This window comes from Liolophura sinensis, chromosome 1 (assembly GCF_032854445.1).
Source record: "Liolophura sinensis isolate JHLJ2023 chromosome 1, CUHK_Ljap_v2, whole genome shotgun sequence".
Classification (NCBI taxonomy): Eukaryota; Metazoa; Mollusca; class Polyplacophora; order Chitonida; family Chitonidae; genus Liolophura; species Liolophura sinensis.
This window is the reverse complement of record NC_088295.1, coordinates 35,198,495-35,418,531: the sequence shown is the minus strand read 5'-3', so window position 1 is coordinate 35,418,531 and position 220,037 is coordinate 35,198,495. Positions and strand designations below refer to the sequence as shown.

Sequence of the window (220,037 nt, the reverse complement as noted above, 5' to 3'; positions counted from 1 at the left end):
AATCGAAATGCGAAATTCCAAGGATCTACATCAGCCAGCTTCTTTACCGTCAGGTAACTCGGCGAATTTCGGTTCACATTTATAACACAAAAATCCATGAAATAAACATGAAGCTGACAAATAACCAATTGGCCACCTTCTGGAGACATAGGGGACTGATCCGGCCACAAAAGCAAATTCTAACCAACGACGGAGTGCACCTAAATACTCTAGGCCAGGAACTGTGTTACCGGTCTATGAAACGTGCTGTCTGCGCCGCTATGGGAGGCCACGAATAAAAACTGGAAATAGAAAAGGAAATCAACTAAAGAAGAAGACAGGAAAAAACAATAAGAAGACCCATAGGACCAAAGGAAATTAACACCAAGGAAACCAAGACCAGAAACTTAAAAGACTTCATAATAATAGGACTATCTCTTGCTTCAACTAAGTGGATGTGGGCTAACATCCTTGCTCCTCAGTTATACTTGTCGCACGTGTTACTTGCACAGGTTTCCAGTACGCTGGTTTTTCCTGGACGGCGTCCGGTATAAGTTGCGGGAGCACCAGAACTCCACGTCACAGAGGAGGAAGCAAGAGAACAAAACTGTTATCCAATAAATAAAAGCGCTACTGTTGTTTTCTGCCTGTGTAAATTTCTGTATAGGCAACTCAGTGTAATTCTGTAATGTAGATCTATGTATTTCTAATGTAAAGATACCGTAAATCTCTGTAAATAGCTTACTATTTATCCCCTTTCTGTTAAATAACCATGGCAGCATTTGAACCTGTACAATAAGCTATATGCAAACTACCACAAAATGGATTAATTCCAGTAATTGACTCATGTAAATAGTATACCAACGCACTGCCATTATCTATCAGAAATATTCATGTGTTAAAAAAATAAAACAATGATTTGATGGGCCAGGAAAAACATTGCATCAGTATGGTGAAAAATATTGCACCATTGTGATGAAAAACATTGCATCAGTATGGCGAAAAATATTGCACCAATATGATGAAAAACATTGTACCAGTATGGTAAAAAAACATTGCACCAAATATATTATAAAAAAATATTACATCGGTGTGTTGGAAAACATTGCACCAGTTTGTTGAAAAACATTGCATCAGTATGGTGAGTGAGTGCTTGGGGTTTAACACATCAGTATGGTGAAAAACACTGCATCAGTATGGTAAAAAATATTGCACCTGTATGGTCAAAAACATTGCACTGGTATGGTGAAAAATATTGCAGGGGTGTGGTAAAAAAACACTGCACCAGTATGACAGAAAACAGTTCAAGTCTAGCTCATGTTGGCCTCCTCTACGGTTGTACGTGGGAAGGTCTGTCAGCAACCCGCTGATGTTCGTGGGTTCCCCCGGGCACTGCCCGCTTTCCTCTCACCATAATGCTGGCCGCCGTCGTATTAGTGAAATATTCTTCAGTACAGCGTAAAATACCAATCAAGTAAATGAATTATAAAAAAAACATTGCATCTGTATGGTGAAAAACATCGCTTGTGTGCGGTGAAAAACATTATGCCAGTATGGTGAAAAAGTTTTCAGTTGGGTGAAAGTGTAATCCCTATTAACGATAATACTGTTACTTAATCCACTTTCCAAATGACATCTATACCTATCGGGTGGAAAAGTTCTCCTATATATATACCTGGGTGAAAACGTATTAACTGAGTAAGAAACGTTTTCATCCAACAACTGTCCTACATAGTCCACAGTGGATATATGTGTGTATACCTATGAATCTGGGAGCTAGAAGGGGATTAGTATTTTATGTTTATCTTATAAATTCTCATCGTTTCATGCGGTGTTTCATTTCCTAACATGCGAAGAATGTATATCATTTCATTGTTGTCTTGCAATGTTCATAGGCTGTATATGTCTCATCATCCCATATAAGTCGATAGGCCTATGCTATTTAAGCACGTATAACGTCGACAGAATTTCCAGGTGTGTAAAACCAATGACTTCATAATCGGACATGCACGCACTTCATAAGTCAAAGTAATGGTTACTCTCAGATGGCAGCCATGCACTGTGGTGATTCTGCTATCACAGTCTTCCCACAACATTAGATACAATTTAACGAGCTAATATGGAGGCAGACATTGTATAGTAGGTAGAGATAATGTTTCACACAGAGTCAGTGTACATAAATGCTGGAAATCTTTTGTGCTATGCAATAAAACTGGCAGCTGGATATACTAATGAGATTTGAGGATTATGGCTGTGGAAGATAAATGAACTGCAACAACAACTTAATGACGGGTACCAAACGGGTATGATACAATTCAGCAGGGAGGCAACTGTACAAGACAAGAGTATGTAGTGTTGTTGAAAGGGAGAAAGCCGAACAGAATACATCTTACTGCGCTTGATCGACGTGTAGATCTCAGTGAATTATCTCAGCCCAGCCCATGCAGTCAAAATTTTCTTGAATAAAGCATTCCAGAAAAGACATTTTTGATACATGGTTTCAAGGCTAATGTTATTAAACAGGATATACACATGTATGCAGGCTGTTTTAGTTATCCATTTTTTCAAAGATGTCTTTTCTACTTATTAAAATTACACCACTATACATTTATCTTTAACCCTATATAATCTCCCTTTTGAAAAGTGTATTTTTCCCTTTGCTAATTGTCATTGCGTTGTTTGTACAGTACATTTATCGTTTATTGCTGTAATCCTCCAATCCCATCCAAATACCCTGCTGTCTACTTTATTGCCTCATTATACACAAAGCTTATTACAGCATATCTATAAATTGTCTTTGTGTGAAACATTATCTTTACCAACTATACTGTCTGCCATCCCAACCCACTTCCATACTAATTGCTCTCTTCATTGGCCACATACACTACATCAGTCCTTAATCGCTCTATTGTTTCCTGTATAAATTGAATTGTGTATATATTCTCGAAATATTGAAACGCAAAATGTGCGACTTTTTATCTTGTTTTCGCACCATGTGCGTATGCTGTGCACTTTGTTGTCTGGAGCGTTGAAACTGTTTCTTCAGGGCAGAGTATTTATTTATTTATTTCATTGGTGTTTTGTCCGTACTCAGGATCACTCAAAAAAATAACCTAAATTTTCACAGGGAGTCTGTTGTCTGAGTGGTGCTAGAATATATTGTGTTATTATAACACAATATTCTGTCACATTCAACATCCTGTTAGTCTAATAGTATCTTCATGTTGAATTAATAAAATATGTATGTTGCATTTAACAGACAACAGACTTTCTGTTAAAATTAACTGAATGATTTTTGGAGCAAATATTTGATGTACACAACGGTGACCAGCAGTATTGTCGGAGGAAACCTAACAGTGTCCGGGGAAACCACGACCACTGGTCGGACCACGCATCCGAATCTTTAAACCAAGAATTAGCTATATAGTCGACTCATTTTTCGAAATGCATATTTCTCTCATTCTCTTTGAGGCTTTTGAGTTATGTCACAGAATTTGTACATGTTTTATTTGTATATACATGAAAATTCTCTTGTGGTGCATATTATGCGAGAACTCATCACATGTAACAAAGGCGGTAGTCTATAGAAAAGTGCACATTTTCTTTCTTTATTAATACGACCTTCGTAATACGTTAGCGCGTACATCATTTACACTGCAAAATTAATCTGTTAATTTTAACAAAAAGTCTGTTGTCTGAGTGATGCTAGAATTTATTTTGCTGTTGCAACAGATTATTCTGTTAAATATAACATACATATTGTATTAATACAACATAAAAATACATAGACACTAGCAGGATGTTGTGTTGAATATGACAGAATACTATTTTATAATAACAGAATACATTATTGCATCACTCACACAAAAGACTTTCCGTCAAAATTAACAGATTAAGTTTTTAGTCTACATCCCAAAATAATTATGGCTTCACAGATGTAAAACTATACGATACAGCGCCTACAACAAATAAAAAACAAGCAAATGTCCAATAGCCTAAACGCCCATATATACATGTTGCATAAGGATTTTGTTCAACATCCTATAAAGCTGCGACAAAATAGAACACAACTGGTCGCCCCATTGCATGTCCCATTGACGACATGCATATTGCATATTGTAATGGGTTATTTTGTTATAGGAAGATGTTTTTTTTTTATCAGGGCGACTACCACTAATATCAATGTCTGTATGCCTGTTCAAAGCCACGTAAGTGCGTAAGACTGGTGCTACAGTTTTCTCGTGTCAGCTGATACGAATGTATAAGTGCAAAATCGTACTTGTTACAATCCATTCCAACCCCGGAGAAGTGAGGAGTGAAAATTTCGCGCTGCAACGATGATCTAGTGTTAAATTTTGACAAGGAGTTTACAAAAATATATTGGTGTACGTTTGATAAACCCGTACCTGGACTGTGGAATTAAGCATACAGAAAAAGTCCTTTATTATTGTGTCTGTTTAACGTCATATATTTTTGCTTTATAATTGTCAGTATCCAGGCGTTTTTCTTTATTTATATTTAGATCAACAGTAATGTTGCGAAACTATATTATAATTTTTTTTTATATTTTTGTTTAGATTTGTGTTTCAACATTTTGGTTTTCCATAGAAGTTCTGCTGGACCATTATTTTTTCTTTTCTTTGTTTTACTTATTTGTTAATTTTTGCACTTAATGATGTCCAATAAGTGAAATATTCTTAAGTGCAGCGTAAAACACCAATCAAATAAATAAATAAATAATGATATCCGAATCGCACGAAACACATTTGAAACACCCGCCTCATGAGTGTGTGCGGTATGTCATTACATCATAACTATGCTACGCCCACTCCACGGCGCGGGGCCACATGGGATATTCCTCTGGAACTCTGCGCGTGCGTGGCAAGACCATGTGAAACCGAAAGCAAGACGCCAAGCGCAGCAAAATTTTCTCCCAGATACTGACTTATAGGATGCCTGGTTTTACCGAGGGGTACACGTGTATGTATTTTGTTGTTTCGTTCCTAATACACTCACGATGCTGTTAATTGGAGGAAAATAGTCAGAGGTTTTAGCGTCAGCAACGTATACAGGCCTAAGTAACATCATATTCGCAGTCCATAATCGAATCTCGAGGCTCAGGGATTTGATGATTTATGATTAACATCTACAGTATCATTTCCGATATATATTCAAACATCGTTGTCAAATAAAGAGCCATGCTGTTGTGTAGCCTAGGTAAAAGCAATCATAGATCTCGTAATCAGCAAACTGCAGACAAAAGTATAAGTAAAAAACAAAAAAAACAAAAAAAACTCAGCAACAACAGTAAAATGGAGGTACCGGTAACTTAATTGCGTATACATGCACACTAGCCCATGGTGGCTACCTCAACTCCTCTCGTTACATTAGGCTGGATCATTGTCAAAACTGGTGTCAACTTTGGCTCTTTCCTCTCAACTCGCCTGCTCACACAACATCTCACATATATTCCACTTGGTAAGGACACACGAGACCCAAATTCATCTATAGTCATCGCAGCCATTTTGCCTTCGCCACAGTTATGGGTCTTGAAAAAGTTATTGTTCCAATCACTGACATCGATTCGCTATAAAATGGTGTTTTTGTTCAAAGACTGAACATGGAGATGTCTGATGTGTGCCAGACAGGACTTCAGGCCATTGAGATCCAGCCATATTCATAGTGGAAAAGTGACAATTCATTGCTACATCAAGTAGCACTGTATTTTATCTCTCTAAATATGTGGCTTCTCTATTTAAAGATCATTCTAGTTAACATTTCAAATGACTACTTGTGGGCCTTAATTTTCTCATTATTGCTGAGTGATTTTCATGGTAAATTTCATGTGATTTAAGTACCGATAGGCCTACCCTGTCAATAAGTCAAAATTTTCGTCATTTTGAACTGCTTTTGTTGATTGAAATCTTTGTATATTTTAACATGTTAGGATAATGTTACAAGTGAACTTGGTTAATGCACAGAGCATTCATCTGGATGCACTATTCAGATTAGGTTCTGGTATATATGTAATGTGTTGCATGAGTTTTTATTTTCTCAAAGGTTTTTTTTGGTATCTTTTGCACATTTCTGACATGTCCTTTTACAGACTAAACCATCGGTGCATAACCATTCAGTCTTGATTCATGACTATTGAATAGTTTTTAAAAGTATTGTCAAGACCAATTTCTCATGTTGTGTGTTTCTGTCAATCTAGACTGATGCTCTGGGTTGTAAGCTTTCTGAGCAGATCTTCACACTTCACTGGACTGGTACCCTGAAATACATGTAACAAAAACTGCAGTGTATGCCCGTTATCAGTTAGCCGTATCAGGTAGGAGGCCAGCTTGAGTTCATATATAGGCAGTGATGATTACTTTAATCAATGAAGTATAGTAAGGTACAAAAATAGTAAATTTTACTATCTCAAAGGGTCTGTCGAAAAAAAAAACAACAACTCAATTTTGCCGAGAAAGTGGTGGGCAGTGCTTGGAAAAATGACTTCTGTGAACTCCTATAAAGCACCACGAGAATTATTATAGTGAAGGCCTGCAACATTTGATGCAGAAACACTTCTGAAATGTACTTGGCATAATTGTAAAGGAAGAAAATTCTGATGTTGGTAGACCCACTAGTGTACATTTGAAAGAATCACGATGTTAAGATCTTGAGACAGGTGTACCTGTCACTAGGCGACAGGTAGAAAAAAATTAATATTGCAACACCTGCAGAGGTGTTTTGATGAGAGGTGATATTCAGTGACAAGTCATACTGATTGTTACAGGGGGTATGTTAAGTCATGCTGAGTATGGGTGTTCTTTATATCTGTCAAATCCTATACAGTGTCATTGGTGTTCTATCAAGTCATATACGATGTCATTGGTGCTCTGCCAAGAGCTATACGGTGTCATTGGTATTCTGTCAAGTCATATACGATGTCATTGGTGTTCTATCAAGTCATATACGATGTCATTGGTGCTCTGCCAAGAGCTATATGGTGTCATTGGTATTCTGTCAAGTCATATATGATGTCATTGGTGTTCTATCAAGTCATATACAATGTCATTGGTCTTCTGTCAAGTCATATACGATGTCATTGCTGCTTTTTCAAGTCATATGCAGTGTCATTGGTGATCTGTCAAGTCTTATACAGTATCATTGGTGTTCTTGTAAAGTCATATGCAGTGGCATTGGTGTTCTTGTCAAGTCATATACAGTGTCATTAGTGTTCTATCAAGTCCTATATGGTGTCATTGGTGTTCTGTGAAGTCCTGTACAATGTTATTGGTGTTCTGTCAAGTGTTGTACAATGTCATTGGTGTTCTGTCAAGTCATGTACAATGTCATATGGTGTTCTGTCAAGTCATATACAATGTGATTGGTGTTCTGTCAAGTCAAGCACAATGTCATTGGTCTTCTGTTATGTCATATACAATGTCATTGATGATCTGTCAAGTGATTTGCAGTGCCACGAGTGTTTTGATGTCATTGTATATTCAGCCTCACATAATGTATCAGATGTTATGCTACAAGAGTCCCTGTCAAGCCTTGTAAATAAACAAAATAAATAAATTGGTAAAGACTAAACATTACTGAAAATCAGGTGTTCTCATGCTGCTGCTATTTTTCTTTTTCGGGTGAATCTAGCCCAGAACAATATGTGATGTTGTCACCCACATGTGGAGATAGGAATGTTTTCACATGCTATAACATTTGTGCTGATACACAGTACCCTGTTATATTGTGTATCATACACAGTGCCCTGTTATAAATGTGTATCATACACAGTACCCTGTTATATTGTGTATCATACGCAGTACCCTGTATATTGTGTATCATATGCAGTACCCTGTTATATTGTGTATCATACGCAGTACCCTGTTATATTGTGTATCATACACAGTACCCTGTTATATTGTGTATCATACACAGTACCCTGTTATATTGTGTATCATACACAGTGCCCTGTTATGTTGTGTATCATACACCGTGCCCTGTTATATTGTGTATCATACACCGTGCCCTGTTATATTGTGTATCATACACCCGTGCCCTGTTATATTGTGTATCATACACAGTACCCTGTTATATTGTGTATCATACACAGTACCCTGTTATATTGTGTATCATACACAGTACCCCCTGTTATATTGGTGTAGCATACACAGTACCCTGTTATATTGTGTATCATACACAGTACCCTGTTATACTGTGTAGCATACACAGTACCCTGTTTTATTGTGTATCATACACAGTACCCTGTTATATTGTGTATCATACTCAGTACCCTGTTATATTGTGTATCATACACAGTGCCCTGTTATGTTGTGTATCATACACCGTGCCCTGTTATATTGTGTATCATACACAGTACCCTGTTATATTGTGTATCATACACAGTACCCTGTTTATATTGTGTATCATACTCAGTACCCTGTTATATTGTTGTATCATACCACAGTTGCCCTGTTAACTATATGCAGTCTTTTCATGACATGGCTGAATTCTCAAACACCTCCAAAAAAAAAAAACAACAAAAAGCACATCTGCTGTAGTGTATGTGCAACCACTGAATGACTTGTGCATATACGGTCTCCACCTTTTCAGGAATCATTATTCACCTGTAACACTTAACACATGCTGCTGTGGATCTGATCTTCTGAATGTACCTTAGCACACCACCTCACCTGTGATGATGACAATATGCAGATGAACAGCTGCAAGAGCTGCAAGGCTGCCTTGTTTAGGGTGAGTCATGCAGATTGGTGTTCACATAAACATAACTTTACTGTACCTAGGATTAATGGCATACATATTAGTGTTCAGATATACATACGGTAATTCTTCTAATTTGTGGGGCATCTGATCTGCTCTTTTTGGCCAATATACGTGTAATTGTAAGAGGAATACACACTTTCTCTTTTCTCATCTCCATCAAATGAACCAATAACTCACGAACAATATCAGTACCTTCCCATAGAACCTTAGAGTGGAATGTAATTTTTTGGTTTGTACTACTAATATCTGGCCTAAAAATAAGACAAACCTGCTGTAGCAAGGGTTTCTGTCATGTAGATTGATTGGTTGATTTATTTAATGGGTGTTTCGTGCCGTACCCCACAATATTTCACTTACACTACAACGGCCAGTATTATGGTAGGAGGAAACGAGGCAGAGCCCAGGGGAAATCCACTTTTGCATGTAAATCGATGTTGACATACATAAATGTACTCTAACTAAGGTTATGTCTTGTAGATTAGTGTCCACCTATATATACATGTATGACACTACATTAGTCATACATGTAGTGTCGGTTGGTGTAGGTTGGTGTCCACAAGTATATGACACTACAATACCTAAGCTTATGTTATATAGATTGGTTGTTGACATGTATATGACTCTACAGTACCTAAGGTTATGTTATATAGACTGGAGTCCACATGTGTATTTATGATTTTGTAATACCTAAGGTTATCTCATGTTGACTGGTGTTCACATGTATATGACTCTGCAGTAGCTTATGTTATGTTATATAGACTGGTGTTGACATGTCCATGTATATAAATCTACAATACCTAAGGTTATGTTATGTAGATTGGTGTCTACATGTTTATAACTCTACAATACGTCATGTTGTGTTATATAGACTGGTGTTGACATGTACATGACACTACAATACCTAAGGTTATGTTAAATAGACTGGTGTCGGCATTTATATGGCACATTACCAACGGCTTTGTTATATAGACTGGTGTCCACATGTATATGACTCTACAATACCTAAGGTTATCTCATGTTGACTGGTGTCCACATTTATATGGCACTACAGTACATAAGGTCATGCCATTTGTATTTATTTATTTATTTATTTATTAATCTGATTGATGTTTTACGCTGTACTCAAGAATATTTCACTTATAGGCCAGCATTATGGTTGGAGGAAAATTATGTCACGTTGATCGATGTCCACATGTACATGAATATGACGCTGCTACAATACCTAAGGTTTTGTCATGTGGATTTAGTATTCAGATATAGGAGTATGGCTTGTGGACTGGAACTTAAAGTATATTAAAGCCAGTTAAATATTAATAATATTATCCAACAGTGTTGCCGGGGTTCACACCAGTAGTTTTTTTTTTAAAAAACACAGGTACCTGTACTGGTAATGTCTTTTGTAAATAAGTTTTATTTATTCATTTTTTTTTTCTTTTGGTGAAAAAAACACAGTTACTTATACTGGTACCATTTTTAGTATATAGCAGTTTACAGTAATAGAATGTCACCACCAGGTAAATGCTTATAAGTGTAAGATAGGGCTTGAAAGCCTGGCAGAGATGTCATAATGTATGTACAGGTATAATAATGTTGTCATACAGTCAGTCTGCTTTGGACACAATACAGGTAGCTGGCAGGTAGTCTGGGACATCTGCGCACTTATTTAACAAAACTAGATATGTAGGTCACTTCAAGAAAATTGATCAGTAGTATCAGTTGTGGAAGGCTACATGTGTACATGTATATCTGTATTGTTGGCAGAAGGTAGTGACGTAAGCTAAAAACAGCGTTTCTTGAATCATTGTCCTCCAGATAATCTGAAGAAAGCCTAAATTTTTCAGTAACAATTGCTTCAGACTGGAGCACCCATTGAGTATACAAGTCAATACCCAGAATACAGTGGAGTGCAAATATGGTACATGCACTGTAAAGATGGATAAGATTGTAATATTTCATTTATATCAAGGACCACCCCTTAAAACATTTAAACCATAAAGATGTGCCCAAATGATTACTATAACAAAGAATCTGTGAGGGTTAAAAGTAATGGCCCCAACAATGATCCCTGTGGAATACCATTGGTTACACTTAAAGAATCTGATGAAACAGGATTTACACACATTTTTTTGTTCTCCAAGGCTAAGACATCACATGAACCAGTCCAAAGAAGTGTCACAAAAGTGATAAATTCCTCGGATCATACCAATATGTTATGATAAACAAGATCAAGTGTCTCTCTAAAGGGAAATCTGTTAGAACAACAGCAGAAGTTTTTCAGTGCTAATTGCTCTGGTCTGTTCATGTTCTCCCAGTTTTGTAAGTGCAGTACTGCTGTGTTAAGCATGAAATTCATAATAATATGTAATAAATTGTGAGAATTAAGAAAAGTATATGGCTAATAGTGAACACTTGGACTTCAGTTTTCAGTAAAAAATGACACTTTGATGCCTGGATTTAATATTTGTGTTGATATATGTTATATCAGCAGTCATTGTGAGGAAATTTACACTATAAATCTCACCAGCACTTTATTAATGTCCATATGACAGCTATGAATATATTGCTTTCGATAATTTTTAACCTCTCTGACATTGCTAACTGCTGGCAGTGGTTGATTTGTGGCATGGATGAAGAAATCATCTGAATTGGCCTAATAAAGTGAATGAATCAATCTGAATCAAGCAAAATGTGTCAAAAACAACAACACCTGAACTAAAGGTGAAATGTAATAAGTTAGTTTGTGTGTGGATCATTTATAGAATCAGATGGTTGTTGGTTTCCCCCGAGCTCTGCCTGGTTTCCTCCCATCGTAATGCTGGCCGCCATTGTATAAATGAAATATTCTTGAGGACAGCATCCAACACCAATCAAATATCAATAAATAAATTGTTCAGATAATTTGAGATTATTTTCACCGAGGACGTTTCAAGTATCAGTTATTGTTTTCAGATACTGAAATTTCTCGGTCATTCATGAAAGGCTAACTGTAACTTTAACTGGTGCATGAAACATAGGTCGATTTTGATGACTAAACTACTCGCTTAATTAGCCTATTTCAGAGCTTCACAAAAAGTGCAAGTTTGGACAGAATATTGCTCTCAAAATCTTCTCTCACAAAACCTGTGTGAACATGCAGAAATGTGGAGCTGGTTAAGGAAAAAGGTTCATCTTTGCTTGCTTTGAAGAAATAGTTTGATTTAGTGAATTTTTTGTTGACCAGTAGGTTTATTCATCAGTGTCTGTTTTTACTTATTTATTTATTATATTTTTTGGAAAGTTTGTCTTGTTTAAACATGGCATTAACTATGTTCTCATCAGTTCAGTTTGAAAGTCTGAGAGCTCCGTCTGTGGACAGTGGAGACAGCTGTAGGTGCTCATGGACAATTTCCTAATTTTGAATAATCTTTTCTAAGAGTTCATGTCTCGTCAACAAAGTGCTGAAGAACCAATGGTTATACATATACATTGTGAATATTCATGTATTTGTCATTTAATGAGTGCTTATTTCCTCAAGTCTCTTCTCGATGCGAGCAAGAGTATGGTAGTTTTATGTCTGATATATTGATATTTACATGTAAACTGCATATGAACATCTATTTTATACACACAAAGGCTCAGGAATTAGGATATTGTGTAAAATTGGGTTCAGGCAGATGCAGGTTCTAGGTTTTCTATTACTTTTTGCATTACCTGTAGCCTACATTTTCAGTTTATGTTTATAATACATGTAATGTGTGAGGTGAATGTAGGTGAGGTGAGCCATACATGTATGTTGAAATCTCAAGTATTGTCACAAGCCTTTGCGTCTGCCATGTGATCCTCAGCAGTCATTTGTCACGAGCAACTTGTTTGTACTGACCCAGATCGACATTTCTAAGAAATTAGTTCAAAAATATGCTGGTGTGCACAGAATCCTTCTAAGTGAAAAACATCAATACTTGCCAGATAGAATTGCTAACAACCTTCAAGGCTTCAGGCAGGTATGAATGAGTAAAAATGTGGTTCCCATACATATAGGTTTGCAGGTCTTTTGTTATCTGCTCAAGTATACCATGAGAAAGTAGTAAACAAACTGATAGATAATTAACTGAATTAAAATAGGTTTTATTAATTAACATTTAATGGCTACATGCTCAATTTGTGAAGTAAAAGTAGTAGGTGGCAGACAGCTGGTAGCCACCTTAATTAATTCCCTTGAGGTTTTGTGATAGACACATTGTTCAACAGTGTTTTTCCCCCCATAAATAAAAATAGTTTGATATACTGGCCAAAAAATGTTAAACTCTGAACGTCTTTGTAAATCATATTTATACAGCATATATGTGATGTATATACAAAAGTAATGTGATTTTGAAATCAGTGATCAGTGTGATGCGAAGTAGATGCAGGTAGGAGTACAGTAATCAGGATTACAGTAACTACGGGAATTAGCATCTAGAAATTCAGTCGAAACAAGTGTATGTTTTTCGTTGAGAGTAAAGGTATTCTTTTTGAGGTTACCGGCCCAGATCGCTCAGTTGGTAGAGTGTCCGCTCCGGGGGCAGTAGATCCAGTATCAAACTTGGGTCGACCCACACCTAAGACCTTAAAAGAGGAAGTTGTAGCTTCCTCACTTTTGCGTTCAGCCTCAAGGGGATAGTGCAACAACTGGTTGACCAGTATCAGTATAATGGCAGGGACAGGGCAGCTTACTTGCCTTCGGTATGTTGTCTCAGTGAAGCAGCACGAGATATAAGAATGGTGGAAATCTATCCTGCAACAAGGAGGAACATTACATGCACTCTACGCATTACTTCATGGTCATATGACTGAAAAATTGTAAAACGTTAAACGTTAAAGAAGCACTCACTTAGTCTTTTTGCAGTTGAATTTATCTGCTTGCATTAATTTCATGTTCAGCTGTGCATCAAATTACATGTTAACAAATGCACTACTTTATAAGGCTTTATCTTGTATCCTTTATTTTATTTTTAATGGAAAAGAAGATGATTGGTTATCAGTTGTCTGATTTTATTTACTGATCTGTTTCACTGATGTTTCTTCAAACTTGTGTAATAGTAAATATTCATGATAAATTCATACAAAATCCATACAAATTTTGTTAACCTGGAGAACCTTGTTGGAACAACAGAGCAGTTTTTAAAGCCGCCATGAGAGGCTGCCACTGGAATGTCAAACCCAATCAGCTATTAGCACCTAACACAAGGGTCACTTGTAGCTGCCTACAAACGCAAAAGGTGTTTATCCAATTTAAGAGTAACTAATTAAAAATTTCATTTAAAAAAAAAAATGCCAATTTATGAGTTGATGAAGTCAAACATGGGAGTACACAGGCTCATATATAAATGAAAGAACAAATTCATAGTGATTTTGTTTGACTAAATTCCTTTATGTTTTTGTGTTTTCCAGAAGGCACATTAGGCAGAAATTTACACCTTCTAGCCTGGGAATGAAGACTCGTCATATTCTGAACTGTCTTGTCATTAGCCATCATGGCAAATCGTGAGGAAAGGCATTATCGAATAATGGAGTTTCAATCAAATGAGGAGTAAGTTGATGTTCTCTATCATTGAAATCAATTCATGATAGTATTTTGAACATTATTTTGGGGCTGCTCATGCAGTTATTACTTATTTGTGCCAATTTCTCAATTGAACATTATAATTGAGACTTATAAAGGAATGCAAATTGGTTTTTTGGTCAGCATGTATAGCGAATTGAAGGTCTGATAGTACTTATTTATTTTCCGTACTTAGATTTTCTGGGATTTTCATTTTAGGGTTGTTTATGAAGAGCCAGTGGCACCAAAGGTAAAGACAACTTCCTGATTCTTTCATCAAACTGAAATGAAGTGTTTTGTAGCTTTTTTCCCTTGACAACTGTATTAAATCCGTATATATATTCATATATATGTAGATATAGTTTAGGAGGAGATGTCTGGACAGTATCGTGTCTACAGACAGATGGACAGATTGACAGGATTGGCCAAAAAAGCTCGTAAAGAAAAGCTTGAAAAGAGGTTGATAATCAAGTCTAGAGTTGTAATTGGTGGTCAGTTTGAACGGTGGAGTACATTAAAAAAAGAAAAGGGTCTCACGAAAAACAGAGATGTGGCTTAATTACTGCTTATTGAACTTGCCACTTACCTGCAGCTTACTTCGTGGACTACCACCTTTGTTCTTAAACTCTATTATAAGTAACATTTTAGCCAAGCTTCCTCTTTTCATCGCATGCCAGTTATGGTACAACATGTATATCTTCGTTAGAATACTTAGATGGAGCAATATCGATCGAGTAGGAAAGATAGCAAGATCACACTGTCATTGTTTCTGTCACCCACACGTACCTCACTTGACATGTTTGTTTTGACCTGAACTTTAAGAACACTGCTCATACGCTTCGGGCTGTTGTGGTTTAATATTGAGGCAAAATGACCCTCCCTGTTTGTGTTGAATTTGAATAACAGCTGAACTTCTCCGGGCTCGTACAAGCTACATACTAAGTGAATATTTTTTATTTCAATGTGAGTAATTTAGTTTATGAAAGAACTTTAAAACTTCGTAAAGGCGCCAGAATAAGAATTTGTTTAAAAATCTAAATTTTCTGCGACAATATGACTTTTAATCAACACATGTGTGAAACATATCTGGATACAAATTCAAAACTGATATGTTCTCTTGACGTTGGTTGTAAGATAGGTTTTTGCATTTGATGAAGACAGTGTTCTGTGTCACATGATGGTTCATTCATGTACATGTAATAAATACTGGGACTTTGTTGTTCACTGCATTGTAACTGTTCACAGGAACACTTGCTGCTGTACATGCAGGACTTGAAGGAAGAAGGCAATGCATTTTTCAAGGAAGAAGATTATCAAAATGCCTGGATGTTTTACAGCAAAGCACTCAATGTGGCCATGGATTTAAAGATGCATTACTACGAGAATGTGGACAGAGCCTTTCTGTCGGCTTTATTCTCAAACAGGGCAATGTGTTGTCTGAGACAAGTAAGTATGTTTGAATATTTCTAATGTTGTCCTGATGTTCTTGTGAATAATCGCAATATAAGTCACACTTCTTCAGATAAAGATGTCATGTTTGATGTACATGTACAGGGCCCAATTTCACAAAGCACTTTTAACCTTATGTTCACTTAACTACCACGGCAACCAGCAACGTAGGCATCACGTCATCATGGTAGTTGTGAGCTGGTGACGTTAAGCGAGCTTTGTGAAACTGGGCCGTGGTTCATATTGAGGTGAACTAAGTTCCTTTTGTGATCAAATTTCAGGTTTTCATGGCAGATCAACTGGAAATATCACAGTTTAATAATGTGATTACTAAACTGCCTCAGATAATGAATTTATATTTGGCCTTCATCTTCATGTCGAGATGAACAGGGTTCCTGTTTAAACCAAGGCTATATTTATGTACAGGAGTATCTATTATTTCATTCAAATTTCAGATGCGGTATGCTGATGCTGTTCAAGATTGTGACTGGGGTAAGTGAGCTAAACTATTCTGATTAGATTTAGACTGGCCCCAATAGCACAGTTGGTAGAGCGCCCGCTTTGGGAGCAGTAGATCCAGGGTCAATCCTGGATTGAGTCACACCTAAGGCTTTAAAAGAGGAAGTTGCATCTTCCTCACTTGGCATTCAGCTTGAAAGGGATAGTGCAACTACTGGTTGACCAGTATCAGTATAATGGCTCGGTTAGGGCGCCTTACTTGCCCTCGGTATGGCATCTCAGTGAAGCAGCACTAGATAAAAGAGCTGTGGAAATCCGTCCTGACACAAGGAGGAACATTACATGCATTCTAAGGATTCCTTCGTCGTCATATAACTGCAAAATTGTTAAGGATGACGTTAAACCCCAAGCACTCACTCACTCTGATAAGATTTATCTTATAAGATAATAGGGATACAGTCATTTATCACAACTCACAGAAAATGATAGGCTCCTGATCCTCCTTGTTAGGGCTACTGCATTCATGTGAGGAATACAGCCTGTGAGGAATACAGCCTGTGACTGTGAACAGATAAATCATTAACTACACCATGCTGAATACGGTTTTAAATATATGTGAACATGTAAAGTGTGATGTTTAAACAAAAGTCAGTCAGTCAGTCAGTCAATATTTCCATATTTCTGACCAAAATTAAATGGATCTGTATGCTTGATAAGTCTGTGGGGATTAGAACCAGATAGTTTATCAATGCTATTTGACTAAATGATGAAGACTGCTTCAGATTTTATGTTGCTTCAGTATGTCACATTAAATGCATCATCATGCTTTAATTATTTATTCAAACGGACTGTTAGTCAGAAATGGATATTAAGGGCTCTCACGGGAAAACTATGATGCCTAACTGGACTATGTATACCATTGAAAACTTACTTTTCTTTTTAATGGATACACACACACAATCGCCAACGTCAGCAATGCACAAACGTCAGAACAGGCAAATTCAATAATGCTTCACATAATAAGACCTACGCCTTGTTCAAATCTCAACTGGCGAATATTGTCACAGGGAGTAATGACAGTTAGGTTGATCTTTTTCATTTTGTCTTAGAGGATATTTGCTAGAGATATATGTACTGTAATTCTTCAACCTTTTCGCATGTTCGCATGAAGCCATGGCCAATCCAACCAATGTAGTTTTGTCTCCAAAATCACATTAAAAAGTGCTAAAATTGTCTTTTTTCCCCGTCTACATTTTACTTTTCCCATGTAAATATCCTCATAGGCACTCTTCTCGTCTCACTGGTGGGAAAATGGCTCTCTGGCTAACAGACATCAGCAGTAGAAGGTAAACTTGAGAGAAAGTTGAAAATCAGTGTATTTCCATTTTGTGAGTGTAAGTATACTTCACCCAGCCTAATTCTTTGTGTTGTAGCTATCAGCATAGATGATGACAATATTAAGGCCCATTATCGTAAAGTACTGGCATTGAAAGGCATGAAGGAATACAGGAAAGCATTGAGGGCAGCTGAAGCAGGAATGAAGAAGCAATCATCAGTGAGTACAATTTGACTGTTGTAACTGAAAGCGTCGCTCACTTATCATTTTTAGCTCATGTCATTCCCCAAGCGTCGGCATCCAACACTAAAAGCAATGTTAAAGTAAATGTTAGAGGAGGTCCTACCTTGAAAACGTTGAGAAGCCTTGAAAGCGAATACCAAAAAAATTAAGGCCTTGAATGGCCTTGAAAACACAAATACTACCATGAAAAGGTCTTGGTAATTAACATTTGTGCTGTGCTCATGTTTTGAGAATTAAAAGATAGTCACGGATAATTATTAAAAGGTGCATCCACATCTTACCAGGGCCAGTGTGATAGGTAGGCTGATAAACTACTGATGCATCAAAGTCATCACATTGTATGCGTTTGCCTGTGGAAGTTTCGAAAGTTGTTCTGACAATACCTTTTTGGCGGCTGTTGAAGTCGTGTGTAGTCTGTATAGGCTAACAGGACTACGCCTTGCCCACTTTGACATAATGTTGAATAATGGTGTGTGTCTTCAGTGACAACTGGCTCAAAAATCCAAAGTATAAAAAGTCTGGCTGTGCAAATATGTATAAAAAGGTACTGCATTGTGGTGTGTGTAATAAAGATGTTGATATCGTCAAGATGGGTGAGGCCACCCTGTAATCCCGTCTGAGTTAAGTTGAAGTGCAAATAATCCAATAAAAAGATCTTAAAAAATGTCAAATTAACCTTGAAAAAGGTCTTGAAAAAAAGGTCTTGGGAGTATGAACCCTGTAAACAGTACTACATGTATTGAGCTGAAGTTTTGCATACATTGTAAAGCACAATGTCATGAAGGTGATATTCATGAAAGAATATTAATGATCTTAAATTACAAACTTCACAACTTGAAATGTATTGTGTATTAGAATCAATGTTAAAGTGAAGAAAAGGTGGAGCACATAAATATGTCAGATGAAAGACTGTTAAACACTGTTCATAAAAATTGTTCAGTTTATTTTTTTGAATTTTTTCAGCCTAATATATTGCATGTGAAAGTTTGGATTCAGCAGTGGCCTTTTCTGACAGCGTTTTGACCCGTGACCCGTGCCTTACACAGGCTGCTAGATTTCATCATAAAGCATGTTTGCATACCAATGTAGCCTACTTATATATCATCTGTATGTGCAGCCAGACTGGCTTGTTCATTTATTTGCGCGATTTTGTTGTCGTCTGTGTTAGTGAATTTGATTGACAAGTGGGATGAATACCTGTGAGAACACTTTTACTTTGAAATGAAATTACCCAAGATTGTGTGTTGTGACGTGTGTATGTTCCAAAGCGTGTCTCTGAGATTTTAGACCAATCACTTGTTGTAGGAAAATCCATAGTATTATAGAATATCTGTTTTATGGTTCTGTGTACAGCGTTAATCTCTATCTTGAAGTTTTTGTTCACATCTGTCTTTTGGTTTTATATACACGTCTGTTTTGTGGTTTTGTGTACACGTCTTTTTAGTGGTTTTGTGTACAATGCTCATAACTTTCTCAAAGGTTTGTATTCATGCACTCTGATAGTAAAGTTTTAAGTCAGGGTAACTTAGTCTTATAGTTTTCACTACAACATAAGCTTAGATAAAAGCATGCTTTGAAGATGTGTACTTGTAAAATGTTAAATAATATATGAATTTGCCTGTTTTAGTCCAGTCCAGTCTAGTTATACTATTATGTAAACACAAGCACTAACAGGCGAGTGGCCGGGTTGCTCATAACTGTAGTTATTTTAATTTGTACCCACCTCTGACATTAATAACAGATTTATTTCCTCTGTTAAGCAACAATTATAAATTGGTGAAGCCCAAAAATATATATTTTATATGTTTTTATAGCCCTGTATAGAATTAAACTAAGGGCACAAAAGTGAAAGTAAAAGCAGATGCCAGGAAGACCTAAGCACATGTAGGTGCATGAGCACATCATTCTTGCTTTGTGATAACACAACCCTTTGTAAGTAAATGTGGGTCATTGATTATTGGATATAAGTTGATATACATGGGACAACATGTGGAGGGACTGCTGTTGTCATGTTTATTTAAGGGGATCTGAGTGGATTGTGTAATGCACAGGTATACCTGATACATGTCTAGGCATTTCATGTGTCGATGATTAGACAGGACGTTCATCTCACTCGTCACCAAAGGTAGAGTATTTCACAAACAACGTTCATGTACAGGCAGGCTATTTTTTTTTCTTTAAAGAAGATACTTGTCTTTTTTATACATTAATTAAAAAAACTTCCACTAGGTAAGGCAAGTTTTGCATGTTATTTATTTCAGTAGATTGAAAAATGTAGAGCATATTGTAACACTATTGCTCTTCATTGTTGAAGTTGGTTTAAATAATAGTGTCCTGGGTGTACTATACTATTATGGTGACTATAGTTTGTGTGAAGTTTACCTGTAGTACCATTACTGTCTAGAGGAAGTGTAAATATACCAATAGGGTTAAGATTCAAAATTACACAGTCTAGAGGAAGTATGGTACCATTGGGGTAAGGCTTCAAAATGTAAACATGGTTGCAGTTTAGGTGAAATATTGAACCATTAGGATAAGCTTCAAAATATTAACATGATTGCAGTTTAGATGAAGTATTGAACCATTAGGATAAGGCTTCAAAATATAAAAGGGTTGCAGTTTAGAGGAAGTGTGGTACCATTAGGATTAGGCTTCAAAATATAAACATGATTGCAATTTAGATGAAGTATGGTACCATTAGGATAAGGCTTCAAAATATAAACATGATTGCAGTTTAGATGAAGTATTGAACCATTAGGATAAGGCTTCAAAATATAAACATGATTGCAGTTTAGATGAAGTATGGTACCATTAGGAGAAGGCTTCAAAATATAAACATGATTGTAGTTTAGATGAAGTATTGAACCATTAGGACAAGGCTTCAAAATATAAACATGATTGCAGTTTAGAAGAAGTATGGTACCATTAGGATAAGGCTTCAAAATATAAACATGATTGTAGTTTAGATGAAGTATTGAACCATTAGGACAATGCTTCAAAATATAAACAGGATTGCAGTTTAGAAGAAGTATGGTACCATTAGGATAAGGGTACAAAACATAAACATGATTGTAGTTTAGATGAAGTATTGAACCATTAGGACAAGGCTTCAAAATATAAACAGGATTGCAGTTTAGAAGAAGTATGGTACCATTAGGATAAGGGTACAAAATGTAAACATGATTGCAGTTTAGATGAAGTATTGAACCATTAGGACAAGGCTTCAAAATATAAAGAGGATTGCAGTTTAGAAGAAGTATGGTACCATTAGGAGAAGGTTTCAAAATATAAACATGATTGCAGTTTAGATGAAGTATTGAACCAGTAGGACAAGGCTTCAAAACATAAAAGGGTTGCAGTTTAGAGGAAGTATGGTACCATTAGGATAAGGCTTCAAAATATAAACATGATTGCAGTTTAGATGAAGTATGGTACCATTAGGATAAGGGTACAAAATAAACTACCGGGGAAAAGAAACGTATAACATTTAAATGCAGTTTTTTCTATGGAAAAATAAGTTGAATAAGTTTGAACATTGTTCGAATATGTTTGCACATAAGCACCCTGTGTACACGTCATTTTTTTAACGAGATTCATTGAAATTGGTGTAAGACATCATGAAAAATCGGAAAAACAGAGTTTCGGGCCCTGTTGAAAATTCTCGATAATGACCGCCGTATAAATACCGATGTAGCACATGGTAAGGGTGCAATACCATAAAAAACATCTAAGAGATGCCGAGACGTAATATCCATATGGCTTTGAATTTTTGAACAGAACTTGGAAAATGGTTTATTGCAATATAATGCTTATCATGTTGATACTGTCTGTCTTTCTTTCTCTTTCTTGTGGTGCTGAACAAGGTTATACGTTTCTTTTGCCCGGTAGTTTATAAACATGATTGTAGTTTAGATGAAGTATGGTACCATTAGGATAAGGGTAGAAAATAAACTCACTGCAGTTTAGAAGAAGTAGTGTATTAGGATAAAAGTTTAAAATAACATGTATATGCAACCTCTGAAAACAGGGGACTGCTCTCTGTGTTTACATTCAAAGCACCCTATACTGGGGAAACCCCTGAACTAACACAGGAACTAACACCCCTGAACAGGATTTGGCTTGACACAGCTTCAGTGCATCCCCATTATTGACAGCAAGGTGACATCACGTTTACTCTAGCTCTCTAATGTCGAAAGTATATCCTGTATAATAGTCTAAGCGATAACCTAGGACAGATTAAAGTTGTGGACATCGGCAATGGAGGATCAAGTGATAAATAGCTTTCTCGAAAAGTTGGTCATACTGGAAGGATATTTCTTCCACTGCTTGAACTTTTCATACAGTAGGTCTACTATTTCGTTTATATGGTTTACAAGTAGCCTGCAGATGCATGACCGATGTATTCCTGGTTCAGGTCGAAAGCCTCTGGAGGGGTTGTGCTGGTACCAGTAGTTCTGATCCCTTTTAAATGTTTACATAATTGCAATAGGAGTGTTGTACAACTGGATTCATGCACAATTCTGACACAAATGGAAATAGATCTAAGCACTACTGAGACTGATCAAGGCTTTCAAATGTCGCTGGATTATGCTTCAATTTTGTTTTTGTGGCTTCTAAGATGAGAGCAGTGCTGACCTAGTTATTGCAGATGCCAGAGAAAGCACATCAGCTTGAACACCGTGTTTCGATAATTTTACTGTATTTTATAAAAGAAAACAAAAAAACATCTCTTGTATGTGAAAAAGACAAGGGCAAAATTTAAATTCTTCAGTTCTAATAAATTCAGAGAAAAAAAATTAGTTAATTTTAATCATTCCCCGTTGAGATACTGTCTTCTTATTCCAATAAACCTTCGGCATCCCTAATGAATCTTTCACTGCCTCTGACATTTGTTCCTTAGCAACTGCATGCTGACTAAACGCTAACATGAACGACAAAAAATGTATTTGTATAATTTGTACAGCCTGTCTATGAAAATAGGCCCAAGGTGTACTGGGGAGATGAAAATGTTTTGGGCAGAGACGGTATGCTGCTGTCTGACGTAATTTGTATACAGTCGTTTGCACAGCTTGTATATTAACTGATTTTACAGTGGCCCGTTAATGACACAGACCTGGCCCACAACATTGTGTGAAATTGCCCTTCGGCTACACGTAAATAAATACGATCTAAAAATGATGTTTTATGCACTAGGTCTGTGTTATCATATGTCACTTCATGGAGTGAATGGGTAAAGACATTGTCACAGCTTAGGCCGCGTAATCTGATTGTAGCGCGTTTGACAGGATAAATTCTCAAGATGTCTGCCTCAATTCACACCAGCCATTTGTGCAGTATTTTGTTCTACATTTTGTTGTTCGATGAAATCTCATTTAAATAATAAAGTATGATACTTTTTAGAAAGCTTGAGAATCCTGCTTTCGATTGAAATATGTCTTTGCCAGGCGCTGTTTTGCCCTTTAGTGTAAGACTTGAGTAAAACTCAGTATCATTTATATTTTTACACAGGTTTTTATTCTATTAGTAGAATAAATCTGAAAAAAACATGTGTTCGATAGATAGGTGTACTTTTTCTTAACAAGAGGTAGTGGGAAATAGAGGTATGTGGTGCACCACATCAAGAAATGGGCAATGACCAGGCAAAGTTTAGCAGTGAGTTGCATTGGATTGGTCATATCCAATGCAACTCAAGCCAAGAATAGGCAAACAATGATGTCAGATAGATAAACAATGCTGTCAGATAGGCAAATAATGATGTTGGATAGATATTCAGGACAAGGCTGTCTTTTGATATTGAGAACATTGCAAACTGAATATCAAATGATGGTAACTAAGCATCAGCCATGTTAGAAGCTTGCTACAGTGAGCTCCAGTTCTGCCAGGATGGTTCATGGCCTGTGGTATTCATTCAAATGGGACTCCAAAATCACTTACCGGTAATAAATATTTGTATTTGAGAAAATGAAAGAAAACAGAAATTTAGATACTAATCACAGCAATCCTTGTATGTTTTAGTGAGACAACATTTGTTTCAGTTTCGTTTTTAATTTACTAGAATTCTAGGCTCATGTGCCCTAGATTGCTTGAGGGTGCATTTGAGTCACCATTTATAAATAGAATCAGTGTTTTTTGTATGTGATTTATGGTGTTATGTACTACAACTACATGGACGCCTTTGTACTCTGTGGAACCGTTTCCTTGGGGAGAAAATGTTTCATGAACAGCAGTTATTAGAGACTTTACCTCGTTTTGTTTAACATTCTACAGGCCCTGATCACAGTGGTGAGTTCTTGCTCCAGCATTGTAAAGTTGCGCTTCTGGGTTTGCAAACATATTGCTGCTCACTGACCCTGAAACGTGGTGTGGGTGCATGCAATTATATGTGACTACCAGCGCTGGGACTAAACTGAGAGTCTGGTTTGCCTGAATAAAATGCTGGAAGTATGCCTTGTAGTTTCTGGACTGTGCTGTAGTAACTGCAGTTAAGCCATACAAGGCTTAAAACCATGACAACACAGTTTAATAAGAGAGAAATAAGACTTAAGCTGTGACTGTTAAAATTTTGTTCCAAGATGAAAAATGATGTTGTTGAAATATGTGTACATGTCAATAAAACCATTGTTTAAACGGTCCATCAATTGCTGCCTTCTCACATGCATGACAGGAATCTGCTAGTTTTCTCCACCAACAATTGGGGGTAGCTTACTTTATGTGTAAAATGAATTGGCAAAGGTCAGTGGTTTACTCTGATTTTACTTCCCCCAGGGAAATAAAATAAATCGTATTAATGTATAAAGTGAACAGCTGTAAAGCATGTTTAAGTGGATTAACCCACTATGTATGTGTACAAATGCAAAAGTTGACAGCTGACTGTTAGTAACTGTTAGTAAGTTTCAAAAGTCTTGACATTAAATGACATTAGAAAAAAAAAAAAATTTGCTTTCACCCTGAAACTTTTCCAGATTTCCCTAGTTAAAGAAATGTATTTAAAACAGAATTATCGGATAAAACCAAATCATGTTTGACCTCACACAACAAAGGAAGTACGATACATCAATTAATTATCTTTGGCTGGAATGAGGAATAAATATAAAAATGAATAAATGATTATGGCACATCAGCAATCTTTTAGCCATAATTTTGAAAACAGGAGGCAGTCAATGAGAACATTGAATAAAGATAAAAATAAGCAGTTGTGTAGTTTTGTTTGAGATTATGTGATCAGTGATGTAATAGGTAGATGCAGTTTATTTATCCTGGTTAGTCCCATGAAAATATCAAAATCATCTTTTTTAAGTGATATTGTTAACATAAGACTCATGCATGGACGCATGGAAGAAAGGTATCATCCTGCAGGCACTGTGGAAACTATTGAGTTTTCACAGCACGAAGGTGTGAAGCCTGTTCTTATATTTACTGACAAATCATTTTAATATTTTAACATATTCATACATTGACGTTGACTGATATTTATGGTAAAAAGTGTGGCATTCTTCAGTTACAAAATCATGCTGCATTTAATGATTAGCCTGTTTTTGTCAGTGTGTAACTGAAATATTTCTTGTATGGGGTTAACCATGTTCGTCCATAAATTTTGTATGGCTATAAGTATTAAGCCAAAATTGGTAATACTGTTGGTACATGTAAGGGTGTCAGCGAGTGAGTTTTTGTGTGTAGTGTAATCTTGTGAGCTAGACATCTCAAAAACTTATTCATTTACATTTATACCAGAGTTTTTAAATCAGTAATACACACAAATGCAAAGGGATTGGCTGTGGGACATATGTGATTTTTAAGCACCTAGTATAGCGTCTAATTTCTTAGTTAATGATTTATTTTGTAGACATTTTTCAAGGATTTGCTATTGGAGCTGCAGGATTTGATCGCTGCTGAAAGGTCGTACCCATTCCCCCCCCTACACAGGAATTGGGGCCATCGGGTGTCATTAGAGGTGGAAGACGTCTCATCTGAACAAGAACCTGATAGTGATTGGCTTAAGGGCACTAATGTGCATGTGACAGAGGTAAGTAAAGATTAAATATACCTGCTTTGCCAGACAACTGTACATGGCTGTGTTGGTACACAGACAGACAGAGAGACAGACAGACAGACAGACAGACAGACAGACATGGATAAATGACTTATGGAACCTGAACTGCATAGTGTATTCAGGATTTAAAGCAAAAAAATTTCTTGTGAGCCTCTGATCCTTGTCCGGTGACATCACATATTTCATCCAGGTCCCTCTTTCACAAACGCCAAGATTTTGCCGGGGTGAAACTGGTAAAAACCAAAATGTGATCTTAGTCATGTTTGTTTCCTTCAAATTCAGTTTCTAGCTGGTAAAACCTTTTCAGTTCGTTCAATTTTTCACCCATTTACAATAACTAACATATGAATCACAAAAACAACTTCCATTAATCCCTGCATGTGTTCATCTATTTGTATGTTCGATTTGAAGTGGGTACATGTGTGATTTGTGTGAAAATACTCCTGTGTGATACCAGTGAAAATACTCTTGCGTGATCTGTGAAAATACTTCTGTGTGATATGTGAAGATACTCCTGTGAGATCTGTATGAAAATACACCTGTGTGATATGTGTGAAAATACCCCTGTATGAAAATACTCCAGTGTGATATGCATGAAAATGACTCCATTGTGATCTGTGAAAGGACCCTTGTGATCTGTGTGAAAATGACTCCATCGTGATCTGTGAAAGTACTCCTGTGTGACCTGTGTGAAAATGACTCCATTGTGATCTGAGAAAGTACTCCTGTGTGATCTGCGTGAAAATGACTCCATTGTGATCTGTGAAAGTACTCCATTGTGATCTGCATGAAAATGACTCCATTGTGATCAGTGAAAGTACTCCTGTGTGATCTGTGTGAAAATAACTCCATTGTGATCTTTGAAAGTACTCCATTGTGATCTGTGTGAAAATGACTTCATTGTGATCTGTGAAAGAACTCATGTGTGATCTGTGTATAAATGACTCCATTGTGATCTATGAAAGTACTTGTGTGATATGCATTAAAATGACTCCATTGTGATCTGTGTGAAAATGACTCCATTGTGATCTGTGAAAGTACTTAGGTGTGATCTGCATAAAAATGACTCCATTGTGATCTGTGAAAGGACTCGTGTGATCTGCATTAAAATTACTCTATTGTGATCTGTGAAAGTACTCGTGTGATCTTTGTGATCTGTGAAAGTACCCCTGTGTGATCAGTGTGAAAATTACTCCATTGTGATCTGTTAAAATACTCACGTGTGATCTGTGAAAACACTCCTGTGTGATCTGTGTTAAAATACTCCTGTGTGATGTGATATGGTGGGATTGCTATTTGTAAGTATTATTGTCTGAAAATATGTACATGTATGTATAGTGACAATTGCTCAGATTAGTAAACCTTCTTGTGCTAATGGTTGTCAGTTACAACTATCTGATCCTAAAGTGTTATTATTAAATTGTTTACTCAACCATAACATGGTCTTTTTGTTCTATTAGGAATATTTGGAAAGGAAAACTAAAATGCCACCAAAAAAGAAGAAAGGTGAGTATATTTTTGCCTGAAAGGGTTGTATGAGAAATCAGAAAATGTATATGTATATATATTGTATTATGTTATCCACCTCAGGTTGTGCAGTTTTCAGGTTCAGTAGAATAATAACATATTTGCAAGGAAAGATATTAGACATCAACATAGAACTCTTACAGCATAAAGAATAAAACCAGAGCCTCATTAACAGTGTGATACATGTAGTTGACAAATGGTCACACTTAACCGGTGTTATTTATGCATACATTATATTTGCTCTTGGAAATGTGTGCCTGTTATTGTACTCAGGAAAAAAGACAGGAGGTAAGAAGAGAGCAGCTGAACAGGCACCCAAGGAGGCCTCCAAAGAGCTCTCTGAGGGTTGTGATGGCGTGAAGAACATTCAGAGTGGGACAGAAAGTGATGAGAACAATTTGGAGGCCGATGAATATTTTGTCAGATCTTACTGCAAAATACGAGGAGAGAGTAGCACCAGCGTTTCAAAGAATGCTCATCAAGAGGTAATGTGCAGTTCTCTCAAAATCCACCATTTGTGTGAAGCTGAAGCATTGTAAAGATCATTTATTACCAGCTCACCTGAACAAAACAGGTATTATTATTATTATTATTATTACATAATATTTGATGTAGTGAAGTTTTTCATTCGTGGTACAACTGGCCTGATTTGTAGCATAAAGGTTAGAGCATCTGCCTAAAAGCTTGGGAACCCCGGATCAATCCACAGTTGGGTCATACTGAAGACTTTAAAAATGGTACTTGCTGCTTGGCACTTGATCAGCACTGAGAGGTTAGAGCAGGGAAACAGGACTGTTTGTCTTTGTGTCATTATAATATGACTGCGTGAGGTGTCATGTCTGGTGTCATCGGCACGATATTCCAGAAGCAGCAGCTTTTTGGTGCCGCAAGAAGTCATAAATACACATACACACCTAATGACTCCTCGTCATATGACTGAAAAATTGTTAGGAACAACATGAAACCCCAAGCATGTACGTATTCATTCATAATAAGATCATAGGATTGGTATAAGGGTTTAGGTATTTCACCACACTAGTTTTACTGCTCAGCACAAAGAGTTGTATTGGTATTGCTGTAGGGGTAGGCATTAGTCTATGCATCTGTCCAAGTCTATATACACTCTAACCATATTAAGAGCTCTATTCACCATCAGTGATCTCTCCAGAAGTGCTGGGATGTCTTTAATCAATTTTGATTCGAAGATTTAATGACAAGAGCTTCATGAATTGATGAACTTTTGTAGAAGGTCTGTTATTTTGCCCATTTGTCAGTATTGTAACAGGCAAACACATTGTTCATGTGCTGTCGTTCAAACTAATGGCCTTGATTTCATCAAATTTGGTTTGTAATTCCATAATTTAGGTGTTTTTTTGTAGTAGGAGGAGACATATATCTTTGTTCAAACCTTCCTTTTGGTTTGAATATTTAGTATTGATAAAAATGTCTTTTTGAATTGTTTAAAACAGATGACGGGATCTAAACTATCCAGAACTGATCTGCACAATAACTTATCTTCACCAAGTAAGTACTTTATATACAGTTTGAGTTTTGGCTTGGGGAATGTTTGGGTAATGACAGATCAGACAGTAAGCATAGAAAACAAATGTGACTGGTTTGTATGTTATCACATTGGATTATAGTTAAAATTCATTCCTGTATCTGTTATGTGGGAATATCTGCCAGCAGTCTGCGGATCCTCGTGAGAGTGACTGGTTTTCTCCCACCATAATGTTGGCTGCAGTCTTGATATTCTTCAGTAGGGTGTAAAAACCCAATCAAAAAAATAAATAAACATTTCTGTACCTGCTGTTATTTATCTGAAGAATCATGCTTTGTTGAGGCATTTTTTATGCAGTAGATGAGAGATAAAGAAAGCAGAAAGTTACGGGTATTCTAACTAACATTATTTACTTGGAGCTGTTTTTCTCAGTTCTGTGTTTGTTTTTTTCTTTGATAAGGTAAAGCTGTATCAGAGAAGAAAATTGAGATACCTAAAGCATCTTCCCATGGCAAAGGCAAGAAGGTCAAATGTCGATTATCCGAGCTGCAGAGGACGTTGTTGGAGTTGCCGATAAGGGAGGAATATGACTTCAAGCTAGCCTGTAAGGAGTGCTTTGTTAAGTTACGTGAGGGAAAGAATGGTAGTAGGCACGTGGTGAATCAGAAGCATCCTTGTACCCGAGACTTGCTAATTGTGAGAGACCGCCAGCGGTCAGGCCCAGGCTGGATGAAAATCCGAAGACGACCACATATAAAAGCCCAACACTTCTTTGGAAACTTCAGACTCTGTCAGCAGTATGCTCAGGGGCAGCCATGTCGTCTAGGAGACGAAGACTTATGTACCTTTTGTCATAATCAGCCTGAACTAGATCTCTGGACATTTGACAGAAAAGGCTCATTCAATATTGACGCCTTCATGAAAACAGCTGCAGAATTGAAGCTGTGTGAGTATGATATACAACACATAAATTTTAACATGGCTGATGAAAATTAAATGAAATATAAATGTCTGGTATTAAAAGATATTATGCTAAAGACTGCTGAATTAAAGGAGAGCAGGCAACATCTCTTATATCTGTCTTTGACCTGAGAAGTCATGTGGTTGAGTCTGGCTTGGTATTGAGTCAGAGGATTTGTCAGGTATGTGATGAAATGTTGTTTTCATCACACATTGTCCAGCTTCCCCTGCCCATAAATCTTGTGTAGTATTCTTCAATCTGGAAGTCAGTCTCAGTCAAGTATTTGATATAGAAGAAATGTGCTGAAATCTGAATGTGTCAGTCAGAAAAAATGAACTTATTTTGGAGGTAAGAAGATTTCCAAAAAGTGAGGACCTATTCTGATTATAGATAGGATAATTATTGCAAGGAAAAAATGTGTCAAACTCCCTCTGCATTCTTTTACTTCAATTTACTATCTGAATATATTTATCATGACTTGTAGATGAGAGTGCAGAGTTAACGAAGGCTATGGGGAATGTGGCTGTGAAGAAACAAAATGTTCCAGGCATGTTGTATAAACATGGACAGTCCAAATCTTGTCAGTCACTGAACATTGACCTGCCGTACAGCTTACCACATTCTCCCTCCCAAAATGTTACTTCCCTGAATTTAGCAGGAAAAGTCGTGAGACCAAAATCAGGACCAGTGAATAGTGTTCCCGCCAAAGTCCCACAGGTAGATCAAACTGGGGGATCCAGAAATGGACAACAAGTGAATAGTGTTCCCGCCAAAGTCCCACAGGTAGATCAAACTGGGGGATCCAGAAATGGACAACAAATGAATAGTGTTCCCGTCAAAGTTCCACAGGTAGATCAAACTGGGGGATCCAGAAATGGCCAACAAGTGAATAATATTCCCGCAGATGTACCATACTTAGGATATCAAACTGGGGGATCTATATTTGGACAACAAGTAGACAGTATTCCCGCAGATGTCCCACACTCAGGATATCAAACTGGTGGATCTACATTTGGGCAAATGAATGGTGTACCCTCTAGAAGTGATCAAACTTTAGGATCTAGATTTGGACAAACTCATGGCGTATCCTCTGGATCCTCACATGTAGGCAATCAGACTGAAGGATCAAGACAGCCACAGCAGATCAACAAACTTCCCTCCTGTAGATCTAGTGAGTACCCGGCAGAAACTTTGCAAAATGACTGGCATTTTCAGACATCATTGACCTTCACAAATTCTACCTGTTCCAATCAAACGTTGTCCTATGGAGCTGATGGACCAGTGGTCCATCAAGTGCCAACACTAGGCTCCTTTTTGCCTGATGTCTTGTCAGTGCCAACTAACCTATTTCCAGACCAGCCAAATGTTCTGATGAATGATTTAAGTGGCCAGGCACCAACGGTAACTAAGCATGTACCAGCCCAGCCACCTGTGTTGACCAACAAGCAACCATCTATGATGATTCACCAGTATCCACCCCAGGCACAGATTTTCAATGACCATTTCCTGTCTATGCCACCACCACCACCAACGAACCACTGTCCGATCCATCAAGCACCAGCCCACCAGGGTCAGACATCAAAAACACAGTCTGTTCCTAAACTGACAAATCCACTGGGGGGCAAGTATGACTTTAAAATTGTTTGCAGCCAGTGTTTTTGCTTTACTGGATTTCCTGGCAGTTACAAGTACAAAAACCACACACATAAATGTGAAGAGAATATGTTAGCCATGATTTGCTGCAGTACTAAGAAATGGGTGAGGGTGCGAGAGAGAACTAGTCATCGAGACTTTCCTGGCCATTACAGGACGTGTGACAGCATAACTTTGGGCAACCCCAGCCTGTGTAAATTTAAAGAAGAGCGATGTAGCTTTGCTCACAATGAAGCAGAGAAGCTGCTTTGGCGAATGGAAAAAGAAGAAAAATGGAGTGTAACCGAATTTATCATGCAGCAAAGAAGCATTAACACCTATGGTGGCTACTCTGCTTTGGAGATCATCAACAAGCATCCGGGACATTTTGATTTTATTTGTAGACTGTGCTATTTTCAGTATCAGCTTCTCAGTGGCCAGATTGATAAGAGCTGCAGTGGACCAGCCCGTCATTCCTGGGATCAGTGGAAAACATTAGCCCATTTTAGCACCTCTGGTGTGATTACTCTTATCAGCAAAAGAGGTTTCACAAACAAAACAGCTTTCTTCAAGATCTGTAAAAATCTCCATTTCTGCCATAAGAATGTCTCAGGGGATTGCCGATTTGCCCACAGTTTTGTAGAGCGTGATGTCTGGATGCTGGAAAGAGATACAGACATCACACCAGAGCAGATTGTTGTGGAAACGTCACAGCTGAAAGCAAAACAAGATGGACATGGTTTTGGTGACATGAATGCAGAAAAGAACGAATCAAAGTGTAATCTGGAAGAAACACCTGCTGTTCCTGAAGAAATAACTTGTCCCTTCGTTATTCATAAAGTGTGTGGACTTTGCTTCAAGAATGGCTCCATGAAGTATCAGGATGGTACTAAAGATCAGTGTAGCAATCGAAACAAAGCTCATCTGATGTGGAGTAAGAACTGTATATACATCAATATGGCTCACAAGAAAGAAGTTCGTCCTCTGCCCAACAAGATCCCAGCAAACCTTAACTTTGTCATGTGCCAACACATACGGGAGAAGAAACGCTGCGACTACAATCTTGGTGGCCCCTGTCAGTTTGCTCACAGTCAGGAGGAAATAAAGATCTGGCAGTGGATGGTGTCCAATAAAGGTAAGATTTATGTGTGCAATTAGACAATCAAGTGCTAATTTTGACACAGTCATATGTTACACCCCATCCAAATCAAGGTGGTTAAAGTCAGATATGGCCACAGAGCACAAAGAAACAAGTAAGCATAAAATATTGGTACATTGATAGGTGAGATTCTACATGGTGGATACTGAACCGTAAATGGTGAGTTTCCATGGATATGGCTGAAATATTGCCGAATTTCCATTAGCCATAATCCTTCAGTCAGAAACTTATGTTAGCTTTTATATTTAACTAAATATTGTGTTAAGTAGGGTAAGAGCTCACTCTTGTTTTGGTGAGATCACGTATCATCGTTTTGTATGTAAGTTATACTTTTTGAGCTCACTTGCACACATCTGCCATCATGAATTCATTGTGGGACTGGGCTTCATTTGGTTATCATCACGGACCTGTCTCTTTTCTCTCAAACATTTTGTTAAGCCTCTGAGCCAAACTGTATCCATGCCTTATGGTTGTGGTATGTGGTGGATGTGAGAGATTCTTATTCCTATGAATTAACACACTAAAATGGTGATTTTCAGTGAAAACCCTGGAGCAGCTGTTTAAGATCAGTCATCAGAGTCAGAAATCCATATCAGATCGTAAAGCTGAAAAAATATCTGCCCAGTTATCAGCCCCAACCCAAGTAGCTGAAAGTGCTAGCATACCAATGAGTACCCGCTACTGCTGGTACTGTGGGGTCTCCTGTACTGGAGACAAACAGTGGGATGAACACAGGTCTTCCCAGAAACACAGCCTCAACCTCAACTCTGACAAGGAACATCCCTGGAATTACAGGGAGCCACCAGTGGGAATTGAATACAAGCTTTGTGAGAAGTAAGATAACATTTGATGGTTTTATACTTTAATTTCTACAGCACAATAATTGTCATATTTGTGGTTAAGTGACCAATAATTACATGGATAAGTATTTCGAACAAGTACTGTCATGTGATGTATTCTATTCATATATCGATCACACCACCACTCACAGTTACAAATAGAAGTGTTTTGTTTGTATCAAATGATATTGTTGCTAATTACTTGGTTAGTGTGACTCCATGCTTCTGATGTTTTTTTAACCTTATGATGGCAGTCAGGTTTAAGGGTCGAAGAAACAGGGAGTGCTCATAGTAAACCACTTACCTTCAGGAGGCACCTAACCAACAGTTGGAGCTTGATTCAAACTCAGGACCTCAAAGCCTGATAATTGCAGTGAGCCAGCACTTTAAGTATCAGAGCCAGCATAGCCCCCGTGATTGTTAATAAGACCATGAAATTTCATCTTTGTAGACATCAGGATGGTGAACACTGTGCATACTCTTTGAAGCCGGAGATGTACAACCACTGCCAGTTTGCTCACTCCATTGAAGAACTAGATGAATGGCATGAGCGCTACGAGTGGAGAAAAATGAAACGTGAAATGGCCAGACAGCAAAATGTATACTCATACATGGATCAACTTTTAGAGCGCTACAACAGTGCGGAATCAGGCTCTTCAGTGGTGAGTAAAACGAATACAGTTTTCTGCATCTCCATGCAGTTAAAATCTCTTTTCTTAATTTTTCTGCAACTGTCAGGAGTAATTCGTATGTGACTTCTCAGTTGAGAGTACACCTGTGTCAGTGGTGCTACCATTGAAGTACCTGTGACAGGAGTTCTGCCTGTGAGATTCCGGTGTCCAGAGTACTGTTAGTTTCAGTCTTTAAAGAACAAGAAAACATAAAAGTGATGCCAAAATCAGATGAAAGAGCGTCAAAACTTATTTGCAAATATGATCTATAATATTTTGGGGGATTTTTTTTTCAGGACAAAAGGGTATTCGAAAATATTTTTGCATGGTGGGTATTTGGGACCAACTCTTGGTATTTATCGTTGTTGCGTAATGTTCTAAATGAGAATGTGATGTTTGTGGAATAAATTTATTTGAATGTAAATTTGTTGTTTATCTCGAAACGTATGCATTTAACCTAACTTATGACAATATTTATGAAGATATTAAAAATATAAATATGATCCACATTTATAAATATGAAATATGGTGCAAAAATATTTATTAAACCTGTGTTACATTCTCATTTATGACATTATTACGCAAAGACTATAAGATGGTTCCAAATACCCACCATACAAAAATTATTTTCCAGTGTCGTTTTCTCCTTAAGGAAAAATCGGAAAAAAATATTGAAGATCACTTTTTGCACTCTTTCATCTGAACTTTGTCATTTTTATGATTTCTCCACCTTTAAGTGAAATTACTGTCAGTGGGACTCCTACATGGAGAGAACTACCCGTATGTCTCCAGTTTAAATTTGTTTGCTCTCTTTAGGTTAAACATTCAGTATTATTATCATTTCACTACAGTTCTTTTGTAGCAAGCTCGTTTCAAATCAGTGCTATCACATTTATATTGCTGACACTACACCATGTATTAAAGTGATGCCAGATGTGACATCCTACCCAGTTGAAGAGTTAGAGTATACTAACGCCATGTTGATCAGTACTTGGCATCTTCTACAATGCCAGGCGTGATCTTACTCGAGATTTAATCTAAGATTTCCCACTTCTCCCATGTTCAGAGTTCTGCCAGGGAGATTGTTAGTCTTCATGTTTCTTATTAATATTGATGAGCTCTCTGTTCTTGTTTTCAGATGGTTGAGTCACTTGAGAATGTGGATATTAAGATGACAGGGGACAGGTGTGTGTACCTGGAGAGTAAAGGATCTGCTTATGTCTGGGTGTTTGAAATAAAGACATTGGTAAGTACCTGGACAGTAAAGGATCTGCTTATGTCTGGGTGTTTGAAATGAAGACATAGGTAAGTGCCTGGAGAGTAAAGGATCTGCTTATGTCTGGGTGTTTGAAATAAAGACATTGATAAGTGCCTGGACAGTAAAGTATCTGCTTATGTCTGGGTGTTTGAAATAAAGACATTGATAAGTGCCTGGACAGTAAAGGATCTGCTTATGTCTGGGTGTTTGAAATGAAGACATTGGTAAGTACCTGGAGAGTAAAGGATCTGCTTATGTCTGGGTGTTTGAAATAAAGACATTGGTAAGTACCTGGAGAGTAAAGGATCTGCTTATGTCTGGGTGTTTGAAATAAAGACATTGGTAAGTACCTGGAGAGTAAAGGATCTGCTTATGTCTGGGTGTTTGAAATAAAGACATTGGTAAGTACCTGGAGAGTAAAGGATCTGCTTATGTCTGGGTGTTTGAAATAAAGACATTGGTAAGTACCTGGAGAGTAAAGGATCTGCTCCTGTCTGGATATTTGAAATAAAGATATTGGTAAGTGCCTGGACAGTAAAGGATCTGCTTATGTCTGGGTGTTTGAAATGAAGACATTGGTAAGTGCCTGGAGAGTAAAGGATCTGCTCCTGTCTGGATATTTGAAATAAAGATATTGGTAAGTGCCTGGACAGTAAAGGATCTGCTTATGTCTGGGTGTTTGAAATGAAGACATTGGTAAGTACCTGGAGAGTAAAGGATCTGCTTATGTCTGGGTGTTTGAAATAAAGACATTGGTAAGTACCTGGAGAGTAAAGGATCTGCTTATGTCTGGGTGTTTGAAATAAAGACATTGGTAAGTACCTGGAGAGTAAAGGATCTGCTCCTGTCTGGATATTTGAAATAAAGATATTGGTAAGTGCCTGGACAGTAAAGGATCTGCTTATGTCTGGGTGTTTGAAATGAAGACATTGGTAAGTGCCTGGAGAGTAAAGGATCTGCTCCTGTCTGGATATTTGAAATAAAGATATTGGTAAGTGCCTGGACAGTAAAGGATCTGCTTATGTCTGGGTGTTTGAAATGAAGACATTGGTAAGTACCTGGAGAGTAAAGGATCTGCTTATGTCTGGGTGTTTGAAATAAAGACATTGGTAAGTACCTGGAGAGTAAAGGATCTGCTTATGTCTGGGTGTTTGAAATGAAGACATTGGTAAGTGCCTGGAGAGTAAAGGATCTGCTCCTGTCTGGGTGTTTGAAATGAAGACATTGGTAAGTGCCTGGAGAGTAAAGGACCTGCTCCTGTCTGGATATTTGAAATAAAGATATTGGTAAGTGCCTGGAGAGTAAAGGATCTGCTTATGTCTGGGTATTTGAAATGAGGACATCAGTAAGTGACATTTAATACATTTCAACTTTTTAAAATGAATTTCAAGGATGTTGTCCTTTTTGTCAATGTATTTGTCCACAAATAAGCTGCATAACAAAGACATAGTCAGACATCAGTCGCATATTATATGATATACACTTAATGGTTCCTGACAAAATAGTTGAGTCTTCAGCATGCTAGTTGGGTCTTCAGCATGCTAGTTGGGTCTTCAGCATGCTAGTTGGGTCTTCAGCATGCCAGTTGGGTCTTCAGCATGCTACATGTAGTTGAGAGGAAAAGGGTCAGCGACACTGCAAAACGTAATTTGCAGTCCCGTGAGTATTGAAAAGCAGTGGATGTTATTCTTGACAGTTTGATACATGTGTAGGTGCTTTTATGCTCAGAAATTTCACTTGTATAACAATGGTGGGTTTAAAGGGTAGGGGACACCAGAGTTGATCAGTAAACAACTGCCCTTTGGTACATGTAAGTATCTCACAAGCATAATAAATGTTCCCATGAGACACAGATTTTCATCCATAATGTGAGCATGGTTTGTGGGAGGCACGTGAGCTTGAACAGATTTCATATCTGATCACTTCAAGGCCCATTTAAGCTCTGCCAACCGCTCATTGATACATGGAAGTAGAAAATGTACCGAGGATCTGGGTAGAAACCTCCCCTTTGTGTTACATCATCTGTCTTCATGGCCTCAAGCCAATTGTGTCTTGATGGTGTACATGTACATGTGTGCACTTGCACAGTCCAAATACAGCGAAATCTGAGCCCTGAGTATAGCCAATGCAAATACATTTTTACACCATGCATGTGGTTGGAAAATATCTGAGCAACTTCATTAGGCTTAGTAAAATTTTAATTATACAATTCATGTCAGACAGACTTTAGTTAGTGGATACACTATATGTGGTTGTGTGTGGCTTGGGTGAGACTGTCCAGTTTTATACAGGTGCATGTATTTCCTTTGTGATTTTCATTTATTAATGAAACAATAAACAAAAATTAATGTTTCTGTGTCTTTTTGTTGTTAGGGAGATGTAAAATTGGAGAAGGTGGCGTTATTATATAACAAAGACAGACTGCACTTTGAATTGGGTGATGCGAAAAACACTGACAGTTGTCAGTTCGCTCACGGGGAGATGTTTGTTTCACCCGGGTCTTCTGAAAACAAGCATTACTCTGTGAAAGTACAGTTCTCTGCAGCTATGTTCGGATCATTCAATCAGTGGGTGGTGTTTGACTTTGGCCTGGATGTTGTTGTTGTTCGAAAGCTTCAGGTGGAGATAGGAAGTAGGCTTATACATGAAAAGATCAAACATTTAAGGCAAGAACGCACATTTGATCGTTGGACTGGTGAAAATCGCAAAATAGTTCGGATGCCCAAGGTTCTGGATGATTTTGAAAAACACCTTCTGTCTCGCTACAAACAACCTGATTCCAGTGAGAGTGTTATAACACATGACATGTTGGCTCAGGCGTTGAATCGAAATAACTACACCCACAGGATGTCAAAGCTTTTACAGCTGGAGGAACTCGCTCGACACAAGATCATATCCAGGTAGGTGAGATCTAAATTTTCACAATGTGTTTGAAAAGACAGCATTTAATGTAAGCAGTGGTGTAACTTAATTTTTCTTTAGTGCCTGCCATCAGGGCAACCTGCACCTCAAGTCAGCCTGCCCTCACTGGAAAGGGCCTGCCATCAGGGCAGGTAATAGCCTTAATCTACCTGCCCACTGCCCATGTTCCACAGAGCCAAATATTACTAACTAAAATGCCTTCCACAGAATGGATGACACAATGAAGCACAAGCATAACATATATTATATAAATTGATCCTCTAGGCTTGAGGATATGTGCACATCTGCTTTCTTATCCATGTTTTCTGTCTGTGGCGTCAGATATAATCTGGATTTTGGATGCACCCAATGCGACGTGCATGCACACCTCAATATTGAAAAGAAAAAACGCTTTATCACGTTTTCTGCATATAACTAATCTGAAATTGAGTGATCGATATAGACCCATCTCTTCTCAGTGCACACCAGAAATTGGAAATTTTGGAGTGGATTTAACGGCCAACTTTGTTCCGCAGAATACCTATATTATGAATTGAGTTTCAGAAATTGTTGAAAAGAGACGTCAGTTTAATTTAATTAAATTATGGTCATACAGCTTATTGCGATCAGATGATAGAGAAACAGTAGCTTTACCTTTCTTTGGATGTTTGGAGCAACGTTCATTAGAAAATGGCGCACACCACAGGATTGCAGTTTCTCGTTAGCAACAGATTGACGCTAAAGATACAAACTTTCCTGTGTCCGGCTTCACGTACTGGATGTATGCATCGTGGTTACTGTACCACAAGGAACCGAGTCACGAACCCAGACAACTTCCTCACCCATTGGAGGAACTCTTGTGTGGCAGAGGCATGCTTGTTGAGTGAACAACAACAATAGAAGAGTGAAAGGGTAATGCATGACATCCATCAAACACTATGAGTTGAATTTATATGTAAAGGAGAAAATGGCTGTCAAGAAATAGTGGCTGCCTGATCGGGCAGGCTACATGAGGTCTTTTGTCTGGGTTATCTAGGACATTAACTTCACAGTTGTACTATGTACACTGCTGGCCTATAGACAGTTCCTTTGTGTAATCCTGACCACAGTTGATTTTGTAAAACAAAGTTTGGGCAATGTTCATTAAAGACGCATTTTGACCCATACCCATGGAACGATGACCAAACTACTTTGTTTATACACACAAGTGCAGACCTGCGTACTTGTAAGATTTTTGGCGTGTTTGTACGACAAAGATGTAGAAAATATGATTGTGTGCCAAAGAAGTCGAAAATATGCTAAGACGCCATAGTACATGGAATAAAGTAGGATCAAGTCTGAATTCGTCCATTTTTAGTATCTGATGCAGTATTTTCGTATTCCCAATACAGCAAGGATTCGATAGGAATCCTCCAACTTGCAAATGAATGCTTTTTAAATGTAGTGTGTCAAGGGTTTCCAATTAGTGACCTGTTTATTCTGTCTCTTTATGCCCACTCCTGTTGGTGAGCATGCTTTTTCTGGGAATATGGTTGTCAAATGGCTGGCGATGATGTACCTGAAAGCACAGAAAGTTGCGTACAGTCAAAAATTCTTCAACAATTACCTTTTAATTCTCAGAATTTCAGCATTACAGGTGGACAAATCCACATCATCACATGGTTACGGGGATGTTTCTACAAAGTGTCTTAACTTTACATGCATACATACATTTAACTAAATATGCTAAATCAGTTGTAATTCTGCCTTGAAAGAGAATGGCCTCGACTAGGGCATGTAGAACTATCCACTTAATGACCCAAACTAAGACACCAGACAGGTCTTTTGTTTCCCTCTAGGGCACATCACCTTCATTTTTGGATATTCCTGAAATTTCTGTTTCGGTGACACAAATAAGAGGTTAATCAAAACTTTATTTTGTACTAGTTTTCTATTTGAAGTAATTTTAGAGAAGGTTTGACAGTATTTGTGCTGCATGGTTGTTGTTTTTTTTTTTTGTACATAAAAACATAAGTGTTTGTACACATTCAGCAGGGTTAGGCAGGTGGGCAAAAGATGTATTATAGTTGGGTTTAAAATGTGATTGAGACTCTGGGCAATTTCAGTTACAACATGATCACCACCATTGAGCTGTCAAACAACATAACTGAGGGAGAGTTTCTGTGTGCTCTCCCAGGAGAACTCTACGCTCATGTCCCCCTCGAAGGGAAGGTGAATGAAGATACAGATGCAGGAGAGCTCATTCTGACCAGTGTGAACCACGTTCTTCTGGCTCCTCAAAACGACAGCCAGGAGTGTGTCTATGAGGCGGCCATTGTTTCCACTGGGACTGGTTACTGGCGTGGACAGAACTATGTCTATCTTCACCTTCCAGCAGAGTGTTGTTCAGCACTTAAACTGAAGCATGGGGACAAACTGGATGTGGAGATCCAGTTTCAATTGGACAGACTGGTTTTCTGTAAGATGCATTATGCTGTGGATCAGATGGCAGTGAATATGGATCTCCTCTTCCCTGACATATCTCAGCTCCCACGTGTGCTGGATGCTGAGCAGGACTTTCAAGTGAGGTAAACCTTTGAATGATCAGTGGAAAAGTTGGGGAAAAAAAATCTAATATCTGGTCAACTGTGTTTGCTTAGATTAGTGAAGGATTAATGACTCATTGTAAACTTTGGATTATTAGCTATTTTATGAAGTTTGACAGTTTGTTCAACCATCATTAAACCCATGTACTTGATGAACCCATTTTTTTTCCTCAGAACCTGCATGTTGAATCCTAACCAAATCTCGGCTGTTCATCACATTGTTGCAAAGACAAAGGGTGCCGTCTCACCCCTGGTCATTTATGGACCATTTGGCACAGGGAAAACGGAGACCTTAGCTCAGGCTGCAATGTTGTTGTTGTCAGAGAGACCTGATGCAAGAATTCTGATATGTACAGAGGGTAATAAGTGAGTAAGCCTTCAGTTCTGTTAACCATTATTCTTTTGAACTGTTGTTAAAAGTTATACAGTTTTTGAAGACTAATAAGAGTGGGATCTTAACGAAACCCCTAACTGTTAGCACAGGAGATGTAAGTTTAATTCTGGCTTTCAAATGGAAGGTATAGATTCCCCTGGTCTGATTTGAGCTATTTGTGTAGTCTGAGAGACACTTAGTGTGAATGCCAATGTGGCCTGAAGTCATACGTGGGAAGAGTTCATCGTTCATAAGTTTGTGATGATAATTTTGTGTTTAAATATATCAAAGTGATTCCTATGATAAGGCTTTCTGTATTTGTTCTCTAGTTCTGCAGATTTGTACATTGAGAAACATCTCAATCCTTTCCTGGAGAAAACTAGTAAAGGAGCAAAGATGTTGCGTCTCTATGCTCCAGAAAGGAGAGTGAGTACGGTGCAGCCTGTCGTACTCCAGTACTGTGTTCTCTCATTGACCAAAGACCATTTCCTCATTCCATCCAGACAAGAGGTAATGAATTACAAGGTGTGCGTAGCCACCCTGAATATGTCCCTATACCTGGTCCACAAGCAGATGCAGGGCGTCTTTACTCATATCTTTGTGGACGAGGCAGCCCAAGTCTTGGAGTGTGAAGCTATAAAGCCTTTATGCCTGGCCGACCCGAGCACATGTGTGGTGTTAACTGGGGACCACATGCAGCTTGGTCCCACTATGTACTGTGAAGAGGCACGGAAACTGAAGTTTGATCGCTCTTTGTTAGAGAGAATGTGCAATTTCTACAGGGAGACCATCAACCACATTTCTGAAAAAAATGTTCCACACATTCTGTTCAACAAAAACTACCGCTCAAAGAAGGAAATTCTCCAGTTCATTGCCTCAGTTTTCTATGGGGGTCCAGAGACTTTGACCTCAGAGAGCCACATACCGTCAGTTAGAGGTGTAAGCCCTCTTACATTCTACTCTGTGCAGGGGCAAGAATCACAGGAACACGATAGCACGTCTTACTACAACATGGCAGAGGTAGAAGAAGTGGTGGAGAGAGTTGCCGAACTTTACAACAATTGGCCGAAAGAGTGGGGACCAAGAGATGCTAGATTAATTTGTGTGACAGCGTCATACAGTGATCAGGTACGAATCACATAATATGCTATTGAAGGTGACGTGTTATGCAGTTTTGCAAGATGTATTGACAATGCAAGAAGACATTCTGCTTGGTTAAGAAACCACAGTTGTTAAGTTGGAGACTTTCAGTTATTGGTAAAATATTGACTGTAATTCTATCCATTCAGGCAGGGGAATAATGTTACCTCTAAAAGCATACATGTAAATAAATCTGTTTCAGATCATCTACATAAGGAGAGGCCTAAGAAGGAAGTCAACTGAGTTAAGAGATGTGACTTGTCAAAAGGCCCAGAATATGCCAGGTTGGGTGGTATTTTGGTATTTAGTGTACATGATAGTTACATTTCATCCATGACAGTACTTATTTTGTCCATTGTGAGAGTTCTGTTGATCTTAGAAAAGTGTCATCACTGAATTTTTCGGTTTACCTGTTACTGCTTAAGACCAGGTGCACCATGACTTCAGCAGAATTAGCAATGTGAATTAGATGGCAATTTATTAGATGTTGCTGGCCTAAGCCTCGTTTACAAAGTGCATGAAAGGAATGGTATCTCCTATATCTGAAGTGGACTCGAAATAGTAGCATGAAACTTGGGTGTGCACATTTAACCCTTTAACACAGAAGTGTTTGTATATTGAGGAGTGAAGATTACAAATTGTTATAAGGTATTTCCGCCGTCATGTAAATTGATATTTTGTCCTGGTTCCAGGTCGCGAGTTTCGGGCTGTTTTTGTGACCACTGTGCGGACCCAACACTTTGCAGACACACAGGATGTGGAATGTAACCTGGGCTTTTTGTCAAATCCAAAACTCTTGAACACAGCACTGACAAGAGCACAAAGCTTGGTCGCTGTGGTTGGCAACCCTGTGTCCCTTTGTGCGTTAGGACAGTGCATGACCATCTGGAGGTCATTCCTAAAAGAGTGTCAAAACATGAAAAGTATTTACCCTAAGACAGTCACCATGCAGACCATAAAGCAGGGTGTTCAGAGCATGTTGACATCCAACATGGGGAAGAAGCTTCTACAGAATGCTGAGAAGAATAGGTCCTCCAGCCGTTTTCCTGCAATTGTTCCTGCAAATAAGGAGTCTCAAGATTTACCAGAAATATCTCAGGGGCACACAAGGAATCCTGGAGCTGCCTCCATTGTAAATCAAAGCTCTCCTGCTAACCTGCCAGAACTGACTACTGACAACTTTTTGGATGACTGGGACTGGGACTATATGCTGGAACCTGATGACATTATCCAGCAGTTGGCTGAGCAAGAGGTCAAGTCTGAGCTTGTAGAACTTTATGAGAAAGGTAAAAAACAGGGCAAAGGAGGAGATGAAGGACTAAGTGTAGACTTTTCTGGGCCTCTGAAGATGCAGTGTATTGAAATCAGAGAGCAACATGGCCATGCTGTTATCTCTTACCCTCCCCTGGTGGAGGAAGTGAGAAAGAGAAAGCTATTATCGGCTGATGATGCTGGGAAAGAATTTGACTCGGACAGTGATATATCTGATGTGGAGGATGAAGGACGCAGAAAAATCTACAATGAACTAACTCATCAAGAATTGGTTACTCTTCTCCAGTCTGATCCTGGTCATTATGTGCACTGTATCCTTCACTGTGACAGTCGACGAATGTATGCAGAGATCCTCAGCAAGGAATGCGCATTAGGTGAGGTGGAAATCAGCTGTCGAAAAAGGTGTGGAAGAGCCTTTCATGGGGATGAAGTTGTTGTGAGAATGTTGCCAAAAGAGGTTGTGAACAGTGACGAATCCACTTCTGCTGAAACAGTACACGGCGAGGTTGTGGGAATTCTGAAACGTAGCATGAATCCCGAATACAGGGTGTTTGTTTGCACTGTGGAACCAAAGAATACTGGTGTAATGATTCCACTGAACAGAGGTGTTCCAAGGATATATAATCTTTCCATGAAAAAACAGCTGAAGAAAGCAAGGAAAGACGAGGTTCAAGTGTACAGATTCATGAAAGACAAGAGTATAGTCCCATACAATTCTGTGAAAATAAATCCCCAAGATCCTGAGAAGGATTTATTTGTTGTGAGATACTTGAAGTGGGATGCCAACTGTCCTTTGCCACTTGGAATCGTTGTCGGTGTCATTCCGCCTGGCAACAGCATTGAAAATGGAATGGAAATCCTGAATAGAGAGTACCAGATTCCCAAGAGATATTCTGCTGAGACAGAGAAATTTGTACAAGAACAACAGTCCAATAGTGTTCAACTTCCTCATGAAGTCTTACAGAACAGACTGGACTACAGAGACAAAATAGTAATTACCATCGATCCCCCGTTCTCCAAGGACCTTGATGATGCACTCAGTCTTGAAAGATTGTCTGATGACAGGTACCTTGTAGGTGTCCACATTGCTGATGTTTCATATTTTGTCCCTCCTGGCTCTGCCCTTGATCGTGAAGCTGCAGGAAGAGGAGTATCTTTCTACCCAATGATAGCGGAAACCATCCACATGTTGCACCCACATTTCAGCACAAATGTTTGCAGTCTGCTCCCTGACACTGACCGCTTGACCGTTTCTGTCTTCTTCACAGTTTCCAGTGAAGGGGAAATTCTAAGTGTTGATCCTGAACGCTGTATAATAAAAGCAAAGTGCCTCAGCTACACAGATGTAGAAAATCTTCTCCATGACACTGAGACGCCGCATGAAGATATTAGGAGCCGCTTGCTAGCCTTGGGTAAACTTGCTCAGATATGGAGATATCAGCGTCTTGGTAATGCTTACCTCTCTCATCAAATGGATATAGAATCCCGAGAGTCTCCAAATGCTCACCTGTTGGTAGAGGAACTGATGATCATGACCAACCATCAGATGGGCGAATTACTGATAAAACATTTCCCAGAATGTACCCCGCTACGGCAACAACAGTTCCCTCACCCGGCTGCTCTGGAGAAGTGGAAAGAAACTCATGCTGCTGCCGCCGCAAATACTGTGGCCCTAACTAGACCATTTCTTGAAGACTACTCCATATGTCAATGTAAAAGAGCCTGCACGTGTGTGTTCAACTTTATGATGAGCCAGAAGATAATGGTCCCTCAGGAGGTTTCTTTGTTGACATCCACATGGGAGGCCATGTGTCGAGAAGCTGATTCGGGAAACTACAGAGCTGTTCAAGAGCTCATTGTTCAGGCTGAAAACCACCCTAGTCAGATGATCGCTCAGTTGCAGCTGTATAAAATACAGGAAAGGGCCGTTTATGTTTGCTCTGGAAGTCTGGATAAGGAAGAAATGGGGCATTATTCGCTGAATTTGCCCTATTACGTGCATTTCACCAGCCCTATCCGCAGGTATGTTGACCTTGTGGCTCAGAGGCTAGTGTGTGCCCTGATCGATGGCAAACCATGTCCTTACAGTCCGGCAGACGTTGAGAGACTGTGCAGAAAGACAACTGATGCATCTGTGTTGGCCTCTCGCTATCACAAAGCCTGTTATTTGCTACAGCTGGCAGCTGCTTTGAAAGATAGGCCTTTGGTTGTCTATCCTTTGGTAGAAGAAGTGTCTGAAGAAAATGTGAAGTTGCAGATTCCATCTGTCCCTGAAATTCCTCCACCCCAGAGGCAGGTGAAGTTTGCCCTCTTGGCTCCCATCAAGATGCCTGTTCTTAGTGAAGAACAGAAAAGTGTCAAGGTATTTTGGCAGCATCGAGTGTATGAGTTGCCTGCTAACAACATAGAGAAGATAAAGATTCTGCCTCAGCCTACGATCAAGTTGAACCCTGACAAGTTTGTGTCAAAGGTATCTGCCTACAATTGGCAGCAATTGCTTTGTGCAGCGCGACAGCCCGTGTCTGGTAAAATTAGTGATGGCATGCATCTATCAACAAAGGGCAGTTTACCAGCTGTGTTTGATTCCATGAAGGGCTCGGTGAAATGTCTGGTGAAAGATGGAGATTTCAGGACAGATGTGACATCAGAAGTTGAGAACAATGAAACAATTATCAGACATCTTAGAAGCTTCTCAACTGATATTCATAACAGTGCTGTGTTGAAAGCTCAAGTGGCCTCCACCATGTGTCATGGTATGCTGTCCCCAACACTGCAACTTCTCAGCCTCACACCACGGTTGGATGTTTGTTTGGAGCATCGCAGAGACCCAGCATATTGTTTTGCATCTGGAAGCGCCAAACAAGCATCAAGACTCAATTACAATAATGAGCAGGCATACAAGGAAGCATGGCTTCCAGTCTTGAGCTTGGAGTCAGCAGTGTCTTCTGTGGAGAGTCAAGATTCATTGTTTGTACACAACGTGGACATCAAGTGGCATAAAACACAGAGCTCCAAAGGGCCTGAAGTGAAGGGGGAATTCTCTCTTCCAATCAGCTTTTGCAAAGAACGTCAGATCAAGTATTCAAACTCATCTGCTGATTACCTGTGCATCAGGTACCCTGAGCTTCCCCTGCCTGAAAACACAGACCTCCAAAAGGATGTGGCTGCTGTGGTGAATAGTGGCCAGCCAGTTAGCTGGACATGTCATTGTTGGATTACAAGCGTAATGCCAAGGGAAAAAGAGGACAGAGTTTACATTGAATGTTACCTACATAAAAGTGCAGTCCCTTTTCCAACCATTTTTAGCCAGGCTGGAACTCCCAGCCCTCGTTGTACAGTGGAGTGGATTCCAAGATTTCTACCTGTCAGGTATTTCTGTTTCTTTATCCACTCAGACAACATACTTTCGTAGTGTCATACTGCAGAGGTTGTGAAGATGTGTGTAATGTCAGTATCAAATTGATCATTTGCTAAAGTTGCCCAAATCCTCTTCTTACAAAATATAAAGTAATATTGGTTTTTTATGAATCTCTGAATAATTTAGTTTTACCTTTAGGGCTCATCGGCATTTTTTTGACATATCTGGCTGCAGAATGTGAATATGTACGTACATGTAATGTGAATGTCTTATTCGTCATTTGGTATAATTGCCAAAATTTGGACTGTCCTGGCCATAATCTTTGCTGGCACCTTATCTCCTTTTTGTTTGGCAAATCTTCGCCTGATGCAATTGGAGGGTTATCTATGTATATTGTATATAAAGTCAAGTTGACCTTACTCGGTACACTTAGTTCACACTTCAAAAACTTGATGTAGAATTCATGTATGTTGCTCAGGGCTTTGTACCAAGGGTACTAAATTTGGTAGTGATTTGCATCTGCTATAAATTCATGTAGTTGGGATTTTTGAAAAGAGTCAGTGTTTTTCTGCATTGTTAGTGCACTGCACAGTAATTTTTCCATTATGATACAGAGAAGTGTTTTAGGTAACTTTTTTTCAAATCCGGGTGCTGATTTACATGTTCACTTTGGTTTCAGGAGAATGGAAGATGCTGTTCAAACATTTGACAAGAAATCTCCAATTGCACTAGACATTGCTGTTGGTCGAACTCCTGCTTCCCCAGGTGATATACAAATTTGGCTTTGTCCAGGCTGTTTGACAGTTTGTCGAAGACAGAAACTTTTTTCATTGTACATGTTTCTGTATTATACAAAAAGTACACGTTGTCTCCAGTTATTCCACTTTTATTCATAAGCGAAGTAGCTCAGATTACAGTTCATTGTGCAAATTTATTAGTAAGGCTTTTATAAATGAAAAGGTGCAGGATTCATGAAATTTTCGAACGTTTTCTGCATATAGTCACATTGATATATACGCATGTAAAAGTCAGCTAACAGATTAGAGCAGTTCGTTCTCATAATCATGCATGTGTGTTGTTGTCGTACTATGCTAATTTCAGGTAGATGTTATTAATTAGGAAATAGAGTAGGGTCTTTAACCGTGCATCATCCCAACACTGGTAAACTGAATATGGGTTTGAACTAAAAATGCCTTTGTAGCTCTGATATTTATGAAATAAGGCCATGTTTTCTGAAAGACCCCAAATAATCAGCTTTCTATTAATGCACTGGATTTAATTTTGATAAGGGATTGCAGTGCAGAGTACCAAGAAGTCCATTGTGGATATGTGTTTATTCTGCATTGGACCTTTAAGATCTGATTGTTTAGTCAGTGTCTATGAATGGTTTGCCATCCTCAAGTGTTGTACATCAAGTTTAATCTGATTGTTGAACAGTATCTTTCCCCAACCTTCCCATAGTGCTTTTATTGACAACATGGACAAGAGCCGAGATTGAAAGTTTATGTCATTCACTTCAGATTTGGTTTTAAATACTCTTTTTTTATCCACCCAGTTTCATTCCGCTCACTACAGGCTGAGATTCTTATCAAGCTTATACAAATAATTTTTTACATTTGTAGCGATTGTCTCGGACATCCCTAAACTGACGGCAATGCCTGTACCTGGATTACCTCCCCCTAACAAAGTACAGATGGCTGCAGTCACCCAAGCTCTAAGGCAACCCTTCAGCTTAATCCAGGGCCCTCCTGGCACAGGGAAGACCATGATGGGCACAAGACTGGCTTATTTGTTTGCTCATCGTAACAGATGTGTCAACACTGAATCAGACAAACGACCCCAGGTTCTCTACTGCGGCCCTTCAAATAAATCTGTGGATGTTGTTGCAGGTGAGGAGTAAGGCATCCTTCTAAATTCCAATCACAAAGGTTACTCAAGGCCTTTTTCCACCTGAAACTTTTTCTCATTTGATAAACAATTTACATTAACCAAAAACAGCAAAGTTGAAATGTTGACATGTATCTGTCTGGGACAGGAGAACTGAATCAGTGCTTATGCTCACCTTCTAGTTTCACAGAAATAAGCGGTTCCCTGAAAAAAATTAAGTTCATTTCGCTGTGCTGGCTCTCCACCAGTGTTTCCCGTGTTTGGTTTCTGTTTGTTTAGAGTTGACTTTCTGGTGTATTATGTAGCAGTTGAGATGTAGTGGTCTTGTGTGCCCTCCCAGGTTTCGTCTACCTGTAAAGCTTTACACATTTGTATAACTGAAATATTTTCAACTTTGATGATGTGGTGGATCAAGCAATAAAGGAAGGAAATACATTAAAAGTTCCCATTTTGACATTATCAGGTTACCTCAAAAAGCTGGGTTCCTCTTGTCCTAAGCTGGTCCGAGTGTACAGTGAGAACATAGAGCATAAAGAATTCCCACTGCCTCGGGACCCCATCCCCATTAGGAGGCAGTCAAGTGCGGCCTCGGCGTCTGCCGACCCAACACTGAAGGACATAGCTCTACACCACCTCATCAGACACCCGTCCAGTGGTTACTCCATACTGCTCCGAATGTATGATGAGCATTTTGCCAAATGTCCAGAGGATATCAGTGATGAGGAGGTGGAAGAATATCATCGGCTAGTGACACAGGCAGAGATTGCTGAGATCAAGTCTGCCGAGATCCTCCTCTGTACCTGCTCAGTGAGCTCCAGTCCCAGGATGACCTATGGCTCGAGTGTAAACCAGGCAAGTGACAGCGCAGGTTATGCATGTAAAGTGTCTCTCTCTTTAAGGGTGGAGAAGAGAGGTGCGTATTAGTTTGAAGTTTGTCTTTTTTAGTGTTCAGAAGATGCAGGATGTAGAAGGCAATGTGTGTTCATGATGTAGTCACTTGTATCATTGTTCTTAATAATAGCATTTTTGTTGTTGTTGTTGTTTACTACACTCATAGAAAGTTTTAGCGAGTTGATCCTCCTGTAGCAAGGTATGTGGCCATGATATTGTGAAATTATTTGACTACAGCTATTAGGGTCACTATTTCTGAAGATAGGAACCGTGTTGTGTTCAACCTTGCTTGGCTGCTTTGCCTCTGTTTTTCTTGCTCTACTTGTTGTCATTCTGTAACCAGTTAGTTCGGGAACAGTAGATCCAGAGTCAATCCTGGATCAGGTCACACCTTAGACCTTAAAAGAGGGAGTTGTAACCTCAGTGACAGTGATGTGCAACGACTGGCTGACCTGTATCAATATAATGGCCCGGGTGGGCGGCCTACTTGCCTTCGGTAAGGCGTCTCTGTGAAGTCGTGCTAGATAAAAGGGAGGTGGAAATCCGTCCTACAGCAAGGAGGCATATTACATGCACTCTAAGGACTCCTTCATTTCCACATGACTGAAAAAATTGTTAAGTACGATGTTAAACCCCAAGCTCTCACTCACTCAACCCAACAAATGTTCAGTGAAACTTGATTTTGACATGGCTTCAACACATCGCCATTATCGAGAGAAGTTTGACATCACGCTTACTCTAGCTTTTTAACGCCAGAGGTACTTTCATGTTGTCAGCTAGGCAGTATATTACAGAAAAAAATGGTGGATGTAGGTGAAGAAAGCCCAAGTGACCAACCATTTATAATATACGTGTAGATGCTTTCCTGAAAGTAAACACATTAACGCAAGGATATTTCTTCCACCACTTCAACTGGTACAGTCTTACATATGAATTGAATCTAATATAACTATTATATTAGCCTCATGTATGAACGTCTGCCAGCAACTTGAATGTGGTTGTTTTCCCACTAATATTCTTTAGTTGGCCAGAACCAAGTAAAACTCTCGATCAGATAAATAAATGAAAACGGTGTTGGTACATTATGACTACTACAATTTACAAGGATCGCCAGTTTAGTATCTGCAGATTCGCCTTGGGTGTTAATTTCTGTTACAATGTACAGTAGGATGTACAGCCACTGTGGAATTTCAAATCGCCTGCAGATGCAATAGGGGTTATGGGCTCGGGAGGGGTTATGTCTGTGACTTTATCCCCTAATGGATATTTACAACATCATTTACAAAAATAGTATTGTTTAATGGTAGGATTCATGCTAATTTTAAAACTGTGGAAACAAATCTAAACCCAATTCAGGCTTATGACACAGGTGAGCACATTCAGTTGTCGATTGATGGGTAGTTGTGTTTCACTGTTAACAGGGTCGCTATTTTATGCATTAAATAGATATTTTGGGGAGTGCTTCTGGGGCAAAATATATCAGGTGGGCGTTAAAAAAATGGGCCGTACTTTGATGCTGCATTGCTCCATTATGCTTTGTTGAAACCTATTCAAACTTAAGACATTCAAATGACATGATTTTGTTAAGAGACTGATCGATTTTCAAGGTCATAGCTTGAGTAGTCTGTACACAGGGTAAAAATGAAAACATATTCTCAAAAACGCACTTCCAAGTGACATACATTGCATCACCTATCAGGTGTCATGAGTAGAGCGTGCGCTGCACCTGTGTGACACGCATCAAGGACTGCTGGAAAAAAAATTACTCTTAAGGAGATTCGGGACTTAATCAGTTCATGGAAGAAACGTTTGCGAGCCATCCACCAAGAAGATGGTGGTAAAATGAGGTAGAACATCATTTTGAAATGTCCGGAACATGCGTTTTTGACTCTATTTTGATTTTGGTCCTTTGAACAGAAATCTTAAAGGATGAAATTGAAAATTGGCCTGTATACTTAGGACAATGGCTTTTGAGTGTGTAAATTTTTAGAAGCTGACATAAGAGGGTTTCGGAAATATTGAGTGTCAAAGTACGGCCCATTTTTTTATGCCCACCGATATTTGCCTGTATGATGTCTGATTTAAGTAAACTTTTAAGTCACAGGGTAAAGCACATGCCGATCTAATGTCAAGCATGGATCGTCAGAGTGGAGAGGTAGCATGGGTATTCTTATACCAAAAGTATGGTATAAGTAGTATCGCTGTGCTCATTTCCCTTTAAATCAGTTTTAGAGAGATGCAATTGCGTGGTTACTTTTTTGGGTCAAGAATTGTATCAACCATTTTATCCAAAGTTCAGTGGTTGTGGATTGTAAGATCAGCTTTTGTTGACCTAATTATAGTGGACGTCAGAGAAAGCACCTCTTCTCAAACACCACATGCTTTTTTTTTAAAGAAATTAAAAGAGAAAAAAAAACATACCTAGTCTGTAAGATAGACAGATGTGACTAATTGAAATTCTTTAGTTATGTCAGTTGTGATAAATTTTGTGAAAAATTATTACTTCAGAAAATTTAATAAATGAAGGCTATAATATGTCTTCAAGTTTCAATAAATCTTTGGCATCCCTACAGAATTTCTCATTGACTGCATGTATTTATCTACAGACTGCCTGCTTACACTAAAATGAATGATATACATATATTTGTATATGTTGAATAACTTACTCAAAACTTGCCGGATAGGAAGATTGCGGTTTGGGGTGTGACAGTATGATACCGTCCGACATAATTAACGACGTATATATCACAGAAATCTGAACCACAATAATCTTTGAGAATAATCACGAGAATATATCAGTTGCTGATTCGTTGGAAAGGTGAGATAGTTCTGTGTAATTAGCTAACATTAATGTTTGATTGGATAAAACTCCGTAAGATTCACTATGGCAATTATGTCAGTATATTTTCCCTCTTATTTGGTGAAATCACTTCAGAAAAATAAAGTATGATACTTTTTAGAAAGCTTGAGCCATCCTGCTTTCCATTGAAATATGTTTTATTCAGGTGCTGTCTTCTTTACCTTGGTTGAATATTTTCCAATACAGGTGATCATTGATGAGTGTGGGATGTGTACTGAACCTGACAGTATGATCCCAATTGTCAACAGGCATCCCAGTCAAGTCGTCCTCATTGGTGACCACAAACAGTTACGGCCAATCGTCGCTTCCCAGCAAGCAAGGGATCTTGGCTTGGAGACTTCGCTATTTGAACGTTACGCCCAGAAAGCCGTCATGTTGACCTATCAGTACCGTATGGTGGGTTTCTCTTCTGACCTTGAATCATCTCTCAGACGTACAGTTATGTTCAATAAGGAAAGCAGAGGGCTAGTTTTATTTCATGATGATAACTGTGTCCACTATTCAAGAAAGTCATACGATTGGTTATCAGAACCAAGCACTTGGTCACACTTTCATGAATAACACATATATTGTAGAATAATTAAGAAGAAATCTCTGGCAGATGATTTGGCTTTTCAGTGAAAAACTGATATACTTATTCATTTCTGAAATTTTTGTGCATTATAAATTTGTGTTATAAATTTTACTCATGGTCAAATGAATTAGAATGAAATTTTTGTCAGATGTGTTTCTTGAGCTTCAGTCTAAATTTGCGAAATGATTAGATGTTTTCATAGTGGGCTGACATCTATTAGTCAGCTGTTTTTCCATATCTTTTCATAAAACACTCTGTCTCTAGAATGCTTGTAGTGAGGTGTGCCAATTGTATTTGTACCTCATGTACATTTAGGCATTATTATTTTCAGTGACCCTGACCAATTTTTTCAAGGTTATTGAGTTCATTAAAGTTTGATTGTGTGACAGGTTTGTTAACACAAGTCTTCAAGATATTTTGACCAAACTTATACCACAAAACACCTAATGTGGAAAAACATATGGGCTTGTTTTTCATTCAGCTTCACCCAGTTTTTCAAGGTCATTGGGCTGTGCTTCTGTTACTTTTATAATACACACTAAATGTACCTCTTGCAACTTATGACCACCGGGGTATGTTTTTCTTCTTTCAGCACAAGGGCGTAGCCCAGTTTCCTTCTAATCACTTCTATGAGGGTAAGCTGATGTGTGGCACTCTTGCTCAAACCTATCCAGCACAACTGAACATCTGGCCCAATGGCAGAGGAAGTCCGATTGTGTTCTGCCATGTGAAAGGGGTGGAGGAGACCCTCACAGTGAGCACAGAGGAAGGGAATGAGCAGTCCAAGAGTAACCAGAAGGAGGCTTATTTAGCGGTAAGTCTATGTAGATGTATTCTGATCTACTGATGGACAGTGACGCAGCATCATAATTCAGTGTTACTTGTATCCGAGTATGGTGTACCTGTGATTGTTTGTAAACCCATGTGATTGTTTTTGTCCAGGTGCACATCGTATCTGCCCTTGTTAGACACTTCTCAGTGAAGGAGACAAGTGTAAAGGTGCTGTCACAGTACAAGGCTCAGTGTGGGGCCATCCAGAGAGAGCTGACCAAACAGGGGCTTGACAACGCCTTGGTTGACACCGTCATCTCCAGTCAAGGTATATACATGCACAACGAGAATCCTTTATACATCTTTCTTATACCATTTGATATTTCTGAACCCTTTTTTGATCCCCAGAAACAAAAATGTCATCACTTTGTCGATCCATGTCTACAGTGTGGAAAACAATGAAAAGTGAACTTGAAAAGTCCTTTGAAAGTACCGGTACTTCAAACATAAAAGAATTACCATAGTGCTGTTGCCAGGTATTGATCTCTTACATTTTACCTTGAGTAGGTCTGTTGCATTGCGTATGGTATAACACACAAATCTTGTATGTAACTGAACTTACGCCATTCAATACCAAATTCATATCTCCAAGACAGAAATCTTCCAGAACAACGAAATTTGGAGGCCACTGTTGTAACAAGATTCTTATTTTCCTCCTGGTAACATGAACAACAGGTATTCACTGTTTCTTAAATTTTGGTGTGTAGAAACAGCAGAATTGTAGACCTGCAGTTCTGCTTTTGAGCTGACCTGTATAAAGTACAGCAGTAGTTAATCCCCCGAGTGTCTGGGTCCAATAACCTTAAAAAGTGTTGCATGCTTTGAGCTCAGGTTATGCATTCGTGTACAGCACAATAACACGAAGAAGAGTGGGATGTTCCATTTTTGATGCGGTGCATGTAAATTACATATACGTCAATGATGACTTAGTCTCCTGTTTACCAAGATCATAGTTAAGATAAATGTATTAGAATGCATGTTATGGCAAATCTTTTAGTGCTTTATGCATTAAGCTGAAGGTTTGCATTCACGTATCTCCTTTGTCTGAGCTCTTTGGTAGACATTGTAATAAATTCAAAGTTTACCGCTTGGTCAGTTTGTCCCAGAAGTATTGCTGAAGTTTTATCGGTCTGCACATTACAAAGCCATTTCTCCGTTGTGTGTCAACAGGGAGTGAGTGGGATTATGTGATTCTGTCCACGTGAGGACTCTGCCCCCTGATGAGATTGTCGTTACTGGTATAGTTCTCAGTATGCTCTCTATGCTTGTGTTCTGCTGTATTTCCATAGGGAGTGAGTGGGATTATGTGATTCTGTCCATGGTGAGGACTCTGCCCCCTGATGAGATTGTCGTTACTTGTATAGTTCTCCGTATGCTCTCCATGCTTGTGTTCTGCTGTATTTCCACAGGGAGTGAGTGGGATTATGTGATTCTGTCCACGGTTAGGACTCTGCCCCCTGATGAGATTGTCGTTACTGGTATAGTTCTCTGTATGCTCTCCATGCTTGTGTTCTGCTGTATTTCCACAGGGAGTGAGTGGGATTATGTGATTCTGTCCACAGTTAGGACTCTGCCCCCTGATGAGATTGTCGTTACTGGTATAGTTCTCCGTATGCTCTCCATGCTTGTGTTCTGCTGTATTTCCACAGGGAGTGAGTGGGATTATGTGATTCTGTCCACGGTTAGGACTCTGTCCCCTGATGAGATTGTCGTTACTGGTATAGTTCTCTGTATGCTCTCCATGCTTGTGTTCTGCTGTATTTCCACAGGGAGTGAGTGGGATTATGTGATTCTGTCCACGGTTAGGACTCTGCCCCCTGATGAGATTGTCGTTACTGGTATAGTTCTCCGTATGCTCTCCATGCTTGTGTTCTGCTGTATTTCCACAGGGAGTGAGTGGGATTATGTGATTCTGTCCACGGTTAGGACTCTGTCCCCTGATGAGATTGTCGTTACTGGTATAGTTCTCTGTATGCTCTCCATGCTTGTGTTCTGCTGTATTTCCACAGGGAGTGAGTGGGATTATGTGATTCTGTCCACGGTGAGGACTCTGCCCCCTGATGAGATTGTCGTTACTGGTATAGTTCTCAGTATGCTCTCCATGCTTGTGTTCTGCTGTATTTCCACAGGGAGTGAGTGGGATTATGTGATTCTGTCCACGGTGAGGACTTTGCCCCCTGATGAGATTGTCGTTACTGGTATAGTTCTCCGTATGCTCTCCATGCTTGTGTTCTGCTGTATTTCCACAGGGAGTGAGTGGGATTATGTGATTCTGTCCACGGTGAGGACTTTGCCCCCTGATGAGATTGTCGTTACTGGTATAGTTCTCCGTATGCTCTCCATGCTTGTGTTCTGCTATATTTCCACAGGGAGTGAGTGGGATTATGTGATTCTGTCCACGGTTAGGACTCTGCCCCCTGATGAGATTGTCGTTACTGGTATAGTTCTCAGTATGCTCTCCATGCTTGTGTTCTGCTGTATTTCCACAGGGAGTGAGTGGGATTATGTGATTCTGTCCACGGTGAGGACTCTGCCCCCTGATGAGATTGTCGTTACTGGTATAGTTCTCTGTATGCTCTCCATGCTTGTGTTCTGCTGTATTTCCACAGGGAGTGAGTGGGATTATGTGATTCTGTCCACGGTGAGGACTCTGCCCCCTGATGAGATTGTCGTTACTGGTATAGTTCTCCGTATGCTCTCCATGCTTGTGTTCTGCTGTATTTCCACAGGGAGTGAGTGGGATTATGTGATTCTGTCCACGGTGAGGACTCTGTCCCCTGATGAGATTGTCGTTACTGGTATAGTTCTCTGTATGCTCTCCATGCTTGTGTTCTGCTGTATTTCCACAGGGAGTGAGTGGGATTATGTGATTCTGTCCACGGTGAGGACTCTGCCCCCTGATGAGATTGTCGTTACTGGTATAGTTCTCAGTATGCTCTCCATGCTTGTGTTCTGCTGTATTTCCACAGGGAGTGAGTGGGATTATGTGATTCTGTCCACGGTGAGGACTCTGCCCCCTGATGAGATTGTCGTTACTGGTATAGTTCTCAGTATGCTCTCCATGCTTGTGTTCTGCTGTATTTCCACAGGGAGTGAGTGGGATTATGTGATTCTGTCCACGGTGAGGACTCTGCCCCCTGATGAGATTGTCGTTACTGGTATAGTTCTCTGTATGCTCTCCATGCTTGTGTTCTGCTATATTTCCACAGGGAGTGAGTGGGATTATGTGATTCTGTCCACGGTTAGGACTCTGCCCCCTGATGAGATTGTCGTTACTGGTATAGTTCTCAGTATGCTCTCCATGCTTGTGTTCTGCTGTGTTTCCACAGGGAGTGAGTGGGATTATGTGATTCTGTCCACGGTGAGGACTCTGCCCCCTGATGAGATTGTCGTTACTGGTATAGTTCTCTGTATGCTCTCCATGCTTGTGTTCTGCTGTATTTCCACAGGGAGTGAGTGGGATTATGTGATTCTGTCCACGGTTAGGACTCTGCCCCCTGATGAGATTGAGCCCAGGCCTACAGAGGGATGGAAACGCCGCCATCTTGGTTTCATCACAGACGATCATCAGATCAACGTAGCCATTACCAGGGCCAAGAAAGGGCTGTTTATTATTGGTAAGCATTTGTTCTGCATGTATACAGATGACTGTATCATGATACAGAATTATTATCTCAAAGTAATTGGTATGGCAAACTTCTGAATAAAGTCTGGTCATCCTTCACTCGAGGCAAGTTCTTTAAATACGTGTCATTACCCCGAGGCCTACCAGTACACAAATCTCCTAATGCTTCACAGCAAACCAGGTGTGAATTCCGGAAGGAATCTGGGCATTGCAAGAAAGTTAACTTTGTCAGCTAAGTCTCTTCACAGCAATGACAGAAGAGAGTGTAATATAGTATGGAAACCAGTACATCTTCATCAGTTAGTCCAAGAAAAAGAAAATCTATGGACAAAAGTCAAGATACACCCAGATTCTACGCCTAACTGAACTGACTGACTTATGGTAAAACAATGTTTAGATTTTAAAAAAGCCGTTTAGCTTTTAACATTTGATTTCCAGCATGTAGTGTTGGATTTTGAGCTTCTGAAAAGTGTCTAATGGTTATAGGCAGAAAGTAACTTACACATGTTTCTTTTAATATCAGGAGACAAGGAACTCCTGGAATGCGACAGCATGTGGAAAAAACTGATTGCTCACTACAGAAAGACAAAGAAGCTGGTAGAAGAGACAGAACTTAGAGCTCTTCTCAGTAGACAAGGGAGATAATTTCACAGAACCGGAATTACAAAACAGTGCTGGATGTAGGACGTCCACATGCTTAACATGCTTATGTTCATTTGTATCTGAAGCAGTAAGTTGATGTTTTTACCTATTACATGTATTTCTGTTGTAGCTGTGAAATTTTAACTTCTTTGTATCAAACTACAAAGTTTTCTGTATATACATGTTTTTGGTGACTTGTAACTTTGCGATTTTCGAAGTGTTAATATTTTTTCTCCTGGAAATACTTATCTCTTTTACCAGTGCATCATGGAGTTTTTAAAAAAGTTCTCTTATGTTACTGACCAGTGGTCTTAGGGAAGCAAATGTACACAGTATGGTATGGCTTTGACACGATAGGTATATATTATGTACAATAATCATATGATTTTTTGCTTTCTGCAGAGAACTATTTTAAGAACAATGTACTGATAAACATACACTAATGACCAAATATATTTTTTAGAGCTGAAAGGTGTTTTATTGCTTTGCAGTGGTGTGGATGTAGCGTTGTGTATAACGTAAAACATAAATCTATAAAATTGTTTTAAAACAGAGTTAAATATCAGTTACTTCTTACGGCTTGTGAGGAAAAGATTTTATTACAGTAAATAACATATTTCATTTGTAATGGTATTATGATGTATTGTTTATTACCAGCCCTTTATCCAAACATTAAATGGGGTTATACATAGTAAATTTTCCTTATTTTAACACAAGTGCTATAGGATCTTGTTACATTTGGGATGTCTGATCTTTGGACAGGATCATTTTAGCTACACATTGTATAATGGTTTCTGATTTGGGTAACAGACCTGTTTAATATACACAGTCTTGTTTGGAACCCTGGGATTGCCCCACACGTACATGTATATAGTAGAAGTAAAGTTTTGTGTAAATGCAGAGAAGCTGGATCTACATATTTTACATGTTGTTTATTATTGTGTGGCTTCGGAATACTTTGTGGTTTGTCTAAAAGATGTGCTTTTTGTTTGTCAGTCAAGTGCATTAGTTGATTGTTCATTTGATGTGGGACCAATCCGTGCATACATTCTGTGATAACTCCTATGAATTCCATGTTACTGCTGAGTACAAGAGACACGACATGTCTACTGATGTATACTGGAGGAGAAGGGCAGTTTTATGCATGTAAATATAATGCTGAATCAGGGATCAGCAGTGCAACAGGAATAATCTTTGTTCTCTGTGGAATGCCATGCCTCTGTACCTATGAAATCCAGACAAAACTGGTTCCATGACAAAACTTGAGGCCAATGTGTGATATTCACCTTGGAAGTGATATCCACCATGAATAATTTGAACATTATTAAATTTTTTTTATTTTATTCATTTTCATTCTTTTTTGTTAATTTTAAAAGTATACATGTTTTGAGGCTTAGCATTGGAACTTCGTGTTTTACAAATGACTTGACTGTGGCTCAATAATTTTTCTTTGACATCACATGTCTTCATCTTTCAGTTATCCAAGAATAAATTCATATGTTAGATTATGTTAGAATGACCTTTCATTGAAAAATTGACTGTCACATTTTGTCAACACTGGTAAATTCTGTAATGGTGTTTAACCTCTGTATGATGTATCATATTGTACTAATATATGTGACTTTACCTTGTCTTATTTTTTTCCCCAAAGAGTTATCTACTTTCTGATAACATTTTCATGACGAATTTTTTAAACATGTATCGATCGTTTTGAAGAAAATTTAATGAATGTATTAAAGGTTTTGATTGATATAAATATTACAGGAGTTTTACCTTTAAGTTTGTTTAGTCTGACTTCATTGTGTTTTGGATTGTTGTTTTTGAGGACAACTTAAGGCGAAAATTAGGATTTGATGTTTACTGAATTATAATGGGACTGGACTAGTTGAATGTTTATTAATATATTGGTAAAATATGGAGACATTAGTTGGGTGTTTTGTCTTCAAAATAAAAGAAAAAGATCAGCTCCGAAGAAGCCTCTAAAGCATGCTTAAAGCAGATCGTTAACCCTTGAACCAGTCGTAGAAGGGCTACTTGAAATCTGGGAATCTCCTAGAGAACTGTTTTCTAGCAAACCTACGAAAGCCTTAACCTAAAGGCTTATCAGTGGCAGAGTACTGACGCAAGGCAGGGTTACATTTTATGAAGTTTCTCTCATCAGCTGGTACACCACTGGTACACTTTATGTGTGACAAACTACGATTATACAAGTGACGAAAGAATCCATGGTGGATGGAACTGGAGATGTGCAGGAAGTTGATGTTACAATTGTTGCTGATCAGTTGGTTCGATCAGCTGTCATGTTGGTTATTTATTTAATTGGTGTTTTACGCCGTACTCAAGAATATTTCACTAATACGACGGCGGCCAGCATTATGGTGGGAGGAAACCAGGCAGAGCCCAGGGAAAACCCACGACTATCCGCAGGTTGGCGTAAGACCTTCCCACGTACGGTTGGAGAGGAAGCCAGCATGAGCTGGACTTGAACTCACAGCGACAGCATTGGTGAGAGACTCTTGGGTCATTACGCTGCGCTAGCCAACTGAGCCACGGGTCTGTCATGTTGGTGGTGCCACAAACACATCGACTACATGTAGCTGAAACCGCATGAAAAAGTGTCTCAAGCTACCATACAACATCTGTTTATGGGTTTAGAAAGTTCTATCTCCCACCATAAAGCTGGCCGCCGTCGTAGAAGTGAAATATCCCTGAGTCCGGAGTAAAACACTAGTCAAATAAATAAGTAAGTGGACAATAGCATGCTGTTTTAATTTCCTATAGTTAAATTTTCAAAACTCCCAAAGCTGACCGTGCATCTTAATAAATCAGCATCGATGTGTTGCTGAACGTCTGTTTCAAACATTGTCATATCGCTCACAGCTTCTTGCTGAAGTAAATACGCTGAAACACATTCGTGAAGACTGCTTAGAAGCTGCGGGCAGATATTGTTGTTGTTGTAGCTATTGATACAGGACTAGGTTTCTGGTGTGTGTGTGTGTTTTTTTCTTTGTCCACCGGTCTTAACCCTCCTTATAAATATTTATACGTACAATGTAAAAGTCACTTTCAAGGAGAAATAATGAAGTCATCAACATTTCCAAAGTCAATCACGGTGATGTGGACGGTATCCACTTACTTGCTTGGTTGTTTATATAATGCCATTCATCCTACAGAATTTTTCACTAGCGCTTAAAATCCCAAATTAGACGTTAAGATATTGGACAGGTGCACAACTGGTCTTCAACGAACGCAAGGCTACGCAAACGGCCCTTGACCTCTTATTGTGACTTAACGAACAATGAGAGTAGCCTGGGCCAGTTTCATGAAGCTCACTTAGCTAAGTAAGCCCTAAAATACCATGGCAACGTGTGTTGCAGAGATATGAAGTGTACTTAGGCCCCTATGTAAAGGCTACTTAACACTAAGTTTGCTTCATGAAATTGACCTCTAGAAATCCTGTACCCAAGGCCGGAATTGAAGCGGCACCTCGTGTAGAGTGACGGTTGTGAGCATTGGATGACTTAACAATTGATCATATAGGCATGGGAATTTTCAGCTTAAAGACACATTTAAGATTATTTTGTCAGAATTTAGAAAACGGAAAACCATTCAGCTTTGTATAATAATGATTTATGTGCACTGTTTGAGGCATGTATCAGATTTTTGGAATTGAATTTCTGGAATTTATGTGAAAGTGCTGAACGTTGGCAATGAAACCGATAGACCAAAAAAACACGACCATTACCTATCAGCTTTGTCTCCTGTCAGCTTGGCCGCCACCTAAACATACTGCCGGTGACAATCAAGCTTACGAATGCATTTACATGTATAGCTATATTGTGCGGCACAAGCTTATAGGTTGTGACCACCAAGCTGTTGAATTTACAGACATTAGCAGCATCAGTTAAGCACATCACGGATGTATACTGTAGTTTACCATATTAAACTGTAGTTCATTTTTACGACGGTACCATTGTATACAGTAAGGGGGGATGTAACCATCAGTATTTGGCCTTGTACAACTGAAATCTGCCCGGTGGGCGTGGAGAAGATGATTCACAGATATATGCCGTTGGGTCTTACACGCTTCATGAATAATTTGGAGACATATCACCCTTTCAAGATACAACCTGGATTTAAGGAGAGGAAATGCTTGTGATCGCAACTCTCCTACAGCTTTCAGCCGATTCACCTGAAACTTGACAGATGTTGTTACGACCCAAACTGCCTGTATTATAAAGAGATGGCTTTTTCGAAATACACGACAGTTTAGCCGCACAAAAAAGTAACCAAAACCAGCAGATTTTATTTTACAACAATTTATTAGCTTAACAAGAACAGATAATAAGACTTATACAAATACTAAAGTACTTAAGTTTAACAAGAAAGGATAGCAGTATCTATACAAATACTAAAGTACTTACGGTGTCAAGTCCAAACAGACGCATATATTCCACAATATATACCACACAGGCATAAATGCTCAGAGGCAAATTCACAAGAGGGAAAATCCACAGTATAACTGAGTGTATGACGAAATATACACAAAATTCCACAGACAGGGTCCGTGTACTAATAAGCACTGTGTATACAAGAGCACAAATTAAACATACAAGTTCAGACTGAACAAATGCTCTGTGGAGATAGGATCTAACAAAGCCAGAGGCTATAGAGACACCAAAATTCAGCACAAAAGGCCTACTAAAGTAATACACAGCAAAAGCATCCAAGCTCTCAATAATTCTCCTTTCTCCGTTCTTTGTTCTCTCCCGTCTTATATAGCCTGGTGGAATTGTCCAGAATAAGAAAATTCCTGAACACTTGATGTAAACAAACAGGAACCGAACTGAGCGCATTCTGGAATATTCTAAGGTAGAGGCAGACAGCACTCCCTGAACTCAGCATATGTAAACAGTGGCAAGCTATTTTTAGAAACTGACGGCAGTCGTGCACATAACAATGTGTAGGAGACCATGCACAGATGTGCCTGAGATTTTTCAATTCGTGAATTAATTTAATGGTCGTTTAAGATAGAACTTATCAACGCAGCTCTCCTATAAACTTCGTCCTAAACAGAGGTGGTTAGAAACCCCCACACGGAAAAGCATTCAGTTTTGCGATGGGATTCCCCGTTGTATTCATGTTATCACCATGTGTCATAACTAAACTGAAGGCAAAATAACACTATTGGTGTCATTGCTATTTTAGGGTTACAGTTACGCCGCATGCGGTGTCGTGCATATGGTTATGTATGTGCTCTATCTGTCCGTGTTATGAATGCATCCAGTGTTTGTAAGAATATTGTTGGCCACATGCCAAATATATGGTTGTATGAAAGAATGATTTGTCCAAGTTTGTTATCAAGAATAAATGATTCTCATTTGAGATCCCACACGGCCAGTATTTCTGTCGCATACCGCGGTGATCTATGACAAAGAAAAAAAAATTATCAAAATGCATCACGGAATCATATCTGATCTGTGTAGCACTATTAATGGGACTACGTATTTAGTACGGGGAACTTCGTGGTGTCTTGCATATAACACCCAAGGAAAAAAAAAGAATGTTGACAAGTCTGTACATGTTTGCCACACATGACAATAAATTAAAGTGAAAGCGAAAGTTGCAGATCCGTTTCTGCGAAATGATATATATATATATATATATATATATATATATATATATATATATATCTGGCCTATTTTATTTACAAAGGTAAACCTCCGCACTGACTACTTCTTTGTCATGACATATAAGCATTCTGCAGGTGTTTATACGAGATACGTGTCTGCATCAGGTGATATATAAACGTTATCTGGCTGTGGGTGTCTTTTCATGGGTCGGCTGTGTCATTACTTCACCTGTCAGGAACACCAAAGGTAATTTTCTTAATTTTCTTTTGTATTCATGTGTAACATGTCGCGTAACGTATATGAAGATATTATTGTTTAGACTACATATTACGGCATATTGAAATCTGTCAGTTTACTCTGAATTTTACCACGGAAAACTAAATAGGGCCTAATCACTCCAAATCGTCCTCATTTGACATATTTGTACAGGTAGGCCAAGCTTATACAGAAATACTCCATTACTTGTAAGACCTTGGTAATGATAGTAATCGATACCGGTAAGACCACTGAAAACAGACTAAACGACCTGTATAGGCCTACCAGCTACATGTAGCTGCATGCATTTCTGCAGCTGGCAGTGGTCTAACAGCGTAATTCGTACAAAGGCTACAGACTTGTGCTCCAGACAGGTGATATTTGGGTTGAGAATATAGCTAAACCCAATCATAACTATTCCGATATAAAAAGTCTTGGGTTGGAGGTCAATGGCATAAGCACGCTTAGGTTACTTCGATGAGCCACGGACCGGCCCGGATAGCACAGTTGGTAGAGCGTCCGCTTCGGGACCGGTAGATCCAGGATCAATCCTTGGTCGAGTCACACCTAAGACTTTAAAAGAGGAAGTTGTAACTTCCTCGCTTGGCGTTCAGCATGAAGGGGATAGTGCAACGACTGGTTGACCCGTATCAGTATAATGGCTCGGGCGGGGCGGCTTACTTGCCTTCGGTAAGTCGTCTCAGTAATGAAGCACTAAATAAAAGAGCGGTGGAAATCCGTCCTGCAACAAGGAGGCACATTACACGTGCATGCACCCTAATGATTCCTTCGTCGTCATATGACTGAAAAATTGTTGAGTACGACGTTAAACCCCAAGCACTCACTAACTCACTCACTCGATGAGCCACGCACAACTGCATTACTAAAAAGCACTGATAACAATCTTGATAAACACATTTTACAAAACTATCACTCGCAGGGGTATGCAGTTCTTATCAAGACTTTACCCTTATTCAATCCTTTCTCAATATTTGGCATTATCTTGTAAGACAATGGCACGGGCACGGGCAAGAACATGTAGAACGTTCTACATGTTAGACTTGTGATTCGAAATAAACCGCGAGCGTCTGTCTAGGGCATACTACCCACAGATTTGGAAATTTCTGACATAATCCAAGGATTACGGTTTATGTCGGTTACATTTCTTTAACCGTTTATTAATACAAAGTGTAATATCGCCCCCCCCCCCAAAAAAAAACAGTAACAAAACATGTGGGTGCCCTACGTTACTACATAAGGATTGTTGACATGCTAGTTACATGTATGAGAGACAAAAAGAGATATGCATGTTTTAGTCAATGTCATTGTATTTGATCATACCTAGTGTGATCTTAATTAGAGGTGGTTTTGTATATGTTGTATATATTCAGTGTTGAATATGCATGTATTTTGAGCCTTTATTGTTGCGCTATACTTAGCATAAACCGATGTATGGTTAAAAAATTTCGCAGATTCGCAGATATATTTTAGTTTACAGGCCTACCATATAAGATGAAGCTTAAGGCATGTACCTGACATCAACAATTAACCTTGACTGATTGATTTAACATCGGTGGTGTCAAAAATTCTCTTAGCATTTTGTCTTGGGATTGGTGATTAAATCACAAATTTAAAATGTTCTGCATGTTTTAGAACACGCAATCGTCTTACAAGACAATATGGCAGAATTAGAAAGAATTTAATTAGTGTGCAGTCTTAATATGATCGGTATGTTCTATCTGGGATACTCTGATTCTATGAAACTGTATTCTGAGGGCCATTTTCATGGGTGTGTTGTTGTGTTGTGTAAAATAGGGAAAATGTTAAGATCTGGAGAGAGTCGTTTTCATGCCAAACATCAGGGCTCAAAAACAACCAAATACAGCCTTCAAACTGCTAGCTAAAGGACAAATGTATATCATTACCTTTGCACAGTGTAGGCTATGTTATGTGATGGTAATGTCTAACATAGTTGAACACATGACCGTTGCTTGAAGTCAATAAAATTGAAAATTGAGAGAGAAAACAAAAAATGATTGAAATATGAATTTTGGAAAAACCTAAAATATCCAATAAAAGGCCTGCATATATTGCGCTACATAGTAGGGTTTATCTTTTTATGCCTGTTTGGAGGGAACAAGTTGATCTCTTTTTCAGCTCTACTGTCTGACATGAAACGCATTGTCTTCCTTAATTACACAATTAACTTAGTGTGTGTGTCTAATCACTAATAGTAGACATATCTTATTGCAGAATATATTCAGAAACCTTTTGGTATATGTCATTACTCCTTTAACAAGTAGAAACCAGTCACGTATGGAGAGAATTCTCCATCAGGTCCATCATTAAAGCTGCAGCAAAACCAGAGATAGCTGGATTTGAACTCTTGACTCGTGTTCAGAGATTGACCATAATTTACTGCTTTAACAGTCTGAGCCAATGAGGGCCCTACATAGCTATATACATGTATATGTTGTATAATTTGGGTTTCTTATATCTGTCTCTGGGATATCTCTTATGTTTTAACTAGCATGCACTTCAATGAAGTTAAGCCGAGGTTGAATTAGACTCATAAGAAACTAAGTTATTTGGGTCGAGCGGACACTTGTGCAAGTCAAAAAATTTGGCCCAAGCTCTCAATCCAAACAATTTGGGTCAAACTCCATATAATAAGAAATTAACCTTGTTATTTTGGATCGAGTACATGAAATCAATCACCTGTTAGAGTCAAAAATTTGGTTCAAGAAATTGACCCATATTGATTTGACTTTTCGACTAGAAGAAAAGAAATGTTGTTTCACCTAAAACGTTTGGGTCAACCTAACTGACCCCAAAAATTTGACTAATTTCTTTGACCCGAAGGCTCTTACAGTGTATTAGTCTTGCACATGTATATCAATTTTCTGGGGGAGAATTTTTTCAGATTACCTCTCCAATATGCCGTCTAAGTGGGTCACAAGTGGGTTAAGTTTTATACACCAGCAGGTAGAAGTTAACAGCCGTGATACAAAGTTTTCTCGCAAAACAATAAAGAGCAGTTATCAGAGAAGGAAGAAAAAACTCATCGCAGCAAAAACAATAGGCTTCCAGCTTTCAGCCATATAATTCTTTTATGTATTTTGGTCCCCTTGCTTTCAGAATTAAATACATTCGAGGGTATGGATTACATTTGGTTCTTCACAAACTTACATGACAGAGCAGTGGCTACTCGTTCCAAGAAATAAGGTGACAAGAAAAATAACTATACCAGGTCGGAAAACACCGGAAACGTCATAACAGGCTAATAAAAATAGTGTTGCCCGACTACTTGGGCGCAGGTGCCATAAGGTAAGCTATATAGACACAAAACTCCGATATTACTTATGAACGTCTAAGTTTGGGTACATGATTTTTCACACCAGATTCATATATGTGAGTGTTAGATGAAGCTAGTACACCTTGGGCTGATAGGAGCTCAACTTCCCCACTCCACTCTACAAAAATATGTTATTTTCCTATGCTCTGCAGAGTACTCTTTCGGGAAATATATGTTAAAAGAAAATGACCAAATGTATACATGCATCGATAAAGTATCTCACATAAAGTTTAAAAGGCATGGGCCTACCTTTTTATTTTTGTGATGTTTCGTAACCGATGTATTGGAATTCATAGTAAATAAAATCGCTCATTCTGAAAAAAATCGAAAGAGCCACCATTTTATCAATTTTAACCAATCAGGCGTGGGTTATTTCCATAGCCCGAAAAAGTAGTTTCCACAACCGTCATGCGACCCCCGATCTGCCTTTTTGCCATATATTGGGTGCAATCTACAGTTTTGCCTGGTAATGTGAAGAAAAAAAGCAATGACTGAACATATCCCTCAAACTGACAGGAATATAACCTAATATGACTTCTATGAACAGGTACCCTCAAAATATATCCTTAAATTGCTAAGATAATCCCATGCAGCATTTTACATTACACCTTTCTGCATGTGTTCGTCTTCAGATTTTTGAAAAGTACTCCAAAATGCTCAAGATATATTAAAAACAGTGTATATTCAGCCACTCAGGAGGCAGACATATGTACGTGACGACACTTTCAGGGTACACGGATTACCTCAGAGAAGCGAACGTCTGAAGCGATTAGCGGCACCCAACGGAGGAAACAAGCCAATGGAGATAGGAGAACAATCCTTGGTAATCCTTGAAAAAGAGCGATCTGATGAAGATATTCAAAACTGACAAATCTACTATTGAAAGATAACTGTAAGTAGCCTGTCACAAGTCTTAAATTTCTAAAACTTTAGAAAGTATTAACTGATCATGTTTTAATTGCTTTCCCTCCTTCACCACTAACAAAATGTTGGATTTTTTTCAGTTATATGTAACATATCAGTTTTCAGAGAGCAGGTACCGCGATTCTCAGTATATTTCTACACCCAGATGATACATATACCGATACCCGATGTAGGTTTATCCTGAGGTCAAGTAAGTTCTCTTGCTACATTTGTCACTAGCAAGTTGTCTACATTTATCGGTTAATGTCACTGTCGGAAATGAATGTGTACCACCCGTCTCGTTTATGTCGGCTGACGTGATTCTGCTGTCTGCTCTTACTTAAAATGACAGAGTACAGTGGATTGTTCATGTGTTTTGTGAATTGCTTGGCCACAAAACTTGCTGCTGTTATGTTCAACAGATTCATGTGTATAGAATTCTCGTTTAAAGACCGCTTTTCACGCATTCTTGCCTCGGAGCACATTGCCCCCATGGCCCTTCTTTTGAAACACTGAAGGTACTTATAAGGTATAGAACAACCGAGGTATTTTCCTCTTATTCAGATGTTGAAGGTAGTGTTTCCCTAACCTGAATCTAAAACATGTTGTCTCTTAAAATATCTTCTCATAAGTTTTAGAACTCAATAAAGCTTTCGTTTTAGGCATTTGAAAGTATCGGCAATGATCGTGGAATAAGTGCTCCCATAGCAAAGTCTCTCACAATTATCTCCCCTTGAGTCAAAATCGCTATTTCCCTTGTCTCAAAAAAGTAGTTTTCTCCACTTTATTGGACAGAGATAGACATCGTTATTTCTCCTGAACTGTATCTATACGTCGATAAACGAATATCAGCTGTCAACCAAAACTGACGTTCAAGGTGAATAATCCCAAATAGAGTTTCCAAAACGTTTCAAGCAAACTACTCGACTAAGAAAATACGGTATATAAAATTATGATGAAATTAAGAGGGAGTCAATCAAGCTGTCAGTACTATTTAGCGATGTTGGATTGACACCAGGAATGTTCTTTAATCAGACGTTTGGAGTTTGTAAGAACCCACATACGATTGACGCCTGAACTTTTTGCAATTGTACAATAGTACTTTTTCTAAAACGACTGTAGGCCTACTACTGGTAGGAAATGCAGGAGGGCTCTCGTATGTTGAAATAATTCGGCAGAGTATTGCAAATCTCTGCATCCTTTAATATTCGTAGTGTAAATCAAGACCACTGTCAAGGTACTTTAATTTTAGTTAGTCTGTTTTTAGCAATTTGAACTCTTCTGGCTGATTCAAAATAAAATATGTCCTGACATACACGGATCACTTGGGGTAGTTTAGAAAGTGTAGTAGTGGATTGGTGTTACTTCTGTCACCATTTCACTTACTATTTTTAGAGGAAGTGTGAATGTTGATCGACATGTTATTAAACATTCTCCTACGATGGCTGCGCTGACTTGGTTGATGGCATTTGAACGGTTAGTTTATGTTAAAATCGTGTGGTTGACCGTATGTAAACTTACCAATACCCATAAACATTTTCATTTAAGCCATAAGGAAACATTGAACCATATTCCAGAATCCAAACAAATTCCCGATAAAGTATTTTCCGATTCAATGATTTTCATTTCGAGAAAATAACTAAGTGTGTAACCTAAATGTATTTTTACCTGGAAGTTTTTAGTATTATCAGAGGTTGTTTTCATTATTACACGTTCTTAACATTGTCTATACAAACCAGTGAGAGAAACCTCACCATGTTGCGGAAATACTGCTGGCAGTGCGGGGTAACATGTAACAGCGAAAGGCAGTGGAATGTGCACAGGTCCTCCCAGAAACACCGCCGCAACCTCAGCTCAGACAAGGAACGTTCTTGGAACTACAGAAAACCGCCTGTGGCAATAAAATATCAACTCTGTACAAAGTGAGTCAGAAGTTATGCACAAATAATCGAAAAAATTTTTAAGAAACAACAGTAATCTGCAGTAATTTGTAGCTTACTAAGCCTAGCTGTATCGAAACTGTTCCAAAACTATACTGTAAAACTGGCTATGTTTTGTGTCGCCTTATGGCTCGATTATATCCTTTATGGCACTTATGTCTCTTATTCTTCAGTCATGCTAACTGTATGGCGTTTTGAGTTTATCCGAACAAGTTATTCCAAGCAAATGTCGTCATTTTTGCACATCTCAATGGCTACGTCTTAACGATATATTTGGTCGTGTTTAAACGTGATACTGTAGAATGCTTCATTCGTGGCTTTATACACATTGGTTATTAACGAATTATATGTTCACATACATAAATTGTCTCAAAATGCATGGACTTTTGTGATTAATTTAGTAAAGTCTTTAAGCTTTTATGGTCAGTATTAGTCCTACCTCAAACACCACTCAGACCAGGACGACAAGTTCCCGGTGCAGATGACATGTCGAGTAACTTACAAATTGTCACAAATACCAGAACATCGTCATTGTTACTATTGGCATGTGCAGACATGTTCGAAATGATACACCAATATGTGCTGTGATTAAAGATTAAAATCTGAGCATATACTGTGTGTAGACCGACATTTTTTCGGAAATTACAGTTCGAGGAGTAACTTGTCAGCCAAAGCATGTAACATTGAAACATGGGTGTTCCCATAAAAGATTTTAAAACTGCTCATGTTTGCAACTGATCACCATTGTCCCAACAAGTTTAGAGTAACGATAAAAGGTGGAGTGAGCGCTATCAACAAGGATTAACTATCAACACTGGATGTAATCCTTGTCCAGGCCATGGTAATGGGCCAATGCCTGTTGTGTATATTGTGACCACCTAATGTTGATTATTAATATTATGGCGAATGTGTAAATCCCGTGTGCTTTCTGTGAAGATGCCTCTATTATATGTGAATGTAGCACATGAAATAAATGCCAAAATGCCTTCAGATTTCTTGGAGCAATATTTTCATTGAAAATTGCTGCATTTTGCATAAACTCGTTCATTATTGTAATTTTTCTTATCTACATCCAAAATAGTACAAAATTTACCCATACTTTTTGATAATGCGTAGTTGACCACTAAGTAAACTACTGACCTATGATTTTTGTACAATCAAACCTGAGTGATGATGTTTAAACTCACTTAAATGTACTTCTGTTTTGTACAGACATAAGGATGGTGCAGGTTGTGAATACTCCCACTCACCCATGATGTATAACTTCTGCCAATTTGCTCACTCTACCGAAGAACTGGCCGAATGGACAGAGCGCTGTCAGTGGCGAAAAATGAATCGTGAAAAGGCGCGGGATCTTGTATACTCGTACATGGATCAACTTTTAGAGCGATTCTACAGTACTGAATCAGACTCTTTTGTGGTTAGTAACAACAAGGGTGTGTCGTTTTAATGATACTAATGGTTTTTTCTTCGGTAGATTTTCCTAGACTCATGAAACTTCTCAACTTTTTATTTGTGCTTTACACAGTACTACAGGTTACGTTAATGGATGTTTGGTTCTCGTTTTCAGATGGTTGAATCGCTTGCTAACGTGGATATTACAATGAGAGGAAACGAGTGTGTATATCTGGATACGAAAGGATCTGTTTACGTGTGGGTGTTTGAAATCAGGACATCGGTAAGTCTGGGGTAACAGATTACCGCTTGTAAATAGCCAGGTTTTTTTAGCTGATTGGTATTTATAGAGGAATACTGTACCTGTAATAAACGTGTAACTGTCTGTTGACCAAAAGAAGCTTGTTAAAGGTGTGTGTGGTTGGAATTATGGAATATGATCTAATATATTATGACAATTAAATGGCATTTCCTTTGAAGTGCACACGACAGTCACTTTAATGTAAAATTAACAAGGGCCAGTGAGCCGTATATTTTCTGTTGTCAGGGAGATGCACACTTGGAAAAGGTGGCTCTGTTACTCAACAAAGATAGACTTCACTTTGAGCTGAGAAACGTCAGAAACAGTGGCAATTGTCAGTTTGCTCATAAAGAGATGTTAGTCTCACCAGAATCTTCTGAGAACAACAAATGCACTGTGGAAGTACAATTCTCTGCAGCTATGTTCGGGTCATTCAGTCAGTGGGTGGTGTTCGACTTTGGCCTGGATGTTGTTGTTGTACGAAAACTTCAGGTGGATATAGGAAATAAGGTGATACATGAAGAAATCAAACATTTGAGGCAAAAACACACCTTTGACCGTTGGACTGGCGAAAATCGCAAAATAGTTCAGATGCCCAAAGTTCTAGATGAACTTGAAAAACACCTTCTGTCTCGCTACAAGCAACCTGATTCCAGTGAGAGTGTTATAACACGGGACTTGTTGATGCATCAGTTGAATCGAAATAACTACACCCACAGGATGTCAAAGCTTCTGCAGCTAGAGGAACTCACTCGACACAAGATCATATCCAGGTAGGTGAGTTCAATATCAAGGGTAAGTTTAATGATATATCAAAACCCCAATTGTTTTGGGAAAAAATCCAGACTTTCAGTGATCGTGGAATGAAATGGTTATGTACTCTGAATTCGCAACGGTTTCATACATAAGCCAAAATGTCATTGGTTGCACTAAGTTAACAAAATATTTGGTCCTTGGACACTTTTTCCACGTGCATACACTTGAAGACTATTGAATCAGTGCTTCGTAACAGGCATTCCTATACCAGTTTTGAACCAAAATGGACGCTCGAGGTCAATAATCGTAAGGCTAATTCCCAAAAGGACATTCAACACAAACCATCAAAGAACAAAGAAAGCATATAAAGAGTTAAATTAGGACAGAATCAAGCATTGAGAAGCAAACAACAGTTTTCTAAAGATGTTGGAAATACACATGGAATGTTATAAACGAAAAAATCATGTACCATGATAGTATGTAACTTGTCGATGATCAAAATATGAATCTCAGCTGCGCTTTGACATGACATAATTTTTGTAAACTGTCAAATAAGCGCCCTACTAAAGATAACCATGTAAAAAAGTGTGGCAAGCCCGCAAAGCGAGACTTACACAGAAGTGGTAAGAGTGCATTGTAATTGTTCTGATATAGGTGACTAACTGATGAAAATCTTGGCAATTTCAGTTACAACATGATCACCACCATTGAGCTGTCAAACAACATAACTGAGGGAGAGTTTCTGTGTGCTCTCCCAGGAGAACTCTACGCTCATGTCCCCCTCGAAGGGAAGGTGAATGAAGATACAGATGCAGGAGAGCTCATTCTGACCAGTGTGAACCACGTTCTTCTGGCTCCTCAAAACGACAGCCAGGAGTGTGTCTATGAGGCGGCCATTGTTTCCACTGGGACTGGTTACTGGCGTGGACAGAACTATGTCTATCTTCACCTTCCAGCAGAGTGTTGTTCAGCACTTAAACTGAAGCATGGGGACAAGCTGGATGTGGAGATCCAGTTTCAATTGGACAGACTGGTTTTCTGTAAGATGCATTATGCTGTGGATCAGATGGCCATGAACATGGACGTCATCTTCCCTGATATATCACCAGCCCCAAGAGTCCGCGACACAAAGCAGGGGTTTGATCTGAGGTAAACGTTTGAACGATAAATGTAAGCCTTAAAGAAAACTCTTTGGATAGTACCGCACTATCCTATCAAACTAATTACTATGTTAATAAAATATCAGTCAGCTTATTGTGTTTTACCATTTGTATATTCGCCTACATATACAAAACAGTTCTTTGGAACTGTTTAATATCTGAAGTTTTCATAATATGCTCTTATTCTTATATGTTCTTTATCCCGAGCGCAGCACATGTATTATACAATCTACCGAGAACTGTATGCTGTTTTATGGGTTCATGTCACGTTTTAACATTTCATTAAAAGCCGTTTCAGTGGCAAGGAGAAATTAATTTTTGAATTTGAGCAAAACGCAATATTTTCTTCAGTAAACCCTTAAAGTAGAATTTTCCTTGAGGTTTTAAAATAAAAAATGTTATTGACACTTGACTTCATAGAACGATAGACTTCAACGAAATCCATCACGGATTTTGGTAGTCTAGTTGTAGATAGTAAGATAATTTGGCTAAAGCGAAGCACTGTCCACACTGATGTTTGAAAGACCAAAAATCCCGTCAGGTAAAAAAAAAAAACTTTTAGTTTGTAAGTCAGTTGATGTTCATTTTATTCAGGTCTTTTGAGCTGAATTCTAACCAAGTGTCAGCTGTTCGTCATATTGTTGCCAAGAGAGAGGGCGCCTCACCCCTGGTCATTTATGGACCGTTTGGCACAGGGAAAACGGAGACATTAGCTCAGGCTGCAATGTTGTTGTTGTCAGAGAGACCTGATGCAAGAATTCTGATATGTACAGAGAGCAATAAGTGAGTAAGCCTGCAGTTACGATAACCTTAATTTGTTCTGTGTGTTAAGAATAAGTGATTATTTTTTTGGTAACATTGCAGAAAGATCATATGCATTCTGGTACATATATGCCTTCATCTTCTCCAATATAAGAATACTAAAAAATTAAAATTAGTTTTTTTAAATTCTTCCACCAGGTCTGCAGACTTGTACATTGAGAAACATCTCGATCGTTTCTTGAAAGAAAGAGGTGATGGGACAAAGATGTTGCGCCTGTACTGGCCTGGAAGGAGAGTGAACACAGTGAGTGAGGTGGTACGTCAGTACTGTGTTCTCTCATTGACCAAAGGCCACTTCCTCATTCCATCCAAAGAGGAGGTAATGACTTGCAAGGTCTGTGTCGTAACCCTAGACATGTCCCTGTACCTGGTCCACGCTCAGGTGAAGGGCTTCTTCACACATATCTTTGTAGACGAGGCAGCCCAAGCCTTGGAGTGTGAAGCTATAAAGCCCTTATGCCTGGCCGACCCGAGCACATGTGTGGTGTTAACTGGGGACCACATGCAGCTTGGTCCCACTGTGTACTGTGAAGAGGCCCGGAACCTGAAGTTTAATCACTCTTTGTTAGAGAGAATGTGCAGTTTCTACAGGGAAGCCATCAATCACATTTCAGAAAGAAATGTTCCACAAATTCTGTTCAACAAAAACTACCGCTCAAAGAAAGAAATTCTGCAGTTTCTATCCTCTGTTTTCTATGGTGGTCCAGAGACTTTGATCTCAGAGAGCCACATACCCTCAGTTAGGGGTATAAGCCCTCTGGCATTCTACTCTGTGCAGGGGCAAGAAATACAAGAACCTCACAGTACGTCTTACTACAACACGGCAGAAATGGAAGAAGTGGTGGAGAGAGTTGCTGAGCTTTACAACAAATGGCCAGATGAGTGGGGAACAAAAGATCCTGGAGCCATCTGCGTGACAACATCGTACGTCGATCAGGTAACTATCACAAAGTTGGTTAGTGAAGGTGAAATGGTGTGGAGTTTTGGAACCTTACGTCGGTACCAGATAGAATGCATGAAGGCATTGCATGTACATGTCAGTGAATATTTGACATAATTAAAAATGCTTAGCCTAGAGAGTAAGATCATAGAACAGCGACGACAATGTGATATGTGACAAATCTTCACATTTAATATGATGTACTACAACTGCTGGATTGGAAGATTTCATTTATTTGTGAAATATACTGTAATTCTATTTATGCAGGCAAAACTATGATTTTACCTCGCGAATATGAAGACTGAATACATACAACGTAATAGGTTGTAAATCTTTTTCAGGTCCATCTCATAAGAAATGGCCTAAGAAGAAAATCAAATGAACTGAAAGATGTGACTTGTGAAAGGGCTCATAATATTCCAGGTGGGCTAATATTGTGTTATTGAGTAGTTAAGAATGGGAAATTCTTCCGATTATTGTACATGAAATATTTCACATTTCTTATTTAATGTCAACGTTAAATGAAGAGCTGTACATCAACTATCTTGTTACTGACCATGTCTTTACCGTACTCTGGAAACATAACTTGGGAGCAGATGGCTCATGTAAGGCTACTTTCGCGAAATATGTATATGTAACATACTTTGTATTAACTCCTAAACAAAGTTAGAGCATAAATGTGACAGATAAGCCACTAAAACGGAATAAATATGTTAGAAAGACAATATGTTGCATGCATTATCCTCTTTCCAGGTCGCGAGTTTCGTGCCGTTTTTGTGAGCGTTGTGCGGACCCACCAAATAACAGACCCACAGAATTTGACCAGCAGCCTGGGCTTTCTTTCCAATCCAAAACTCCTCAACACAGCACTGACAAGAGCACGAAGCATGGTAGCTGTAATTGGAAACCCTGTGTCCCTTTGCACCTTAGGACACTGCAGAGTAATCTGGAGGTTTTATCTTAAACAGTGCCAAATCTTGAGAAGTATTTACCCACAGACGCTCACCATGGAGGACATAAAGCAGGGTATTCAGAGCGTGTTGAATTCCACCGACGGACAGAAAATTGTACAACATGCTGAGAAGAGTAGATCCATCAGTTACTTTCCTGCAACGGTGGTTGCGTGTAAGGGCTCTCAAAAGGCCGCCAAAGTACCTCAAAAGAGCACGTCGAACGCAACATCTTCAGATGCAGCCAAACTAACTTCAAAACCTGCTGATCTTCCAGAGGTAACCATCAGCAACTTTCTGGATGACTGGGAATTAGATTGTATGCTGGAACCTGATGATATTATCAAGCAGTTAGCAATGCATGAGTTTAAATCTGACCTTGTGAAATTCCACAAGAAAGCTAAAACAAAAGATAAAAGTATAGCTGAAGCGTCGAATGAGCTGTCTGGAGCTCTGAAGTTGGAGTATATAGAAATTAAAGAGCAATATGGCCATTCCGTCATCTGTTGCCCTCAACTGGCAAAAGAAGAAAGGAAGAGAAAGCTCTTATCGGCTGATGATGCTGGGAAAGAATACGACTCTGATAGCGATAAATCTGATGTGGAGGATGAAGGATGCAGAAAAATCTACAATGAACTAACTCATCAAGAACTCACTAATCTCCTCCAGTATCAGTCTGATCAGTATGTATGCTGTATCCTTAACTGTGAGAGTCGACGAATGTATGCAGAGGTTCTCAGCAAGGAATGCGCAGTAGCTGAGGTGGAAATCAGTTGTCGAAAAAGGTGTGGAAGAGCGTTTCATGGGGACGAAGTTGTTGTGAGAATGTTGCCAAAAGAGGTTGTGAACAGTGGCGAATCAACTTCTGCTGAAACAGTACATGGCGAGGTTGTGGGAATTCTGAAAAATTGCATGGATCCGAGATACAGGCTGTTTATATGCACGGTAGAACCAAAGAATACTGGTGTAATGATTCCACTGAACAGAGGTGTTCCAAGGATAAATAATCTTTCCATGAAAGACCAGCTGAAGAAATCATTGAAAGGATATGTCCAAGTATATAAATTCACAAAAGACAGGGAAATACGCCCGGATCGTCCCGTGAAAGTCGACCTCCAAAATGCTGAAAATCAACTGTATGTTGTGAGATACTTGAAGTGGGATGCCAAGTTTACACTGCCACTTGGAATTGTTGTCCATGTCATTCCACCTGGCAACAGCATTGAAAATGGAATAAACATCCTGAATATAGAATACCAGATTCCCAAGAGATATTCAGCTGAGACAGAGAAATTTGTACAAGAACAACAGTCCAATAGTATTCAACGTCCTCATGAAGTCTTACAGAACAGACTGGACTACAGAGACAAAATAGTAATTACCATCGATCCCCCGTTCTCCAAGGATCTTGATGATGCACTCAGTCTTGAAAGATTGCCTGATGACAGGTACCTTGTAGGTGTCCACATTGCTGATGTTTCATATTTTGTCCCTCCTGGCTCTGCCCTTGATCGTGAAGCTGCAGGAAGAGGAGTATCTTTCTACCCAATGATAGCGGAAACCATCCACATGTTGCACCCACATTTCAGCACAAATGTTTGCAGTCTGCTCCCTGACACTGACCGCTTGACCGTTTCTGTCTTCTTCACAGTTTCCAGTGAAGGGGAAATTCTAAGTGTTGATCCTGAACGCTGTATAATAAAAGCAAAGCGCCTCAGCTACACAGATGTAGAAAATCTTCTCCATGACACTGAGACACCGCATGAAGATATTAGGAGCCGCTTGCTAGCCTTGGGTAAACTTGCTCAGATATGGAGATATCAGCGTCTTGGTAATGCTTACCTCTCTCATCAAATGGATATAGAATCCCGAGAGTCTCCAAATGCTCACCTGTTGGTAGAGGAACTGATGATCATGACCAACCATCAGATGGGCGAATTACTGATAAAACATTTCCCAGAATGTACCCCGCTACGGCAACAACAGTTCCCTCACCCGGCTGCTCTGGAGAAGTGGAAAGAAACTCATGCTGCTGCCGCCGCAAATACTGTGGCCCTAACTAGACCATTTCTTGAAGACTACTCCATATGTCAATGCAAAACCGCATGTAAGTGTGTCTTCGACTTCATTAGTAGCCACAAGATAAAGATACCTGAACAGTTCTGCTTGCTGACATCCACATGGGAGGCCATGTGTCGAGAAGCTGATTCGGGAAACTACAGAGCTGTTCAAGAGCTCATTGTTCAGGCTGAAAAGCACCCTAGTCAGATGATCGCTCAGTTGCAGCTGTATAAAATACAGGAAAGGGCCGTTTATGTTTGCTCTGGAAGTCTGGATAAGGAGGAATCGGGGCATTATTCGCTGAATTTGCCCTATTACGTGCATTTCACCAGCCCTATCCGCAGGTATGTTGACCTTGTGGCCCAGAGGCTAGTGTGTGCGCTGATCGACAGCAAACCATGTCCTTACAGTCCGGCAGACGTTGAGAGACTGTGCAGGAAGACAACTGATGCATCTGTGTTGGCCTCTCGCTATCACAAAGCCTGTTATTTACTACAACTGGCAGCTGCTTTGAAAGAGAGGCCTTTGGTTGTCTATCCTGTTGTAGAGGGAGTGTCTGAAGCAGCAGTAGAACTGCAGATTCCATCTATTCGTGAAATTTCCCCATCAAAGAGACAAGTGAAGCTTGCCCAGTTAGCTCCCAGCAAGATGCCGACTGTAAGCGAAGAGCGTCAGAGTGTTTTGTTACACTGGCGGAAGAGAGTGTACGAGTTAGATGTTCAGAGCACAGAGAAGATAGAGGTACTCCCACAAAATACCATCAAGCTAGATCCTGACAAGTTTGTGTCGAAGGTATCCGCCTACGATTGGCAGCGGTTGCTTTGTTCCACCAGAAAGCCCATATCTGGTAAAATCGATGATGGTATGCAGTTATCTACGAGCTGCAGTTTGCCGAATGTGTTGGAATCTGTAGGAATCCTGGATAGATTTTCTGTCCAAGATGTCACTTCAGAGGTTGGCAGTAATAAGAAAATTATCAGACATCTGAGAAACGTTTCAACCGAGATTCATAACTGTGCTGTTTTGAAAGCTCAAATGAGTGCTTCACTGGATCGTGGCATGTTGTCCCCAACACTGCAACTTCTTAGCCTTACGTCACGGCTGGATGTTTGTTTGGAACATTGCAGAGACCCCGCTTCATGTTTTGCAGATGTGAGCTCCAAACCAGCATCAAAACTCCGATACAATAATGAAAAGGCGTACAAGGAAGCATGGCTTCCAGTCTTGAGTATGGAGTCAGCAGTGTCTTCTGTTGACAGTCAAGAGTCGTTGTTTCTACACAATGTGGACATCAAATGGCACAAAGCACAGGGCGCCAAAGGACTTGAAGTGAAGGGCAAATTCTCTCTTCCTGTCAGATTTTGCAAAGAACGTCAGATCAAGTATTCAAACTCATCTGCTGATTACCTGTGCATCAGGTACCCTGAGCTTCCCCTGCCTGAAAACACAGACCTTCACAAGGACGTGGCTGCTGTGGTGAATAGTGGCCAGCCGGTTACCTGGACCTGTCATTGTTGGATTACAAGCGTAATGGAAACTGAAAAAGAGGACAGAGTTCACGTTGAATGTCACCTTCGTAAAAGTGCATTCCCCATTCCAGACATTTTGTGTCAAACCGAAATTCCCAACCCTCGATGTACATTGGAATGGATCCCAAGGTTTCTACCTGTCAGGTATTTCTATTGGCTCATCCACTCAGCTGTGTCAATCAGCGTCCTATAATTTATATTTATTTATTTCATTGGTGCTTTACGACATAATGATTTATTTATTTGATTTGTGTTTTACGCCGTACTCAAGAATATTTCACTTATACGACGGCTGCCAGCATTATTGTGGGAGGAAACCGGGCAGAGCCCGGGGAAAACCACGACCATCGGCAGGTTGGTGACAGATCTTCCCATTTACAGCCGGAGAGGAAGCCAGCATGAGCTCATAGCGACCGCATTGGTGAGAGACTCTTGGGTCATTACGCTGCGCTAGCGCGCTAACAAACTGAGCCACGGAGGGCCCCTTTACGACATAATGAGGGATATTTACTGCGTTATGGTTGGAGGAAACCCACAAGCAACTGCAGGATACTGCAAGGCCTTTCCACTTACAACCCGAGTGGGAACCAGCATGAGCTCGATGAAATCACAGCGATGGCACTGGTGATAGGCTCCTACCCCATTGTGCTGCATTAGCACGCTAACCACTTGACCTCTCATCTTGGGTAGAAGCAACTCCCTTTGTAATTTGCGTGACCTTTGCTGACTAGGCTTTTTGTTGAGAAGAGTTTTTGTGTTGGGACAGTCTACAAGCCTATATGTGAACGTAAGATTTCGGAACTCCAGTTTAGCCTTGATACGTTTTTTTTACTACGCTACGTTATTTTGCAGGAACATTTTTCAGGGTTTTTATTTTTAATCCACTCAAATGGAATATGCTGGAAAAGATGAACTGATGTGTTGATTACGGGTATATTTGGTTTTCAGGAGAATGGAAGAAGCCGTTCGAACACTTGACAAAAGCTCTAAAATTGCGCAAGACATTGCCGTTGGCCGAACTCCTAATGCCTCAGGTGATACGCAGATTCAGTAATTTTGCCCGGGTTACATGTTTCCTGTTTTCAGACAGTGGGTCAAGAGCAAAAAACTTTAGATCAACGAACAGACATGATTTCTTGTTAAGTTTCCAATTTTTAAACTAGATCTGTGCGTTCGCTCCATTTATTCGACGTATATAATACTGAACTGTATTTGCCTAACTGTGTCATAAACAGATGCTATCTTGAATATTTTTTCTCTTGTGTCACCCATTATTCTTCTCCATTTTTGTATTCATTATAGATGCCAAACGCTTTCTACTTTTGGCCAATTTGCCTCCTATCATACTGTCGTCGCTGCTCTGGTTTCACTCTCTAAGCTGTACGTCTTTAATAACCACTTAGGTGGCGTAATGGTTAGACAGAAGGGATTATTAGGTTTCCGAGCTGAAAACAGGGCATTTATTGTTTTTCCCTGGACCATTAAAAATGTTCTCCCTTCTACTAAGTTCCTGAACAACTGTTCGTCGAAGACTAAAGTACTGTGCAACCGCAAGCAAATTATTTTCTGGTATGACCTACTTTTCCTGCTAAGTTGTTTGAGGGCCGAATCCTCCAACATTTGTCTTCTCCAGAACCAAGGCCTAAAATATGGTATGCTGTTATACCACTGACTGAGGGACATACATTGTAAAGGGCGTTGAATTCCAGTGAAAACTGTAGAAGCTCGTCACGAGTCATGTTACATCATGTAATGACCCATTTCTGAATTTTAATGTTACACATGCGGTTAAACGTAGCTTGCCTCCTCGAATCTGGTTATCATTGTTTCTACGATTTGTAGTCTTCCTGAAAATTGCAGTTAAATTCCGAAAAAGGGCGATTATTTTTACATTTCTGGAAATTACTCTTCGAACTGTTGAGTAAAAATTGGTATATAAATTAAAGATACGACCCCTACATGTTGTGTTTGTAGCGATTATCTCAGACATCCCTAAACTGACAACAATGCCTGTACCTGGATTACCTCGCCCTAACAAAGTACAGACGGATACGATCACCCAAGCTCTAAGGCAACCCTTCAGCTTAATCCAGGGCCCTCCTGGCACAGGGAAGACACTGACGGGCGCGAGACTGGCTTATTTGTTTGTTCATCGTAACAGATGTGTCGACGCTGCCCCAGACAAACAACCCCAGGTTCTCTACTGCGGCCCTTCAAATAAATCCGTGGATGTTGTCGCAGGTGAGGAGTAGTGCTTTATTTTAAAGGTCAGTGAAGACCATTACAAACCTTAAGCTTTCTCTCAGCTGCTAAATAATTTATATGTACCAAATATAGAAAAATTGAGAAGTAACCGGCAGAATAACTATTATCAATATCAATATGGATAATAATTAGAAACTTAAATGGATGGCTCATTTTCATAATATATTAACTTTCAACAGGTTTGTCATGTACTTGACGAGGAGTAGTTGTTTCCCACGGGTACTACATCAGGCCCACGGGCACTATATCAGGGTCCGGTTGTTCAAAACTGGTGTAAGACGTAATACCATATTTAACTATAACATAGGACTTTAATTTTGCACTTAGCCCCAGCAAAATTATGTGTCTGTGTATTAAATATGAACTAAGGCTGCTGCTGATATACTTTGACTTAGGAGAACTGCATTGGCTGCTGAATTTGGCTATCATTTTAAATATAAAATTTGACTTAATACCAGTGTTAGCTAATACATTGTCGAACAATTGAGCCCAGGTGTGTGAGTCAAATATTCATACAGAATGTATGGCCAATCCTGATGTGAAGCTGCTTCCAATTCGTGAAGATTTTGTACAGGAGAGTCCAGTGTTTGTTTGTTCATTCATCAACAGTCAGTGTGTATTCAACAAAATACAATACAGAAGATAACAAAGAAGAAGGTAGACATTTAGAATTACATACAGATAGATGACAGTAGGGCGGGATTAAAGTCCAGGAGAACTTCTTATATCCCATTTTGGGTTAAATGTATACGTGTTTGAAAACATGGACACACAAACTTATGTATATATAAATACTAAAACAACTTTGCTGCCTAATGGTGATATAAAGCAGGTTTCGCTGGATTCTAGAGAATAGGTGGTATGTTACCCATGGCATTCATGAAGTGATCCTTTTGGTGTCGCGCCATGGAGCATAGGAAAGATATGCTTGAAAAAAAGAGGTAAAAAGAGAGTAATAACAGTCTTTTTTTTGTTAGTTAAATTCTTTGCATATTGTATAATCCCAGTGTTACGCGAGGGTTTATTTGAAATGTAAGTAATATGTGTTGTCTCTGACAGATTTTCGCTGAAGAAACTTGAATTCAGATTCACATTCCATATCATAGTGAGGTATGATATGAATGTGAAGGGAGTATTTTCTTGTACGGTTTAATAATTATAGGCGAATTTCAAACCAACGACGGAAGTCTTGTACGCACTCTTTGTTATAAGCCACTGTTACAATGGATGCTTTGCAGTCAACATTTGATCGTGATGGTGACAATGATTGTGGCTATAGCAACAACAGTAGTAGTGGTGATGATGGTGGTGATGGTTCAAGCTGTGAAACAATACTAACAGACGTATAATTACGTTACTGTTAAAATATAATCACATGTTTAGGAAATTTACGGCACTTGAAAACTCAGAATGACTAGATTATCCAGGGAAACATGCACGTATTTTACAGTCAATAACTAAGACATGCATACAGTACTACAGGGCTTGCAGACGATTCACAACCTGAACTTCTAAGGGTCATTAGAACAAAAACGCGCGCTAACATCGTGTTTAGTAATTTTAACGTTGGTTGTTGTTGTTACATTTTACGCTATCTCTACCTACTACAACTTCTTGGCCGTATCAGTCGCCTATATTAATCCCCGGAAGCGGTTTTACGCTTCTATGCAAGTAGATAGCAAAATTACTCTCCGGCGACAGCCGTCCACCGCTAGGTTAACAATTAACACTTTCTGTTCGCTGCCATGTTGCTTTGATCTCCGTTCCCATCGACGGCGACAGCCGTCCACCGCTAGGTCCGACGGTAACATCTGAATTCTGAACTCAAATGACGGACAAACTGTCCCCTAAATTACCGGCCCCTTTAAATGATGAGTAACCATAACGTAGCATTTAAAAATCTAACATAACAATAAACTTCACCCCCCCCCCCCCAAAAAAATTAAATATTAGAACTCGTATTTAAAACATCTCGTTATACACAATCCTCGCAGTTCGAGCAGAGTTCACTGCATTTCAGTCTGCTCCTGTAGACTCCAAAAGACACAGCTTGTGGATCGGTCTTCTCAGTAGAGCACATTTGGTCTGCACGTCGGCCGATCCCACTAATCCATCCTCGCCAGGGAAAAGGTTTATGACTCTCCCCAATGGCCACTGTCTCCGGGGGTATTGCTCACTTAATACCATGACGAGATCACCCTCTTTAAGATTCCTGTCGGACTTCAACCCCTTCTGACGGAGCTGGTATGTTGGAAGATATTCTCGAACCCATCAACTATTACTTGAACGGTCTTCCAACGCTTTCTGTAGCCATCAGCGCCCGTGAAGACTCCATAAGGCAATTCGGACCCTGACCTTAAGATCAACAAATGGTTTGGCGTCAGTGGATTGAGATCTCGTGGGTTGTCGGACATTGCCGTTAGAGGGCGGCTGTTGACTATTGATTCTCCTTCGCAGAATGTTGTAGCCAATGCTTCATTGTCTAATCGTCGATCCTTAAGAACTGCTTCTAGCAAGCGTCTAATCGTCTTGATCTGACGCTCCCACACACCCATATGGGAGGCAGCTGGAGGGTTAAACTCCCAGTGTATGTTTTGTTGCAGGAAATATTCATTCAGTTTGTTACGGTTCCAATTCTTGATGGCCATCTGTATTTCCTTATTCGCACCTGCGAAGTTAGTCCTATTGTCTGATCGAACTTTCTCTGGAAGGCCTCGCCTGCATTGAAACCGAATGAAAGTTTCTATGAACGAATCCGTGTTCATCGAGTCCAGCTTCTCGATATGGGCAGCTCCGACAGCAAAGCAGGTGAACAAACACCCATACCGCTTCAGAGTACTCCTGCCCTTTTTCACCAGGAACGGTCCGAAGCCATCTATCCCAGTGGAGGCAAATGACGCTTTTCCTGTAGTTACCCTTTCCGGTGGCAAATCCGCCATTTTCTGATGTCCAACCTGGTCTCTCCGCCTTTCACAGAAGATACAGTTCCTCAAAACCTTGACAGCACAATCCAATATCTTTGGCGTATTTCAGATAGTGCCAGTTCTTTACCAGAATTTCCGAGAAGGCTGTGATAATGACGGATGATATGTAACACAGTCTGGCTGCTTCTAGAATAGGCGCTCTTTCCAATCGACCACCAACACACATCAATCCCTCCTTGTTCAGGAAAGGTTCCAACCGAGCTTATGAAGCTGATCTCTTAACTTTGTCTTTCTTCTGAAGGGATTCTACCTCCTCGGGGAAGATTGTTCTTTGCAACAGTTTCAAAACCTTTCTGAGTCTGCTAGTTATTTAACTGTTAGCGGACCTTGGTTCCACTTCACTAGAGATTTTGTCACTGCTTTCTGGCAGAGTAGAGCTTTGAACCTAAGTAACCATACGACACCTTTCTTAGTCGCATGCCATGTGGAATGTCTGCACACTATATCCTCCAGGATATCCGGTCTCTGCACAGTATTGCACACTTTGATAACCCTTTTTACTTCCTTATTACTGTCAAGCAGATAGATTGGTAGACTTGGATGCGGTGTTTGTCTTCTGACAGGAAATTCGGTCCTTCCTTCCACCGTTTACTAGTAATCAGGTCTTTCACGTTCAGGACTTTTTGAAGTATCGTCTGCAGGGTTTGCGGCTGAATCAACATGATGCCATTAGTCTGGTGTTGAGCCCTCATGGGTTAAAACTATACGATTAGCCACAAACACTTGGAATCTTCTGGAAGTACATCTGATGTAGTTCAGCACAATCATGCTATCTGTACAAAACAGTGATTCGCTAGTGTTCATTCCCTTCTCTCTCCCAATAAGTTGGTCTACTTTGACTGTCAGAAAAGCTGCTGATAATTCAAGTCTCGGAATTGTCATCTGTTTGATAGGGGTAAGCTATGCCTTTCCCATCAGGAGTGTACAGTGAATCTCGCCACTGGAGTCGACTAATCTCAGGTATGATGCTGTGCCATAACCTTGCTGCAAAGCGTCATAAAAGTGATGTAGCTGACAATTGACAACCTGTCCGAACTTGGGTGGAACAACACACATGTCCAGCTTGAACTCTGCCAGTTCTGGTAGTTCTTTCAACCTTTTGTGCCATTTCTGAAGATTAGTGGCTTCGAGTGGTTCATCCCAACCCTTTCCTGAGTTTCATTCTTCTTGTAGCAGTTTCTTGGCTTGCAAAACATTGGGGCTGGCAAATCCAAACGGATCGTAGACTGACGCCACAACACTCATTAAGCCACGACGAGTGTCCGGCCTGTCCTTATTTTGGCCTGGAATCCAAAAGTGTCATTCACCGTATCCCACTGGACACCAAGTGCTCGTTCAGCATGGGCAAAGCTTACGTTGTGCTGTGACCATTCTTTGGCTCTCCTGTCTTGTGGTATGGACTCCAGTACCATGTTACTATTTGTAATCCATTTTGTGAGCTTGAATCCCCTTTCTCCAGAAGTTTGCAGGTCTGGTCTACAATGCAAACAGCCTTCTTTACTGGTTCCATGGATTTGAGACAATCGTCCACATACAAATTTTCGTTCACTATCTGGCAAACATCTGCGTCAAATTTGGATGCATTGTCACTTGCTGTCAGCTTCAGGGCGAAATTTGCACAGCTAGTAGACAACAGAAACAAATGGATTGTCATTTGGGATACCGGGATACTGCCGGTTCTTGCTGAAGGTCGTCGTCTTCCCACCAGAGAAATCTTAAAACGTCTCGATCCTTGGATGTCACTCTGACCTAATGAAACATGGCTTCATTGTCCCCTAGTATCGCTATTTTCCCTTCCCGGAAACGTAACAGGACTCCAATTAGGGTGCTCGTCAAATCGGGACCTTGCAAAACATTATCGTTCAGAGACTTGCGACAGTATTTCGCCGCACAATCAAAGACGATTCAGACCTTCTCTGGTTTGTTGATGTTAACAACATTGTGATGAGGCAGATACCAGATTCTATCTTGTACAGTAGCAAATCCATTTCGCACACTCTTTCTGCGTAGCCGGTACTCAGTAGGTCATTCATTTCTGCTTGATAACTTCGGAACAGACTTGATTGTCATTCAAACTTTCTTCGCAAGGACTCAAGGAGACTTCTCGCAAAGACATAATTATTTCGGAAACAAAGGGCCCTTCGCTTGAAGGGAATGTCCATTTGGTAATGTCCGCCAACCTACTGGATGGTCTTGTTCCAAATATCCAGGGTTCTCTTGTCATCAACAGACAGTTGTAAGGCTGGGTCAGATTGTGATTCATTAGCCCCTAACCTCCAAAATCTCTCAACTTGAGATTGTAAGCTGTCATCTGTATGAATGAAATGAGAAATCATCGAGTGGTTGATTCCTGTTCACAAGAGATCCATTAAGTGTCCAACCCAGTGAAGTTCTTGAGGCCTATGGCTCATTATGCTTACCGCATCTGATCTCGATTTGAGTTAGTGCTGCTGCCACATCCTGTCCTATAAAAAGTTTGATGTTTCCACCGTCAATGTTCTGAAATTCAATGTCTTGCAGATGGGGGCATTCTTTCAGGTCTTCTGTTTTCGCAACATTGTCTCTGAGAAGGGGTAAGCTGGGTGTTGTAAACACATGCGGCATCTGTAGTAAATTCCTTCCAGTCATGTCGGTTACTTCTAAGGATATCAGCATAGTCCGAAATTTGCAATCCTGTCTGTTGAGCGTGGTTAGATTGAATGTTATGTCAACACCTATCAAGTCCAGCATATCCACTAAGGTTTGTGAACAGAAGCTGTTTGTGCTTCCACTGTCCAACAACGCGCTTACAGTGATGAATCTTGTGTCTCCTTACAGCCCTCAGCTTCACCGGAACGATTGGTAAAGCAACCCTGGTAATCGTTTGCTGGATACTCTCACAACTGTAGTTATTCACTTTGGCGCAGTCCGTTTTCTCGGTCGAGTTTGGCTTGAAGGCCTGCAACAGCCCGTGGTGCTACCATTTGCAGTCACAAACCGAACAACGGCGATCCTTTTCGCAGTCGGTGGACCTGTGCTTTGGCGAAAAGCAATTAAAGCAGAGTTTCCTTTCTCTCACAAAGTCAACCCTTCTTACTGGTGTCAATCCGTGAATTTGTCGCACTTACATAATGGATGGTTACCTGAGCACAGGTGGCAAATAAGTGATTCACGTGATTGGCTGTTGACGATGACTGGTCAGGTTTGGTCTGAATGTTTAACTATCTTTTTTCGGAGGCATACCAAATACAGGGTCGTTAATTTCGTGAGCAGCTGTTTCCAGGAATTCTGAGAAGGCCGTTTTATCAGGATACTTGCCGTCTGACTTCAGCATATTCACTACCAGCTTGCGAAATTCGCCTTGGAGATATCCTGTCAACTTTTCTACCAGTTTCACCATTCTGGGCTGGTTATCCTTTTCAGCATTCTACCCACTGCTCCCAGAGTCAACACACTAGTGCGTGCTTGATCTGTGTACAAATGCAGTGCTTCTTTGTCATACGATTTAATGTCTGGTACTTCAGTGACCTTGCCAATCCATGCATTTGCGATCACAGATTCATTCCAAAATCTATCCTTCAGCAGTTTTCTGGCGTTACGATATCCCTGGTCGGTAGGCAGTAACGTGCAGCACTGAATCACATCTAGCGCCTTTCCAGAGCAGACTTGCAGCAATCGTTAAGCTTAATGGCATCCGGGACCGATGCTCCATCAACACTGTCTTCAAAGGATCTCACAAATGACCAGTACTTCAGGGGATCCTCACTGAAAGTTTGGAACTGTATCTTTGGCCACTGCATAGCATCCAATAGCTGTTTCTGTAGAAAGACTATATTCTCTTCTATTGAGCTGGTGTTATTTGGTTTCCTATTCCCATGGTCAGCTCTGTAAGCTGGTGAATCAGCAGCGTTCTGTGTTGGAGAGGTATGATTTGGAGGTGTCAAGGGAGATAACCGGGGCTGATACTCGTAGCTGTTACCCTGGTATTCGGTGGGGTTTCCCCATCCTCGTGCCTGTGGATTTAGTGGAGCGGTCCAGAAAAAGTAACTATAACTCTCCCTGTGTGTCTGCCTTTCATCACTATGACTAGCTGATTTTCTTGTTTCATGTCAGGAATTTATCTGTCCCAATCCACTACCTCCGTCTGAACTGCTGTGCTCTGAGTAGATTTTCTCGTCAGCCTCGGCAACTGCCAGCTCCTCTTTTGACTTCAAATTTTCTTCAATTTGCTGTCATTCAAGTTGCCTAATTTTAAAATCCTGTTGCTCCTTAAGTGCTTTAGCACAGGCCAGCAACATAGCTTTCTTTGCCTTGGCTTTAAGTTTTATATTCTCTACCAAGTTCGTTTTACACCCTGTATGACTGACTGAATCTTCTGGGCTTCTGGAAGCTGATATATTTTCTACTTCCTCAAAGCTTTCATCTGTACTATTTGCGTTAGTCATTTCTATATCTGGAAGTCTGTGTATGGTAACCACACCCTCTAACAGTCATCGGAAGATCTTGAACTTTTTATATAGGCGAATTTCAAACTAACGGCGAAAGTCTTGTACACACTCTTTATTATAAGCCACTGTTACAATGGATGCTTTGCAATCAACACTTGATCGTGATGGTGACAAAGATTGGTGCTATAGCAACGATAGTAGTAGTGGTGATGATGGTGGTGGTGGTGATGGTTCAAGCTGTGAAACAATACTAACAGACGTATGATTACGTTACTGTTAAAATATAATCACATGTTTAGGAAATTTACGGCACTTGAAAACTCACAATGACTAGATTATCCAGGGAAACATACACGTATTTTACAGTCAATAACTAAGATATGCATACAGTACTAAAGGGCTTGCAGACGATTCACAACCTGAAATTCTAAGGGTCATTAGAACAAAACGAGGACTAATATCGTGTTTAGTAATTTCAACGTTGTGTTTTTACGCAGACTGTACCTACAACTTCTTGGCCGTATCAGTCGCCTATATTAATCCCCGGAAGCGGTTTTACGCTTCTATGCAAGTAGATAGCAAAATTACTCTCCTTAAAAGCTTAACAATTAACACTTTCTGTTCGCTGCCATGTTGCTTTGATCTCCGTTCCCATCGACGGCGACAGCCGTCCACCGCTAGGTCCGACGGTAACATCTGAATTCTGAACTCAAATTAAATGACGGACACACTGTCCCCTAAAATGATCATGCATTTAGTTTTACTAATAGGGACTAAGTAGGGACTTATTGACATGGAACGGCGTTGAACCGGTGGTTGAACAATGCTTGAATACGATGGCAAATCCGGACTCCTAGAAGCCTCACGACCATATCCGACGTCTGACATCAGGGATAAAATACATAGTGGAAGCTGATATTAGGACACATTGGGACTATATCTATATTAATCTTTTGCCTGTTCGAATGTGTTCTTTGCAACACATTTTCGCAAGATGCATTTTTACTTAAACATATATACTTGACAGGAGATATACTTACAAGGCATATATATATGTGTGTGAAAAGTACTGATTTCTGCGAGATCAGTATGTAATCTCATGTCATTAGTCCTTGTAGAATTTCAGAGGGATATTTTTTTCCTTTGCGCATATTATACAATATGATATTACAGATCAATCAGATAAATACATTCCCAACAACAGGTCATCTCAAAAAGCTGGGTTCCTCTTGTCCTAAGCTGGTCCGAGTGTACAGTGAAAACATAGAGCATGAAGAATTCCCACTGCCTCGGGATCTCATCCCCACTAGGCGGCAGTCAAGTGCGGCCTCAGCGTCTGCCGACCCAACGCATAAGGATATAGCTCTACACCACCTCATCCGAAAGGCCACCAGTGACTACTCCGAAGAGCTCAAACTGTACGATGAGTATTTTGCCACACGTCCAGAGGATGTTAGTGATGAGGATGTGAAATCATACCAGCAACTGGTGACGAGAGCAGAGGTTGCTATGATCAAGTCTGCCGAGATCCTCCTCTGTACCTGCTCAGTCAGCTCCAGCCCCAGGATGAGATACGGCTCGTGTGTAAGCCAGGTAAGCCTAAGCTAACTGTGCGCAATCTCCATACTAGCTCATTGGGATTTTTGAGTAACTGGCTTCTTAGGTTGGTTATTTCTTGTCACTCTTGTTAATTTATTTTGGGGTATCTGGAAAACAAGCAGGCTTCGTATGAGGGCATTTCAGAAGTGCTGAAAATTGTCACCGATTTACCTAAGTAGTTTTCAGAGTGTACTATCGCGGTGTGTTTAGCATCCCCGTAAGGTTTTCTTCTATTTTTGATGTGTAAACCCGCCTAACACATTGTTATTTTTAAAAATAAAAGTGAACAGTGTGTTGTTTATGAACAGTGTGTCGTCTGTTCACAAGGCCGTCTGTTCACAAAATGACCGCATTTCCAGTGATTCGGCCAGGCCATGAAAAAAAACATGTCTGTTGGTTGTAACGTGACCGAGTCGCTAAATTCGGAAAACGTGAGGATTTCTTTCTTCAGGTTGCAAACAATGTCGAAGACAAACCACTGCACTGCTCTGATTACTCGAAATTAGGTTCCGTATTACAGGTTTACTCTCGCCGGAGTCTTTTCATCCTTTATGTTACAGCATGTAGGTCCTAAAAGTCTAACAATGGCATCGTTTAAAACCTAATGTTTTGCAAGTACAATAACTAGATCCCTTTCAAACCCATGGTTTCTATTTTTTTTATGTTTTTGTTTAAGCCATGCTCAAGAATATTTCACTTACGCGAGTGAGTCCTGAGGAAATCCACAACATTCCGCTGGATTGTTGCTGGAAGACCTACATTTGGCACCAAATGGAAAGCATTGACATGCTCATTTGATGTAGCAGAGCATTCGTCCTGGTTTTAACACAGATATGAGCTCCCTGTTTTTAGCAGGTGACTGCTACATGTACTGCATTGAGGCCAGTTACAGGTTATTTAATTATATCTGATAAAAATGACATCAGATCGGTAACTGACTGCCTTAATCTGGCTGAATATGTTTTAACACAGGTGATCATTGATGAGTGTGGGATGTGTACTGAACCTGACAGTATGATCCCAATTGTCAACAGGGATCCCAGTCAAGTCGTCCTCATTGGTGACCACAAACAGTTACGGCCAATCGTCGCTTCCCAGCAAGCAAGGGATCTTGGCTTGGAGACTTCGCTATTTGAACGTTACGCCCAGAAAGCCGTCATGTTGACCTATCAATACCGTATGGTGGGTTTCCTCTCTGAACTCGAATCTTCTCTCATTGACTAATGAAGTATACAAAGCAGTCTAATATTTTGATTTCAAGATCCATTAAATAGGCATGGCTATTCAAACGGACACATGTTTAGCAGTGTAAGTGAAAATAGTTGGGCTCTGTCATTTGATTGTTATTCAACTTGATATTGCGTTCTTGATGATACATTTCTAGTGGTAATCTCGAATAAAATCAAATGAAAGATTTCCCTAATCTGTCTTTTTTGTTTCAGCACAAGGGCATAGCCCAGTTTCCTTCCAATCACTTCTACGAGGGTAAGCTGAGGTGTGGCACTGCTGCTCAAACCTATCCAGCACAACTGAACATCTGGCCCAATGGCAGAGAAAGTCCTATCTTGTTCTGCCATGTGAAAGGGGTGGAGGAGACCCTGACAGTGAGCACAGAGGAAGGGAATGAGAGGTCCAAGAGTAACCAGAAGGAGGCTTATTTAGCGGTAAGTCTATGTAGATGTATTCTGATCTACTGATGCATGTGAACCTGTACATGGGTTCTAAACTGTTAATCGGTGTAAGCAGATGATGTCAGTTTCTATCTGACATTTTACCAACTTTATTGCTATTTACTTAGATGTCATTTCCTTACGGAACTGGTGTTATGAGCTGTTTTGGAAATTGGTATCACAATTATCGACATGGAACGTACCTTAGTTGTCTCTGATACAAAATAAAAAAAATATCTAAAAGACTACACAGCATGCGCGTGAAACCAGATCATCGACGACAGTTGACATACGTTCACACGTAACCGATTGAATTAGGACTAGCATGTAAACGCTTAAATACTAACAACTTACAGGACTCCTAGCACGGTGGCTTAAGATGAATTAGGCTAAAAAGAGGAATGTTAATTGCACTTTTGATTAATAGCCCTGACTGAAGAAGACATACTCAAAATGCTGTGTTGTCACCACATTTAATAAGCAACCACCGGATCTGCGCTGTTCATGTCAATCAGATGAAAGTAATGCAAAGTGACTGGGTCTCGGGAACCAATACTCACCCGCAGTATCCTGGTTTATGCAGGCATACGATATAAAAGCCTCGTGCATGGAAAACTAAGGAGCGGCCATAGTGTGATACGTGGCAAATGGTCACACCGTTGAAATCCAGATTACCTACGTACTAACATGCACTTGTGATTATTTTTGTACCCATGTGTTTATTTTTGTACAGGTCCACATCGTATCTGCCCTTGTTAGACAGTTCTCAGTGAAGGAGACAAGTGTAAAGGTGTTGTCACAGTACAGGGCTCAGTGTAGGGCCATCGAGAGAGAGTTGAGAGAAAAGGGGCTTCACAATGCTGGGGTTGACACCGTCATCTCCAGTCAAGGTACATACATGAACAATCAGAATTCTACACACATCTTTTTTCTTATACCATTTAATATTTCTGAACCTTTTTTGCTCCCAAAAACTGTAATGTCTTCATTTTACCCATCAGTTATATCTACAGTAAAGAATGAGATATTGCGTGAAATATTGTGCCGTCCAGTGCTCTACATTCTTCCATTTAAGGGATTACCATCGTTGTAAAATTGCTATTTACCACTCACTAGCTCCCAAATGCATGTACGTGTGTGGTGTTGAAATGTTGTTACACATGACACTGTCTCGTGTCCCGAATGATTCATCTGAGACATAACGTCGTGTTTCAAGTAAGCAACACGGTTGTCTTCAGAGCTTTTTGAATATACGTCGTACAACACATGAGTGTCTTGATCGACCCAAATTCCATTGGTATGACAAGGAACTGGTACAAGCCCCGGCACTCACAGATGTCGTCTTGCAGTTGTCCTCTTAGGAAACCGTTCACTGTCATTATCCCGACTTCAAGTGTAAAGAAATAAGGTACAAGCAGGCTCCAGGGGAACTACATAGACCGAACGATATAACTGACACTTATAAGATCTGACACAATCCCCGGTGTATCGCAAATGCTGCCTTACATTTGCCATCTTCGAATGTGGTTAATTGCCAGTACGTCTTCCAACCTGGGGTCTAGATAAATAAGATATGTTTCATACTGCAAACAAACAAGCGTCGCCTTCATAAGCCGTTCGGCAATAAGACAAACTAAACGGTATTACCCAGAACTGCCGCAAGCTTCGGCGCTCGCAAACGCCGCCTTGCCTTTGTGCTCTCCAGACGTTCATACTGTAGAGGAACTATTTAAAAGCATCAGTCCTTTCCACTTGGTATTACTCTACTCTCTTACCACTATTCCTCACAAACACTTAATTGATTGAATTTCATCTCTAATTGTTTCGGTGTTTGATAAAATCTGTCACCGCTATATTAACGTCATCAAAACCTTCTTCAGTCCTATTTCTTTCACGGGATGTTTCGTTGTCCATGTAGTTGCTTGCGTTAATAACATTGCTATGAAATTCGGAAAAGCTATTTATTAACAGTGTATAGGTATTCCGATGGTACAAATTGTGCCCCATTTTGGCCTATGCTTGTTCTCGGATGAATACAACACTATGCAGAAATTATGAAAGAGTAATCGTTACCAAATCCGATCTTCCTCGTTCACTAAACAATATACTGATGACCTGTTAGCTGCATTTAAGGGGGCCTACAGGCTCCCCAGACAGTACATCTTATATGGACCTGTATTTGTACAAAGATGAACACTGTTTCCTGTCTCACAGACTTAACGACAACAGAGATACTTTCAATAATAACTATCATTACTTGAATAGCAATGTACCGAAAGAACCTTTATATGGCGTGCACATGCCTCGCCTTGTAGCATTCCTTACATCCTGTGTATTGTGTGACGATTTCAATGAAAGTTTTTCAAACTTGTGTGTCAAGGTTATTCCATCAGACGTCTTCAAACTAAGTTTTACTATAAGTACAATTCTCACCTGTTGCTATGGGTTGAATTTTCATCGTGTTCAATTAGTTGGATACATGAAAAGTTGCAATCACAGCGCAACTGAGATACATATTTTGTTATCGACAACTCATATTCTAGCATGATACACGATTTGAATGCTGATTTCACTCAGTCGCCTAAAACATACTTTGCGTCTTTCTGACATCATTGAAAACTGTTGACTGTTTCTCTAGGGATGATTCCGTCCTGTTTTCGTTCTTTTATATACTTTCTTAATTCTTTGGTGATTTGTGTTATACGCCGTTTTGGGAATTGGCCTTGCGATTATTGACGCGGAACGTCCTTATTAGCTGACGATTGGTATACAAATATCTTACACTTAGAATAAAATCGTAAATTAAATGTTAAATTTTTAAATTGATAAGAGGCCGTTACTGGTATAGTTCTCCGTATGCTCTCCATGCTTGTGTTCTGCTGTATTTCCACAGGGAGTGAGTGGGATTATGTGATTCTGTCCACGGTGAGGACTCTGCCCCCTGATGAGATTGTCGTTACTGGTATAGTTCTCTGTATGCTCTCCATGCTTGTGTTCTGCTGTATTTCCACAGGGAGTGAGTGGGATTATGTGATTCTGTCCACGGTGAGGACTCTGCCCCCTGATGAGATTGTCGTTACTGGTATAGTTCTCTGTATGCTCTCCATGCTTGTGTTCTGCTGTTTCCACAGGGAGTGAGTGGGATTATGTGATTCTGTCCACGGTGAGGACTCTGCCCCCTGATGAGATTGTCGTTACTGGTATAGTTCTCTGTATGCTCTCCATGCTTGTGTTCTGCTGTATTTCCACAGGGAGTGAGTGGGATTATGTGATTCTGTCCACGGTGAGGACTCTGCCCCCTGATGAGATTGTCGTTACTGGTATAGTTCTCTGTATGCTCTCCATGCTTGTGTTCTGCTGTTTCCACAGGGAGTGAGTGGGATTATGTGATTCTGTCCACGGTGAGGACTCTGCCCCCTGATGAGATTGAGCCCAGGCCTACAGAGGGATGGAAACGCCGCCATCTTGGTTTCATCACAGACGATCATCAGATCAACGTAGCCATTACCAGGGCCAAAAAAGGGCTGTTTATCATAGGTAAGCCTTAAAACGCATTAGTCTCACATGTACAGTCACTTTGCAAATGGTCTTTTTCATTCATACAATTCCCTATTTTGAAAGAAAGGCGCTGATTGAAAATAACCTCAAACAACATCCATTTGTCAACATCCTTTCACTACGCAAAGTACATATTAAGTCATTCCGTCTTTAAAACGTCGATTGCCTTTACTATAATGTCAGACTTATAATACCGGTGCGGTCGCTGTACGTTCAAGTCCAGCTCATGCTGGATTCCTCTCCGGCCGAACGTGGGAAGGTCTCATCAACCTGCGGATGGTCGTGGGTTTCCCCCGGGCTCTGCCCGGATTCCACCCACCATAATGCTGGCCGCCGTCGTATAAGTGAAATATTATTGAGTACGGCGTAAAACACCAATCAAATAAATAAATATAATATCGGTATTGGGCTAAAGTGAAAGATAGAGGAAGTGTTAAAGGACTTCTGACTTCCTAAGTTACCCAATGGCTAATGCTAAACTTAATACGCATGTTTGTTTTGAATTACCACGTCCACAGGAGACAAGCAACTCTTGCAATGCGACGGCATGTGGAGAGAACTGATTGCTCACTACAAGACGAACGAGAAGATAGTAAAAGAATCTGAGCTCAGAGAGTTGCTCAGTAGACAAGATAGACAACTTCATCACAGAAAATAATCCAGGGAGACATTTGTTCTTCAACAATCCACTTCATTAAACCTGTCAGTAGTCTAACTGGTAATCACTGTGGATTAGAATTATGACATTGTGGAACTACATGCTGTTGTTTACGTCACTTTCGTGAATTGATGGCAAGTTCTCCTGGCAGAACACTGATACTTACATATATATGAACAGGGAAGACCACATACCGAATATATAGGTACATTGTATGAGACCTATATAGGCCTACAGTATGTCATCCAACCATGCGTTTGTGCTGTAGAAGACTGATTTATATTACCTATTTCTGTTTTAACTTTAATTTTTAAAAGATTACTTTTTTCTATTTTGTAAATATATTTTCCTTTACAAACATACTTAGGGTGTGCTAAAAGTGTTAAGTTTTTTGTTCTTCTAGAAGTATATTTTATATTGCTAATATATTTCTGGGGGTGCTAAAAGTGTTAAGCTTTTTGTTCTTCTAGAAGTATATTTTATATTGCTAATATATTTCTTGGTGTGCTAAAAGTGTTACATTCATCAATTCTTCTTGAAATATATTTTCTTTTACAAGTAGGTCTGGGTGCGCTAAAGGGTTGTATTTTTCAGTTCTTCTAGAAATATATTTTCTTTTACAAGTACTTCTGGGAGTATTTTGTAAGAGTTGTGTACACTCACAAGAACTCCATGTAATTTAGGATTGGTTAAGCGAAAGCCCTCTTGGCTCAAAGGCGCAGCGGAAAAGCAAGAGGCGGAATCAAATATGCGACCATCTACATGTTTTGTATGCTGTTTACAGTTGCTTTTTTATTTCACTTTAAATTTTAATGTAGTCCAGTAATGGACTGTTTATTTTAGGGGATACGATATCTGTGATGACTCCTATAGATTCCATATAACTTCTATGTACAAGACTATGGCATGTATAGTGATGTACACTGAAGGCTGTAGGCATTTTTATGCATGTATATATAATGCTAAATAAGGGATCAGCAATACAACAGGAATAATCCAGAGAAAGCTGGTTTCATGACAAAATATTCAACTTGCCAAAGATATCCATCAGAACATAAAATTATTTTTTAATTTTTTTTACACACGTGAAACTTATATTCCTTCATATTTTACAATTCGTCTGTCAGTGGACCAAAAATGAAATCGGAAAAGTGTGTAATCTATCTGAGTAATGGTTTACCGAAGATCTTCGATACTGTGATTTATTTAGTACGTTCATTTAATATGTTATACATTTATGTAGGTGAAGATAATATTCAAGTATTGTGTGTGATTTCATGTGTTTTTCTGCGCCTGCGTGTACATGGCTCCGGTTCCAGTTTTGTATTCTTGAAGATAAATAAATGACAACAATATAACATTAAAAGATGAAGATGGTGTCATGTTAAGCATGTAGAATTAACATGGTCCCCTGGGTTTTATGTTCGGTAAAATGTTGTCAGATCAACTGGGTGTTGATTGATTTATTTATTTGATTGGTGTTTTACGCCATACTCAAAAATATTTCACATGTACGACGACGGCCGGCATTATAATGGCAGGAAACCGGACAGGGCGCGGGTTAAACAACTAGGTTTTGCATTATATGCACGTATGCAAATTTGCTGTGTAAAATAAATGGACTAATCAGCTAGGATTTATGCTGTATAGGGTATGAACAGATCAGCAGAGAATTATGCTGCGTAATATATGGACAGATCAGCAGAGATTTATGCAGGGTAAAATATGGACTGATCAGCTGGGAATTATGCAGGGCAAAATATGGACAGATCAGCTGGGAATTATGCTGCGTAAAATATGGACTGATCAGCAGGGAATTATGCTGGTAAAAATATGGACTGATCAGCTGGGAATTATCCTGCGTAAAATATGGACAGATCAGCTGGGAATTATGCAGGATAAAATATGGACTGATCAGCTGAGAATTATGCAGGTTAAAATATGGATAGATCAGCTGGGAATCATGCAGGTTAAAATATGGACTGATCAGCTGGGAATCATGCAGGTTAAAATATGGACTGATCAGCTGGGAATTATGCTGGTAAAAATATGGACTGATCAGCTGGGAATTATCCTGCGTAAAATATGGACAGATCAGCTGGGAATTATGCAGGATAAAATATGGACTGATCAACTGAGAATTATGCAGGTTAAAATATGGACTGATCAGCTGGGAATTATCCTGCGTAAAATATGGACAGATCAGCTGGGAATTATGCAGGATAAAATATGGACAGATCAGCTGGGAATTATCCTGCGTAAAATATGGACAGATCAGCTGGGAATTATCCTGCGTAAAATATGGACAGATCAGCTGGGAATTATGCAGGATAAAATATGGACTGATCAGCTGAGAATTATGCTGGTTAAAATATGGACTGATCAGGAGGGAATTATCCTGCGTAAAATATGGACAGATCAGCTGGGAATTGTGCTGGTTAAAATATGGACAGATCAGCACGGAATTATGCAGGTTAACATATGGACCGATCAGCTGGGAATTATGCATGGTAAAATGTGGACCGATCAACTGGGAATTATGCTGCGTAAAATATGGACTGATCAGGAAGGAATTGTGCAGGTTAAATTACGAACTGATCAGCTGGGAATTATGCTGGTTTAAATGTGGACCGCTTAACTGGGAATTATGCAGGTTAACATATGGACCGATCAGCTGGGAATTATGCATGGTAAAATGTAGACTGATTAGCTGGAAATTATGCAAGGTAAAATATGGACAGATCAGCACGGAATTATGCAGGGTAAAATATGGACAGATCAGCACGGAATTATGCAGGTTAAAATATGGACTGATCAGGAGGGAATTGTGCAGGTTAAATTACGAACTGATCAGCTGGGAATTATGCTGGTTTAAATGTGGACCGCTTAACTGGGAATTATGCTGCGTAAAATGTGGACAGATCAGCTGGGAATTATGCAGGTTAAAATGTAGACTGATTAGCTGGAAATTATGCAAGGTAAAATATGGACAGATCAGCATGGAATTATGCAGGGTAAAATATGGACAGATCAGCACGGAATTATGCAGGTTAAAATATGGACTGATCAGCTGGGAATTATGCAGGGTAAAATATGGACAGATCAGCTGGGAATTATACAGGGTAAAATATGGAGTGATTAGCTGGGAATTATGCAGAGTAAAATATGGACAGATTAGCTGGGAATTATGCAGAGTAAAATATGCACAGATCAGCAGGGAATTCTGCAGGGTAAAATATGGACAGATCAGCTGGGAATTATGCTGGTTAAAAAATGGACAGATCAGCTGGGAATTCTGCAGAGTAAAATATGGACAGATCAGCAGGGAATTCTGCAGGGTAAAATATGGATAGATCAGCTTGGAATTATGCTGGTTAAAAAATGGACAGATCAGCTGGGAATTCTGCAGAGTAAAATATGGACAGATCAGCAGGGAATTCTGCAGGGTAAAATATGGACAGATCAGCTGGGAATTATGCTGGTTAAAAAATGTACTGATCAGCAGGGAATTATGCTGCGTAAAATATGGACTGATCAGCAGGGAATTATGCTCGTTGAAATATGGAGTGTTTAACAGGGAGTAGGCCTAATTCTGATTACAATATGGACAGATCCGCTTGGATTTATGCTTATTCTACCTCCATCACGTATATAAAACCTGGGGAATACTAGTATCTGGTTTTTAGGTTTACATTATGTGAAATGTTTTACATACTCATTCATTTGATTTGTGACCTGGGTTCTGGGTTCTGTAAAATGTCGAGTGATCAGCTAGATGACGTCCAATAAATTGCCATTAGAGACCATTTTTTAGAAGTTTTAAGTTTAACTTCTAACTTCTGACTTGAAACTAGAATAGGTAAACTAATTGTAGTCCGAAGTCAGAGGACATGTAACTTCTAACTAAATGTTTCTATTAACATCACTGCACGTTTTACCCAAGTTAGCGAAAGCCATTGTGTTAAGGCGCGTGTAAGTTGCTACAAGATACCCTAACTTTGGGTAAAATGACAATAGTTTGGATTTCACTGTGTTACGTGTCACCCACTTGCCAACTATCAGAGAGTTGTCGCTGCTTTACCTTTACTATCTGTGCTGGAGTCTTTTATATTAGGTTCCGATTATGTAAAATATGGGAAGATGAGCAATGATGTATGTTATGTAAAATATGAAGAGATCAGTGGGGTTTTAGATTATGTACAACATGGACAGGTCAGCTGGGTTTTACGTCATGTTAAATATGGAGAGATCAGCGGGGTTTCGCGTTAAGTTAAATATGGAGAGATCAGCGGGGCTTTACGTTATGTTAAATACGGAGAGATCAGCAGGATTTTACCCCAACTTATATATGGAGATACCAGCTGGGATTTACGTCATGTTAAGTATGCAGAGATCAGTGGGGTATTACGTCATGTTAAATATGGAGAGATCAGAGTGGATTTACGTCATATTAAATGTGGAGATCGGCGGGGTTTTACGTTCAGTTAAATATGGAGAGATCAGAAGAGTTTTACGTTATTTCATATATCGGAAGATAAGCGGGGTTTTACGTCATGTTAAGAAGGGAGAGATCAGCGGGGTTTTATGTTAAGTTAAACATGGAGAGATCAACGGGGTTTCACGTTAAGTTAAGTATGGAGAGATCAGCGGAATTTTACGTCATGTTAAATATGAGGAGATCAGCGGGGTTTTGGTCATGTTAAATATGGGAAGATCAGCGGGGTTTTAGGCCATGTTAAATATGAGGAGATCAGCGGGGTTTAGGTCATGTTAAATATGGGAATATCAGCGGGGTTTTACGTTAAGCTAAACTCAACTGGGGCAGGAGAAATAAAATCGAATGAAACTTATATTGGCTAACAAGGTTATAAAAGAGGTCGCCTGTAGGAGATATACAAGTACTAAAACATTTACCTTACCACGGATACTATAGTCCTTTGCTTTTAGCCAGCCGTCTGTAAAACCTATCATACTCGCTACCAAAATTACCTTGAGTCAGTGACACGTTACCTTAACTTCACTGTAAACCCTGTTTCTGACACTGCCATATTTGAAATTGTTCACCGTACCGTTTTATTATAATATAACCTTAACAGGGAATTCAGAGAATACCTGTAGCTCACCTGATTGAGCAGTTAGTAAAACTGTAAAATGTTAAAGTCATGTGATACGTTCAAATATTGAACTTTAAACCAAAATAAAGTAGAATGATTGACTCTGTCATACAAATATATTATTCTCCAATTAGATAGTGCCAAGATCTCGCCATTAACTCAACCAGAAAGGCCAAAACTATAATTTGTCACAAGTATGGCTATTTATCGTATGTGTAAAGATTGCAGAGCAGTGACTTCGTATGTTTGTTAATTGTAAATCGCGTGACTTCCTAAGTTATCGAGTTGTGACTCATTGCGATGGTGAAAGGTACTAAAGACATTGTGGGGCGTTTGTATACAAATTTACCGCAGAGGTCTTTGATATGCAAATCATCTTTCAAAATGGCGGCTAGCGAAGTCTGGCTTGCTGCCGATGTAACAGATACATTTGTGTTAATCGTGACGTTGTGGTCTTTTTTTATTCACGGATAATTAAGTGATATGAAGTAAGAATTACTGAATGATTACAGAAAACATGTTATTGTATCGTAACGCTTTGACATGTTGAGGGCAACATACTTGGAAACACCAGGCAAGTGAATGGAATACATATCTGTATTTCTAAAAGCCATGCTGGGAAGAATGAAACTCATCTCAGGTCTAGCTATACCTGTATTTTGAACAATCGATCAAAAACAGGCAAAACTTAAAACAAATCAAGCTATCACAGTTTAGTAGATCATGCACTTTTGGTTGAGACTTGAAATGTCGAGCTCGGGAACAAAAATGACAAAAGTGTAATATTACAGATCACCTCTCCATTGTATGCAAATATAAATCAAGGTCTAGAGCAAACAATATAGAAGAAAATGCTCGTCATAGTGCCCGTCTTAGAAGAATTAAAAATTAATCTGGGTAACATACACAGGCATGTTAATTAACAATGTAGCCTACAAATTAGTACCTCTGCTGGAATAAGAAACGGCAATAAAACTGAGCACAATACAGGTCACATGCAACATTACCCTCGTCTACAGCCAGTTGCCCAGTCACATAGGGGAGAGCTACATATACTTTATTTTAAGAAATACGGCGGATGATAAGATGCTGGAGTTGCTGAACATTGAGGCAGCGGGGTAAGATGAAGACTTATTGTCATCGGTTAAGCTGATGGTGGTTGTGCCAAAAAGTTAACAGCAACATTCGTCTTGGCATGAAGCTGTGGAAAGCGAAGGCTATAATTGGGTTTGGAGACACCATATCCACTCTCGATGAATTGCTAGTAATCGTCAAGTTAGACCTGAAGTAAGGGCATCTTCAGTTTGAACCCCCGAGTTACCTAGTATGACTACAGTTTAAACCCATACTGACAGGCGTGTGAGTGAGTGAATGAGTGCTTGGGGTTTAACGTCGTACTTAACATTTTTTCAGTCATATGAGGACGAAGGAATCCTTAGAGTGCATGTAATGTGCCTCCTTGCTGCAGGACAGATTTCCACCGCTCTTATCTAGTTTTGCTTCTCTGAGACGCCTTACCGAAGGCAAGTGTGATAAGCCCGTACAGTGCCCACATTCCTTATTGGCAACATGGTGGTTGCCCCAATAAGCCAATAAGTACGTGACCGGACAAGGGCTATTCTGTGGGTACGGGTGTGTGTGTGTCTGCGTGTGTGTATATATATATATATATATATATATATATATATATATATATATATATATATATATATATATATATATATATATTTGTTTGAGGAAAAAGAAGGAAAAAGAAGGAAAGAAGGAAACCAGACAGAATAAAGCCTTCAGATAGGTAATTCATGTCGAGTTCAAATCGGCTTGAAATGTTTGTTACTTGAACACAAGCATATATAACACACCAATCGTAATGCCAGCAATGTTGCTGTGTGTTTGACAAGCAAACAGTACAGCAAAAACCTGAATACAAACCGAACTCCGTTGCTATAGGAGATAACTTTAATAATTAGAGTTGGAGAGCTGCCAGAAGTAACGCTGATAGCCCTGTCGTTACAATCTACATATGTACATATATATTGGCAGGATATTTTGGTGTGTCGTGAACGGGTGAACAATACCAAGACGACATTTAGGGCTTTCTGATGTTCAAGAAAGGACCAATCATTATCTATTATATGATTAAGCTGAAAGACTATGTATGTCGGTTGCAACTGTTCACATATCTTACGTAATGATCTCATTTCAATACAATGAATAAACAGCCCCTTGCCCCAGGTAAGTGGGATTAGACACTGTTGTGAAGTAGAGTGCCTCAGATTCTAGACACAGTCCATCTTCACTTACAAGAGAATTATACTCATTTTAAAATGTAAAGTGAATACATTTGATGGAATATCTGGCAATGTTGATTGAAATTGTCACATAACACATAGGATCTAGCAATCGCTACAAGGAGGGATATAACATTTGATGGAATATCTGGCAATGTTGATTGAAATTGTCACATAACACATAGGATCTAGCAATCGCTACAAGGAGGGGTACTTTTCCGAAGACAAAATACTCCACTTTTCATTGGACAACAACGGTCATTGGGGTACAGTTACCATGTTATACATCGTTATTCTGCACTGAATTGATGGGTCTTTGCAGGATAAATTTGTTACATGGTTACTCAGTGATAGGATACGTAAATATATAGTGTCAATAATCCTCACATGAAGATTACAGGAGTAACCATGTAAATAATAGTACACGCCTTCAGTATATACTGCTATCCAAGTAAAGATAACTTACAATGTCAAAATTGAAACTATCCGTCAGGTCGTTGAGCATGTTCAATGAGGCTTGAAACCGTTTTGGTCTTTACACAAATACAGGTTTGAGAAAAATGTGCCACCTGCGAGCGACACCAGAGTGAACAGTACACCAGTGTGCCCCATTGTCCCCTTTATGTCGCCTGCCTGATGAGTTATTTATTTAATTTATTTAACTGTTTTTTATGCCATACTCAAGAATATTTCACTCATACGACGGCGGCCAGCATTATGGTGGGAAGAAACTGCAGAGCCCTGGGGAAACCCAAGACCATGCAAAGGTTGTTGCCAGACCTTCAAACGAACAGCCGGAGAGAAAGCCAGCATGCCTGAGCTGAACTGAGCTCACAACGACTGCACTTGTGGGAGGCTCCTGGGCCTGGTTTCTCAAAGGTGTCAGAACATTACGCTGACCTAATCACAATTATGACACATACTGACGGCCTACGCCATCTTTGTATTTGCGACCGGCGTAACATTATGACCGCTTTGAGAAACATCTCCCTGGGTCTTTGTTGGTTGTTTGCAGCTCTGTGGATGAGTTCAAGAGATAGCAGAGTTCTTCCTCTTACCTGTTGGCTGACATGGATTATGTGCCCTCCACAGAATGGAGTTATTGGGCTGCCATTGTCAGGGTTTTGAAGTGGTCCAGAATCCATATTTGTTTTAACCTGTTTAACATGATCAATTCATTCCGGGTCTCGGTTTGGTACATTGTGAGCCTTTTACAGAACAAATCATGTTGGCGGGTGGCGAGATCTCCATTTGTCTTCTTGATGAGAAATCCGACCGTGTTTTTTGTAAACAGCAGGGGTGACAAGCAATTAGTCACTAAAACTAGTTTTCATGTTTAGGTGTAGATACTTGCGCTAACGCTATTGTTTCTTGGCTTTTAGTGTACTTCTCAACCTGAATCGATCTACTTCCTTCCTGTGTGCTTAATCCTGACACACTGATGTGATCTTCCCACCCGCCTTATTTTCCAATCATCAGAATGAAAGACACTGGCTCGCCTAGATAAAGGAAATATCTTCCCTCAACACCTACTGGGGAAGACAGGTCTCTCCGTTGATTATCCATCTAGTATGCAAAGCGCGTGTATTTGTCATGGGACACGAGTTTTGTTCGCTTAGAAATATGGAGTCCAATTGTTAATTTCTCAAATGTTATAATTGTATGTCAAAGGGTATGGCTTCTACCATCTTTGCCATGTTCTCAAGAGCGTGACAACAACAGACATGCTAACTTGAATCTGTCGGCTATGTGGTCCATCAAAGAAGGGACCAAACTGGAACCATCGGGAACAGTGTACTACCCAACAGTGAATCCAAGCTTGAACTTTTGTCTTTGGTGCATTCTTCAACTATAGAAACCAATCGCGCCTGATTAGTTAAAATTGATTGGATAATATTGATAACATATGCGCTTTTCTATTTTCTCAATGTGCACCATTGTGCTTACGTTGAACTGCGATGTCTCGGTTATGCAACATCACAGAAGTAAAAAGGTATGCATATTTATTTTACTGGTGTTTTTCGCCGTACTCAAGAATATTTCACTCACACGATGGCGGCCAGGACCACGATGGGAAGAAAATGGGTTGAGTCCGGGGAAACCTACGACCTTCCGCAGGTTGCTGGCACGCTTTCCTCGGTATGGCTGGAGAGGAAGACAGCATGACCTTGATCTGAACTCACAGCATCCGCATTGCTGGCTCCTGGGTTCACTGTGCTGCACTGGCACACTGACCACCATGGCCACAGAGCCCTTTACCAACATATGGATATATGGATGCATATATATATATATATATATATATATATATATATGGTGGGTGAGTGAGTGCTAGGGGTTTGACATACTTAAACAATTTTTCAGTCATGTGACGAAGAAGGAGTCCTCAGAGTGTTTGTCATGTGCCGCTGTGTTGCAGAACCGCTCTTTTACCCTGTGCTGTTTCACGGAGACGACTTACTGATGGCAAGTAAGACTTTCCCTTCATGCTGAACACCAAACGAGGAAGCTACAACTTCATATTTTGAAGTCTTAGGTGTGACCCGGGCGCTTTGCCAACTGAGCCAGTATATATTTATTTACTAATTTATTTATTTGATGGGTTTTTTTATGCCGTACTCAAGAATATGTCACTTACAAGATGGCGGCCAGCATTATGGTGGGAGGAAACCCAACAGAGCCCAGGGAAAACCCACGACAATCTGGTTGCTGGCAGACCTTCCCACGTACGGAGCATCTGGTCTAGCATAGTGTTTAAACCTAAGTTGAGGAATAATACCACAGCTTTATGATATGCAGGATCCTGGGTACACAAACCAACAAAGCAAATAATTCTGCCACAACTACTTTTGGTAAATTAAAAAAAAACAAAATCACTCCTCTATCATAATTTCTGATACCTTTCTACTTCCACTTGTTCACTCACATTTGTGTAAGAAACCACTCAAATCCTAACCTCCACGTAAATATTTTTTAATCATGTCTCAATTTTTGTCCATTAATGTAATGGAGAACCTTGACGAAACACTCATTAATGGAATAAAATACTTCTGTAAACGATTCTGCCATACAGAGACTTGTACATGTACACCATTCATAATGAGAACACATATGGTCAGCAGTCACACAGCATACCTTCTCATCTCTCTTCAGAAATAATACCCCTGGTATAGTACAAAGGCAGAAGCTGTCAATCAGTCTGTCAGACAAAAGTACTATAACAAGTTCCTTGCCAGACAAATTCATTACAACAGCCACCATGACGAGACAAGTCCATGTAAAAACAAGATAATAAATATATTAAAACTACTCACAAACACATATTATACGATTCTTTTCCGAGGACAGCACTTTTAAAAACTTTCTTCTACTTTTGCATTGACTAAACAGCCGTCAATACACCCTATCTCATTCAGGGGAGGTCGCCCTTAAAATTAGTTTAAAATTACGATGAAAATGCCCTGGTGACAATGGAACAGAATGTGATATGATATCCTTAGAAAACTGTTGTCTGATCTGATCTAATTTGATCTGATCCAGTGAGACTGGCGGACCCTGTGACCAATCAAGTCTTGACAATGTGATGATGAAGGCACTATTTGCTGTTCTGCACGACTAGGTGTATAGTGCTTGGGTCGCTGAATGCCGACATCCTACCATGAACATCTACAGCCCTCACAGCGAAGTGGTACTTGTTACCCTCCTGAAACTGGGTGAGTGTGCATGCCATGGGCAAAGGCAGTGCCTTCACGTCACCAACCTGACAAAAGAGACCATGACAGCACTTTTAGTCCTCTTTCACGTACAACTCACTATTCTCACAGGTGTTAAATTTAGGAAACCAAATGTAAGAATCAATTCTCAAATGAACATAAAAGTGATGAAGAACAAAAACCTGACACAAACCTTTTTCCAGAGAAGGGTAGAGACAGGTGCCGAGGTTTCCTGGTAGGCAAATAGCTGGTAACTGGCGATCTCAGCATGGCTTGACGAGGTCAGCATATTCCAGGAGAGAACAATGCCTGAAAACATTATTACTTTACAATAACACAGTCCCAAGCAATGTCAGGATAAATGTATAGATCTGTACTGTTGTAAATGGGTATAATGAGCACATTATGACAACATCTGTCATATCAAAGGATTTTGGCTGAAAACAGAACCAAGGAAAATGAATTTCAGTTTTAGGTGTTGACTGTTTACTCCACATTCAGCGTCACATGAGAAAACATTCAGAGCATCAGCCACTCAGTGTTAACAGAGGAGCTCCAGTCAGCGTTCAATCAAGTCATATATAGATGTACTGTCTCCAAACCTACCTTGACTGACACGAGAAATTTTCAGGCCTGGTTTAGGAGGTAGTGCTTTCTTCTTCGGGCTTGAGTCCTGGTTGGCTGGGGGAGGTGGAAGAGGAGCTGGGTGTTTGGACAGCTCAGGACTTTTCCTCATTGATTTCTCACCCTCTGAGGAAGCTTCCTTTGACTCTTGTTTGTCTTTTACTGCTACTCCAGGAGTGGTGGTTGCTGCCTTCTGCAATTCATAAACAACACATATTAAAGCACAGAAGTAGCTTGTAGTTCACCAGTGATAATATCTTACACATCTCACACATAGCACTCAAATGAAAGATATTTTTCTAATGCAAGCTACATGCTCCATATCTCACACCTGCAGTTTGTGCATACTGACCATGAAAAACACATAAAAGTCTTACCTAGAAATCAACAGTACATTGTGGTTACATTATTTACCCCCCACACAAAATATCCCAAACTAGAATGACACATTTTTTAAGTCATGTATCAGAGACAAAGCTATACTTTTCACAAAATTGGATCCTATTAACAGACAGAAAGAGACTTACAGCTGGTAAACTCTGTAGTGGAGGTGGAGCCTGTACAGAGGGCGTGGCCTGTGGGGGACGGGATACAGCTGGCTGAGAGGGTCGTGTGAGCTGTGGGGGTGCAGGGGCTGCAGGCCTCGCACCCGTACTGCTACTCCCTGATGGTGGCGACACCAGGGTGACCACATTACTGGTCCCAACTGCTTGGTTATTGGGCGTATACAAGTACTGGTACTGCACTCCAGGCTGACGTGGTTGGGAAGTTGTTAAAGTTGTCTGGTTAGCCACACCTGGTGCTCGTGTTCCCGGGCTTAAGAGGATACGAGTGCCAGGCTGCAGGGAGGCGCTGGAGGCCGGACGAAACATTGACTGGCCCAGTAAACTCTGACCAACAACTGACCGAGGTGAGCCTCCCTTAGCAGAGTTGTTCTCCTCATCTGAAGTTAAATCTATCACCTTGACCAATGTTTGTATTCCCTGTGCCTGTCCTGTGGTCCCAATAGCCTGGCTGCCTGGAGCTTTGGTGACTCCTGTTTTGTTCACCTGTGAAGTCAGAGCAGCCTGTGTTACTGGCTGTGTAGATGGTCCACTGAGTTGGCCAATCCTATTGCTGTTCAAAATGCTCTTCACAGTAGGAGCTCCTGCATCCTTTCGAATCTAGAAGGAAAATGTAAAAAGTGTAAATATACTCTGAAACAGCACAGCCGTATACTTTACAATGCTGATACAAGACACAAAGATCATTGTGTCATTGCCAGAAATCCACTGGTGTTGAATACTGCCTGAGTTTGTTGATGACTTCCATAAGAATACCGTGGGTCAACTTCAATGTTGTAACATTGATATTACTAAATCAGTCAAAGTTATAAAAATAAGCCCAATTTAGAAGTCAAAATCAGTGTAGTTAAAAAATTCAGTTTTCCCTCACTATACTGCACATTACTTTCGATATCCAATATTATGCCACCACACTGATCATCCCCTCAACAGTCTGATGGAAAAATCTCTAATGCATAATGTCATAAGCTTTACCACCCTCACTTACCAAAAATATTCAGCTCCCTTTCTGGACAAAATATATACACATGCAGAAAACAAAGCAAAGGAACAGGATCACTTCACTTTGGCTGACCAAAATGGTTTCCCATTGTTAGATGACACTACAGATTTCCTGCAGTCTGTTATTACTGAATTGGTAAGATTCTGAAGTTTATACCATGTTGACATATCGCTTTACAGTATTTTGTGATGGAGGTTATCAGATGCAAGCAGATCATCCACTTGTAGGTGATTATTGTACAGTCTGAGTTAATCTAATGAAGGAAGACTGTATAACCTAAGGCCCAGACGTGACATTAACCTTCCTGCTGACTTACCGTAGAAGCTGGCATTGGCATCCTCTGAACCAGCACCTGGTTGGTTGGGGGTTGGTTCACCCCAGCAATAGTAGTAGGGACAGGCTTGGAAGTAAGCAGACTAATGGGTGTGGGGTTTGTCAGGGCAGCCTGGGACAGTGTCCGTGAAGGGCTAGCCACACCCACTTTTGAGGTAGTCTGTTGATTTACACTGTTTATCTGAAACATAAGAAATCACCATTTACATGTAATCAAGTAATACAAGTTACAATAGTTCCATGAACTCTTACATTTGAATTCTAACACCTTCATACAATCTAGGCAAACGTGAGAGCTACATGTATGCAGTTTACAACCAGAAAAGCATAATAAGTATGACATAAATTTATGGTTAATATTTTAATTATTTATCTGACGGCTGCTCAACACCATATCCAAGTTGCTCACATAATCGTGGAAGACAAAAGGTCTTCAAGAGGCTCAAAATTGGCATTGAGCAGTGTGAACAGGCAGAGGAAATGGATTAATTTATAAGCAAAACAGACACACTGCCCATTACACTTACTCTGTCTTCTCCAACTTGAATTCCTACATTTCTCCTCTGACCACAGACCTGAAAAAAAAAACCCACACACATTTAACAAATCAATTGATTTTTCAACATAAAAAATTCAATTCCTAATCAGTCTCAGAAAAAATTATACATTGATGAAATTAACTCCCAAAATTGTTCAACCTTTTTTATATTCAGAAGGTTCATATATTCTGTGTTCACATCTTCTGTGTTTAAATATAAATTTTAAGCTGTTGATTTAGGAGTGTACCTACCCTTACAGCTCTCCTTCGTTCCTGTCTTTGTTGATGACTCATTAGCTCTACAGCCCGCCTATGTAATTCTTTGGCTTGACTTTTCCATGCCTCGTTGCTCGTTTGCAGCTCGTTGATTTTTTCTTGGAACTGCTTTGTTAACATTTCCTTCTGTTGTTCAAGAACTTCTTTGATTTTCTGTTTAATCATTTCTTCTAAAGACTAAATAACAAAAAATCATGTATTCAAGTTGTAAGAACATTACATATCTTGTAAGATACATGAACATGTAGTTTCTCCGAAAGCTATTCCTGGTTCCATGACTACATCCACTCTACCACACAATCCCCTTTTTACTTTTAAATCACATGAAACCACGGCTAATGACCTAAAGTTTCGCCATGGGACTCGGAGAGTGTAGCCCAGGATTCATTGCTTTGATTTTTTTTTTTTTTTTTGATTGGTGTTTTACGCCGTACTCAAGAATATTTCACTTATACAACGGCGGCCAGCATTATGGTGGGTGGAAACCGGGCAGAGCCCGGAGGAAACCCACGACCATCCGCAGGTTGCTGACAGACCTTCTCATGTACGACCGAAGAGGAAGCCAGCATGAGCTGGACTTGAACTCACATTGCTTTGATACTGCCTGAGTGCTGTAGGAGAGGGTCAGGGGATTATACTGACAGTTCAAGAATGTCATAAACAAGCTCACCCTTCACTGAGCAGTTAGTCTATGCTCCTACCACCAACAGTTCATGTTTTCCTCATTTTCAATCATAATAATTTTAGTACATGCACTTTGCAAAAGGTTGATTGTTTATGATTGTTATTTTGTGATAAATGGGAATTTGGGAGAAAACTCCATGGAGATTAAGTGCGACTACCCAGTACCTTTACATACGTGGAGTGTCATTTTAAATACCTGCTTTCAAACTGCAGGGCTCTCCAGATACAAAGCAGTAGCAGAATTTAGCATACCGCAAATCCATACTTGCAAACTAGGCTGACCAGCAGACGAGACAAAGATGTCAAAATGCGCTTAAAGCAACACTGACATGCGTTTGCACTGTTGCAGCTAAACATTTCTGATTCATTCTGGCATGATTTGAAACACTGTCAACTTCTGCCCATATTTCGTAAACATGAATACTTAATTTACTTAATATTTAATCCAGTCCCCTCAGATGAAGTTTTAGTCATACAAATTTGTTTTATTAAGATGTAGATAGATACAGGAGTCAAAATTTCCACGTGTCTGTCCATCCATCACATGATTTTTGCTGGCGAATAATCTTATCTGTCGTTGGCAACACATAAATCACTTCTGGGCAAAACTGTATGCAGGAAATCATAAAACATTTTGTTAATATAGCCAGTGATGGTGTAGTGCGAACCCCTAATGTGATAGCAACTCGATCAAATCAGGTTCCCGATATGCCAGATTCACACACAGTGGTGTGGTAGTTTTCAGAATCCTCCAGTTGAGTATGTTTTCTGTGTTTAATGGAGGTTCTCGATATAGGAACGTGGGAAAAGGAACTTTTCTGCAATAGGACAGTCCCGATTGTAAAGAAACAAAATGTGCGCGCAGACTGACATACCATAAAATTGTAATTACATAGACACAGGAAGCTGATATATCCCAGTGAAACTCATTTTTAGCTAAAATACATTTGTACATATATTTGTCACATAATGAGGGCTCTCATCAGACAACCATTTACCAGGTAACGTTGTGAGATGACTTCCACGTAGGCTTAACCAGAATAATTTGCTTGTCTGCGGTGTACATTCATTGTTTGGCGCGGTCAGGCTTTGAGACAGTGCTTGGGATTTAAAGGTTTGTAATAGACATTACTTGTTTTAATACTTTCTTTGATTTCATTCATGGGTATATTTAGAGATCTACATGTAGGCCGACTAGTTGTGAGACCTACACACCTCACTGTCAGCGACTTGACCCCAGGTGGTGATTAGCAAACAGAGCTGCTTATTGCCATGCAGGGTAATGAAGAGGGTGGAGAGGGGACGTAAACACTCTTTTCTGTCATCTTTCTGCCAACTCAGACCATGCAAAGGTGCCATGTAGAAAATCACGTTTGTATTACATCTACATCTGACAAATTTATAAATGCATGTACATGTAGGTCAACCTGACAAATTTATCAATGCAAACTGATGTACATGTATGTCAACCTATCAAATTTATAAATATGTGTAGGTCAACCTGACAAAATTATAAATGCATGTAGGTCCCATTGGACAAATTTATAAATGTATATAGGTCCAGCTGACAAATTTGTAAATACATGTATTATAGGTCCAGCTGACAAACTTATAAATCTGTGTACATGTACATCAACCTGAAAATTACAGACACATATACGTCCACCTGACAAATTTATAAATACATACGCATACTGTACCTGAGCTAGGGGAATTTATAAATGTATATATGTCACCCTAATAAATGTGTAAATACATACATGTAGGTCCACCTGATAAATTTATTTAAAAAAATGCAGGTTAGCCTGTATGAGAGTATGATGTACAAAATATAGGTTTTAAGGCTTACCTCTTCTGTCAGTTGCTTACAAGAGGCTTTTGACACAGTTTCATCATCTTCACTTGTTACTTCTTCTGAACGATTTTCTGTCGAGTCACTGGAAGTTTTGCCTGATTCAATGTCAGAATCAAACATACTTTCATCACATTTAATATTTTCTGGACTAATGCCTATTTGTGAGCCCAATTTTCCAATTACAAGGTCTAGGCGGGATCGCTTGGGGTTGGAATGCTCAGAATCCTCTACAGCACAACGTTTACGATCGCTGCATTCACTTTCTTCAGATTCTACACAATGTTTCACTGAGGTTTCCGTTTTCAACTCTTCACACCTTGCCTCAACCCCACTCTTGGGTGGGAGTTCTTCCCAGCTAGGTTCAATCTTTGGTTCTTTTAATTTATGTAATAAATTTGGGTCTTTGCTAGCATCTTTAATGTCACATACACTGTCTTTACTACCTGATGCATCAGCACTCCTGGAATGTCTCTGGTCACTTTCCACCTTTACAATGGCCCCTGTTTCACTCCCATCACACTTTCCTTGAGATTTCACTGCCTTGTCTTCACAAAATGCACTACTATTACCCAGAAGTGACTGCGATGGTAATCTGCTGGTCTGTGACACAGAACGTTCATCAGATGGATCACTGTTTGTACCATTATCCTGAGAGCTTTCACAAGCGTCCTTATCACTAGTCACCTTTCCCTCTGGACAGCCCAACTGCTCCTTGGGCTCTGCCGATGTACTGGAGACTGCAGACAATGTGGAGCTGTCATCATTCGTGGCTGCCTTTGGGGAGTCTGTCTCCATGGGCTCATCTACTGAACAGGCTGAAGGGTCAGTCTTCTCTGTGCAAGCAAAAAATACACAAAATAATAAGTAATCTTCAAATATGTCAAAATTCCTCTGAATAAGAATCAATCTGGGATTCAATATCAGTGTTACACAGAAACAAAGCAGTAAAGACTTTTTTGTAAAGTTTTTGTACCTGTACCTTTGTCACATTGGCCCATGTGACAAAGTAAATGAGTAGGCACAACAAAACTGTGTCCTTTAACCTCAAAACGATTAACAATTACCACACCTTTTCCTGTACATAATGATTATATATACGGTTGACTAACGGTGATAACATGAGAGATAATACATGTAAACATATATGTACATTCTATTGATCACAATCAGGGATACTAATACCTGTATAAACTGTGCTACTATGTATTCTTTGTCCAATAATAATATATTATTGAGTATATATACATGCACACTTTTTGTGAATAAACAAACCTTGTATAATAACAAAATGAGAGTTAGACAAAATCACATCATGTACAGTGTAAATCTATACATCACTTACAACCTTACTCAGAAGCTTTGTCAAGAATTCCACAATGATCAGATTATACTTTCTCAGTATTTTAAAAGAAGGGCAGTACGTGGGAAGGTTTGTCGTCATCCTGCAGATGGTCATGGGTTTCATATTGGTCGCGGTAATATAAGCGAAATATTCTTAAGTATGGCATAAAACACCAAGCAAGTAAATAAATAAAAGTGTATTTGGTCTACAGACTGACCATGAAAAGATAAACACTATTTAAACTTAGTCTCACCTGACTGTTCCTCATTACTGCCACTTTCTTCCCTCGTTACTTTATTCCCTTTACTACTGCTTATTTGGGAGCTCGACTCCTGGTCCACATCAACATCTGTTTCTTCCTTCCCAGAATCAGTCAAAAAACTGAGTTTTTCAAACAAGTTCCTTTCATCAGGCATGGTGGAGGAGTCAGCAGGTAAATCTGTGGCCTCGGACAGAGAATTAGATCCAGCAGAGGTTACAGAACTGTCTGGTTTGGTATTCTCCTCTGGTCGAGGGGACAGAGACTGGACAGAATCAGAGTCATTACTGACTCGCTTCACTGCCGTTGCCATGATCCCTTTGAAAGAGTATTTCACATTTTTACCAATAAATAAAGGGTGTTTTTTACTCTGACTGAAGTCAGAAGACACAGATTCCGAGTCACTGAGTTTGCTGCTGACATCTTGCTCTGCCTGCATGCTGGATTGTGAAGAGCCATTGTCAGACACAGGGGAGGTAACTCTGTCAGGCTCACCCACATCCATGCCATGTTCCTCGTTTAAAGTGATCTTATCCTGGGCTTCCTCCTCATCTACATCCATGAGAAGTCGAAACTCCTCATCTTCATTTACGGGTGCCTCACTTGACAGTTCCTCTTTTCCTACAGTCAGCATCCTCTCATCCTCAATTTCCCTCCCCGCCTCCTCCTCCTCTTCCTCCTCCTCACTCCTTTTGTCATCCTGATCATCTTGTTGACTGTCCTCCTCAGACAACACAACCAAGGAGTTTGAATCAGACACCATGTCTTTCTTCTCTGAAGTTGTTAAACCATTAGTTTCTTCTTCTGTTTGTGCAGGACCCTTTGACTTGCTAATGCTGTTGGCTTCGCCATTAAGAGCCTTAATGTTCAGTAATGTTTGCTTAATGCTAGAACCTATCTCATTGTCAGTATCGGAGAAGCCCATGGACTCAGAGCCACTGTCACAAACTGTGCTGTCCTGACAAGCCAGTAATGATACAGGCATTCTGGAGTTGTGGCTGACCGTGTCTGATACTGAGGAGAAAAAGAAGGTTAACAAAATATTACAACTAAAAGCAGGGGTTTAGCCAGGGTGTTAGGTGAGGGTGTCTCACTTGAGTGACACAGGACCAATAGGCCGGGGTAGAGGGGCCACCTTGGCCCCTATATTTCCAGGACCCTAGATCACCGGAGATGCAATCTAGAGTTCAGAGGTCTATAGTGGACAAAACTTAAGTCAAACCACTGTTCTTCATGCTGTCATCATTTTTGTTATTTCCTCTGAAAATTTTACATGTTCATGTGACTAAGGTTCTTTTATTACAGATATATGTAGTATGAAAGTTGTCTTTGCATAATAGGCGAATGTCATTAAAGCCTTCTTGGCCTCTGCATCAGTGACTTGGTACATGTATTTTTTAGCATGATCACGGAGCCTGATAGTTAGATTGATGGTTTAAATAAAAAGGAATTGCACTAAACAAATACGGTGACTTTAAGTTGGACGTGATTTTTGGTCACACTGGCCACAGCGAATAATACTTAGCCACGCGAACATTTTCGTTCAATCTGCAGAAAACTTTTTTTTGGTTTCGGTAAGCCTTTTTTTTTTTTTTTTCGTCGCTTTGGGCTGTTCCCTACACTGACTCAGCGGTCCACTTCCAACATGTGCGATGAAGCCATCGGTGTCAATGTCAGCACCAGCGTGTGCCTGCAGTTCAACATCAAGCTCCAAATCAGAATCCTTTTCAGTGTTTGAGTGTACACTAGCACGAGTTGAAGCTTTGTTGAAGAAAGACATTATCTTGCTAGATTTATCAGAGCCACGTTTTGACATCTTCCAATTTCAGCACTTATGTACTTAGGCCGACTCTAAGTGGTTCGATGTTTCCTATACGTACCGCATGCGTGGATCGGGTCTTGAATGTACTAATGATGGGAAATTACAAAAGTATTAAATCTTTTGGTAGATTTAAAATATATTTTAATATGCCAAAAGTTTACGGAAATAATCTTTTATCTAGGGAATGACATTTAAGACAATTTCGCCGCCCTTGGTACTTTAGTGAAGGGAGACAACTCCTTGTCCAGCTAATACCGGCTCTGGTTGGATAACTAGGTCACATTGATCGAAGGGTGGATTTTAAAACATTTCGGCTCGGTAGACTTTCTTAAACTATCGTAGTGTTCAGCTAATTGATTTTAAAATACTGCCTAACATGGAATAAGGACAGAATAACAAGGTATGGACATTTCATGTTTTACTGATTTGTAGACCCTCTTAACATATGCCTATTTAGCTGGAAAATAATCTGACTCCCGTCTCAAATCCGCTCTGCCCGTCTCAATATCGCACGCCTGCTTTGCCCGTCGCACAGACGGGGAGACGTATGGCTGGCTAAATCCTTGACTAGAAGGCACTCCCACAGCGTAAACCTGTGACACAGTTAAATATTCAAATCCTCCCACTGCTGACCAAGGGACAATACTCTATATTTGTGCCTATCTGCCACTGGCGAAAACTAGTTCAAAACAATTCATGGATCTGGATCCGAACTATTATGAAAATTTAACAGACTGGTTTTTAGTCCAAGGCCAGCCTGCACAAAGAATTCCATATAAATCCTTTTTTCTGTAAAGCTGTTGAGAGAGAGACTGACAGACAAACAAACAAGGTAATGAAAAAATAAAATAAAAAATCCATGTTCACATTGCATTTAACATGTTTGTTATCTTCATTTTTGGGGGGCTTTTTTTTCTTCTGTTTTTTGTATTACCAAATTCAAACAAAAATTTTGATCTACAATTAAGGTAACAAAACGGTGGGCAAGATCTGCCACAATGGTTAATCCAAAGTACCTGTAGTGCTCACAGGAAACCATTCAGCTCTGCAAGTGTTCACAAAAGGCTTACAACAGGGTCGACCCCAACCACAAAGATTGGATACATTACTACCTTCAGCACAGAACAGCACAGCAGTTTTATAGAGATACTGTGTTCACTACAGAGCTACATGGAATTCCATATGCACAGATCCACTGAATTTCACTCTGTAGTTCTGGAGATATGTAGGTTTACATGTTTCTGAGCTGATAAATGTTGTTTGCACCCATCACACCAGATCCACCATTGAATCCTTGCAGGACATTTTGATTAATTTTTTGCCTGAAGGTCAAAAAAATATTGTCAAACAATGTTTCTTTTCCCTCCAACACCGTACTCCCAGGGGATAGTAAGCTACAACAGTCGTAACATACAATCAGAAACTATGACTGGGTCGACCCTGTTGTAAATTTTTACAATTTCCTCCAAATCTAATAGACTGTGTTTGCAAACATGTGCAATTTAACTGACACCGTCTGCTTTTAAATAATAGTATACCAAAAAGCTAGGGAGACAATAAGTTATGAATTTCAAACTCAAATTCATGATGTTTCAAACGTTGTGTGACTGAAAGATCTTATATTCTCATGAACTTGCAGATGTGAATGTACCCTGATGTATCACTTCCTAAAATATCAGTTACCGGATAACAAGGGCTGAGCTCACCTTGGCAATCCGGCTGACCTGCAACACCCACAGCCTCTTGCAGTGTGGACATCACTGCAAATAGAACAGCAGAATCCTTAGGCCACATCCAAAAAAATTACTTGTTTTCTATGTTGCATCACCTGGTTGCAACCTCAGCAAAAATCGGCAAAGTCAGGTGACCATTCTTTTTTATTTATAAGAAACTGAAAAAACCACTAGGTCACAGAGAGAACAAGAAATGTGTTACAGTATATTCAGAAAAATCAACTGTTAGGCCTACATGCATATGAAATCACCCTCTGTATGTCGCGCTCTAGTCTAAGAAGCCTTTACTCACCACAACAAACACTTTACTTGCCACAACTAAAAAATAGAAGTGACAGATATAGTTCTGGTGGATGGGACTGGGAAACAGGGAAGCATTCAATCAAATTTCTAACATGGGTGGGGGGGGGGGGGGCTCCTGGGTCAATGAGCCACCTCAGTGTGCTAACCCCAACAGCCACGGAGGCCCACCGGTTCTTTCGCATGACACAGACAAGGTACACATGGTAAAGCTAAAAAGTACTTTGTTAAGAGCAAGTTGCAAAAAGTATGCTTACCTTGCCTTGGCTGTACTGTCTCTCTGTTCCATTCAGTCTTCTAGCTGAAAATGAAAAAGAATAGATTTCTAGTTCACTATATAGAACTGTAAATACTGTACGTACCACATTCAAAGGCTTAACGTTGAATAAGCTTCCAGACTTTATGCCTAGTGCAAATTTTTTCCAAAACTCAAATTATCTTTAACTTTTTTCTATAATTTGTCTTTTGCCTATGTTATTAATGTGGTCTGTAATTACGCATCATTCCAAGAAAGTTCCACTCATACGACAGCTGCATGAGAGGAGGGGAGTGAGGAAATCAGACCTGGGATGAAAAAAAAAAATGTCCATAGTCAGAGAAAGCTTTCCCCATCTAAAAACTAACACATCCATGCTGAATCACAAGTAAACAATCACAATACAGTTTACCCTTATTTGTGTTCACAGAAACCAAATATAACACAGTGGAAATATGTACATTTGTGGCCAGTATATTACATGTCATTTGCAGGGAAGTCCTAATACTATGTATATGGTCACTGTCAGATATACCACAAAATGCTGTTTGCCCTGAACACGTACAACTATCTTCAATGTGGTTCAATGGGTTTTGAAAACACATATACACCTATCTTCAATGTGGTTTAATGCTTTTTGAAAACAGATCTGCACTGAGTTGTACATGACATCTAATGTCATGATTACTCTCCAGGATCCCAAATGTCACAGACAAAAGTCAGGCTTACATGTAGTGTTAACTTCAAACCAGTTCATTTTCCCCTATACTTTCACCACACACAGGCACTATGACAAAGAAACCAAACAATATTGATCTGTACCACTGAATACTGACAATCTCAGGAAGAAGTTTGTTGGCATTTGAGAATTATTTTACTGTTACCTCCTTCATACTTGTCCTGATCAGAGTTTGGAATATTTTTGTTCTAAACAAAAATTCAAGACCAGCTTTTGCAGAGCTTCAATAATCAGGTTTACTGCAAATATGCATGAATGGTATTTTAGGAGTTATTGGTGTTTTTTAAATGTTACCCGACTAAAGGTCAACTGTAAAACTTTACAACCAAAAATTACTCCTGTAACTGCAGGTGTTTTCTTTGCAAAAATATTACATTTGCCCTAAAAATTCGCCCACAAAAGTTAATTTTTCTGGTAAAAAAATGTCTCAAAACGTTACTATTAGTGCTAAAACTTACATTTTTCCAGCAGGATATCATACTACCTTCCCAGTAAGCTTCAAAAGATCTTTTTAAAATCATAAGAACAAAATTTTAGGTCAAATATGACAATTTACTATTCAGTGTCCCTTGACGTTTTGTGTGTTGGTATTGATGATAACAATTTACATATAATCACCAATCTATCTGTGTAACTGTAAGGCATAGTGGGTTGTATATTATTCGTATAGTTGTAATCTCTTGCTGCAATGCAATCATCACAGTAATATCTGTTCATTAAAGGTAAACTACAATTGCTTTCAACCTTTGTACGAACTATCAAAAAGGCTTCTCATGTTGCTGCTTAAAATTGCAGAAGTTTTCTTTGTAATTTATTAAGTGTTTGTAATATACATCTTTATATCTGTCCCATATAACATTGTACGGAAAATGTCCCTCACTTATCTCTCAAGTTGTTTTTAGACTGTCCTGACATCACTGGTGGTCCCAATCAGGCATGTTTAAAGACCTGTTACACTTTTTGCGGCATTGACAGTCAGATGAACAAACCAAGGCCAGTTTGCTGTCAAAATGTTTCAAAATTAAAAGCTAATGTGCTATGGTGTTAGGGCCAATCATAATCTGTCCAGATATGTGTGGTTTACGTCTAGCCAAACACAGCTACAAATTACATAAACGTACACAAAATAACAAAACGTAAAAATCATCACCATGTATTTACACAGATAAACGTTTCAAGACGAAAAATCTTTGAAGTCCACCAAAATGTGTAGCAATTGTCTTTCAAGTGCAAGTAGCAAGTGTCATGAAGAATTCTTGACTTGTACAATAGCACTCAGCTTTAAGGGTGCCTGGGGTAAACAGACCTTCCCCAAGTTGCAGACAATCTTTCCTCCTTGAGATATACAGACTTGCACACATAGCCACCAATGGCCCATTTCACTAAAGGTCGTCAGTCAACTCCGGTCTTCACTAAAGCTTATGACATATAATCATTTCACAAAACAATACAACCTATGCTATCTTGTGGTACCACTGGTACCCATGGGTAAAACTTATGACTTAGGCTTTTTAAGTGAAATGATGGCCCGAAATGTACTGACCTGCTTCCTTTTTTGTTTTTTTCCCCCAATTCCATTATTTTTCATCTTTCTTTTTTTTTTTTTTAAATTTTATGTCAAAGGAAGATTAAGCACTGTGATGAATTCTCCAGATCACATGCGGAAGATTTATAAATTGATATATTCACGATGGTCATAATAGATGACATGAAGTCTCATCTACACATAATCAAGTTCTAAGCATTAATAAATATAGTTCCTGGCACTATGTTTAACTTCTTGGCACTACAAAATTTATAATCATGCACAGATATGATGTCATTTCCTGTTTTTTAGAAACATAAATATCAGCCAATCAAATCTCTGCATAAGCCCCTGATATAAGTCCATAGCTGAACCCCATGCATAACCTGATCATTTAGGGGTCATATAAAAATTCCAACAGCAAAATCATATACATCCAGTTGATCAGAAAGTAGTTATGTATCAAAATTTTTCAGAATTAACACAGGGATTTGAAATATCAGTGTAACACTTTGAAATCTTGTACATAATTTTAATTATGGTAACTTAGATGAGATTTCCTGCAAGTGTTACACCTCACTTGGACAAATAAACTTTTTGATAACCATAAGATCTACATCCCAACAGGTTTCCAAAAATGATGATATGATACTGATGTGTGATGCTGATGTATGATGCTAAAATGTGAATGTTAGGGGGATATTATAAACAACCCATCGTAAAAAAAAAAAAAAATCAACGCAATTTATTCATTTAAAAAACTAACCACACTAGCATGTCTCTGATCTCAGCTACCAGTACTGGAAAAACAGGTCTACACACTGATCAGTGAATAAAACTTCAGTTTATGAAATGTTAATATGTAACATGTCACCAGTGCAAAAATATATATGATACATGTATGTTTTTATTTAGGTGGGGTACCATAAAGTAGAAAATGTCTTCTCTCTATAATGGTAATATGAATGAGTTATGTCCCTTAGACTTGACCTACAAAGCGATCAAAATTTACCCCAAGGTCATTCATACAACTGTATTACACAAATAGGAATATAAATGTTAATGAAAGCCTGTTGTGTTCAAAACTAACACCTCTGATTTCAGCTATCTATGAACAAATAATGAAACAACAACGTGTAAGCCAGTACACACATATTTCTTAAGCAAAATAATTTCATTCTTTTTGTTCATAGAGAATGAATTGTTATGCAAACCATACTCAATCAAATGTACACACAAAATCAAGGATGACTCAGTTTCAGTGTATCATTAAAACATGTGCAAATCATCAAATATTTGAGCATAAGTTATTTTCAATGACATTAATAAAGCCTAATGGCTTAAACTACATTGCAAACCGTAAAACCTGTCAATCCAGTAATGGGGACCAAGCAAAGATCTAACAGCAGAACCCTGATGCCATTTATTCAATTCAAATGTTAAGTCCGATGCTACAACACATTGTATCGTTGGGCGACAATAAATTTTTGATGTGATTAAAAAATATGAAGCTTCCCAACTGGATTTTTCTCAAGGCCCAATGCTTATGTAAACAAAAGAAAAAAAAAAAAAAAAAAGAACAACAACTACAATACCCTTGATACACACTGCCAGTTTCATGGAAAAACCATTATCGTAGCCTTCATAAAAAAATTTAAACTTTAACTATCATGTACAATTGTACAATACATTTATCTATAAATGAACACTCACTCCTCTTATTAACTGCATGTGACCTATGTATAAAGCACTTCATGAATGGCACATAACCTCGGCCAATATTCGCTAAAGCTAAAACGCAGTTAAGAAAAAGTTATCCAAATGCCTATTTCAGTTAAGCATTTCAAGTGCTTGAAATAATGCTTTTGTCTTCGGCATGGAATAAAAAGTAAGTGGTAAAGAAATTCAAGAAAGTAAGATTGTGACATTTTGCATCTGCATGTAGTTGAATTAATATACTGTAAATATGAAAACAAGTAATGTTGTATTGGTGGGCAAATGAAGAAGGAAAACAATTTCTACATGAATACACTCTCATGATCTTTCATTTCATTTCCATTTAAAACATTAAAATTACCACATCATTTCATCCATTTGCATAAAACCGGAGTACTGATACATACTTTTGCAAGTGATTTATTAAAACATCGAAACATGCAAGCACAAGAATATTACCGGCATTTGCAATTTTTGCTCACAGTAAGTGCAAAGCCCTGATACAAATCAAATGCCTTATAAATTATATCGTCTACACACAATGATATACATGTTGCAGTGTTAAATTTATCTTCATTAATACAACATATCATACATACATATATAAAAACCGCAAATCTGAACTGTTCAACTTACAAAGATCACACTTCTGTGGTAACCCCTTCTAGTAGTTCTACACCCTCACACTGACTAGTCACGTGACATTTGGGGGTCGTCTCCGAATACCTTATGGAATGACCAGTACGCATACGAGTTGGAATGGCCAGACTCAAAGATGGCAAGTTCGAGATAGAGTTGACATCAAATGGCACAACAGCAATAACCTGATATTCGATGGAGGATCCCACCAAGAACCCAGCTTCAGAAAAATCGCCAAGAAGAGGTATTACGGTTGATGCGAGGCGCAACGCCTATCGGCGTCGACGATGTACTGCACCATGGCGCTAAGCTTACAGTGTAACTGTAAGACCGTAAGATACACTACTTGATCTACATGCGACCACAGAGAGAGACTGGCGCGTGGACTAATGATACAAACGTAATGGAAACTCATTCAAGGTACACTTACTTTCAGATTCTAGAATCACTTATTCCGACGTATCTAGGTCAATCAGACGTTGTTGTGCGCTCGTCAGACATGGCTGTGCACCCAACGCAGGTCCACGCATGCGCCATATGGGTATGCAAATTACTTTGTGATTTGCACCATTTGCTAATGGACATATCCCAGAATGCACGTTGTTGTCCATTAAAGACACTTTTCGCCCATTAACACTGGTTACGTTTTTCACCGTTATGAGCCGTGTCACCTTCACAGAATAAGGTGGGTGTATGCATGGGTGTTGCTAAAATTAGTTTTTGGGCGGGAGCTCCCAGTTGTTAGCGGAAATCACGTCATTGTTACGACGGTCTCACTCTGCTCTGTGTGCAATTTGTACTCATGTATATGTTTGTGTACACACATGGAAAATTATCATTTCTCACACATTAACATATATGGTATTGCCACTTTCTCCAAATACCCGTCGGCCAGAGAAACCCAGAAAACGCTAGTCAAATATGCTTATTACGCCTACACGAGACAGTATAGACCTATCCCAAAACACCAGCAACCGTCTGTATGCGAAGCTCATAAGCATGTCGATTCAAAAAATTCGCTAGATGATAAATTCGGGTACTATATCCGATAATAAGGTAGCCCACAAAAAAAGGTTCGACTAAAACCTGTGATATCAACGAGACGTCAGTTCGCGATGGAAGAGCAAACATATAGTCACATGAAGATTGCATTATTAGACTGGTGTGCATTCAGATTTAAATGGACCTCTTAATCGGCCTCGAGCCAAATTATTTATTTTCAGGTGTTAGGCCATGCTACAACGTTTCGTACACTAAGAAATGTGACAGAATGTTACGTTATACATGCAGATAAACAAGAAAAATGTGTACATTTAATTTATAGTCTTTGTTGGACAAAATGGCGGGATTTGCTCCCGTGATCATGCACCTATCGCGTGATCGGTAGCCTGACCTACTTTTCAGTCCGTATCGTGCCAGTGTTTCGCGCTACCAGTCCATGACGCCATTTAAAATAAGGTGTTGGCCTAAATTCTGACTATCCCATGATAAGAATACGTACAAAGTGATACCCACGAAAATAATTAAGAAAAACGAAAATAAACACAAATGTGTGTGTATATTTACAGTATGTGTAAGACATGTAGCACTGACATCATTCTGTACACAAACTGTTAGGTCACTTAGAGAGGCCTTATGCAAAGCTATATAGGCCTATAATGCCCTGTCATTTTAATTTCTAAGAACGTGCACCGTTTATTTAAAATGTATTCAGTTCATTGCACAACTCAGATAGTTTAAACACAAAAATCTGAATCAAATCATTTTGTTCTCCACAGATGCGTCGGAGTTTGAACGTCTGATCTGAGCGAATTGTAACTGAGAAGATGTGAATTTATGAGTGTAAGCTTGGTTGACGTCTAAATGTCGCGAGATTCGTGTGAGCATTTATATGCATTTATACAGGACATAATACGTATATATACACACATATATCATGTCATAGCTGCTGTCAACCTGGGTGGCAGCAGTCAATCCAAGCCACATCTGTAGGCATATACATGTACATGATTGTAATATGCATCTCCAAATAAGGTATTTCGAGAAATTTGTTTTGCCATAAATACACATCTTATATAATGTTTGAAGTTATATTAATAAATCCTGAAGGTCTCGTAGGAAATAAATGGATTTTATGGCATGAATTGGGATTTTGCATCAGATTACCAACGAAGGATATTACAGAATTTACAGATTATAGCGTGTACGGTACACTTTTAGGCTTACAAGATATTAAGTGCACGGTGTCTTAAAAGAAGTAAATAAAACAAGTGCTGTGGATTTGGAAACGGCCATATTCCATAGCAACTGTGCCTCTGTCTGCTCATAACACTTGGCTTGTCGCCATGGAGACGGTCTTCGGTTTGTGATTACCATAAGAGCCAAAACTGTATTGATTGGTGGTTATTTTTAGCTAGCGGCCCCTTCAGCGATTTCGTTGTGTGTGTGTTGGAGATCCTATATGCTCTGCCTACACAGAAAGAACCGACAGACAGAAATTTGACCTACTTTACACTCCATCGTATATTTGGCTGTTATCATACTACACTTGGACGTTGATATGCCTGTACTAAATAGTCGTGATGGAGAAACATAATTTTAACCGATTTCCTTACAAACCATGCATCGTGTTAAAATACACGAAGGAAAGATAAAACAGTGAAGTATGAAAATCTCGGGTAAAGTCAGTCGAACATTCCGAACACCAGACATTTACAAATGGACCTCATTGTATTTTTAGGCAACCGTAATTGTGCACCATTAGCTTTTACAGTGTACCTGTTTCACCCCATCAGACCCACCAGTCCTGCGAACGACGCGGCAGTTCGGACAACTGTGTATACGCAGGAGTCAGGCCTATGGGATTATCAGTCGAGTAGCGTCACCCACCCGTCACGACCCTCTGGCCGCGTGAGGCAAATCTGGCAACTATGCAGGCCAAGATAATGTCTTTATCCTCGACCAGTAAGGCTCACATTTCCGTGTCTGCATCAACTTATACTGGCGCCAGGTTTAACGTTGACATGAAACAAGTTTAGACGTTCGACGTATCTTGGCGCTGTCTTCCTGGCAATATGTGGTTTTACACGTATTGTACGAGACTGTAAAATGGCTGAAAATATGTGCACAGTGTATTGGATAGAAATACAACTTATCACAATTATAAACCTGCATTTATATACACCAACTCAATTAATTGTTAAATAAATGTCTGATTGATTTCATTTTAACAAGCAACACGCCGAGTTGTATCACTGTTGTGAATGTATCTCACATGCTGCGTTGAGCCTGGTGTGTAATGGAATCGCAGAATTGTTCTGAACACAACAGTATTTGTCTACCCGTTTAATCTCCTCTCTGTACACATACTACAGGCGTGGGTCCGTGGTCTAGTGGTTATATAGCGTGCTAATGCAGCACAGTTACTCAAGAGCCTCTCTCCAATGCGATCTCCCTGAGACGTCTAGTTCATGTTGGCTTCGTTTCCGGTCGTATGAGGGAAGGTCTTCCAGCCACCTGCCGATGATCGTGGGTTTTCCCGGGGCTCTACCCGTTTTCCTCCCAACATATATTGCTGGCCGATGTTGTATGAGTGAAATATTCTTGAGCACAGGGTAAAACCCCAATGAAATAAATAAATATTTCACTGATGTCGGTTTGAACGAGGAACCCCGCCCGCCGGGAACAAGTCGACCCAAATGGTGTAACTACCTTTTTTTTTTCTTTTTTTCCCAATGTTTGTGTAAAGTGGTGGTTTACAAGTACAGCATACATGCAACATAACCGCAGAGTGAATGATATGATTTAATACAGTTTGGAATCGGTGTGTGTTGGCGGGTTGGCTAATCATCACGCCCACTGACTGTCAAAGGTGTCTTATGAACGGACCACTCTAAAATGTGCAATTCATTGGTGCTTTTATGGACAGAAGGTATAATGGCTGACGGATGTTCCCATAACAGCTTGGTCATCTTGTCACCTTATGGTGACATACACCGTTTTTAGATACTGGCACGCCTTTCCCTGACAATGTTACATATGTACAATTTTAAGTAAAACAACATATGTCCATATATAACATGTGTGTTGTATATAGATACAAACCACGCATGCAGACAGTGTTAATCAGCGATCGTTTGGGTGGCTTATTTTCATTTTGTCCAAAAATTCCAGCGTCATTCATTGTATTTATAACAGCAGCTCATCCATGCATCTATGCATATCGTGCTTGGAAACTAGCTCATTATTATATTCTATCAAAAAGCGCGGCATCACCCATCGTCTTTATCCGTAACCCATCATGCAATTGTGTAAGAAACGAGTTTGACGTCCACCATATATATTTGCGCCATTCAATACCTATTTTTAGATAAAGGTTAGTCCTCGTATTGACCACATGCACACCTGTTAATCGATGGAATTACTCACCATAGTATTTCTGACTTCATATTACTATTCCCCGTGAATACAAACGCCAGACTACAACAGAACTTGACATACATGATACTATAAAACGAAGAGTATGGTTTTAAGGAACATGGAGAAAGACATTCCACAAATGAGATAAAAAAAACCTTATATTTTATGCATATTTTCCAAACTTGTTTAGACAACTATCACCGTTGACGTTACCGTAGCATTTCAGTCCACTGGCGCCTTGGAGTTTAAAGCCATGTTTACGCCTCAAGAAGAATTATTCTTTTTTTGTAGCTTAATATGTTAGGCCACATCGTGTTCTACGTATTAAAAAAGCGTGCATGCGAACCGCCATCATTTCGAATCATGTCGGCAGTTCTTGCAAAGGAGTAGAACATTTTCTTCTTCAGCAATATTTATTACATAGTTTCTTCTGCTTACTATTAAAATAATGTTGGATACTGTCTGCGCGCCAGCTCAGTACAACCTTGGTAGCTTGATAGCTTGATTTTTTGTCGCAAGGGACTTGGTTGCATAGATTTGGTTTATGTAAGTTTGAGCATCTCCATCACAATGTGGCGCAGAGTCGCGGGGAAACGACATGGACTTCTGGCACTCTAAACCAAACACCGACAACGTGTATAAAAATGTCGTGCGATTTTCCTTTCTTTGTTCACAGCTTATCACACAGTATATAGTCTGCTGTTATCTCAAGTTGCCCGACTTCCAGGATATCGTTAATGCGAGAGTTCAGATCTGTGTTGTGAAATCGTGTGTAGATGGGAACACTGGAACAGATCTCAGATACATACACGGAGGTAAAATTCCGCGAGGACAGAAAGGGTCGCTCAAGAGAAATGGTTGCAAAAATAAAAAAATGGTTGCACGCGCTGGCCACGGTTTTCTTACCTGGATGAGTACTGCACTGCAAAACTTTATTCAAAAATTTATCTGGGCCTTGAATGAAAGTTACGCACTGCTTCATTGAATGAAGACAAGAACAAGGAGGCGTCATCATCAGCAAGATGAGCAGAAGAGTCGAGCTTGGTGTTCCATACACTGTATACTCCGAAAGGATTCACCTAGATGCAGCATATATCGACCTAATTTCAGCAGCATGCACCGATGGCACAATCATGCATCCAGATGCGGAAACTGTCAAAAGGTGAAGTTCAGATCTTTGACAGGGTGTGAGCTATGACTTGTTCACTGAACTTAGTTTGCAAATGACTCTGGTTTATGCTGAATTGGCCACTCTTCTCTCAGTTGAGTAACACGCTGCCAGTTTGTTCACAACACATCATTGCAAGGGCAGGAATGAACAATGAGCCACGGAACATCCGAGATGAGCTTCCCTTCATACAAATGTTATATACATGCAAGTTTTCAAGATATAACGCTCATGCAGGACCATTAATATTTTGAGGGGACTACAAAATACACCACATATACCTTTCAACTAGGAATTTGTGATGTCCGTTATGCAATTTATGAATAAAAAAATCCCACGATTGAACATAAATTTAAATGATTGTCATCGAGCATGATTAACACCCAGTGTATATACAGAGAGAGACATTTTCTTGGTATATTGCATCGGATTTTAATTTATTTATTTGATACGTGTTGAACGCCATGTTCACGTATTTTTCATTTGTATATATGACGTCGGACAGTTTTACGGTTGGAGGAAACCGCGGAGTGCCTGTATAGTAAACCCTCGACCTACAGCAAGTTGGCACACCAGTACGTTATGCTGTCCTCCTCCACTAATCTATATATGCCCTATAGGAAAGTATCCGCTGTTAATGCAGAGGATTTATCAGTCAGGGGAACTATAGTAGACGAGTTATACTCTCGAGGTCGGTTATGTGTTAAGACATTTCAACATCACGGGTCGAATTGAAACCTGGGCGCATAGGCCTATAGCATCATGTATATCATCGATGCGTCGACCTCCAGCAGTGTATTTTCTCGTTTCTGTGTCAAAATGGCTGTTCGTAAGATGAACTGTTGACAACGAAATCCATTTCTATAGTACCCTTACATTTGAAGGCAATAAAAAAGCCAAGAAAAAAAACAAATTTATAACGAAACGTTACCGTGGAAAAATTTTTCATACAACCAGCTAGCAGGTACCTTCCCGGGACTTGGCGGAAGCTCGAATTCAAAACATGGCGGTCGTTCGTTCGACTTGTTCGATTCAAAAGTTTAAACGACTGGGTTACTGTTAAAAGATCGTTTACTGATGCTGGCTGAGAGATAACTACACTTTGGTCGATTCAGGGAATCACTACATATACCAAATGTAAGGTCGGATTCGACCTGTTATTTTTACTGAAATTGCCCGCGTCTAAATGTAACCCGTGCTGGGCGATACTTATCGTATGTACTGTCCCAGATAGCTGTGCTAAGTTCAAGTCCTCTTCAAAAATTGTGATACACACATTTCATGATCGCAGCTTGCTGCCGAAAAAGGTTGATCCTCCGCTAGATGTATAAACTTCGCACTGTTCTTGTTAGACAGCGCGAACCTGTTTGAATGAAGATGGCTACACCTATATAAATAGCACAAGCATGCAACCTGATTATCTAAAAATCATTTGACAGAAGCCCAAAAAAATTATGCAGATTAAACGTATTCTTGAGCTTCTGTTAAATACATGATTATACAAGGAGGAGAGAGATTTCTCTGGAGACATGTACATAACTTCTTCCGAATATAAATTTAATATTCGAGTATTCCATTTCTTGTTACCCTGGCAGAGGAACAGTCTTCGTAACCACCCATATATAGGCCTTTGTATAACTAACCATAAACTTAATTCTATGAGCTATGTTTTCTCGAGAACATTAATTAAATAAATGTATATCTGTGTTCAGTTTAAGCAGGTCATGATTGTTCTTATCTCATGAATATATGTAACATTTGCCCGTTGCCCTAATTTTATCACTATATCACATATACCATAATTTGACCTTCGCACTAGGTGTCCGGAAGACAAACGGATTGACCGTCTTACAATGTAGAACTTGCGCATCGGGAGTATACGGAACATGTTTGTCTTGTATCGGGTAAGGAATTCACAAGTTTCACGATAATTCCCTTAAAATGTTGTTCAGAAAAATGGAGCTGTTGTATAAAGAAAGAAAAGGTTCTTGCGAAGAGTTATCGCCTTGGGAGAGTTATTAAATGTGCCAAAAAATCGATGGTATATTACAGGCCTACAGGCCCAATTACACTGGAAGAAGCGCCTATTCAGACTAAAAATACGATGGCATCAGCGGACACATCCTGCATATCATGCTATACCCACTGTTGCACACAAAAGACAACGGTATAGAAAACCAGCGATGGCAGTCTGATAGTTGCGAAATGGTCACACGTAACTGACGGAATCCCATCTCTTATCAGTTCACCCCCCCACCCAACACCAGGCTAGAGCGTATTTATGAGGGAACGTATGTGTGTCATAAGCATAGCCTGTCACACCAGTTCGACGCAGCGCACAACTTCTACATAGAGGCATTATCTTCAGCCGACATGAGGAGGAGTTAACCCAGGGGATGGATGGATTATAGATTATTAATGTACGAGATCATAATTAGTTACCTTTCACAACCCCATATATACATTTGACCTAATACAGCTCAACCAGTCATGATGAGGTTCAGTATTTGAGAATTTAGTTCAACCTTCAAGTACGTCCACAAAAGAATCTCTCGGTCTTTGGATTACTTGTGATATATTAATATTTATTGCTTACAATCATGTTGTGGTTCACAATAAATGGAGTCATGTGCGAAAATAAACAACATCTTCACCTGCAGGCATGCACTCGGCACATCTTCCTCTTGCCGATGTTCACACAAATATGACCACACATAACGCCGTCCTCTGAAATATACTGACGAGTACGCGCATTGCCTCCGAGTACAGTATTCATTGGCGGGAAAATATTGGGGCAAGGGAAATAGCTAGGACAGGTCTGCAAGGCTATAAATAGATTGAAGTCCACAACGACCGCCCTTATACACACAATGTGCTAAGAGTTCAGGTTCGGCGAAGTAAGCTCTCAGTCCCAGACAAACCTGCGGCTGCAGTGCATGTACGTGTGCACTGCGCCTGCGCGAGAAAATATTAAACAGACGGCCATTGCGGTTTTAAAATGGAGAGAACCGCCAATGTTGCATACATACAAACGAATTCGTATCAGTTCCGAAGCATGGTTATTAAAAGAAATATATGTATATCGAAAAGGTATTTTTATTAAATGATTTTGATTGAACCAGTGTAGGCCTGGGCTACTCATAGTTCTAGACATGCAATACTTATAGGCACAAAAACTATGTACATGCAGGCAGTAGCCTACACATGTGGTGAACGTTTAGTAAACGTTTAATATACAGAGCTATATGGATTGCGTGGCCTCAGTTAATGTGTAGGTGGGTCTACGTTTGCCGAAGTTTATTATTCCATTCACGTGTGCGAGAACACTTAAGCACGTGAGCTTTACAGGATCGATTTAGGCCCTACTATAGGCCTAATACTGATTACTCCTTTCGATATAGGTCAACGAAGACGGATACTATTTAGGTTTTGGTATCTTTATATTCAGCACATGAGTTCGAACATGTATCATTCACAAAGTTTTTGGGACACAACTGAATACAGTTAGCTAGGCCTTAGCAGGCCTATCAGGGAGTCCACTCATCTACATCTATTATAGGAATGTATACGGTGAGCTGGAAATGAACGCCTATATAATATAAATGGCCGCCATGCAAGCGCCACAACGTCTAAGCACAGGCTTTGTAACATTTATATGTATAGTGGCCACGTGCGGTACCTGCCACTGACTGACATGACGTGTTTACGTTACAGGGCCACACAGACTTTTGAATGTAGAACTAAACGCCACCTACCACTTTTATGACAAGCTTGCTTGCCAATCCGGTTTGATCCTGTTCAATCCAGTTCTGACCCTCGCTTGGTGGAGTGATTCACAGGTTTGTTATGTTCCGTCGTCTTACGTCGCATTTATACAAAACAGTCCGTACGCATGCGTTGTACGAAGCGCATGGAGTCCATGACCTACATATATTTCATTTGGTTTCTTCGGCCTTTCCTAGCGTCATCGCTTTCATAGTGAATCGGGGTTTTGAGAACTCTTAATGACAGTGGCTATATAGACTTTAATATAGGCCACCTGCATGTTTTCATCCAGCTTGTCATATTTCTCCAGCAAAAATGTTTCAGCATACCTATAGAGGATGGTGTAATATGCATGACACGTGAACATATGTAGGTCTACCTTGCGTATACGTACGACACATATCAAGACAATGTGATATGTCATTTTTACACGTACACGTGCAATCTACTTAACGTGCATTTCACAAACATATGTATATCTCGATATATAGAATTTCGAATGCTGCCCACGACGTTTGTTGTCATCTACGAATCTTCAGGATGTACTGTATATTGCATATAGATTAAAATCTAAAGTCAACATTACATGCATTACATGCTATAAAAACCGACTTGTAGATCTGTGTGAAGTAACGTCAAACTCGACAAATACAAATTAAGCCCACCGCAAGATGGCAACCAAGATATTACAAAACGAGACTGTCGGCGTGAAACCCGACACCCATCCTCGTTACCCTCACTGATCTATGTTCCCGCGCAAAGTAAACGTGAAACATGGCAGCTGCTTGATCGAGTACACAGTGCGATCGAGTCAGTAGTACTTCGTGATACCTGAACTCTTAAAGCTCTTTTGGGGAACAGTCTCGGTAATACAATGGCATGCAGTAGGTTAGCGAACTACCACCTTTAATATATAAATCAGTGTTTTCTGCTGAGATCAGTGACGAATGAATAAATCTCCTCGAAGCCTGCACTCAAATGAAAACGCGTACGTTATACCTTGAATGATGACCTAGGGTAGAGTTTGTCCAAATTTTATCATCAACAGAATGCTGTGCACGTATACATGCACACTGCATGAAGGCCTCATATAGGCCTACACACCGTATATAGATTTTCATCAGAAGCCGAGTTTCGTGGTACACACCGAACGTCATGGTGCGCAGATCTAAAGTGAATTTACATGGAAGATCGAGCCTATCGTTCTGTCATCACGCAGCGACCAAAATCAGTCAACATGCACCCATAGTGCAATGGCCGTGTTATCTGGCTTCGCATACATGCAATACTCACGACTGTATTCATGTAAATATGCTTCTGGTAAATGTCATTTCAGTTTCACACCACTCAATATGCATAGTTTGCGTGGGTTATCTCCCATGTTCCACTTTAAACAGAAGGCTTTAGGTGATTGACTTGTGGCCAAAGAAACAGGGCCCTGTTTCCTTGTCAACACTGTGTTATCTGGCTTCGCATACATGCAATACTCACGACTGTATTCATGTAAATATGCTTCTGGTAAATGTCATTTCAGTTTCACACCACTCAATATGCATAGTTTGCGTGGGTTATCTCCCATGTTCCACTTTAAACAGAAGGCTTTAGGTGATTGACTTGTGGCCAAGGAAACAGGGCCCTGTTTCCTTGTCAACACTGTGTTATCTGGCTTCGCATACATGCAATACTCACGACTGTATTCATGTAAATATGCTTCTGGTAAATGTCATTTCTGTTTCACGCCACTCAATATACATAGTTTTCGTGGTTTATCTCCCAACACTGGAAGGATAGACCACTTCGCATTGTCACAGTGCTGATCTTACTTATAAAGAGACTTGATGCTATCGGGTGATGGGTGGGGGCGCGGGGGGGGGGGGGGGGGGGTTACAAACAGGTCATGGTCCGAGAAAGTTTTTTTTTCTTGTTTGCAATGTAAGCCTTTTGTGTCAGCGCTCTGACACAAAGCACAGGACAGCATTAACGACACTTATGATGTCGATTTTAAAGTAACTATTTTTTGTAAATCACGCTGTCTGTCACCACAACGCAACTTTGGTTACGTGATGAGTGAGTGGTAGGGGATTCACGATGTACTTAACAATTTTTCAGTCACATGACGATAAAGGTATCCTTAGAGTGCATGTAATGTGCCTCCTTGTTGCAGTAGGGATTTCCACCGCTCTTTTATCTAGTGCTGCTTCACTGAAACGCCTTACCGAAGGAAAGTAAGCCACCCTGCCCGAGTCATTATACGGGTCAACCAGTTCATAGCAAACTGCCAAACGAGGAAGCTACAATTCCCTATTTTAAGGCCTCAGGTGTGACTCGACCCGGGAGTGACCCTGGATCTACCGCTCCCGAAGCGGACGCTCTACCAACTGTGCTATCTGGTAATAGGTGTTTGGACAGCCACTCAGCAAGGGCTATACATATAGTACGTGTTGCACAAGCAGTGAACCCCATCACTTCGAGGAAATCGAACAAATCGAAGTGCACATTTGATGGTTTCAGTATTTAGGCAGTGTGTCGTCTTTATAATAACTCTGCCATCGGTGTCGATTACAGTGTCGATTGCAACTTTCACGTATTTTGTGTGTGCATTCACTGGACGTCTCTGTCGGCAGCGTCGAAATACAGTTTCCATTTCTACTCTTTAGCTGCATGATACAAAATAGTTTCCAGTGATTTCCAGTGATTCGGCCAGGCCATGATTTAAAAAAAAAATGTTTGTTGCGGGTGACGTGATCGAGTCGCTAAATTCGGGCCGGCTCAAATTTTGGGGAGACGAAATGTGAAAATTTTCTTTCTTTGGGAGTCAAACATTGTCGAATACAAACCACTGCACTGCTCCGATTTACAGAAATTACTTTGAGCATTACAGGTTTGCTTTCGCCAGAGTCAGAAGAAAAATCATTTCCTCCACTACGTTACAGCATATTCATCTTCACACCATGAAATGTAGGTCCTAAAAATCAAACAATGACACCGTTTAAAACCTAATATTTTGGAGCCGATAGTCACAGATCCATTAGAGCAACCGTTTAATATGAGTGTGGTTCAGCACTGCTCGGTACGTGAATGCATCGTTAGATCTCTCCTTTGACTTCTCGCTCAGCACTATACTTTCAGTACCTTTTTACCGTGTTAATTATTCTTCTGCATGGAATCGCTGTCGGCAGCGTGGAGTGTGACTCACTGTTACGACATTTTGTTCGTGTTGACCATACACCATCATTTTGATTGATTATTCCTCCAACATCCTTATCAGTAGCAACTCCTAAAGACTCTGAAAGCCGACATGTTTGTCATTCCTTTGACATGTTTTGATGGTGACATGTATTTTGTATGTGTTGATTATATATTCTTCAGACATCCCTGTCGGCAGCAAAGATGGTGACTTTTATGCATTTTGTGTTGATAATTTCTTGAACAACCTTGCACGTCAGTGGCGTCTACTGCGACTTTCACATCTCTGCTCATGTCGACCTTTCCTTGCATATCCATGTCAGTAACGTTGACTATAAATAACTTCCTCGTATTTTGTAGGTCTTGATCATTCCTTGGGCACCAGTGTCGACACCTTCCTTTGTAGTCACGTATACACATATCAGATGTATGCTATGGGATCACGTATATTTTGTTCCAGTTGATCATATATATTCGTTAATTAGACATGTGTGTTGGTATTGTTGTCCACACGACTTTCACGTATTTTGTTCGTTTTAATCATTCCTTGGACTGCTGAGATGATGAAGCAGCCCATTCCGTTACAGGGTGACATTCTGGCATGCTTGCCGGCAGCGTGGAATGCATTGTACATGCAGGAGGGTTTCTTTTTATTTTCACGTATCTTGTACATGTTGATTATTTTTCTGACATCCGCGTGCATCCGCATGCAGCGTAAACTAAGAATTTCGTATGTATGTTATGATTCCTTGGACAAACGTGTCGACACCGTCGTTTGCGACCGTCGTCACGTAAATATCTAATTGATCATTCCTTTGACGTGTGTTGGGGATTGTTGACTATGACTTTGACGTACACGTATTTTTTCGTCTTGACCATTCCTTGGACGTTAAGGCAGTCCATCCGATAAAACGTCGCCTCTCTGATCCATGTCGGAAGCGTAAACTGTGTTGTACGTGTCGAACACACCTTCAACTTCAACCTGACGGCAATTTTGTACGTGTCGAACGTTCCTTGCATGGCCACCCGGTTTGGAATTGTTGACAGTACAACCTTTGAACACGTCTCCACTTAATGAGAAGTGTTGACGGCTTCTCTTTGCATGAATCCGTCCTCATTTCCTACTTTATATACTTGCTTTTTTCTTTGGTGATTTGTGTTGAACGTTGTTTTGGAATTTGGTCTTACAATTACTGACCCGAGATGTCCATTTTGGTTGATGGCTGGTATACGAATGTCTGTTTTGACGTTTCGAGTTTACGTATTTTGTTCGCCATGACTCCTGGGGGCTCCTAGGATGTTGAAGTAGTCGATTCGGAATAAGTATGATTTTCACACCCCACCCCCTTCATCCTTGTTGGCAGCCTGGACTGTATATTGTACTGTACATGTCGATTATTCCTTGCATAGAAATCCCTGTCGACAGCGACGACTTGTACTTACATGTATTTTATACTTGTTGACATTTCCTTCGACGTCCGCGTCATCTGTATTGAAAATTACTTTCCCGTTTTTTATGCATACCGGTACTGATTATTCCACGGACATCCTTGTCCTGTGCATGTTTTTTTAGGTATTGTGTACGTGTTGACCTTTTCTTGAATGGGCACCAGGTCTGCTGTGTCGATTACACGTTTCACATATCTTGCACGCGTTGGCCATTCCTGCTGTCGGCGTACAAATCATTTCTCAGACATCAGTGTCGGGAACGTCGATTGAACATACGCGTGTCAGTTGTGACCTATTGTGTACTTAATGATTATTACGTGCACTTCTTTGTCAACACCGTCGGCTTTGGTCGTTAAGTAAGACAGTTCTGGTAGAAGGGTCTATAACATTCACGTATCTTGTTCACGTTATCCTGCTTTCGAAGAATTGCTCTCCCCTGTGGAAATCTCCAGCTAGTATATACTTTCCGACAACAACAAACAGTTCAAGCTGTCCAAATGAACACTAAAGAGGCCATACGGGCCTAAGAAGGATTATCCTCTACCTAATTTTATTGTGATGCTAAGGCTGACTGTTCAATCGAGACGTCACGCGGAACTTCATTCATTTTTGTTCGTAGAAGTATATTGCCGGATATTTGACAAAACACTGTGCAGCAAAACGACATAGCATATGCATATATATGCTATAAAAAGTTGCTTCTATTATAACCGCTTTGTCAATAATATCGCAATACATATAAACGTACACGTGTTTATATATACGACCCTACACCCCAACTGTACATACATACATACATACATTTACATATACAGACTGGAAGAGACACATGGGAATAATTGCCTGAATGTTGTTTAACTCCGTATGAAGTATTTTTCAATGATATGATGGCGGTAAGATTTACTGGTGAAAGACACGTGAAAGTCTAGAGTAAACTGCTGACCTTCACCAGATATAGCCTAAAGGTTGACAGATCTCTAGACCCAAAAAGCTAGACCCAAGAGCTAGCCAGCGGGAGCTGGTTTCGAGCACGCGACCTTTTGGGGCCCAGAGGCCTGATATAGTCGCAATTAGCCAGCGTTTTAACATCTGAGCCAGCGAAGCCTCTCTCTAAATACAGTACACACATGACAGAAATATTATGCTACACAGTTAATAACTGAATATAGGAGCACAACTGCACATCGTCCGTATATAACATACAGCATAAGTATAAAGCCGTTGTACACACAGTGCTAGTATGTTGTTTTTATTGAGTAGACCTTGGAAAAGAAACCTTCATACAATCCATACACGTTCACGTTCATTAAGTAATGCAAATAGTTGAAGTTTAAGAAATGTGACTTGGCATCAAGGCTCGACTTTCCATTTGAAAAACTTATAAAATTAAATTATAAATGATTACTTTGATCATCATAAATGTCACCAACTTCACTGATAATTATAAGCCTATGCATTTAAGCAACCACATTTCTATATAATTAAGGAAATGTATAACATTTTTTATATACGCTAAAAGTAACAAATAAAATAGATCATCATATGTAGAATTCGTTTGTATGGTTCATCCAGTCTGAGCTGGGTGACATGTGACATACTGCCAGGCCTACACATAATCCGGTTAAGCTTTAATTGCACATTATGATCTGCTCCTGCTTCATGCACACAGAAGCAGACAGTCAAGGGACGGTTGACAAATCAATCAAGATTAAAGCAAGTATGCGTAATCGTCGAGGTAAGGAAGGGAGATAACAAGATGCACACACGCAGGCATATGTATACTCCGATATGGGAACTCTGGTCAAAACAAATGTTACATCAACGTTACGCCATATATACATGTACATTATTTTGTACTCTACAGTTTAGTGTCCACGGGATAACAGCCAAATGGTTAGCTTGCGCGCAAGGGTACACATACATTTACGACCACTGCACTATAATCAGTAGGCCTATTAAAAAACCCATTACGCTATGTAATATATATACATGCACCGAAACTCTTTGTGCTATTCCATCAAAAGTGCAAACCAGTCACTCTCGCGGATAGGAGAAAATAAATGACCATTTTAACGAACAATTTGCTGCTTATATCTCATTAGTTTGCACCACGGAACCACGACTGACTGGCTACGGATGTTTCAAACGCAAGTTTTCTCCCCTTAACAAGGATTACTCTTAGACCTATATATAGGATATACACCACCATGACCAGGGCCCATCTATACAATGCCTGTGGTAAATTTCTGGTAACTCTCCTTGTAAATCCGGTCGCTCCATGGGGTCATAATCTCAACTATAAAGGTATATGCCTCAACAAAGCCATGTATGAAAAAATTCTTCAGAGAAATTGAACTAATATACGAATCTTTGTGAGAGTGGCATTAGAACAGTTGTGGTTGAGCAATAAATAAAGTGCAGTGAAAGGGAAAGCGAAGGTATCTTTGCCCGTTAGATAATAAGAGAACGAAACACCTGTCATGAAAAACTGACCAGATCGGAACAAAGACTAAAGTCATACCGGACTACTACAGCCGAGTCTTTACTGCTGCTAACAAGAAAGGAAACTACCAAATAATGCTAAAATCATTTTAATCCCATGCACATCTGAATTTCCGTCTTGGAATGATGCATTTGACAGGTGAACACTGTTCATTCATCGACAATAATTTCGTTGTTAACAGTTCGTTAATATAAAATGGTTCTTCTGTGGAGGCTTAACTGTCTTACTAACATTGTCATTTATTACTAAGTTTCCTTAAATTCGACACCGAGATGCAGATTTAAAAATGTTCAGTAGGCCTTTCAGTATGCTATTTCAAAAGATAAATGTTAACATTTTTAAGTGTTAAAATGACAAAACATGCTAAACTCTGTAAATGTTACTGCCATCATTTTGAAATGTCACGCCATGTAATGATAAATTAGAAGATTTCTTGTGTGAAATGCATCCTGAAGGTTTGGGGCATATTACTTCAAAGTGTTGATTTACGATAGTGCTATAGTTAACAACATTTTCTCAGCATTTTGACAATGTTAGAATATACAATTATAACTGCTTTCCCTCCTCAGCCACTGTCAAAATGTTGAATTTTTATTATAGTATTTATAAAAGTGTAAGCGTCCCTGGCTTAACTTTGCCATGCCTTTCTTAAGACATTCTATCCTCTATATCACTGTTGTTGCGAAGTTTTTATGTGCACATATTACTACACAATGGCTGGTGTAAGAGAAATCTGAAGCAGGGACCAAGTTTCCGATATGCCTTCCTGCATTTTAAGCGGCTTACAAGATCGTTTTATTGCTGCCGTCATCTTTCCCATCTGCTGTTGCTGTAACATTTGAAGTCCAGCTGTAATTTTAACTTCTGCAAATAAGAAATAGCCTTTCGAAGGCATCTCCGTTTATGGATTTTTGAGACAGATTAGATGACATACTGTTTTCATGGTCTGCATGTAGTGCTCCTCCAAAATGTGACAAAACATCAGCAGACCATCTGGATCTGCCAGTTACAACACGTTCTCACAAAAAATTGTGTTAAAATAATGTCATACAAATGCCTTTAATGAATAGGCCTACACTTACATTCTCCTTCATGCCTTATTTCAGGAGTTTCCTATACAGATGTATATTATCTTGCAATCAATCGTTGAAAAGAAAACATACTTATGAAATTTATGATTACATCCACATTTCTTCTTTCTTCTTAACCTTGCATTTAAATAACAGGATTCATGGACACTTCTTCAAATAACTCAACTTCTTCAATGAATACACAAGATCATCACATATAGAACTGTATGCCAATACATTCAAGTAACTGCATCAACCCTGACCTTATCATCTATTGGTCTTATTTTATAAATGATTGATGCTTTTTCCTCCTGTTATCTCAAGAACTCGTTATAAAGACAGTGGCTACATCCATGTTTCAATCCGACATAAGACCTAATATTCACATCTTCATATTTCTTCCCTAGGCACTCTGCAGAAAGAGAATAGTCCAAGTGCTGGTCAACTACCCAGACAGTATACATAAACATAACAGAACCAGGCTGCTACAAGGAGACATGAATAAAGAAAAATAACTGTAAACGAAATAATACACATCTCTAGGTGGAATGGTATTTCTAAAAAAAATTCACCAGGTGAATGCCACAGGAGTTCAACACCAGATTTGATGTCTGAATTGTTTTATGAGTATATGTTTCTACTCTCTTTGCTTGCTGTCAGGTCTTGACTGATTTGGCTGCCCTCTCCACCCAGGGATATATCAGCTCTCCAATAAACATCCTGTGCAGGAGATTCCCCCATGTATACTGAGGCTGTGGACTAATCTTTACACTGTCCTCTCGAAGTAATTTCACCACATGACCAAACGAAACATGTATTGCCTGTAACAAATGAAAATAGTACATAAGACAAACAAAGTACACCTTATCACAAATCCCTTACTGGTACATAAGATTTTCCTGTAGTGTCACCAGAATAGTTATCTACTTAAACAGCAGGTGTGTGGGTAATAATTGTAAAGGTAGTAACAAACTCACCAATGAGGATAATTTCTGTCTTCCACTCCTACAAGAAACTTTTAACTGGAATAGGTTTAAACCTCAACTGCATTATCTTCACTATAAGATGTTATTTAATGAACAAAACTTATTTTTTTACATCCAGAGAAGAATTCACATATACATATATGTACCTTCATTTCCACAAACAAACAATGGCCTCTGGTTTGATTTGGTAACACTGTCAGCATGATGTCACCTTTAAAAATACAAAAAAAAAAAATAAAAAATTTTGAGAAATGAGACTACATAAATCACATTTCAAACCTTCCTTGTTCAACTGCATGCCACTGAATTTTTTCTCACTTATACAAATTTGCAGAAAATTCGAAGCACTGGTAAAACAAACAATGTACATGTGCATGTGTTAAAAATCCTCCTAAACAATGAATCCTAAACAATGACAGTCTAATTCGGCAACTTAACTTGTTGTATACCAAGATCTGAAGACATTAGGTTTGCATCACAATGATCATAAATGCAGAATAGAAGACCCACAACCTATGTAAATTAACAACAATACTGTAGATCAGGGGTAGAGGCTCACCTGTAACTCTGTTTGACCTGAAGAGCCTGAGAAGAAGGCCATACACAGGCAGAGAGTTGATCAGGGAGACTGTCCTAGAGACAACCCCTGTCAGACTGAGCAATAACAGACGAAGCTGAAAGGTAAACAAAATTAACCATTTTCTTCAAAATGCAGCATTTTCAGACATAGATTTGATATTTGTTTTTCATAAACTAAGCATAACCTCATATTATCTAACAACAAGAGCTCAAAATTAGGACACGACACCCTGTTTTAGATCTTTCCTCCATGTTTCAGTAAAGCAAGAAATTTTGTGTTTATAACAAATCTACAAAATTATGGTGTCTTACCCCATAGATCACCACACAATACACACCTGTTGTGAGAAGAAGGAAATGTGAGATAACTACAGATTTGGTACCTTACCCCCAGGAACACCACATAATACAGAGCTGTTGTGGGTAGGAGGAAGAGGAGAATGGTGAAGAGCAGGGTGCCCACAAACAGCTGATCTACATCATATGGAGCTGAATCTACCCGACGACGCAAAACGTTCCACTTCTTTCCACGAAATAATCTCCACAGAGATGACAAACCATATAGCTGAAAACAATATAACCTGAAAGAGACAAAAATCAATATTGGTTTTCAAAAGAAAGCATGAAAGTGGGACTCAAATCCACTTACCTTCATAAACTGATTTACTTATTTATTTGTTTTTTGCTTTATGCCGTACTCAAGAATATTTCACTTATACAAATGCAGCCAGCATTATGCTGGGCAGAAACCCGGTAGAGCTCAGGGGAAACCCACGACCATTCGCATCTTGCTGGCAGGCCTGCCCATGTACAGCTGGAGAGGAAGCCAGTATGAGCTGGACTTGAACTCTCGGTGACCGCATTAGTGAGAATCTCATGGGTCATTGTGCCAGGATGGTACGCTAACCCACCCTTTATAAATGTAAATGTATACAAATACAGGTGTACCCTTACCTTGCAGCATATACATAGAAACAGTAGATATGTATGGTAAGTGTAGAAAAAATATCTTGCAGAAGGCAGAGTTGTGCACTGAGGCCCAGGACACCCACCATGGTGGAATACCACAGTAATGGAGCTAGCACTGGTTTTAGAAGAGTTAGATACCCTGTCAACACAAATACAGAACACAGAGCCATAAAGTCTATCACATTTTGTCTTATGCGGGTTTATATCCTACGCTTTCGCCCTGTGATTAACCATAATTAGTTATAACAGTTAAGTTTATAGCTTAGAAAAATTTGAGAGAGGTGAACGTTCAATAGGATGAAAAAAAAATGATTATATTTTATCATACCTGTCCAGAGGTAGATGTGATAATGAAAGAATCTCCCAAGAAACTGGTCAAGTTGACTGTTGAGTTTCAGCCCAGCAGGAACTCCCATTAACCAGTCCAACAAGTTGTTTAACCAAACTACAACACTCTGCAATAGCAAGAAGCCTCACCACATCACTATGACTGATATTCAAATACATGTGGTTAACAGACAGGATACTCTCACATACTTTATAAATACCTTGTATTGATACCAATTTAGTTACATGTTTGCATCAAAATGAATAGCTCAGTTCAGCTATAATTTAGCTCAGTATCTTGAAGAAAAATATGAATTTTATTAATGATTTCATTTCAAAGACTCTTTTCATTTATATTAAACAACATTCATTAAAAAATTTTTCAAAAAAAGTACTTATATGTAATGTTGAAAATGGTTACAGATCACAGTAGTCACTCAGACCACAACATATGTCGTGTGCAGCATTACATCTACAGAGTTTTGGAGAAACCCTGTTATGAAGTCAGGTGTTTGTAATTTGTTGCTAGACTTACATCAGCCCATGTGATGATGTACTGTGCAAGAGTCTCTGTAGCACCACTCCACATGAGCACCACCATGAAAATCACTCCAAACATCATATCAAGAATCAGCTGAGTGTTAACATTTAAAATCCTGCCAAAAGACAAGGGGAAATAATATTGATTTGTACCCTTATGCACAAATTGCGTGTCAGACATTTAACATTATTAGTACATGAAAACCACCTCCTGACTGCTTGGAAGTCATGCACGTAAAAGAGGTACTAGAAAGTTTGAGATCAAGGGAGATAATTACATGCTTACCTCCCTTGATCCCTGTGACTAACGGAATGAAATATTGTATATCTTTACCGGATTTTCTGCATATGCTCTCTTTCTGACATAGCTCTTGATCTCTTAACTTGCAAACAACGTATTTCAATCTGATGTAGAAATGCCATATGATTTATGATAGCTCTTGCATAGCGATGATTCATCAATCTGTAACAAAAATATCAGAGTATTCAGTGGGAATAGTCAACAGTTATTTGTACATCCATATAATAGATGGCAGTGGTCATCACATGAAAAGAGATTCACAAACTTCATGAAGTTCAATGAATTCAAGTCCATACTGCTAAAATCCACATCATTTCATAAAACATTACATAAGATAAACTTTCCACACAAAGACATCTGTACAAATTAAAGAGATCAACACAACAGAATGCTTTGACAATAACCCACTGATGCTGTGTTTAATCTGGGACCTGTGCTAGACTGTATATTCGTTTTCTAGAAATTGTCTCCATTTTACACATGTACACTCACCATCTATCAACAACTTACCGACAATTCAATATTTTTCCCAAGGCAAAATACAGCCAGCAAATGAAAGTGGATATAACCCAGATGACTTGATGACCAAAAGGCACAGACTTATGTTTAATTAGTCCAAGATAAGAGTCTGTCTTCAGTGTTTCTGTCAAGTCCAATTTTCGATATTGGTATAAGAAGTAGACTAAAATTTCTATACTGGTGAGGCCCACATCTGAAATACTTGAGCACCTTCCATCATCACATAAGAAATGTGATGACAGCAATTCAGCTGCATTATACAAAATACAAGTCACCAGTCTTTCAGATGGCTTCTTCTTGTTGCATGACAGATTTTTAAAACTGCATGCCAGGCTATTCTCTTCTGACATGTAAATGTCCATCCATACAGTGCTAGTACTCTGTTCCTGCTTGCTATTCATCATCAATGCATTTTCATATCTGTCCATAAATTCCTGACTGGCATGCCAGTAACCCAGGCACTGCAAATTTTCCTTGTTACTCTCCAGCTGTTTAACTACTTCTTCAGCTGATACTGCTGTCACACATGCAACATATCTTTCATGGTAAAGAAATCCACATAAAAATCCACTAGGAGACATCAACAGCTTGTGTGGAATATACACTTTCCATATGTCTTCTCTCTCTTGATCCCCATTTGGTGACATTGTCATTTTGGAACTCCTGGAAATCCTCTGGAAGATAAAATACATTTAAGTATGGCACTGTGACTGGATATTCTAGGTGCAAATCACTAAAAGCCTTGTTAGCGGATACAATGACAAAGTTAACATTCTAGCATCTCTTGATATAGAAAAATGTTTAATTTGTGACTTATTCTGCAATTTTATAACTCTGACATTCATCATCACAACACCATTCTCTGAGACCATGAAGATTTGAGTTGTACTCGTAGACAACAATAAAATGTCCTGATTTATAAACTTTTGGGGTGCTGTTTCAGTAATGTGGTAGAGGATACGATATCGGTTTCATTGAAAAGCAGCTAAACAAGTGGGTCAGTGACAAATAAAGATGTACCATTTGAGACGGCAGACAACTGGCTATTTGCTCTTTTCCTCACGCCAACAATTAGCTTTACTTGCACACACAATGTGGAAGTTCATAAGAGTCCAAAACCAGCTTTTGTTAACATTCACAATTTACATATACTCTGAGGTTTGTTTTGTTGTCTAACATACTATAATTTCTGGTTTTTATCAGCTGTAATTCTCAGAATATTGTTGAATCTTGTTAATTTTCATCACTCCAAAAGACCCAAACTTTTAATAGCACACTGATTACAGCTACTAAAAAATACAACATTTGATTCATCATTTGCACTGACCATTTATTCACGGATATAACGTGGCTGGGAGAGTCTTGTAAAGCCTCAATGGTCCATACATGTACGTTTGGTGCGTTATGATGATGTATGAAAGAACAACAACATCATCTGAAAATTCACCCATCCCAAATAAGAAAATGACTCGTTGCAACGATATTGCTTTCAGCTCAAAATGACATTTCTATCATCATACACAGTTTCAGGAGACCAAATACATTGGTTCTTCAGTTGAAACATGCACAAAACAGTTGCAAAATATTGAAACTGCCAGTGCCATTTTGTCGTCTGCCAATTTCTTAAGTCATTTAAAAACCTAAACCGTAAAGACAAACTTTTATATTTCGGTCTTTTGTATTTCAGTACACCAGATTATAAATACGCATTTTTCCTTCTTTTTAAATACTGTATTATATCAAAAACATCTATTTTTAATACGTCGTTTATTTTATGGACACATTTTGTCGCTTTTCATCCAGCCCGTACAGTCCGACTTCGTTTATTCCTTTTTCTAAAATATCTTGTGCTAAGTTCGGAAAACGCTCATTCGAGTGGCGCATGGCTCAAATGATTGAGTTCATCCTATCCAAAAATTGCTATGACAGCCCACAAACGTTAGTCACAGCTCTTCGTGTTTTCCAAGTCTACGACAGAAGCTGTCAGCTTTTCAGGAATAAGTGTTTTATCGGTTGATCTTCTTGTGTCTGACAGCGCTTTTAAAACGTGAGCAAATGATCAGTGATGGGCCCGTAAGGCTCATTGCCGATGAATTAATGGATATGAGAATGTAGGAATTGTAGGTTAGAAGTATTAGAACTGTTGTGAACACAATTACACACGAAGACGCTTGCAGTCCTCTTCTTGCGTCTTCACTTCAGATTCATTTTATACAGGACCTGTATTATTGTATGAGTAAGTCCATGATAAACTGAATATTAGAGCATGAATTTTATTCAATTATTATTATTATTTGATACTTTGGCAGTGACAGATTGCCATGTAGCAATCCAAGGTAGCGGCAGGGGCCTTGGATTTTGCTGCCCGTTCCTCAAGCTGTCACAAATTGCACCAAGCATACCATCCATCATAACATATAGTGAATACTCATAATAATGTGATGGTTGACCATATGAAGATTATATTACATGACAACACTGCAAACTAATTATTTGATTCTGTAACATTTGAAAAATGGTATGGGTATTTCTAACATTCTAAAAGTTCAAAATGTTATTTCTACATGTGAAGAGATTTTATGAATTGTAGTATATCAAAGAATTTATTGATAAAGTTAAATATGTTTAGATATGTGCTCCATTTTCATTTCTAACATTTAGTAGTTTCTGCCTTCCCAGGTAAATTGTGCTAAGTGAAAAAGCTGCAAGTAGGCTACAGTTTAATCTTTAGGTCCTCTCCATGTAGTTCTCTGCAAAGATATAATACATTTCTTATTTTTCTCATATATATGATGAAATATAATTTTCTTACGTTTCATATAATTTGCGAGATATAAAACACTTTTATTCAGTCTTAACTATCATTTGACTGTAATACATTGTTGAAGGACTAAGCATGGGAGTGGGATCTGGTGATGCTGACACCAAGATGGGCGATTCAGAGGACGGTTGTGGAAAAGGATCCACTCATGAAGATTTCAAAGAGTTAGACGAGCTCAGAGCTCTAGTCAGTGGATTACAAAATGTCTATAAGGATCAGATTGCGTTGGAGATGTCATGTGAGAGAATGACGTGTAAGTTCAGGCGGATTCCTTTGTGTTGTGCCTTTACAGGTGGTACGTGTAGCTTTGAATGTAATGACGAAAGATAAGATCTGATTTAACTACAGAGTTGTCCACTGCGGATGGTCATGGGGTCTGCCATGTTTTCTCCCACCATAGTGCTGGCTAGCATCATATATAAAAAAACAATCAGATAAATAAATAAATAAATGACAGTTGTCCAACATACCAACAATGCCCAGATCATGCAGTGGGCGTGACTTCTTAGTCAGCGCGAGACAAGCATCTTCTTAAATCTTGACTGGGGCCTTTGCTAGCTCATTACTGTTTGAAGTGTGTGCTTGTCAAAGGCCTTCAGTGGTATGTACTCCATTTTATCTACCAACTCTACATCTAGACCTATGATCAGGTGGTCAGTACTTGTGAATGTCATTATCCTAGGCAATCTAACACAAATCATATCATGTGTATAATCCACCATCCAAGTAACGAGGAAACCTGTGTGTCATGTACTAATTACCATTCACATTCTTTTGGGTTTGGTTGTCGTAGCCTCTCAGAGATGTGATGATTCTTCAGTCTTAAGAAACGCCAGGTTGAAATATCAAACTGATATAAAGGTTACCCTATGAAATTATAGCTAGCACAACCATTCAAAAAAATTTTTGATGAATAACACCATTTAACACCTATAAGTCAAGATTCCTGAAAAACAAAATCTTTGGCAGTTTCCGTAAAATATTCCTGATGTGACATAGTAATATTCCTTATGTGTCGATGAATCAGGCTGATATGATGTTGCGTGAGGCAGTTTCGCTGGAATGACATCATGCGTGTTTGAAAGTATGACGTCACTTGTTTCTTTAAGTCAGCGATCGGTGACATCAAGTGTTCTTGCATGACGTCATACCAGGCAAAATTGGAAACGGCAGAAAATTTTTGTTTCCGTATTATCCTCCATAACTAATGGCTTTAATGCAATCCATTTTTCTATAATTTAAGACAGCAATTCTCGATCCTTGTCATTTAACCTTGCCTTTAAGACATGTTTATTTTAGACGAAAACATTTTGAAACTGTGTGTGATGTGTGGGATCGATAAGATGGATAACTGAAGTCAAAGCATTTTGACACTGGTTACGTTGTGTGTCTGTGGGCAACTTGCTGACTATAGTCTGAAGTACATTTTCTTTCATATATAATATAAATTTGCCTCTATGCAATCCAGAACATCACCAGCTCAGAAGGTCAAAATACTGACTGGCTGTGACTGTCAGACCCTTGACCAGTGAGGTCGCATGTTCAAATCCAGATCAAGCTGATTTGTCATCAACTCTAGGTCAGAATGTGGATTCCAGTCACTCCAGTTCCTCCGCCATAAACCTAGCTGCCGTCATGTAAGTGAAAAAATAGACGAGTATGGCATTGAACACAAACCAAATAAGACAATAAATCTAGATAATTGAATCCATGTGATATAAGTATTATCTTGATACTTGTTGTCTGTTTACAGTCATCGTGGACCAATACCAGGAACAGCCACATCTGATTGATCCTCACCTGGGTATGTACATGTTTGTCTTCTATCATGGTGTGCATGTGTGCACCTTCCTTGCCTGAGAGCAGTCATATACCACAGGCACTCCAGTTTCCTACGTTCATAAAATTGACTGCGTCATATTAGTGAAAAATTCTTGAATTTTGCATTAAACATGAAACGTTGAAAAATAAATGTGTGTAGATTTCACTAATATATACCTTCTAACCATTGGAAATGGAAAATTCTGTAAAATCTGGGTGGCACTTTAAGTCCCACTGATTGACAGATCTCTCATTCCTTTTTTTTTTTCTTTTATTTACTTCTTTTTTTGTTTATTCATTTTCAAGAATTTACTATTTACATATATTGTTAGTCAATTTTATTGGTATAAAGTAAAAAAAATGGACATAGACTTGTGGTACTTCAGTGGTACGTAGCAAGCTTCCTGAAGCAAAACCTAGAGTAACTGGATAGGAACATACAGCTCTCTGCGTTTGTGTGATATTACTCACAGGTTAATTTTACTAGGACACTTATTTCTGTTAACAGATGTACTCATCTCTGATATTCTGTCCCTTGCGTGGAATCCAAAGTCACCAGCCAAAGTGATGCATGAATCCTTCAGATATCTCTACCTCATCACAAAGGTAAGGTGATCATAGCAGAGATTCTGGACGAAAATATTTCTGGGTTCTGCATAAAGTAAGTGTGAGCATGTAAAGGGTTTTAAATGAATAACACATTTTTGGTTTTTAAGAGGGTTAAATATTTCTGAAGTTTAATTTAAGCAATACAACATTGTTGTAAAAGAAATGTTTAGTTATAGTTGTAAAAGAAATGTTTAGTTATAGTAAGATGAGATTGAGTGTTATTTCAGGTGCGAGGTTACAAGATTGTGGTCAGACATCTTCCTCATGAGGTAGCTGATTTAGAGCCAGTTCTCCAAATGTTGACCAATCAGGATCCTTATGACTTTGGGGTAAGCCCTCGTATGTACATTTACATGTGACTAAAACATGTTTGCAATATGCCATAGTCAGCATTCTGTTTCCTTTTGCTTTGTCATTTCTCATCTGCTACTCTTTCACGTATAATAGACAGTGCTGTAAGTGTCAAAGTGAGTAATATCAAAGATACAAAGTGTTATTTGATCAGCTGTTGAATTTTGTGGTGATTGTTCAACTTGAGTGTTTACCTTTACCGGTCTGCCAATGGAAATTTGCTCAGAATGTCGTTTAGCATTACCGTGCTAATGGACTTTCTGTGAGACATCCATTCTCACTACATATTGTTAATATGGATATCATAATGTCAGTGCCATAGCTTGCTGCAGACCTTCCCATGTTCAGTCAGAGAATAAAGCCAGCTTGAACTGCACTTGAACTCACAGCGATCACATTGGTGAGGGGCTGCTCTGTCATTATGCTGCATTATCATGCTGACCACTAGACCAGGGAGGCTCCTCTGACTTAAGCAGCCCTCTACATGTTGATATTGCTATTATATTTGTTCCCTTTCCTGACATGGTAAATTGCCACATGCTGACATCACTACTGTATGTCCTCCCTCATCAGACCTGGGAAACTCGCTACATGTTGCTATTGTGGATGTCCATGGTATGTATGATCCCATTTGACATGTCCCGACTGGACAGCCATGCCAAGTCTAATGCAGGAGAGGTTAAGGAGCCTATCATGGACAGGATCATCAACATAGGAAAGGTTTGTCACTGTTTGTCATTGCTGTGTCAATCTGAATAACATCACTCGTCATTTCTATAAAGGCTAATTTTGATTTAAGTCAAAATATGAAATACGATTTTAGAGCTTATTTTTAGGCAATAGTAATTAAAAGTTTGACGATCTCATAAATGTTATCTTAAGATAAATGTGTGAAAACTTCAGCTTTCAGTACCAAGAAGTAAGTATTGTGAAGAGGTTTCAAATTCTGGCTTAAGTAAGAATCTTTGTGAATCTGCCTCTGATTATGAACCTGAGCTTGGTTGACTTAAGTCTCATTGGTTTTGTACTAGGACAAGATTTGTATTAAAGGAAAAGAAAACTTTAAAAAAAGGACACACTATAGGCTGAAAAGAGCACATTTTTTTCTATCTGGTGGTGCCAGCTGCATAATTTTGCAATTTTTCCTTGCCATACACGTAAAGCCCGAAAACGGTAAAGCTGGCATAAATAGCTGAGTCCATCGCGTCCTCCATTTTGAATACGCTGTAATTTATGCTGGGGGTGTGTTGCCTCTCAGCCAATGAGAGTCGTTAAAACTACCGGCTTGTTCGTGTAAACTCGGAACTTATGTCCAACATTCCGGTTTCCTGATCGTCAAGCGGAAAACGAACTGTATTGTTTGCTACCTTCTTGGAAGAAGAGTTCTACAGGAAATGTACGAACTGCACTTCAGTGTTTTCCGACGGCAATTCTCCTCCTAACACAGAAGACTTCAGGACTAGTTCTTAGGCATAATCGAGTCGCCCACAGCAGATGTTGGTGCTGACTTTATTTAAAATTTATCAACTTGAGATACATGTTAAAATTTTTTTATGGCATGCACCTGCAAGGAAATGCATACTCTTTTCAGTGATATTTGATTGATATTTAAATTTTCTTCTCCTTTAAGATTTGTCTGATGTAACATTTAGTACACATTTGAGCAACTGGCCTGAGAGGTTGATTTTACTTGAAGGCTGAAAAGTTCTTGCCTAGTGATGCTTAAATAAAATTTGTCAAACATGTGTGATGTTTCTTGTTCAATTACTCAGGGTATAATGATCTTAATGACTTGTTAATTCCTGTATATATTTATAAGGCTCAAAATAGTTACCTGCATAACTTTTCCGGGCGAGAACTTCTCAGCCTCACTTCATATACACTTTACAATGGCCTAAAAGTTTGAGTGTATACCTTCTTTGAGGAAGGTATGGTGTTCTGTCGCAAGTCTGGTAATAACAAAGGCTAAAAGTGGTTTCAGGGTTAAGGTGCTTTCTTTTCAACTGCAAATTCACAGGTGGCATAAGTACAATCGCATTCTCAGACAGGAGGTTTTTCAAAATTCCTCTGCTTTCATTTTTATTAGGGCCTGTGTGGCCATAAGCAGTCAATGATGCACTCTCTTGTAATCTTAATGACATAGGTCACATATGGAGAAGTTTGCCAGCATAATTTGCCAAACTTCAGTGGTTCTCTCCGGGTACTTTGGTTTCTTCTGGGCATTGGTTTCCTCCAAGCACTTTGATTTCCTCTAAGCACTTTGGTTTCCTCAGCGAAGTTTGATTTCCTCTGCACAGTTTGCTTTCCTCCTTTGGCTTCCTGACACTCTCAGTGTGATTGTGTAGGTGGAACATTCTTAAGCTTTAAACAACAACCAGTCAAATAGAACCAATGTCAAAATACAAAGGAAAATGATGTTGAAAATAACTTGATGCATATAACATAACAGAAAATATTAATGGCCGGGTTTCAGTGTACATGTAATCAACTCTTTTCTTCTGCTTACCTCTAAACAGCTGTACTTACCTGTGGCAGACAAGTCACAGGATGCTGCGGCGTACATGTTGTCTCATTTCCTCACCCGCCCTGATGTGAAATCCCAGCGCTTAGAAGAAACCCTGGATTGGGCACTGGTGACACTGAGCAAGGCTGACTGTAAGTGCGGAACCCTCCAACTTCAGAGATCCACAATTTCAGCAGGTTACTGTGTGTGGATCCCGTAGTGTTCTTTTCAGATTATTTATTCTGCAAGTCTATAATACTCTTTTCATATGTGGCAGTAAATACCATAAATAAATTCTTCATAATAGGTGTGAAGAGTAGTGTTTTTGTTTTTTTGGTTTGTTTTTTTTTTTTAATATACACAATTTTATTTTAGCTATGTCTTGTGTCCTCAGATACGACAATGCAGGGCATGACTCACGCTTCTGGTATCCTCAGGATGTTAGCACTTCTTTTCAAACAGGGAAAACGTGAAGATCTCCTCAGCTCTGGTAAGGGACTTCTTCAAAGAGGATGGTCAGTTTATTTCTTATGCAGATATTTATTTTCTAAAAAAATTAATTCAGCATTTATTAGAACATTTAAGAAGTGATAAGACAACTACATTACCTCTTAAATGTATTGATGAGTGTTTTCAAAAGCCATTACTCATGGGCCAGTGTGGACCTTTGTCTTGATTTGAGTTGCTCCTTGAACATTTGTAACAGGTGTTGTTTGATTCTGTCTGTTCTTAAACTTGAATACAACAATACAAATGAAGTGCATTTTGAGTACAAAGTAAAAGAGCCTTTCAAAATGCATTATTAATTGGATCATTTTTTTTGCCTCCAGCTCCAACCATCCTACATGCAATAGATGAGTGTAAGTTGATGATTTCCACCAGTACAGTGCTCACAAAGCTGTCAGTGAAACTCGTACAGCGACTGGGATTGATATTCCTCAAGTACAGAGTAGCTGCCTGGAGGTAATGCAGTTTTATTGCCAAATGTTAGTGAAACATTTTGATTTTATCCATGTGGGAAATGGAACAAGAATCGAGAGCAACAGTAATTTGTGTTGTATGATTTAAAATTTTCCCAAAGTGAGTCAAGAACATTATGGATTGACTGAAGCAGATACAAATAGGTATTTAACTTCATGTGATTAAAACTGAAGCTGTTATTAATATTTGACAGATATCAACGAGGAAGTAGGTCTCTAGCGGAGAACCTGAAGTCATTGAATCCGGCCTCACAGATCTTGATGTCCAATGGTTCAGGAGGGATGGCGGATGATGGGGAAGAGGAGTATGACATCCCTGATGAGATTGAGGATGTTATAGGTAATGGTCCTCTGCTCCTAGCTGGAGGGCTAAAGTCAGATGGAAATTACAACATACTGTACACGTAGATGGAAAAGTTCACAGTGCTCTCGTTCTATCATCGTCACAATAGTACTGCAATGTTCAGCCATAATCATTCTTTCTCTCCCACCTATCGCGTCTGTTAATGCTTCAGAGAATGGAATTACGTAAATATGCTGGAGCATTTCCACAGACTCTATGCAATTGTTTACCTCAGAACAAATGGAACGTGTCCCATTTTTAAAGCATCAGTCAAAGATTTATTGCAGGGTACTAGATTATACAGTTGTCAATGCACACGCCATAGAATCTCTGTTGTACAAAGTCGCTCCTGCTGTTATGAGCATGGGTTATGTCTATGTGCACTATGATTATACATTCTCTGTAAATTATTTAATTACTTTCATTTCAAGCTGCTGTTGATACAAGTATGTTGTGTATCTTTGGAGTAATGTTAAATAAGTTTGTTAAATTGTTATCAGTAAAATCTATATTCTTTAAAAAATGTGTTTTTTCTATTATTGGCAGTAGTTCAGCAACTCTTGATAAGCGTCTTTATCTTGTGTTTACAGAGCAATTGCTGATTGGCCTGAAGAACTATGATACAGTTGTGAGATGGTCAGCAGCTAAAGGGTTAGTACATACAGGCTGTATGGAAACTATGCATCACAAATGGCACACAAAGATTTGCAGCTATTCCCTTTGATTATGAAATATTTATGGGGCGTAAAGCAGTTTTATAATGTCTTTCAAATGAGACAAAATAAGTGAAAACTTTAGCCTGATGTTAAATTCAATCTATACTCTTATTCCATTTGTTATGACGATACTTTATTAGTTGTGATATCCAGGCAAGTGAAGCAATTAGCAAACGGAAAACCTGATGATTAAAAACTGATAAGTGATCGCACTTATTTTGAAAAACTTGAAAGATTACACTTATCACTTACTTGCATCACATCGGGAATGAACAACAGAAAGCAATAAAGCACTGTGATTATTTTGATTGGACATAGTTATCTGTCAAAATGGAGGTCACAAACCAGTTTGATAGAATCTCCAGTTGCCAAGGATCAAATTGATATAACTACATGTAGTAAAAAGCTACAAAATTACCCATTGGTCATTTTAAATTTCCAAAACTCCCTCATTGAAGCCTGGTTATCAACTTTACTTAATAACTTTTGTGTTAAGATTTATGTCTTTTAGCTTCACTTTAAATGTGCTTTTAGGGGCCTCTGTGGCCTAGTGGTTAACCTGCTAAAACACCACAGTAACTGGGATCTCATCAATGTTGTCGCTGTAACTTCAAGTCCAGCTCATGCTGGCTTCCTCCACATCGTTTATGTGAGATGTTCTGCCAGTAACCAGTACACGTTTATGGGTTTCCTCCCACCATAATGCTGGCTGCCGTTGTATAAGTGAAATAGTCTTGAGTAGGGCTATGTCAAATAGCCTTGAGTACAGCTTAGTGAAATAGTCTTGTATGGCATAAAACACCAATCAAATATATTCATAAATACACTTTAAAAGATCCGCCCCCTTTTTGTGATATATTCATAACATATGTATGGTTGTATGTGTGCTCATAGTATAGGGAGAATTACAGGGCGTCTCCCTAAGGAGTTGGCTGATGATGTGGTGGGGTCTGTGTTAGAACTGTTCACACTGCAGGAGAGTGATGGCGCCTGGCATGGAGGTACTGCATATACTTCAACCTAGTCACATATTTTGCTGCTGAAGCTAGTATAGTAACTTCACTGGTATACTACAGTCCTGACCTTTAATGGTATGTTTTTGAAGCTCCTCTATACATATACTGTAATGTCTTAGAGATAAGCTACATGGAGCTGTGATTGTTGAACTGGTTTGGCCATGTTCCACAGTCCAACCACTCCCTATTTGAATGAAGTAAAAGTGAGAGGAGTATGTGGAAGAGAATAGCACTTGAATAAAACTGTAAATAGTCACAAAGGTTGTTTAAAAATGTTTTTAGTTAAAGTGGAATTTTATGTGTTTGACTTAAAGAGAATATAAAGAATACATGTATTTCATCATCATGGTGGTAGTCTGTTTTATAGGTGGATAAAATCAGAGCACCCAATGTAAACCAACTTACAACATGTGTACAATTGAATATAATCTTTGCACTAAGAATCGTTGTCCAAAGAATATTGTACATGTTGCATCCCAAGGACTTCCACAGGTAGTGTAAATGTCCCCACCTCTTGTGTTGACAGGTTGCTTGGCCCTGGCTGAGTTGGGGAGGAGGGGCCTTCTGCTGCCAGACAGGCTGAGTGATGGTAAGTGACAACAGCTGACAACACCCAACTTCTGGTTTCTGTGATTAAAAGCCTATATTATACTACTGGCTGAGGTGATAAAGGATCCCTCAGTTCCTCACCCATGATTAATTATGGTACCTTGAGGAAAGAAATAGGACTCCAAATTTGCCAGTATCCAAAATTGTTCTTCCCTCAACCACTCTGTTGCGTGTTTGATGGTAACAACAATGATTCATCCCAAACTCTTAACTGACTTGCATTTATTTTGGCTTGTCTGCAGTTGTATGTGTAAATGTTTGCTTAGCAAAGTGGATTGTCGTCTCATGGGCTTTTATATGTACACATCTATTTTACAGAAGGTATAATGTTAATCAGCTGTTTTGAAATGTAAATGTAACAATTCCAATTAATCGGGCCACAAAATTTTCTTACTCATGAATGTTGTATGTTCTAGTTGTGCCGGTTGTTTTGCGAGCCTTGGCTTACGATGAACGAAAGGGAAATTTCTCTGTAGGCGCCCATGTCAGGGATGCAGCATGTTATGTGTGCTGGGCATTTGCCAGGGCGTATGATCCTAAAGAGATCACCCATCATGTTAAAAGCATTGCTAAGTGAGTATGAAATAAGGATAAAACAAGGGGAAAAACCTGTTTAAGAAAGAAAAATTTCTGGGTTTGAAAACAAGAATATCTGTGCAAGGAAACATTTACAGCTACAGGACACTCAGCTGTGTGTTTTTCTGTTCTCATCACATCAAATTGAGATAGTAAATGCATCAATTTTAGTTTTATAACTTATAAGAAAATTACGAACGTTTACTTAAGCTTTGATAAACATGTATGCTCTTATGTTTTGAAATAAGCATATATTTATTTGTTATTTTAATGATTTGCATAGTGCCTTGGTGACTGTGTCAATATTTGACCGGGAGATTAATGTGAGAAGAGCGGCCGCTGCAGCCTTTCAGGAGAATGTAGGCAGACAGGTCAGTCACTGTCTCTGTGATGGTGTAACAGTAACCTTGGGCATGGGACAATAAATAATCTGATCAAAATGAGTATCATGACATCAATGTACATTGTGTAATCAGAACATAAAATCTCATGTGCATTTATATGTACACTACAAGTAGTATAAATCCTGTGGCATTTAACACTTATTTGTAATATACATTTGGTCTGGCCCTCTTTCTACAGATGCACATGTACTTTATACCTGATAAAACGTCATTTTGAGCAATAAGATGTATCTCTATTATTTTAGGGTACATTTCCTCATGGTATAGACATCCTGACTACGGCTGATTACTTTGCTGTCGGCAACCGTACCACGTGTTACCTCAACCTCAGGTAGGATCAAATCCCTCAGGTGGGAGAGTCCTGCAATGTCTTTCACAGTAGAAGCAAATTCATGGAGCTCTAAAGCTTAAAAAATGGGGGGGGGGGGGAAGGACCCTCCGTGGCTCAGTTGGTTAGCTCGCTAGCGCAGTGTAATGACCCAGGAGCCTCTCAACAATGTGGTCGCTGTGAGTTCAAGTCCAGCGCATGCTGGCTTCCTCTCCAGCCATAAGTAGACAGGTCTGTCAGCAACCTGTGGATGGTCATGGGTTTTCTCCAGGCTCTGCCAGGTTTCCTCCCACCATAATGCTGGCCGAAGTCGTACAAGTGAAACATTCTTGAGTACGGCGTAAAACACCAATCAAACAAATTAATTATATAAAAAAATGAGCATGGCCTCCATGGTCAAGGGCCAGGAACCTGCGGGTGGTCGTGGGTTTCCCCCCAGGCTCGGCTCAGTTCCTCCCCCCCACCATAATACGGGTTGCCGCTGTATACATGAAAGACTCTTGAGTATCACATAAAAGACAAATTAGATAAATAAATAAAAAATAGGCAACAATAGTTATAACTGCTGTCTATAAACACACATAAAAAATAAACACACAGTCACATATGTATTAAAAAAATGATTGTGACTTTGTATGAAAGACCACATTTTTAAAAATATAGTTTTTTGTAATGCATTTAAATTGGCAAAATGCTTGTGTTCATTTACCATTAAAGATGGCCCCGCTCACTATTAGGCAGGGGTGATAGTCAGTGTAATTAAATGTTTATTAAACACTTCATCTTGATTAATTCTTTTTAAACCAGTACAATTTTTCATGTTAGTTGACAACTGATGTCACAAAGTTGCACAAATATTTTATTTGTTGAGTAAGAAATTGTAAGAATTCTTGAGAAAAAACCATATTGCAAGAAGTTCACTCTTCACACTTGTTGAGTTGTCTTATTGCCTATGTGTATGTTTCAGTGTGTTTGTGGCCCACTTTGAGGAGTACACCACTTTCTTGATAGATCACCTGGTGAATGTGAAGATCAGCCATTGGGACAGGTACTAACGCAATTCTCAGGTTTTCTTTCCACTCTCCTTGGTCATAATGAAAGAAATACTAGGTGATGTGAACAGTTTATGTAATCAATCATATTAGAATCTATATTTGATGGTCTTTAGTGTGACATTAAACCCAATCAAATAATAATAAAAAAGAAATCACTAGAGTTCATTTGTTATTGTATGATTTAGTGAAAAGACTACATGTACTTCTTTGTGACATTCTTTTGAATATCCAAATGTTCAGTGGTTAGATATGGGTAGCAGGAAGAAAAATTGTGTCCTCTTCAGAATGACCCTTTAGATTATTGCTCATTTGTTTCAATTTGACCAGTATCAAATGTCTCGCACCATGAAGGGTTAAAATCATCATCATTACTGACATTGTTAATTCGTAACAGGCAGTAGTAGGTGCGGGGCGAATTTAATGAATTTGGTTTGAATCTTTTAATAATTATATTATACGTAGTAACTGTTCAACATTTGGACAATGTCGGTTCACTCTGATTATCTGTTTGGGCCTCTCTACTTTTTGAAGTGGATGATGTACTCTTTGGTTCCAAAACCATGTAGTTGATTCAGTGTATTGTGTTTTGATTTTGAAGTGATATACGAGAGCTTTCAGCTTTAGCATTACACAAGCTAACATCTACAGCCACGGACTACATGGCCAATGAAAGTAAGTCCATTTGCTGACATATAGTAAATGTGAATTTCTAATGTATTAATTTACATCACCTTCTTATGTCCCACTCAGTAAATCTTGAAAATGTAATGTTATCTATTCTAGTTAATGTACATAACCATTTTTGGGGGATAAATCATTTTAAATCATTTGATCCAGTGTGTATTTGTTTACATCTTCAACTTATGGGATTGAACAAATCGCTTTTCAGCCCATCAACTGTTTTGTATGTTTTTTCTTACCTGACTTACAATGTGTCTTGCATGCTTTCAGTTGTTCCAGCATTGCTGCCTAAAACAACTGGGTTAGATCTGTTCCTGAGACATGGGTCTATATTGGCAGTGGCTGAGATAGTACATGCACTGGCTAAGATAGCAGCTGACAAAGGAGAGTAAGTCATGGATTCGGTTTTAGGTTATCGATAGATTAAAGTCAGTTTTGGGGATCAGAAACCATCCATGTCTCACTATTGTGCAATGATTAACACTAAACTGTATGCACACAATTTTGAACTTTTTTTCATTCTTTTCCTATTTTCTGTATGTCTCCATGGGAAAAGTCTAAATTGGAGACTATGAATTTACATTTCAGACTAGAGTTTTTAAGCTTATATTCTCTTTGTCATTTTTTTAGGTTGAGCCCTTTCAGTATATCCATAAAGTGTACTAGAGCTATATAAGCCTTGTTTTTGTGAGTAATACGAAGTTCTGAAAATTAACGAAGTAGTGTCCCCTGCCATAAAGACACAACCAGAGGAGTACCATATCCTACATTTACATATGTATTAGTTGTTATCCTATCCCCAGCGTTTTTGCATTTTAAAGAGCAGCTTTCAGTGGGATTTGTGCACCTTTATAAGTTGGAGACAAAACAACATAGGTTGGGTGGGCCAATCAGATTATCAGGGCTTCACAGAAAGTATAATTTTATCTGACTAAACAGAAAATTGTGCTCAGAATTTGTTTTTTCTGTTCATTTCAGACCTGTTACAAAGTTATTAGACACCAAAACTGTGAGTGGACTGAAGGATATTGCAAAAACAGTAAGTTTTCTTTTTTATCCAATATTAAGTACATGTGTCATCTATGTTTGTGGTCACCCACTCTCATACACTGTATGTGTACATGTGTCATCTATGTTTGTGGTCACCCACTCTCATATGTGTACATGTGTCATCTATGTTTGTGGTCACCCACACTCATATGTGTACATGTGTCATCTATGTTTGTGGTCACCCACTCTCATATGTGTACATGTGTCATCTATGTTTGTGGTTACCCACTCTCATACACTGTATGTGTACATGTGTCATCTATGTTTGTGGTCACCCACTGTCATGTGTACATGTGTCAAGTGGAATTCATTATGGTGTATCATCATCCGATGCAGCAGCCGTTCTCAGTGGATACATTTTGAGCTCATCTAAAACTTTTCCGAAGTTACACATGTACGTTCATCTGCGTCATTACTGCATCTTGTTTTTGTCGTGAACTTGTGTATTGAGGGCCCTTATGGTATGACACTTTATGGGATTCCGTGTTGTTTCAGCTGTATGATGGTAAGCTGTTCCGTGGCCTCGGTGGTGAACTCATGAGGAAGGCAGGTAAGATCTTAGCTTACCAGAATAATGGTGTAGCATGTAGATGGTTTTATGATAGATGGTACCACACATAAACCATGTATACAAGTATCTGAGTTGCCTTGGTACAGGGTCTGTACAGGAACAAGATGCTGTCTGAGGAAGTATGTGTTTGTTTCACTTGTGAAGTCCCTTATATAAGTGTGAAACACCTTGAATCAATAATATTTCCCATCAAATTAATAAATAGAAGTGGTGAGATCTTGCTTAAATAACTGGTTGGCATCAGTACTACCCTATTTCTTCTCAAATTTGGGACACCTGGTCTGCTCATTTTAGCCAGTATATATGTAATTCTAGCGGGAATATTGAGTTTCTTTTCGTGGACCATCTAATGAACAACATACTCATATCTATACTTTTCCAAAAGGCTGGTAAAAAAATGGTACACTCAACACTTCTTATATCTGTTCCAAATATTAGAAGAATTAGGGTAAGTTGTAGATTGTGTCAATGGTTATAGTACTGCTAAGGGTGAGATATGTAATTACTCTTTGTTTTAGAACATTGTGAAACTTCAGCCATTGTATAGATCTAGTCCATAACAAAACCATATAAAACAAGTTTCTCACAGTAAGTTACTATGGTAACGGCATATATCTTTGTGTTACTGTATATTATACAACATTTACTTACTGTTTAATCCTGTTGTGTGTATTTGTCAGTGAGCAGTCTCATAGAGAAGCTATCCTTATCTAAGATGCCATACCATAAAGACCCTGTCATAGGTAAGACTTTCAAGCCCCAGAGCAAATGAGATCACATGGTTGAATCCAGCTCGTGACTTTTGTCTGATACTTAGCGAAGGTTGAGGGTTAACTCTCAGTACTCTGACATAATCAGGGCCTAGTTTCATAAAGCAACATATTTTTTTTTTTCGATATTTTGTACGTCATGTTTGCCCCATTCATAAACATAAATATGACTGTATAATCATTGCACATGAAATATCATGAGCCTTCTTGTGACCCAGTGGATATATAGGCTACATTATTTACCTGTACTAATAACTGCTGCTCAGTAGCAAAGTAGCTTGGATCACTGATGCGAAGGAGATCAAATCATGTCTAGTTCGAAGTGCTTGCATTTAGCTGTGTTTGTCCATTTCTGGCAGCTTTTACGAACACGTCCTCAGTCAAGACCGCCGAGACAGAAATGGCCAGGATCTAATGGTTCTCTCCTTAAAATCTGCCTGTATTGAGTTTTCAACACAAATTGTCTATATATTGCAGTGATTTGATAAAGTGAAGTGACATAAACAAAGCATAAACAAGGTCCACTGCTATGCAGGGTTTATACACTTGTACGTGTAAGTGCATTTACCTTGTAAAACAGCATTAAATAAATATCATGTGACACTTAGCAAACTGGTACTATGTTTTTCTCTGACTTAAATACCATGAATTCTCAGAGATTACATCATGAACACAAACGACTTCAATAAACGGTTATGTAGGTGTAGGGTGTGATGAGCAAATGGGCTGGTGACTAGAGTTGGTGACTTTGTAATGGTACTGAATGATGATGTACAGCAGTGAAATAGTAAACCACAAGTTGTGTAGTGCTGTATGCTGACATAATAGGGTTACTAAAAGCTCAACTTTTCTACATGTATCTGTTACAGATTTATGGCAAGAGCTGATTGATGATTGTTTGGCACACAGAGAGCCAGAGATCCGGGTATGTCAAATGGCAGTCATTATGATTTAGTTCACTGAGGCATACCCTCCCCCAATGTCTTTGTACCAATTTTACCAATGTCTTTGTACATTTGTATTAATATATTTGTAGATTCCATAATAACCAGTACTCTTGCTAAGTTTGCAAGTGGAAGTTTTCTTTTAGCTGAATTAATACTGTCTAACACTACACTATGATAAACTCTGGTTTCCTCCCACCATATTGCTGGCCACTGTCAAAATATTCTTGAGTAAAGCGTAAAATATGGTAAACACAGTCGTACCATTTATCTCCCTACAGACTGCAGCTGCGAGTGCTATCTCAGCGTTTTTCACAGAGTATTATACACAGGCAGGGGGAGGGGCTGACCCAGCCAAACAAGGTTGGTACACAGAATATATACATGTACAGTACATAATTACTGAAGCTACATAATACTGTATTATTATCATTTTGCAATGAAAACATTGTAATCTTTATTGAGGAGTAACTACTGTTTTTTCTTGTTTGGGAGAGGGACACATTGTTAGATTATTTAGCAACCAGCCTTTAGATCCATGGAACAACTACTGTCCAACTTTCAGTACATCAACCAGTTGGTGAATACCAGCCAGTGTTGTAGACATATGGCGAATACAGAGAGGTAATAGAGTCAGGTGCAGACTTATGCTGATCTGTTGTGTGCTTGTCTTGATTGAGGATGAAATATACGTGAATATATTTGAAAAAAACTGTGGCCAAACACACACTACATTGCATTTCTTTGATGACCAGAATTTGCCAAGGAGGAATTTATTGCACCTCTAGGACCAGCCTTAAGCAATTGCCTTGGACACTTGTGACTATGACAGGATGCCCAAAGTCTGGCCTGTAAAAATGCACATTGAGAAACACTGAAATGCCTAATACTGACACTTTGGTGCCAACACCTAAGTTTGTCTGAGAAGAAATTTATCAAACTTAAGACCAAAAATAAACACTGAAGTGACTGAGCACTAAGTTCAGTATTTCATTTCCTGCCTTACACGATGTAACAAATCATTGCAATTTTGTACAATTCTGCATTTCACAAATTTGCATTGCCTGAATTCAGATTTGGTTGTAAACATCTGTCAGATTATGTAATTAACTTCTTGTTCATTTTTCAGAGAAGATAATTGAGAAATACCTGATGCAGTTGAGGTCAACTGTGGAGACTACAAGGTATGATTCTTTTGAAAGCATTGTTTTCTCAGAAGTTGTAATTAACTGTTACTTTGTATGCACATCTGATTGTCATTGGAGTATTCATATGCACTTTGTATGGACATCTGATTGTCATTGGATTTTTCATATGAACTTTGTGTGAATATCTGATTGTCATTGGGTTATTCATATGCACTTTGTATGAATATAATAGATTCCAACATTGGCAATTTATTCAACAGTAACTTTTTAAGAACTTGTGGGCCTTTGAGTTTAACAAGTCATCTGTTATTAGTTATGGTGCAATTCATTTCCTCCACAATGCCTTTCTTTTTATACAGCAGCTAACTCTAGCCACCATTATCAGGATGAAATAAAAATAGACTGTATGTTTTTCAGACAGAAAACATTTTTACTTTCCATTTGGTTTATAATTTTTTGGTCTAAGATTTTATTTATTTTCAGTCAGGTTTTTGTATGGACATATGAGGATGTGCATATGGCTTCACCCAGGGGAAGATCAGCTAAAAGTAGCACTGTAGCAACTTACTGAAAAGAAAAACATTCACTATTATTACCATCTTCCTAACTCTGATTCTGGCATATGTGTATTTATTAGGTCTGATATGTAACTGTGTTAATGGATAAAATCAGAAATTTCTGACAGAATACTGAATGATTGAAGTGCCATTACTGATTTTTGCATTAGATTTTTCTGTTTCATAGTTTTAATAGGGTTGGTGTGTTTTCTGCTGTTGTGTTTGTGAAACTATAGAATAGGGCTGTATGAACCAGGCCTCTGCCAGGCCATTGTTTAAACATGAGTGCATGAGGTATTGATTGTAATATGTCAGCTTGCTGTGTTTGTCCAGCCAGAGTTGTGTCCCATGATTGCACCTCGGCCGGTTGTGTACAGATTTAATTGTATGGTTGTCAGCATGTAGATCCATCCTATTAATGTTGCATTCCCATCTACCTGTCTGTACCCGGCCCACGGTTCTGGACATTGATCTGCCAGTTGTTCCAGGGTGTATTGTCCTACTGAATGTTTGTCCGTTGACAGTTCACATACAGCCTGATGGGAACCGCAAACTAAACAACAGCCGTCTCAATGAGGCAAATGTTATCTATTGCACTGAGACTGAATATACATGCTTTATTTATAATTGTCTCAAAGATCCGAATATATTACCGCCACCCCACCCTTCTTTTCCTGTTTGTCGGTAAACTGTGTATAGGGAAATTAAGATTGATCTAGCAACACAGAATAGTGGTTACACACAGCCATATTCTCTTACATAGACATTCAGGTTAGATCCTTAAAACTGATTAATACCAATGGCTTAACTTTATTTATTTCATTGCCATACTGAAGAATATTTCACTTAAATGATGGCAGCCAGCATTATGGTAGAAGGAACCGCATAGTGATGGGTGGGGTGGGGGGGAATCCATGACCAACTGCAGGTTGCTGCAAGCCCTTCCAAATTTAATAATTCATTTTAATTAAATTCAAAGATATTTTAGACTTTTATTTATTAAAGACATTTCCGGAAAGGTTTTCCTGTTATGAAAAGTTTTCTGAAAAGGTTTTCCTGTTATGAGAAATCCAATATGTACATTTTACATGTGAAGGCTTGCTTTCTTTTGTAGAGAGGTACTTAGTCACTGATCAGGATGAATGTATGAAACTTGAAGTTAGTTCCTTATTTTCAGTGATTTACTGGGCATTGCTCAATGTCAAATCAGCAATACTTTAGTGTTGTTTAAGTGAAGTAAAATTTATGAGTGGTGAAGATCAAGCATTTCTAATAACTACCAGGGTTAATTACATGCTTATTTCTGGAATGATAGATGTAATATTATTGTACACCTACTGTTACATATATATGGCCTTGAGCATAGCTTGGTAGAATAACCAAGATTAGTAATAACATTTGATATATGGTGACATTGCATGCAAGTCATCTACCAACAGTTAATTACATAGATTTACAACATGCATGGCAGTGATGTCATCCCCAATTAATATGCATAAAATTTTTTTTCATTAAACTTTTTCATTAAAAAGTTGTTTGTTGGGGATAAACAAGCCATTGTTCAGCAGGCACACTTTTATTTGTTATAAATGTTTTTTTATTATTTTGTATCCCAAGTGAGATAATTAATGTATTTCTGAATTCAGACTTCACCCCATATTTTTTACCATGAACTATTAAGGAGAGGTGTTAAACATCCTGTAGCTAACAAATAAGCCACACCACATGGGCTTTGACTGAAGGAGGCTTACATGTAGCTTGGGTGGGGTATAAGCACACATAGTTGCCCATTTTAAAGGGAATACTCCAAAGAGCTGTTAAGTGTGCATGGACAGGATTAACCTGTTATTGGGTAGAACCCATGCCATTCGCTTGTGATACCACAAGAACTGATAGGACATATAGGCACATGTGCACAGTGATACCACAAGAACTGATAGGACATATAGGCAGATGTGCACAGTGATACCACAAGAACTGATAGGACATATAGGCATAGGCAGATGTGCACAGTGATACCACAAGAACTGATAGGACATATAGGCACATGTGCACAGTGATACCACAAGAACTGATAGGACATATAGGCACATGTGCACAGTGATACCACAAGAACTGATAGGACATATAGGCACATGTGCACAGTGATACAACAAGAACTGATAGGACATACAGGCATAGGCAGATGTGCACAGTTCTTCCAGAGAAGGTTCAATGCCTGGAAATACAAGCATTCACATTGTTATACAAGCCCCTTCTGAAACTGTGGCCTGGATTTCATGTCTCAGGAAAACATGCTCAAATATCACATGAGATATAGCTGAGGCAGCTGCCATCATCTTAGTGAACCAAGCCATGACTGAGTCTGTCACATTCTACAGATTATAAACAAACCATTAGCGCAACTGCCGTATAAAAAATTCTGCTTCACCAGTTTTATATTGGAATTGTTTTAAAATTAGTACATTAGTGCAGAACTTCAGTCCATTTTTGCCCCCATTTTATGAGAGCTCATATTGACATATATATCGACCGGTACCTTACAGAATTTATCATTCCATCACTTCAGTTTTGTTGACATTGTGCTTGGAATAATTGTTGTTACAATTGTGAATTGAAATCTAACGTTGCAGACAGAGATTCATACATGTATATTTCCATACAGTGAAATACATGTGCCAAAAAGTCATGCAGGTGCTTTTCAGTGAATTGTACAACACTTTGATTTAGTGTGGAAAGAAATTACAAACAATCAACAAAACAGCTGGTGGTTGGATCGGGCCTTTGCTGTGATTGACAATGACTCCCACAATGTATGTTGCCACTTCTAAGTGTAAGTCTGTAATAAGAGCTGCGTGAATGGATGCGATTTGCATATCATTACCAACACCACTATGCATTAAACAGATAAATATTGAAATCACTTCAAATTGTGAAGTGTGATAATCTCAGTGTAAGGAAAGTGTGATAATCTCAGTGTAAGGAAAATAACTGGGAAACGTGGAGATTGGTGCATGTACTAGATATGATGACTTTACCGTAAAAGTATTAAAACTAAATAAACAATCCAAGATATATGAAAGTACATGAAGGCTGTGTATGTAAGTTATGTATCTATGCTACTGATAATGTTAGGCCAAATGTTGGAAAGCTTTGTGGGGAGGTAGCAGAAATGTATAGGAGTTCAGGAGTTCTCATTCAGGATGGATTAATTTCTGACAGGTGATTATATATGGAGCGAAAAGAGATTAATATGGAAGATGAGTACTAATATTTATTTTGTTGATATTTTTTGTAAGTGTTCTCTTTGTTCTTACATTTAAATACCAGAAGTGGAGGGTGAGTGTTGAGTACTGACCAGGTTAAACTGTGACAGCCTTCAGGCAAAGAGTCCTTGTACAAATTGGTTAAGTGACAACACTGAGCCAATTGTCTGGAACGAAAATCTAAATGAGATTTATTTGGATATATATTTGCTAGAGACAATGGCATCTGTGGGTAAATCAATGGTTGATGGCGTGCTGTTAGCTGAGACTAGGAGTTTAACCAATCAATACGGACCATCAGGAAGGTTTATCACATGTGGATGCAGAGTACATATGTCTGAGGTCTGGCCCTTCATGCCATCAGGGCTAGCATTGGAGCTTATGGCACAGAGAGTTGTCTGACTGTAGTTATAGTCAGCTGTGAAGTATATATAATGTCTACTTTCTGATGTAGCACTCATACATTTGTACACAACATACCAGCAATGTTGTCTTGTAATTAGAAGAAGTACATGTAGATTCAACTTCATAGCACATGCTAGTTTCCTGTCAGGAATGGTTTACTGGCCCTTTAAAAACAAACAGAATCAAAAACTAACTTTCAGAATGGACAACTGATGTTTCTATGACATCTAAAAGCAAAAGTCAAGCATTTCTTGTAGCAGACTACAGTGTAGTGTTTGTTGTTGGTGTATTGCATCGGCAGTGATCAGGTCAGTGGCTCAGCGTAAGCACAGTCATTAATATTACTGGAAAGGGACTACTTGTGCAAACAAGTTTCATCATTATCAAGAATTGTAGATGTGTTTGACCAGGCTAAGTATGTTTGTATAGAGCAGAGTCCACATAGCTTATATACAATAGTGAATCATATTAATGCTGGGTTATTCATTAGAATGTGGTGTACAAAGTGATTGATGTGTTTTCAAGAGTACAGTAATGCTGATACTGCCATTATATATTGTCGTCCTTCATGCTCGACCTTTGTTGCACTGAACATCTACTTTATCTCATCAATTGTCAGTTTGACCAGCCCTGATAGCTCAATAGGTAGAGCACCCGCTTCGAAAGTGGTAGATCCAGGGTCATTCCTGGGTCAAGTCACACAAAAGACCTTAAAAGAGGAAGTTGTAACTTCCTCGCTTCGCGTTCAGTATGATGGCGATAGTGCAACGACTGGTTGACCCATATCGGTATAATGGCTCAGGCTGGACAGCTTACTTGTCTTTGATAAGGAGTCTCAGTGAAGCAGCACTAGATAAAAGAGCAGTGGAAATCCGTCCTGCAACAAGGAGGCACATTACATGCACTCTAAGGATTCCTTCGTCGTCATATGACTGAAAGATTGTTGGGTACGACGTTAAACCCCCAAGCACTCACTCACTCACTCACTCACTCACTCATTCAATTGTCAGTTTACTTTACTCAGGCTTCCCACAGAAGGCAACATCCCCACCCAGCATGTCCATGCTGGAGGGGCCTCTGTGGCCTAGTGGTTTGTGTGCAAGTGCAGCACAAAAGCCTTGAAGCCATTCACGGGTGAGACCACTATGAGCCCAGCTCATGCTTGCTTCTTTTCCGGTCGTACATGTAGAGGCCTATCAGTAACCTGTGGATGGTTGTAGGTTATGGTCTGCCAGCAAAATGTGGATTCTCCTTTTTATGAGACACATATTTCCATATTTATTAGTCACATTGTGCATATGTATTAGAGACACATTGTCCATATTTATTTGGCACATTCTCTTTATTAGGCACATTCTCCATATTTGTTTGGCACATTCTCCATATTTGTTGGGCGCATTCTCCATATTTATTAGCCACATTCTCCATATTTATTGGACATATTCTCCATATTTATTAGTCACATTCTCCATATTTATTAGGCACATTCTCCATATTTATTGGACATATTCTCCATATTTATTAGGCACATTCTCCATATTTATTAGGCACATTCTCCATATATATTCAGCACATTCTCCATATTTATTAGGCACATTCTCCATATTTATTAGGCACATTCTCCATATTTATTGGACATATTCTCCATATTTATTAGGCACATTCTCCATATTTTTTTAGGCACATTCTCCATATCTATTCAGCACATTCTCCATATTTATTAGCCACATTCTCCATATTTATTAGGCACATTCTCCATATTTATTGGACATATTCTCCATATTTATTAGGCACATTCTCCATATTTATTAGGCACATTCTCCATATTTATTAGCCACATTCTCCATATTTATTAGGCACATTCTCCATATTTATTGGACATATTCTCCATATTTATTAAGCACATTCTCCATATTTGTTGGGCGCATTCTCCATATTTATTAGGCACATTCTCCATATTTATTAGGCACATTCTCCATATTTATTAGTCACATTCTCCATATTTATTAGGCACATTCTCCATATCTATTCAGCACATTCTCCATATTTATTAGCCACATTCTCCATATTTATTAATCACATTCTCCATATTTATTGGACATATTCTCCATATTTATTAGGCACATTCTTCATATTTATTGGACATATTCTCCATATCTATTAGGCACATTCTCTGTATTAGACAGGCCCTCGCCTGATATTTTCATCTCAGAAGATTTTCCCTTAAGACAAGACAAGGCATCAGTGGTATTTGTTTCAACAGGATTTTTAGTGTTATTACAAGGTCAGGGTGATGAGGTATTCTGTGTAACAGTTTCTTCTGTGACAACGTTGTTAATGCATGAAGCTGGATAGCAGTTTTGAATATGCATCAGCAGAATGATACTTGACAGAGTGACAGCCCATAGTTTAGCTCAGTCCTAGTTTTTTGTATGTATTTATGAAACTGTGCTCGAGCTTATGTACAGTTTCGGGTGTCACATAAGTTGTACCGAATTTGCTGAATTGTGTTTGACTTATGAGCATTGCAATCCTTTATCATAGCATGCTTTTGTTTATCCCTCCTCCCCTACACACACTCACAAGACCTGGATGTCTCACTGGAAACAGGTATCTAGTCTTGTCTATCATTATTGCTTCACAGGAGGGGCTATGCCCTAGCCATAGGTGCGTTACCCAAATTCATGTTGGAGGGAAAGCTGAAGCCAGTTTTAGCCAGTTTAATCCAGACGGCCACTGTTACAGTCAAACAAGAGAAGTGGGCAGAGTCTCGAAGGGATGCCCTGAAGGCCATTACTAGGTGAATACTAGCAATACCTTTAAACATTTACATGTATATCTGCATGGAAAAAGCTATCAATGTCTACTTTTTAAGGAAATTCTGTGTGCTGAAAATGGAACAACATACATGTAGATGTAAAAATCTCATTGAAATCACTAATTTTGGTCACCTGGTCCAAAGTTTTGATGCCAGTGAAGGTGGGTAATACACGAAAACAAACTTATGAAATTACCATTGAAGATAGGAGTGTGTTTTGTATTTTCAGTGTTACTGTGGAAAAGTTCCATTAAGAAATCAGTGTCTTCTCAGAACCAGTACAAGTACTTATAAGTATTTATACACGTTCGCTTGTCTGAAGCAGTGATTTCCTTTTTGATGGAAGTCAAAGTACAAGTGTTGAAAACTTTGAAAGGAATATTCTGTGGTTTCAGTTTTAGTTAATATAAATGCAGAAATGGAGATTTGTGAGATTCTGTATATCAGTATTAGACTACATATGGGAGATCCAGTGTTCCAGTTTTTCCCCGTGTCTTTTCAGCGTGAGTTGTACTGTAGATGTTGACCCAGAAGGTTCAGGTAACCATGTGCTCAATACAGACAATGTGGCCGACATCTATCAGATATTCATCACTGTCATGTCTGATTACACACTTGACAGCCGAGGGGATGTTGGAGCATGGTGAGATTAAAGTTTTACTCATTTTCATTTCTTAAATTAATTGAGTTGCTTTTTGTGTGAAGATGCTTATTAATGGTATATCAACTGTAAGCAGTATAATTTATAAGGAACAACATGTAAATCAAATTTATCTATTTATTTATTTGATTATTGTTTTATGCCATACTCAAGGATTGTTCACTTACGCTGTCAGTTAGTGCCTGGGACAAACCACCAACCTTTGGAAACAGTTGCGGATGCACTTTCCAACTTTTGACATAAAGATATTCTCACCATTTTAATGGAAAACAAATGATCTTAGCACAAGCATCCAAAATGAGTATGGACAACTATCTGTAACAGACTGTCCATATCACTCTCGTCGATTAAAACGAAGAACATTCTGTTTGTAAATGACAGAAATAATCCTCAGGAAACTTCTGTTGAAAACATAGTGCTTGTTCACAGGATGGAGTGTGTTGAGTGGGTATGAAGGCGATGGTTGTTTCTGTATTGTAGGGTAAGAGAAGCTGCCATGACAGGTTTTCAGACACTGACCAGTAGACTGGCCCAGTCTCATCCTGCTCTTCTCCAGCCGTCTGTGTAAGTCGTAGCTCGGGAAGATCCCACCAAACTGGCCAAGTGTTCTGTGAAAGTTGCAAATTTACTCCAGTTGAATACTTTTTAACATTGAGAATAAAAATTGAAAGTGTTTATATGATGATGTATCATTATACGTGCTCATGTGTGCCTTTTGTCAGTTTTATTGTAAGTTTGGATCTTAAAACAATATGACAGCTGAATTTTCGATTAGAATCTGGACCAGTTTTGTTGAATGAAAATTGAATTGCCATGATACTGCTGAAATATTAAGCCATAATCATTCATGCATTCATTAGGGAAGGGTCAGCTGGGTGCCAGTATACTGTATCTGGTTGTTTTGAGTATGACACTCCAGTGAGGTAGAACTATTAACATGTAGACATTAGGACTAACTAGTTAAAAGGCGATACTATTATCTTATGACCAAAATAATGCTTAAGTGATATTCAACCCAATAAATGAGCAAAAACACCCTTGCTTCTATTGCTTCTATTAGACTATTTGATATAGCTTAGGAATGGGCTCGGTAAGATCTGACCCCGTATGGTATTGTAGCATGAGCCAGCTTGTCCCACTGAGCGATGACTTTCTGTAAGCAGCTATCACATGGTCCGGTGTCAGGTGCCTCCACTCTGCATCCTGATTCCTAATCAATTGCCCTTCACCATTAATTCTACTGCCTTGATTAGTTGACACCTGCCCCCTGTTCTCTAAAACTGTTTAATCTGTTGGCCATGGAGGACAATGTTGCTGTCACCCAAAACCGGCGACTTGTGACAGCCTGGGCCGCGTGACTGATGACTGCCCAGCCTGGGGTAGATCAGTTAAACCGGGAAGGGCTGGCAATGACAGGCGTCCGTTTGTCATCCATGTGCTCACAGCTGCTTCTGAACACCATCTTTCTGAACAGCATCAGCAGTTGCAGACAGTACCTCCCAGATCCTGTATACTACATCTGTTCTTACTTCTCAGGATTCTTTTCATTTCTCCATAAGCTACAACCTTTTTGCTCCAGTTGCATCATTGTCACTGAAACTTCGTCATTGTCACAGAAAATTCATCCGTGTCACTAAAGCTTCATCATTATCGCTGAACCTACATCTCTGCCAATGAAGCTTCATCATGGTCATTGAAGCTTTATTATTGTCACTAAAGCTTAATCTTTGCCATTACAGATTCCTCATTGTCACTTAAGATTCATCATTGTCACATAAGATTCATCATTGTCACTGAAGCATTGTCCCCCTCACAGAAGTATCATTGTTCACATTGAAACTTCATCCTTGTGAATGAAACGCCATCCTTTTTACCGAAGCTTCATCCTTTGCACTGAAGTATCATCCTCTCTCTGAAGTTTTGTTGTTGTTATTGAGACTTCATCTGCCACATTGATGCTTCATGCGTTTCAGTGAAGCTCTATCCTCACTCAAACGTCACCATTAATACCCATACATCGTAACATTGTCTTAGTTTCCCTGGTTTTGTCTCCTTGTAAAGCTGTCTTTACATGTGCATGTGGGTAAAATCAAAATGTGTTCTCTGTTTTCTAGTTATTTACTCTCATGGCCACACTGCAACTATATGTATAGATACGTGTACACTAGTGAATAAAATGTCTTCAGTTGCCATATGTATGTCTCCAGTGTTCTGTGCTTGTGCTATCCAGAAACTACTCTAGCTGTTGGTTAATGATTGATATTTCAGGATAAAGGCGATATTCTGTAACTTGGTTCAGCAGGCGTGTGAGAAGATAGATCGTACGAGAGCGCATGCTGGAGGGGTCTTCTCTACACTGCTTCATCACAGGTACAGCAAACACAATCATCCACACACAATCACACCATATATAAACAATACTTAACACAAGCAATATGTTAAGATTTGTCAGCAGTAGATTTGTTAGAAACAGCTTAAATGGTATTCTTTGAATAGATTTGCCTAATCTTCATTAATATTAAACCCAGAATGTGCAGTGGGAGCATCTTTATAATTGAATGTGCAAGACAAAGTTAGTGTTGCCAGTTCCAAACAGATTCATTGTTTACAGACTACAAGTAAGTTTGTCACTTGTATGTTTGTATTTCTCTTTTGACTTGTTGCACTTCGGTTTACATTTGGAAACAAAAAATTATCAATTCTTGTACAATGTACAATGTAGCTGTACGACATAGTAGACCAAAGTCACAATTCAGACAATACCTGTATGATGATGTTTACTGTATTTCACCTGAAGTTTAGTATTTTTTAAGTGACACCTTTTGTTTGATTCTGATTGATTCATTCACCTATTAGATTCACCTCATAGATTCTTGTGAAGTTTGATGAATTTCTCATCAGAAAAACTCAAGTGTTGACATCAGAAGTATCATTTTACGGTTTTTATGTCTCTCTGAAAGCGCATTTTTACGCCAGACTTTAGGTGAAACACAGTAGCTTGTCTTAACTCTCCTGATATCTGTGATTTGATTGTTTTCAGTCCACCTGTTCCCCACATTCCCCACAGAGAAGAACTGGAGAAGTTATTCCCCAGGTAAGGAGCATGAGGGAATATATTAGGGGCTCGATCCACAAAGTCATTAAAGGGATGCTGAATCAATTCGGATTGGCTGGTGTGAGAGATAGACATGACCAGGCTATGCCTAGCCTAAGCTGACTTTTAGGTATGGCAGATTTATTCAAGCGTGACCAAGGCTGCAGAGTTTAACCCAGACAATCCTATACCCACTGTTCGCCAATCAGCGTCAGTTCTGTATCCTTTTGAGTCCGGAATTTGAGATACATATTTAGAGCATACTTCTGGACCATAGATAGTTGAAATTTTGATCATGTCATAAATGTTTTCTTAAGACATGCTTATTTATTTATTTGATTGGTTGTTTCATCAGCCATACTCAAGAATATTTCACTTATTTCACAGCTAGCATTATGGTGGGAGGAAACTGGGCAGAGCCCAGGGTAAACCCACGACCATCTGTAAACCCACGACCATCAGCAGGCTGCTACAGACCTTCCCACTGACCATACATGCAATTTACTTATAACATAGCCAGTCAAAAAATTAGTATCTAAATGTATGATGTCATTTTGTGATGTGTCATATTTCTTTATTAGTTTTTCCTATCAGCACAGCCCCAGAAATATGGTATGGCAGAAATTAACATTTGCTACAAGTTAAAGATGGTATCATATAAAGGGGATATTCTGGAAGTCATATATTGTATTATTTGTTATAATGTTATAATTCATTTACTTCATTTATTTATGTTTTAATTTATTCATGTTTTTTGATGTTGTTGATTTTTATCCATATTTAACACAGTGCTTTATCATTATCCACTGATATAAATCGATATATAAACCTTAAAGACATTTCCATGTGAGAGGTGGGTTTGAGCCTATGGGCTCACTCATCAGCTGTGTTGAGACATATGCTTCAGTTAAGTGAGCCATAGAGCGGTCCTGGTGACCAGTATTAAACTGAGAGCCAGGGTTTTGTTCAAGAATCGTTACAGATATTGCCATGGATTGAAGTATGTAAATGGGTTTTGTAAGCGATGAATAAAGGAGCAGGGTTGTTTAATATATGTAGATCACATTGAAAATACATGTGTCCTTCATTTTTCTCTGGTTGCAGTGAAAAGGTAGCTTTCATGAACTGGGCAGCACCTGCAGAGACATTCCCTTCCTTTACCCGTTTACTAGCTCTGGACACGTACATGTATCACGTGTTGCTGGGCCTGATCGTTAGTGTGGGAGGGATGACAGAATCTCTGGTGAGTGGCTCTGACCAATCTGGTACATGTATAGGGTGTGTTTGTCTGTTTCTCCTGCCTTGAACTTTTTGTCAACACACTTGGTATAAGGCCTGTTGTAATGGATGCAAAATATATTTAGTGGTTAAAAGGTTAACCAAACATACATTAAGTAATAAATGATAAAAATCTTATCCATATGTGCTTCCATGGCCTAGTGGTTAGTGTGCTAGTGCAGCACAATGACCCAAGGTCCTCTCACCAATGCGGTCATCCTGAGTTCAAGTCTGGTCCGACATATACATGGGAAGGTCTGAAAGCAATCTGTAGATTGTCATGGATTTCCTCCATGCTGTGGCCCTGTTTCCTCCTACCATAACGTTAGCTGCCGTGGTATATGTGAACTATTGTCAAGTATAGCCTAAAACATCATTCAAGTAAATAAATAACCATTTGCTGCTACGATTTTCATGGATGCTCTAACTATCACCCTGCTGGCAATTGCTCCATTTTAACTGGCTATGCTGTAGTCCATTTATCTTGGTAATGAATGTACAGAAGTGAGAAGAACAGAGTTGATACTGTAGCATGCTCCGGTTTCACTGACTATGCTGTAGTCCTTTTATCTTGGTAATGAATCTACAGAAGTGGGAAGAACAGAGTTGATACTGTAGCATGCTCTGGTTTTACTGACTTTGCTGTAGTCTTTTATATTGGTAATGAATGTACAGAAGTGGGAAGTACAGAAGTGGGAAGAACAGAGTTGATACTGTAGCATGCTCTGCTTTTACTGACGATGCTGTAGTCCTTTTATCTTGGTAATGAATGTACAGAAGGGAGAAGAACAGAGTTGATACTGTGGCGTGAACACTGCAGTATGAACATGAGATGTGTGGATAGTGCAGCCTCCTGCTCGTGATTATGTAGGTTCAAATCTAGCCTTGATCAGCTCTTACATGTAAATTTGCTTTTCAGTTTGTGATGATGTAGAAAGATGGTATTCAAGATACATAAAAGCTCTGTCAGCCTACTTGTGTTTAATTCATGTATCTCCTGCCTATTTCACCAAAGCTTTTGCCAGTAAAAATGCTCTTTCAGAAGCACCTACAGGCCTTAAAATGATACTTTTGATGCTAACGCCATGTTAACAAGTTTTTCTGGTAAGAAATTAATCAAACCTCACAAAAAACTCTTTCAGTGATCTTATAAAGGCTAATGAATCAATCAGAACCAGGAAAAAAGGCAAATGTACTCTGGGGTGTTGGGAAGTGTTTTCACTTAAGTAGAATATAATGATTTGTTTGCCAAGTAATTAGTCCATCACTCTCACACTTACTTCCCTCAGGTAAAAACCTCCAGTCAAGCCTTATTTGAGTATTTACGAACTGTGGCCAAAGACAAACAGAAGCTGATGATCTTCTCTGACACCTTACTACAGGTGTTTGTGGACTACAAAGACTCTGACAGGTAAACAGTCATACCCACCAATTGATCAATGTGATGCATTAATACCAAATAATGTCAAAGTCATATTGGATTTATCTTGCAGTTATTTCAACGAGGAAAAAATAGCGTATTTCACGGTTTCTTATATCGAGCCTGATGGAATATTTTTGCACCCTATATGCAAGAATATTAAAATGCTCTATATCTGTTCATTTGTCCATCTCATTATACATCTGTGTTCTTTTTCCACCAGTATCTCAAAAATACCCTTTGTGTATTCAAATGAAACTAAATTTAAAAGACACATATAAATAAACTATGCATAATTATGCAATTCTTCTGAATTATTAGCTTTTTGGGTACATGTTTTACATGTGTACCTTGTGTTTCCATTCATCTGCTTTCCCATACAACTGTTCTGTTCTGAGGTGTGTCACCAAAATGCCCATGTGTATTGACATGAAACTTGGACCGAGACTGATAGCTGGCTTGCAAGCACAGCACAGTGACCCAGGAGTCTCTCACCAGTGTGCAGGTGACCTCTGTTAATTTTCCAGAAGCAACAAGGTTAACACTTAGTGCTGTAACTCAGTCAAAAAAATTCTGTGGCCAATAAACTTTGGTGTTTACCTGGCCAAACCTGTGAGAAAGCAGCCATAAAAATCTTGACATAGGTTGACTGTCAAAATCTGGACCTTTCTGTGCTGGCAGCAAGGAAGGATGCTTGACAACGCTAAAAGATGTTACAGCCTCATCACCACCTGTCTCCTTGTGTCCTCTCACCCAGATTATCAAACTTTCATCATTAAGACTCATACATGCCCAAAGTTAAGACAATTTCCATCATTTTGATGCCAAGTGTGCACCTGTATACCTAAAAATGTTGGACGTCCACCCTAAAATACACAGAATTACTTTTGAAATGGAAGTGCTAATAGGGTACTGATTACATGTGGTCTTTGGGAGTTGAAGTCAAACTCACGCTGGCTTCCTCTCTGGTTGTACATGGCAATGTCTGCCAGCAACCTGCAGATGTTAATGCGTTTCCCCTAGGCTCCACCTGGTTTCCTCCCTCAGTAATGGTGGTTATCATCACAAAAGTGAATATTTTGGGGAGTGGCGTAAACACCAAGCAAAAAAATAAACTAACAAATAAATATTTTATTTGTGATGCCCAGTATTGGCATCAGACATATCCTAGCTGACCGTGTAGAATGTTCAGCAAAGGTTCTACCTAGTCAAATCAATATTTGATTTATTTGTTGATGGTAATATTGTCATTCATTTGTTAAACACTGTTAGCTTAGATCATAAAATATAAATTTTCTACATTAACATATCCAATTTATCCAAGGATTGTTGTCATATCAATCACTGTTTTCTGGTTTAAACATCATTCCCACCAAGATGTGGCCGCATTATTGCCATTTTTTTTTTTTTTTGCCTTTATAAACCATTCATTCATTCCAAAAACTGCTCAGCTTTTTTTGTTCAGAACATGAATTTAGTTTTAATATATTTATTTATTTAATTATTTGGTATTTTACGCCATATTCAAGAACATTTCACGTACACGACGGCAGCCAACATTATGGTGGGAGGAAATCTGGCAGACCGCAGGGAAACCTACGACCATCCGCAAGGTGCTGCCAGACCAGCTCCAATAGAAACCTTACACATTGTCTTTCATTAACATTTCTCAAAATCTATTCATTTATATACTTTCACAAGAATGCAGAGGGAATATTTATTGAACTTTTTTTTTGCTTGTTTTTGTTTCATTATTCCAGACTGAAGATTATCATTTTAAGGGAAGTGAAGAATTAAGTTATGTCAAAACACTTCATTTTTGAGGCTTAAATATTCTATATTTTTTAATAACCTCTCTATTTTATGCATATTTTTTGTCAGTGGACAGAAATTTCAGAAATCTTGTTTTCTTACAGAGTGGCAGTGCCAGCATTCAAAATGTTTGACCAGTTGTTTTCTAGAGGCTGCTTCGACCTATTCATTGAGGATCCTTAGTAAGTTTTTTTTAACATCTCCTAGTCACCATTCTACTGCTCTGTTTTACACAGTGTTTCACTTTAAAAGCCTGGTTATTTATCCACAGCTTTATTCCATATTTTCTCTGACAAAAACAAAAGAACAAAACATTCTGCTGTGAAATTTGAATGCTTCAATTGTAAACATTCTTGCCTAAAGGTATTTCCCTGTTAAAATATATGTATGTACATTGATGACATCTGTATAAGATCAAATTCTAGTTATGGGTTCTTGCGTCCATTTTCGGCAATTGTATGGCTATTTTTGTTTTTCAAATTTGGACTCGGCAGTCTTCGAGACTTCTATTTCCAAATAGTTCATTGTATTGAATTAGGACTTAGTACTTTAAGTGGCAAGTTACATATCTACATGTAGCTGTTATTCCAAATGATCAGATTGGTGGAGGATATTTATTGTTTCTGCAGTACCTCCTGAATAATTGTGGATATATGTGTTTTGTAAGATTAAATGTGAAGTTAGAGTGCATTGAAATCACGCTTTAATCATATGTCTGTATGTGTGATTTCCAGCGATTCCTTTGGTGAAAATCTGTTGAAGTGTAGCAAAGAGGTGATATTCAAGTCAGGGAACCCTCAAAAACTCATGGCTAGTGCTGATGTGTAAGTTGTCTCATTTCTGAAATGTTTGCAGGGCTACTGGCTGTCAAAATCTTACCTGTGGTACATGTATACTGCAAGTGGATATTGTGATAAAACTCACTCAGTAACTTGTGGCTTTTTTATGAGGAGTTTTATGAATTGATGATTTTTAAAATTGGTGGCTTTGTTGGAGGATTGTATGTCACCAAAGTTCGGAATGTAAAAATACACTTTCAGAATCATGTAAAATGATACTTTAAAATGATACTTTTGATGCCAGTACATAATTGAAATGAAACAAACTTAACAGAAAACTCTAAAGTAATCCTATAAAATGGATGAATCAATCAGAATCAAGCACAAAGTGAGAAATGCTGGATTGTAGGCGAAATACATTTGTTTAGAAATGGATAAGAAAGGTTTTAATTGATGACATTTTCTAATGAGCATCTATGTGATTTAATCACATTTAACATTTTTTGGGGACTTTTTTCCCACCCTAGGAGTAATTTACATTTATTTTCAGATTTTGTGGGCTGCTACCTTTGAATGAAGACATCAGGAAGAAAGCTTTGTTTCAGCTGATGGTTTTCTTGTGCCACAGATTCCCTAGGGCAAGTTTCCCTGCTAATGTACACCTAGGCACATACTCTTCTTACATGTACATTACATGATAGTTTATAAGATGAATTTGGGGAGAAGAAAATACTCTTATGCCCTACAGAGCATCTTTAACATTATTTGAGCATGCTCTAATTATTTGAATACTGTGAACTCTAAGAATTCTGTAATGCTCATGCCATGATGTAATTCTTCAACCATTTCGCGTGTTTGCAAGGTGTTTATTCAAGCATATTCTGAAGGCATTATTCTGTCTGGACTGATAAAAATACATTTTTGGTGAAGCCCTAAAACTGGTTAATCCAAATAGTGCAGTTTTACATCCAAATTCAAATTAAAAATTAGCATAAATTGCACCGAAATTTACTTTTTCATGTAAGAAAAGATTGATGAATTAAGGTATGTAATACATGTACATATGCTATAGATTTTCACGGGACCTTTTAATGTGGTAATACCCAGTGGTAGTACTCTGTTTTAATGCTTGTGTTATGTGATACTGTAGTCTGTTGCATTATAGCCTACCCTGGTGCCATGATATGTGATACTATAAACTGACGCATTGTATTCTATTCATTTATTTGTTTGAATGGTGTGTTACGCCGTACTCAAGAATACTTCAATTATACCACGGTGACAAACATTATGATGGGAGGATACCTGAGAGAGCTCGGAGGGAAAACGCGTGACCATCTGCAGGTTGCTGCAAGACTCGTGTACTAGTATCCTATGACGATGCCATTACATGTGATAAGCTGTTGTATTGCATCTCTCATGATGTCATGATAAGTGAGGGGCCTCCGTGGCTCAGTTGGTTAGCACGCTAATGCAACGTAATGACCCAGGAGCCTCTCACCATTGCAGTCACTGTGCAGTCCAGCTCATACTGGCTTCCTCTCCAGCTGTACATGGGAAGGTCTGGCAGCAACTTGCTGATGGTTGTGGGTTTCCCGCAGGCTCTGCCCGGTTTCCTCCCACCATAATGCTGGCTGCTGGTGTATAAGAAAAATATTCTTGAGTGCCGAGTAAAATACCAGTGAAATAAATAAATAAATGATAAGTGATACTGTAAACTGTTGTATTACATTCTGCTATGACGTCATGATTGTAGGAAATAGTTTCTCTTGAAAAATGCTGACTCTTTTTTTAATATTACTTAAAATATTCACACAGGTGAGAAAAACAACAGCGAGTAAACTGTATGAGGCCTTCATCACTTATGATGAAGTTGTACCTGAGGAACATAATGAAGAAGTATTGACCATTCTTAGTGAAACTAACTGGTAAGCTTGAGTTGAGTTCGATGTAAAATAGCAACTGGTCTGTTAATTATGTACATGTATTTATTTGATAGGTGCTAAACAGAGTATGGCGACGCCAGAATTTTTTACTTACCATGTACGTGGTCAGGATTTGGAGTACAGGAAACTGTTGGAAAACATTATGTGACAAGCCTTGTGATGTAAATTGTAAATGAGTTATTTGGATTGAAAACAGAAGTTTACGTTTGACTTGGCCATATTTATAGCCAATAGGATGTGATGATGTTGCTAAACATGGCCACCGAACTATGTGGCCGCTTTTGAGTGCTCGGTTTACCTTTATTTTCTTAAGATCCTTGAAGCCTTTCACGCCTTTTGAAAGTTAATCAAGAAGAAATAACTGTGGAAGTTAGCCAGGGAGATTTCCATTATGTTCATTGTCAAAGCTTTATATCTTTCACAATTTAAGGCAGTCATGCATAGATATGGAGAATCTCTCATGGGTGAATACTTAAAAAAATGTAATCTGAAAGGTTTTAACTGTTCTTTATTAAAGATCAGAACAGTTTTATGAGAAGATTTACCCACTATCTCTCATCTAGCTTTGCTAATTACATGTATTAAGTTAGGAATGTGGGTATTTTTGGAATGAGACCGATTATCACTGTTATCAAACTCTACATGATGCCAGAGATCACTGTTTAATAATCCTATTTTTAATTACCTATTAAAGGCCAAGCTGACGTGTATTCACATATATTTGCTGTGTGGGGGACTGAGGATAGATCTTTTCTTGGAATCACTTTTCCTTTTGTCTGATTGCATTTCAATGCATCTTTGATGTCATAGGAAATAAGACATAATGTATGCAATCAGGCATGAATACATTCATCATTCTTCTTTCAGATTTGTATTTAAACAAAGACAGAGATGTGCATTTATCATTATGCCCCATGACATTGTCATTAAGTCAGGAGATGTTCACCCTACCATGCTGTGGAATTGACCACAATCACTGGGTTGATAATTTGATACCCCTCTTTTCATGGAGCCAGATTTGTTCTCTTTACCCATTTTTTTATGTGACTTTTTAATCTTTTTTGCCCATACTGAATTACATGTAAACCAGTCATTTGTGCTCTATGATTATTTCTTTCACTGGGTATTCATATTCAGAATAAAAATTCCTAGCCCAAAAATTTTAAATGAATAATTTTTTTTTTTTTTGACAGGGATGAGTCTTATGAAGTCCTTCGACCAATCAGGAACAGGCTGTGTGATATCCTTAACATTCCTAAACCAGCCATTAAGGTGAAGTACATTTTATATTTTCCCTATGTACTGATATTTGTCATTCAATGTTTGATATCAGAGTTATTTCTGAATAAACTATTTTGAGTGTACGTTAGTGTGCACATGCTGGGCAGAAACAAAAGTAGATAAAGATTTATGCCTACGTTACAATATTGCAGACTGGTCAAGGTATTGGTTAAAAGGAGAAAGTACTATATGGAAGGCATTAAAATATGTTCATGTTGTGTGTACATGTGCCTGCTGCAAATGTCATATAACTGTCAGTGCAACCTTTTTACCTCATAACTACCCTAAATGACCATAAATTTCGTCCAGGACTAACTTGCCCATTGTTCCTGATTGTGAGAGTTCTATTAATTTTAGAAAAGTGTTTTGAGGTTTCCTTGGAACATGGGATGATGTCCTTAGATAATAGTCTGAGGTGGAATAAGGATTTGGTGTTGTCTTACATGTAGCTCTGGGATGAGATTTTGTCCTGCCATACCAGGGCCTGATTCCACAAAACCATGACTGACTCACGACAAAAGTTGAAATATGATTTTAAAGCTTACTTTTGGGCCCGGTAAATTAAAATTTTCTTTGCCTCATCTATGTGATTATAAGACAAATATACTAAAATTTCAACTTCCAGTATCAAAAACTAGGCTTTGCATCAAAGTTTTAAATTTTGACTTCAGCTTTCATATTGTAAGGCATTTTGTATTTGCCAGATTGCATGATTGTACCTGTATCATGTGGTCGTGATTTGCTGATGGGGCCTCCATGGCTCAGTTGGTTAGTGCGTTAGTGCAGCATAATGATCCAGGAGCCTCACCAATGCAGTCGCTGTGAGTTCAAGTCCATCTCATGCTGGCTTCCTCTTCAGCTGTATGTGGGAAGATCTGGCAACAACCTGTAGATGGTCGTGTGTTTCGCCCCCCTCCCCCCCCCCCCCCCCCCCAGTTTTCTTCATAATGCTGGTCGCTGTTGTATAAGTTAAATATTCTTGAGTACGGTTTAAAAAAAACCCCTATGAAATAAATCAAATAAAGATTTGCTGCTCCGATTACCCTATCTCTTTCCCTCACACTGTTAAATGGCCACTGCTGGAGAGGTGAACTTGCTCCCCACTTATCAGCGTGACCAGTAACTCATGGCTTGCTTCTTTGATCACGTGTCTTGATAATGCCAGCCTGATTATGTTGATCAGCCATTAGCTGATGGGAAGTCAGGTCATTTTGTAAACAGATACTGGGTAATGAGCCCATTATGATCTGAAGAGGAGCACATTTTGTATCCGCAGGATCATCACCGTCATGTATAAAGCCCTCTTTGCCAGTCCCTGTCCCCCATTGTCTGGGTAGACAGAAGGGACCTGTAATGCTGAGTCGGCTGTTTAAAGCCTCTCAGGGAAATGCTTCATGATATTCTGTCCTGGGCTAATACACAATATGTCACCCAACATTTCACATTACTACGTCAATCCAGTGATGTGAATCACCAGCAGGATGTTGATATGTGGACATTACAACTTTATATCATAAAAAATTGAAGTCATTTATGCAGACATTTCAGTTTTTCTTTCAGGTATTACTTTTGAAAATCCTGATTAAAAGATATCCTTACAATTCTTAAAAAATGTAAGATATTTAGAGAATGTACTTTCAATTTTCTACAAGAGCGGTATGTATGGGTGAATCCAATTTGCTACCATTTTTATCTCACCTGTATGAAGTAAGGAGAGGTATTGTAAGAGGAGGATAAGATGCTGTCAGTGTTCACTTTGGTTAAAGTTTTGGCCAATCATAGTGTCGGAGTACATGTAGCTACCTACTGTAGATCACAGACAGCCAATCGTCCTTAGTAATTTGCATATCAGAGACCAAAAGGGGCCTCTGTGGCTCAGTCAGTTAGCGCGCTAGTACAGCGTAATGACCCAGAAGCCACTCACCAATGTGGTCGCTGTGAGTTCAAGTCCAGCTCATGCTGGCTTCCTCTCCGGCCGTAAGTGGGAAGGTCGTCCAGCAACCTGCGGATGGTCGTGGGTTTCTCCCGGGCTCTGCCAGGTTTCCTCCCACCATAATGCTGGCCACCGTCGTATTAGTGAAATATTCTTGAGTACGGCGTAAAACACCAATCAAATAAATAAATAAATAAATCAAAGACCAAGGGAGTTTTTACTTCATAGCTCAACATTTTCTCAGCCATCCACAGGGTTGCAGTTGCCATCCATAGTGGCAAGATTGGAGCTCTATATAATTAGACCTTAATATCTGTGTATGACAGTGTCAATCATTGTACTTTATTTTGGTTTAGAGAGATCAATATTTGAACGCATCACATTGGGCTTGAACATTGTATAGTTTTATGAACTGCTTAATCAGACGAGCTGGTGGTAGTCTCTGAATGCCTTAACAGTTACCTCTACAAATTTGACCACAAAAACAGTGTTACAGTGGGAATATTATATGAATGTTTATCTGATCTGGAGAGATTAGTTTATACTACCTGTGACAGTGTCTCCATCAATACATTTTAGTCTTCAAAGTCTGATAAATTACATTTTCACATTGCACCTCAGCTTTTTGTTTTCAGCCGGATTTGTTGAGGATTCAGGGTAACAGTCAGTGATAGCAATTAGTTTGTGTGTATGGAAATATGGAAATATGCTGAGCACAACACATCAGCCTCTGCCCATACACTGGTTGATGTTGTGCTGTGGTGTTGTGCTTTGTGTCTGATCACATATCAGAACTGGAAGCAAGATGGCCAGGTTATAACCCCTGGGAGTTCTCTCCTCACAGATTAACCTGACTTTAATGCACAGATAATATGTGCTCAACGACTCTGTAGTCCCTCTGTCCCTGTGTTAACTCAATCAGTTTTATCATGACCTGCCTTTATGACACCATTATACCATTGCTGTAACTGTGTCTAGTTGACAGCTCAATAAAACAAGCAGTTAATGCGCTCTCAGATATCCCCATAACAGACCATGCGCACTCACCCACTGCTAGAGTCTTCTGAGATTCAAACTGTGAAATGACCAGATAATGTGGACAAATCTCTCCCTAGTGATTTTCAATTTTAAACTTTGGATAATGATAATAGTACCTAGATTCTGCCCTTGAGTAAGAAGTCTCCCTGCATTTACCGCAGTATTACCCATTATTTTAGGCTGCTGATTGTCACAACAGTTAGGCAGAACTTTCCACAGAGTACGTGTGGAGGTGTATATGTGATTATGGGATATCAAACTGAATGGGACCTAAGGGAAATCACTGCGTCTTCTCAAGCACCGGAAGAACATCCACAGGGAGCTAGCAAGAACGAACGTTGAACTTTGTTGATGACAGACAGTGAAGTTTAAAAAACAGTGATTACATGTAGTAGACTTCAGCACACAGAAAAGGTGGTTGTGGACGTGAACATAAAATTTTATTTTTTGGAATTGGACATAAAACAGTATGCTTGTAGGCTTTTTTGCATATTGTGCATAAAACAATGACTTGTAGACTTGAGCAAAAACAAAGGCTTGTGTATGTGATCATAATATTTTGGTCTTCGGAACTGGGCATAAACAATCACTTGTGGACCTCAGCATAATACAAAGGCTTGAGAACTTGAGTGTAAACTTTGGCTTTTAGAATTGAACATAAAACAATGACTTGTACACTGGCCCTTGGATTTTGGCATAAAATAGTTAAATATTGTTCTGTAAGTTGTGCGTAATGTTCTTAATCAGCTAGAAGTTAGTATAAAATTACATGTATATATAAACAGTATTAATGAGTAATATACAAGCTAGAAATATAAGCTAAGGTGAAAATTAATAGGGAATTCTTAAATGTCCCTCCTGCTTTTAACAATGTGGTCCGAAGCTATGTGCTTGTTTGTTCTGTCCTGGAATATGCCTCACTTTTCGGTGCAGGTGTACTCCAGCACCTAGGTAATTCAAAATCGCTGCAGCGTCAAAGGGGGAAACGATGTGTTTTTACTATGATTTGAACCTTTTGTCTGCCACAGTCTCCCTTTAGACACCTGGAAAAATCTGATTGTGGAGGAATTCCTTTGTTCAAATGTCTGTTCATGTGGTGAAACAGCAATGCATATATGCATGATCTTTCACTAGGAAAACTGTGTTTTGAAGTAGAATTTTTGAAATTTTAAGTGTTTTTGATAGAGGAAATCTTTGGTGTCACCATTAGTTCGGTTTTCACAAAAAATACAAACTAGTAATAAGATTACCGTGATTGCATGCATTTGTCACAAGCTGTTGTTTAAGACTATGTGGCCATGACAACACCTTACTACACATCAGTACCTTTATAAACACTTCAGTAAGGCCTCTTTGTCTTTGCTACTCACGAAATTAGCATCTCTGGCTTCTGAAATGAACAGCTTGGTTTTTATGGATATTCCAATTTGGTACGGAAATTCAACACAAACATTTTTTCCACTTCGAAGCCTTTGTAGGTGTTCATATGAGACACGCCAATGGATTTGTGCTGTTACTTTGCAATTATCTACATCTGATACCAAGCAGCTGTTTTCATGGAAGCAGTTTACTGAATGGCGGTAATGTCAACTGAATATCAATTCACACTCAGACGTGTTTGTCTTTATCGGTAATAGTGGCATGGGGAATATATTACACATGGTACAGTAGTGCTGCTTTGTGTTTACATGCAGTGTTTGGTTTAAAATACAGGCAGTTTTAATATAACGTACATGTGCACTATAGATGTGTGTCCCAGTGTTACAATTGTCTTTAATCTGACATACTGTATAAATCATAAAAAAACATGTGTGATTTTCATTAAAAACAACATGTAACACTCAGAGTTTTTTTAAATTGTGAAGTGATAGCATTTGTTGTAAGAACAAAAACTAATAATGGAATAAAAAAAATCTGGGGGTTACTGAAAGACTTCTTTGTCAAAGGAACATTTAAAATGCCCACATGTTTGTCCTTTTGCTCCTACGTGTATATGTTATACAGAAGTATGCCACCTATCACACAGATGTATGTATAGAATTTCGCTTTACATCTTACACTCAGACTTTTGTTAGAATGTGGAAATTTATTTAAAAAATTGTATGTGTAGGACGGAAGTAATATACAGTTAAAATTGGGGATCACCAAACAACTTTTTTTGTCTATGATCAGTGTGAAATGCATTTGTACATGCATGGGCATGATGAAGAAGTGCAAAGTTAGACATATTAAGTCATTTTAATGAAACTACACATTGCACCCAATGTCAGCAATGCAATGTCACAGTGAACAAAGCACATATATCACAGGTGGAAGCAGGAAAATTACAAATATGTCAAAAATCAGTGCTGAAACTATAGAGTTAAGCTGTTGTGAGCTACCTTAACAAGGTGACTTGTTTTATGGTTTGCTTGTTGGCTAGGTTAGTGGTCACCTGCCAAGTGGCGGGAAACAGTTTTTTTTTTAGATGGTTCATTGTATTGAATAGAAATGTGGATCTAAGATTAATTTTCATTTTGTCCATTTTCAACAAAAGTCTTGCTGTTTTTGTCCTTTTCTACATTTTGCCATTTTCCAGACTTCTTTTCCCCAAATTGTTGTTTATTTGTAATTTCAAACCCATTGTGAATACTGTGGGATAATCCATAATCTTTTCAAACAAACTGCTATTTTATGGCTTACAAAAGCTGGATCATGACAGTAATGGTTTTCACATCACAAGTACATGTAACTGTTAACTTTGTCTGCTCCTTGTGTAGAGAGAATATGATACGGTAGTGCTAATGAGTACTTTACGCCCATTAGGGAAGCCTGATGAGGCTGATCAGAGTGATTAGGGAAACTAATGAAGTTTAGTCTATGAAGTTTTCACAGGAAATTCTCACAGGTGGCCATTAGTGATAATGCTGAGCTATTACCATTTAGTTATTTTTAATTTTTGACAAAAGATTTGGCTCATTGCTCATCAGACGGCTGCTGATAAGTGATTTCCTGTGCTATTCCGAAAGTGTAGAGATAGCCATGGACAGTGTCAAATGTCACATTATCATCAGAAATCATCAGTGAAATGTGCAACAAAGCATACTCCGGTCACACTCCACTTATGTCTCTGTTTCCCTGATTTGAAGTTAATTTGTGTCAGCCGAAATATTGTTTGACAGAGTCAATATTTATTTTAAGTTATAAGTCCAGTATAGTTAAATGTGTAGATACATGTGCAGACAATTAGATATATGATATGTATATATGTATAGAGACAGTTAGGGGAGCTCTTTAGGCCCATTTCCATTGTTTACAACAAATATTATTACTTGTGGAAAAATAAAAACTTAAAAAAAAAACAGATGTCTTTATTTGGCCTGTCAGCAACCAGCAGATGGTTGTGGGTTTCCCCTTGCCTCTGCCAGGTTTCCATTTCATGATTGACCTTTCCTACATGATGTGTCATTGTCAGTTTGCTGTCTGCAGTGCCATGTGTGGATCCCCCTACATGATGTGTCAGTGTCAGTTTGCTATCTGTAGTGTCATGTGTGGACCCTCCTACATGATGTGTCAGTGTCTGTTTGCTGTCTGCAGTGTCATGTGTATACCTTCCCATATGATGTGTCAGTGTCAGTTTGCTGTCTGCAGTGCCATGTTTGGATCCCCCTACATGATGTGTCAGTGTCAGTTTGCTGTCTGCAGTGTCATGTGTGGACCCTCCTGCATGGTGTGTCAGTGTCAGTTTGCTGTCTGCAGTACCATGTATGGATCCCCCTACATGATGTGTCAGTGTCAGTTTACTGTCTGCAGTGTCATGTGTGGACCTTCCTACATGATGTGTCAGTTTGCTGTCTGCAGTGTCATGTGTGGACCTTCCTGCATGATGTGTCAGTTTGCTGTCTGCAGTGCCATGTTTGGATCCTTCCCATATGGTGTGTCAGTGTCAGTTTACTGTCTGCAGTGTCATGTGTGGACCCTCCTGCATGGTGTGTCAGTGTCAGTTTGCTGTCTGCAGTGTCATGTGTGGACCCTCCTGCATGGTGTGTCAGTGTCAGTTTGCTGTCTGCAGTACCATGTATGGATCCCCCTACATGATGTGTCAGTTTACTGTCTACAGTGTCATGTGTGAACCCTCCTACATGATGTGTCAGTTTGCTGTCTACAGTGTCATGTGTGGACCCTCCTACATGATGTGTCAGTGTCAGTTTGCTGTCTGCAGTGCCATGTGTGGACCCTCCTACATGATGTGTCAGTTTGCTGTCTGCAGTGTCATGTGTGGACCTTCCTACATGATGTGTCAGTTTGCTGTCTGCAGTGTCATGTGTGGACCTTCCTGCATGATGTGTCAGTTTGCTGTCTGCAGTGCCATGTTTGGATCCTTCCCACATGGTGTGTCAGTGTGAGTTTGCTGTCTGCATTGTCATGTGTGGACCTTCCTATGTGATGTGTCAGTGTCTGTTTACTGTCTGCAGTACAATGTGTGGATGCCCCTACATGATGTGTCAGTGTCAGTTTACTGTCTGCAGTGTCATGTGTGGACCTTCCTACATGATGTGTCAGTGTCAGTTTACTGTCTGCAGTGTCATGTGTGGACCCTCCTACATGATGTGTCAGTTTGCTGTCTGCAGCGTCATGTGTGGACCTTCCTACATGATGTGTCAGTTTGCTGTCTGCAGTGTCATGTGTGGACCTTCCTACATGATGTGTCAGTTTGCTGTCTGCAGTGTCATGTGTGGACCTTCCTACATGATGTGTCAGTTTGCTGTCTGCAGTGCCATGTTTGGATCCTTCCCACATGGTGTGTCAGTGTCAGTTTGCTGTCTGCATTGTCATGTGTGGACCTTCCTACGTGATGTGTCAGTGTCTGTTTGCTGTCTGCAGTACAATGTGTGGATCCCCCTACATGATGTGTCAGTGTCAGTTTACTGTCTGCAGTGTCATGTGTGGACCTTCCTACATGATGTGTCAGTTTGCTGTCTGCAGTGTCATGTGTGGACCTTCCTGCATGATGTGTCAGTTTGCTGTCTGCAGTGCCATGTTTGGATCCTTCCCATATGGTGTGTCAGTGTCAGTTTACTGTCTGCAGTGTCATGTGTGGACCCTCCTGCATGGTGTGTCAGTGTCAGTTTGCTGTCTGCAGTGTCATGTGTGGACCCTCCTGCATGGTGTGTCAGTGTCAGTTTGCTGTCTGCAGTACAATGTGTGGATCCCCCTACATGATGTGTCAGTGTCAGTTTGCTGTCTGCAGTGCCATGTTTGGATCCCCCTGCATGATGTGTCAGTGTCAGTTTGCTGTCTGCAGTGTCATGTGTGGACATTCCTACGTGATGTGTCCGTGTCTGTTTGCTGTCTGCAGTGTCATGTGTGGACCCTCTTGCATGGTGTGTCAGTGTCAGTTTGCTGTCTGCAGTACAATGTGTGGATCCCCCTACATGATGTGTCAGTGTCAGTTTGCTGTCTGCAGTGTCATGTGTGGACCCTCCTGCATGGTGTGTCAGTGTCTGTTTGCTGTCTGCAGTGCCATGTGTGGATCCTTCCCACATGATGTGTGAGTGTCAGTTTGCTGTCTGCAGTGCCATGTGTGAACCTTCCTACGTGATGTGTCAGTGTCTGTTTGCTGTCTGCAGTGTCATGTGTGGACCCTCCTGCATGGTGTGTCAGTTTGCTGTCTGCAGTGTCATGTGTGGACCCTCCTGCATGGTGTGTCAGTGTCAGTTTGCTGTCTGCAGTGCCATGTGTGGATCCTTCCCACATGATGTGCCAGTGTCAGTTTGCTGTCTGCAGTGCCATGTGTGGACCTTCCTACGTGATGTGTCAGTGTCTGTTTGCTGTCTGCAGTGTCATGTGTGGACCCTCCTGCATGGTGTGTCAGTGTGAGTTTGCTGTCTGCAGTGTCATGTGTGGACCCTCCTACATGATGTGTCAGTGTCAGTTTGCTGTCTGCAGTGCCATGTTTGGATCCTCCTGCATGGTGTGTCAGTGTCAGTTTGCTGTCTGCAGTGTCATGTGTGGACCCTCCTACATGATGTGTCAGTGTCAGTTTGCTGTCTGCAGTGCCATGTTTGGATCCTCCTGCATGGTGTGTCAGTGTCAGTTTGCTGTCTGCAGTGTCATGTGTGGACCTTCCTACATGATGTGTCAGTTTGCTGTCTGCAATGTCATGTGTGGACCTTCCTACATGATGTCAGTTTGATGTCTGCAGTGTCATGTTTGGATCACCCTACATGATGTGTCAGTGTCAGTTTGATGTCTGCAATGTCATGTGTGGACCTTTCTACATGATGTGTCAGTTTGCTGTCTGCAGTGTCATGTGTGGACCTTCTTACATGATGTGTCTGTTTGCTGTCTGCAGTGTCATGTGTGGACCTTCCTACGTGATGTGTCAGTGTGAGTTTGCTGTCTGCATTGTCATGTGTGGACCCTCCTGCATGGTGTGTCAGTGTGAGTTTGCTGTCTGCAGTGTCATGTGTGGACCTTCCTATGTGATGTGTCAGTGTCTGTTTGCTGTCTGCATTGTCATGTGTGGACCCTTCTGCATGGTGTGTCAGTTTGCTGTCTGCAGTGCCATGTGTGGACCTTCCTACGTGATGTGTCAGTGTCTGTTTGCTGTCTGCAGTGTCATGTGTGGACCCTCCTGCATGGTGTGTCAGTTTCCTGTCTGCAGTGCCATGTGGGGATCCCCCTACATGATGTGCTGTTGCTCTTTTCCTGTGTGTGACATAATGTGTGAAGCCTTCATCTTGTTTTAGCTTATTGAGTGTAGTGACATTTCATGACATGAAATGAAACCAAGAAGCCCTATCTATATAAGGTTGAAATAATGCTGAAAGCAACGTTAAAACCAACAGATTGTTTGTGAGTAAGAAACTATCTTTATTTATCATACACTAATTGTGTCTTTTATGTGTTCTGTTGTTCTTTCAGACGGCCCAGCAATGAGCATCAGTCAGTTCTCCAGGGACAGTGATAGCTTCCGGAACATTATGAACCAAGAGAGTCAGTGATACAATGGCTTCCGGAACAATATGAGCCCCTCTTTGAGGGATAAAAGTCAGCTTGTCCATGGCCAAGCTTTAATAACAATTTGATGTCAGACATCATGACAGTCCAAGTAATGGAGGGGAATAGAAGCATAGGGCTGATCAGGCAACATATGTGTATCTCAGTAGACTTTGAATCAGCAGCACATGTAACCTGGTCAGGTTGGCCTGGGACCAGTGTGTGTTGAGCCAAGTCTAAATGGGTCCTGGTTCTTTCTCACTCAAGAATGTGTGTGTCTGAAATATGAGAACACATTGGTGAGCTGTTTAACCCATGAGTCTTTTTGTGGGGTAAGTGAACAAATAAGTGAGAAAAACCCTGTGTATATGTAAATGAAGTTCAGTGATAAAAATGTAGCACTGGGCACCCAGTTATTCCAAAGTGTATTAACATGGCTAGAAAATAAAATCCCATTAGTTTTGTATTGGAACATGATTGAACTGTTAATACATTTCTGAACAACAGGCCCATGAAATTGTTATGAAGATATTATTAGGAGAGAAACAGAGATCTTTGTACAAAGTAGAGACTTCTCATCACAGGATGTGTATAACCACAACAGCGCATCGTGCTGCAGAAGTGAGATGGCCAGCCAGGTACAGGTGAACTCATGGCTTCCCTCCACAAAACAGATAACCTGAACAAGAATATGTATATCTCTAATTTACTGAAAATGCATGCAGAGCGTACATATTACTAGGCTGATTAAGGAACACCACTTGTGTCTGCGCAACTTACATGTAGGCACTATACACAATGTGCAGGAAATGAGAGCTTGTCTTTCTTAATAAATCAGTGCACAGCACCCTAGACCTATTATATGCTAGCAAATTAGCTGTTGTTGGTGTAAAAACTCTGGCATTATTGGATTGAGCTTTCTCAAGACTAATCAGTCACTTCTATTGATAGATTTTTGTTCAAACCAGGGCTGGAAACCTAATAAATATATATCTGACTGTGTGCATCAGACAAAATACTCCAGTTTACGTTGGACTGCAAGGGTCACTGTGTAGTCGCAGAATAAATTTGTTACACAGTAACTAATTGACAGGATAGAGAAATATTCAGAAATCTACAGTGTCAGTAACTCTCGTATGAGTTTTACTGACGCCATATATTTTCGTGTCCTGTCAGTGAGTAATTGTAACTAATAGTACATGTCTACCATACACCTTTTATTCATATGAACAAAGAAATTCTATTAATTTATGCCTGTATGTTATTGCTCTTTGGGGAATTATCAGTCAATTTTTGTATATTTTTATTTACTGATGAATTTTTCCAGTGCCAAATTAAAAGTATGTTCTCTGCGTATAGCTGTTCTTAGTATTTTCTTGTCATTCTTTGATATCCTAGCTGTGAAATAACATATTGTATGATTAAGGTATAAGGATGCGAGTTGTTGGTTGAGTGATTGAGCTGCTTACCTTTGCCTTCAGCCCTTAGGACAAACAAGGTGTGAGTTCAAGTCTGCTGTTGGACCAGAACTATGTATATTCCCTAACTTTCAGTTTGGGACCTTCATGACAATGAGAGGTTGACCAGGAATTTATGGAGTCCAAAGACATCTTGTCTTGAATGTGCTGTGCATGTCCGCACATCACTTAAGAAAGTTGGCCAGTGGTTTTCCTCAGTATAAAAAAGTGGACAGGATTACATAAGCGAAAACTTTTTGAGTTGGTCATGATCCCATCTTAGCTTCTATAGTATATCTGAAAGCCAGGCTGGGGAGAATGAAATTCTGGAGTATATATTAAACAATACTAAAATAAATACATTCGTAGTTTCTGATGTTCTGTACAGTAAGGTTTCAGTTTGCAATTGTATCAGCAAATAAGGGGATATTCCCGATCTCAAAGCTTATTAAACGTATTGCATACTGGTAGTGGTCATAAAGTCGTGTGTTTCTTAGTTTGGTAGTATACAGATAGCTAAATTCAAATGAATGCCAGCTAAATAATGCATCCACAATTTTATGTATTCATCATAAATTTACACAGCATTCCGCTAAAGACCTAGGAGCACACTGTTAGAAAACATACTACGTGTATGTGAAATTCCTTTAGAATGAGGCTAGCAATTATAATTGTATTGTGTGTGTTTATCAGCGTCTTTTTTATCATTAGTGTTAAATCTTCTTCATTTGTGTGTCGTATTTGAGTGTGTCTGGAAATAATTAATGATTATAATTTTAACTCGACATGACAGATTATAATAAACAAGCAGTTAATCCTCGGAAGTATAAAAATAAAAAATAAGAAGATCCTCATCATCAGGTGTTTTGATGTTTGATCACAGTTTTTGTTTCTTCGGTGACTTGTATTTCCAACAGCGTTTACAGTTCGATTGCTTTTACAACTGAAAATCTCTGTTGATTTAAATCGTAAAGTTCTGGAATATATCAAATTTTAAATGAATGCTCACAGGTATTGACAGATGTGAGGTTTAACGCCAGGTTTTGCATTATTTCATTGGTTATTTCGTAGATATCACTATGGTGTAAGCCTGACACCTATGCCGACACATTTATAATGCTGCCTGGCTGGAATCACATTCCAAAGACACCAGACATGACACCTGGCCGCGTCACAGTGTACATTGACACGATTTAGACCTGTAATTGGCTCTTCCACTTGTACTGAGTGCAAAGCATAAGAAGTACCAACATAGCGAATTTGTAAGTCTTTAGTCTGATCCAGATAGGCTATGACCCTATCCGCGTGAGTCCACCATGCCAACTGGTGTTTGCCAGTGTCGAATTTTGTTTCCATACGCCTACAGCACAGGTGGCTCAATTTTGCAAGTTTTGGCAGGCAACAACCACACGTGGAGATTGCTTGGTTACTTGCCGGAATTTTAATAGTTGTTCACACATGCCGTCGACAACACTACATCCGAAATGAGCTAGCGACAACGCAGACTGGGCGTTTTGATGTAATATGTCACTTAAGTTAAAGAGAAACCTGATAAATTCTTCTGAGAAAATGATTGAGGGGAAATTCGTTTTTACTCTAAACATGTCGTAAATTTACCAGCTCTGACACTGGCGTTTATATGAGTCATCTGATTTTTATTTGTGCTGATCCGGTAGTGCTCAATTAACATCACGGATTTTACGCATTTTTTCTCTTCTAGATCTGAAATGTGCTTATGTATGCTCATGAAATATCCTCTAAGTCTATGGATTGGTTTTGCCACGTGCTGCTGCGTGGTGACATTCCAATGCGCAGGCACACTTTCCTATCTGACCGAGGATTTAAAGGCTATAGTAAATTGTACCGGTAAAAACTTTCAGGGTATTTTGAAAAGGGATAGACTCGATATGTTTATCTGTCATGATCCTCCTGCACTTTCACTTTCTTTATTTTTCATTTATTTATTTATTTTTTTAATACAGTTTTATTTCATAACAAAATTGCTCCGGTTTGATGAATGCATGCAAATAATTTCAGATCCTGTGGTAATTGATTACGGTCATTGGGAAGCACAAAGTGTTAGTATTCGGTGAATTCATTCTGCATGGTCTCCTATACTGATCATTGATCATTGATACAAATGCATTCTCATTTTATGCTTATTATACGATTTTCTTATTGTGTAACTTGGCTGTGAATGACAGCGTATTAATTGTCCCGCTCTGAGCTAAAGTATGGTGGTGTATGTGTTCAAGAGTAGTGAGTGGTGATTTATAAATGCATGCCTTTGTTTTTATACTCCCCGCCAGTAGGCGGAGCGTATTATGTTATAGCTATTCTGTCCGTCTGTCGATCCGTCCGTATTCGTGACCGTGCTATAACTCCAACAGTTTACAACACAGAGTTTTCATTTTTGGTGGATACATAGATACATAGATGACGATGTGTTGCGACTCACATTTGTCCATTTTCGCGGTTGTCATGGTTACCAAATTGCCATTTTCCCTATGTATACTATATAAATAGAAGTGATTCCATATCCGGGCGACGACTCTGACTGTGTTCCGCATAAAGTTTTCATTTGTGGTTGACACATTTGTCCACTTTCACACACATGAAGATTCACCTCAGGGGTTATAGTCACCACAATGCTGCTGATCTTCTATACATTTCAAACAAATGCATTTATTATGTGACAATTCACCTACATATATGCGTTCCCTCCTTGGAATTTTCAGATATTGGCCAACTTCGTATTAGCATACTGTTTAAATATACATGTGTATAAGAGAATAAACTTAAGTAAATTTCTCCAGAAGTATATATCTCGCTATAGTAGGCCTATATAGTTATCAACACAGAAACGTGTACGGTGACGAAGTCAGTTAATCCAAAGTGGCGACGAGAATGCGACATTTGTTGTAGTCCACATAGCCCACAGAAGGTGGGTACAAGTGGATACATGACATTTTAACGTCAGCCCAGGTTTCATTTGATTATAATGTTTTTCTGCAATACCGGAACTGTAACAGTGAACTCAGACTTGCTTTAAATGTCCCATTGTGTACGGAAATACTAAATAATTATCAAAAATCCCTTGTTGATATATAGGGCCCAACGTGAACCATGAAAAGGGCCTGCATGATCACAGAGCGTTTTATGAAATGTTGATTTATAGAGCATTGTAGGCCTAACCATGCAGTGAACTATGTGAGAAAAATATTGTGTTCGCCATGACAACCAAGAGATATATTTTTCTGATTTCTAAAATGTTACAATATTTTTACCACTATATACATGTGATTCGTCTGGATAATTTGAAGGGTTTGTGCCATTAAAAACCACTTGTGTCAACCTCAAAGCGCACAATGTACTCTAAACTCGACGTCGGTTTTCAAATGTCAACATCGACTTTCTGCGTCGATTTTTTTACATGCTAACTATATAACACTGTACAGCAGAGCAACGACAAAAGTGTGGTAGTTGGTAAATGGTCACACGTAAACGGTGAAACACAACCTCTTGTCAATTTACCACAGGTTTTCTATTACAACATCTGCATGTAAATGCTTAAATAGGAGGAACTTATACATTCCCTAGCACCTTGGCTTAAGTAGAATTAAATAAAAGAAAATGTGGCGCACAAAGAGAACACCGCAGAAAACTGAACTCGAGAATTTGCGACCGTCAGACTTGTCTGTGTAATTTAGGTTTACGTCAACCGGTAACCATACAAATGCAAAGGTCTTCAAAATAAACTGTCATGACGTTCTTAGGCGCAGTTACCTTAGTTTTTTTTTCTTCTATTTATTGGATCCCATACAATGTGTGGTGATTTTTTGCTGAGCCGGCATGCGTGAGTAATATTACTGTAAAGTAAATTAAACTGTTATACATCTGAACACGATACTCTTGTTAGGCCTATGTATGCGTGTGAAGAATGTATTAAAGGCACGACTATCCAAATTCTCATCTTCAAATTGCAGATTTATTTTTCCGTTATTTATAATTACCGCTGTGATTTTAGACGTATATATGACAGTTGGAAGAAACCAAAGACAGCATAGATAGTAAAATTAGAGCAGCAACGACAGTGTGATGTAGTTGGAAACTGGTAACTGGCGAAATCCGGCATCTTGTCAGTTTATCTCAGTTAGAATTTTATTTTGCTCATGTAAATGCTTAAATAGCTGCAATTTACACGCCCCCTATACACCGTGCTTCAGGCAGAATTTGGTAAAGACAAATGCAGTGATGTTAATTACAATTTATTACACGTCACTGGTCCAGAATTACCCAAAATCCTGGGTTGTCATAACATTTAAAATACAATAACATTAAAACAATGCAAAGAGACCAGGTTTCGGGGATGCTGAGTCCTGATTTCTACAAGAATAGACGTACAATGTAAAAGACTATAGAGAAGCGACGACAGTGTGACAGTTGGCAAATGGGAACCAGTACATTTCTGGCCTCCTGTCATTCGCTACACTCGGATACCACGCAATCATTCTGATTTAAATTATAAATTATACTTATAATAGTTACGGATACGACATATCCGCAATATTTTGAGCGTAGACTTAAACTTGAACTAGCGAGAGCTGGATTCGAACTTAAAAGATTACTTTGGTCCTGCAAAATGGCAGGAAAGATCTTGGGCCCGTTTTGGGCTAAGGTAAAAAACCTCAATCTTATTTACGAAACAAAATATCTAAAACTGGTTACTGACTTAAAGCCATATCACTACAGCGCACAATCAGCCGTCGAAATTGTATCCATTTTATGCATATATTTAAGAGTTCAATTTAGATACCATTCCTGACTATAAAGCCCAAACTGTTTTGTGCTACGAGGGAAAAAGGTCAGTGATTTTATTTTACTGGGAAAAGTTTATTTTATTATGCAGCATGCTATGCATCGCCGCACCTGCATGATCACCAAGCTCTCAATCGTTCGGCCAGGGAGGCCCCACGTAACCTCATTCGTCAGGTGTTTATGGCCCTCTTTGGTATTTTACACTGCATGTATTTTTCACTTTACATGTGACAAGGATCAGGTTTTTGGGTGGAGAAAAGCAGTGTGTTCGAAATAAACTACCGCCCATCGCAAGGCATCTGACCAGCCTCCTAAATTAAAGCTACATGTGAGACGGCTAGAGCTGGATTGGCACATGCACGCGATCATTGATCAAGGGCTTAATTGACAGTCGCGACGAACCATGAGCCAGATCTTTAGCCATCTGAACGAGCAAATCAGCACTTCAACCGTGTAAGCCAGCGCTTTAATCATCTGAGCCAGCGAGTGTGCACTTTAACCTCTGAGATAAGGCCTTAACCGTCAGCGGGTCAGCGCTTTGGCCGTCTGAGGCAGAGAGTTAGTAATAAACCTCTGAGATAACGCCTTGACCATCTGAGCCAGCGCTTTGACGGTCTGAGGCAGAGAGTTAGCAATAAACCTCTGAGATAACACCTTAACCGTCAATGGGTCAGCGCTATGACCGTCTGAGGCATCGAGACCTATGATATGACGCCTTAACCGTCTGAGCCAGCATTTTGACCGTCTCAGGCAGGGAGTTAGCAATAAACCTCTGAGATAACACCTTAACCGTCAACGGGTCAGCGCTATGACCGTCTGAGGCATCGAGACCTATGATATAACGCCCTAGCCATCTGTGTCAGCATTTTGACCGTCTCAGACAGGGAGTTAGCAATAAACCTCTGAGATAACGCCTTAACCGCCTGAGCCAGTGCTTTGGCCGTCGGAGGCAACGAGTCAGCAATAAACCTCTGAGATAACGCCTTAAACGTCTGAAGGAAGGTCTGCAAGCAACCCGCAGATGGTCGTGGGTTTCCCCTGGGCTCTGCCCGGTTTCCTCCCACCATAACGTCGGGCGCCGTTGTATAAGTGAAATATTCTTAAGAACGGCGTAAAACACCAATCAAATAAATAAATTAATTAAACGTTTGAGCCAGCGCTTTGGCCGTCTGAGGCAGCGAGTCTGCAATTAACCTATGATATAATACCTTAACCGTCTGAGCCAGGGAGTCAGTACTTTAACCGTTTGACCCAACACATAAGTTTCAACCGCCTGAGCCAGCACTGTAATCGTTTAAGAAATCAATTAAGTTACTAAGACAGAGAGTCAGCACTTTAATCATCTAAGCCAGCATTTCTGAGCCAGCACTTTACTGTCTAAGATAGCCCATAATTTTCCGAGCCAGCGAGTTAGCCCTTTAACTGTCTGATCCACCACCGTAAACGTTTGAGACAGCCCTAAAGTTTCTGAGGGCTAAGGGGATCAGCATTTTAATCATTTGAGCCTGCACTTAAACCGTCTGAGCCAGCAAGTCAGCACGGTGGAAAAATGCCGCATGTGGGAAGCACGAACGGTTGAAGTGAATGAATTGCTATGGATATATTTACTTCTAATTAATAATATGTGCGATTTTACCGTCGTGATCCATGAAATTCGAGTTTGACTGCATATTATCCCATACACACCGGCTGTTCCTTTTATTTCCGTGTAAGGGTGCATACGCCCGTTCTTCTGGCTGGCAAGTACCGTAATCTATCTTTATTTCCTCGCATGTGGTGAATGTGTTAACTTCCATACAGTTTGTAGGCGAGGGCGTTGTCATTCTGCAGACTATGGTCACGACTGCGTTGCGTATATAACATCCCTGTATGCGTATCTTCCGAGAAACAATGATCCGGTTTGGATAGAACTTGTCACTACCGCCCACGTGATATAACGTATTATCTTCAGTTTTCTTTCACAACCCGGCTTTCCGCCAATACAGTTATGTGTACAGATGGCACCAATGATATCTTATATCGCCTGTTATCACCAGAGCGTGCATAGGTTGTTATACCATACACTAGACTAAAACATTGTCGCATATTTCATTGTGGCAATCCGTATGTTACACGTAGTGTTACAGACTCAGGATTGTAAGCAGTTTTCAAACGAACAGTATCCAAGTGTAGGATAAAGTGTCGTGAAACCATCGACTGTGCATAGAGTTGTATTCTGATAATAGCTAACTGTTTCTTTAACGGTATTATCTGGCCTCACCAGTGACTCGATGACCTGTACAACAATCCGCGGCGCTTTTCATGGTGTGTAAGCCTATGTGGAAGATGTAAGATTGATAATGCAGTATTCGTGTTTCAGGGTTATAATAAACAAAACATATCAACATATCAAATGTAAGCATGCCCCTTGGACTATAACCAGAGTTTTGACATACACAAGCTGTAAAAGGATTCACTAAAGGCCCTCACTAACAGTTGTATCAGCTTATAGGAAGCCTAATATAGTTTCAAAAATTGTCTACAACATACACCTCTAGGCTTTAAACGCCAGGCAGAAATGTCAACCATGCATGATATCATATATCGGGTGAATGTTATGGTTTGTTCTCATGGCGCTCAGCATTTAAAAGACAAACCAGGTCTGGTCCCAACGGTGTCAGTAAGCTGTGCCGGTGTCACTAAACTGCCCCGGTGTCAGTAAGCCGGACCGGTGCCAGTATGGGCGGCGCTGGTGTCAGTAGGCCGCATAGTATAGGATGTGGTTTTGAATGTTTGGCTGGTGTCCATCGCACAAGACTGTGTTGATAGATCAATACAACTAGGAATGCAATGGATCGATCGTCCTGCTAGACAAGACGATGGTGTAGACATGTAGCCGTTTGGCTTCAATGATGTTTTGTGCTGGCTATGTCGGTCATTTACAACCCTTGTGTTATATGTTTAATCTCTCTACAGGTAACGTCTTTGAATTATTTATTCATATGATTGGAGTTTTACGACGTACTCAAGAATATTTCGCTAATACGATGTGGGCCAGCATTATGGTCGGAGGAAACCGGGCAGAGCCCGGGAGAAACCCCCGTCCATTCGCAGGTTGCTGTCAGACATTTCCGCGTGCGGCTGGGGAGTAGGCCAGCATGAGCTGTTCTTGAACTCACAGAGCCTCTGGGTCATTGAGCAAGCCATCTGATAATATCTTTGAATGACATAAAGAAGCTGGTAGTTTCTTATTACTTATCGCTCACATAAGCAATAACGCCTAACAAACCCAGAAGTTGTGACCCAAAATGTGGAATTCCCCACATGATGACTGGTTTTATGCTGGCCGTACCATTCAAACCATACAGGTTGTCTGGAGTGTGACAGATTAAATGTGTACAGACTAGACCAGACTGTCCGTGTCTAGGGGGTGTTAACACTAATCCGATTAAAACAGGTCAGGTGTGATAATCCTGACCATCACACATTCCGCACCTCGGATGAAGTGCACGGTACGGGGTACGGCCAGGTGCGCCAAGTGACGTAAGTGATGAACAATAAGGGCGTAGTCGCATCATTGCAGGTTACCATACATCCACATTTTCATACTGAATGAATGAATGACTGAATGCTTTGGATTTGACGTCGTACTTAACAACTTTTCAGTCATATGACGACGAAGAGTCATTAGGTGTATGAACATATAATGTGTCTTCTTGTGGCAGGGCGAGCCCATGCCGTCAAAGTGCTGCCGCCACTGAAGTATCATGCCGATGACACCAGACATGACACCACACTCAGTCACATTACAATTACACCGGACCAACCAGTTGCGTTTCCTTGCTCTTACCTTTCAAGTGAGGCAACAAAAAGTACCATTTTTAAAGATTTGGTATAAGTCGACCTAGGTTTGATCCCGGGTCTCCCGACTTCGAGGTGGGCGCTCTAAACAATAGGCCACTGAAGCGGTCTTGTTCATATTGATGCAGGCGATCAAATATTTTGTGCGTTTTGTTTTTTCCACAGTGTAACAAATAACAATCTCATTCCAAAAACAACAGAAAAGGTAGAGCTTTAAACAGAAAATACATTTAGTTCCCACATGTCCTATGTGTGGGTAGATCCTAACAATTCAGTTCGCGGTCAGGAGAAACATGTACTGGTAGATAAGGCACTGTAAATGTAAAACGGGATGTAGGGTTAGTTTTCGGGCAAGGCTCTGAATATTAATCAGGATGTAGAATGAGTTTTCCGACAAGGCACTAAATATTAATCAGGATGTAGAGTGAGTTTTCGGACAAGACACTAAATATATTAATCTGGATGTAGTGTGAGTTTTCGGACATGGCACTAAATATATTAATCTGGATGTAGAGTGAGTTTTCCGACAAGGCACTAAATATTAATCAGGATGTAATGGGAGTTTTCGGACAAGACACTAAATATATTAATCTGGATGTAGTGTGAGTTTTCCGACTAGGCACTAAATAGTAATCAGGATGTAGAGTGAGTTTTCGTGTATAGCACCGGATGACTGAAAAGTTTACCTCTGCTGTCCACTATCTGTTAAAGAGCTCACAAATCTGATACAGATGGCTAATTAAAATAATCCAGAATGACCAATGGAAACGATCGTAACATTGAAAGCCGTAAGATGTTGTTGTTATGAAGTTACTGTGGATGAACAAAGCGGGGGGAGGACGGTTAATACGAACCAAATTTCATCAAATTCGTTGATGATAATCGGATTTTAAGTATGGAGACTACTTATGGTTCACTTGTGGGTGATTAGTGACGTCAGGTGTTGTTGAAGTAGGTTTGTCAGCAACATACAGATGATTGTGGGTTTCCCCCAGACCGGGTTTCTCCTACCATAAGTCTGGGCGCCGTGGAGTAGCCTAAGTGAAATATTCTTGTGTGAGGCGTAAAACACCAATCAAACAAACAAATACCGGTAAATAATCAGTGGTATACATGCACTAAGGAAGTGTCATGCCGTTGTAGGTCAAAATCGAGGCTTTTGCCCAACTCGCTTGAATCCCCGACCGTCAGAGTTTGAAATCAGGTTTCAGATGGTATTGGTATGTGCATATAGAATAAAGTACCAAAACCTATCTTCTGACACATGTCGCCATCCATTCCTTTAACACACAGCTCGGATATCTCCAGGGATTCTAAGCTATATACTGTTTTTATGCTTAACAAGAAAATTTATTTACTTGTAATTTCATTGTTGTTTGACGACGTATTCAGGAATTTTCTCTTAAGGCTTATGGATAGACAACAGCTAAGACACTTGACCTATTTGAAGAGCAAGACTTGGGTTCGAACACGCGACCTCATTGGTCACATGGCCTGATGTCCTTAGCGAACCAGAGTTATAATCTTCTGAGGCAGTGTGGCCCCGTAACAAGAAGACATGACTACATACTATAAGCTCGGCTAAATGGGGAAAAGAAAATGAAACGCAAAAATAGAGCAATAACATTTTGCTCATTCAGCTTATTTGGCTAAGCCCTACAGATAAGCATTCAAAGGTTTCTATGAAAAGAAATTTTAGTGCTATATCTAATGGAATAATTACCGCATACTACATGTACAGCTTCCTTGTCTCCAGTACTCTGTTCTATATGTAGAGCAGGCCTATATAGACTTGACATCATACATGCATCTTTTGTTCGCACAGATGGTCCATGTTAATCATGTTTGCACTTGATTTGGATATTACAGTATTGTTTTACGGGACAGATCATGCAGATTTTCTGTTGATGTACATTCTCAATTAATCCCGATTCCAGTGGGACAATATTGCATGTCTGCAAGTCTTATGGTGTATCTTATTACTGAGCTAGGGTGTTTTGCCTGTATAACTGGCTCCATGTAATCTCGTATTACAAAATTTTGGTCAGACTATATGCCACCAACAATATGGTCTCCACGGTTCTCTGCTTTATTTTACATCAATATTCATTGTCATAGGGCCACAGAAAGCTGTGGTGCAGTTAATGAGGGTTTTATGAAGCTATCTGTACAATACCATGGGGGACTCTCTGTAAACCTTTAGTATCAAATTAAGCTTGAGCCGAGGGGGAGTAAGGAACGAGGGCAAAAAGGGACTCCATATCTATATGATAATACATTGTCTGTATCAACCCCCTGATGAGAAATCAAATATCATCTCCGTCCCTCTGTCGGTTTCAGTCAATTTCTGGGTTAGGCCTACTCTGCCCACCTCTCCCTGCCGCATGGAATCGAACACCCTCGTCTACAGCACAGTCTCCGGGCTAGGATTTTGTAAACCATAGACTCAATACAGAAAGAGTGCATGGTTATCTCGTATATGCGTCAGGTTTTTGTAGGGGAGGTGCCTGTTACAGCTGTATCTTGTTACGTCCAGACCATGGTATGTATATATACATCTATAGCCATCCAGCGAAGTAAGTTATAGATTAGTAGCAGGAGTGGTACATTGATATAATATAGATGCACAGGTTGCTTAGCGGAGGGTATTGGTAACACGGTATGAGATGTTGTATCATGTACCCATTGTCGACAACTTTCTTGTGAGGTGTAGATCCGTATATACATAGTTTTTCAGAGTGTAGTGAATAGCTTATACTTGTATATACATTGGTAGGCTTACGTGTATCCGCAAGCCATACGAAGTTAACCCAGATTGGCTTTCGCGCTGAACCACACGATTCGAAACCAACGTTTGTCGTTGTGAGCTTCTGAGTCCGGGATTTTACCATACCCGATCACATTAAGACCCATTTATCCCAAAAAGCAAAGATTCTACATAATATGTGTTTTGAGACAGGGCATAGGCCTATATCATGTACCTCGAGCTACCGGTATACAAACAGTTTTTCTTAACTAGTATTTTTTTTACGTGAACGTTAGAAACTTTGCAACAAAGAACATAAGAGAACTCAATGGGTAGGAATCACGAATTGTTACAGTCGTGCAGCTGTAAATTCGACACAGGGTAAAAATCTAGGATGTATACTATGCGGAAAAGAGATCAAATGAGCTCAGCACTGGACCAAAAATAGGCGCAGGACTAATTTTACTCAAATATTACAATTCGACCAAACCGCCAACCAGTATAGTGTATATCTTTCAAACCCATTTAATCTGCGCTCAGTTTTACCCCTGTACATATATTGCTTGTCCCAGAACGCACACCCTGGTAGGTGTAAGTTATACCTTTTGAAAGGGTGTGAATTAACACCATAAGATGTAGTGTGGATTAGCATCTTTTGGAAATGGTGTGAATGGACACCATTCAAAAAAAGGTGTAAATAAAGACCTTTCCCCAAAAATGTGAATTGACGCCTTTCAGAAAAGGTAGAGATGAATTAATATTCTTGAGTGTGACAAATAAATGAACATATTTTCTTCGATTGGTATCTATGGCGTCAAATATTGCCAAAATAATCATATTCTGCTGGTAGTTTTATCTAAGTTCCAATAGTACCACGTAAATATGGCATACTGACTTCCCGGCTTTAGACTCTCTCCATTATTTTATGGGATACTTTTAAAAGATGCTTTAAAAGAAAAATAAAACAAATAATGTTTCTTTTGACATGCTTGGTAACTCTGTAAATCACCTTTGTAATCTGAAAATCTTGTGAGGTCGCAGGGTGCGCTACGTTAGCGAAACCGAAAGACAATGTGTGAAAATTTTCCATATTCCTTTACTAATATCTTTAAAACTAATGTAAAAAAATTGTGGGGTCAGTTTTAGTTTCGTTATTCAGCTATGTGTGTGCTAAATTTCAAACCATTTAACTAAAAATAAGCGAGAAATAAAAGTATTCAAACACACGACCTTCTCAAATACGGAACGATAAAATGATAAAATTGTCTTCAAGGGCATCGTGTGTGATAAAATTCGTCATTAATGCGTTTGAAAATTAATTTTAGTCCAGAACTGTCCCACCTCCAGTCAGTATGTGAATAGATTTACTTACATAAAATCTTAAAAGTTACACAGTTCCATGAAAGCGTAAATTGGTGTTTTATCTTCACAGCTCTGAGCAAAACTTGGAATGTGTTTCAAGGGCCTCCTTCGATGGAAATATTGAATACTGTATGGCTTTACGTCATTCGTTGGAGTTGCCACAATACTCTACTTGGTTCACAAAAGTTATACTTTTCGAAATATTTAAAGTACTCACAGTTAGATTCTGTTTAGTTATAGAAGCTGGCAAAATGGTGAATCAAAATATGACATAAAAATGGCTTCATTTCGCCCATGAGGGGTTCTAGAGTATCCTTATGAAGCCAAACTCAAAGATTTTAATTTTACCTTTGACAACTATTTACGAATCCCAGGATGGCTTTGATGGTGTTTGAATTGTAAGCTCAGTCTATCACGTATATATCTATATATGAGGGCATGTGAACTAGTGATGTAACCTCAGTATAACATTGATACTATGCGTATACACAAACCGTTTTTCTGCTTTTAAACAGTAACATCCTGTCGTATATGTCCAGCAATAATGTCCAGCAATAATGACCAGCTATAAATGGTATAGAGTTCTACTGCTAAATGCAGCTACAAGTAGCAATACCGGAGTTCCATCGACAGTTGACTAATGCCCTCAAATTTTTTAAAAATCTTTGAACAGTACACAATTCATTGATTTTCAGCTTTAGACAGACGTGGTTTTCTGTCACCTCACTTGTAAATATTGGGAAAAATGCAATGGCTCACAATTTCATCGTTAGTCCCGTCATAAACCAAAGTGCCAAGTTTAACCCCTGTGTCTTTGGTGTAAGAACGAGTTTTATCATTCAGACAGTACTGTTATTTCAATACTTTTCGGCTTTGAAAAAGACGTTGTTTTCTGTCAATTGTTCAGATTCCATCGAAAGTTCCGACAAAGGTATAATTCTTGGTAAAAAATAAGATCGCATTCTTGAGAGGAGGTCAAAGTTCAAACATTTCAGTCGCAGTTTAAATGTAAATGCACGCTGCACTTAACGATATTTGTTAAAATGTTTTACTTTCTAATTTGACCTTTTCATTGGCCTGTAATTGCTTTTGCATACTGACAAAATTCATTTTCAACATACATTCACGGCCTTGTCTTGAAATTGTATCTTAAATTTTCAACGGATTCTGGTCAGTTCATGACTCTGGAGAAGAAGATGTTAGGGATTTCGGTAAAGCTGCTGGAGCTCTTAAAATAAAATAAAAAATGGCCACCTGCGGAAGGAAAATAACCCCTTCTCTAATCTAGTCATTTGTACAGAATCATAAATAATGCACCAAAAACCTTTAAGCATTTATGATTTGTGATATATACACCCGTAACATCTCTCCCCTGGAATTTGTCCAATACGGCACATATACCTGTAGTGTTTGTTTTTTTTTTTTCTATATCAAGGTTAGGGAATCATTTAAATCTGTAAATAATTCGATTGGACAATAAACAGACATGTGAAGGAGACGCGTAACGACAGAACCCCATTCTCGTTTGTCATCACGTCCTGCTTGCTAGCACGGAAGTGCAATATGCATCCTGAGGTCTGAGCACATGGTACTTACATTACACGTCAGTGGCAGGAACGAAAGATTTCGTGACCAGATATATAAAACATGAGGGAGGAAAACTGTTAGGATATCAGTTTTATTGACCTTACTCTGTGTATATTTCAAACCCGGTAGTTGTTCTAATCGAGGAAACATATTTTCTTTCCACATTTTCGCACCTCTGATAGCCAGTATATGAGGTCGTTTAAGTTTGGTCAGCGATGTGCTACATTATAATGCCGGCCTATGTAAACACGTGTTGTTTCCCAATACGGCGGTGTAAGTCAATAAATCCTCACGGAAATATCCGCACTTGTGTTGGTGCAGGCTTTGCTATAGTTTATCGTCAGCTCATTTGCCCACGCGTGTTCCACACAACTCAACCCTGTCTCAGTGATCGAGAGTTATGCCGTCAAACTTTCCTAACCTTCAATTCTGCTGTAATCTCCTCCTGGTGGTGGTCTGACGGCATCCCGGTCGGGCACGAAACGCACCGGCGTTCTCTCGATTGGTCAGCCGAGTATATGTCCTGTACAAGACTTCCCCGTTAGGTCAGCTGTTTGCGGAAACGTGTCCACAAATACTGATTACACGTCCAGACTATGTCTATACTTACAGAGCATCGATCACCTTACAAGGACAACTGGCCAAAAACGCCGATAAAACCTTGGTCAGACGAGCCTTGCTCTTTTGGACAGTGGATTAAAACGTTAGGAGACATATAATTTATAGATCGAAAATCTCCATATAGCGCGAAAAAAATGTGCCTTAAAACTCATGGCCAGTCGTCTTCCACATAAGCATGGTTTGTTTCTGTTAGACTTCTGGGCCCAGTTATTCACAAGTGTATCGGGACTTACATATCAGGCCCGGTATAAACTTTAGTTCAGGCTAATGTGTCATTTAATTTGTATTAGGAAGAGACTGATATTAACATTAACATACTTTTGAACAAATGACCCCTGTTGCTAACTCATGGTAGCCGTGGACATAAACATAATGTTAATATTTGTTGAGTTCGTGTGTTTGTATCTGTAGGCCGTGAAATTCGGCGTTCATGTTGGTCTCATGAGCCACCCCCTTATCTTCGGCCTACATAGGCCCTACATTTAGAAATATGCGTTCAAAACTTCAGTGCGAGCATAACAATGACAAATATATGCACCAAGAGTATAACCGGAATCAGTAATGAGGCTGATATTGTGCCTGTCGTCATGGAAACACGCGTGTCCGAAGGGAGTTGTGGAAAGTTTGCCTGAAACAAAACACCTGTTAGCTCAGAGACTGAAGAGCAAAACTAAAAAAAAATTATCATAATATTGTTTCAATGATTGACATATAAGCGCCATTTTGACGAAATGACTTGGAAACACGGTGAAGCATCACTCGCACCTCACGCTCATATGGCTGAAAGGCAAAACAGGGTTTGGGTGACGACATAGGAAACAGCTGTCTTCTTGGGTTATAGAAATTAATCACGTCTCATTGGTTAAAATAGATAACATGGCGGCACATCCAATTTTCTCAATGTGCGTGATTTAGCTTTATTTGAACTGCGATATCCCTGATGTGCAACAGTGAAAAATAAATAGACATGCTTTTCAAAATATGTGTGGTACAAAGTTGTCTTTCTTTATTGTATTAATGACAGCTTTTACCCTATTAAATCCTTTCCCAAAAAAACAGTGGTAGGTGGGGTAAATTCAGGAGATCTTGAGCCTTTTTGTGATATTTCATATACAGAGACCTATATACAGAGCCTAAATATCAGCCACTGATGACCGTATATACAAGGAGATCGAGAAAATCCAGCCATTTGTTTCCACTGAGCAAAGTCATGTTATACTTTAATTCAGTTATTATGCATATTTTTGATACTTCTCTAGTTCCTACTTCCTGTCGTTGCCTACAGCTGTAGAGAGTATGGCTATGCTACGAAAACACATCGCATACATGAAAGTACATTATCTGAAGATGTTAAATAGACCGACCTAATGTTTAAATTGAAGCCATACGCTCGAGATCAGATTATTGTGAACTATGTAAATCCAAGAGCTCCTTGAATGAACCCTGGACGAGACAACTCTCATTTCCACGTCCGTGTTGGTGGATGTGCCACAGACGGGATTCTGAGTAGCCTTTGGTCACGTTCGATTATGAACTTTTATGAACAAAATGTGCTCTTTCTTGGCACTGCTGGCAGAGGCCTTTGCAATGGAGTTGCAGATTAGTTGTTTGTTTTGTGGACAATGATGTTATTGTCATGGCAACAGCACATGTTGGGAAGTACATCATGTACAGAAAGTTTTGCCATTGTAGATTACCTCTGTGGGTTGCTTCAGCAATCTTGCTGCTATAAGCCTCTTTGAAGTCAATCCAAGCACAGCCAACAATGGAATATATCCAGAACTCTTCATAATACGGACACAGCCGTATATGCCCCGATCACGTGATTCGGACTAACCTCACAGCCTGGGCTCATATGTGTTAAAGTGAAATGGGCGATATTCTTGAGTATGGCGTAAAACACCAACCAAATAAATTGATGAATAAATAAAGTGAAATGATGCAATAAAGTTCCTGATATGTTAAAGAAGTCCTCGCTATTGCCTGTTTCCGAGCTTGCAGCTCGCCTCGACAATGGCTCAAATGTCAGGGAGCATAAATAAACGAAAATTAGAAGAAATGGAGTAAAACAACTATACATGTTAGTTGGCTTCTATCTCCCTTGATCCACATGGTACATCCATGGGTCCTAAATTATTTTTTGAAAAGCTTAAGCACTGAGACCTTATGTGAGGCGGAATAAAAAGCAATACATCCGGTTTGTAATTTACCCAACATATGGCGATACTGGATAAGGTAACAGGCAAATTCAAGTACAGGCTAATACAAATAAAAGCGGCATTAAAAGCAGAAATGCGTGGCTCAAGTCGTTCAGAAAACAATTTGTAGGCTATACAAGATGAATTTAATTTTCAGAATATTACACTGTGCAAATCTTCTAATGTCTTTTGAGATAAAAAAAAAACAAATAAAGTTTTAATAAATTTCTCTACATTTACATGTATAAGCATGTTATAGATATTTGTCAGCATATGATTCTGTGGTAACTATAATTCCTTTAAATTGTAGTGTAGTATATATATATGTAATTGTAGTAATATATATATATATATATCATCTGTCTTGTCGTCTGTCCGTCCGTAACCTCTTGTCCGGCCTGTCCATTCTACACTTACATTCTTGGGAGGTGTAATAAGGGGAAATAATGTGTCGCACAGTAGTGTTGTCGTTGTGGTAGTTGTCATCGCAACCAGATATCTGTATTCATGCACTTTGTAATTAGGTATGGCTTCGTGTTCGGACTACATCTCCAACAGTTTTACATGTGCAGTTTGAATTTTTGGTTGAGTCGTAGATACAGATGTGGCGATGCGTCGAGTATAATATTTGTCCCATTTCTTTCTTGTCACCAAGGTTAGGAAACTGCGGGCCCTCTACCCCCAACCTGGGGTAATTATCATATACCTCAACACATGACAATGTATGTATTCATAAATACTCATGAAGTGTTTTCCCTTCGAGCTGCTTACTGATATTCCCCTCGTATTCGTATATACTTTTCAAACAAATTTCTTCGGGAGTATGGTGTGTTCACAATTAACTACTGTTTCTAATATTCTAAACATTCCACATACACATAATGACTTCTTACAAAACGACGCGGAGTTAATGTAAGGCTGTTGAGTTAACACAGACTTCTTGTTGACGTCTTCAGTGGGAGAGAACGGTTGGTCGATAGCCGGAGATAAAAAGCCCTCGGAGAGCAACCCATCACAGCTGGGCGAATCTCATCCTCATTACTTCCAGAAACCGTGCCGTTGCCTTGAAGGCCCGACCTTTGATTACCGTGTAGTAAACCTCCCAGCACTATTATGTCACGTTAATTCGCTTCACAAAATTACATAGCTGAAGAAGTTTCCACGGGGGACAGTGAGAATACAATCTGCGAGTTCAGACAAAAATAGATCGGTACTTCCCAAGAGATTGTTTTGTATGTATGGCATATATACCCTTTCTGTCTAAAATAGGTGTTGTACGCACCCATTGTTTCTTATATCTATACATTCTGTATGTACGGTATGAACCCTTGAGTCCGAAATACATTCTATATGTATATGGTAAATATCCTTTGTGTCTGAAATGGGTACGTTTTGTACCTATTGTTACTTGTGCATTCCATTTGTACGATGTACCTTGTGTGTCCAAAATGCATTCTGTATGTACGGCATATACACTGTGTCCCAAATACATTTTGTATGTAAGGTAGGCCTATATACCCTTTCTGTCCGAAATACATTCTGTATGTGTGGTATATATTTGTGTCTGCCTTGGTGCGTCAGTTGCCTCAGGAGGTTTATCCTGTTGGCGAGAGCGCTTTCCCCATGCACATCTCTGTCCAGCTGCATTCATGAAACTGACTTTTTGGACGACTAAATTCTACAGTCAATAATTCAATAATTCTAGTATGTTTGGTCTGAGCAGTCAGACACTATACTAATCGAGGAATAGAACAACGCTTAGAGCGATGATGTGGACGACGATTTAACTGGAGGCTAAGGAGTAAATCCGACACACTATAAGCTAGGCGGTGGAGGAAGGATACCACTTATATATATATATATATATATATATATATATATATATATATATATATATATATATATATATATATATATATAATCGGTTTCCTTAAATCGTTTTAAAGTTATCACTTAAATTTGTCCTCATCTTCAAACTGGTGTCCACCTACTGTATACAGTACAGTAAAACCCTTAATCAGAGGAGAAGGTCATGTTTCTATCTATTACGCTGTCACCTGAATTACCACATACTGCCTTCACTGGTGATTTCATTAAAAATTTCAGAACTCGCCCAGATCTTTTAAGATCTTTTATGTTTTTATGAGTTCCACGAACACATGCAGGATATAAAATCTAAGTATTATCAGATATATATCAGTAAAATATACTCAAAAGTTACACCAATATTGAAACATCGACAAGCTTTTGATTGAAAGATCGTGTTAAATTCTCTGTACGTGAACAGGAAACGGATAGACCGGAAGTTCTCCTGCAGCTGTGTGATTATGGCTTGTCTAGTGGTCAATATAACCAATAATGACAACACGGTGACGATGATCTGACCAGGGACATAGGAAAAATATATTAAAATAAATGATTCTCACAATAAGCCTTGACGACTGAACGTGAGCATTTTGAGTACATAACTGTGTGTGCACATAAATATATAATAAAGCAAATATTTAAAGTGAAATTGGTTTCGTGTAGATTCGTGATATGAGGTATAATAGGAGTTCATTTATATATTATCGGATTCGTGGAAGAGCTAATTTCTTGTTGCAATAGTCGTTACTTTGTTAAATTTGTAATATTCAGTTAGACAAAGATCGATACTTGGCGCAATTGTGAACCAGAGTATAGATCTGTATGCTGAGTGTAAGGCTACACCAGCTGTTGCTTTGCGTTCTTACCGTACCAACTAACGGCATCTGCCGCAAGTCCGTTATAGCCCTTGAAAGGTAAGATCGTAAGGCTAGTTTTATGTCAGTAGATTTTTGATGATGTCTGACACCCGACCGTAGTCATTCAAGTGTAACTTTCTCGACTGGAGCACGGCGTAAAACATAGATCAAATAAATTAAGCACCTTACGCATTTACTCTTTTTTTGGGGGGGGGGCATCGTCCATAACATTTGGTGAATTATAGTATTTATGAATAGTGGCCTTCTGTTTTGCTTTTGGTATTCACATGATAATCTATTCAAATGGCTGTCATTACCAAATTTGAATAGTTTGCATCAGTTAATGTATGTTGTATTACTGTGTGGTATATCCGCTCAGTTTATAGATATGTTCTATGTCGATACAACTGTACACTATAATTTGTTGACAGAATTGGTTCACAGCAAATGATTGATTTTGCTCATAAAATAATCTGTATCTTCTTTCAGTTCCAATCGGAGATTTCTGCAAACAAAGTTCAGTCGGAATAATTGTATAGGACATGTTCTGGCTGTGTCGAACTTCCGGGATTTGAGACGAGCACAAACTCGGGCTCATGTTTAGGAGCTTCGATTTCTCGTAATCTACAACCCTTGCCATTTCAGTATGTGCTCTGCCTGATGCATACAAACAATTCCATATTCAATCAAGATTTCGATTTCGCATTTGTCATGTGCGTAGCAGCTGCATATAAAGTTACGATCTTAAGAAGAACATGGTTCCTAAAGTGCTTTCCAGGTCGATGAAGCCTTTTCAAAGTGATTAGTGTGCATCGATTATTGTTTAACGGCCGACTAGACTGTCGTTCTCATATTTGACAGGAAGCCTGCATTTTAGTTGTTGGAAAATAATTTTATTGTCGAAGATAAATGTAAAAACTTCAGGGTTTTACAGTCAGAAGACTTTAGTACTCATGTGCTGTTTACTATTCACTCACGACAGACTGCTACTGTACCCGTATCTTGAGCAGACGATCATTTTTTTGGAATGTATACTTACGTGCGGATTACCTAACTCTCGGTACTGTAAAGCGATTCACAATGTTTTACTGCTGATTAATATCATGCCAGTGTTACCCTTTATAGCCTACTTAATTTTTTAAAATGATAAGGAAATCAGGATCGGATTTTTTCTTGAATTTTAGTATATCGATTGACAATCCCTCATACATATACTCTCCTGTCATTGCTGTATGTACAAACATCCTGAAAAGTCCTCAAATGAGAATTATTTTCTAGCATGAGGCTGAATGATTGATTGTGTTGAACCTACAGTGGTGGCCATCGTCGAATCAGTAAAATATGTTTGAATACGGCTGTAAAACACCAACATCTATTGGCGGGGATCGTGGGTGGTTGGCAGCCTGCTCTTTGAGAACCATGCAGGCTCAACATTCAGTTTAATGCTAAAGGAGCATGCGTTTCAACCATTTTTAAGAGCAAGCGTAAATTCGCGCTAGCTGTGACATCCGGCAAAAAGCCCATATCGTTTTATACTCATGTCTATATCATGTCTATATTATTAAGTGAATGGCATATGGTAAAGGATAGAATGTTAACACGTCACCGACAAACCGACAGACAGAACAGGGAATTTTTTATTTTTAATTATGGAATAAAAATGATAGTTTTTAAAGAAGATTTAAAGCAGATTAAGATTTTTTTTTTTTTTTGTTTTAATACTCCGTGCAAGACTTTTTCCACTTGATTTTTTAGAATGAATGATTTAGATTAAAACGCTACATTGGCAATATCGTGGCGAGAACGTGTTAAAACGAGAAAACAGATCGAAGTCTTTAGTTACGTGTTACCAATTTGCCAACCATCACAATTTCGTGGCAACTCTCGTTTTACTGTCTACTCTGTAGCGCTATATTTTATAATCTTAAGTTAACACTTGCCAACGTGTTAGAAATGTAACTCGTTACAAAATCCTTAGAACATGTTGTAATCTGACACTATCGTATGTCAAATTAACCCTTTTCTGTGTTGTGTCCTGCATTATAGTTGCACAAAACAACCGTTACTCTTCGTAACATTTTAAAATATTGGCATTCACATCTTACAGCAATTAATACGTTGTGTCCTTTTAACTTCTTGGCCCGTCAAGAATATGTTAGCAATTTAACATTTGTGTTTTAAGAGAGTATAACGTTTGGTCCCCTCTTTCATGACCTGGAAGTTGGCTGCATGGCTTCATGCCCGAACTGTAGCTCTATGTCAGTGTAGTGTATGAAGAATGAACAACTTTATATATATATACGTCAATGGACACTAAAGTGTTTGTGGATATTTAGGCTGGAGTTGGATTAACTGCCTATCACTGCTGAGAATGAAGCCTTTAAGCTTGCCACTTAACCGATCAATATAACACACTGTACTCAGTTCAGATGGACTTTTAAGGGCGGGGATTTCAAGTGAACGCAGTCGTCAAGCATTCAGAGCTCAACCTGTTCTGTCGCCCTTCTTATCCCGCGAGATCTTTTACTCCACAAATAATCAATCAGTCGATTTTCTGAAGGTCTTGATGACACTCGGGGTTAATTATCGTAGTCGGCTGGGATGGACACTCGCATCTGTCGCCCAGCCTCGTTATCGCGCTAATTACCACAAAGTTCAGTCACCTTGGCAACAGACGATCAGTCGTATTCCGTACAGAGGAGATGTTGACGTCCTTCATGAAGATAACAGGTGTCATAATGATGATGTTAGAGGACGTGCTATGAATAATATATGCTGGTATACTTTTGTGGGTATAAGGCGGGGTAGTTAAGCAATACAGAGGGGTGAATGCAAAACGCTGGCTGGAATAGATCATGATAAGGTTGTATATAGAGTGAAGTATTTTGAAGTATAAGCATAACAGAATATCCACTGACATTCAGTATTTATATATTTACCCAAGTGTATGTGGTGTATTCAGGGGGAAAAAATCAAAACTTAGAAATTAAATTTATCAAAACTAATCACAGAAGACATGCAATTTGATATGTATATATTTCTTGAGCCAATACAGTCGCTGACTTTGAGTCAGGTGGCCTGTAAGGTATCTGGTGAAAGGTGGTGAACACTCGGGTTTTCTCCATCCATAAACTCAACTGCCTTGGACTTTCTGCATCTCGATTGGGATCCTTTCAGTTTCTTTCCTGTGCTTCAAAACTATATTCTTAAAGCAAACTGCATCCTTGAAGCACCTTCAAGGAAGCAATTTGTGTATGTACTGTAAAGCAGAAAAGCCTCTAACCTATGAAATTGCCGCTCTTTCCAGCTGAGATCGGTCTCTTACAATTATTTCAATAACACTACTATCTACTCCCGTGAAAATGTTAGTTAATGTGAGGCTCGAGCTCACGAATTAAGGCGTCAAGTCACAAGTACATGCATATAGCATTCATGCTTGTGTAAGAAAATCTCAACATTTAACTGAATAGAATGAAGTCCATATAGAAGAGAATCTGAACACTACATTAAATGTA

The 220,037-nt window shown here is 39.2% G+C and overlaps 6 protein-coding genes and 1 long non-coding RNA gene across 9 annotated transcripts; 5 read left to right on the top strand and 2 right to left on the bottom strand.

The window, feature by feature from the left end:
- The first annotated feature begins 14,167 nt into the window (after positions 1-14,167).
- On the top strand, positions 14,168-59,033 carry LOC135461416 (3'-5' exoribonuclease HELZ2-like). The gene is made up of 28 exons (XM_064738506.1): positions 14,168-14,302; positions 14,534-14,564; positions 15,560-15,760; positions 16,219-16,255; positions 17,656-17,777; positions 25,645-25,824; positions 27,312-27,357; positions 27,652-27,863; positions 28,848-28,902; positions 29,340-29,825; positions 30,325-32,607; positions 33,171-33,465; positions 33,922-34,132; positions 35,280-35,387; positions 37,773-38,299; positions 40,406-40,867; positions 41,060-41,251; positions 41,588-42,386; positions 42,601-42,682; positions 43,091-47,039; positions 47,708-47,793; positions 48,651-48,917; positions 49,379-49,767; positions 52,853-53,062; positions 53,833-54,054; positions 54,183-54,339; positions 57,521-57,688; positions 58,220-59,033. The coding sequence occupies exons 1-28, from the start codon at positions 14,247-14,249 to the stop codon at positions 58,339-58,341; spliced, it is 11,955 nt and encodes a 3,984-aa protein (XP_064594576.1). The 5' UTR covers positions 14,168-14,246; the 3' UTR covers positions 58,342-59,033.
- Positions 59,034-64,127: 5,094 nt separating this feature from the next.
- LOC135461543 (uncharacterized) lies at positions 64,128-68,607 on the top strand. Its single transcript, XR_010443369.1, has 3 exons — positions 64,128-64,217; positions 67,365-67,553; positions 68,311-68,607. It is a non-coding gene; the product is annotated as an uncharacterized LOC135461543 (long non-coding RNA).
- A 958-nt stretch (positions 68,608-69,565) lies between these two features.
- On the top strand, positions 69,566-98,839 carry LOC135481774 (3'-5' exoribonuclease HELZ2-like). The gene is made up of 18 exons (XM_064761467.1): positions 69,566-69,960; positions 70,224-70,406; positions 71,637-71,844; positions 71,995-72,102; positions 72,367-72,893; positions 73,564-74,025; positions 74,631-74,819; positions 74,997-75,795; positions 76,140-76,221; positions 76,552-80,482; positions 81,287-81,372; positions 82,313-82,579; positions 91,219-91,607; positions 92,586-92,795; positions 93,056-93,277; positions 94,017-94,173; positions 96,653-96,820; positions 97,360-98,839. The coding sequence occupies exons 1-18, from the start codon at positions 69,926-69,928 to the stop codon at positions 97,497-97,499; spliced, it is 8,163 nt and encodes a 2,720-aa protein (XP_064617537.1). The 5' UTR covers positions 69,566-69,925; the 3' UTR covers positions 97,500-98,839.
- Positions 98,840-99,246: 407 nt separating this feature from the next.
- On the top strand, positions 99,247-100,122 carry LOC135481765 (uncharacterized). The gene has a single exon (XM_064761455.1). The coding sequence runs from the start codon at positions 99,247-99,249 to the stop codon at positions 100,120-100,122; it is 876 nt and encodes a 291-aa protein (XP_064617525.1).
- A 7,368-nt stretch (positions 100,123-107,490) lies between these two features.
- LOC135469843 (activating transcription factor 7-interacting protein 1-like) lies at positions 107,491-134,255 on the bottom strand. 3 transcript variants are annotated; one of them, XM_064748476.1, is made up of 12 exons: positions 134,167-134,255; positions 120,207-120,250; positions 119,623-119,676; positions 116,089-117,108; positions 114,488-115,326; positions 111,931-112,131; positions 111,668-111,715; positions 111,124-111,321; positions 109,769-110,404; positions 109,224-109,434; positions 108,811-108,926; positions 107,491-108,664 (listed from the first exon to the last, which is right to left on the bottom strand). In XM_064748476.1, the coding sequence occupies exons 3-12, from the start codon at positions 119,672-119,674 to the stop codon at positions 108,500-108,502; spliced, it is 3,486 nt and encodes a 1,161-aa protein (XP_064604546.1). In that variant the 5' UTR covers positions 119,675-119,676; positions 120,207-120,250; positions 134,167-134,255; the 3' UTR covers positions 107,491-108,499. The 3 variants fall into 3 exon arrangements, with proteins under 3 accessions (XP_064604546.1, XP_064604530.1, XP_064604538.1); XM_064748460.1 differs by lacking the exon at positions 134,167-134,255 and adding an exon at positions 125,255-125,433; XM_064748468.1 differs by lacking the exon at positions 134,167-134,255 and adding an exon at positions 124,822-125,222.
- Positions 134,256-140,051: 5,796 nt separating this feature from the next.
- Positions 140,052-148,062, bottom strand: LOC135475021 (phosphatidylinositol N-acetylglucosaminyltransferase subunit Q-like). The gene is made up of 10 exons (XM_064754755.1): positions 147,933-148,062; positions 146,597-147,279; positions 146,120-146,248; positions 145,781-145,901; positions 145,247-145,373; positions 144,904-145,057; positions 144,338-144,530; positions 143,930-144,044; positions 143,517-143,581; positions 140,052-143,205 (listed from the first exon to the last, which is right to left on the bottom strand). The coding sequence occupies exons 1-10, from the start codon at positions 147,933-147,935 to the stop codon at positions 143,041-143,043; spliced, it is 1,755 nt and encodes a 584-aa protein (XP_064610825.1). The 5' UTR covers positions 147,936-148,062; the 3' UTR covers positions 140,052-143,040.
- A 455-nt stretch (positions 148,063-148,517) lies between these two features.
- On the top strand, positions 148,518-195,175 carry LOC135481759 (tubulin-specific chaperone D-like). Its single transcript, XM_064761442.1, has 41 exons — positions 148,518-148,652; positions 149,494-149,679; positions 151,180-151,230; positions 151,756-151,853; positions 152,084-152,185; positions 152,781-152,927; positions 154,724-154,862; positions 155,105-155,200; positions 155,541-155,673; positions 155,885-156,030; positions 156,624-156,684; positions 157,644-157,750; positions 158,292-158,354; positions 158,791-158,947; positions 159,234-159,321; positions 159,600-159,685; positions 160,650-160,730; positions 161,336-161,409; positions 161,689-161,806; positions 162,397-162,457; positions 162,964-163,018; positions 163,720-163,782; positions 164,679-164,734; positions 165,035-165,116; positions 165,883-165,937; positions 172,774-172,929; positions 173,450-173,590; positions 174,089-174,172; positions 175,877-175,978; positions 176,649-176,702; positions 177,807-177,945; positions 179,270-179,391; positions 181,317-181,394; positions 181,947-182,036; positions 182,542-182,629; positions 183,810-183,919; positions 185,131-185,209; positions 192,323-192,560; positions 193,799-194,354; positions 194,524-194,612; positions 195,096-195,175. Exons 2-41 carry the CDS (start codon positions 149,502-149,504, stop codon positions 195,173-195,175), a joined length of 4,503 nt encoding a protein of 1,500 aa, XP_064617512.1. The 5' UTR covers positions 148,518-148,652; positions 149,494-149,501.
- Positions 195,176-220,037: the final 24,862 nt, after the last annotated feature.

Coding starts and splice junctions, on each gene's coding strand:
- LOC135469843 (XM_064748476.1), bottom strand. CDS start 119,674: ATGTCCACACTGCAAGAGGCTGTGGGTGTTGCAGGTCAGCCGGATTGC. Junction 115,327..116,088: donor CAGTAATGAGGAACAGTCAG/GTGAGACTAAGT, acceptor TTGCTTGCACAG/AGAAGACTGACCCTTCAGCC. Junction 109,435..109,768: donor CACTACAGAGTTTACCAGCT/GTAAGTCTCTTT, acceptor TATGAATTGCAG/AAGGCAGCAACCACCACTCC.
- LOC135461416 (XM_064738506.1), top strand. CDS start 14,247: ATGGCAAATCGTGAGGAAAGGCATTATCGAATAATGGAGTTTCAATCA. Junction 27,358..27,651: donor GCCACCAAAAAAGAAGAAAG/GTGAGTATATTT, acceptor TATTGTACTCAG/GAAAAAAGACAGGAGGTAAG. Junction 49,768..52,852: donor ATGGCTCGAGTGTAAACCAG/GCAAGTGACAGC, acceptor TTTCCAATACAG/GTGATCATTGATGAGTGTGG.
- LOC135481765 (XM_064761455.1), top strand. CDS start 99,247: ATGCAGGGCAAAATATGGACAGATCAGCTGGGAATTATGCTGCGTAAA.
- LOC135481774 (XM_064761467.1), top strand. CDS start 69,926: ATGGCTGCGCTGACTTGGTTGATGGCATTTGAACG. Junction 82,580..91,218: donor ATCCGTGGATGTTGTCGCAG/GTGAGGAGTAGT, acceptor TCCCAACAACAG/GTCATCTCAAAAAGCTGGGT. Junction 92,796..93,055: donor TGACCTATCAATACCGTATG/GTGGGTTTCCTC, acceptor TTTTTGTTTCAG/CACAAGGGCATAGCCCAGTT.
- LOC135475021 (XM_064754755.1), bottom strand. Junction 145,902..146,119: donor GAGCATATGCAGAAAATCCG/GTAAAGATATAC, acceptor GTCTTTTGGCAG/GATTTTAAATGTTAACACTC. Junction 143,582..143,929: donor CAGGTCAAACAGAGTTACAG/GTGAGCCTCTAC, acceptor GTATTTTTAAAG/GTGACATCATGCTGACAGTG.
- LOC135481759 (XM_064761442.1), top strand. CDS start 149,502: ATGGGAGTGGGATCTGGTGATGCTGACACCAAGATGGGCGATTCAGAG. Junction 165,938..172,773: donor TCAACTGTGGAGACTACAAG/GTATGATTCTTT, acceptor ATTGCTTCACAG/GAGGGGCTATGCCCTAGCCA. Junction 185,210..192,322: donor TTCCTAAACCAGCCATTAAG/GTGAAGTACATT, acceptor ATGATGTGTCAG/TTTGCTGTCTACAGTGTCAT.